Raw genomic sequence first — 288358 nt, 5'->3', positions numbered from 1 at the left:
TAGCAAATGCATGTGTAAGAGTAAATGGAGAGTTGAGTGAAAGTTTTGGTATATGCGTGTGTGTGTGAGGCAGGGCTGTGTGATGTCACCATGGCTTTTTAACATGTATATGGAAGGAATGATTAGAAAGGTGAAAGCAAAGGAAAGGAGATATAATGTGGTAGTGAGATATGGTGGCTAATTACAAGCCAGTTTGTGGATGATACTCCGTTGTTTGCTGAGAGTGAAGAGGAGTTGTAAAAGTTTGTAAGTGCATTTTGTGATGTGTGTAAACATATGTGATTGAGGGTAAATATGTGAAAAAGTGAAGAAATGATGTTGAGAGAGAGAGAGAGAGAGAGAGAGAGAGAGAGAGAGAGAGAGAGAGAGAGAGAGAGAGAGAGAGAGAGATTCTCTTAATAAAGAATAATGAAGAGTGTAAGTGTAAGTATGGTAGTGAAGAAAGGATTAAGGTACACACTGTCCTCTTGACCCTGACCTATGACGCCAAAACATGGACATGAAATGAGTCACAGAGGTCAAGAATCCAGATTGTAGAAATGACTTATTTGAGACGAGCATTTCAATGTTCACCATAGTGAATGTTTGAATTCCTCCCATATGGATGGAGAAGGGATTAAAACCATCTCTAAGCCCCCTTCTTTTGGCCTCCCTCCCTCACTTTGTGCCATCATATCTCCTAGGTGTACTTTCTCTTGCTTCTGTGTCAGTGTTTGATATCATTATTATAAAAAGATCTTAAGTAATACTGAACCATGTGGTACCCTTAGTAAAAACTTTTTACCTGATATGCTTCCTTTCTTGTACTATAAATTTGCTCGTTTAAAAACTCTGTGCTCCATCTTCCTGTTTTACCCTCACTATTTTGTTTAGGTACTTTAGTAAAGGTGTATAGTTTCCCTGACAAATGCCCTTTCAAAACTGAGAAAGTATTGTCCATTCTATATTTTGTATTAAAGTGTCATAAATGCTATAGCAATGTGTTCATAATTGTATTTGCATACTATTATGGTGGAGGTCCTTATTGGCCTTAATTTGTCTAGATTTCATAATCAGATGTTCTAATATGTATTCTAATAACTTTCAGAAACTTAACTTCCATATGAGGTGAAGTTAACTGGCCCGTACTGCTTAGATATTAGCTTCTATCCATTTTACATATATGTGAAGCGTCTGGGGTAAACCATGGAAAGGTCTGTTGGGCCTGGATGTGGATAGGTAGTGCAAGGAAACAGACAAAAGAATGGCCCAACCCAACCAAATACACATGTATATACATACATGTCCACACACGCAAATATACATACATATACATCTCAACATATACATATATATATATATATATATATATATACACACACAGTCATATGCATATATACACATGTACATAATTCATACTGTCTGCCTTTATTCATTCCCATCGCCACCCCGCCACACATGAAATAATAACCCCCTCTCCCCTCATGTGTGCAAGGTAGCGCTAGGAAAAAACAACAAAGGCCACATTTGTTCACACTCAGTCTCTAGCTGTCAATAATGCACCGAAACCACAGCTCCCTTTCCACACCCAGGCCCCACAGAACTTTCCATGGTTTACCCCAGACGCTTCAAATGCCCTGGTTCAATCCATTGACAGCACGTCGACCCCGGTGTACCACATCGTTCCAATTCACTCTGTTCCTTGCAAGCCTTTCACCCTCCTGCATGTTCAGGCCCCGCTCACTCAAAATCTTTTTCACTCCATCTTTCCACGTCCAATTTGGTCTCCCACTTCTTTTTCCCTCCATCCTATTGGTCAACCTTACTTCACTCATTCTCTCCATGTGACCAAACCATTTCAAAACACCCTCTTCTGCTCTCTCAACCACACTCTTTTTATTACCACACATCTCTCTTACCCTATTATTACTTACTCGATCAAACCACCTCACACCACATATTGTCCTCAGACATCTCATTTCCAGCATATCCACCCTCCTCTGCACAACTCTATAGCCCACACCTCACAACCATATATATATATATATATATATATATATATATATATATATATATATATATATATTTTTTTTTTTTTTTTTCATACTATTCGCCGTTTCCCGCGATAGCGAGGTAGCGTTAAGAACAGAGGATTGGGCCTTTTTTGGAATATCCTCACCTGGCCCCCTCTGTTCCTTCTTTTGGAAAATTAAAAAAAAAAAGGAGAGGGGAGGATTTCCAGCCCCCCGCTCCCTCCCCTTTTAGTCGCCTTCTACGACACGCAGGGAATACGTGGGAAGTATTCTTAATCCCCTATCCCCAGGGATAATATATATATATATATATATATATATATATATATATATATATATATATATATATTTTTTTTTTTTTTCCATACTATTCGCCGTTTCCCGCGATAGCGAGGTAGCGTTAAGAACAGAGGATTGGGCCTTTTTTGGAATATCCTCACCTGGCCCCCTCTGTTCCTTCTTTTGGAAAATTAAAAAAAAAAAAGGAGAGGGGAGGATTTCCAGCCCCCCGCTCCCTCCCCTTTTAGTCGCCTTCTACGACACGCAGGGAATACGTGGGAAGTATTCTTAATCCCCTATCCCCAGGGATAATATATATATATATATATATATATATATATATATATATATATATATATATATATATATTTTTTTTTCCATACTATTCGCCGTTTCCCGCGATAGCGAGGTAGCGTTAAGAACAGAGGATTGGGCCTTTTTTGGAATATCCTCACCTGGCCCCCTCTGTTCCTTCTTTTGGAAAATTAAAAAAAAAAAAAAAATATATATATATATATTATTTTTTTTTTTATTTTTTTTTATTATACTTTGTCGCTGTCTCCCGCGTTTGCGAGGTAGCGCAAGGAAACAGACGAAAGAAATGGCCCAACCCCCCCCATACACATGTATATACATACGTCCACACACGCAAATATACATACCTACACAGCTTTCCATGGCTTACCCCAGACGCTTCACATGCCTTGATTCAATCCACTGACAGCACGTCAACCCCGGTATACCACATCGCTCCAATTCACTCTATTCCTTGCCCTCCTTTCACCCTCCTGCATGTTCAGGCCCCGATCACACAAAATCTTTTTCACTCCATCTTTCCACCTCCAATTTGGTCTCCCTCTTCTCCTTGTTCCCTCCACCTCCGACACATATATCCTCTTGGTCAATCTTTCCTCACTCATCCTCTCCATGTGCCCAAACCACTTCAAAACACCCTCTTCTGCTCTCTCAACCACGCTCTTTTTATTTCCACACATCTCTCTTACCCTTACGTTACTCACTCGATCAAACCACCTCACACCACACATTGTCCTCAAACATCTCATTTCCAGCACATCCATCCTCCTGCGCACAACTCCATCCATAGCCCACGCCTCGCAACCATACAACATTGTTGGAACCACTATTCCTTCAAACATACCCATTTTTGCTTTCCGAGATAATGTTCTCGACTTCCACACATTCTTCAAGGCTCCCAGAATTTTCGCCCCCTCCCCCACCCTATGATCCACTTCCGCTTCCATGGTTCCATCCGCTGCCAGATCCACTCCCAGATATCTAAAACACTTCACTTCCTCCAGTTTTTCTCCATTCAAACTCACCTCCCAATTGACTTGACCCTCAACCCTACTGTACCTAATATATTACCATGCTCTTATTCACATTTACTCTTAACTTTCTTCTTCCACACACTTTACCAAACTCAGTCACCAGCTTCTGCAGTTTCTCACATGAATCAGCCACCAGCGCTGTATCATCAGCGAACAACAACTGACTCACTTCGCAAGCTCTCTCATCCCCAACAGACTTCATACTTGCCCCTCTTTCCAAAACTCTTGCATTTACCTCCCTAACAACCCCATCCATAAACAAATTAAACAACCATGGAGACATCTCACACCCCTGCTGCAAACCTACATTCATTGAGAACCAATCACTTTCCTCTCTTCCTACACGTACACATGCCTTACATCCTCGATAAAAACTTTTCACTGCTTCTAACAACTTTCCTCCCACACCATATATTCTTAATACCTTCCACAGAGCATCTCTATCAACTCTATCATATGCCTTCTCCAGATCCATAAATGCTAGATACAAATCCATTTGCTTTTCTAAGTATTTCTCACATACATTCTTGAAAGCAAACACCTGATCCACACATCCTCTACCACTTCTGAAACCACACTGCTCTTCCCCAATCTGATGCTCTGTACATGCCTTCACCCTCTCAATCAATACCCTCCCATATAATTTACCAGGAATACTCAACAAACTTATACCTCTGTAATTTGAGCACTCACTCTTATCCCCTTTGCCTTTGTACAATGGCACTATGCACGCATTCCGCCAATCCTCAGGCACCTCACCATGAGTCATACATACATTAAATAACCTTACCAACCAGTCAACAATACAGTCACCCCCTTTTTTAATAAATTCCACTGCAATACCATCCAAACATATATATATATATATATATATATATATATACACACACTTCCCACTCATTCCTCACGTGTCGTAAAAGGCGACTAAAGGGGACGGGAGCGTGGGGATGAAAACCCTCCCCTCCTTGTATTTTAATTTTCTGAAAGGGGAAAAAGAAGGAGTCACGCGAGGAGTGCTCATCCTCCTCGAAGGCTCAGATTGGACTATCTAAATGTGTGTGGATGTAACCAAGATGAGAAAAAAGGAGAGATAGTTAGTATGTTTGAGGAAAGGAACCTGGAAGTTTTGGCTCTGAGTGAAACGAAGCTCAAGGGTAAAGGGGAAGAGTGGTTTGGGAATGTCTTGGGAGTAAAGTCAGGGGTTAGGGAGAGGACAAGAGCAAGGGAAGGAGTAGCACCACTCCTGAATCAGGAGTTGTGAGAGTGTGTGATAGAGTGTAAGAAAGTAAACTCTACATTGACATGGGTAAAACTGAAAGTTAATGGAGAGAGATGGGTGATTATTGGTGCACATGCACCTGGGCATGAGAAGAAAGATCATTAGAGGCAAATGCTTTGGGAGCAGCTGTATGAGTGTGTTAGTAGTTTTGATGCACGAGACCGGGTTATAGTGATGGGTGATATGAATGCAAAGGTGAGTAATGTGGCAGTTGAGGGAATAATTGGTATACATGGAGTGTTCAGTGTTGTAAATGGAAATGGTGAAGAGCTTGTAGATTTATGTGCTGAAAAAGGACTGGTGATTGGGAATACCTGGTTTAAAAAGCGAGATATACATAAGTATATGTATGTAAGTAGGAGAGATGGCCAGAGAGTGTTATTGGATTACGTGTTAATTGATAGACACACGAAAGAGACTTTTGGATGTTAATGTGCTGAGAGGTGCAACTGGAGGGATGTCTAATCATAATCTTGTGGAGGCGAAGGTGAAGATTTGTGGGGGTTTTCAGAAAAGAAGAGAGAATGCTGGGGTGAAGAGAGTGGTGAGAGTAAGTGAGCTTGGGAAGGAGACTTGTGTGAGGAAGTACCAGGAGAGACTGAGTACAGAATGGAAAAAGGTGAGAACAAAGGAGGTAAGGGGAGTGGGGGAGGAATGGGATTTATTTAGGGAAGCAGTGATGGCTTGCACAAAAGATGCTTGTGGCATGAGAAGCGTGGGAGGTGGGTTGATTATAAAAGGTAGTGAGTAGTGGGATGAAGAAGTAAGATTATTAGTAATAGAGAAGAGAGAGGCATTTGGACGATTTTTGTAGGGAAAGAATGCAAATGAGTAGGAGATGTACAAAAGAAAGAGGCAGGAGGTCAAGAGAAAGGTGCAAGAGGTGAAAAAGAGGGCAAATGAGAGTTGGGGTGAGAGAGTATCATTAAATTTCAGGGAGAATAAGATGTTTTGGAAGTAGGTAAATAAAGTGCATAAGACAAGGGAGCAAATGGGAACTTCAGTGAAGGGGGCTAATGGGGAGGTGATAACAAGTGGTGGTGATGTGAGAAGGAGATGGAGTGAGTATTTTGAAGGTCTGTTGAATGTGTTTGATGATAGAGTGGCAGATATAGGGTGTTTTGGTCGAGGTGGTGTGCAAAGTGAGAGGGTTAGGGAAAATGATTTGGTAAATAGAGAAGAGGTAGTAAAAGCTTTTTGGAAGATGAAAGCCGGCAAGGCAGCAGGTTTGGATGGTATTGCAGTGGAATTTATTAAAAAAGGGGGTGACTGTATTGTTGACTGGTTGGTAAGGTTATTTAATGTATGTATGATTCATGGTGAGGTGCCTGAGGATTGGCGGAATGCTTGCATAGTGCCATTGTACAAAGGCAAAGGGGATAAGATTGAGTGCTCAAATTACAGAGGTATAAGTTTGTTGAGTATTCCTGGTAAATTATATGGGAGGGTATTGATTGAGAGGATGAAGGCATGTACAGAGCATCAGATTGGGGAAGAGCAGTGTGGTTTCAGAAGTGGTAGAGGATGTGTGGATCAGGTGTTTGCTTTCAAGAATGTATGTGAGAAATACTTAGAAAAACAAATGGATTTGTATGTAGCATTTATGGATCTGGAGAAGGCATATGATAGAGTTGATAGAGATGCTCTGTGGAAGGTTTTAAGAATATATGGTGTGGGAGGCAAGTTGTTAGAAGCAGTGAAAAGTTTTTATCGAGGATGTAAGGCATGTGTACGTGTAGGAAGAGAGGAAAGTGATTGGTTCTCAGTGAATGTAGGTTTGCGGCAGAGGTGTGTGATGTCTCCATGGTTGTTTAATTTGTTTATGGATGGGGTTGTTAGGGAGGTGAATGGAAGAGTTTTGGAAAGAGGGGCAAGTATGCAGTCTGTTGTGGATGAGAGAGCTTGGGAAGTGAGTCAGTTGTTGTTCGCTGATGATACAGCGCTGATGGCTGATTCATGTAAGAAACTGCAGAAGCTGGTGACTGAGTTTGGTAAAGTGTGTGAAAGAAGAAAGTTAAGAGTAAATGTGAATAAGAGCAAGGTTATTAGGTACAGTAGGTTTGAAGGTCAAGTCAATTAGGAGGTAAGTTTGAATGGAGAAAAACTGGAGGAAGTAAAGTGTTTTAGATATCTGGAAGTGGATCTGGCAGCGGATGGAACCATGGAAGCGGAAGTGAATCATAGGGTGGGGGAGGGGGCGAAAATCTTGGGAGCCTTAAAGAATGTTTGGTAGTCGAGAACATTATCTCGGAAAGCAAAAATGGGTATGTTTGAAGGAATAGTGGTTCCAACAATGTTGTATGGTTGCGAGGGGTGAGCTATGGATAGAGTTGTGCGCAGGAGGGTGGATGTGCTGGAAATGAGATGTTTGAGGACAATATGTGGTGTGAGGTGGTTTGATCGAGTAAGTAATGTAAGGGTAAGAGAGATGTGTGGAAATAAAAAGAGTGTGGTTGAGAGAGCAGAAGAGGGTGTTTTGAAATGGTTTGGTCACATGGAGAGAATGAGTGAGGAAAGATTGACCAAGAGGATATATGTGTCAGAGGTGGAGGGAACGAGAAGTGGGAGACCAAATTGTAGGTGGAAAGATGGAGTGAAAAAGATTTTGAGTGATCGGGGCCTGAATATGCAGGAGGGTGAAAGGCGTGCAAGGAATAGAGTGAATTGGAACGATGTGGTATACCGTGGTTGACATGCTGTCAATGGATTGAACCAGGGCATGTGAAGCGTCTGGGGTAAACCATGGAAAGTTGTGTGGGGCCTGGAAGTGGAAAGGGAGCTGTGGTTTCGGTACATTATTACATGACACCTAGAGACTGAGTGTGAACGAATGGGGCCTTTGGTGTCATTTCCTAGCGCTACCTCGCACACATGAGGGGGGAGGGGGTTGTTATTCCATGTGTGGTGAGGTAGCGATAGGAACAAATAAAGGCAGACATTATGAATTATGTACATGTGTATATATGTATATGTCTGTGTGTGTACATATATGTGTACATTGAGATGTATAGGTATGTATATTTGCGTGTGTGGACGTGTATGTATATACATGTGTATGTGGGCGGGTTAGGCCATTCTTTCGTCTGTTTCCTTGCGCTACCTCGCTAGCGCGGGAGACAGCGACAAAGCAATATATATATTTTATTTATTATTTTATTATACTTTGTCACTGTCTCCCGCGTTTGCGAGGTAGCGTAAGGAAACAGACGAAAGAAATGGCCCAACCCCCCCCCCCCCATACACATGTATATACATACGTCCACACACGCAAATATACATACCTACACAGCTTTCCATGGTTTACCCCAGACGCTTCACATGCCTTGATTCAATCCACTGACAGCACGTCAACCCGGTATACCACATCGCTCCAATTCACTCTATTCCTTGCCCTCCTTTCACCCTCCTGCATGTTCAGGCCCCGATCACACAAAATCTTTTTCACTCCATCTTTCCACCTCCAATTTGGTCTCCCTCTTCTCCTCGTTCCCTCCACCTCCGACACATATATCCTCTTGGTCAATCTTTCCTCACTCATTCTCTCCATGTGCCCAAACCACTTCAAAACACCCTCTTCTGCTCTCTCAACCACGCTCTTTTTATTTCCACACATCTCTCTTACCCTTACGTCACTCACTCGATCAAACCACCTCACACCACACATTGTCCTCAAACATCTCATTTCCAGCACCTCCATCCTCCTGCGCACAACTCTATCCATAGCCCACGCCTCGCAACCATACAACATTGTTGGAACCACTATTCCTTCAAACATACTCATTTTTGCTTTCCGAGATAATGTTCTCGACTTCCACACATTCTTCAAGGCCCCCAGAATTTTCGCCCCCTCCCCCACCCTATGATCCACTTCCGCTTCCATGGTTCCATCCGCTGCCAGATCCACTCCCAGATATCTAAAACACTTCACTTCCTCCAGTTTTTCTCCATTCAAACTCACCTCCCAATTGACTTGACCCTCAACCCTACTGTACCTAATAACCTTGCTCTTATTCACATTTACTCTTAACTTTCTTCTTCCACACACTTTACCAAACTCAGTCACCAGCTTCTGCAGTTTCTCACATGAATCAGCCACCAGCGCTGTATCATCAGCGAACAGCAACTGACTCACTTCCCAAGCTCTCTCATCCCCAACAGACTTCATACTTGCCCCTCTTTCCAAAACTCTTGCATTTACCTCCCTAACAACCCCATCCATAAACAAATTAAACAACCATGGAGACATCACACACCCCTGCCGCAAACCTACATTCACTGAGAACCAATCACTTTCCTCTCTTCCTACACGTACACATGCCTTACATCCTCGATAAAAACTTTTCACTGCTTCTAACAACTTTCCTCCCACACCATATATTCTTAATACCTTCCACAGAGCATCTCTATCAACTCTATCATATGCCTTCTCCAGATCCATAAATGCTACATACAAATCCATTTGCTTGTCTAAGTATTTCTCACATACATTCTTCAAAGCAAACACCTGATCCACACATCCTCTACCACTTCTGAAACCACACTGCTCTTCCCCAATCTGATGCTCTGTACATGCCTTCACCTCTCAATCAATACCCTCCCATATAATTTACCAGGAATACTCAACAAACTGTGCTCTGTAATTTGAGCACTCACTCTTATTCCCTTTGCCTTTGTACAATGGCACTATGCACGCATTCCGCCAATCCTCAGGCACCTCACCATGAGTCATACATATATTAAATAACCTTACCAACCAGTCAACAATACAGTCACCCCCTTTTTTAATAAATTCCACTGCAATACCATCCAAACCTGCTGCCTTGCCGGCTTTCATCTTCCGCAAAGCTTTCACTACCTCTTCTCTGTTTACCAAATCATTTTCCCTAACCCTCTCACTTTGCACACCACCTCGACTAAAACACCCTATATCTGCCACTCTATCATCAAACACATTCAACAAACCTTCAAAATACTCACTCCATCTCCTTCTCACATCACCACTACTTGTTTTCACCTCCCCATTTGCGCCCTTCACTGAAGTTCCCATTTGCTCCCTTGTCTTACGCACTTTATTTACCTCCTTCCAGAACATCTTTTTATTCTCCCTAAAATTTAATGATACTCTCTCACCCCAACTCTCATTTGCCCTTTTTTTCACCTCTTGCACTTTTCTTTTGACCTCCTGTCTCTTTCTTTTATACATCTCCCACTCAATTGCATTTTTTCCCTGCAAAAATCGTCCAAATGCCTCTCTCTTCTCTTTCACTAATACTCTTACTTCTTCATCCCACCACTCACTACCCTTTCTAATCAACCCACCTCCCACTCTTCTCATGCCACAAGCATCTTTTGCGCAATCCATCACTGATTCCCTAAATACATCCCATTCCTCCCCCACTCCCCTTACTTCCATTGTTCTCACCTTTTTCCATTCTGTACTCAGTCTCTCCTGGTACTTCCTCACACAGGTCTCCTTCCCAAGCTCACTTACTCTCACCACCCTCTTCACCCCAACATTCACTCTTCTTTTCTGAAAACCCATACAAATCTTCACCTTAGCCTCCACAAGATAATGATCAGACATCCTTCCAGTTGCACCTCTCAGCACATTAACATCCAAAAGTCTCTCTTTCGCACGCCTGTCAATTAACACGTAATCCAATAACGCTCTCTGGCCATCTCTCCTACTTACATAAGTATACTTATGTATATCTCGCTTTTTAAACCAGGTATTCCCAATCATCAGTCCTTTTTCAGCAGACAAATCTACAAGCTCTTCACCATTTCCATTTACAACACTGAACACCCCATGTATACCAATTATTCCCTCAACTGCCACATTACTCACCATTGCATTCAAATCGCCCATCACTATAACCCGGTCTCGTGCATCAAAACCACTAACACACTCATTCAGCTGCTCCCAAAACACTTGCCTCTCATGATCTTTCTTCTCATGCCCAGGTGCATATGCACCAATAATCACCCATCTCTCTCCATCAACTTTCAGTTTTACCCATATTAATCGAGAATTTACTTTCTTACACTCTATCACATACTCCCACCACTCCTGTTTCAGTAGTGCTACTCCTTCCCTTGCTCTTGTCCTCTTATTAACCCCTGACTTTACTCCCAAGACATTCCCAAACCACTCTTCCCCTTTACCCTTGAGCTTCGTTTCACTCAGAGCCAAAACATCCAGGTTCCTTTCCTCAAACATACTACCTATCTCTCCTTTTTTCACATCTTGGTTACATCCACACACATTTATATATATATATATATATATATATATATATATATATATATATATATATATATATATATATATATATATATGTATCCCTCTCACCACTCTCTTCACTCCAACATTCTTCAGAAAACCTCTACAAATATTCACCTTCGCCTCCACAAATAATGATCAGACATCGCTGGGGATAGGGGAGAAAGAATACTTCCCACGCATCCCTCACGTGTCATAGAAGGTGACTAAAGGGGACGGGAGCGGGGGGCTACAAACCCTCCCCTCCTTGTATTTTTAACTTTCTAACAGAAGAAGGAGTCACGCGGGGAGTGCTCATACTCCTCGAAGGCTCAGATTGGGGTGTCTAAACGTGTGTGGATGTAACCAAGATGAGAAAAAAAGAGAGATAGGTAGTATGTTTGAGGAAAGAAACCTGGGTGTTTTGGCTCTGAGTGAAACGAAGCTCAAGGGTAAAGGGGAAGAGTGGTTTGGGAATGTCTTGGGAGTAAAGTCAGGGGTTAGTGAGAGGACAAGAGCAAGGGAAGGAGTAGCAGTACTCCTGAAACAGGATTGGTGGGAGTATGTGATACAGTGTAAGAAAGTAAACTCTACATTGATATGGGTAAAACTGAAAGTTAATGGAGAGAGATGGGTGATTATTGGTGCATATGCACCTGGGCATGAGAAGAAAGATCATTAGAGGCAAATGCTTTGGGAGCAGCTGTATGAGTGTGTTAGTAGTTTTGATGCACGAGACCAGGTTATAGTGATGGGTAATTTAAATGCAAAGGTGAGTAATGTGGCAGTTGAAGGAATAATTGGTATACATGGGGTGTTTAGTGTTGTAAATGGAAATGGTGAAGAGCTTGTAGATTTATGTGCTGAAAAAGGATTGGTGATTGGGAATACCTGGTTTAAAAAGAGATATATACATAAGTATACGTATGTAAGTAGGAGAGATGGCCAGAGAGCATTATTGGTTACGTGTTAATTGATAGGCGCGCGAAAGAGAGACTTTTGGATGATAATGTGCTGAGAGGTGCAACTGGAAGGATGTCTGATCATTATCTTGTGTAGGCGAAGGTGAAGATTTGTGGAGGTTTTTCAGAAAAGAAGAGAGAATGTTGGGGTGAAGAGAGTGGTGAGGGTAAATGACCTTGGGAAGGAGACTTGTGTGAAGAAGTACCAGGAGAGACTGAGTACAGAATGGAAAAAGGAGAGAACAAAGGAGGTAAGGGGAGTGGTAGAGGAATGGGATGTATTTAGGGAAGCAGTGATGGCTTCCGCAAAAGATGCTTGTGGCATGAGAAGCGTGGGAGGTGAGCAGATTAGAAAGGGTAGTGAGTGGTGGGATGAAGTAAGATTAGTAGTGAAAGAGAAGAGAGAGGATGATTTTTGCAAGGAAATAATGCAAATGAGTGGGAGATGTATAAAAGAAAGAGGTAGGAAGTCAAGAGAAAGGTGCAAGAGGTGAAAAAGAGGGCAAATGAGAGTTGGGGTGAGAGAGTATCATTAAATTTTAGGGAGAATAAAAAGATGTTCTGGAAGGAAGTAAATAAAGTGCGTAAGACAAGGGAGCAAATGGGAACTTCAGTGAAGGGGGCGAATGGGGAGGTGATAAGTAGTGGTGATGTGAGAAGGAGATGAAGTGAGTATTTTGAAGGTTTGATGAATGTGTTTGATGATAGAGTGGTAGATATAGGGTGTTTTGGTCGAGGTGGTGTGCAAAGTGAGAGGGTTAGGGGAAATGATTTGGTAAACAGAGAAGAGGTAGTAAAAGGTTTGCGGAAGATGAAAGCCAGCAAGGCAGCAGGTTTGGATGGTATTGCAGTGGAATTTATTAAAAGATGGGGGTGACTGTATTGTTGACTGGTTGGTAAGGTTATTTAATATATGTATAATTCATGGTGAGGTGCATGAGGATTGGCAGAATGCTTGCATAGTGCCATTGTACAAAGGCAAAGGGGACAAAGGTGAGTGCTCAAATTACAGAGGTATACGTTTGTTGAGTATTCCTGGTAAATTATATGGGAGGGTATTGATTGAGAGGGTGGAGGCATGTACAGAGCATCAGATTGGGGAAGAGCAGTGTGGCTTCAGAAGTGGTAGAGGATATGTGGCTCAGGTGTTTGCTTTGAAGAATGTTTGTGAGAAATACTTACAAAAGCACATGAATTTGTATGTAGCATTTATGGATCTGGAGAAGGCATATGATAGAGTTGATAGAGATGCTCTGTGGAAGGTATTAAGAATATATGGTGTGGGAGGAAAGTTGTTAGAAGCATTGAAAAGTTTTTATCGAGGATGTAAGGCATGTGTATGTGTAGGAAGAAAGGGAGGTGATTGGTTCTCAGTGAATGTAGGTTTGCGGCAGGGGTGTGTGATGTCTCCATGGTTGTTTAATTTGTATATGGATGGGGTTGTTAGGGAGATGAATGCAAGAGTTTTGGAAAGGGGGGCAAGTATGCAGTCTGTTGTGGATGATAGAGCTTGGGAAGTGAGTCAGTTGTTGTTCGCTGATGATACAGCGCTGGTGGTTGATTCATGTGAGAAACTGCAGAAGCTGGTGACTGAGTTTGGTAAAGTGTGTGAAAGAAGAAAGTTGAGAGTAAATGTGAATAAGAGCAAGGTTATTAGGTACAGTAGGTTTGAAGGTCAAGTCAATTGGGAGGTAAGTTTGAATGGAGAAAAACTGGAGGAAGTGAAGTGTTTTAGATATCTGGGAGTGGATCTGGCAGCAGATGGTACCATTGAAGCAGGAGTGAGTCATAGGGTAGGGGAGGGGGCGAAAGTTCTGGGAGCGTTGAAGAATGTGTGGAAGTCGAGAACTTTATCTCGGAAAGCAAAAATGGGTATGTTTGAAGGAATAGTGGTTCCAACAATGTTGTATGGTTGCAAGGTGTGGGCTGTGGATAGAGTTGTGCGCAGGAGGGTGGATGTGCTGGAAATGAGATGTTTGAGGACAGTATGTGGTGTGAGGTGGTTTGATCGAGTAAGTAATAATAGGGTAAGAGAGATGTGTGGTAATAAAGAGAGTGTGGTTGAGAGAGCAGAAGAGGGTGTTTTGAAATGGTTTGGTCACATGGAGAGAATGAGTGAGGAAAGATTGACCAAGAGGATATATGTGTCGGAGGTGGAGGGAACGAGAAGTGGGAGACCAAATTGTAGGTGGAAGGATGGAGTGAAAAAGATTTTGAGTGATCGGGGCCTGAACATGCAGGAGGGTGAAAGGCGTGCAAGGAATAGAGTGAATTGGAACGATGTGGTATACCTGGGTCGACGTGCTGTCACTGGATTGATTCAGGGCATGTGAAGCGTCTGGGGTAAACCAATGAAAGTTGTGTGGGGCCTGGATGTGAAAAGGGAGCTGTGGTTTCGGTGCATTATTACATGACAGCTAGAGACTGAGTGTGAACGAATGTGGCCTTTATTGTCTTTTCCTAGCGCTACCTCGCACACATGAGGGGAAGGGGGTTGTTATGTCATGTGTGGCGGGGTGGCGATGGGAATTGATAAGGGCAGACAGTATGAATTATGTACATGTGTATATGTCTGTGTGTGTGTATATATATGTATACATTGAGATGTATAGGTATGTATATTTGCGTGTGTGGACATGTATGTATATACATGTGTATGTGGGTGGGTTGGGCCATTCTTTCGTCTGTTTCCTTGCGCTACCTCGCTAACGCGGGAGACAGCGACAGAGCAAAATAAATAAATAAGTTATTAGAAGTATTCTTAATCCCCTATCCCCAGGGATATATATATATATATATATATATATATATATATATATATATATATATATATATATATATATATATATATATATTTTTTTTTTTTTTTTTTTTTTTTTTTTTTTTTTATACTTTGTCGCTGTCTCCCTGGGGATAGGGGAGAAAGAATACTTCCCACGTATTCCCTGCGTGTCGTAGAAGGCGACTAAAAGGGGAGGGAGCGGGGGGCTGGAAATCCTCCCCTCTCAATTTTTTTTTAATTTTCCAAAAGAAGGAACAGAGAAGGGGCCAGGTGAGGATATTCCCTCAGTGGCCCAGTTCTCTGTTCTTAACGCTACCTCGCTAACGCGGGAAATGGCGAAGTTTGAAAAAAAAAAAAAAGAATATATATATATATATATATATTATATATATATATATATATATATATATATATATATATATATATATATATACATATATATATTTATATTTTTTTTTTTCTTTTTACTTTGCTTTGTCGCTGTCTCCCGCGCATGCGAGGTAGCGCAAGGAAAGAGACGAAAGAAATGGCCCAACCCACCCCCACACACATGCACACACACACACACACGTCCACACACGCAAACATACACACCCACACATCCCAACGTACACACATATATACACACACAGACACACATATACACACATGCACACAATTCACACTGTCTGCCCCTACTCACCCCCATCGCCACCCCTCCACACACGGAATAAAATCCCCCTCCCTCCCTCATGTGCGCGAGGCAGCGCCAGGAAAAGAAAACAAAGGCCACATTCGCTCACACTCAGTCTCCAGCTGTCATGCAATAATGCCCGAAACCACAGCTCCCTTTCCACATCCACGCCCCACAGAACTTTCCATGGTTTACCCCAGACGCTTCACATGCCCTGATTCAATCCATTGACAGCACGTCGACCCCGGTATACCACATCGATCCAATTCACTCTATTCCTTGCCCACCTTTCACCCTCCTGCATGTTCAGGCCCCGATCACTCAAAATCTTTTTCACTCCATCTTTCCACCTCCAATTTGGTCTCCCACTTCTCGTTCCCTCCACCTCCGACACATATATCCTCTTGGTCAATCTTTCCTCACTCATTCTCTCCATGTGCCCAAACCATTTCAAAACACCCTCTTCTGCTCTCTCAACCACGCTCTTTTTATTTCCACACATCTCTCTTACCCTTACATTACTTACTCGATCAAACCACCTCACACCACATATTGTCCTCAAACATCTCATTTCCAGCACATCCACTCTCCTGCGCACAACTCTATCCATAGCCCACGCCTCGCAACCATACAATATTGTTGGAACCACTATTCCTTCAAACATACCCATTTTTGCTTTCGGAAATAATGTTCTCGGCTTCCACACATTCTTTAAGGCTCCCAGGATTTTCGCCCCCTCCCCCACCCTATGATTTACTTCCGCTTCCATGGTTCCATCCGCTGCCAGATCCACTCCCAGATATCTAAAACACTTTACTTCCTCCAGTTTTTCTCCATTCAAACTTACCTCCCAATCGACTTGACCCTCAACCCTACTGTACCTAATAACCTTGCTCTTATTCACATTTACTCTTAACTTTCTTCTTTCACACACTTTACCAAACTCAGTCACCAGCTTCTGCAGTTTCTCACATGAATCAGCCACCAGCGCTGTATCATCAGCGAACAACAACTGAACCACTTCCAAGCTCTCTCATCCCCAACAGACTGCATACTTGCCCCTCTTTCCAAAACTCTTGCCTTTACCTCTTAACAACCCCATCCATAAACAAATTAAACAACCATGGAGACATCACACACCCCTGCCGCAAACCTACATTCACTGAGAACCAATCACTTTCCTCTCTTCCTACACGTACACATGCCTTACATCCTCGATAAAAACTTTTCACTGCTTCTAACAACTTGCCTCCCACACCATATATTCTTAATACCTTCCACAGAGCATCTCTATCAACTCTATCATATGCCTTCTCCAGATCCATAAATGCTAGATACAAATCCATTTGCTTTTCTAAGTATTTCTCACATACATTCTTGAAAGCAAACACCTGATCCACACATCCTCTACCACTTCTGAAACCACACTGCTCTTCCCCAATCTGATGCTCTGTACATGCCTTACACCCTCTCAATCAATACCCTCCCCATATAAATTTACCAGGAATACTCAACAAACTTATACCTCTGTAATTTGAGCACTCACTCTTATCCCCTTTGCCTTTGTACAATGGCACTATGCACGCATTCCGCCAATCCTCAGGCACCTCACCATGAGTCATACATACATTAAATAACCTTACCAACCAGTCAACAATACAGTCACCCCTTTTTAATAAATTCCACTGCAATACCATCCAAACATATATATATATATATATATATATATATATACACACATTCCCACTCATTCTCACGTGTCGTAAAGGCGACTAAAGGGGACGGGAGCGTGGGGATGAAACCCTCCCCTCCTTGTATTTTAATTTTCTGAAAGGGGAAAAAGAAGGAGTCACGCGAGGAGTGCTCATCCTCCTCGAAGGCTCAGATTGGACTATCTAAATGTGTGTGGATGTAACCAAGATGAGAAAAAAGAGAGATAGTTAGTATGTTTGAGGAAAGGAACCTGGAAGTTTTGGCTCTGAGTGAAACGAAGCTCAAGGGTAAAGGGGAAGAGTGGTTTGGGAATGTCTTGGGAGTAAAGTCAGGGGTTAGGGAGAGGACAAGAGCAAGGGAAGGAGTAGCCCCACTCCTGAATCAGGAGTTGTGGAGTGTGTGATAGAGTGTAAGAAAGTAAACTCTACATTGAATGGGTAAAACTGAAAGTTAATGGAGAGAGATGGGTGATTATTGGTGCACATGCACCTGGGCATGAGAAGAAAGATCATTAGAGGCAAATGCTTTGGGAGCAGCTGTATGAGTGTGTTAGTAGTTTTGATGCACGAGACCGGGTTATAGTGATGGGTGATATGAATGCAAAGGTGAGTAATGTGGCAGTTGAGGGAATAATTGGTATACATGGAGTGTTCAGTGTTGTAAATGGAAATGGTGAAGAGCTTGTAGATTTATGTGCTGAAAAAGGACTGGTGATTGGGAATACCTGGTTTAAAAAGCGAGATATACATAAGTATATGTATGTAAGTAGGAGAGATGGCCAGAGAGTGTTATTGGATTACGTGTTAATTGATAGACACACGAAAGAGACTTTTGGATGTTAATGTGCTGAGAGGTGCAACTGGAGGGATGTCTAATCATAATCTTGTGGAGGCGAAGGTGAAGATTTGTGGGGGTTTTCAGAAAAGAAGAGAGAATGCTGGGGTGAAGAGAGTGGTGAGAGTAAGTGAGCTTGGGAAGGAGACTTGTGTGAGGAAGTACCAGGAGAGACTGAGTACAGAATGGAAAAAGGTGAGAACAAAGGAGGTAAGGGGAGTGGGGGAGGAATGGGATTTATTTAGGGAAGCAGTGATGGCTTGCACAAAAGATGCTTGTGGCATGAGAAGCGTGGGAGGTGGGTTGATTATAAAAGGTAGTGAGTAGTGGGATGAAGAAGTAAGATTATTAGTAATAGAGAAGAGAGAGGCATTTGGACGATTTTTGTAGGGAAAGAATGCAAATGAGTAGGAGATGTACAAAAGAAAGAGGCAGGAGGTCAAGAGAAAGGTGCAAGAGGTGAAAAAGAGGGCAAATGAGAGTTGGGGTGAGAGAGTATCATTAAATTTCAGGGAGAATAAGATGTTTTGGAAGTAGGTAAATAAAGTGCATAAGACAAGGGAGCAAATGGGAACTTCAGTGAAGGGGGCTAATGGGGAGGTGATAACAAGTGGTGGTGATGTGAGAAGGAGATGGAGTGAGTATTTTGAAGGTCTGTTGAATGTGTTTGATGATAGAGTGGCAGATATAGGGTGTTTTGGTCGAGGTGGTGTGCAAAGTGAGAGGGTTAGGGAAAATGATTTGGTAAATAGAGAAGAGGTAGTAAAAGCTTTTTGGAAGATGAAAGCCGGCAAGGCAGCAGGTTTGGATGGTATTGCAGTGGAATTTATTAAAAAAGGGGGTGACTGTATTGTTGACTGGTTGGTAAGGTTATTTAATGTATGTATGATTCATGGTGAGGTGCCTGAGGATTGGCGGAATGCTTGCATAGTGCCATTGTACAAAGGCAAAGGGGATAAGATTGAGTGCTCAAATTACAGAGGTATAAGTTTGTTGAGTATTCCTGGTAAATTATATGGGAGGGTATTGATTGAGAGGATGAAGGCATGTACAGAGCATCAGATTGGGGAAGAGCAGTGTGGTTTCAGAAGTGGTAGAGGATGTGTGGATCAGGTGTTTGCTTTCAAGAATGTATGTGAGAAATACTTAGAAAAACAAATGGATTTGTATGTAGCATTTATGGATCTGGAGAAGGCATATGATAGAGTTGATAGAGATGCTCTGTGGAAGGTTTTAAGAATATATGGTGTGGGAGGCAAGTTGTTAGAAGCAGTGAAAAGTTTTTATCGAGGATGTAAGGCATGTGTACGTGTAGGAAGAGAGGAAAGTGATTGGTTCTCAGTGAATGTAGGTTTGCGGCAGAGGTGTGTGATGTCTCCATGGTTGTTTAATTTGTTTATGGATGGGGTTGTTAGGGAGGTGAATGGAAGAGTTTTGGAAAGAGGGGCAAGTATGCAGTCTGTTGTGGATGAGAGAGCTTGGGAAGTGAGTCAGTTGTTGTTCGCTGATGATACAGCGCTGATGGCTGATTCATGTAAGAAACTGCAGAAGCTGGTGACTGAGTTTGGTAAAGTGTGTGAAAGAAGAAAGTTAAGAGTAAATGTGAATAAGAGCAAGGTTATTAGGTACAGTAGGTTTGAAGGTCAAGTCAATTAGGAGGTAAGTTTGAATGGAGAAAAACTGGAGGAAGTAAAGTGTTTTAGATATCTGGAAGTGGATCTGGCAGCGGATGGAACCATGGAAGCGGAAGTGAATCATAGGGTGGGGGAGGGGGCGAAAATCTTGGGAGCCTTAAAGAATGTTTGGTAGTCGAGAACATTATCTCGGAAAGCAAAAATGGGTATGTTTGAAGGAATAGTGGTTCCAACAATGTTGTATGGTTGCGAGGGGTGAGCTATGGATAGAGTTGTGCGCAGGAGGGTGGATGTGCTGGAAATGAGATGTTTGAGGACAATATGTGGTGTGAGGTGGTTTGATCGAGTAAGTAATGTAAGGGTAAGAGAGATGTGTGGAAATAAAAAGAGTGTGGTTGAGAGAGCAGAAGAGGGTGTTTTGAAATGGTTTGGTCACATGGAGAGAATGAGTGAGGAAAGATTGACCAAGAGGATATATGTGTCAGAGGTGGAGGGAACGAGAAGTGGGAGACCAAATTGTAGGTGGAAAGATGGAGTGAAAAAGATTTTGAGTGATCGGGGCCTGAATATGCAGGAGGGTGAAAGGCGTGCAAGGAATAGAGTGAATTGGAACGATGTGGTATACCGTGGTTGACATGCTGTCAATGGATTGAACCAGGGCATGTGAAGCGTCTGGGGTAAACCATGGAAAGTTGTGTGGGGCCTGGAAGTGGAAAGGGAGCTGTGGTTTCGGTACATTATTACATGACACCTAGAGACTGAGTGTGAACGAATGGGGCCTTTGGTGTCATTTCCTAGCGCTACCTCGCACACATGAGGGGGGAGGGGGTTGTTATTCCATGTGTGGTGAGGTAGCGATAGGAACAAATAAAGGCAGACATTATGAATTATGTACATGTGTATATATGTATATGTCTGTGTGTGTACATATATGTGTACATTGAGATGTATAGGTATGTATATTTGCGTGTGTGGACGTGTATGTATATACATGTGTATGTGGGCGGGTTAGGCCATTCTTTCGTCTGTTTCCTTGCGCTACCTCGCTAGCGCGGGAGACAGCGACAAAGCAATATATATATTTTATTTATTATTTTATTATACTTTGTCACTGTCTCCCGCGTTTGCGAGGTAGCGTAAGGAAACAGACGAAAGAAATGGCCCAACCCCCCCCCCCCCCATACACATGTATATACATACGTCCACACACGCAAATATACATACCTACACAGCTTTCCATGGTTTACCCCAGACGCTTCACATGCCTTGATTCAATCCACTGACAGCACGTCAACCCGGTATACCACATCGCTCCAATTCACTCTATTCCTTGCCCTCCTTTCACCCTCCTGCATGTTCAGGCCCCGATCACACAAAATCTTTTTCACTCCATCTTTCCACCTCCAATTTGGTCTCCCTCTTCTCCTCGTTCCCTCCACCTCCGACACATATATCCTCTTGGTCAATCTTTCCTCACTCATTCTCTCCATGTGCCCAAACCACTTCAAAACACCCTCTTCTGCTCTCTCAACCACGCTCTTTTTATTTCCACACATCTCTCTTACCCTTACGTCACTCACTCGATCAAACCACCTCACACCACACATTGTCCTCAAACATCTCATTTCCAGCACCTCCATCCTCCTGCGCACAACTCTATCCATAGCCCACGCCTCGCAACCATACAACATTGTTGGAACCACTATTCCTTCAAACATACTCATTTTTGCTTTCCGAGATAATGTTCTCGACTTCCACACATTCTTCAAGGCCCCCAGAATTTTCGCCCCCTCCCCCACCCTATGATCCACTTCCGCTTCCATGGTTCCATCCGCTGCCAGATCCACTCCCAGATATCTAAAACACTTCACTTCCTCCAGTTTTTCTCCATTCAAACTCACCTCCCAATTGACTTGACCCTCAACCCTACTGTACCTAATAACCTTGCTCTTATTCACATTTACTCTTAACTTTCTTCTTCCACACACTTTACCAAACTCAGTCACCAGCTTCTGCAGTTTCTCACATGAATCAGCCACCAGCGCTGTATCATCAGCGAACAGCAACTGACTCACTTCCCAAGCTCTCTCATCCCCAACAGACTTCATACTTGCCCCTCTTTCCAAAACTCTTGCATTTACCTCCCTAACAACCCCATCCATAAACAAATTAAACAACCATGGAGACATCACACACCCCTGCCGCAAACCTACATTCACTGAGAACCAATCACTTTCCTCTCTTCCTACACGTACACATGCCTTACATCCTCGATAAAAACTTTTCACTGCTTCTAACAACTTTCCTCCCACACCATATATTCTTAATACCTTCCACAGAGCATCTCTATCAACTCTATCATATGCCTTCTCCAGATCCATAAATGCTACATACAAATCCATTTGCTTGTCTAAGTATTTCTCACATACATTCTTCAAAGCAAACACCTGATCCACACATCCTCTACCACTTCTGAAACCACACTGCTCTTCCCCAATCTGATGCTCTGTACATGCCTTCACCTCTCAATCAATACCCTCCCATATAATTTACCAGGAATACTCAACAAACTGTGCTCTGTAATTTGAGCACTCACTCTTATTCCCTTTGCCTTTGTACAATGGCACTATGCACGCATTCCGCCAATCCTCAGGCACCTCACCATGAGTCATACATATATTAAATAACCTTACCAACCAGTCAACAATACAGTCACCCCCTTTTTTAATAAATTCCACTGCAATACCATCCAAACCTGCTGCCTTGCCGGCTTTCATCTTCCGCAAAGCTTTCACTACCTCTTCTCTGTTTACCAAATCATTTTCCCTAACCCTCTCACTTTGCACACCACCTCGACTAAAACACCCTATATCTGCCACTCTATCATCAAACACATTCAACAAACCTTCAAAATACTCACTCCATCTCCTTCTCACATCACCACTACTTGTTTTCACCTCCCCATTTGCGCCCTTCACTGAAGTTCCCATTTGCTCCCTTGTCTTACGCACTTTATTTACCTCCTTCCAGAACATCTTTTTATTCTCCCTAAAATTTAATGATACTCTCTCACCCCAACTCTCATTTGCCCTTTTTTTCACCTCTTGCACTTTTCTTTTGACCTCCTGTCTCTTTCTTTTATACATCTCCCACTCAATTGCATTTTTTCCCTGCAAAAATCGTCCAAATGCCTCTCTCTTCTCTTTCACTAATACTCTTACTTCTTCATCCCACCACTCACTACCCTTTCTAATCAACCCACCTCCCACTCTTCTCATGCCACAAGCATCTTTTGCGCAATCCATCACTGATTCCCTAAATACATCCCATTCCTCCCCCACTCCCCTTACTTCCATTGTTCTCACCTTTTTCCATTCTGTACTCAGTCTCTCCTGGTACTTCCTCACACAGGTCTCCTTCCAAGCTCACTTACTCTCACCACCCTCTTCACCCCAACATTCACTCTTCTTTTCTGAAAACCCATACAAATCTTCACCTTAGCCTCCACAAGATAATGATCAGACATCCTTCCAGTTGCACCTCTCAGCACATTAACATCCAAAAGTCTCTCTTTCGCACGCCTGTCAATTAACACGTAATCCAATAACGCTCTCTGGCCATCTCTCCTACTTACATAAGTATACTTATGTATATCTCGCTTTTTAAACCAGGTATTCCCAATCATCAGTCCTTTTTCAGCAGACAAATCTACAAGCTCTTCACCATTTCCATTTACAACACTGAACACCCCATGTATACCAATTATTCCCTCAACTGCCACATTACTCACCATTGCATTCAAATCGCCCATCACTATAACCCGGTCTCGTGCATCAAAACCACTAACACACTCATTCAGCTGCTCCCAAAACACTTGCCTCTCATGATCTTTCTTCTCATGCCCAGGTGCATATGCACCAATAATCACCCACCTCTCCATCAACTTTCAGTTTTACCCATATTAATCGAGAATTTACTTTCTTACACTCTATCACATACTCCCACCACTCCTGTTTCAGTAGTGCTACTCCTTCCCTTGCTCTTGTCCTCTTATTAACCCCTGACTTTACTCCCAAGACATTCCCAAACCACTCTTCCCCTTTACCCTTGAGCTTCGTTTCACTCAGAGCCAAAACATCCAGGTTCCTTTCCTCAAACATACTACCTATCTCTCCTTTTTTCACATCTTGGTTACATCCACACACATTTATATATATATATATATATATATATATATATATATATATATATATATATATATATATATATATATATATATATATGTATCCCTCTCACCACTCTCTTCACTCCAACATTCTTCAGAAAACCTCTACAAATATTCACCTTCGCCTCCACAAATAATGATCAGACATCGCTGGGGATAGGGGAGAAAGAATACTTCCCACGCATCCCTCACGTGTCATAGAAGGTGACTAAAGGGGACGGGAGCGGGGGGCTACAAACCCTCCCCTCCTTGTATTTTTAACTTTCTAACAGAAGAAGGAGTCACGCGGGGAGTGCTCATACTCCTCGAAGGCTCAGATTGGGGTGTCTAAACGTGTGTGGATGTAACCAAGATGAGAAAAAAAGAGAGATAGGTAGTATGTTTGAGGAAAGAAACCTGGGTGTTTTGGCTCTGAGTGAAACGAAGCTCAAGGGTAAAGGGGAAGAGTGGTTTGGGAATGTCTTGGGAGTAAAGTCAGGGGTTAGTGAGAGGACAAGAGCAAGGGAAGGAGTAGCAGTACTCCTGAAACAGGATTGGTGGGAGTATGTGATACAGTGTAAGAAAGTAAACTCTACATTGATATGGGTAAAACTGAAAGTTAATGGAGAGAGATGGGTGATTATTGGTGCATATGCACCTGGGCATGAGAAGAAAGATCATTAGAGGCAAATGCTTTGGGAGCAGCTGTATGAGTGTGTTAGTAGTTTTGATGCACGAGACCAGGTTATAGTGATGGGTAATTTAAATGCAAAGGTGAGTAATGTGGCAGTTGAAGGAATAATTGGTATACATGGGGTGTTTAGTGTTGTAAATGGAAATGGTGAAGAGCTTGTAGATTTATGTGCTGAAAAAGGATTGGTGATTGGGAATACCTGGTTTAAAAAGAGATATATACATAAGTATACGTATGTAAGTAGGAGAGATGGCCAGAGAGCATTATTGGTTACGTGTTAATTGATAGGCGCGCGAAAGAGAGACTTTTGGATGATAATGTGCTGAGAGGTGCAACTGGAAGGATGTCTGATCATTATCTTGTGGAGGCGAAGGTGAAGATTTGTGGAGGTTTTCAGAAAAGAAGAGAGAATGTTGGGGTGAAGAGAGTGGTGAGGGTAAATGACCTTGGGAAGGAGACTTGTGTGAAGAAGTACCAGGAGAGACTGAGTACAGAATGGAAAAAGGAGAGAACAAAGGAGGTAAGGGGAGTGGTAGAGGAATGGGATGTATTTAGGGAAGCAGTGATGGCTTCCGCAAAAGATGCTTGTGGCATGAGAAGCGTGGGAGGTGAGCAGATTAGAAAGGGTAGTGAGTGGTGGGATGAAGTAAGATTAGTAGTGAAAGAGAAGAGAGAGGATGATTTTTGCAAGGAAATAATGCAAATGAGTGGGAGATGTATAAAAGAAAGAGGTAGGAAGTCAAGAGAAAGGTGCAAGAGGTGAAAAAGAGGGCAAATGAGAGTTGGGGTGAGAGAGTATCATTAAATTTTAGGGAGAATAAAAAGATGTTCTGGAAGGAAGTAAATAAAGTGCGTAAGACAAGGGAGCAAATGGGAACTTCAGTGAAGGGGGCGAATGGGGAGGTGATAAGTAGTGGTGATGTGAGAAGGAGATGAAGTGAGTATTTTGAAGGTTTGATGAATGTGTTTGATGATAGAGTGGTAGATATAGGGTGTTTTGGTCGAGGTGGTGTGCAAAGTGAGAGGGTTAGGGGAAATGATTTGGTAAACAGAGAAGAGGTAGTAAAAGGTTTGCGGAAGATGAAAGCCAGCAAGGCAGCAGGTTTGGATGGTATTGCAGTGGAATTTATTAAAAGATGGGGGTGACTGTATTGTTGACTGGTTGGTAAGGTTATTTAATATATGTATAATTCATGGTGAGGTGCATGAGGATTGGCAGAATGCTTGCATAGTGCCATTGTACAAAGGCAAAGGGGACAAAGGTGAGTGCTCAAATTACAGAGGTATACGTTTGTTGAGTATTCCTGGTAAATTATATGGGAGGGTATTGATTGAGAGGGTGGAGGCATGTACAGAGCATCAGATTGGGGAAGAGCAGTGTGGCTTCAGAAGTGGTAGAGGATATGTGGCTCAGGTGTTTGCTTTGAAGAATGTTTGTGAGAAATACTTACAAAAGCACATGAATTTGTATGTAGCATTTATGGATCTGGAGAAGGCATATGATAGAGTTGATAGAGATGCTCTGTGGAAGGTATTAAGAATATATGGTGTGGGAGGAAAGTTGTTAGAAGCATTGAAAAGTTTTTATCGAGGATGTAAGGCATGTGTATGTGTAGGAAGAAAGGGAGGTGATTGGTTCTCAGTGAATGTAGGTTTGCGGCAGGGGTGTGTGATGTCTCCATGGTTGTTTAATTTGTATATGGATGGGGTTGTTAGGGAGATGAATGCAAGAGTTTTGGAAAGGGGGGCAAGTATGCAGTCTGTTGTGGATGATAGAGCTTGGGAAGTGAGTCAGTTGTTGTTCGCTGATGATACAGCGCTGGTGGTTGATTCATGTGAGAAACTGCAGAAGCTGGTGACTGAGTTTGGTAAAGTGTGTGAAAGAAGAAAGTTGAGAGTAAATGTGAATAAGAGCAAGGTTATTAGGTACAGTAGGTTTGAAGGTCAAGTCAATTGGGAGGTAAGTTTGAATGGAGAAAAACTGGAGGAAGTGAAGTGTTTTAGATATCTGGGAGTGGATCTGGCAGCAGATGGTACCATTGAAGCAGGAGTGAGTCATAGGGTGGGGGAGGGGGCGAAAGTTCTGGGAGCGTTGAAGAATGTGTGGAAGTCGAGAACTTTATCTCGGAAAGCAAAAATGGGTATGTTTGAAGGAATAGTGGTTCCAACAATGTTGTATGGTTGCAAGGTGTGGGCTGTGGATAGAGTTGTGCGCAGGAGGGTGGATGTGCTGGAAATGAGATGTTTGAGGACAGTATGTGGTGTGAGGTGGTTTGATCGAGTAAGTAATAATAGGGTAAGAGAGATGTGTGGTAATAAAGAGAGTGTGGTTGAGAGAGCAGAAGAGGGTGTTTTGAAATGGTTTGGTCACATGGAGAGAATGAGTGAGGAAAGATTGACCAAGAGGATATATGTGTCGGAGGTGGAGGGAACGAGGAGAAGTGGGAGACCAAATTGTAGGTGGAAGGATGGAGTGAAAAAGATTTTGAGTGATCGGGGCCTGAACATGCAGGAGGGTGAAAGGCGTGCAAGGAATAGAGTGAATTGGAACGATGTGGTATACCTGGGTCGACGTGCTGCCACTGGATTGATTCAGGGCATGTGAAGCGTCTGGGGTAAACCAATGAAAGTTGTGTGGGGTCTGGATGTGAAAAGGGAGCTGTGGTTTCGGTGCATTATTACATGACAGCTAGAGACTGAGTGTGAACGAATGTGGCCTTTATTGTCTTTTCCTAGCGCTACCTCGCACACATGAGGGGAAGGGGGTTGTTATGTCATGTGTGGCGGGGTGGCGATGGGAATTGATAAGGGCAGACAGTATGAATTATGTAAATGTGTATATGTCTGTGTGTGTGTATATATATGTATACATTGAGATGTATAGGTATGTATATTTGCGTGTGTGGACATGTATGTATATACATGTGTATGTGGGTGGGTTGGGCCATTCTTTCGTCTGTTTCCTTGCGCTACCTCGCTAACGCGGGAGACAGCGACAGAGCAAAATAAATAAATAAGTTATTAGAAGTATTCTTAATCCCCTATCCCCAGGGATATATATATATATATATATATATATATATATATATATATATATATATATATATATATATATATATATATATATTTTTTTTTTTTTTTTTTTTTTTTTTTTTTTTTATACTTTGTCGCTGTCTCCCTGGGGATAGGGGAGAAAGAATACTTCCCACGTATTCCCTGCGTGTCGTAGAAGGCGACTAAAAGGGGAGGGAGCGGGGGGCTGGAAATCCTCCCCTCTCAATTTTTTTTTAATTTTCCAAAAGAAGGAACAGAGAAGGGGCCAGGTGAGGATATTCCCTCAGTGGCCCAGTTCTCTGTTCTTAACGCTACCTCGCTAACGCGGGAAATGGCGAAGTTTGAAAAAAAAAAAAAAGAATATATATATATATATATATATTATATATATATATATATATATATATATATATATATATATATATATATATATATACATATATATATTTATATTTTTTTTTTTCTTTTTACTTTGCTTTGTCGCTGTCTCCCGCGCATGCGAGGTAGCGCAAGGAAAGAGACGAAAGAAATGGCCCAACCCACCCCCACACACATGCACACACACACACACACGTCCACACACGCAAACATACACACCCACACATCCCAACGTACACACATATATACACACACAGACACACATATACACACATGCACACAATTCACACTGTCTGCCCCTACTCACCCCCATCGCCACCCCTCCACACACGGAATAAAATCCCCCTCCCTCCCTCATGTGCGCGAGGCAGCGCCAGGAAAAGAAAACAAAGGCCACATTCGCTCACACTCAGTCTCCAGCTGTCATGCAATAATGCCCGAAACCACAGCTCCCTTTCCACATCCACGCCCCACAGAACTTTCCATGGTTTACCCCAGACGCTTCACATGCCCTGATTCAATCCATTGACAGCACGTCGACCCCGGTATACCACATCGATCCAATTCACTCTATTCCTTGCCCACCTTTCACCCTCCTGCATGTTCAGGCCCCGATCACTCAAAATCTTTTTCACTCCATCTTTCCACCTCCAATTTGGTCTCCCACTTCTCGTTCCCTCCACCTCCGACACATATATCCTCTTGGTCAATCTTTCCTCACTCATTCTCTCCATGTGCCCAAACCATTTCAAAACACCCTCTTCTGCTCTCTCAACCACGCTCTTTTTATTTCCACACATCTCTCTTACCCTTACATTACTTACTCGATCAAACCACCTCACACCACATATTGTCCTCAAACATCTCATTTCCAGCACATCCACTCTCCTGCGCACAACTCTATCCATAGCCCACGCCTCGCAACCATACAATATTGTTGGAACCACTATTCCTTCAAACATACCCATTTTTGCTTTCGGAAATAATGTTCTCGGCTTCCACACATTCTTTAAGGCTCCCAGGATTTTCGCCCCCTCCCCCACCCTATGATTTACTTCCGCTTCCATGGTTCCATCCGCTGCCAGATCCACTCCCAGATATCTAAAACACTTTACTTCCTCCAGTTTTTCTCCATTCAAACTTACCTCCCAATCGACTTGACCCTCAACCCTACTGTACCTAATAACCTTGCTCTTATTCACATTTACTCTTAACTTTCTTCTTTCACACACTTTACCAAACTCAGTCACCAGCTTCTGCAGTTTCTCACATGAATCAGCCACCAGCGCTGTATCATCAGCGAACAACAACTGAACCACTTCCCAAGCTCTCTCATCCCCAACAGACTGCATACTTGCCCCTCTTTCCAAAACTCTTGCCTTTACCTCTTAACAACCCCATCCATAAACAAATTAAACAACCATGGAGACATCACACACCCCTGCCGCAAACCTACATTCACTGAGAACCAATCACTTTCCTCTCTTCCTACACGTACACATGCCTTACATCCTCGATAAAAACTTTTCACTGCTTCTAACAACTTGCCTCCCACACCATATATTTTTAGTACCTTCCACAGAGCATCTCTATCAACTCTATCATATGCCTTCTCCAGATCCATAAATGCTACATACAAATCCATTTGCTTGTCTAAGTATTTCTCACATACATTCTTCAAAGCAAACACCTGATCCACACACACACACACACACACACACAAACACACACACACACACACATATATATATATATATATATATATATATATATATATATATATATATATATATATATATATATATATATATATATATATATGCTCCCTGCGTGTCGTAGAAGGCGAGTAAAAGGGGAGGGAGCGGGGGCTGAAAATCCTCCCCTCTCATTTTTAATTTTCTGAAAGAAGGAACAGAGAAGGGAGCCAAGTGAGGATTTCCTTCAAAGGCTCAGTCCTGTTCTTAATGCTACCTCACTAACGGGGGAAATGACGAATAGTATATATATATATATATATATATATATATATATATATATATATATATATATATATATATATATATTGAATATCAGTTTGCCGGAAAGATGTGCGATGTCTCCATGGTTGTTGAATTTGTTTATGGATGGGGTTGTTAGGGAGTTGAAAATAAGAGTTTTGTAGAGAGGGTCAAGTATGCAGTCTGTTGTGGATGAGAGGGCTTGGGAAGTGAGTCAGTTGTTGTTCACTGATGATACACCGCTGGTGGCTGATTCGGGTGAGAAACTGCAGAAGTGGTGACTGAGTTTGGTAAAGTGTGTGAAAGAAAAAACCTTTTGTCCTTTCCTAGTGCGACCTTGCGGGGGGATGCTCTTTCATGTGTGGTGGGGTGGCGATGGAAATGAATAAAGGCAGTAAATATGAATTATGTGCATGTTTATATATGTATATATCTGTGTATGTATATATATGTGTATACGTTAAAATTTATAGGTATGTACATGTGTGTGTGTGTGTGTGTGTGTGTGTGTGTGTGTGTGTGTGGACGTGTATGTATATACATGTGTATTGGAGTGAGTTGGGCCATTCTTTCGTCTGTTTCCTTGCACTACCTCACTAATGCAGGGGACAGCGATAAAGTATAATAGTAAATAATTATTTATTTTATTATACTTAATCGCCATCTCCCTTGTTAGTATGGTAGTGCAAGGAAACAGACGAAAGAATGGCTCAACCCATCCATATACACATGTATACACATAAATGCCCACACTTGCACATCCATACACAGACATATACATATATACACATGTAGATATTCATACTTGCTGCCTTCATCCATTCCTGTTGCCACCCCGCCACACATGAAATAGCACACACACACACCTACACACACGCACACACACCCCCACCAGGTAGCGCTAGGAAAAGACAACAAAGGCCCCCATTCCTTCACACTCAGTCTCTAGATGTCATGTGCAATGCACTGACACCACAGCTTCCCCCTCCACATCCAGGCCCCACAAAACCTTCCATGGTTAACCCAGATGCTTCAAATGCCCTGGTTCAATCCATTGACAGCATGTCGACCACGGTATACCTCATTGATCTAATTCACTCTATTCCTTGCAAACCTTTCACCCTCTTATGTTCAGGCCCCAATCGCTCAAAATTTTTTTCACTCCATCCTTCCACCTCCAATTTGGTCTCCCGCTTCTCCTCATTCCTTCAATCTCTGACACACATATTCTCTTTGTCAGTCTTTCCTCACTCATTTTGTCCATGTGACCAAACCATTTCAAAACATCCTCTTCTGCTCTCTCAACCACACTCTTTTTATTTACCACACATCTCTCTTACCCTTTCATTACCTACATGATCAAACCACCTCACACCACATATTGTCCTCAAACATTTCATTTCCAACACATCCACCCTTCTCCGCACAACCCTATTTATATCCCATGCCTCGCAACCATATAACATTGTTGGAACCACTATTCCTTCAAACATACCCATTTTTGCTCTCCGAGATAACGTTTTCGCCTTCCACACATTATTCAACGCTCCCAGAACCTTCACCCCCTCGCTGACCCTGTGACTCACTTCTGCTATCATCTGCTGCTGAATCCACTCCAAGATATCTAAAACACTTTTTCCAGTTTAGTGGTGAGGTGAGGAGATTGAGTACTTTGAAGCTTTGTTGAATGCATTTAATGATAAGAGTGGCAGATATAGGATGTTTTGGTCGAGGATAAGGCATTTGATTCTTGTCCCGTTCTTATACTATATTTATGTTGCTTAAGTCTAACAGAAAGATCCTTAACAGTCTGCCCAACATAAAACTTATCACAATTTCTACATGGCACTTTTTAGATACACCCAGGAGAATTTTCTGGTGAGTTCCTGATTAAGATATTCTTTATAGTATTATTGTTGCTGAAGACAACATTTACTTAAGCAATATAAATATAGTATAAGAATGGGACAAGAATCAAATGCCTTGTTTAATCATGTTAAAAACTATGACCATTGTATTGCCTGGAGTAATGCCATCCCAGTTATTAACTCCAACTCCAATACCAGAGAAATATCATTGAATCTTCTGTTATCAAATACACAAAGAATTATACTCTTAATATTAGTGATGTTCTATAGAAATTGGATAACTTTGTTGTTGATAAATATGTAAACAATTTACCTTCTTGTCCACATAATAAGTTTATGATACGTTCATTGTCTTTCTTGGACAATCGCATGTTAACCAAATGGCGTCCTAGCTATGTCTCTTCGATGTATATCAACTGACTGTTACATTTCTCTCTTGTGTCTCACCGGATGATATGATTATTAAATGAAAGTGCACTTGGGAACTTATCGTGTTTCATTTTCCCCATGGACTCATAGGAATATACTTGATCATGCACAAAATTATGATTCTTTCCAATATATATATATATATATATATATATATATATATATATATATATATATATATATATATATATATATATATATATATATTCCCAGCGTGTTGTAGAAGGCGACTAAAAGGGGAGGGAGCGGGGGGCTGGAAATCCTCCCCTCTCTTTTTTTTTTCTTTTAATTTTCCAAAAGAAGGAACAGAGGGGGCCAGGTGAGGATATTCCAAAAAAGGCCCAGTCCTCTGTTCTTAACGCTACCTCGCTAATGCGGGAAATGGCGTATAGTTTAAAAGAAAAGAAATATATATATATATATATATATATATATATATATATATATATATATATATATATATATATATATATATATATATATATATATATATATATATAAATAAAGGCAGACAGTATGAATTATGTACATGTGTATATATGTATATGTCTGTGTGTGTATATATATGTGTACATTGATATGCATAGGTATGTATATTTGCGTGTGTGGACGTGTATGTGTATGAGGTGGGTTGGGCCATTTCTTTCGTCTGCTTCCTTGCGCTACCTCGCAAACGCGGGAGACAGCGACAAAGCAAAATAATAATAAAAAAAGATAATAAATATATATATATATATATATATATATATATATATATATATATATATATATATATATATATATATGTATATATATATATATATATATATATATATATATATATATATATATATATTATCCCTGGGGATAGGGGAGAAAGAATACTTCCCACGCATTCCTCACGTATCGTAAAAGTCGACTAAAGGGGACGGGAGCGTGGGGATGAAAACCCTCCCCTTCTTGTATTTTAACTTTCTAAAAGGGGAAACAGAAGAAGGAGTCAAGGGGAGAGTGATCATCCTCCTCAAAGGCTCAGATTGGGGTGTCTAAATGTGTGTGGATGTAACCAAGATGAGAAAAAAGGAGAGATAGGTAGTATGTTTGAGGAAAGGAACCTGGATGTTTTGGCTCTGAGTGAAACGAAGCTCAAGGGTAAAGGGGAAGAGTGGTTTGGGAATGTCTTGGGAGTAAAGTCAGGGGTTAATAAGAGGACAAGAGCAAGGGAAGGAGTAGCACTACTGAAACAGGAGTGGTGGGAGTATGTGATAGAGTGTAAGAAAGTAAAGTCTAGATTGATATGGGTAAAACTGAAAGTGGATTGAGAGAGAGGGGTGACTGTTGGTGCATATGCACCTGGTCATGAGAAGACCGATTCTGAGAGGCAAGTGTTTTGGGAGCAGATGAGTGAGTGTGTTAGTCGTTTTCATGCACGAGACCGGGATATAGTGATGGTAGATTTGAATGCAAAGGTGAGTAATGTGGCAGTTTAGGGAATAATTGGTGTACATGGGGTGTTCAGTGTTGTAAATGGAAATGGTGAAGAGCTTGTAGATTTCTGTGCTGAAAAAGAACTGGTGATTGGGAATACCTGGTTTAAAAAGAGAGATATACATAAGTATACGTATGTAAGTAGGAGAGATGGCCAGAGAGCATTATTGGATTACGTGTCAATTGATAGGCGCGCGAAAGAGAGACTTTTGGATGTTAATGTGCTGAGAGGTGCAACTGGAGGGATGTCTGATCATTATCTTGTGGAAGCGGTGAAGAATTGTAGAGGTTTTCAGAAAAGAAGAATGTTGGGATGAAAAGAGTGGTGAGAGTAAGTGAGCTTGGAAAGGAGACTTGTGTGAGGAAGTACCAGGAGAGACGAGTACAAATTGGAAAAGGGTGAAAACAAAGGAGGTAAGGGGAGTGAGGGAGGAATGGGAAGTATTTAGGGAAGCAGTGATGGCTTGCACAAAAGATGCCTGTGGCATGAGAAGCGTGGAAGGTGGGCAGATTAGAAATTGTAGTGAGTGGTGGGATGAAGAAGTAAGATTATTAATGAAAGAGAAGAGAGAGGCATTTGGACAATTTTTGCAGGAAAATAATGCAAATGAGTGGGAGATTTATAAAAGAAAGAGGCAGGAGGTCAAGAGAAAGTTGCAAGAGGTGAAAAAGAGGGCAAATGAGAGTTGGGGTGAGAGAGTATCATTAAATTTTAGGGAGAATAAAAAGATGTTTTTGAAGTAGGTCGATAAAGTGCGTAAGACAAGGGAACAAATGGGAACTTGAGTGAAGGGGGCTAATGGGGAGGTGATAACAAGTAGTGGTGATGTGAGAAGGAGATGGAGTGAGTATTTTGAAGGTTTGATGAATGTTTGATGATTGAGTGGCAGATATAGGGTGTTTTGGTCGAAGTGGTGTGGAAAGCGAGAGGGCTAGGGAGAATGATTTGGTAAACAAAGAAGAGGTAGTAAAAGCTTTGCGGAAGATGAAAGCCAGCAAGGCAGCAGGTTTGGATGGTATTGCAGTGGAATTTAGTAAAAAAGTGGGTTACTGTATTGTTGACTGGTTGGGAAGGCTATTTAATGTATGTATGATTCATGGTGAGGTGCCTGAGGATTGGAGGAATGCTTGCATAGTGCCATTGTACAAAGGCAAAGGGGATAAAAGTGAGTCCTCAAATTACAAAGGTATAAGTTTGTTGAGTATTCCTGGTAAATTATATGGGAGGTTATTGATTGAGAGGGTGAAGGCATGTACAGAGCATCAGATTGGGGAAGAGCAGTGTGGTTTCAGAAGTGGTAGAGGATGTGTGGATCAGGTGTTTGCTTTGAAGAATGTATGTGAGAAATATTTAGAAAAGCAAATGGATTTGTATGTAGCATTTATGGATCTGGAGAAGGCATATGATAGAGTTGATAGAGATGCTCTGTGGAAGGTACTAAGAATATATGGTGTGGGAGGCAAGTTGTTAGAAGCAGTGAAGAGTTTTTATCGAGGATGTAAGGCATGTGTACGTGTAGTAAGAGAGGAAAGTGATTGGTTTTCAGTGAATGTTTGCGGCAGGGGTGTATGATGTCTCCATGGTTGTTTAATTTGTTTATGGATGGGGTTGTTAGGGAGGTAAATGCAAGAGTTTTGGAAAGAGGGGCAAGTATGCAGTCTGTTGTGGATGAGAGAGCTTGTGAAGTGAGAGTTGTTCGCTGATGATACATCGCTGGTGGCTGATTCATGTGAGAAACTGCAGAAGCTGTTGACTAAGTTTGGTAAAGTGTGTGAAAGAAGAAAGCTGAGAGTAAATGTGAATAAGAGCAAGGTTATTACGAATAGTAGGGTTGAGGGACAAGTCAATTGGGAGGTAAGTTTGAATGGAGAAAAACTGGAGGAAGTAAAGTGTTTTAGATATCTGGGAGTGGATTTGGCAGCGGATGGAACCATGGAAGCGGAAGTGAATCATAGGGTGGGGGAGGGGGCGAAAGTTCTGGGAGCGTTGAAGAATGTGTGGAAGTCGAGAACATTATCTCGGAAAGCAAAAATGGGTATGTTTGAAGGAATAGTGGTTCCAACAATGTTATATAGTTACGAGGAGTGGGCTATAGATAGAGTTGTGCAGAGGAGTTGTGCAGAGTTGTGTGAGGTGTTTTGATCGAGTAAGTAATAATAGGGTAAGAGAGATGTGTGGTAATAAAAAGAGTGTGGTTGAGAGAGCAGAAGAGGGTGTTTTGAAAAGGTTAGGTCACATGGAGAGAATGAGTGAGGAAAGATTGACCAAGAGGATATATGTGTCAGAGGTGGAGGGAACGAGGAGAAGTGGGAGACCAAATTGGAGGTGGAAAGATGGAGTGAAAAAGATTTTGAGTGATCGGGGCCTGAACATGCAGGAGGGTGAAAGGCGTACAAGGAAGAGAGTGAATTGGAACGATGTGGTATACCGGGGTGGACGTGCTATCAATGTTTTGAACGAGGGCATGTGAAACGTCTGGGGTAAACCATGGAAAGTTCTGTTGGGCCTGGATGTGGAAAGGGAGCTGAGGTTTCGGTGCATTATAACATGACAGCTAGAGACTGAGTGTGAACGAATGTGGCCTTTGTTGTCTTTTCCTAGTCCTAGCGCTACCTCATGCACATGAATGGGGAGGGGGTTGTCCTTTCATGTGTTGCGGGGTGGCGATGGGAATGAATAAAGACAGACAGTATGAATTATGTACATGTGTATATATGTATATGTCTGTGTGACTATATATGTATACGTTGAGATGTATAGGTATGTATACTTGCGTGTGTGGACGTGTATGTATACACATGTGTATGTGGGTGGGTTGGGCCATTCTTTCGACTGTTACCTTGGTCTACCTTGCTAACGCGGGAGACAGCGACAAAGCAATACAATAAGTAAATAGATGAATAAATAAATAAATATATATATATATATATATATATATATATATATATATATATATATATATATATATATATATATATATATATATATATATATATATATATATATATATATATATATATATATATATATATATATATATATATATATATATATATATATATATATATATATATATATATATATATATATATATATATATATATATATATATATATATATATGTGTGTGTGTGTGTGTGTGTGTGCATATTCATACTTGCTGCCTTCATCCATTCGCGTCGCCACCCCGCCCCACATGAAATGTCATGCGCGCAAGGTACCTCTGAGAAAAGACAACAAAGGCCACATTCGTTCACACTCGGTCTCTATCTGTCATGTATAATGCACCGAAACCGCTGCTCCATTTCCACATCCAGGCCCCACAAAACTTTCCATGGCTTACCCCAGACGCTTCACATGCCTTGGTTCAATCCATTGACAGCACGTCGACCCCGGTATATCACATCGTTTCAGTTTACTCTATTCTTTGCACGCCTTTCACCCTCCTGCATGTTCAGGCCATGATCACTCAAAATCTTTTTCACTCCATCCTTCCACCTTCAATTTGGTCTCCCAATTCTCCTCGTTTCGTCCACCTCTGACTGATATATCCTTTGTCAATCTTTCTTCACTCATTCTCTCCATGTGACCAAAGTATTTCAATACACCTTCTGCTCTCTCAACTACACTCCTTTTATTACCACACATCTCTCTTACCCTATTATTACTTACTCGATCAAACCACCTCACACCACATATTGTTCTTAAACATCTCATTTCCAAAACACCCACCCTCCTCCGAACAACCCTATCCATAGCCCATGCCTGACAGCCATATAACATTGTTGGAACCACTATTCCTTTAAACATACCCATTTTTGTTCCCGGAGATAACGTTCTCGCCTTCTACACATTTTTAACACTTCCAGAACATTCGCCATTCCCCCACCCTATGACTTCCTTCCGCTTGTATGGTTCCATCCAATGCGAAATCCACTCCCAGATATCGAAAACACTTCACTTCCTCCAGTTTTCTCAATTCAAACTTACCTCCCAATTAACTTGTCCTTTAACCGTACTGAACCTAACAACCTTGCTCTTATTCACATTTATTCTCAGCTTTCTTTCGCACACTCTACCAAACTCAGCCATCAACTTCTGCAGTTTCTTACCCGAACTGGCCACCACGCTGTATTCATCAACAAACAACAACTGACTCACTTCCCAAGTCCTCTCATCCACAACAGACTGCATACTTGCCCCTCTCCCCAAAACTCTTGCATTCATCTCCCTGACAACCCCATCCATAATAAACAAGCTAAACAACCGTGGAGACATCGCACACCCCTGTCGTAAACCGAGATTCACTGGGAACCAATCACTTTCCTCTCTTCCTACTCGTACACAAGCCTTCCATCCTTGATGAAAACTTTAAACGGCTTCCAGCAACTTACCTCCCACACCATATACTCTTAATACCATATAATCTTAATACTTTCCACAGAGCATCTCTATCAACTCTGTCATATGCCTTCTCCAGATCCATAAATGCTGCATACAAATACATGTGTCTTTCTAAGTATTTCTCACATATATACTTCGAAGTAAACCCCTGATCCACACATCCTCTACCACTTCTGAAACCACACAGCTCTTCCCCAGTCTGATGCTCTGTACATGCCTTTACCCTCTCAATCAACACTTTTCCATATAATTTCCAAGGGATACTCAACAAACATATACTTCTGTAATTTGAATATTCATGTTTATCCCCTTTGCCTTTGTACAATGGCACTATGGATGCATTCAGCCAATCCTCAGGCACTTCACCATGAACCATACATACAGTGAATATCCTTACCAACTACTCAACAATACAGTCACCTTTTTTTTAATAAATTTCACTGCATTACCATCCAATCCTGCCACCTTGCCGGCTTTCATCTTCCGCAAAGCTTTCACAACCTCTTCTCTGTTCACGAAACCATTCTCCCTGATCCTCTCACTTCTCACACCACCTCGACCAAAACACCCTATGTCTGCCACTCTATCATCAAACACATTCAGCAAACCTTCAAAATACTCACTCCATCTCCTCCTCATACCCACCACTACTTGTTATCACCTCCCCATTTGCCCCCTTCACTGATGTTCCCAATGTCTGGTCGTCCTCTCTGAGAGATTTTGGGGGGTCATGTGTAGTTGCCTTCGACATATCTAAGGCTTTTGACAGGGTGTGGCATCGGGGTCTTATCTCTAAGCTCCCCTTTTTGTCTTACCTCCCTTATTTTGCTCCGTCATATCTAGTTTCCTATCTGGCCGATCTATCTCTGTGGTTGTTGATCGCTCAGCCTCCCACCTTTTCTCCATCAACAGCGTTGCCCCTCAAGGTTCTTTCCTGTCCCCTACACTTTTTCTCCTCTTTCAATAATTTCCTCTCCACCAATAATCCAATGAACTCTGACTCTGACATCCTTCAATTCTGCTCCCTCTTCTCTCACTCGATCTGCATATCGTCTTGACACAGTCTCCTCAATAAACTCAGACTTGGACAGGATATCCCAGTGGGGTAAACAGAATCTTGTTAAGTTTATTGCCTCCAAGACCCAGTTTCTACCCATCTCTCTATCGAAAACTCATCACAACTCTCGTCTTTCCTTTGACGGTTCTGCAATTCCACGTTTTGACTCAGAGAACATACTTGGCATTACTGTAACATCCACACTTTCTCGGAAACCCCACATTACAACAATATCTAAGTCTGCCTTTAAGAAAGTGGGTGTCCTGTTTACAAGGCGAAATCTTATTTCTTCATCCCACCACTCACTACCCTTTCTAATCTTCCTACCTTCCACCTTTCTCATGCCACAGACATCATTTAGGCAAGCCATCACTTCTTCCCTAAATACACCCCATTCCTCCCCACTCCCCTTACGTCATTTGCTCTCACCTTTTTCCATTGTGCACTCAATCTCTCCTGGTACTTCCTCACGCAAGTCTCCTTTAAAAGCTCACTTACTCTCACCACTCTCCTCACTCCAACATTCTCTCTTCTTTTCTGAAAACCTGTACAAATCTTCACCTTCGCCTCCACTAGATAATGATCGGACATCCCTCCAGTTGCCCCTCAGACACACACACACACACACACACACACACACACACACACACACACACACACATATATATATATATATATATATATATATATATATATATATATATATATATATATATATATATTTTTTTTTTTTTTTTTTTTTATACTTTGTCGCCGTCTCCCGCGTTTGCGAGGTAGGGCAAGGAAACAGACGAAAGAAATGGCCCAACCCACCCCCATACACATGTATATACATACACGTCCACACACGCAAATATACATACCTACACAGCTTTCCATGGTTTACCCCAGACGCTTCACATGCCCTGATTCAATCCACTGACAGCACGTCAACCCCGGTATACCACATCGATCCAATTCACTCTATTCCTTGCCCTCCTTTCACCCTCCTGCATGTTCAGGCCCCGATCACTCAAAATCTTTTTCACTCCATCTTTCCACCTCCAATTTGGTCTCCCACTTCTCCTCGTTCCCTCCACCTCCGACACATATATCCTCTTGGTCAATCTTTCCTCACTCATTCTCTCCATGTGCCCAAACCATTTCAAAACACCCTCTTCTGCTTTCTCAACCACGCTCTTTTTATTTCCACACATCTCTCTTACCCTTACGTTACTTACTCGATCAAACCACCTCACACCACACATTGTCCTCAAACATCTCATTTCCAGCACATCCACCTTCCTGCGCACAACTCTATCCATTGCCCACGCCTCGCAACCATACAAAATTGTTGGAACCACTACTCCTTCAAACACACCCATTTTTGCTTTCCGAGATAATGTTCTCGACTTCCACACATTCTTCAAGGCTTTCAGGATTTTCGCCCCCTCCCCCACCCTATGATCCACTTCCGCTTCCATGGTTCCATCCGCTGCCAGATCCACTCCCAGATATCTAAAACACTTTACTTCCTCCAGTTTTTCTCCATTCAAATTTACCTCCCAATTGACTTGACCCTCAACCCTACTGTACCTAATAACCTTGCTCTTATTCACATTTACTCTTAACTTTCTTCTTTCACACACTTTACCAAACTCAGTCACCAGCTTCTGCAGTTTCTCACATGAATCAGCCACCAGCGCTGTATCATCAGCGAACAACAACTGACTCACTTCCCAAGCTCTCTCATCCCCAACAGACTTCATACTTGCCCCTCTTTCCAAAACTCTTGTATTCACCTCCCTAACAACCCCATCCATGGAGACATCACACACCCCTGTCGCAAACCTACATTCACTGAGAACCAATCACTTTCCTCTCTTCCTACACGTACACATGCCTTACAACCTCGATAAAAACTTTTCACTGCTTCTAACAACTTGCCTCCCACACCATATATTCTTAATACCTTCCACAGAGCATCTCTATCAACTCTATCATATGCCTTCTCCAGATCCATAAATGCTACATACAAATCCATATATATATATATATATATATATATATATATATATATATATATATATATATATATATATATATATATATATTGTTACGAACTCAGTACTTATTAAGGCCGCCAGTAACATATGTTACAAATACTACTGGTCCTTGTCTTGCAAGGACGTTATAGATTTGTCAAGTTACACAACTCAGGATAACACAATGATAAAGTTATGGGATTGAATTAAAGACCAGCATTACATTAAATCTACTTATAATGAAAGAATTCAAGTGTACAAAGATAGGCACATAAATCAAGCATGAATCATTACGTTAACACTGAAAGTGAGTTTAATATTGAACATGAGATAACATTCCAGATAAGATTTCAAGCCAGATCTCTTTCTTGTGACACTTAGTTAGACCTGACGTGACACAATGAACTTCATCGTTACACTTATCTAAACCTGATGTAACACAGTAAACACTTGTAGCACAACACTCGGGTAACGGGCTTATAACACAGCACTCGGGTAACGGGCTTATAGCAGTAACGGCTTACAGGCTTACAGCAGGGAACACCACCCACCTCGCTGGGCTTGAGAGAGGAATCAGATCTCAGCGGGTGTAGTGGGTACAAGAAGACAAGCGTTCACCCTTGCTGCTATAAACCTTACATTTCGATTGGCTATAGAAATATAGGACCAATTCTTATTGGTTGGAGGGTCCCACAGTCTCGGCGTAGTTACACTCTCGTAAAATGCTGGGTGAACAGAAACTCCGAGCCAGCGTCAGGCATCACTCCTCGCCCTGATAAGAAATAGATACAACACACACGTGTTCGTAACAATATATATATATATATATATATATATATATATATATATATATATATATATATATATATATATGAGTGGTAGGGCCTTCCTTCGTTTGTTTCCAGCTGCTATCTCGCTGACGCGGAAAACAGGTATTATGTATAATAATGATAATACTAATAATACTAATACTAATAATATATATATATATATATATATATATATATATATATATATATATATATATATATATATATATATATATTTTTTTTTTTTTTTTTTTTTATACTTTGTCGCCGTCTCCCGCGTTTGCGAGGTAGCGCAAGGAAACAGACGAAAGAAATGGCCCAACCCCCCCCCCCCATACACATGTACATACACACGTCCACACACGCAAATATACATACCTACACAGCTTTCCATGGTTTACCCCAGACGCTTCACATGCCTTGCTTCAATCCACTGACAGCACGTCAACCCCTGTATACCACATGACTCCAATTCACTCTATTTCTTGCCCTCCTTTCACCCTCCTGCATGTTCAGGCCCCGATCACACAAAATCTTTTTCACTCCATCTTTCCACCTCCAATTTGGTCTCCCTCTTCTCCTCGTTCCCTCCACCTCCGACACATATATCCTCTTGGTCAATCTCTCCTCACTCATTCTCTCCATGTGCCCAAACCATTTCAAAACACCCTCTTCTGCTCTCTCAACCACGCTCTTTTTATTTCCACACATCTCTCTTACCCTTACGTTACTTACTCGATCAAACCACCTCACACCACACATTGTCCTCAAACATCTCATTTCCAGCACATCCATCCTCCTGCGCACATCTCTATCCATAGCCCACGCCTCGCAACCATACAACATTGTTGGAACCACTATTCCCTCAAACATACCCATTTTTGCTTTCCGAGATAGTGTTCTCGACTTCCACACATTTTTCAAGGCTCACAAAATTTTCGCCCCCTCCCCCACCCTATGATCCACTTCCGCTTCCATGGTTCCATCCGCTGACAGATCCACTCCCAGATATCTAAAACACTTCACTTCCTCCAGTTTTTCTCCATTCAAACTCACCTCCCAATTGACTTGACCCTCACCCCTACTGTACCTAATAACCTTGCTCTTATTCACATTTACTCTCAACTTTCTTCTTCCACACACTTTACCAAACTCAGTCACCAGCTTCTGCAGTTTCTCACATGAATCAGCCACCAGCGCTGTATCATCAGCGAACAACAACTGACTCACTTCCCAAGCTCTCTCATCCCCAACAGACTTCATACTTGCCCCTCTTTCCAGGACTCTTGCATTTACCTCCCTTACAACCCCAGCCATAAACAAATTAAACAACCATGGAGACATCACACACCCCTGCCGCAAACCTACATTCACTGAGAACCAATCACTTTCCTCTCTTCCTACACGTACACATGCCTTACATCCTCGATAAAAACTTTTCACTGCTTCTAACAACTTGCCTCCCACACCATATATTCTTAATACCTTCCACAGAGCATCTCTATCAACTCTATCATATGCCTTCTCCAGATCCATAAATGCTACATACAAATCCATTTGCTTTTCTAAGTATTTCTCACATACATTCTTCAAAGCAAACACCTGATCCACACATCCTCTACCACTTCTGAAACCGCACTGCTCTTCCCCAATCTGATGCTCTGTACATGCCTTCACCCTCTCAATCAATACCCTCCCATATAATTTACCAGGAATACTCAACAAACTTATACCTCTGTAATTTGAGCACTCACTCTTATCCCCTTTGCCTTTGTACAATGGCACTATGCACGCATTCCGCCAATCCTCAGGCACCTCACCATGAGTCATACATACATTAAATAACCTTACCAACCAGTCAACAATACAGTCACCCCCTTTCTTAATAAATTCCACTGCAATACCATCCAAACCTGCTGCCTTGCCGGCTTTCATCTTCCGCAAAGCTTTTACTACCTCTTCTCTGTTTACCAAATCATTTTCCCTAACCCTCTCACTTTGCACACCACCTCGACCAAAACACCCTATATCTGCCACTCTGTCATCAGACACATTCAACAAACCTTCAAAATACTCATTCCATCTCCTTCTCACATCACCGCTACTTGTTATCACCTCCCCATTTACGCCCTTCACTGAAGTTCCCATTTGCTCCCTTGTCTTACGCACCCTATTTACCTCCTTCCAGAACATCTTTTTATTTTCCCTAAAATTTACTGATAGTCTCTCACCCCAACTCTCATTTGCCCTTTTTTTCACCTCTTGCACCTTTCTCTTGACCTCCTGTCTCTTTCTTTTATACTTCTCCCACTCAATTGCATTTTTTCCCTGCAAAAATCGTCCAAATGCCTCTCTCTTCTCTTTCACTAATACTCTTACTTCTTCATCCCACCACTCACTACCCTTTCTAAACAGCCCACCTCCCACTCTTCTCATGCCACAAGCATCTTTTGCGCAATCCATCACTGATTCCCTAAATACATCCCATTCCTCCCCCACTCCCCTTACTTCCATTGTTCTCACCTTTTTCCATTCTGTACACAGTCTCTCCTGGTACTTCCCCACACAGGTCTCCTTCCCAAGCTCACTTACTCTCACCACCTTCTTCACCCCAACATTCACTCCTCTTTTCTGAAAACCCATACTAATCTTCACCTTAGCCTCCACAAGATAATGATCAGACATCCCTCCAGTTGCACCTCTCAGCACATTAACATCCAAAAGTCTCTCTTTCGCACGCCTGTCAATTAACACGTAATCCAATAACGCTCTCTGGCCATCTCTCCTACTTACATAAGTATACTTATGTATATCTCGCTTTTTAAACCAGGTATTCCCAATCATCAGTCCTTTTTCAGCACATAAATCTACAAGCTCTTCACCATTTCCATTTACAACACTGAACACCCCATGCATACCAATTATTCCCTCAACTGCCACATTACTCACCTTTGCATTCAAATCACCCATCACTATAACCCGGTCTCGTGCATCAAAACCGCTAACACACTCATTTAGCTGCTCCCAAAACACTTGCCTCTCATGATCTTTCTTCTCATGCCCAGGTGCATATGCACCAATAATCACCCACCTCTCTCCATCAACTTTCAATTTTACCCATATTAATCGAGAATTTACTTTCTTACATTCTATCACATACTCCCACAACTCCTGTTTCAGGAGTATTGCTACTCCTTCCCTTGCTCTTGTCCTCTCACTAACCCCTGACTTCACTCCCCAGACATTTCCAAACCACTCTTCCCCTTTACCCTTGAGCTTCGTTTCACTCAGAGCCAAAACATCCAGGTTCCTTTCCTCAAACATACTACCTATCTCTCCTTTTTTCACATCTTGGTTACATCCACACACATTTAGGCACCCCACTCTGAGCCTTCGAGGAGGATGATCACTCCCCGCGTGACTCCTTCTTCTGTTTCCCATTTTCGAAAGTTAATACAAGGAGGGGAGGATTTCCGGCCCCCCGCTCCCGTCCCCTCTAGTCGCTTTCTACGACACGCGAGGAATACGTGGGAAGTATTCTTTCACCCCTATCCCCAGGGATAATATACACATATATATACATATACACACACACACACACACACACACACATATGCACATACACACACACACACACACATACATATATATATATATATATATATATATATATATATGGAGGCATTAAACTTAACAAGATTCTGTATACCCCACTGAGACATCCTGTCCAAGTCTGAGTTTATTGAGGAGACCGTGTCAAAACGATATGCAGATCGAGTACGAGAAGAGGGAGCAGAATTGAAGGATGTCGGAGTCAGAGTGCATTGGATTATTTGTGGAGAGGAAATTATTGGAAGAGGAGAAAAAGTGTAGGGGACAGGGAAGAACCTTGAGGGGCAACGCTGTTGATGGAGAAAAGGTTGGAGGCTGATCGATCAACAACCACAGAGATAGATCGGCCAGATAGGAAACTAGATATGACCTGAGCAAATAAGGGAGGGAAGACAAAAAAAGGGAGCTAAGAGATCAGACCCCAATGCCACACCCTGTCAAAAGCCTTAGATATGTCAAGGGTAACTACACATGACTCCCCAAAATCTTTCAAGAGAGGACGACCAGACATTAGTAAGATGGAGAAAGAATATCACCAGTGGAGATGATCTCCAAACCCGATATGCTGATCCTTTGCCTGAATGGCCTCAGAACAAGAACGCAGTCGCGCACCAGCTACCGACGTGTATGGAGCTGCTGTCGTCTTTCAGAGCTAGGTTGTAGCTATTCCCCTCTGCGTTATCGCTACCCTTGCTTTGTTTTGAAGTTTTTTTTTTAAAGTTATTGTTCATCAATATCTTTTTTTTTTTTTTTTTTATATATAAAATTGATATTTCACTGACGGGTGTCCGCAGAACTCCGCCTGACCCTTGTGCGACCAGCTCAACCCTGAACATTTTTTTGTGCATAAAACAATTGCATAATCTTTTTTTTTGGGGGGGGTAGCTAGTTTTTTTTTCCCCACTGCCTGGGGTGGTTTGCCACCCCAGACTTTGGGGTTAGGCCCCTATAGGATGGACCCAAGTAAGCCATCCACTGCCCTCTTAGGGGGATGTGGTGACGGACCTTCTATCAAAAGTAAAAATGCGGATTTTGTTTTGGCCCATGCGACCGGAGCAACGACCCTCACCTCCCTCAATCCCTTCCTAATCAGGAAGGTCATTGATGGATGGTCTGGGCCTGTTGAAACGGTAAGGAAACTGGCTAGTGGTGACTTGTTGGTTAAAGTTAAATCGACGAATCAGGTGGCGGAACTGCTAAAGTTGACCAAGTTCCATACTCATGATGTTGTGGTCTCTATACCCGTTTCCATGAATTCATGCAGGGGAATCATCTCCTGCACTGATGTCATGGATATGTCAGAGGACGACATTGTGAAGGAACTGGCAAACGAGGACGTTATCGCTGCCAGGTTCATCACTAAATTTATCAATGGCGAACGACGTAGAGCTCCCCTGATAAATCAAACATTCGGAAAATCTCATCTACCGGATAATATCTCGATTGGTTAATGCGTTGTCATGTTCGTCCATGTATTCCGAATCCCCTACTTTGTTTTAAATGCCAGAAATTTGGTCACCCTTTAAAGTCTTGCACTCTTTCTGCAAGATGCGGGAAGTGTACTGAGGAGGGTCATACTACGGAGGATTGTACGAGTAACAGGATGTTGTGTGTTAACTGTAATGGCAACCACCCAAGCTCGGACAGGGCCTGTCCCGGTTCCAGTTTGAGAAAGAAGTGTGCACAGTTAAGACGCAAAACAACATCTCCTATGGCGAGGCTAGGAGGGGGGTTAAGGAGTCTCATGAGTCTCCTAATCCTAATGAATCCTACACGTCGGCTCTGAAATGTAAGCCGGTTATGCGAACAATCTCGACGCAGACTCCTTGTGACACGCCGACCACCAGTGCCAAGAACCCAGCTCCACCAAACCCTATACCTAATTCTCCAACCAAAGCCCACAAAAAAATCCTAGGCCAACACCACATCCTCTTCCCACCATAAAGATAAGAAAGAGAACAAAACTAACGTATCTTTAAACTTGACTAAACTCGAGAAAACTACGTCGCACGTCATCGTGCCAGTACCTACACCAAAGAGGGCTGTGATTCACAGGTCCTCTTCGTTGGAGGACATAGAATTGATGGAAACCAGAACATCCACTTCCAGGGACCGATCATGTTCTCCTGGGGACTCGCCCAAGTCCCGACATAAACGAGCTAAGAATACTGGTCTGTTAAATAACTCTTAAACTAACACGTTCAACATCATCCAGTGGAACTGTAGAGGCCTTAGGCATAAGCAAGCACAACTACAACTGTTGCTTGCACTGTATAGGCCAGCCGTGGTATGTTTACAGGAGACCCTTCTAAACGGCACAGTCGAAGACTGTTCCGTTTTAGGTAGCTATCACTCGTATAGAAGAGACGAGAATCGTGGGGTAGCTATCTATGTACACTAAAGTTCACCTCACACAGGAGTGACTTTAAATTCTACTCTAGACGCTGTCGCATGTAGAGTGAAATTTGATAACACATACCTGGCCATCTGTTCAATATATTGTTCCGGTTCGAATGCACTTGATAATGATGAGTTAAATTTGCTTGTTAATCAATTGCCTCACCGTAAAGTAGTTTTAGGAGACTTCACTGCTCATCATTACCAGTGGGGAAGCATTCGGGCAGACACCAGGGGAGAACAAATGGTTGATTTTATGATAAACGCCAACCTCGCTCTTCTAAACGATCGTAGTGGAACTCTTATAGATGACCGAACTAGCAATATCTCGGCAATTGATTTATCCTTGTCATCGCTGGATATACTTGACATCACCTGGGGTATTTATGACGACTCCCTAGGAAGTGACCATTTCCCGATCTGTCTTTCTTATTCATGCGGCATTATTACCAACCCGTCTCGTCTCCACCTAAATTTAACCACAAGAAAGCAGACTGGGTGTCATTTACAAGACAAGCCGTCCTTGATATATCCGGTGGTGACATTGATGCAAAAGTCCTCCAGGTTACCTCCTCCATACTGAGGGCTGCTGAGAACTCTATACCTAAGGTTTCTACAATTTCCACAAAGCATGGAGTTCCTTGGTGGACACCAGATTGCCGAAACGCACCGCGTGAGCACAATAGGAGATACAGGATGGTCGACAATGAGCCTTCAGATAATAACTATTGTATACAAACGTGCGAGGGTTCAGGCAAGAAGAATTATCAAACAAGCCAAACGAGACTCCTGGCGCGGCTTTGTCTCTACCGTGAACAAGGACACACCAGTAGGTCAGGTCTGATCCACAATTAATAAAATCAAAAGGAAATACAAGCCGCCACTTCCTCCGTAAATCCTCCACTAAGATCATATCATCGACGACCCGGTGGACATGGCCAACACACTCGCCAGGAGATTCTCAGAAACAAGCAACTCGGCCAAGTAGGACCCGCGCTTCCTATACACCACAAGCGACAGGCCGAGCTGCAGTGACCAGACTTTGCTGCCACAGAAGATACTTTTGATTATAACCAAATATTCGCAATGAAAGAACTGCTTCTTACCCTGAAATCCTGTAAAGGTTCGAGCCCGGAATCCAGCGGGATCACTTACGGGATGATCCAGCACCTTAGTCAGGCTAACCTGACTAAGCTGTTAGCATTGTACAATGAGATTTGGACGTCTCCAACGTTTCCAAACTCATGGCACTTTGCACGTCATTCCCATCCCAAAAGGCTCCGGACACCTTACGAATATAAATTCGTTTCGACCTATTGCGCTCACAAGCTGCATTTGTAAGGTCATGGAGAGAATGGTTAACAGAAGGCTACTTTTTTGTTAAAATCGAAGGGTATATTAAATGATCAACAGTGTGCTTTCCGTCGTAACAGAGGCACATTGAATCATTTAATACACCTAGAACATTCTATCCTAGAGTCATTTAGTATAGTGCGTTTTTTGGTTGCTGTCTTTCTAGATTTAGAAAAAGCTTTTGACATGACATGGCGAAACGGAATTTTAAGCAAACATTATGCTTTTGGTTTAAGAGGTTATTTACCCATATTTATAAGAATTTTTTAAACGATAGAACTTTTACTGTGAAACTTACAGCACTCGATGTCACTTCGGACACATTTGTCCAAGAGAATGGGATGCCGCAAGGCAGCATTTTTAGCCCAACATCATTCAATATTATGATTAATGATACTCTGTCTCCAACTTCCGTCCCGAGAGATCTTAAATACTCGCTTTATGCTGATGATTGTACGCTATGGCACTCTTCGCCTAGTGCACAATTTTCGGCTGAGCGGGTTCAAGCTGCACTTGAGTCCGTTCATCGTTGGGCGCTACAATGGGGATTTAAGTTCTCACCCAACAAAAGTGTCGTGGTTTTGACGCGAAAAATTGATATCCCGAATTTGCTTTTAACATTAGACAACAACCCGATCTCATTTCGAAATTCAGTTAAATTCCTAGGCTTAAATTTTGATAAAAGACTTAATTGGAAGTCATGTTGACTATCTAGTAACAAATTGCAGTAAAAGATTAAACGTTCTTAAATGTCTTTCGGGTTCCTTCTAGGGAGCCAACAGATCTTTACTAATGATTTACAAGTCCCTAATTAGATCTACATTAGACTATGGCTCTCAGGTGTATGCTTCGGCGAGCGAGTATACGCTGAGGAGGTTAGATGTGATATAGAATAAAAGCTTGCGATTTTGTCTTGGAGCCCTAACCTGTACCAGAGTTCCACGATTGGAAGTTGGGACCCATGTACCTCCTATCCGACTAAGATGTGAGATCCTGTCGTGACAATGCGGTATCCTGATGGCCAGGAGGAACAATACAACTGCCTGTCGCCTCATTCTGGAATATTCACAGCTCAACAGAGGCGTCAGGCCCCTGGCCGTCAGAATACACTTCCTCAGTGAGAACTCCGGTATCAAAGTGAATGAAGTGGACTCGCCCGTTAAGAATTCCTTACCCCCCTGGGAGGGTTCAAAGATTAACATAAAGATGAGCTGGCTACCAACCAAAAAAGCACATACATCGGAGAGCGAGGTACAACAGCGTTTTCGTCAGGTCATCATTGATCGCTTACCGTATGCTCACTTCTACAATGATGGCTCCAAGACGGATGTGTATGGTCGATCGAGTGTGCACTCAGATACCGCTTGCCGAACCATACATCTGTATTTTGCGCTGAATTGTTTGCCATTGATCGAGCCATAGACTATATAATCAATTCAAATCACAGTAAAGCCATAATTTTTTCTGATTCTCTTTGTGCTCTTAAAGCAATAGGCTCTTAATATACAGAGTCCTATGAATTACAGGACAATATTGATAAACTAAATTCATGTGAAAAAGATATCTTGATCTAGGTGCCTGGTCTTTGCAATATATACGGCAATGAGCAGGCAGACATCTTGGCTAAGTCGACCTCAGGACTCGAGGAGGTCGTTCCGATCCCTCGGGAGCTGGGATCCTGCCTTTCGTTGGGGAAGAGATCAGTCCATCTTCTGTGGCAGAGGCAGTGGACCAACCTGACCATCAACAAGAAATACAAGCAAGAAGTGGCGGAGTGGCCGACCTCGTACCGCAAGAACAGAAGGGAAGAGGTCGTGCTGGCCCGCCTCAGAATGAACTGTACGTACACCACCCAACTGCAGCCCTACACAACCAAAAGCTTTCCACCCGTATGCCAACACTGCAAACACATCAACAATAGAACATCTACTGCTAAAATGCAGGAGTTATGAACTGTATAGAAGGAAATTTTTAAATTACATCAACAAAAACTTTTCCTTTAACATCATTAATTTACTCGGGGATAACCCAAGTACTATTGACAAACTGATGGTCTTCCTCAGAGAAACAGACGTAATCGGGGATAACCCACGTACTATTGACAAACTGATGGTCTTCTTCAGAGAAACAGACTTAAGATGATGTAAGGTGGTTCGTGGCGGAGTCTGCTTGGTGTGCAGCTCCTCCTACTCGGGGTGGTCACATGGTGGGTGTACATGTCCATTCAATAGGCGGTCGGCTTTGGAAGGATGTGGTCATCCTCGGGGTCATCTGCGCCATGGTGTTGAGTCAGCGGACCTCCGACTATCTATTCTGTGTGCATGTCATGGTGGAAGCCTGTTCCTAACCTGTCCTATCTTTTCGCATTCCTGGGTAAAAATGCAACCGTGGATACTGTGCCGATTGGGTGGTATTTGCCGCCACGTCTGACCAATACCCACAAATCTTTTATTTCCATTACTTATTTTTATTATTATCTTTATTATTATTATATCAGAATTACATATATACTTTTTTAATAGGTATTTAGGAATGATGACCTCAGTCATACATTAAATAGGGTTGCAGGCCTAATGACCTTCCTCATAGGTCGAAGACCGTAAAACCCAACAAACAAGAACGGTTGAACCATGGACTGGATGAAGAGGTCGTCTTGGAGGAAGAATGGATAAATGCTTGCATTCCCGCAACAATAACCTCTGCTGTGCGTTTGGCTAAGACAGAAGCATCACCACATAAGAGACTAATTCACCCAAGGAAAGTCAGAAAAGAAGTTACGTAAGTTAATCCAGTCAACTTTGTTGAGGTGCCAGTATTTACACTTCAAAGGGGCTGCTGGAGAGTGAGGTGCTGTTAGAATAGATACATTCATGAAAGTGTGATCAGATTAACCAATTTGGGGCGAGATTGTGTATTAACAGCAGGATGTACTAGAGGTGAAAATCAAATCCAGAATAATAGGAGAGTGATCAAAGCGGTCAGGAATATGGGTTGGGTGGGAGATAATTTGCTCTAAATAATTGAAAATGGAGAACGTGAGGGATTCAATCCATTCAGTCAATGAATATTAAAGTAAATAATCAACCCAATTGTCAATATGGAAATTAATATGAAATTTTTTTTTTTCACTGGAATTCTAATTCAGCATAAGGAATAACATTCATGATGAGAATTTCATGTAAATCTGAAAAAGTTGAAAATTTCACAAAATCTGTTGTCAAAAACTTACATTTAGGTTAATTAGTAAAGTAAATAGCAAATGAATGTTTAGGCAATTTGTCCGTTTTAATATGGAAAATATTAGGAAACAATTTTCTCACTTGATATTCATATTCAGCATAAGGAATAAGATCTATAAATGAGATTTTCATGTAAATCTGAAGAAGTTGAAAATTTCATGAAAAAATCCCACCCAGATCTCCAGCAGAATGAATTTTTTATTTCTTTTTGAGCATCTTGGGTTCTGTTCAAAATCTTCCCTTAGCTACAATTAAGCATGCTGCATGAGAATCTGTTGTCAAAAACCTACAACTGGGTAAATTTAGTCAAGTAATTTGCTGATAAATATTATGTTAGTTAACCCAACTGTTAATATGAATATATTATGAAATGGAATCTTGTCACTCAAAATTCTTCTTCAGCGTGAGGAATAACATCTATAATGAGAATTTCATGCAAAATCCCTCCAAAATGACAAGCAAAATACATGATTTCTTTTTTTTTTACGTCTTGGATTTCGTTCACAATCTTCCTATTGGTACTATTAAGGATGCTAAATGAGAATCTGTTGTCAAAAACTTAGATTTAGCTTAATTAGTGAAGTAATTAGCTAATGAATGTTATGGAAATTAACCCATGTTGATATGAATGATAATGTAGAATGGAATTTTTTCACTCGAAATTCTTATTCAGCATGAGATTTTCATGCCAATCTGAATTTAAAAAATCACAAGAATCCCACCAAAATGTCAAGCAAAATACCAGGTTTTTTAACATTTCAAGCATCTTTGATTCTGTTAAGAGAATCCCAATAGGTACTATTAGGCATGCTGAATGAGAATTCATTATCAGAAACATACAATTGTGTTAATCATACATGTAAATATGTAATATTAAGCTCATTAACCTATTTGTTGATATGGCAAATAATAGAAAGTGTATTTTTTTTCATTCAAAATTCTAATTCAGCATAAGGAATAACATTTATAATATTAGAGAATTTCAAGCAAATCTAAAGAAGTTAAAAATTTCACCAAACTCCCTGTGAAATGTCAAGCAAAATACCTGAATTTTTTTCAAGATTTCTGAACATCTTGGGTTTTCTTCAAAATCTCCCCTTTAGTACTATTAATCAACGTTAAGGCAGTTTACTCGTGTTAGCATGGAAAATAATAGAAAATGGAATTTTTTTCACTCCAGATTCTTATTCAGCGTACAACAATGTGATTTTTGTGCAAATGAAAAAAAATGTTGAATTTTTCAACAAAATCTCCCACTCATTTGCATTTTTTCCCTGCAAAAATCATCCAAATGCCTCTCTCTTCTCTTTTACTAATAAGCTTACTTCTTCATCCCACCACTCACTATCCTTTCTAATCAACCCACCTCCCACGCTTCTCATGCCACAAGCATCTTTTGCGCAAACCATCACTGCTTCCCAAAATACATCCCATTCCTCCCCCACTCCCCTTACCTCCTTTGTTCTCACCTTTTTCCATTCTGTACTCAGTCTCTCCTGGTACTACCTCACACAGGTCTCCTTCCCAAGCTCACTTACTCTCACCACCCTCTTCACCACAACATTCTCTATTCTTTTCTGAAAACCCATACAAATCTTCACCTTCGCCTCCACAAGATAATGATCAGACATCCCTCCAGTTGCACCTCTCAGCACATTAACATCCAAAAGTCTCTCTTTCGCACGCCTGTCAATTAACACATAATCCAATAACGCTCTCTGGCCATCTCTCCTACTTACATACGTATACTTATGTATATCTCGCTTTTTAAACCAGGTATTCCCAATCACCAGTCCTTTTTCAGCACATAAATCTACAAGCTCTTCACCATTTCCATTTACAACACTGAACACCCCATGTATACCAATTATTCCCTCAACTGCCACATTACTCACCTTTGCATTCAAATCACCCATCAATATAACCCAGTCTTGTGCATCAAAACCACTAACACACTCATTCAGCTGCTCCCATAACACTTGCCTCTCATGATCTTTCTTATGCCCAGGTGCATATGTACCAACAATCACCCATCTCTCTCCATCAACTTTCAGTTTTACCCATATTAATCGAGAATTTACTTTCTTACATTCTATCACATACTCCCACAACTCCTGTTTCAGTAGTGCTACTCCTTCCCTTGCTCTTGTCCTCTCACTAACCCCTGACTTTACTCCCCAGACATTCCCAAACCACTCTTCCCCTTTACCCTTGAGCTTCATTTCACTCAGAGCCAAAACATCCAGGTTCCTTTCCTCAAACATACTACCTATCTCTCCTTTTTTCACATCTTGGTTACATCCACACACATTTAGGCACCCCACTCTGAGCCTGGGGATAGGGGAGAAAGAATACTTCCCACGCATTCCTCATGTGTCGTAGAAGGCGACTAGAGGGGACGGGAGCAGGGGGCCAGAAATCCTCCCCTCCTTGTATTTTAACTTTCTAAAATGGGGAACAGAAGAAGGAGTCACGCAGAGAGTGCTCATCCTCCTCGAAGGCTCAGACTGGGGTGTCTAAATGTGTGTGGATGTAACCAAGATGTGAAAAAAGGAGAGATAGGTAGTATGTTTGAGGAAATTCACCTGGATGTTTTGGCTCTGAGTGAAACGAAGCTCAAGGGTAAAGGGGAAGAGTGGTTTGGGAATGTCTGGGGAGTAAAGTCAGGGGTTAGTGAGAGGACAAGAGCAAGGGAAGGAGTAGCAATACTCCTGAAACAGGAGTTGTGGGAGTATGTGATAGAGTGTAAGAAAGTAAATTCTCAATTAATATGGGTAAAACTGAAAGTTGATGGAGAGAGGTGGGTGATTATTGGTGCATATGCACCTGGGCATGAGAAGAAAGATCAAGAGAGGCAAGTGTTTTGGGAGCAGCTGAATGAGTGTGTTAGTGGTTTTGATGCACGAGACCGGGTCATAGTGATGGGTGATTTGAATGCAAAGGTGAGTAATGTGGCAGTTGAGGGAATAATTGGTATACATGGGGTGTTCAGTGTTGTAAATGGAAATGGTGAAGAGCTTGTAGATTTATGTGCTGAAAAAGGACTGATGATTGGGAATACCTGGTTTAAAAAGCGAGATATACATAAGTATACTTATGTAAGTAGGAGAGATGGCCAGAGAGCGTTATTGGATTACGTGTTAATTGACAGGCGTGCGAAAGAGAGACTTTTGGATGTTAATGTGCTGAGAGGTGCAACTGGAGGGATGTCTGATCATTATCTTGTGGAGGCTAAGGTGAAGATTTGTATGGGTTTTCAGAAAAGAAGAGTGAATGTTGGGGTGAAGAGGGTGGTGAGAGTAAGTGAGCTTGAGAAGGAGACCTGTGTGAGGAAGTACCAGGAGAGACTGAGTACAGAATGGAAAAAGGTGAGAACAATGAAGTAAGGGGAGTGGGGGAGGAATGAGATGTATTTAGGGAATCAGTGATGGATTGCGCAAAAGATGCTTGTGGCATGAGAAGAGTGGGAGGTGGGTTGATTAGAAAGGGTAGTGAGTGGTGGGATGAAGAAGTAAGAGTATTAGTGAAAGAGAAGAGAGAGGCATTTGGACGATTTTTGCAGGGAAAAAATGCAATTGAGTGGGAGATGTATAAAAGAAAGAGACAGGAGGTCAAGAGAAAGGTGCAAGAGGTGAAAAAAAGGGCAAATGAGAGTTGGGGTGAGAGAGTATCATTAAATTTTAGGGAGAATAAAAAGATGTTCTGGAAGGAGGTAAATAAAGTGCGTAAGACAAGGGAGCAAATGGGAACTTCAGTGAAGGGCGCAAATGGGGAGGTGAAAACAAGTAGTGGTGATGTGAGAAGGAGATGGAGTGAGTATTTTGAAGGTTTGTTGAATGTGTTTGATGATAGAGTGGCAGATATAGGGTGTTGGTCGAGGTGGTGTGCAAAGTGAGAGGGTTAGGGAAAATGATTTGGTAAACAGAGAAGAGGTAGTGAAAGCTTTGCGGAAGATGAAAGCCGGCACGGCAGCAGGTTTGGATGGTATTGCAGTGGAATTTATTAAAAAAGGGGGTGACTATTGTTGACTGGTTGGTAAGGTTAATTAATGTATGTATGACTCATGGTGAGGTGCCTGAGGATTGGCGGCATGCGTGCATAGTGCCATTGTACAAAGGCAAAGGGGATAAGAGTGAGTGCTCAAATTACAGAGGTATAAGTTTGTTGAGTATTCCTGGTAAATTATATGGGAGGGTATTGATTGAGAGGGTGAAGGCATGTACAGAGCATCAGATTGGGGAAGAGCAGTGTGGTTTCAGAAGTGGTAGAGGATGTGTGGATCAGGTGTTTGCTTTGAAGAATGTATGTGAGAAATACTTAGAAAAGCAAATGGATTTGTATGTAGCATTTATGGATCTGGAGAAGGCATATGATAGAGTTGATAGAGATGCTCTGTGGAAGGTATTAAGAATATATGGTGTGGGAGGAAAGTTGTCAGAAGCAGTGAAAAGTTTTTATCGAGGATGTAAGGCATGTGTACGTGTAGGAAGAGAGGAAAGTGATTGGTTCTCAGTGAATGTAGGTTTGCGGCAGGGGTGTGTGATGTCTCCATGGTTGTTTAATTTGTTTATGGATGGGGTTGTTAGGGAGGTAAATGCAAGAGTTTTGGAAAGAGGGGCAAGTATGAAGTCTGTTGGGGATGAGAGCTTGGGAAGTGAGTCAGTTGTTGTTCGCTGATGATATAGCACTGGTGGCTGATTCATGTGAGAAACTGCAGAAGCTGGTGACTAAGTTTGGAAAAGTGTGTGGAAGAAGAAAGTTAAGAGTAAATGTGAATAAGAGCAAGGTTATTAGGTACAGTAGGGTTGAGGGTCAAGTCAATTGGGAGGTGAGTTTGAATGGAGAAAAACTGGAGGAAGTGAAGTGTTTTAGATATCTGGGAGTGGATCTGGCAGCGGATGGAACCATGGAAGCGGAAGTGGATCATAGGGTGGGGGAGGGGGCGAAAATCCTGGGGGCCTTGAAGAATGTGTGGAAGTCGAGAACATTATCTCGGAAAGCAAAAATGGGTATGTTTGAAGGAATAGTGGTTCCAACAATGTTGTATGGTTGCGAGGCGTGGGCTATGGATAGAGTTGTGCGCAGGAGGATGGATGTGCTGGAAATGAGATGTTTGAGGACAATGTGTGGTGTGAGGTGGTTTGATCGAGTGAGTAACGTAAGGGTAAGAGAGATGTGTGGAAATAAAAAGAGCGTGGTTGAGAGAGCAGAAGAGGGTGTTTTGAAGTGGTTTGGGCACATGGAGAGGATGAGTGAGGAAAGATTGACCAAGAGGATATATGTGTCGGAGGTGGAGGGAACAAGGAGAAGAGGGAGACCAAATTGGAGGTGGAAAGATGGAGTGAAAAAGATTTTGTGTGATCGGGGCCTGAACATGCAGGAGGGTGAAAGGAGGGCAAGGAATAGAGTGAATTGGAGCGATGTGGTATACTGGGGTTGACGTGCTGTCAGTGGATTGAAGCAAGGCATGTGAAGCGTCTGGGGTAAACCATGGAAAGCTGTGTAGGTATGTATATTTGCGTGTGTGGACGTATGTATATACATGTGTATGGGGGGGGGTTGGGCCATTTCTTTCGTCTGTTTCCTTGTGCTACCTCGCAAACGCGGGAGACAGCGACAAAGTATAATAAAAATAGAATAAATATATATATATATATATATATATATATATATATATATATATATATATATATATATATATATATATATATATATACACACACATATACATACATATATACACACACATACATATATATATATATATGTATGTGTGAAAAAAAGGGCAAATGAGAGTTGGGGTGAGAGACTATCAGTAAATTTTAGGGAGAATAAAAAGATGTTCTGGAAGGAGGTAAATAGGGTGCGTAAGACAAGGGAGCAAATGGGAACTTCAGTGAAGGGCGTAAATGGGGAGTTGATAACAAGTAGCGGTGATGTGAGAAGGAGATGGAATGAGTATTTTGAAGGTTTGTTGAATGTGTCTGATGACAGAGTGGCAGATATAGGGTGTTTTGGTCGAGGTGGTGTGCAAAGTGAGAGGGTTAGGGAAAATGATTTGGTAAACAGAGAAGAGGTAGTAAAAGCTTTGCGGAAGATGAAAGCCGGCAAGGCAGCAGATTTGGATGGTATTGCAGTGCAATTTATTAAAAAAGGGGGTGACTGTATTGTTGACTGGTTGGTAAGGTTATTTAATGTATGTATGACTCATGGTGAGGTCCCTGAGGATTGGCAGAAAGCGTGCATAGTGCCATTGTACAAAGGCAAAGGGGATAAGAGTGAGTGCTCAAATTACAGAGGTATAAGTTTGTTGAGTATTCCTGGTAAATTATATGGGAGGGTATTGATTGAGAGGGTGAAGGCATGTACAGAGCATCAGATTGGGGAAGAGCAGTGCGGTTTCAGAAGTGGTAGAGGATGTGTGGATCAGGTGTTTGCTTTGAAGAATGTATGTGAGAAATACTTAGAAAAGCAAATGGATTTGTATGTAGCATTTATGGATCTGGAGAAGGCATATGATAGAGTTGATAGAGATGCTCTGTGGAAGGTATTAAGAATATATGGTGTGGGAGGCAAGTTGTTAGAAGCAGTGAAAAGTTTTTATCGAGGATGTAAGGCATGTGTACGTGTAGGAAGAGAGGAAAGTGATTGGTTCTCAGTGAATGTAGGTTTGCGGCAGGTGTGTGTGATGTCTCCATGGTTGTTTAAATTGTTTATGGATGGGGTTGTTAGGGAGGTAAATGCAAGAGTCCTGGAAAGAGGGGCAAGTATGAAGTCTGTTGGGGATGAGAGAGCTTGGGAAGTGAGTCAGTTGTTGTTCGCTGATGATACAGCGCTGGTGGCTGATTCATGTGAGAAACTGCAGAAGCTGGTGACTGAGTTTGGTAAAGTGTGTGGAAGAAGAAAGTTAAGAGTAAATGTGAATAAGAGCAAGGTTATTAGGTACAGTAGGGGTGAGGGTCAAGTCAATTGGGAGGTGAGTTTGAATGGAGAAAAACTGGAGGAAGTGAAGTGTTTTAGATATCTGGGAGTGGATCTGTCAGCGGATGGAACCATGGAAGCGGAAGTGGATCATAGGGTGGGGGAGGGGGCGAAAATTTTGGGAGCCTTGAAAAATGTGTGGAAGTCGAGAACATTATCTCGGAAAGCAAAAATGGGTATGTTTGAAGGAATAGTGGTTCCAACAATGTTGTATGGTTGCGAGACGTGGGCTATGGATAGAGATGTGCGCAGGAGGATGGATGTGCTGGAAATGAGATGTTTGAGGAAAATGTGTGGTGTGAGGTGGTTTGATCGAGTAAGTAACGTAAGGGTAAGAGAGATGTGTGGAAATAAAAAGAGCGTGGTTGAGAGAGCAGAAGAGGGTGTTTTGAAATGGTTTGGGCACATGGAGAGAATGAGTGAGGAAAGATTGACCAAGAGGATATATGTGTCGGAGGTGGAGGGAACGAGGAGAAGAGGGAGACCAAATTGGAGGTGGAAAGATGGAGTGAAAAAGATTTTGTGTGATCGGGGCCTGAACATGCAGGAGGGTGAAAGGAGGGCAAGGAATAGAGTGAATTGGAGCGATGTGGTATACAGGGGTTGACGTGCTGTCAGTGGATTGAATCAAGGCATGTGAAGCGTCTGGGGTAAACCATGGAAAGCTGTGTAGGTATGTATATTTGCGTTTGTGGACGTGTGTATGTACATGTGTATGGGGGGGTTGGGCCATTTCTTTCGTCTGTTTCCTTGCGCTACCTCGCAAACGCGGGAGACAGCAACAAAGTATAAAAAAAAAAAAAAATATATATATTTTTTTTTTTTTTTTTTTTTTTTATACTTTGTCGCTGTCTCCCGCGTTTGCGAGGTAGCGCAAGGAAACAGACGAAAGAAATGGCCCAACCCCCCCCCCCATACACATGTATATATATATATACACATGTATATATATATATATATATATATATATATATATATATATATATATATATATATATATATATAAATACAGTCATATACATCAATTCATGTGTATCATAAAAATATTCTTAAATTATTGAAAATATGTGTTATTATGGAAAATATTAGAAAATGGGTTTTTTTCACTCCAAATTCTTATTCAGCATAAGGAATAACATCTACGTTGTGATTTTCATGCAAATGTGAAAAGTTGAAAATTTCAACAAAAAAAAAAGAGATGGCTCAATATTCCATAATTTTTGAATATCTTGGCTTTTCTTCAAAATCACACCATAGATATTTTCAAGCATGCTGAAAAAGAAACTTGTGAAAAACTTGTTTAGTTTAATTAGCCAAGTAATTAGCTAGTCAAATAGCTAATGGATTTTGAGGTTAAACATCTTAACATTCCTTAGCTAATGTGGAAAATTTTAGGAAATGTAATTTCTTCACTCTAAATTCTTTTACAGTGAGAAGGATATCTATAGTGAAATGTTCATGCACATCTAAAGAAGTTGAAATTTTCAACAAAATCCCATTAAAATATTTTAGTCAAATGCAATGGCTCAATTTCCAGTCATTTTCTGAACATTTTGGAAATTTATGATTTCACCGTAGATTATATTAAGCATGGTAATTGCGAATGTTATCAACAATTTACGTTTAGTTTGATTAATCAAGAAATTAGCTAATGAATGTTAAGGTAATCAATCCAAGTGTCAATAGGGAATATATTAGAAAACAGATTTTTCACTCCAAATTCTTAATCAGCATAAGGAATAACATCTACAGTGAAATTTTCATCCACATCTGTAAAAGCTGCAATTATCAAAAAATAAAAAAAATCCCACCAAAATGGTGCCATTTCATTAATTTCTTAACATCTTGGATTTTGTTCAAAATATCATCATAGATAGATACTGTTAAGCACGCTGAATGCAAATCTGTTGTCAAAACCTTACATTTAGTTTAATTAGTCAGGTAATTAGCAAAAGAATGTTGAAATATTTAATCCTTGTCAATATAAAAAATATTAGAAAATGGAATTTTTCATCCATATTCTTTATTCGCCATATATAAGGAATAACAATTACGTGATTTTCATGCAAATCTGAAAAAGATGCAAATTTCAACAATCCCACCAAAATGTCAGAAAATATCTCAATCGTTCATGATTTTTGAACATCTTGGATTTTGTTCAAAATCTCACCATAAATACCTATTAAGCATTATGAATAAGAATCTGTTGTCAAAAACCTACATTTAGGTTGATTAGTCAAATAAATAGCTAATGAATGTTAAGGCTATTTACCTCAACGTTCATTTGCTAACAAATATGGATGAAAACAGGAAATGGGGTTTTTCACACCAACTTCTTGTTCAGCATGAGGAATAAAATGGATATTGAGATTTTCATGCAAGTCTGAAAAACTTGAATATTTCAACAATATCCCACCAAAATGTCAAATGCAATGGCTCAAGTTTTCATATTTTTTCTAAATATCTTGGGTTTTGTTCATAATTCACCATATATATTATCAAGCATCCTGAATGTAAATCTCTTGTCAAAAACTTATGTTTAGCTTAATTAGTCAAGTTATTTCCTAATCAATTTTTAAGTAATTATCTTGTGTTGAGAAATATTAGAAAATAGAGTTATTTCACTCCAAGTAATAACATTTAGAATGTGCTTTTCACGTAAATCTGAAAAAGTTGCAAACTTCAAGAAAATCCCACCAAAATGTCAAACAAAATGGTTCAATTTTCCATGATTTTTCTGAACATCTTGGAATTTGTTCAAAATCTAACCATAGGTACTTTGAAGCTTTATGAGTAAGAATCTATTATCAAAATTTGTTAAGCATAATTAGTCATGTAAATTTGTTAAGCATAATTAGTCATGTGAATAGCTAATGATGTTATAAGGTCAATTATCTTAACATACCTTAGCCAATATGGAAATTATCAGGAAATGGAATTATTTCACTCCAAACACTTTTTTGGCATATGGAATAGCACCTATAATGAGATTGTCATACAAATCTAAAAAACAAAATATCAAACACAATAGCTCACTTTTTCCTTATTTTATTTTTTTCAACATCTTGCATTTTGCTTACAATTTCACCATAGATATTATTAACCATGCTGAATGTGAATCTGTTTAAAAACTTACATTTAGGTTAATTACTCAACTAATTACCGAATGAAGGTTATAGTAATCAACTCGTGTTATTATAGAAAATATTAGAAAATGTGGATTTTTCAGCATAAGGAATAACATCTACATTATGATTTTCATGCAGATCTGAATAAGTTGAAATTTCAACAAAATCCCAGCAAAATGTCAAACAAGATAGCCCAATTTTCCTTGATTTTTTTTTCAACATCTTGAGTTTTGTTCAAATTCTCACTAGAGATATTTCCAAGTATGCTGAATGAGAAACTGTTGTCAAAAACTTACGTCTAGGTTGATTAATCAACTACTTAGCTAACAGATGTTTTAATTATCATACCATTCATCAGCTAATATGGAAAATATTAGGAAATGGAATATTTTTACTGCAAATTATGTTCAGCAAAAGGAATGATTATTTTTTATTATTTATTTATTTTGCTTTGTCGCTGTCTCCCACTTTTGCGAGGTAGCGCAAGGAAACAGACGAAAGAAATGGCCCAATCCACCCCCATACACAATGTATACACACACACGTCCACACACGCAAATATACATACCTATACATCTCAATGTACACATATATATACATACACAGACACATACACATATACCCATGCACACAATTCACACTGCCCCCATTCACTCCCATCACCACCTCGCCACACATGGAATACCATCCCCCTCCCCCCTCATATGTGCGAGGTAGCACTAGGAAAAAACAAAGGCCCCATTCGTTCACACTCAGTCTCTAGCTGCCACGCAATAATGCCCGAAACTACAGCTCCCTTTCCACATCCAGGCCCCACACAACTTTCCATGGTTTACCCCAGACACTTCACATGCCCTGATTCAATCCACTGACAGCACGTCAACCCCGGTATACCACATCGATCCAATTCACTCTATTCCTTGCCCTCCTTTCACCCTCCTGCATGTTCAGGCCCCGATCACACAAAATCTTTTTCACTCCTTCTTTCCACCTCCAATTTGGTCTCCCACTTCTCCTCGTTCCCCCCACCTCCGACACATATATCCTCTTGGTCAATCTTTCCTCACTCATTCTCTCCATGTGCCCAAACCATTTCAAAACACCCTCTTCTGCTCTCTCAACCGCGCTCTTTTTATTTCCACACATCTCTCTTACCCTTACATTACTTACTCGATCAAACCACCTCACACCACACATTGTCCTCAAACATCTCATTTCCAGCACATCCACCCTCCTGCGCACAACTATATCCATAGCCCACGCCTCACAACCATACAACATTGTTGGAACCACTATTCCTTCAAACATACCCATTTTTGCTTTCCGAGATAATGTTCTCGACTTCCACACATTCTTCAAGGCTCCCAGGATTTTCGCCCCCTCCCCCACCCTATGATTCACTTCCGCTTCCATGGTTCCATCCACTGCCAGATCCACTCCCAGATATCTAAAACACTTTACTTCCTCCAGTTTTTCTCCATTCAAACTCACCTCCCAATCGACTTGACCCTCAACCCTACTGTACCTAATAACCTTGCTCTTATTCACATTTACTCTTAACTTTCTTCTTTCACACACTTTACCAAACTCAGTCACCAGCTTCTGCAGTTTCTCACATGAATCAGCCACCAGCGCTGTGTCATCAGCGAACAACAACTGACTCACTTCCAAGCTCTCTCATCCCACAGACTTCATACTTGCCCCTCTTTCCAAAACTCTTGCATTCACCTCCCTAACAACCCCATCCATAAACAAATTAAACAACCATGGAGACATCACACACCCCTGCCGCAAACCTACATTCACTGAGAACCAATCACTTTCCTCTCTTCCTACACGTACACATGCCTTACATCCTCGATAAAAACTTTTCACTGCTTCTAACAACTTGCCTCCCACACCGTATATTCTTAATACCTTCCACAGAGCATCTCTATCAACTCTATCATATGCCTTCTCCAGATCCATAAATGCTACATACAAATCCATTTGCTTTTCTAAATATTTCTCACATACATTCTTCAAAGCAAACACCTGATCCACACATCCTCTACCACTTCTGAAACCACACTGCTCTTCCCCAATCTGATGCTCTGTACATGCCTTCACCCTCTCAATCAATACCCTCCCATATAATTTACCAGGAATACTCATATGCATATGTATACTTGTGTATATATCTCTTTTTAAACCAGATATTCCCATTTACCAGTCTTTTTTCAGCACATAAATCACTAGCTCTTCACCATTTTTATTCACAACACTGAATACCCCATGCACACCCATTTTACTCTCAACTGCCAAATTACTCGCCTTTGCATTTAAATCACCCATCACTAATTCCTGGTCTCTTACACCAAAACTACTAACACACTCACTCAGCTGCTCCCAAAACACTTGCCTCTCATAATCTTTCTTCTCATGACCAGGTGCATAAGCACAAATAATCACCCATCTCTTGCCATCCACTTTCAGTTTTACCTGCATCAGTCTAGAATTTACTTCCTTGCACTCTGTCACACACTCCCACAGCTCCTGCTTCAGGAGTAGCACTACTTCCTTAGTTCTTATCCTCTCACCAATCCCTGAATTTACTCGTAAGACATTTCCAAACCATTCTTCTTTACCCTTGAGCTTCATTTTACTCAGAGCCAGAACCTCCAGGTTTCTTTCATCATACATACTACCTATCTCTCTTTTCCTCTCCTCTTGCTTACACCAAACACATTGAGGTGAGTATTTCCTGCTTGACTCCTTCTGTTTCTTCCTTTGGAAATTGTAATATAAGAATGGGAGGGTTTCCAGCCCTCTGCTCCTGGCTACTGAACTCTATTTCCCAGTCTATGTTACCATAGACTCTGTGTAGTTTTAATGAATGTATTGCCTTAACTTCCTTATTTTCCATAGTCAGATTTGAGCATTACATGATACTTTTTTTAACTGGTGTATCATATTTAGTATTCTCAGGTAATGATACCTACAATAAAATTTTCATGCATATCTAAAAAAGTTGAAAATTTCAACAAAATCCCACCAAAATGTCTAACGCAGTGGCTCAATTTGCCATGAATTTTTGAAAATCTCGGATTTTCGAAATTTCCCCATAATTAATGTTAAGCATGCTGAATATGAATCTGTTATCCAAAACATACATGAATGTTAAGTACCAAGTGTTAATAGGGAAAATATTAGAAAACGGATGTTTTTCACTGCAAATTCTTAATCAGCATAAAGTATAACCTCTGATATGAAATTTTCATGCACATCTGAAAAAGTTGCAAATTTCAACAAAATCCCACAAAAATGTCAAGCAGAATGGCACCAATTTCATTATTTGTTTAACTTCTTGGATTTTGCTCAAAATATCATCATAGCTACTATCTGAAATTTTCATGCAAATTTGAAAAAGTTGAAATTTTCAACAAAATCCCAGCAAAATAGCTATTTGTTATTTTGGTGGATTTTGTAGAAATCTTCAGTTTTTTAGATTTGTATGAAAATCTCATTATAGGTGTTATTCCATATGCTGAAAAAGAATTCAAAGTAAAATGATCCCACTTTCTAGTATTTTCCACATTGATTAGCTAATGAATGTTGAGATAATTAAGCTTAACATCCATTAGCTAATTTTTGACCAATTAAGCTAAACATGTTTTTGTCAACAGTTTCTCATTCAGCATGCTCAAAATTATCCATGGTTAGATTTTGAATAGAATCCAAAAAATCATGAAAAATTGAGCAAATAGCTCAATTTTTTCATAATTTTTTGTGAACGTCATGGATTCTATTCAAAATCTCACCATAGATGATGTTGAGTATGCTGAATAAGAAACTGTTGTCAAAAACGTATGTTTAGCTTAATTGGTCGAGTAATTAGCTAATGGATATTAAACTTATCTTAACATTCATTAGCTAATTAATGTGGAAAATACTAGGAAATGGGATCGTTTTACTTTGAATTCTTTTTCAGCATGTGGAATAACACCTATAATGAGATTTTCATGCAAATTCAAAAAAAAAATTGAAAATTTCAACAAAATCTCACCAAAATCTAAAAAGAAAAAAATCAGTTTTCATGATTCTTTGAACATCTTGGATATTGCTCATAATTTCACCTTTGATATTATTAAGCATGCTGAATTCGAATCTGTTGTCAAAAACTTACGTTTAATTAGTAGAGCAATTACCTAATGAATGTTACAGTAATTACCTCATGTTATTATGGAAAATATTGGGAAATGGATTTCTCACTCCAAATTCTTATTCAGCATAAGGAGTAACATCTGAATGTGACTTTCGAGCGAATCTGAAAAAGTTTAAAATTTCAACTAATTCCGACCAAAATGTCAAACATGGCTCAATTTTCCATGATTTTTTGAGCATCTTGGATTTTTCAGTCAAATAATTAGTTAACGGATTTTAAGGTTAAACATCTCATCATTCAGGAAATGGAGTTTTTCACTACAAAGTGTTTTTTTGGCATACGGAAGAACACCTATAATGAAATTTTCATGATCTAAAACACTTGAAAATTTAAACAAAACGTCCAACAAATTGATCCAATTTTTATGACTTTATTACCTTCTTGGATTCTTTTCAAAATCTAACCATAGATGATATCAAACATGCTGAATGCGAAGGTCTTGTCAAAAATTTATGTTTAGGTTGATTAGTCAAGTAATTAGCTAATGTCAAGGTAATTAACCCATGTCAGTATGGAAAATATCAGAAAATGGATTTTTCACTCAAAATTCTTAATCAGCATAAGAAATAACATATACAATGAGATTTTCATGCAAATCTGAAAAAGTTGCAAAATTCAAGGATATCCCACTAAAATGTCAAGCAAAATGGCTTCATTTTTGCATTACTTTTTTAACAACTCGGATACTGATCAAAATATCATCAAAGATGCTATTAAGCATGCTGATTGCAAATCTGTTTGAAAAAACTTACATTTAGGTTAATTATTTGAGTAATATACTAATGAATGTTAAGGTTAATTATCTAAACATTCTTCAGCTAATCAATATGGAGAATATTAATAAATGGAATTATCTCACTACAACTTCTTATTCAGCATAAGAAATAACATCTGAGAATTTCATGCAAATCTGAAAAAGGTGAAAATTCCCAAATTCCTCCAAAAGGTCAAACAAAATTGGTCAGTTTTTCAAGATTTTTTTTGATATCTTCAATTTTATTCAAAATCTTACCATAGATACTATTATGCATGCTGAATAAGAAACTGTTGTAAAAAACTTATTTTAATGTTGAGTATTTAGGCCAAACTATCTTAAGGTTATCTTTAATATTTTGTGGCTAATTAATATGAAAAACATTAGGAAATTACTTTTTCACTCCAAATTCTTGTATGACATGAGAAGTAACGCCTAAAACAAGATTTTTCTGCAAATCTGAAAAAAATAAAGATTTTAAGAAAATACCAGCAAAATGTAGACCAAAAAGGTGCCATTTTCATTATTTTTTGTCTTTGATATTTTGGATTTTGTTTATCACTGTATATACTGTTAAGCATGTTGAATGCGAATCTGTGTCAAAAAATTGTTTTTGTTTATTATTCAATGTGCTAATGAATGTTGACTACCTTAACATCCTTTAGCTAATATGGAAAATATTAATAAATAGAAATATTGTTGACTGGTTGGTCAGGTTATTTAATGTATGTATGACTCACGGTGAGGTGCCTGAGGATTGGCGGAATGCGTGCATAGTGCCATTGTACAAAGGCAAAGGGGATAAGAGTGAGTGCTCAAATTACAGAGGTATAAGTTTGTTGAGTATTCCTGGTAAATTATATGGGAGGGTATTGATTGAGAGGGTGAAGGCATGTACAGAGCATCAGATTGGGGAAGAGCAGTGTGGTTTCAGAAGTGGTAGAGGATGTGTGGATCAGGTGTTTGCTTTGAAGAATGTATGTGAGAAATACTTAGAAAAGCAAATGGATTTGTATGTAGCATTTATGGATCTGGAGAAGGCATATGATAGAGTTGATAGAGATGCTCTGTGGAAGGTATTAAGAATATATGGTGTGGGAGGAAAGTTGTTAGAAGCAGTGAAAAGTTTTTATCGAGGATGTAAGGCATGTGTACGTGTAGGAAGAGAGGAAAGTGATTGGTTCTCAGTGAATGTAGGTTTGCGGCAGGGGTGTGTGATGTCTCCATGGTTGTTTAATTTGTTTATGGATGGGGTTATTAGGGAGGTGAATGCAAGAGTTTTGGAAAGAGGGGCAAGTATGAAGTCTGTTGGGGATGAGAGAGCTTGGGAAGTGAGTCAGTTGTTGTTCACTGATGATACAGCGCTGGTGGCTGATTCATGTGAGAAACTGCAGAAGCTGGTGACTGAGTTTGGTAAAGTGTGTGAAAGAAGAAAGTTAAGAGTAAATGTGAATAAGAGCAAGGTTATTAGGTACAGTAGGGTTGAGGGTCAAGTCAATTGGGAGGTGAGTTTGAATGGAGAAAAACTGGAGGAAGTGAAGTGTTTTAGATATCTGGGAGTGGATCTGGCAGCGGATGGAAACATGGAAGCGGAAGTGGATCATAGGGTGGGAGAGGGGGCGAAAATTCTGGGAGCCTTGAAGAATGTGTGGAAGTCGAGAACATTATCTTGGAAAGCAAAAATGGGTATGTTTGAAGGAATAGTGGTTCCAACAATGTTGTATGGTTGCGAGGCGTGGGCTATGGATAGAGTTGTGCGCAGGAGGATGGATGTGCTGGAAATGAGATGTTTGAGGACAATGTGTGGTGTGAGGTGGTTTGATCGAGTAAGTAACGTAAGGGTAAGAGAGATGTGTGGAAATAAAAAGAGCGTGGTTGAGAGAGCAGAAGAGGTGTTTTGAAATGGTTTGGGCACATGGAGAGAATGAGTGAGGAAAGATTGACCAAGAGGATATATGTGTCGGAGGTGGAGGGAATGAGGAGAAGAGGGAGACCAAATTGGAGGTGGAAAGATGGAGTGAAAAAGATTTTGTGTGATCGGGGCCTGAACATGCAGGAGGGTGAAAGGAGGGCAAGGAATAGAGTGAATTGGAGCGATGTGGTATACTGGGGTTGACGTGCTGTCAGTGGATTGAATTGGGGCATGTGAAGCGTCTGGGGTAAACCATGGAAAGCTGTGTAGGTATGTATATTTGCATGTGTGGACGTATGTATATACATGAGTATGGGAGTGGGTTGGGCTATTTCTTTCGTCTGTTTCCTTGCGCTACCTCGCAAATGCAGGAGACCGACAAAAAAAAAAAAAAAAAAAAAAAAAAAAAAAAAAAAAATTCACTTCAAATTATTATTCAGCATAAGAAATAACATCTAAGATTTTCATGGAAATCTGAAAAGGTTTAAAATTTTAACAAAATCCCACCAAAATGTCTAACAGAATCACTCAATTATTTATGACTTTTTTGAACACCTTCGATTTTATTGAAAATCTCACAAGACATACTTTTATGTCTGCTGATTAAGAAACTGTTATCAAAAACTTGATTGATTAGTTAGGTAATAAATGATCAGGTTGTATTACCATTCAGTAGCTAATTAATCCAAAAAACATAAGGAAATGGAATTTTTTCACTCCTAATTCTTATTCAGAATAAGGAATGACATCTGAAATGAGATTTTCATGCCCATCTGAAAAAGTTGAAAATTTCATGAAAATCCTACCAAAATCTAGAGCAATATGGTGCAATTTTCATTGTCTATTTTTAACATCTTGGATTTTGTTTAAGATGGCTAACTTTTCATGATTTTTTTGAACGTCTTGCATTGTGTTCAAAATCTCACCATAGACACTATTAACCATGCAGAATAAGAAACTGTTTTCAAAAACTTATGTTTAGGTTAATTAGTCAAGAAATTACTTAATGAATATCAAGGTTGATTATCTTATCATTCATTAGCGAATTGATATGTTATTAGAGAATGAAAATTTCTTACCCTAAATTCTTATTCAGCATAAGGAATAATATATACGTTAGATTTTCATGAAAGTCTGAAAGTTGAAAATATGAACAAAATTCCACCAATGTGTCAAACATAATGACTCAATTTTTCATGATTTTTTTGACATCTTTGATGTTGTTCAAAATCTCACCATAGATACTATCGAGAATTATGAATGAGAATATATATGGCAAAGACTTACGATTAGATTTCTTACCGTAAGATTCATTAGTTAATCAATTGGGAAAATATTAGTAAATGAATTTTTCTCTCCAAATTTGTAATCATCTCTAGCTGTCATGTGTAATGCATTGAAACCACACCTCCCTTTCCATGTCGAGGCCCAACAAAACTTTCTATGGTTCACCCCAGACACTTCACAAGCCCTGGATCAATCCACTGACAGCATGTCGACCCCAGCATACCACATTGTTCCAATTCACTCTATTCCTTGCACGCATTTCACCCTCCTGCATGTTCATGCCCCGATCGCTCAAAATCTTTTTCACTCCATCCTTCCGCCTCGAATTTGGTCTCCCATTTCTCGTCGTTCCCTCCACCTCTCACACATATATCCTCTTTGTTAATCTTTCCTCACTCATTCTCTCCATGTGACCAAACCATTTCAATACATCCTCCTCTGCTCTCTCAACCACACTCTTTTTATTACCACACATCTCTCTTACCCCTTCATTACTTACTTGATCAAACCACCTCACACCAAATTTGCCCTCAAACATCTCATTTCCTACACATCCACCCTCCTCCGCACAACCCTATCAATAGCCCACACCCTGCAACCATATAACATTATTGGAACTACTATTCCTTCAAACATACCCGTATATGCTTTCCCAGATAATGTTATTGCCTTCCACACATTGTTCAATGCTCCCAGAACCTTTGCCCCCTCCCCAACCCTGTGACTCACTTGCACTTCCATGGTTCCATCCACTGTTAAATCCACTCCCAGGTATCAAAAACACTTCACTTCCTCCAGGTTTTCTCCATTCAAACTTACCTCATAGTTGACTTGTCCCTCTACCATACTGTACCTAATAACCTTGCTCTTATTCACATTTTTTCTCAGCTTTCATCTTTCACACACTTTACCAGACTCAGTCACCAGCTTTTGCAATTTCTCACCTGAATCAGCTACCAGCACTGTATCACCAGCAAACAACAACTGACTTACTTCCCAAGCCCTTTCATCTACTGCAGACTGTATACTTCCCCCTCTCTCCAAAACTCTTGCATTCACCTCCCTAACAACCCCGTCCATAAACAAATTAAACAACCATGGAGACATCACGCACCCCTGCCGCAAACCAACATTCACTGGGAGCCAATCACTTTCCTCTCTTCCTACTCGTACACATGCCGTACATCCTCAATACAAACTTTTCACTGCTTCTAGCAATTTGCCTCCCACACCATATACTCTTAATACCTTCCACAGAGCATCTCTGTCAACTCTATCATATGCTTTCATATTGTTTTCTAAGTATTTGTCACATACATTTTTCAAAGCAAACACCTGATCCACACATCCTCTACCACTTTTGAAACCACACTGCTCTTCCCCAATCTGATGCTCTGTACATGCTTTCACCCTCTCAATCAATACCCTCCCATATAATTTCCCAGGGGTACTCAACAAACTTATACCTCTGCAATTTGAACACTCACATTTATCCCCTTTGCCTTTGTACAGTGGCACTATGCATGCATTCCGCCAATCTTCAGGTACTTCACCATGAGCCATACATACACTGAATATCCTCACCAACCAGTTAACAACACAGTCACCCCCTTTTTTAATAAATTCCACTGCAATACCATCCAAACCTCCACCATGCCGGCTTTCATCTTCCGCAAAGCTTTTACTGTCTCTTCTCTGTTTACCAAATCATTCTCCTTGACCCTCTCACTTCACACACCACCTCTAGCAAAACACCCTGTATCTGCCACTCTATCATCTAACACATTCAACAAACCTTTAAAATACTCACTCCATCTCCTCACATCACCACTACTTGTTATTACTTCCCCATTAGCCCCATTCACCGATGTTCATATCTGTTCTCTTTTCTTATGTATCTCTTTATTCTCCCTAAAATTTAACGATATTCTCTCACCCCAACTCTCATTTCCCTCATTTCCACCTCTTGCACCTTTCTCTTGAACTCCCTCCTCTTTCTTTTATACATCTCCTTGTTATTTGCACTATTTCCCTGCAAAAATCTCTCTTATCTTTCACTAATAATCTTACTTCTTCATCACACCACTTACTACCCTTTCTAATCTGCCCACTGTCCACGCTTCTCATACCACAAGCATCCTTTGGGCAAGCTATCACTACTTCCCTAATTACATTCCATTCCTCCCCCCACTCTCCTTACATCCTTTCCTTTGCTCTCACCTTTTTCTATTCTGCACTCAGTCTCTCGTGGTACTTCCTCACAGAAGTCTCCTTCCCAAGCTCACTTACTCTAACCACTCTCTTCACCCCAGCATTCTCTCCTCTTTTCTGAAAACTTCTACAAAATTTCACTTTCGCCTCCACAAGATAATAATCAGACATCCCTCCAGTTGCACCTCTCTGCACATCAACATCCAAAAGTCTCTCTTTCACGCACCTATCAATTAACACATAATCCAATAATGCTCTCTGGCCATCTCTCCTACTTACATACATATACTTACATATATCTCTCTTTTTAAACCAGGTATTCCTAATCACATTCCTAATCACTAGTCCTTTTTCTGCACACAAATCTACAAGCTCTTCACCATTTCCATTTACAGTAATGAACACCTCATATACACCAATTATTCCCTCAACTGCCACATTACTCACCTTTGCATTCAAATCACCCATCACTATAAACCGGTCTCGTGCATCAAAACTACGAACCAGGGATGCCAGTGGCAAATGTCTCTAGGGCCTGAAAAATATTAGTAGTGGAAAAAGGGGCAATATGTGCGCGAAGCGCACATCACGCTTAACACCCGCTTGTTAATTTTTGCTGTACATTCTTCAGTATTAATGGAAAATTTGCTCTTCTTCAGGTCTGAAACTAGACGTTTATGATACACCGCTGCAAGTCCATCTTAAATTTATATGTACATGAAGTCCTGTCTAGTGACATACCTTGCAAAACTTTATCTCTTGCAAGCTCCTTTGCAATGTCTAGTAACTTTGACGTAATTGTAAACTGCAAGTTATTTTCAACAATGAAGGATACAACCATGGCTTCTACATTTCCTTTCCTATCTGGGTAAGAAACATTTGGTAAAGGGGCATCTCTCTTTCCAGAACATGTAGCCGATTGGTGAACATTTGGAGGAGCACCGTATGGTAAAGTGCAGGGTCTGTCCTTATCTCCAGATACTAGTATAGCTCCTTTGCCAGCCTTCCCTGACTCTACTGCATTAGCAGCTTTAAAGACTGCAGGTAGTGTTTGATTGGTGTCCTGTATCTTCTTTGCTCTCTTATGTGCATCACAGTTGCCATGTTTCACAAGTGCCTTCATTCCTGCACTGCCATATGAAATTGTTTGGTTGCACACTTTGCACAATGCTTTCCATGCCACATTAAGTTTACGAATGTAATCCGACAAGAAAGATCAAGTATTATCTTTGGCCTCAAGCCAGCGCCAGTTAAACTTATTCTTAATTCCAACATCAATCAATTTCACCCTTAGCGTCTCTTTCAACCTCCATTACGAATCAATGAGAATTATCCGTGACGCGGCTCCAATACAGACTATGCATGCGTTGTCACATTCAAGTCTAAACATACGGTAGAGTGTATTACACAACCAGCACACACTGTAACTTACCGCGCCAGGGTTGGTAGAAACTGCAGATACCGACGGCAAATCTTGCGCTCGTTTCCGGCATTCCATGCAATTCCAAAGGCAAAGTCCGATTAAATATCCATGGGCACACACACAAACAAAAGATTTATGGTCCGACACGCTTATTGATTTGAAACAATTAAGCCATCATCCAAAATTCACCGATTAAGTCCCCGATGTACACACGCCGTACCGTTTCAAACATAGCGCTTGGCTGCAGACATGCTACCGGTTGCTTATCCGGCCGGCCGCTTGGCCTAGCCGCACAGCCCGCTCGTAGCGCTAGTATACATGCATATACTGTCGCATCGCGCACTTTACAAACCATTAGCAAAGCATGCGAAGCGCAAGAGCGGGAGAGAAGCTTAGTCTCGCTAGGTTAGCGATCCAGTTGTTTTGCGATATTCTTATCTTTAGATACATACAGTATATATACAAAATCCACGATCGATATAATATGAAAACATCCGTCAAGAGTCTACTTGTTCATTTTCCGGCTGTCATCATTAGAAAGACCAGAGACGGAGAGAAAAATGGAAAACCGGAAATTTGACTCTAATTGATCAAAAAGCCGGAATTCCGGCAATTCCCGGAAAACTAGCGTCTTTGTACTAAAACACTCACTCAGCTGCTCCTGAAACAGTTGCCTCTCATGATCTTTCTTCTCATGCCCAAGTGCATATGCACCAATAATCATACTATTCGCCATTTCCCGCGTTAACGAGGTAGCGTTAAGAACAGAGGACTGAGCATTTAAAAGAAATCCTCACTTGGCTCCCTTTGTTCCTTCTTTTGGATAATTGAAAACGAGAGGGGAGGATTTCCAGGCACCCGCTTCCATATATATATATATATATATATATATATATATATATATATATATATATATATATATATATATATATATATATAAAGTGGCAGATATAGGGTGTTTTGGTCGAGTTGGTGTGCGAAGTGAGAGCAGAGGGTCAGGGAGAATGATTTGGTAAATAGAGGAGAGGGCGTGAAGTCTTTGCTGATGATGAAAGCTGGTAAGGCGGCGGATTTGGATGGTATTGGTGTGGAGTTTATTTAGAAAAGGGTTTGACTGTTGTTGTTGACTGGTTGGTGAGGATATTAAATGTATGTGTGGTTCATCGTGAAGGGTCTGAGGATTAGCGGAATGCATGCATAGTGCCACTGTACAAAGGCAAAGGGGATACAGGTGAGTTTTCAAATTACAGAGGTATAAGTCTGTTGAGTATTCCTGGGAAATTATATGTGAGGGTATTGATTGAAAGGGTCAAGGCATGTACAGAGCATCAGATTGGGGAAGAGCAGTGTGGTTTTAGAAGTGGTAGAGGATGTGTGGATTAGGTGACTGCTTTGAAGAATGTATGAGAAATACTTAGAAAAACCGATGGATTTGTATGTAGCATTTATGGATCTGGAAAAGGCATGTGATAGAGTTGACAGAGATGCTCTGTGGAAGGTACTAAGAGTATGTAGAGTGGGAGGCAAGTTGCTAGAAGCAGTGAAAACTTTTTATTGAGGATGTAAGGCATGTGTACACGTAGGAAGAGAGGAAAGTGAGTGGTTCTCAGTGAATGTCGGTTTGTGGCAGGGGTGCTTGATGTCTCCATGGTTGTTTAATTCATTTATGGATGGGGTTGTTAGGGAGGTGAATGCAAGAGTTTTGGAGAGAAGGGCAAGTATGCAGTCTTTTGTCGATGAGAGGGCTTGGGAAGTGAGTCAGTTGTTGTTCGCTGATGATACAGCACTAGTGACTGATTTGGGTGAGAAACTGCAGAAGTTGGTGACTGAGTTTGGTAAAGTGTGTGAAAGAAGAAAGTTGAGAGTAAATGTGAGTAAGAGCAAGGTTATTAGGTTCAGTAGGGTTGAGGGACAAGTCAATTGGGAGGTAAGTTTGAATGGAGAAAAACTGGAGGAAGTGAAGTGTTTTAGATCTCTGGGAGTGGATTTGGCAGCATATGGAACCATGAAAGTGGAAGTGAGTCATAGGGTGGTGGAGGGGGCAAAGGTTCTGGGAGCGTTAAAGAATGTGTGGAAGGCGAGAACGTTATCTCAGAAAGCAAAAATTGACGTGTCTGAAGGAATAATGGTCACAACAATGTTATGTGGTTGTGAGGCATGGGCTATAGATAGGGTTGTGTGGAGGAGGGTGGTGTGTTGGAAATGGGATGTTTGAGGACAATACAAGAAGTAGGAGACCAAACTGGAAGTGGAAGGATGGAGTGAAAAAGATTTTGAGCAATCGGGGCCTGAACATACAGGATGGTAAAAGGCGTGTAAGGAATGGAGTGAATTGGAACGATGTGGTATACTGGGGTCGACGTACTATCATTGAATTGAACCCGGGCATGTGAAGCGTCTGGGGTAAACCATGGAAAGTTTTGTGGGGCCTGGATGTGGCAAAGGAGCTGTGTTTTTGGTGCATTACACATGACAGCTAGAGAATGAGTGTGAATGAATATGGCCTTTATTGTCTTTTTTTACCACTACCTCATGCACATGCGGGGGGGAGGGTGGGTGCTATTTCATGTGTGGTGGGGTGGCGGCGGGAATGGATGAAGGCAGCATGTATGAGTATGTACATGTTTATATATGTATATGTCTTTGTATGTATATGTATGTATACGTTCAAATGTATAGGTATGTATATGTGCGTGTGTGGGCGTGTATGTCTATACATGTGTATGTGGGTGGGTTGAGCTATTCTTTCATCTGTTTCCATGTGCTACCTTGCTAACACAGGAGACAGCGACAAAGAATGATAAAAGAAATAATAGAAAATAAATGTATATACAAATAACCTCGCACTACCTTGCTAACATAGGAGATAGCAATTAAGTATAATGAAAATATGTGTATATATATATATATATATATATATATATATATATATATATATATGCAAAGGTGAGTAATGTGGCAGTTGAGGGAATAATTGGTATACATGGGGTGTTCAGTGTTGTAAATGGAAATGGTGAAGAGCTTGTAGATTTATGTGCTGAAAAAGGACTGGTGATTGGGAATACCTGGTTTAAAAAGCGAGATATACATAAGTATACGTATGTAAGTAGGAGAGATGGCCAGAGAGCATTATTGGATTACGTGTTAATTGGCAGGCGCGCGAAAGAGAGACTTTTGGATGTTAATGTGCTGAGAGGTGCAACTGGAGGGATGTCTGATCATTATCTTATGGAGGCTAAGGTGAAGATTTGTATGGGTTTTCAGAAAAGAAGAGTGAATGTTGGGGTGAAGAGGGTGGTGAGAGTAAGTGAGCTTGGGAAGGAGACTTGTGTGAGGAAGTACCAGGAGAGACTGAGTACAGAATGGAAAAAGGTGAGAACAATGGAAGTAAGGGGAGTGGGGGAGGAATGGGATGTATTTAGGGAATCAGTGATGGATTGCGCAAAAGATGCTTGTGGCATGAGAAGAGTGGGAGGTAGGTTGATTAGAAAGGGTAGTGAGTGGTGGGATGAAGAAGTAAGATTATTAGTGAAAGAGAAGAGAGAGGCATTTGGATGATTTTTGCAGGGAAAAAATGCAGTTGAGTGGAAGATGTATAAAAGAGAGAGACAGGATGTCAAGAGAAAGGTGCAAGAGGTGAAGAAGAGGGCAAATGAGAGTTGGGGTGAGAGAGTATCATTAAATTTTAGGGAGAATAAAAAGATGTTCTGGAAGGAGGTAAATAAAGTGCGTAAGACAAGGGAGCAAATGGGAACTTCAGTGAAGGGCGCAAATGGGGAGGTGATAACAAGTAGTGGTGATGTGAGAAGGAGATGGAGTGAGTATTTTGAAGGTTTGTTGAATGTGTTTGATAATAGAGTGGCAGATATAGGGTGTTTTGGTCGAGGTGGTGTGCAAAGTGAGAGGGTTAGGGAAAATGATTTGGTAAACAGAGAAGAGGTAGTAAAAACTTTGCGGAAGATAAAAGCCGGCAAGGCAGCAGGTTTGGATGGTATTGCAGTGGAATTTATTAAAAAAGGGGGTGACTGTATTATTGACTGGTTGGTAAGGTTATTTAATGTATGTATGAATCATGGTGGGGTGCCTGAGGATTGGCGGAATGCGTGCATAGTGCCATTGTACAAAGGCAAAGGGGATAAGAGTGAGTGCTCAAATTACAGAGGTATAAGTTTGTTGAGTATTCCTGGTAAATTATATGAGAGGGTATTGATTGAGAGGGTGAAGGCATGTACAGAGCATCAGATTGGGGAAGAGCAGTGTGGTTTCAGAAGTGGTAGAGGATGTGTGGATCAGGTGTTTGCTTTGAAGAATGTATGTGAGAAATACTTAGAAAAGCAAATGGATTTGTATGTAGCATTTATGGATCTGGAAAAGGCATATGATAGAGTTGATAGAGATGCTCTGTGGAAGGTATTAAGAATATATGGTGTGGGAGGCAAGTTGTTAGAAGCAGTGAAAAGTTTTTATCGAGGATGTAAGGCATGTGTACGTGTAGGAAGAGAGGAAAGTGATTGGTTCTCAGTGAATGTAGGTTTGCGGCAGGGGTGTGTGATGTCTCCATGGTTGTTTAATTTGTTTATGGATGGGGTTGTTAGGGAGGTGAATGCAAGAGTTTTGAAAAGAGGGGCAAGTATGAAGTCTGTTGGGGATGAGAGAGCTTGGGAAGTGAGTCAGTTGTTGTTCGCTGATGATACAGCGCTGGTGGCTGATTCATGTGAGAAACTGCAGAAGCTGGTGACTGAGTTTGGTAAAGTGTGTGAAAGAAGAAAGTTAGGAGTAAATGTGAATAAGAGCAAGGTAATTAGGTACAGTAGGGTTGGGGGTCAAGTCAATTGGGAGGTAAGTTTGAATGGAGAAAAACTGGAGGAAGTAAAGTGTTTTAGATATCTGGGAGTGGATCTGGCTGCAGATGGAACCATGGAAGCGGAAGTGGATTATAGGGTGGGGGAGGGGGTGAAAATCCTGGGAGCCTTGAAGAATGTGTGGAAGTCAAAAACATTATCTCGGAAAGCAAAAATGGGTATGTTTGAAGGAATAGTGGTTCCAACAATGTTGTATGGTTGCGAGGCGTGGGCTATGGATAGAGTTGTGCGCAGGAGGATGGATGTGCTGGAAATGAGATGTTTGAGGACAATGTGTGGTGTGAGGTGGTTTGATTGAATAAGTAACGTAAGGGTAAGAGAGATGTGTGGAAATAAAAAGAGCGTGGTTGAGAGAGCAGAAGAGGGTGTTTTGAAATGGTTTGGGCACATGGAGAGAATGAGTGAGGAAAGATTGACCAAGAGGATATATGTGTCGGAGGTGGAGGGAACGAGGAGAAGTGGGAGACCAAATTGGAGGTGGAAAGATGGAGTGAAAAAGATTTTGTGTGATCGGGGCCTGAACATGCAGGAGGGTGAAAGGAGGGCAAGGAATAGAGTGAATTGGATCAATGTGGTATACCGGGGTTGACATGCTGTCAGTGGATTGAATCAGGGCATGTGAAGCCTCTGGGGTAAACCATGGAAAGCTGTGTAGGTGTGTATATTTGCGTGTGTGGACGTATGTATATACATGTGTTTGGGGGTGGGTTGGGCCATTTCTTTCGTCTGTTTCCTTGCGCTACCTCGCAAACGCGGGAGGCAGCGGCAAAAAAAAATATATATATATATATATATATATATATATATCTGGAGAAGGCATATGATAGAGTTGATAGAGATGCTCTGTGGAAGGTATTAAGAATATATGGTGTGGGAGGCAAGTTGTTAGAAGCAGTGAAAAGTTTTTATCGAGGATGTAAGGCATGTGTGCGTGTAGGAAGAGAGGAAAGTGATTGGTTCTCAGTGAATGTAGGTTTGCGGCAGGGGTGTGTGATGTCTCCATGGTTGTTTAATTTGTTTATGGATGGGGTTGTTAGGGAGGTGAATGCAAGAGTTTTGGAAAGAGGGGCAAGTATGAAGTCTGTTGGGGATGAGAGAGCTTGGGAGTGAGTCAGTTGTTGTTTGCTGATGATACAGCGCTGGTGGCTAATTCATGTGAGAAACTGCAAAAGCTGGTGACTGAGATTGGTAAAGTGTGTGAAAGAAGAAAGTTAAGAGTAAATGTGAGTAAGAGCAAGGTTATTAGGTACAGTAGGGTTGAGGGTCAAGTCAATTGGGAGGTAAGTTTGAATGGAGAAAAACTGGAGGAAGTAAAGTGTTTTAGATATCTGGGAGTGGATCTGGCAGCAGATGGAACCATGGAAGCAGAAGGGGATCATAGGGTGGGGAAGGGGGCGAAAGTCCTGGGAGCCTTGAAGAATGTGTGGAAGTCGAGAACATTATCTCGGAAAGCAAAAATGGGTATGTTTGAAGGAATAGTGGTTCCAACAATGTTGTATGGTTGCGAGGCATGGGCTATGGATAGAGTTGTGCACAGGAGGATGGATGTGCTGGAAATGAGATGTTTGAGGACAATGTGTGGTGTGAGGTGGTTTGATCGAGTAAGTAACGTAAGGGTAAGAGAGATGTGTGGAAATAAAAAGAGCGTGGTTGAGAGAGCAGAAGAGGGTGTTTTGAAATGGTTTGGGCACATGGAGAGAATGAGTGAGGAAAGATTGACCAAGAGGATATATGTGTCGGAGGTGGAGGGAACTAGGAGAAGAGGGAGACCAAATTGGACGTGGAAAGATGGAGTGAAAAAGATTTTGTGTGATCGGGGCCTGAACATGCAGGAGGGTGAAAGGAGGGCAAGGAATTGAGTGAATTGGATCGATGTGGTATACCGGGGTTGACGTGCTGTCAGTGGATTGAATCAGGGCATGTGAAGCGTCTGGGGTAAACCATGGAAAGCTGTGTAGGTATGTATATTTGCGTGTGTGGACGTATGTATATACATGTGCATGGGGGTGGGTTGGGCCATTTCTTTCGTCTGTTTCCTTGCGCTACCTCGCAAACGCGGGAGACTGACAAAGCAAAAAAAAATATATATATATATATATATATATATATATATATATATATATATATATATATATATATATATATATATATATATTATCCCTGGGGATAGGGGAGAAAGAATACTTCCCACATGTTCCCTGCGTGTCGTAGAAGGTGACTAAAAGGGAAGGGAGCGGGAGGCTGGAAATCCTCTCCTCTCCTTTTTTTTTTTCCAAAAGAAGAAACAGAGAGGGGGGCCAGGTGAGGATATTCCCTCAAAGGCCCAGTCCTCATCCTCTGTTCTTAACGCTACCTCGCTAATGCGGGAAATGGCGATTAGTATAAAAAAAAAATTTATATATATATATATATATATATATATATATATATATATATATATATATATATATAGAGGGTGAAGGCATGGACAGAGCATCAGATTGGGGAAGAGCAGTGTGGTTTCAGAAGTGGTAGAGGATGTGTGGATCAGGTGTTTGCTTTGAAGAAGGTATGTGAGAAATACTTAGAAAAGCAAATGGATTTGTATGTAGCATTTATGGATCTGGAGAAGGCATATGATAGAGTTGATAGAGATGCTCTGTGGAAGGTATTAAGAATATATGGTGTGGGAGGCAAGTTGTTAGAAGCAGTGAAAAGTTTTTATCGAGGATGTAAGGCATGTGTACGTGTAGGAAGAAAGGAAAGTGATTGGTTCTCAGTGAATGTAGGTTTGCGGCAGGGGTGTGTGATGTCTCCATGGTTGTTTAATTTGTTTATGGATGGGGTTGTTAGGGAGGTGAATGCAAGAGTTTTGGAAAGAGGGGCAAGTATGAAGTCTGTTGGGGATGAGAGAGCTTGGGAAGTGAGTCAGTTGTTGTTCGCTGATGATACAGCGCTGGTGGCTGATTCATGTGAGAAACTGCAGAAGCTGGTGACTGAGTTTGGTAAAGTGTGTGGAAGAAGAAAGTTAAGAGTAAATGTGAATAAGAGCAAGGTTATTAGGTACAGTAGGGTTGAGGGTCAAGTCAATTGGGAGGTGAGTTTGAATGGAGAAAAACTGGAGGAAGTGAAGTGTTTTAGATATCTGGGAGTGGATCTGGCAGCGGATGGAACCATGGAAGCGGAAGTGGATCATAGGGTGGGGGAGGGGGCGAAAATTCTGGGAGCCTTGAAGAATGTGTGGAAGTCGAGAACATTATCTCGGAAAGCAAAAATGAGTATGTTTGAAGGAATAGTGGTTCCAACAATGTTGTATGGTTGCGAGGCGTGGGCCATGGATAGAGTTGTGCGCAGGAGGATGGATGTGCTGGAAATGAGATGTTTGAGGACAATGTGTGGTGTGAGGTGGTTTGATCGAGTAAGTAACGTAAGGGTAAGAGAGATGTGTGGAAATAAAAAGAGCGTGGTTGAGAGAGCAGAAGAGGGTGTTTTGAAATGGTTTGGGCACATGGAGAGAATGAGTGAGGAAAGATTGACCAAGAGGATATATGTGTCGGAGGTGGAGGGAACGAGGAGAAGAGGGAGACCAAATTGGAGGTGGAAAGATGGAGTGAAAAAGATTTTGTGTGATCGGGGCCTGAACATGCAGGAGGGTGAAAGGAGGGCAAGGAATAGAGTGAATTGGAGCGATGTGGTATACCGGGGTTGACGTGCTGTCAGTGGATTGAATCAAGGCATGTGAAGCGTCTGGGGTAAACCATGGAAAGCTGTGTAGGTATGTATATTTGCATGTGTGGACGTATGTATATACATGTGTTTGGGGGTGGGTTGGGCCATTTCTTTCGTCTGTTTCCTTGCGCTACCCTCGCAAACGCGGGAGGCAAGCGGCAAAAAAAAATATATATATATATATATATATATTATATATATCTGGAGAAGGCATATGATAGAGTTGATAGAGATGCTCTGTGGAAGGTATTAAGAATATATGGTGTGGGAGGCAAGTTGTTAGAAGCAGTGAAAAGTTTTTATCGAGGATGTAAGGCATGTGTGCGTGTAGGAAGAGAGGAAAGTGATTGGTTCTCAGTGAATGTAGGTTTGCGGCAGGGGTGTGTGATGTCTCCATGGTTGTTTAATTTGTTTATGGATGGGGTTGTTAGGGAGGTGAATGCAAGAGTTTTGGAAAGAGGGGCAAGTATGAAGTCTGTTGGGGATGAGAGAGCTTGGGAGTGAGTCAGTTGTTGTTTGCTGATGAATACAGCGCTGGTGGCTAATTCATGTGAGAAACTGCAAAAGCTGGTGACTGAGATTGGTAAAGTGTGTGAAAGAAGAAAGTTAAGAGTAAATGTGAGTAAGAGCAAGGTTATTAGGTACAGTAGGGTTGAGGGTCAAGTCAATTGGGAGGTAAGTTTGAATGGAGAAAAACTGGAGGAAGTAAAGTGTTTTAGATATCTGGGAGTGGATCTGGCAGCAGATGGAACCATGGAAGCAGAAGGGGATCATAGGGTGGGGAAGGGGGCGAAAGTCCTGGGAGCCTTGAAGAATGTGTGGAAGTCGAGAACATTATCTCGGAAAGCAAAAATGGGTATGTTTGAAGGAATAGTGGTTCCAACAATGTTGTATGGTTGCGAGGCATGGGCTATGGATAGAGTTGTGCACAGGAGGATGGATGTGCTGGAAATGAGATGTTTGAGGACAATGTGTGGTGTGAGGTGGTTTGATCGAGTAAGTAACGTAAGGGTAAGAGAGATGTGTGGAAATAAAAAGAGCGTGGTTGAGAGAGCAGAAGAGGGTGTTTTGAAATGGTTTGGGCACATGGAGAGAATGAGTGAGGAAAGATTGACCAAGAGGATATATGTGTCGGAGGTGGAGGGAACTAGGAGAAGTGGGAGACCAAATTGGAGGTGGAAAGATGGAGTGAAAAAGATTTTGTGTGATCGGGGCCTGAACATGCAGGAGGGTGAAAGGAGGGCAAGGAATTGAGTGAATTGGATCGATGTGGTATACCGGGGTTGACGTGCTGTCAGTGGATTGAATCAGGGCATGTGAAGCGTCTGGGGTAAACCATGGAAAGCTGTGTAGGTATGTATATTTGCGTGTGTGGACGTATGTATATACATGTGCATGGGGGTGGGTTGGGCCATTTCTTTCGTCTGTTTCCTTGCGCTACCTCGCAAACGCGGGAGACCTGACAAAGCAAAAAAAATATATATATATATATATATATATATATATATATATATATATATATATATATATATATATATATATATATATATATTATCCCTGGGGATAGGGGAGAAAGAATACTTCCCACATGTTCCCTGCGTGTCGTAGAAGGTGACTAAAAGGGAAGGGAGCGGGAGGCTGGAAATCCTCTCCTCTCTTTTTTTTTTCCAAAAGAAGAAACAGAGAGGGGGGCCAGGTGAGGATATTCCCTCAAAGGCCCAGTCCTCATCCTCTGTTCTTAACGCTACCTCGCTAATGCGGGAAATGGCGATTAGTATAAAAAAAAATTTATATATATATATATATATATATATATATATATATATATATATATATATATATATATAGAGGGTGAAGGCATGTACAGAGCATCAGATTGGGGAAGAGCAGTGTGGTTTCAGAAGTGGTAGAGGATGTGTGGATCAGGTGTTTGCTTTGAAGAAGGTATGTGAGAAATACTTAGAAAAGCAAATGGATTTGTATGTAGCATTTATGGATCTGGAGAAGGCATATGATAGAGTTGATAGAGATGCTCTGTGGAAGGTATTAAGAATATATGGTGTGGGAGGCAAGTTGTTAGAAGCAGTGAAAAGTTTTTATCGAGGATGTAAGGCATGTGTACGTGTAGGAAGAAAGGAAAGTGATTGGTTCTCAGTGAATGTAGGTTTGCGGCAGGGGTGTGTGATGTCTCCATGGTTGTTTAATTTGTTTATGGATGGGGTTGTTAGGGAGGTGAATGCAAGAGTTTTGGAAAGAGGGGCAAGTATGAAGTCTGTTGGGGATGAGAGAGCTTGGGAAGTGAGTCAGTTGTTGTTCGCTGATGATACAGCGCTGGTGGCTGATTCATGTGAGAAACTGCAGAAGCTGGTGACTGAGTTTGGTAAAGTGTGTGGAAGAAGAAAGTTAAGAGTAAATGTGAATAAGAGCAAGGTTATTAGGTACAGTAGGGTTGAGGGTCAAGTCAATTGGGAGGTGAGTTTGAATGGAGAAAAACTGGAGGAAGTGAAGTGTTTTAGATATCTGGGAGTGGATCTGGCAGCGGATGGAACCATGGAAGCGGAAGTGGATCATAGGGTGGGGGAGGGGGCGAAAATTCTGGGAGCCTTGAAGAATGTGTGGAAGTCGAGAACATTATCTCGGAAAGCAAAAATGAGTATGTTTGAAGGAATAGTGGTTCCAACAATGTTGTATGGTTGCGAGGCGTGGGCCATGGATAGAGTTGTGCGCAGGAGGATGGATGTGCTGGAAATGAGATGTTTGAGGACAATGTGTGGTGTGAGGTGGTTTGATCGAGTAAGTAACGTAAGGGTAAGAGAGATGTGTGGAAATAAAAAGAGCGTGGTTGAGAGAGCAGAAGAGGGTGTTTTGAAATGGTTTGGGCACATGGAGAGAATGAGTGAGGAAAGCTTGACCAAGAGGATATATGTGTCGGAGGTGGAGGGAACGAGGAGAAGAGGGAGACCAAATTGGAGGTGGAAAGATGGAGTGAAAAAGATTTTGTGTGATCGGGGCCTGAACATGCAGGAGGGTGAAAGGAGGGCAAGGAATAGAGTGAATTGGAGCGATGTGGTATACCGGGGTTGACGTGCTGTCATTGGATTGAATCAAGGCATGTGAAGCGTCTGGGGTAAACCATGGAAAGCTGTGTAGGTATGTATATTTGCATGTGTGGACGTATGTATATACATGTGTATGGGGGTGGGTTGGGCCATTTCTTTCGTCTGTTTCCTTGCGCTACCTCGCAAACGCGGGAGACAGCGACAAAGCAAAAAAAATATATATATATATATATATATATATATATATATATATATATGGGATATTATCCATTGTAGGTGGGAGTGCCGTGGGTAGGCTATGATCATCCCTAGTAGGGAAATGACTTTTCTAATAATGAGTGATGAAATACCCTCTGTCTCACATTGATGAGTAATGGAGTCTAGTTTGGTCAAATCCCATCAGGCTCACACAATCAACAGATAGCATTTTACAGTACATTACTGTGTAGACCTACATTTTCTAGATTTTAGGCTTTCTTGCCTTAAAGGAAGATATACAAAGACAAAAACACAAGTTGACAAGAACTCAATGATGTACATAACTGTGGAGTATGTTGAGAGTAAATTTTTTGTAACATATATAAAATGTACACATAAGTACTTTACTTTCATAAATGGTGTACTGTAGATGAAATGTTTTTTTCTGTAAAAAAGCAAAAGTCTTTCAATATTTGTTTACACCTGTTCTCTTATCTTTCATTTGAGATGCAAAGAAAGACTTTTTTGCTCTTATAAAAACCAGAATATATTTTGTTTTTACATTAACTAGATTTTATTGAAGATAAATTTACTGTGGTGGGGACTTCTCAGATACAGATATGTGCTAATAATGTGCATAAAATATAATAAATATGATTTTTTCACTGCGTGGTATCCACCCATACATCTCAGTAAACATTTTCCAAATGTCATGTTTATTTTGTTGTAGAAGGAGATCCTTTTTTTGTGATATTTATGTTATAGTTTACTTAGTTTTTGGACATTTTTGTACATCTTTTATTTCATATTTTTTGTCATTTCCTGGGATAGCAAGGTAGCACCAGGAACAGACAGAGAAAAGACCTCATTTGCTCATATTCAGTCTGTAGTTGTCATATGTAATGCACCAAAATCACAGCACCCTGTCCACAACCAAGTTCCATAGACCTTTCCATGGTTTCCTCCAGCTGCCTCATATACCATGTTTCATGCCATTGACAGCACATTGCCCTTTGTATACCACACTGTTCCCAATCACTTATCCTGTGCATGCCTTTCACACTCCTGCATGTTCAGGCCTGAACATTCAAGATTTTCCTTTTGTTTCATCCTTCCATCTCCAGTTTGGTCTCTGCTTCTCATCCCCACCACTTTGAACCAAATATCCTTTACTTCAGCCTTTCCTCATTCATTCTCTCCATATGTTCAAATTATTTCAGCAAAACATCTTCACTTCTCTCAACCATGGTCTTATTACCACACCACTCTCTTACTTTTATAGTATTTATTCAATCAAACCTCCCTACACCACATAATGTCTTTAAAGAGTTTATTTCCAATACAGTCACCCTCCTTTGCATATTTTCAACTAAAACATGCCTTGCATCCATACAACACTGTTAGGACTACTACACCTTCAAACACCCAATTTTGCCCTCCCAAATAATGAACTCTTTCCAAACATTCATAATGCTTCCAGAACCTTTGCCCCCTCACCCACCCTAAGACTTGTTTCGAAATCCATGGTCCTGTTTACTGCCATGTCCACACCCAGGTATCTAAGATATTCAACTTTCTTCAAATTTTTCAGACTCACACCCCAACTAACTGTCCCTCAGCACTGCTAAACTTAATAACTGCTTTTATTCATATTTACACTCATCCTCCTACTTTCACTCTCTCCTAAACTCAGTCACCAACTTTTACAGTTTCTCACTTAAGTCTACCATCAGCACCACATGATCAGAAAGCAAATGACACACTTTTAAGGCCTCCTCACCACTATTGACTGCATGCTGACCTCTTTTCCAAGACCCTTGCATTTACCTCCCTTGCTACTCTGTCCCATAAACAAATTGAACAGTTGTGGTGATATCACACACACCCCTGCCACAGACCTTCACTTGGAGCTACTCATCCTCTTTTCTCCCTACACACACATGCCTTAACTCTTTATAAATGCTTCTCATTGCTTTTAGTAGCTTTCCTTCCACATCCTATATTCACAAGACCTTCCACATGGCATCTCTATCAATCCTATCATAAGCTTTCCTCAGATCCAAGAATACCAAATACAAATTGTTCTGTTTCTCCCAGTATTTCTCACACACATTCTCTAAAGCACACACCTGATCCACACATACTCTGCCACTCTTGAAACCCCATGCTTCTCTCTTAACTGATGCTCTGAACATGCCTTCACCTTCTCACACTGTCATACGACTTACCAGGTACACTCAACAAACTTTCACCTCATTAGTTTGAATACTCATCCCCCTTGCCTCAATACATTAGCACTATACATGCATTCTTCTGATCCTCTGGCACCTCACCTTGAACTATGACCCATAAATACATCGAAAATCCTAACTAATCAATCATCAACACAGTCATCCTTTTTCTTAATAAATTCATCCACAGTACCATCTACAACTGCCTTACCACATTTCATATTATGCAAGGCTTTCACCTCCTCTTCTCTCTTTAGACCCACTTTTCACTCTGCATACCACCTCAACCCAAACATGCAAGATCTGCCACCCAATCATCAAACACTTTAAAGTCCTTCAGAATAATCCCTCCATTTTCTCTACACCTCATTGCTATCTGATACCACTTCCCCATTTGCTCCATTCACTGATGTTCTCATTCGTTTTCTTTTATTTTTCTTAAGTTTACCAATACTTGCTTACCCCAACTCTCATTTACCCTCTTTTCCAGGCCCCTGCATCTTCCTCTCGACCTCATGCTACTTTCTTTTGTTCATCTCCCAATCATTTTCATTCCTTCCCTGTAATTACTACCCACACACCTCTCTTTTCTCTGTCACTAGCAACTTTACTTCTCACCTGCTGACCTTCCACACATTTCTCTTGCACATGCTTCCTTAGATATTTCATATTCCTCAACTACTCCCTTTACTCTGTTTACTCTCATCTTTTGCCATACTACACCCAATCCCATCTGGTATTTCTTCACACAAGTCTCTTCCAATTTCACTTTCACTACCCTCTTCTCACATATATGATTTCCCCTTTTTTGAAAACCTCTTGAAATTTTCACCTTTGCCTGCACCAGTTAATAATCAGACATCACGCCAGTTGTCCCTCTTAACACATTCACTCCTAAGAGTCTCTCTTTTGCATGCCTATCAGTTAGAATGTATTCCAATTACAGTGATACACTCTTACTATCTTTCTTACTCATCCATGCACTTATGTATATCATTTTTAAACCATGTGCTCCCAGTCACCAAATCTTTTTCAGCACACAACTCCAGAAGCTGTTCCCCATTCCTATTAACCTTACTAAATACCACCATATCTCCCAGTTATACCCTCATTTCTCACCCATCACTAATCACTAATACCTAGTCTAATCCATCAAAACTGCTGACATACTCATTCAACTGCTCTCAAAACACATGCCTCATCCTATTTTTGCTCATGGCAAGGTGCATAAGTTCTAATAATCACCCCTCTCTCAAAATCCACTTTCATTTTCACACCATCAGTCTAGAGGTCACTTTTTTACACTTTCAAACATTCGTACTACTCCTTTTTCAGCAGCAGTGCTATCGCTTCCTTAGCTTTTGCCCTTTCACCAACCCCTGACTTTATTCCTGAGACATTCCCAAACCATTCTTCCCCTTTATCCTTGAGCTTTATTACACTAAGCCAAAACATCCAGGTTACTTTCTTCAAACATACTATCAATTCATCCTTTCTTCTCAATCTAAGTTACGTCTATACACGTTAAGACACACCACCCTGAGCCCTCAAGGAGGGTGAGACTCTTTCCTCTGTTCCATATTTTTGAAATATAAATACAAGAAGTTGGGGGTTGCAGCCCTGTGTTTCTACCCTAATAGCTTTCTATGACATGCAAGGAATATAGAGCTAGAATACTTTCTCCATTACCCCAGAGATTTTTGTTCATAGGTAATTTTTTTTTAAATAAAAGTTTGAAAAAATCCCCCTTTTGAATAAAAAACTTTAATCTTAACTCTTTAATATGGAAAATTTGGATTTTTTGATGACATGATTTATTTATATTCAGAAACAGAAAAGCATCACAAACACAAATAGAATATGCTTGGTAAATTATCTAAAGAAGTAGAAGACAAAAGAAACCTTGGAGTGATTACTAGAAATGAACTGAAATGCAAAGAAAGAGAACTAGGATTGATTGTTAGTCATGACAGGGAAAAACAATGCTTTGCTGTATTAAAAAAGCCAACAGGATGCTAGGTTTAATAGCTACAAATAATAAACTATAAGATAAAAGATAGAAATATTCACTCAATACAGTAACACCCTGGTCAGACCTCACTCAGAGCACACTGTTCAGTTCTGGTCACCATACCTGACCCAACATGAAAAAAGCTATCATGAACATAAAAGAAGAGCCACCAAAATAATTGTCACACAGAAATGAACCTTATAAGGTATGCTAAAAGACGTTAAATGGTTGCCCATGAAAAGATACAGACTGAGAGATCTAGAAGTCTTCAAAATACTAAATCATTTTGCCAAAATAACCTGAATATGTCTTCAATTGGGACAGAGATACAATGACCAATTATAACAGTATGAAGATTAAAAGGAGATGTAGTAGGAGCATGGGCAAAAGAATACTTCCCATGCATTCACACGTGTTGTAGCAGGCGACTAAAGGGGACAGGAGCGGGGGCCAGAAACCCTCCCCTCCCTGTATTTTAACTTTCTAAAAGGGGAACAGAAGAAGGAGTTATGCAAGGAGTCTTCATCCTCCTTGAAGGCTCAGATTGGGGTGCTTAAATGCATGTGGATGTAACCAAGATGAGAAAAAAGGAGAGATAGGTGGTATGTTTGAGGAAAGGAACCTGGATGTTTTAGCTCTGAGTGAAACAAAGTTCAAGGGTAAAGGGGAAGAGTGGTTTGGGAATGTTTTGGGAGTAAAGTCAGGGGTTGGTGAGAGGACAAGAGCAAAGGAAGGAGTAGCACTACTCCTGAAACAGGAGTTGTGGGAGTATGTGACAGAGTGATAGAGTGTAAGAAAGTAAAACTCTAAATTGATATGGGTAAAACTGAAAGTGGATGGAGAGAGATGCATGAGAAGAAAGATCATGAGAGGCAAGTGTTTTGGGAGCAGCTGAGTGAGTGTGTTAGCAGTTTTGATGCACAAGACCGGGTTATAGTGATGGATGATTTGAATGCAAAGGTGAGTAATGTGGCAGTTGAGGGAATAATTGGTATACATGGGGTGTTCAGTGTTGTAAATGGAAATGGCAAAGTGCTTGTAGATTTGTGTGCTGAAAAAGGACTGGTGATTGGGAATACCTGGTGTAAAAAGAGAGATATACATAAGTATACGCATGTAAGTAGGAGAGATGGCCAGAGAATGTTATTGGATTACATGTTTACATGTTAATTGATAGGCTGAGAGGTGCAACTGGATGGATGTCTGATCATTATTTTGTGGAGGCAAAGGTGAAGATTTGTAGAGGGTTTCAGAAAAGAAGAGAGAATGTTGGGGTAAAGAGAGTGGTGAGAGTAAGTGAGCTTGGGAAGGAGACTTGTGTGAGGATGTACCAGGAAAGAATGAGTGCAGAATGGAAAAAGGTGAGAACAAAGGACTTAGGGGAGTGGGGAAGGAATGGGATATATTTAGGTAAGTGCTGATGGCTTATGCAAAAGATGCTTGTGGCATGAGAAAGGTGGGAGGTGGGCAGATTAGAAAAGGTAGTGAGTGGTGGGATGAAGAAGTAAAGTTATCAGTGAAAGAGGAGAGAGAGGCATTTGGACAATTTTTGCAGGGAAATAGTGCAAATGACTGGTAGATGTATAAAAGAAAGAGGCAGGAGGTCAAGAGAAAGGTGCAAGAGGTGAAAGAGAGGGCAAATGAGAGTTGGGGTGAGAGAGTATCATTAAATTTTAGGGAGAATAAAAAGATGTTTTGGAAGGAGGTAAATAAAGTGCTTAAGACAAGAGAACAAATGGGATCATTGGTGAAGGATGCTAATGGGGAGGTAACAACAAGTAGCGGTGATGTGAGAAGGAGATGGAGTGAGTATTTTGAAGGTTTGTTGAATGTGTTAGATGATCAAGTGGCAGGTATGGGGTGTTTTGGTCGAGGTGGTGTGCGAAGCGGGAGAGTCAGGGAGAATGATTTGGTAAACAGAGAAGAGGTAGTGAAAGCTTTGCGGAAGATGAAAGCCGGCAAGGTGGCGGGTTTGGATGGTATTGCAGTGGAATTTTTTTAAAAAAGGGGGTGACTGTGTTGTTGACTGGTTGATGAGGATATTCAGTGTATGTATGGCTCATGGTGAAGTACTTGAGGATTGGCGGAATGCATGTAGTACCATTGTACAAAGGCAAAGGGGATAAAGGTGAGTGCTCAAATTACAGAGGTATAAGTTTGTTGAGTATTCCTGGGAAATTAAATGGGAGGGTATTGATTGAGAGGGTGAAGGCATGTACAGAGCATCAGATTGGGGAAGACAAGTGTGGCTTCAGAAGTGGTAGAGGATGTGTGGATCAGGTGTTTGCTTTGAATGTGGAAGGTATTAGGAGTATATGGCGTGGGAGGCAAGTTGCTAGAAGTAGTGAAAAGTTTTTATCGAGGATGTAAGGCATGTGTATGTGTAGGAAGAGAGGAAAGTGGTTCCCAGTGAAGGTCGGTTTGCAGCAGGGGTGTGTGATGTTTCCATGGTTGTTTAATTTGTTTATGGATGGGGTTGTTATGGAGGTGAATGCAAGAGTTTTGGAGAGAGGAGTGAGTATGCAGTCTGTTGTGGATGAGAGGGCTTGGGAAGCGAGTCAGTTGTTGTTCACTGATGATACAGCTGGTGGCTGATTCATGTGAGAAACTGCAGAAGCTGGTGACTGAGTTTGGTAAAGTGTGTGAAAGAAGAAAGCTGAGAGTAAATGTGAATAAGAGCACTAGGTTGAGGGACAAGTCAGTTTTGGGAGGTAAGTTTGAATGGGAAAAACTGGAGAAAGTGAAGTGTTTTAGGTAACTACGAGTGGATTTAACAGTGCATGTAACCATGGAAGCGGAAGTGAGTCACAGGGTGGGGAAGAGGGGGCAAAGGTTCTGGGAGCGTTGAAGAATGTGTGGAAGGCAAGAACATTATCTCGGAAAGCAAAAATGGGTATGTTGGAAAGAATAGTGGTTCCAAAAATGTTATATGGTTGCGAGGTGTGGGCTATAGATAGGATTGTGCAGAGGGGTATGGGTGTGTTGGAAGTGAGATGTTTGAGAACAATATGTGGTGTAAGGCAGTTTGATCGAGTAAGTAATGAAAGGGTAAGAGAGATGTGTGGTAATAAAAAGAGTGTGATTAAGAGAGCAGAAGAGGGTGTATTGAAGTGGTTTGGTCACATGGAGAGAATGAGTGAGGAAAGATTGACAAAGAGGATATATGTGTCAGAGGTGGAGGGAACGAGGAGAAGTGGGAGACCAAATTGGAGGTGGAAGGATGGAGTGAAAAAGATTTTGAGCGATCGGGGCCTGAACATGCAGGAGGATGAAAGGCGTGCAAGGAATAGAATGAATTGGAACGATGTGGTATACCAGGGTCGACGTACTGTCAATGGATTGAACCAGGGCATGTGAAGTGTCTGGGGTAAACCATGGAAAGTTTTGTGGGGCCTAGATGTGGAAAGGGAGCTGTGGTTTCGGTGCATTTTTACACGACAGCTAGAGACTGAGTGTGAACGAATGTGGCCTTTCTTGTCTTTTCCTAGCGCTACCTTACATGCGTGCGTAGGGGGAGGGGGGTGCCATTTCATGTATGGCGGGGTGGCGACGGGAATGGCTGAGGGCAGGAAGTGTGAATATGTATATGTGTATATATGTATTTGTCTGTGTATGTATATGTATGTATACATTGAAATGTATAGGTATATATATGTGTGTGTGTGGGCTTGTATGTATATACATGTGTATGTGGATGGGTTAGGCCATTCTTTCTTCTGTTTCCTTGTGCTACCTCACTAACACGGGAGACAGCGACAAAGTATAATAAAAAAAATGAAAATAGAATACTAGAAGATTGGAATAAACTGCAAAATGTGAGAAATACAAAAATGATCAGTAACTTAAATCAAGCGTGCATAATTATTTCAGTGATATCTGTTGATATGAACAATCCTAATTCAAGATACTATATTTAAGCATCTTACTTTTTCAAAGTCCAGCTCCAGTGCAACCATTTGTAAAATTGCTAGGAAACTTTTCCCATTCACACTTGCCTGTAAAATCAACATGACATCATTGCTCGGAGTTTCTTATGATCTTTTCTACCATCAGCCATCAAGCCTTTTGTTGTACAGTCCTGTTTCTGTGACAATTTAGGTTGTCAGCATATCATTAGTATGAATTAGTATGCACGATGAGGATGCTGAAAGCAAATGTGAATGAAAGTAAAATGCTAGCTTTTGAAGGTGATGGAAGATCAGAATGTAAGATCTATATGCACAGTGAAAAATGGTAGCTATGGATGAGCTTAAGTGGGTGTGAGTAAAGATATGTGAGGATGGTTGTAGGAAAGGGGAAACTGAAAATACCACATAGTCATACTGGGGAGAAAATTGGGAATGCTTTGGCAAAAGGTAAAGATTTAAGCATACAGCGTGCAAGAAGTAGCCATAAAGACCTGCCCTAACTCAGACGTATGGATGCTAAACCAGATGTATAAAGGGTTAGGACAGATTGAAAATATGAGCAGTAGTGATATTTAATTTGTATAGTGATGGGGTAGACACAATGATGACATGCAGCTATGTGATGTGAAGTAATCAATAGAAAGACAAATGGATGAAAGTCTTTTAAAAGATAGTATGGTCATGTAAAACATATGACAGATAACAGACTGGTTAAGATATATAGCATTTTAGAACTGTAGACAGTTCAAGGAGCAGAGGCAGACTACAGAGGAGTTGGAGAGATGTGGTGAAAGAAATGATTAGGGTTTGAGATATTAAAGCTAAATAATTTCAAAGGAAGATGCAACAGCAAAATTAAAGACTGGAACTATTGTATGAATGGAGGAGGTATGAATGGAGACTTTGGTCTCACTTGATGAATTAACCTGTGTATAAAATTAAAGATTAAAAATCATGAAACAATTTGAGAGATGACAAAGGCCCCTTTTCACCTTAACACACTTTTCATGGGTTGAGGATGTAAGTGATATTCAAAAACTGGATATACCTGATCCACACCAGTAAGTAAAATGTTTTGTTATTGATGCTACTTTGTTAAAGTGGGAAAGGCAAACAAAGATCGAATAATAATGTTAATTATGATAAGGATATACTAATAATGATAATACATAATACAGAATATGAATCTATGAAAAGAATGATAACATTAAGTGGCATCCTGATATAAATGCATACCTATTCTGCATATATTTTTTGATATATTTTTCAATGTAAAAGGAGAGATAATCAAAATTTGTTTTGAAAATCATAAAAAGGGGGAGTGACTGTTCAGCTACCAAGGAAAATGCATTTTTCCACAAATAGATTATTTACAGTCAGATTTATTTCATGGCCTATTGTACCTAATTATTACATCTAGTGAAGCAAGTACATGTCCCAAGGTATGTATGATGATAAATGAAAATATGTAATGAAGATAAGAAACATAACAGAATAATATCCAATATCTCTTATTGATAACCTTGAGTTTGTCTCACATGGATTATGTTTATGTTATATAAAGCTTTCTGTGTTTAAATGCTCTGCTCCATTATTTGACTATAATATAACTTAACAAGTGAAATGAATATTTTTGTTTTAGCCAATTTGTGATTTTAGAACGTAACACTTACACTTTGTCAGCAGACATGCATATCCCTATCATCAAAACTACAAATAAAAATGTACATGTTGATTCTTGACAATATATAGTTGTATCTATATGATACTGCATATTGGTATCCATATTCTTGATACTGCATAGTGGTAACCATATGATACTGCACGGTGGTGTCCGCATTCCTGATATGTTACTGCATAGTGGTACCCATATAATACTACATAGTGGTACCCATATGATACTGCACAGTGGTACCCATATGATACTGCAAAGTGGTACCCATATGATACTGCAAAGTGGTATCCATATTCTTGATAGTGGAAGAAATTAGAAATACTGTGAAAGAGAAGAAAAAGCCTTATGGTAGAGTTTTGAATAGAATGTACTGGTGGAAATTCAGCAAAAGGGAAGGGAAGAACACAAGATGTGTAAGCACAGTGTTAAGATGCTGATAAGGGAAAGCAAAGAAAGAGCAGATGAAGATTTTGGAAGAAAGTTGAGTGAAAAGTTTGGGGAGAATAAGAAATTGTACTTGAATGTGAACAAGGAAAGAGATGGGCATAAGAGTGGAAATATTAACGTGAGAAGTAAGGAAGTGGAGTTGCTGACTCAAAAGGTGGAAATGAAAGGAATATGGTAGAATTATTTTGAAGATGATGAATGAGGCAGTAGTTGTTACATGCATGGGTATGGAGGATGGAAATAAGAGGATACAAGTGCAAGGGCATACTGCAGAAAGGGAGGTAAAAAGGGTGATAGTGAGGCTGAAGGTAAGAAAGGCACTTGGTGTGGTTGGGATTATGGTTGAAATGCTGAAGTATGGAGGAGAGAGTGTGTTAGAAAGGATGCATCTGACATGTAATTTAGATGAAAACAAAAGGTTGTGCCTGAAGATAGGATGAGAGCTATTATTGTTCCTTTATTCAAAGGAAAAGATGCTTAGAATGTATGAAGCAATTATAGGGAAATTTGTCTGTTTAGTATACCAGGAAAAGGGTATGCAAGAATGTTGACTGACAGAGTGATGAAAGTGATTGAATGCAGAGTAAGTGTGGAGCAAGGGGTTTTAGGAAGGGTAGGGGATGTGTAAATCACATTTTTGTCATGAAGATGACTGTGGAAAAGCATTTAGCAAAAGTTAAGAAGTCATATGATGACTAAATGCAGAATAGATGAAGAGTAAAAGGGTTTTAGGATAGATAGGGGATGTGTGAATCAGATTTTTGTAGTCAAGACGACTAGAAAAGTAATTAGCAAAGGGTAAGAAGTTGTACGCAGCTTTATGGATTGGATTATAAAATTTAGGCTCATAAGCCAAGCACTGTTGCATCTAAGGCTATTCAGCACTGAAGCTTTTATGAGTCTGGAGAAAGCTTAAGACTTAGATGAGTGAATGCTTTATGGGATGTGTTTAGGATATATGGGGTAGGGGAACAACTGCTGGATGGTGTTAAAGCCTTCTACAGAGGAGCAAATGCATGTGTAAGAGTGGATGGAGAGTTTTGGCATACATCTGGGCATGGGGCAGGACTGTGTGATGTTACTGTGGCTGTTTGATGTATGTTTGGATGGATTGATAAGAGAGAGGAAAGCAAAACTAGGGAATGGGGTGCAGAAATGGAGTTTGGCAGTAAAGTATGAAGGTTAGTGACAAGCCTGTTTGCTGATGATACAGTGTTATTTGTTGAGAATGAAGAGGATTTACAGAAGGTTGTAAGTGTTTTATGATGTATGAAAGTGTAGGTGATTGAAGCTAAATGCAAGAAAAGTAAATTCATGTTGTTTGAATGGAAACAGAATGAAAGTATGCTTTTCATATAAAGTGAAAGAAGAAAGTGTACTAAACTGTTTTGGATATGTCAAGAAATACTGGAAGAGATAGAGTGAAAGAAGAAAGTGTACTAAACTGTGTTTTGGATATGTCGAGAAAGACTAGAAGAGGTGAGAGTATTCAAGTAAATGGAGCTAACTTTGCTAAGTCTGGAGATATGGAAGGAGAGATAAGGAGAAAGCAGTACAAGGTAGAAGAGTCATTGGATCCCTTATTGGAATACTGACTGGTGGAGGTGAAACCATGGAAGTGGAGAGAAGATTAAAGGAGAGCATAGTCCTCCCAACCTTTGCCTGTGTAGCTGAAACATGGATATGTAATGAGTCACAAAGGTCATGAATCCAGGCTGTGAAAATGAGCTATTTGAGAGAAGTATGTGGTATGAGTAAATGTAATAAGGAAAGAAATGAAGGGATGTATGAGAGATGTGATATGACAGGAAATGCTAATGAAATGAAAAGTGGAGTAGTGAGGTGGTTTAGGCATGTGGAAAGAATGCAAGATAGTGAGTTTACAAGGAGAGTGTATGATAGTACAATTGAAGGGGTTGGTGTGTAAGGAAGACAATCTGTGACATGGGGAAAAGGAGTGGAAAAATACTGGAAGACTGCGTGGAATAGTGTATCCGAGGGAGGTATATAAGGACTGGGATAAGTAAAGACTCTTTTGCCATGGTCACCTCCTTGATAGGAGTTTTGGAGGGAATGGGCATCAGGGATATAGATAGATAGCATAGTGTTACTCATATGATACTGCATCATAGTATCCATATTCTTGATACAGCATAGTGGTGTCCATATTCTTGATACTGCATAATGGTACCCACATGATACTGCTTAATAGTATCTATATTCTTGATATTACAGTGGTACCAGTATGTTAATGCATAGTGGTGTCCACATTCTTGATACTGCATAGAGGTAGCCATATGATACTGCATGGTGGTATCCATATTCTTGATACTGCATGGCGGTATCTATATTCTTGATAATGTGCTCTGGTACTCATATCATACTACATAGTGGTATCCAAAGGATACTGCATAGTGGTATCCATATTGATGAGGCTGCGTATTGGTACCCTTATGTTGCTGCATAGTGGTGTCCATATTCTTGATACTGCATAGTGGTATCCATATCATACTTACAGTAGTTTCCATATTCTTGATACTGCACTGTGTTGGTATCCATCATTTTCTTGTTAATTCTGATAGCTTCAAGATGGTAATGTTCTTTGATGTTGCCTACAACTGTGTGTTTTGGTAAACTTCCTCATTTTCAAACTTCTCCCTGAAATTTTAGATTTCACATTAAAGGACTATGGATCATAGAAGTAACACAACAGTTAATGAAAATATAATTATTTGCTATATCAACTAAAAAATAGAAATCATTCAGTCATCATCCAGAAGACAGAGGTTAGGTTTTTTATACCCTACAAAACTATGAACTGCAAATGACCTCCAATGAAGTTACATCACTGTCAGTGTTTCGAAAGGAGTAAAATTCTATAGAGGAACTTCTCACTGCAAAGGAGTCAATCATTTCACTGCCACTGATTGGACCACTGCTCTCAGTGAAGTCAAAGAAACCCCATAAAAGGGGTCCTGGGGTTATATGATTTAAAGAATTAACAAAACCTGTAAGGGAACTGATTTTCAATTAACCCCTTTCTGGTCAGAGAGAGAGAGAGAGAGAGAGAGAGAGAGAGAGTTGGATCTGTCCTTGTTTAATGCTTGCTTCAAGGACATCAATTTAAGATGACTACTGTACAGATAATTTGTTTATCCATATGATTAAAGAAGTGAACAATCAGTTTGTACCTAAAAGTTGCTTGGTTGATGTCACATACTGATTCACCATAGAATGAAGGTATGCAGGTTTTCCAAACTGGAAACAAAATTAGGCAGTTCAGACAGATGCTCTTCAGACTGAGTTAAGTCAAGGTTGAGGTAAAATAAGGCTGAGATGATGTTGAAGAAAAAATAATTCCCAAAAAGTGCATCTTTTGTGAAGAACTAAGTTTAAGAATAGTTCTTAGCTTTGGCAGATGAATGGTACTTCTGTCCTTTTAGAGAGGAACTACTTCAGGCCTGTCAGAAGAAGGCACCAAGAGTCCAAGGCTCATTCGAATGCTATCAGGTGCCAATTCTTAAGGTCCTGATACTTATGGAGTGAAAGAGGAACTAGGTCTGCACTCTATCATAGAAAGACTCTTGGTTCAAAACCCAAGGTCCTGCATCAATTGTCTGTTGGTCCAAAGAAAGACAGGATTCTGCCTTCAGGTCATTTAGTTTGATGTGAGTGAATTTTACCATATCCATGCTTTCTTTTCATAAGGAATACTGTGGAAGCAGCTGTTGCTTAAAAAGTATGCCAACAGACTCATGTGATGTATCTCCTTAACATCACATCCAACACCATGGAAGGGCAAAGAAATGTGAAGAAATAGTGGCTTTCATGACAGCTAGACTTCACACAGAGGTTATCAAGGTCAAAGCACCCCTCACAGTTAGCAATACTACATACTTTGGCTTTTGGCTGCCAATGATGCTTGACCCATAGGACTGTCAAGGTCCTCCAGTGAAAGGATGACAATTTGAAAGCTACAGAGATTTAGTATAAAACCTAAACAGATCATTATTTCTGGATCTGCAGAAAGCACATGATAGGGTTGATGGAGATACACTGTGTGAGGTGTTCCAAGTATATGGTATGAGAGGAAAGCTGCAAGAAGCAGTGAGTAGGTTTTATCAAGTGAGTATGGCATGTGTGTGAGCTAGAAGAAAGAAGGATGAGTCATTTTAGGTGAAGGTAGGTCTGTGGCTGGGGCATACCCATGAGTGTTCAATTTGTTCATGGATGTGGTGGTGAGGGAGTCTCAAAGACAGGAGCTGGCATGCAGTCTGTTGGGAATGCTAGTGGCAGATTCAAGTGAGAAACTGCAGAGCCTGGTGTCTTAGTTTAGAAGAGTGTGTGAAAGGAGCAAGGTCATTAGGTTTAGTGATGAAGATAGACATATTTTGTTGTTCAAATCTGAATGGAGAGAATATGGAGGAAATGGACTATTTTAGAGATCTGGGAGTGGATATCGCAGAGAGGAAAACTACAGGAGCTGAAGTGAGTCATAGTGTAGGGGAAGGGGTCAAAGGTCCTGGGTGCAATGAGAAATGTCTGGAAAGAGAAGCCACAGTATTTAAGGGTTTAGCAGTCCCATTGGTCTTATATGGATGTGAAGCATGGTCCTTAGACAAATATGTAAAGAAGAGGATGATTGTGTCAAAATGAGATGTTTAAGAATAATATGTTTACAGATACAATGATTATGCAGACCCAAGGTCCAAGTGAAGTGGTATGGCCTTCAAACTACTAAAAAAAAAAAAAATGCTGACCCTTTTAAAAGCAATAGAAGAAAAGGATAGCAAGGCAAAGACTGTCTTCTTCCCCTCCACTTCCTCCAGCAAAACACCAATTGGAAAACAGGCAGTAAAAATACCTTGCAGAACTAATAAGCCTGAACGAAATTCTTACAGGAAAGTCAGAAGCTAGAAAAAATGTGAATATATCATGAATCCCTTCACCAAGGACAAGCATCCCTTCACTTCTTGTTACAAAGACAAGAGTAAGGATACACTCTGAGCTTCAGCCTGGCAACTTACCATGTCTGTATTGCCTCTGATTTGGAAGGATAAAATAATTCCTTTCCTTATAGCAGGCTATATGGGTAAATCAGAGACAGTAACCCCTAGAACCCACACACATGGGTTGTCCTTCATCTTGTGCTTGTCATTTCATAATCAAATTTCTTGTTGAGGTTCCCTACTTGCAAATGCTGACATTGACATTAAATGACATCTGCCACTTTCATACCATTCAACTATTTTATCTAGACCCTCTTATGATTTTAGCCTATATTTAGTTAATATGGCATTACTGATCTTTGTACCACCTGTAAATTTGGACATTTACTTACTTAGCCCTAAATCAATGTCACTGATATAAATGATGAAAAGTATAGGCAACGGATGACTGAGATAATGACTGATCATTCAGTATGATTCCTTGCTTCCTATTACATAACCAAGCTTCTACCCAGTCTCCTATGTAACCAGTAATTCCCTAGGTCCTAACTTTATGCATCAGGTTTTCATGGGGGACTCTTTGTTGTGGGTGTTGAATAATCAATGATAAAGTTCAAAATTTATACAGCATGATCTGTGCTTCTAAAACCATTCTGTGTAGTATTGACCAGACTGTGTCATTCAAGGTAAGCTATGATTTTTTTCATGCTTGATTCCTGTTTCCCCACATTGGTAAGGTAATATAGGGAACAATTAAAGAAAGGCCACATCTGCTCACATCCATTCTGTAGCTGTAATGCACTAAAATTACTTGTGGATGGGAACAATCAGACTTTTATTAGTCTTCAACTTATCCATGTTAGTACTTCTCTAAACTGTGACAGTAAATTCTGTTGCCGTGTGTGTGTGTGCTCAAAATCTGTATTGCTACTTTCTACTGTAAAAACAGATATCAAAAATGATTTTCAGGGTTGTTGTTATGCTTCTATCATTTAAACTGGATTCCTCATCTTTGTCTGCTAAGGGTCCCATCTATCACCTTATTTGTTTTATGTTACTGATTTCTAGTTCCATACTTGATTGCCGTTTCCCTTGTAAGCGAGATTGTGCCAAGAATCAGACAAAAAAGACACATCAACTCACACACACACACACACACACACACACACACCACACACACACACACACAACACACACACACACACACACACACACACACACACATGAATATATATATTTATTTTACTCAATCGCTGTCTCCCATGTTAGCAAGGTAGCACAAGGAAACAGACGAGGAATAGCCCAAACCCCACATACACATGTGCATACATAAATGCCCACACACTCTCATATACATACATATACATTTCAATGTATACATATGTATACATACACAGACACTTACATATATATACACAGGTACATAATCATACTTGCTGCCTTCATCCAATCCCGTTGCCACCCCACCACACATGAAATAGCATCCCCCCCTCCAATGAGGTAGCAATAGGAAAAGACATAAAAGGCCACATTCGTTCACACTCAGTCTCTAGCTGTCATGTGTAATGCACCAAAACCACAGCTCCCTTTCCACATCCAGGCCCCACAAACCTTTCTATGGTTTACCCCAGATGCTTCACATGCCCTGGTTCAATCCATTGACAGCATGTCGACCCCGGTATACCACATCACTCCAATTCATTCTATTCCTTGCACGCCTTTCACCCTCCTGTATGTTCAGGCCCCGATTGCTCAAAATCTTTTTCACTTAATCCTTCCACCTCCTATGTGGTGTCCCACTTCTCCTTCTTCCCTCTACCTCTAACACATCTATCCTCTTTGTCAATCTATCCTCACTCATTCTCTCCATGTGCCCAAACCATTTCAAAACACCCTCTTCTGCTCTCTCAAGCACGCTCTTTTTATTTCCACACATCTCTCTTACCGTTACGTTACTTACTCGATCAAACCACCTCACACCACACATTGTCCTCAAACATCTCATTTCCAGCACATCCATCCTCCTGCGCACAACTCTATCCATAGCCCACGCCTCGCAACCATACAACTTTGTTGGAACCACTATTCCTTCAAACATACCCATTTTTGCTTTCCGAGATATGTCCTCGACTTCCACACATTCTTCAAGGCTCCCAGGATTTTCGCCCCCTCCCCCACCCTATGATCACTTTCCGCTTCCATGGTTTCATCCGCTGCCAGATCCACTCCCAGATATCTAAAACACTTTACTTCCTCCAGTTTTTCTCCATTCAAACTTACCTCCCAATTGACTTGACCCTCAACCCTACTGTACCTAATAACCTTGCTCTTATTCACATTTACTCTTAACTTTCTTCTTTCACACACTTTACCAAACTCAGTCACCAGCTTCTGCAGTTTCTCACATGAATCAGCCACCAGCGCTGTATCATCAGCGAACAACAACTGACTCGCTTCCCAAGCTCTCTCATCCCCAACAGACTTCATACTTGCTCCTCTTTCCAAAACTCTTGCATTCACCTCCCTAACAACCCCATCCATAAACAAATTAAACAACCATGGAGACATCACACACCCCTGCCGCAAACCTACATTCACTGAGAACCAATCACTTTCCTCTCTTCCTACACGTACACATGCCTTACATCCTCGATAAAAACTTTTCACTGCTTCAAACAACTTGCCTCCCACACCATATATTCTTAATACCTTCCACAGAGCATCTCTATCAACCCTATCATATGCCTTCTCCAGATCCATAAATGCTGCATACAAATCCATTTGCTTTTCTAAGTATTTCTCACATACATTCTTCAAAGGAAACACCTGATCCACACATCCTCTACCACTTCTGAAACCACACTGCTCTTCCCCAATCTGATGCTCTGTACATGCCTTCACCCTCTCAATCAATACCCTCCCATATAATTTATCAGGAATACTCAACAAACTTATACCTCTGTAATTTGAGCACTCACTCTTATCCCCTTTGCCTTTGTACAATGGCACTATGCACGCATTCCGCCAATCCTCAGGCACCTCACCATGAGTCATACATACATTAAATAACCTTACCAACCAGTCAATAATACAGTCACCACCTTTTTTAATAAATTCCACTGCAATAACATCCAAACCTGCTGCCTTGCCGGCTTTCATCTTCTGCAAAGCTTTTACTACCTCTTCTCTGTTTACCAAATCATTTTCCCTAACCCTCTCACTTTGCACACCACCTCGACCAAAACACCCTATATCTGCCACTCTATCATCAAACACATTCAACAAACCTTCAAAATACTCACTCCATCTCCTTCTCACATCACCACTACCTGTTATCACCTCTCCATTTGCGCCCTTCACTGAAGTTCCCATTTGCTCCCTTTTCTTACGCACTTTATATATATATATATATATATATATATATATATATATATATATATATATATATATATATATATATGTTTTGCTTTTGTTTGTTTTGCTTTGTCGCTGTCTCCCGCGTTAGCGAGGTAGCGCAAGGAAACAGATGAAAGAATGGCCCAACCCACCCACATACACGTCCACACACGCAAATATACATACCTATACATCTCAATGTATACATATATATACACACACAGACATATACATATATACACTTGTACATAATTCATACTGTCTGCCTTTATTTATTCCCATCGCCACCTCGCCACACATGGAATAACAACCCCCTCCCCCCTCATGTGTGTAAGGTAGCGCTAAAAAAAGACAACAAAGGCCCCATTCGTTCACATTCAGTCTCTAGCTTTCATGTAATAATGCACTGAAACCACAGCTCCCTTTCCACATCCAGGCCCCACTGAACTTTCCATGGTTTACCCCAAACGCTTCACATGCCCTGGTTCAATCCATTGACAGCACATCGACCCTGGTATACCGCATCGTTCGAATTCACACTATTCCTTGCACGCCTTTCACCCTCCTGCATGTTCAGGCCCCGATCACTCAAAATCTTTTTCACTCCATCTTTCCATCTCCAATTTGGTCTCCCACTTGTCATTCCCTCCACCTCTGACACATATATCCTCTTGGTCAATCTTTCCTCACTCATTCTCTCCATGTGACCAAACCATTTCAAAACACCCTGTTCTGCTCTCACAACCACACTCTTTTTATTTCCACACATCTCTCTTACCTTACATTACTTACTCGATCAAACCACCTCACACCACATATTGTCCTCAAACATCTCATTTCCAGCACATCCACCCTCCTGCGCACAACTCTATCCATAGCCTACGCCTCGCAACCATACAACATTGTTGGAACCACTATTCTTCAAACATACCCATTCTTGCTTTCCAAGATAATGTTCTCGACTTCCACACATTCTTCAAGGCTCACAGAATTTACGCCCCCTCCCCCACCCTATGATTCACTTCCGCTTCCATGGTTCCATCCGCTGCCAGATCCACTCCCAGATATCTAAAACACTTTACTTCCTCCAGTTTTTCTCCATTCAAACTTACCTCCCAAGTGACTTGACCCTCAACCATACTGTACCTAATAACCTTGCTCTTATTCACATTTACTCTTAACTTTCTTCTTTCACACACTTTACCAAACTCAGTCACCAGCTTCTGCAGTTTCTCACATGAATCAGCCACCAGCGCTGTATCATCAGCAAACAACAACTGACTCACTTCCCAAGCTCTCTCATCCACAACAGACTGCATACTTGCCCCTTTCCAAAACTCTTGCATTCACCTCCCTAACAATGCCATCCATAAACAAATTAAACAACCATGTAGACATCACACACCCCTGTCGCAAACCTACATTCACTGAGAACCAATCACTTTCCTCTCTTCCTACACGTACACAAGCCTTACATCCTCGATAAAAACTTTTCACTGCTTCTAACAACTTGCCTCCCACACCATATATTCTTAACACCTTCCACAGAGCATCTGTATCAACTCTATCATATGCCTTCTCCAGATCTATAAATGCTAAATACAAATCCATTTACTTTTCAAAGTATTTCTCACATACATTCCTCAAAGCAAACACCTGATCCACACATCCTCTACCACTTCTGAAACCACACTGGTCTTCCCCAGTCTGATGCTCTGTACATGCCTTCACCCTCTCAATCAATACCCTTCCATATAATTTACCAGGAATACTCAACAATCTAATACCCCTGTAATTTGAGCACTCACTCTTATCCCCTTTGCCTTTGTACAATGGCACTATGCAAGCATTCTGCCAATCCTCAGGCACCTCACCATGAATCATACATACATTAAATAACCTTACCAACCAGTCAACAATACAGTCACCCCCTTTTTTAATAAATTCCACTGCAATGCCATCCAAACCTGCTGCCTTGCCGGCTTTCATCTTCTGCAAAGCTTATACTACCTCTTCTCTGTTTACCAAATCATTTTCCCTAACCCTCTCACTTTGCACACCACCTCGACCAAAACACCCTATATCTGCCACTCTATCATCAAATACATTCAACAGACCTTCAAAATACTCACTCCATCTCCTTCTCACGTCACAACTAATTGTTATCACCTCCCCATTATCTCCCTTCACTGAAGTCCCCATTTGCTACCTTGTTTTATGCACTTTATTTACCTCCTCCCAAAACATCTTTTTATTCTCCCTAAAATTTAATGATACTCTCTCACCCCAACTCTCATTTGCCCTCTTTTTCACCTCTCGCACCTTTCTCTTGACCTCCTGCCTCTTTCTTTTATACATCTCCCACTCAATTTCATTTTTTCCCTGCAAAAATCATCCAAATGCCTCTCTCTTCTCTTTCACTAATAATCTTACATCTTCATCCCACCACTCACTACCCTTTCTAATCAACCCACCTCCCACGCTTCTCATGCCACAAGCATCTTTTGCGCAAGCCATCACTGCTTCCCTAAATACATCCCATTCCTCCCCTACTCCCCTTACCACCTTTGTTCTCACCTTTTTCCATCTGTACTCAGTCTCTCCTGGTACTTCCCAAGCTCACTTACTCTCACCACTCTTTCCACCCCAACATTCTCTCTTCTTTTCTGAAAACCCCTACAAATCTTCATCTTCGCCTCCACAAGATAATGATCAGACATCCCTCCAGTTGCACCTCTCAGCACATTAACATCCAAAAGTCTCTCTTTCACGCGCCTATCAATTAACACGTAATCCAGTAATGCTCTCTGGCCATCTCTCATACTTACATAGGTATACTTATGTATATCTCACTTTTTAAACCAGGTATTCCCAATCACCAGTCCTTTTTCAGCACATAAATCTACAAGCTCTTCACCATTTCCATTTACAACAGTGAACACCCCATATATATATATATATATATATATATATATATATATATATATATATATTTTTTTTTTTTTTTTGCTGTCTCCCGCGTTTGCGAGGTAGCGCAAGGAAACAGACGAAAGAAATGGCCCAACCCACCCTCATACACATGTATATACATACGTCCACACACGCAAATATACATACCTACACAGCTTTCCATGGTTTACCCCAGACGCTTCACATGCCCTGATTCAATCCACTGACAGCACGTCAACCCCGGTATACCACATCGATCCAATTCACTCTATTCCTTGCCCTCCTTTCACCCTCCTGCATGTTCAGGCCCCGATCACACAAAATCTTTTTCACTCCATCTTTCCACCTCCAATTTGGTCTCCCACTTCTCCTCGTTCCCTCCACCTCCGACACATATATCCTCTTGGTCAATCTTTCCTCACTCATTCTCTCCATGTGCCCAAACCATTTCAAAACACCCTCTTCTGCTCTCTCAACCACGCTCTTTTTATTTCCACACATCTCTCTTACCCTTACGTTACTTAATCAAACCACCTCACACCACACATTGTCCTCAAACATCTCATTTCCAGCACATCCATCCTCCTGCGAACAACTGTATCCATAGCCCACGCCTTGCAACCATACAACATTGTTGGAACCACTATTCCTTCAAACATACCCTTTTTTGCTTTCCAAGATAATGTTCTCGACTTCCACACATTCTTCAAGGCTCCCAGGATTTTCGCCCCCTCCCCCACCCTATGATCTACTTCCGCTTCCATGGTTCCATCTGCTGCCAGATCCACTCCCAGATATCTAAAACACTTTACTTCCTCCAGTTTTTCTCCATTCAAACTTACCTCCCAATTGACTTGACCCTCAACCCTACTGTACCTAATAACCTTGCTCTTATTCACATTTACTCTTAACTTTCTTCTTTCACACACTTTACCAAACTCAGTCACCAGCTTCTGCAGTTTCTCACATGAATCAGCCACCAGCGCTGTATCATCAGCGAACAACAACTGACTCACTTCCCAAGCTCTCTCATCCCCAACAGACTTCATACTTGCCCCTCTTTCCAAAACTCTTGCATTCACCTCTCTAACAACCCCATCCATAAACAAATTAAACAACCATGGAGACATCACACACCCCTGCCGCAAACCTACATTCACTGAGAACCAATCACTTTCCTCTCTTCCTACACGTACACATGCCTTACATCCTCGATAAAAACTTTTCACTGCTTCTAACAACTTGCCTCCCACACCATATATTCTTAATACCTTCCACAGAGCATCTCTATCAACTCTATCATATGCCTTTAACAGATCCATAAATGCTACATACAAATCCATTTGCTTTTCTAAGTATTTCTCACATACATTCTTCAAAGCAAACACCTGATCCACACATCCTCTACCACTTCTGAAACCACACTGCTCTTCCCCAATCTGATGCTCTGTACATGCCTTCGCCCTCTCAATCAATACCCTCCCATATAATTTACCAGGAATACTCAACAAACTTATACCTCTGTAATTTGAGCACTCACTCTTATCCCCTTTGCCTTTGTACAATGGCACTATGCACGCATTACGCCAATCCTCAGGCACCTCACTATGAGTCATACATACATTAAATAACCTTACCAACCAGTCAATAATACAGTCACCCCCTTTTTTTAATAAATTCCACTGCAATACCATCCAAACCTGCTGCCTTGCCGGATTTCATCTTCCGCAAAGCTTTTACTACCTCTTCCCTGTTTACCAAATCATTTTCCCTAACCCTCTCACTTTGCACACCACCTCGACCAAAACACCCTATATCTGCCACTCTATCATCAAACAAATTCAACAAACCTTCAAAATACTCACTCCATCTCCTTCTCACATCACCACTAATTGTTATCACCTCCCCATTTGTGCACTTCACTGAAGTTCCCATTTGCTCCTTGTCTTACCCACTTTATTTACCTCCTTCCAGAACATCTTTTTATTCTCCCTAAAATTTAATGATACTCTCTCACCCCAACTCTCATTTGCCCTCTTTTTCACCTCTTGCACCTTTCTCTTGACCTCCTATCTCTTTCTTTTATACATCTCCCACTCAATTGCATTTTTTCCCTGCAAAAATTGTCCAAATGCCTCTCTCTTCTCTTTCACTAATAATCTTACCTCTTCATCCCACCACTCACTACCCTTTCTAATCAACCTACCTCCCACTCTTCTCATGCCACAAGCATCTTTTGCGCAATCCATCACTGATTCCCTAAATACATCCCATTCCTCCCCCACTCCCCTTACTTCCATTGTTCTCACCTTTTTCCATTCTGTACTCAGTCTCTCCTGGTACTTCCTCACACAAGTCTCCTTCCTAAGCTCACTTACTCTCACCCTCTTCACCCCAACATTCACTCTTCTTTTCTGAAAACCCATACAAATCTTCACCTTAGCCTCCACAAGATAATGATCAGACATCCCTCCAGTTGCACCTCTCAGCACATTAACATACAAAAGTCTCTCTTTCATGCGCCCTGTCAATTAACTAATTAATATATATATATATTTTCTTTTTCTTTTAAACTATTCGCCATTTCCCGCATTAGCGAGGTAGTGTTAAGAACAGAGGACTGGGCCTTTTTTGGAATATCCTCACCTGGCCCCCTCTGTTCCTTCTTTAAAAAAAAAAAAAAAAACGAGAGGGGAGGATTTCCAGCCCCCCGCTCCCTCCCCTTTTAGTGGCCTTCTACGACACGCAGGGAATATGTGGGAAGTATTCTTAATCCCCTATCCCCAGGGATATATATATATATATATATATATATATATATATATATATATATATATATATATATATATATATTATTATTATTTTGCTTTCTCGCTGTCTCCCACGTTTGCGAGGTATGGCAAGGAAACAGACGAAAGAAATAGCCCAACCCACCCCCATACACATGTATATACACACACGTCCACACCCGCAAATATACATACCTATCCATCTCAATGTACACATATATATATACACACACAGACACATAAATATATACCCATGCACACAATTCACACTGTCTGCCTTTGTTCATTCCCATCGCCACCTCGCCACACATGGAATACCATCCCCCTCCCCCCTCATGTGTGCGGGGTAGCGCTAGGAAAAGACAACAAAGGCCTCATTCGTTCACACTCAGTCTCCAGCTGTCATGCAATAATGCCCAAAACCACAGCTCCCCTTCCACATCCAGGCCCCACACAACTTTCCATGTTTTACCCCAGACGCTTCACATGCCCTGTTTCAATCCACTGACAGCAAGTCAACCCCGGTATACCACATCAATCCAATTCACTCTATTCCTTGCACGCCTTTCCCCCTCTTGCATGTTCAGGCCCCGATCACTCGAAATCTTTTTCACTCCATCTTTCCACCTCCAATTTGGTCTCCCACTTCTCACTCCCTCCACCTCTGACACATATATCCTCTTGGTCAATCTTTCCTCACTCATTCTCTCCATGTGCCCAAACCATTTCAAAACACCCTCTTCTGCTCTCTCAACCACGCTCTTTTTATTTCCACGCATCTCTCTTACCCTTACATTACTTACTCGATCAAACCACCTCACACCACACATTGTCCTCAAACATCTCATTTCCAGCACATCCAACCTCCTGCGCACAACTCTATCCATAGCCCACGCCTCGCAACCATACAACATTGTTGGAACCACTATTCCTTCACACATACCCATTTTTGCTTTCCGAGATAATGTTCTCAACTTCCACACATTCTTCAAGGCTCCCAGGATTTTCGCCCCCTTCCCCACCCTATGATTCACTTCCGCTTCCATCGTTCCATCCGCTGCCAGATCCACTCCCAGATATCTAAAACACTTTACTTCCTCCAGTTTTTCTCCATTCAAACTTACCTCCCAATTGACTTAACCCTCAACCCTACTGTACCTAATAACCTTGCTCTTATTCACATTTACTCTTAACTTTCTTCTTTCACACACTTTACCAAACTCGGTCACCAGCTTCTGCAGTTTCTCACATGAATCAGCCACCAGCGCTGTATCATCAGCGAACAACAACTGACTCACTTCCCAAGCTCTCTCATCCACAACAGACTTCATTCTTGCCCCTCTTTCCAAAACTCTTGCATTCACCTCCCTAACAACCCCATCCATAAACTAATTAAACAACCATGGAGACATCACACACTCCTGCTGCAAACCTACATTCACTGAGAATCAATGACTTACCTCTCTTCCTACACGTACACATGCCTTACATCCTCGATAAAAACTTTTCACTGCTTCTAACAACTTGCCACCCACACCATATATTCTTAATACCTTCCACAGAGCATCTCTATCAACTCTATCATATGCCTTCTCCAGATCCATAAATGCTACATACAAATCCATTTGCTATTCTAAGTATTTCTCACATACCTTCTTCAAAGCAAACACCTGATCCACACATCCTCTACCACTTCTGAAACCACACTGCTCTTCCCCAATCTGATGCTCTGTACATGCCTTCACCCTCACAATCAATACCCTCCCATATGATTTACCAGGAATACTCAACAAACTTTTTTTTTCTTTTTTTTTTTATATTTTGTCGCTGTCTCCCGCGTTTGCGAGGTAGCGCAAGGAAACAGACGAAAGAAATGGCCCAACCCCCCCCCATACACATGTATATACATACGTCCACACACGCAAATATACATACCTACACAGCTTTCCACGGTTTACCCCAGACGCTTCACATGCCTTGATTCAATCCACTGACAGCACGTCAACCCCGGTATACCACATCGCTCCAATTCACTCTATTCCTTGCCCTCCTTTCACCCTCCTGCATGTTCAGGCCCCGATCACACAAAATCTTTTTCACTCCATCTTTCCACCTCCAATTTGGTCTCCCTCTTCTCCTTGCTCCCTCCACCTCCGACACATATATCCTCTTGGTCAGTCTTTCCTCACTCATCGTCTCCATGTGCCCAAACCACTTCAAAACACCCTCTTCTGCTCTCTCAACCACGCTCTTTTTATTTCCACACATCTCTCTTACCCTTACGTTACTCACTCGATCAAACCACCTCACACCACACATTGTCCTCAAACATCTCATTTCCAGCACATCCATCCTCCTGCGCACAACTCTATCCATAGCCCACGCCTCGCAACCATACAACATTGTTGGAACCACTATTCCTTCAAACATACCCATTTTTGCTTTCCGAGATAATGTTCTCGACTTCCACACATTCTTCAAGGCCCCCAGGATTTTCGCCCCCTCCCCCACCCTATGATCCACTTCCGCTTCCATGGTTCCATCCGCTGCCAGATCCACTCCCAGATATCTAAAACACTTCACTTCCTCCAGTTTTTCTCCATTCAAACTCACCTCCCAATTGACTTGACCCTCAACCCTACTGTACCTAATAACCTTGCTCTTATTCACATTTACTCTTAACTTTCTTCTTCCACACACTTTACCAAACTCAGTCACCAGCTTCTGCAGTTTCTCACATGAATCAGCCACCAGCGCTGTATCATCAGCGAACAACAACTGACTCACTTCCCAAGCTCTCTCATCCCCAACAGACTTCATACTTGCCCCTCTTTCCAAAACTCTTGCATTTACCTCCCTAACAACCCCATCCATAAACAAATTAAACAACCATGGAGACATCACACACCCCTGCCGCAAACCTACATTCACTGAGAACCAATCACTTTCCTCTCTTCCTACACGTACACATGCCTTACATCCTCGATAAAAACTTTTCACTGCTTCTAACAACTTGCCTCCCACACCATATATTCTTAATTCCTTCCACAGAGCATCTCTATCAACTCTATCATATGCCTTCTCCAGATCCATAAATGCTACATACAAATCCATTTGCTTTTCTAAGTATTTCTCACATACATTCTTCAAAGCAAACACCTGATCCACACATCCTCTACCACTTCTGAAACCACACTGCTCTTCCCCAATCTGATGCTCTGTACATGCCTTCGCTCTCTCAATCAATACCCTCCCATATAATTTACCAGGAATACTCAACAAACTTATACCTCTGTAATTTGAGCACTCACTCTTATCCCCTTTGCCTTTGTACAATGGCACTATGCACGCATTCCACCAATCCTCAGGCACCTCACCATGAGTCATGCATACATTAAATATCCTTACCAACCAGTCAACAATACAGTCACCCCCTTTTTAAATAAATTCCACTGCAATACCATCCAAACCTGCTGCCTTGCCGGCTTTCATCTTCCGCAAAGCTCTTACTACCTCTTCTCTGTTTACCAAATCATTTTCCCTAACCCTCTCACTTTGCACACCACCTCAACCAAGGCACCCTATATCTGCCACTCTATTATCAAACACATTCAACAAACCTTCAAAATACTCACTCCATCTCCTTCTCACATCACCACTACTTGTTATCACCTCCCCATTAGCGCCCTTCACTGAAGTTCCCATTTGCTCCCTTGTCTTACGCACTGTATTTACCTCCTTCCAGAACATCTTTTTATTCTCCCTAAAATTTAATGATACTCTCTCACTCCAACTCTCATTTGCCCTGTTTTTCACCTCTTGCACCTTTCTCTTGACCTCCTGTCTCTTTCTTTTATACATCTCCCACTCAATTTCATTTTTTCCCTGCAAAAATCGTCCAAATGCCTCTCTCTTCTCTTTCACTAAAAATCTTACTTCTTCATCCCACCACTCACTACCCTTTCTAATCAACCCACCTCCCACGCTTCTCATGCCATAAGCATCTTTTGCGCAATCCATCACTGCTTCCCTAAATACATCCCATTCCTCCCCCACTCCCCTTACTTCCATTGTTTCCATTCTGTACTCAGTCTCTCCTGGTACTTCCTCACACAAGTCTCCTTCCCAAGCTCACTTACTCTCACCACCCTCTTCACCCCAACATTCACTCTTCTTTTCTGAAAACCCATACAAATCTTCACCTTAGCCTCCACAAGATAAATATCAGACATCCCTCCAGTTGCACATCTCAGCACATTTACATCCAAAAGTCTCTCTTTCGCGCACCTGTCAATTAACACCTAATCCAATAACGCTATTTGGCCATCTCTCCTACTTACATACGTATACTTATGTATATCTCGCTTTTTAAACCAGGTATTCCCAATCACCAGTCCTTGTTCAGCACATATATATATATATATATATATTTTTTTTTTCAAACTATTCGCCATTTCCCGCGTTAGCGAGGTAGCGTTAAGAACAGAGAACTGGGCCTTTGAGGAATATCCTCACCTGGCCCCCTTCTCTGTTCCTTCTTTTGGAAAAACAAACAAACAAAAAAAAAATGTATATAAAACAAGACTGGGTTATAGTGATGGGTGATTTAAATGCAAAGGTGATTAATATGGCAGTTGAGAGAATAATTGGTGTACATGGGGTGTTCAGTGTTGTAAATGGAAATGGTGAAGAGCTTGTAGATTTATTGAAAGGTGCCCAAAAGAGAGACTTTTGGATGTTAATGTGCTGACAGGTTCAACTGGAGGGACGTCTGATCATTATCTTGTGGAAGCGAAGGTGAAGATTTGTAGAGGTTTGCAGAAAAGAAGAGAGAATGTTGGGGTGAATAGAGTGCTGAGAGTAAGTGAGCTTGGGAAGGAGACTTGTATGAGAAAGTACCAGGAGAGAATGAATACAGAATGGAAAAAGGTGAGAACAAAGGATGTAAGTGGAGTGGGGGAGGAATGAGATGTATTTAGGGAAGCAGTGATGGCTTGCACAAAAGATGCTTGTGGCATGAGAAGCGTGGGAGGTGGGCAGATTAGAAAGGGTAGTGAGTGGGGGGATGAAGAAGTAAGATTATTAGTGAAAGAGAAGAGAGAGGCATTTGGACGATTTTTGCAGGGAAATAATGCAAACGAGTGGGAGATGTATAAAAGAAAGAGGCAGGAGGTCAAGAGAAAGGTGCAGAGGTGAAATAGAGGGCAAATGAGAGTTGGGGTGAGAGAGTATCATTAAATTTTAGGGAGAATAAAAAGATGTTTTGGAAGGAGGTAAATAAAGAGTGTAAGACAAGGGAACAAATGAGAACTTCAGTGAAGGGGGCTAATGGAGAGGTGATAACAAGTAGTGGTGGTGTGAGAAGGAGATGGAGTGAGTATTTTGAAGGTTTGTTGAATGTGTTTGATGAAAGTGGCAGATATAGGGTGTTTCGGTAGAAGTGGTGTGCAAAGTGAGTGGGTTAGGGAAATTGATTTGGTAAACAGAGAAGAGGTAGTAAAAGCTTTGCAGAATATGAAAACTGGCAAGGCAGCAGGTTTGGATGGTATTGCAGTGGAATTTATTAAAAAAGGGGTGACTGTATTGTTGACTGGTTGGTAAGGTTATTTAATATATGTATGACTCATGGTGAGGTGCCTGAGGATTGACAGAATGCTTGCATAGTGCCATTGTACAAAGGCAAAGGGGATAAGAGTGAGTGCTGAAATTACAGAGGTATGAGTTTGTTGAGTATTCCTGGGAAATTATTTGGGAGGGTATTGATTGAGAGGGTGAAGGCATGTACAGAGCATCAGATTGGGGAAGAGCAGTGTAGTTTCAGAAGTGGTAGAGGATGTGTGGATCGGGTGTTTGCTTTGAAGAAGGTATGTGAGAAATACTTAGAAAAGCAAATGGATTTGTATGTAGCATTTATGGATCTGGAGAAGGCATATGATAAGAGTTGATAGAGATGCTCTGTAGAGGGTATTAAGAATATATGGTGTGGGAGGCAAGTTGTTAGAAGCAGTGAAAAGTTTTTATCGAGGAAGTGAGGCATGTGTATGTGTAGGAAGAGAGGAAAGTGATTGGTTCTCAGTGAATATAGGTTTGCGGCAGGGGTGTGTGATGTCTCCATGGTTGTTTGATTTGTTTATGGATGGGGTTGTTAGGGAGGTGAATGCAAGAGTTTTGGAGAGAGGGGCAAGTATGCAGTCTGTTGTGGATGAAAGAGCTTGGGAAGTGAGTCAGTTGTTGTTCACTGATGATACAGCGCTGGTAGCTGATTCATGTGAGAGAGTGCAGAAACTGGTGACTGAGTTTGGTAAAGTGTGTGAAAGAAGAAAGCTGAGAGTAAATATGAATAAGAGCAAGGTTATTAGGTACAGTAGGGTTGAGGGACAAGTCAACTGGGAGGTAAGTTTGAATGGAGAAAAACTGGAGGAAGTGAAGTGTTATAGATATCTGGGAGTAGACTTGGCAGCGGATGGAACCATGGAAGCGGAAGTGAATCATAGGGTTGGGGAGGGGGCGAAAGTTCTGGGAGCGTTGAAGAATGTGTGGAAGGCGAGAACATTATCTCAGAAAGCAAAAATGGGTATGTTTGAAGGAAAAGTGGTTCCAACAATGTTGTATGGTTGCGAGGCGTGGGCTATAGAGAGAGTTGTGTGGGGGAGGGTGGATATGCTGGAAATGAGATGTTTGAGGACAATATGTGGTGTGAGGTGGTTTGATCGAGTAAGTAATAGTAGGGTAAGAGAGATGTGTGGTAATAAAAACAGTGTGGTTGAGAGAGCAGAAGAGGGTGTTTTGAAATGGTTTGGTCACATGGAGAGAATGAGTAAGGAAAGATTGACCAAGAGGATATATGTGTGAGAGGGGGAGAGAACGAATAGAAGTGGGAGACCAAATTGGAGGTGGAAAGATGGAGTGAAAAAGATTTTGAGTGATTGGGGCCTGAACATGCAGGAGGGTGAAAGGCATGCAAGGAATAGAGTGAATTGGAACGATGTGGTATACCGGGGTAGACGTGCTGTCAATGGATTAAACCAGGACATGTGAAGTGTCTGGGGTAAACCATGGAATGTTCTGTGGGGCCTGGATGTGGAAAGGGAGCTGTGGTTTCGGTGCAATATACATAACAGCTAGAGACTGAGTATGAATGAATGTGGCCTTTGTTGTCTTTTCCTAGCACTACCTTGCATGCTTGTGGGGAAATAGGGTTGTCATTTCATGTGTGGTGGGATGTTGACGGGAATGAATAAAGGCATCAATGAATGAATTATGTACATCAGTATACATATCTTTATTTATGTATTTATCATACTTTGTCACTGTCTCCCGAGTTAGTGAGTTAGCACAAGGAAACAGACGAAAGAATGGCCCAACCCACCCACATACACATTTGTTCACACTCAGTCTCTATCTCTCATGTGTGATTCACTGAAACCACAGCTCTCTTTCCACATCCAGGCCCCACAAAACATTCCATGGTTTACCCCAGACGCTTCACATGCCCTGGTTTAATCCATTGACAGCACGTCGACCCCGGCACACCACATCGTTCCAATTCACTCTATTCCTTACATGCCTTTCACCCTCCTGCATGTTCAGGCCCCGATCTCTCAAGATCTTTTTCACTCCATCTTTCCACCTCTAATTTGGTCTCCCCCTTCTCATTCCCTCCACCTCTGACACATATATCCTCGTTATCAATCTTTTCTCACTCATTCTCTCCATGTAACCAAACCATTTCAAAACATCCTCTTCTGCTCTCTCAACCACACTCTTTTTACCACCACACATATCACTTACCCTTTCATTACTTACTCGTTCAAACAACCTCACACCACACATTATCCTCAAACATCTCATTTCCAGCACATCCACCCTCCTCCGCACAACTCTATCTATAGCCCACTCCTCACAATCATATAACATTGTTGGAACCACTATTCTTTCAAACATATCCATTTTTGCTTTCAAAGATAACGTTCTCGACTTCCACACATTTTTCAACGCTCCCAGATCTTTCTCCCCCTCCCCCACCCTATGATTCACTTTCGCTTCCATGGTTCCATCTGCTGCCAAATCCATTCTCAGATATCTAAAACACTTGACTTCCTCCAATTTTTCTCCAATCAAACTTACCTCCCAATTGACTTGTCCCTCAACCCTACTGTACCTAATAACCTTGCTCTTATTCACATTTACTCTCAACTTTCTTCTTTCACACACTTTGCCAAAGTCATTCGCAAGCTTCTGCAGTTTCTCTCCCGAATCAGCCACCAGCATGGTATCATCAGCAAAGAACAACTGACTCACTTCCCAAGCTCTCATCCACAAAAGACTGCATACTTGATCCTCTTTCCAAAACTCTTGCATTCACCTCCCTAACAACCCCATCCATAAACAAATTAAACAACCATGGAGACATCACACACCCCTGCTGCAAACCAACATTCAATGAGAATCAATGACTTTCCTCTCTTCCTTCACGTACACATTCCTTACATCCATAAATGCTACATACAAATCCATTTACTTTTCTAAGTATTTCTTATATATATACATTCCTCAAAGCAAACACCTGATCCACACATCCTCTACCACTTCTGAAACCACACTGTTCTTCCCCAATCCGATGCTCTGTACATGCCTTCACCCTCTCAATCAATACCCTCCTATATAATTTCCCAGGAATACTCAACAAACTTATACCTCTAATTTGAGCACTAACTTTTATCCCCTTTGCCTTTGTACAATGGTGCTATGCATGCATTCTGCCAATCCTCAGGCACCTCACCATGAGTCATATATTTTTGTTTATTCATTTTGCTTTGTCGCTGTCTCCTGTGTTAATGAGGTAGCGCAAGGAAACAGACGAAAGAAATGGCCCAACTCACCCACATACACATGTATATACATACACGTCCACACATGCAAATATACATACCTATATATCTCAACGTATACATATATATACACACACTGACTTATACATATATACACATGTACATAATTCATACTGTCTGCCCTTATTCATTCCCATCGCCACCCCGCCACATGAAATAACAACCCCTTCCCCCCAAATGTGTGCGAAGTAGCGCTTGGAAAAGACAACAGGAGCCACATTCGTTCACACTCAGTCTCTAGCTGTCATGTAATAATGCACCGAAACCACAGCTCCCTTTCCACATCCAAGCCCCACAGAACTTTCCATGGTTTACCCTAGATGCTTCACATGCCCTGGTTCAATCCATTAACAGCTCGTCGACCCCCGTATACCACATCTTTCCAATTCTCTCTATTCCTTGCACGCCTTTCACCCTCCTGCATGTTCAGGCCCCGATCACTCAAAATCTTTTTCACTCCATCTTTCCACCTCCAATTTGGTCTCCCACTTCTCCTTGTTCCCTCCACCTCTGACACATATATCCTATTGGTCAATCTTTTCTCCCTCATTCTCTCTATGTGACCAAACCATTTCAAAAAACCCTCTTCTGCTCTCTCAACCACACTCTTTTCATTACCGCACATCTCTCTTACCGTATTATTACTTACTCGATCAAACCATCTCACACCACATATTGTCCTCAAACATCTCATTTCCAATACATCCACCCTCGTCTGCACAACACTATCCATAGCCCACGCCTCGCAACCATATAACATTGTTGGAACCAATGTTCCTTCAAACATACCCATTTTTGCTTTCTGAGATAATGTTCTTGACTTCCACACATTCTTCAACGCTCCCAGAACTTTCGCCCCCTCCCCCACCCTATGATTCACTTCCGCTTCCATTGTTCCATCTGCTGCCAAATCCACTCCCAGATATCTAAAACACTTCACTTCCTCCAGCTTTTCTCCATTCAAACTTACCTCCCAATTGACTTGACCCTCAACTCTACTGTACCTAATAACCTTGCTCTTATTCACATTTACTCTCAGCTTTCTTCTTTCACACACTTTACCAAACTCAGTCACCAGCTTCTGCAGTTTCTCACGAATCAGCCATCAGCGCTGTATCATCAGCGAACAACAACTGACTCCCTTCCCAAGCTCTCTCATCCACAACAGACTGCATACTTGCCCCTCTTTCCAGAAATCTTGCATTTACCTCCCTAACAACCCCATCCATAAACAAATTAAACAACCATGTAGACATCACATACCCCTGCCGCAAACCTACATTCACTGAGAACCAATCACTTTCCCCTCTTCCTACACATACACATGCCTTACATCCTCGATAAAAACTTTTCATTGCTTCTAACAAGTTGCCTCCCACACCATATATTCTTAATACCTTCCACAGAGCATCTCTATCAACTCTATCATATGCCTTCTCCAGATCCATAAATGCCACATACAAACCCATTTGCTTTTCTAAATATTTCTCACATACATTCTTCAAAGCAAACACCTGATCCACACATCCTCTACCACTTCTGAAACCACACTGCTCTTCCCCAATCTGATGCTCTGTACATGCCTTCACCCTCTCAGTCAATACCCTCCCATATGATTTCCCAGGAATACTCAACAAACTTATACCTCTGTAATTTGAGCACTCACTTTTATCCCCTTTGCCTTTGTACAATGGCACTATGCAAGCATTCCGCCAATCCTCAGGCACCTCACCATGAGTCATACATACAATAAATAACCTTACCAACCAGTCAACAATACAGTCACCCCCTTTTTTAATAAATTTCACGGCAATACCATCCAAACCCACTGTCTTGCCGGCTTTCATTTGCAAAGCTTTTACTACCTCTTCTCTGTTTACCAAATCATTCTCCCTAACCCTCTCACTTTGCACAACACCTCGACCAAATCACCCTATATCAAGTCTCTTATCATCAAACACATTCAACAAACCTTCAAAATACTCACTCCATCTCCTTCTCAGTCACCACTACTTGTTATCACCTCCCCATTAGCCCACTTCACTGATGTTCCCATTTGTTCCCTTGTCTTACGCATTTTATTTACTTCCTTTCAAACATCTTTCTATTCTCCCTGAAATTTAATGATACTTTCGCACCCCAACTCTCATTTGCCCTCTTTTTCACCTCTTGCACCTTTCTCTTGACGTCCTGTCTCTTTCTTTTATATATCTCCCAGTCATTTGCATTATTTCCCTGTAAAAATTGCTCATATGCCTCTCTCTTCTCTTTCACTAATAATCTTAATTCTTCATCCCACCACTCACAACCCTTTCTAATCAGCCCACTTCCCATGCTTCTTATGCCACAAGCATCTTTTGCGCAAGCCATCACTGCTTCCCTAAATACATCCCATTCCTTCCCCACTCCCCTTACCTCCTTTGCTCTCACCTTTTTCCATTCTGTATTCAGTCTCTCCTGGTACTACCTCACAGAAGTCTCCTTCCAAAGCTCACATACTCTCACCACTCTCTTCACCCCAACATTCTCTCTTCTTTTCTGAAAACCTCTACAAATCTTCACCTTCGCCTGCACAAGATAATGATCAGACATCCCTCCAGTTGCACCTCTCAGCTTGTTAACATCCAAAAGTCTCTCTTTCATGCGCCTGTCAATTGACACATAATCCAATAATGCTATCTGGCCATCTCTCCTACTTACATACGTATACCTATGTATATCTCTTTTTAAACCAGGGATTCCCAATCACCAGTTCTTTTTCAATGCATAAATCTACAAGCTCTTCACCGTTTCCATTTACAACACTGAACACCCTATGTACACCAATTATTCCCTTAACTGCCACATTACTCACCTTTGCATTCAAATCACCCATCACTATAACTCAGTCTCACTCATCAAAACTACTAACACACTCACTCAGCTGCTCCCAAAACACTTGCCTCTCATGATCTTTCTTCTCATTCCCAGGTGCATATGCACCAATAATCACCCATCTCTCTCCATCCACTTTCAGTTTTACCCATATCAATCTAGAGTTTACTTTCTTATACTCTATCACATACTCCCACTACTCCTGTTTCAGGAGTAGTGCTACTCCTTCCTTTGCTCTTGTCCTCTCACTAACCCCTGACTTTACTCCCAAGACATTCCTAAATTACTCTTCCTTTTTATCCTTGAGCTTCGTTTCACTCAGAGACAAAACATCCAGGTTCCTTTCCCCAAACATAGTATCTATCTCTCCTTTTTTTCTCATCCTGATTACATCCACACACATTTAGACACCCCAATGTGAGCCTTCAAGGAGGATGAGCACTCCCCGCGTGACTCCTCTTCTGTTTCCCCTTTTAGAAAGTAAAATACAAGGAGGGGAGGGTTTCTAGACCATTCCTTGTCTGTTTTCTGATGCTACCACATTGAAGCGGGAAACAGCAATTAAACATAATAAGTAATAGCAATGATAAACTACTACTACTACAGTTCTACTACTACTACTACTACTATTACTACTACTACTACTACTACTACTACTACTGATTATAATGATAATAATAAAAATAATGATAATGAACTACTGCTGTTGCTACTACTACCACTATTATATCATTCAGTATCACTACCCTAATTCCATGAATTGTTACAAAATGAATGAAGAAAAACCTTCCCATACTCACTCAGGTGGTTTCTGCACAATATGTGAAAGGGTGTCTGGTAAGCTTGAAGGAGTTTTTGGAAGTAGAAGTGTCAGTAGGCCACCCACAAATGTCACTGTTGCCCATATGCCTAACTCTGCATAGACATCTAGGTACAATCCATATGAATTCTGAAAAATACAAAACACAAGTATAGATTTCATCACAGAGCTTTCAAGAAATCATAATCTTATGTATATATATATATATATATTATATTATTTATTATTTTATTATACTTTGTCGCTGTCTCCCGCGTTTGCGAGGTAGCGCAAGGAAACAGACGAAAGAAATGGCCCAACCCCCCCACACACATGTATATACATACGTCCACACACGCAAATATACATACCTACACAGCTTTCCATGGTTTACCCCAGACGCTTCACATGCCCTGATTCAATCCACTGACAGCACGTCAACCCCGGTATACCACATCGCTCCAATTCACTCTATTCCTTGCCCTCCTTTCACCCTCCTGCATGTTCAGGCCCCGATCACACAAAATCTTTTTCACTCCATCCTTCCACCTCCAATTTGGTCTCCATCTTCTCCTCGTTCCCTCCACCTCCGACACATATATCCTCTTGGTCAATCTTTCCTCACTCATTCTCTCGATGTGCCCAAACCACTTCAAAACACCCTCTTCTGCTCTCTCAAGCACGCTCTTTTTATTTCCACACATCTCTCTTACCCTTACGTTACTCACTCGATCAAACCACCTCACACCACACATTGTCCTCAAACATCTCATTTCCAGCACATCCATCCTCCTGCGCACAACTCTATCCATAGCCCACGCCTCGCAACCATACAACATTGTTGGAACCACTATTCCTTCAAACATACCCATTTTTGCTTTCCGAGATAATGTTCTCGACTTCCACACATTCTTCAAGGCCCCCAGAATTTTCGCCCCCTCCCCCACCCTATGATCCACTTCCGCTTCCATGGTTCCATCCGCTGCCAGATCCACTCCCAGATATCTAAAACACTTCACTTCCTCCAGTTTTTCTCCATTCAAACTCACCTCCCAATTGACTTGACCCTCAACCCTACTGTACCTAATAACCTTGCTCTTATTCACATTTAATCTTAACTTTCTTCTTCCACACACTTTACCAAACTCAGTCACCAGCTTCTGCAGTTTCACACATGAATCAGCCACCAGCGCTGTATCATCAGCGAACAACAACTGACTCACTTCCCAAGCTCTCTCATCCCCAACAGACTTCATACTTGCCCCTCTTTCCAAAACTCTTGCATTTACCTCCCTAACAACCCCATCCATAAACAAATTAAACAACCATGGAGACATCACACACCCCTGCCGCAAACCTACATTCACTGAGAACCAATCACTTTCCTCTCTTCCTACACGTACACATGCCTTACATCCTCAATAAAAACTTTTCACTGCTTCTAACAACTTTCCTCCCACACCATATACTCTTAATACCTTCCACAGAGCATCTCTATCAACTCTATCATATGCCTTCTCCAGATCCATAAATGCTACATACAAATCCATTTGCTTTTCTAAGTATTTCTCACATACATTCTTCAAAGCAAACACCTGATCCACACATCCTCTACCACTTCTGAAACCACACTGCTCTTCCCCAATCTGATGCTCTGTACATGCCTTCACCCTCTCAATCAATACCCTCCCATATAATTTACCAGGAATACTCAACAAACTTATACCTCTGTAATTTGAGCACTCACTCTTATCCCCTTTGCCTTTGTACAATGGCACTATGCACGCATTCCGCCAATCCTCAGGCACCTCACCATGAGTCATACATACATTAAATAACCTTACCAACCAGTCAACAATACAGTCACCCCCTTTTTTAATAAATTCCACTGCAATACCATCCAAACCTGCTGCCTTGCCGGCTTTCATCTTCCGCAAAGCTTTCACTTCCTCTTCTCTGTTTACCAAATCATTTTCCCTAACCCTCGCACTTTGCACACCACCTCGACCAAAACACCCTATATCTGCCACTCTATCATCAAACACATTCAACAAACCTTCAAAATACTCACTCCATCTCCTTCTCACATCACCACTACTTGTTATCACCTCCCCATTTGGGCCCTTCACTGAAGTTCCCATTTGCTCCCTTGTCTTACGCACTTTATTTACCTCCTTCCAGAACATCTTTTTATTCTCCCTAAAATTTAATGATACTCTCTCACCCCAACTCTCATTTGCCCTTTTTTTCACCTCTTGCACCTTTCTCTTGACCTCCTGTCTCTTTCTTTTATACATCTCCCACTCAATTGCATTTTTTCCCTGCAAAAATCGTCCAAATGCCTCTCTCTTCTCTTTCACTAATACTCTTACTTCTTCATCCCACCACTCACTACCCTTTCTAATCAACCCACCTCCCACTCTTCTCATGCCACAAGCATCTTTTGCGCAATCCATCACTGATTCCCTAAATACATCCCATTCCTCCCCCACTCCCCTTACTTCCATTGTTCTCACCTTTTTCCATTCTGTACTCAGTCTCTCCTGGTACTTCCTCACACAGGTCTCCTTCCCAAGCTCACTTACTCTCACCACCCTCTTCACCCCAACCGGGTTATAGTGATGGGTGATTTGAATGCAAAGGTGAGTAATGTGGCAGTTGAGGGAATAATTGGTATACATGGGGTGTTCAGTGTTGTAAATGGAAATGGTGAAGAGCTTGTAGATTTATGTGCTGAAAAAGGACTGATGATTGGGAATACCTGGTTTAAAAAGCGAGATATACTTAAGTATACTTATGTAAGTAGGAGAGATGGCCAGAGAGCGTTATTGGATTACGTGTTAATTGACAGGCGTGCGAAAGAGAGACTTTTGGATGTTAATGTGCTGAGAGGTGCAACTGGAGGGATGTCTGATCATTATCTTGTGGAGGCTAAGGTGAAGATTTGTATGGGTTTTTTCAGAAATATATATATATATATATATATATATATATATATATATATATATATATATATATATATATTTTTTTTTGCTTTGTCGCTGTCTCCCGCGTTTGCGAGGTAGCGCAAGGAAACAGACGAAAGAAATGGCCCAACCCACCCCCATACACATGCCTTGATTCAATCCACTGACAGCACGTCAACCCCGGTATACCACATCGCTCCAATTCACTCTATTCTTTGCCCTCCTTTCACCCTCCTGCATGTTCAGGCCCCGATCACACAAAATCTTTTTCACTCCATCTTTCCACCTCCAATTTGGTCTCCCACTTCTCCTCGTTCCCTCAACCTCCGACACATATATCCTCTTGGTCAATCTTTCCTCACTCATTCTCTCCATGTGACCAAACCATTTCAAAACACCCTCTTCTGCTCTCTCAACCACGCTCTTTTTATTTCCACACATCTCTCTTACCCTTACGTTACTTACTCGATCAAACCACCTCACACCACACATTGTCCTCAAACATCTCATTTCTAGCACATCCATCCTCCTGCGCAAAACTCTATCCATAGTCCACGCCTCGCAACCATACAACATTGTTGGAACCACTATTCCTTCAAACATACCCATTTTTGCTTTCCGAGATAATGTTCTCGACTTCCACGCATTCTTCAAGGCTCCCAGAATTTTTGCCCCCTCCCCCACCCTATGATCCACTTCTGCTTCCATGGTTCCATCCGCTGCCAGATCCACTCCCAGATATCTAAAACACTTCACTTCCTCCAGTTTTTCTCCATTCAAACTCACCTCCCAATTGAATTGACCCTCAACCCTACTGTACCTAATAACCTTGCTCTCATTCACATTTACTCTTAACTTTCTTCTTTCACACACTTTACCAAACTCAGTCACCAGCTTCTGCAGTTTCTCACATGAATCAGCCACCAGAGCTGTATCATCAGCGAACAACAACTGACTCACTTCCCAAGCTCTCTCATCCCCAACAGACTTCATACTTGCCCCTCTTTCCAAAACTCTTGCATTCACCTCCCTAACAACCCCATCCATAAACAAATTAAACAACCATGGAGACATCACACACCCCTGCCGCAAACCTACATTCACTGAGAACCAATCACTTTCCTCTCTTCCTACACGTACACATGCCTTACATCCTCGATAAAAACTTTTCACTGCTTCTAACAACTTGCCTCCCACACCATATATTCTTAATACCTTCCACAGAGCATCTCTATCAACTCTATCATATGCCTTCTCCAGATCCATAAATGCTACATACAAATCCATTTGCTTTTCTAAGTATTTCTCATACATTCTTCAAAGCAAACACCTGATCCACACATCCTCTACCACTTCTGAAACCACACTGCTCTTCCCCAATCTGATGCTCTGTACATGCCTTCACCCTCTCAATCAATACCCTCCCATATAATTTACCAGGAATACTCAACAAACTTATACCTCTGTAATTTGAGCACTCACTCTTATCCCCTTTGCCTTTGTACAATAGCACTATGCACGCATTCCGCCAATCCTCAGGCACCTCACCATGAGTCATACATACATTAAATAACCTTACCAACTAGTCAATAATACAGTCACCCCCTTTTTTAATAAATTCCACTGCAATACCATCCAAACCTGCTGCCTTGCCAGCTTTCATCTTCCGCAAAGCTTTTACTACCTCTTCTCTGTTTACCAAATCATTTTCCCTAACCCTCTCACTTTGCACACCACCTCGACCAAAACACCCTATATCTGCCACCCTTATCATCAAACACATTCAACAAACCTTCAAAATACTCACTCCATCTCTTTCTCACATCACCACTACTTGTTATCACTTCCTCATTAGCCCCCTTCACTGAAGTTCCCATTTGTTCCCTTCTCTTACGTACTTTATTTACCTCCTTCCAAAACTTCTTTTTAGTCTCCCTAAAATTTAATGATACTCTCTCACCCCAACTCTCATTTGCCCTCTTTTTCACCTCTTGCACCTTTCTCTTGGCCTTCTACCTCTTTCTTTTATACATCTCCCACTCATTTGCATTATATCCCTGCAAAAATCGTCCAAATGCCTCTCTCTTCGATTTCACTAATAATCTTATATCTTCATCCCACCACTCCCTACCCTTTCCAATCTGCCCACCTCCCACGCTTCTCTTGCCACAAGCATCTTTTGCGCAAGCCATCACTGCTTTCCTAAATACATCCCATTCCTCCCCCACTCCCTTTACATCCTTTGTTCTCACCATTTTCCATTCTGTACTCAGGCTCTCATGGTACTTCCTCACACAAGTCTCCTTCCCAAGCTCACTTACTCTAACCACTCTCTTCATCCCAACATTCTCTCTTTTTTTCTGAAAACCTCTACAAATTTTCATCTTCACCTTATAATGATCAGACATCCCTCCAGTTGCACCTGTCAGCACATTAACATCCAAAAGTCTCTGTTTCACATGCCTATCAATTAACACGTAATCCACTAACGCTCTCTGGCCATCTCTCCAATTTACATACGTATACTTTCAAGCTAGAAGTTTCAGTTTTCTAAATTGTTTCTTACATTTCTCATATGTATATATATGTATGTGTGTGTGTGTGTGTATATGTGCGTATGTATGTGTATGTGTGTGTATGTGTATATGTATATATATATGTATATTATCCCTGGGGATAGGGGTGAAAGAATACTTCCCACGTATTCCTCGCGTGTCGTAGAAAGCGACTAGAGGGGACGGGAGCGGGGGGCCAGAAATCCTCCCCTCCTTGTATTAACTTTCTAAAATGGGAAACAGAAGAAGGAGTCACGCGGGGAGTGCTCATCCTCCTCGAAGGCTCAGAGTGGGGTGCCTAAATGTGTGTGGATGTAACCAAGATGTGAAAAAAGGAGAGATAGGTAGTATGTTTGAGGAAAGGAACCTGGATGTTTTGGCTCTGAGTGAAACGAAGCTCAAGGGCAAAGGGGAAGAGTAGTTTGGGAATGTCTTGGGAGTAAAGTCAGGGGTTAGTGAGAGGACAAGAGAAAGGGAAGGAGTAGCAATACTCCTGAAACAGGAGTTGTGGGAGTATGTGATAGAGTGTAAGAAAGTAAATTCTCGATTAATATGGGTAAAACTGAAAGTTGATGGAGAGAGGTGGGTGATTATTGGTGCATATGCACCTGGGCATGAGAAGAAAGATCAAGAGAGGCAAGTGTTTTGGGAGCAGCTGAATGAGTGTGTTAGTGGTTTTGATGCACGAGACCGGGTCATAGTGATGGGTGATTTGAATGCAAAGGTGAGTAATGTGGCAGTTGAGGGAATAATTGGTATACATGGGGTGTTCAGTGTTGTAAATGGAAATGGTGAAGAGCTTGTAGATTTATGTGCTGAAAAAGGACTGATGATTGGGAATACCTGGTTTAAAAAGCGAGATATACATAAGTATACTTATGTAAGTAGGAGAGATGGCCAGAGAGCGTTATTGGATTATGTGTTAATTGACAGGCGTGCAAAAGAGAGACTTTTGGATGTTAATGTGCTGAGAGGTGCAACTGGAGGGATGTCAGATCATTATCTTGTGGAGGCTAAGGTGAAGATTTGTATGGGTTTTCAGAAAAGAAGAGTGAATGTTGGGGTGAAGAGGGTGGTGAGAGTAAGTGAGCTTGAGAAGGAGACCTGTGTGAGGAAGTACCAGGAGAGACTGAGTACAGAATGGAAAAAGGTGAGAACAATGGAAGTAAGGGGAGTGGGGGAGGAATGGGATGTATTTAGGGAATCAGTGATGGATTGCGCAAAAGATGCTTGTGGCATGAGAAGAGTGGGAGGTGGGTTGATTAGAAAGGGTAGTGAGTGGTGGGATGAAGAAGTAAGAGTATTAGTGAAAGAGAAGAGAGAGGCATTTGGACGATTTTTGCAGGGAAAAAATATAATTGAGTGGGAGATGTATAGAAGAAAGAGACAGGAGGTCAAGAGAAAGGTGCAAGAGGTGAAAAAAAGGGCAAATGAGAGTTGGGGTGAGAGAGTATCATTAAATTTTAGGGAGAATAAAAAGATGTTCTGGAAGGAGGTAAATAAAGTGCGTAAGACAAGGGAGCAAATGGGAACTTCGGTGAAGGGCGCAAGTGGGGAGGTGATAACAAGTAGTGGTGATGTGAGAAGGAGATGGAGTGAGTATTTTGAAGGTTTGTTGAATGTGTTTGATGATAGAGTGGCAGATATAGGGTGTTTTGGTCGAGGTGGTGTGCAAAGTGAGAGGGTCAGGGAAAATGATTTGGTAAACAGAGAAGAGGTAGTGAAAGCTTTGCGGAAGATGAAAGCCGGCAAGGCAGCAGGTTTGGATGGTATTGCAGTGGAATTTATTAAAAAAGGGGGTGACTGTATTGTTGACTGGTTGGTAAGGTTATTTAATGTATGTATGACTCATGGTGAGGTGCCTGAGGATTGGCGGAATGCGTGCATAGTGCCATTGTACAAAGGCAAAGGGGATAAGAGTGAGTGCTCAAATTACAGAGGTATAAGTTTGTTGAGTATTCCTGGTAAATTATATGGGAGGGTATTGATTGAGAGGGTGAAGGCATGTACAGAGCATCAGATTGGGGAAGAGCAGTGTGGTTTCAGAAGTGGTAGAGGATGTGTGGATCAGGTGTTTGCTTTGAAGAATGTATGTGAGAAATACTTAGAAAAGCAAATGGATTTGTATGTAGCATTTATGGATCTGGAGAAGGCATATGATAGAGTTGATAGAGATGCTCTGTGGAAGGTATTAAGAATATAATATAATATAATAATATAATATAATATAATAATATAATATAATAATAATAATATAATATAATAATATAAAAATACTTAGGTTTTTTTTTTTTTTTTTTTATACTTTGACGCTGTCTCCCGCGTTTGCGAGGTAGCGCAAGGAAACAGACGAAAGAAATGGCCCAACCCACCCCTACACACATGCACGTACACACGTCCACACACGCAAATATACATACCTACACAGCTTTCCATGGTGTACCCCAGACGCTTCACATGCCTTGATTCAATCCACTGACAGCACGTCAACCCCGGTATACCACATCGCTCCAATTCACTCTATTCCTTGCCCTCCTTTCACCCTCCTGCATGTTCAGGCCCCGATCACACAAAATCTTTTTCACTCCATCTTTCCATCTCCAATTTGGTCTCCCTCTTCTCCTTGCTCCCTCCACCTCCGACACATATATCCTCTTGGTCAATCTTTCCTCACTCATCCTCTCCATGTGCCCAAACCTCTTCAAAACACCCTCTTCTGCTCTCTCAACCACGCTCTTTTTACTTCCACACATCTCCCTTACCCTTACGTTACTCACTCGATCAAACCACCTCACACCACACATTGTCCTCAAACATCTCATTTCCAGCACATCCATCCTCCTGCGCACAACTCTATCCATAGCCCACGCCTCGCAACCATACAACATTGTTGGAACCACTATTCCTTCAAACATACCCATTTTTGCTTTCCGAGATAATGTTCTCGACTTCCACACATTCTTCAAGGCCCCCAGAACTTTCGCCCCCTCCCCCACCCTATGATCCACTTCCGCTTCCATGGTTCCATCCGCTGCCAGATCCACTCCCAGATATCTAAAACACTTCACTTCCTCCAGTTTTTCTCCATTCAAACTCACCTCCCAATTGACTTGACCCTCAACCCTACTGTACCTAATAACCTTGCTCTTATTCACATTTACTCTTAACTTTCTTCTTCCACACACTTTACCAAACTCAGTCACCAGCTTCTGCAGTTTCTCACATGAATCAGCCACCAGCGCTGTATCATCAGCGAACAACAACTGACTCACTTCCCAAGCTCTCTCATCCCCAACAGACTTCATACTTGCCCCTCTTTCCAAAACTCTTGCATTTACCTCCCTAACAACCCCATCCATAAACAAATTAAACAACCATGGAGACATCACACACCCCTGCCGCAAACCTACATTCACTGAGAACCAATCACTTTCCTCTCTTCCTACACGTACACATGCCTTACATCCTCGATAAAAACTTTTCACTGCTTCTAACAACTTTCCTCCCACACCATATATTCTTAATACCTTCCACAGAGCATCTCTATCAACTCTATCATATGCCTTCTCCAGATCCATAAATGCTACATACAAATCCATTTGCTTTTCTAAGTATTTCTCACATACATTCTTCAAAGCAAACACCTGATCCACACATCCTCTACCACTTCTGAAACCACACTGCTCTTCCCCAATCTGATGCTCTGTACATGCCTTCACCCTCTCAATCAATACCCTCCCATATAATTTACCAGGAATACTCAACAAACTTATACCTCTGTAATTTGAGCACTCACTCTTATCCCCTTTGCCTTTGTACAATGGCACTATGCACACATTCCGCCAATCCTCAGGCACCTCACCATGAGTCATACATACATTAAATAACCTTACCAACCAGTCAACAATACAGTCACCCCCTTTTGTAATAAATTCCACTGCAATACCATCCAAACCTGCTGCCTTGCCGGCTTTCATCTTCCGCAAAGCTTTCACTACCTCTTCTCTGTTTATCAAATCATTTTCCCTAACCCTCTCACTTTGCACACCACCTCGACCAAAACACCCTATATCTGCCACTCTATCATCAAACACATTCAACAAACCTTCAAAATACTCACTCCATCTCCTTCTCACATCACCACTACTTGTTATCACCTCCCCATTTGCGCCCTTCACTGAAGTTCCCATTTGCTCCCTTGTCTTACGCACTTTATTTACCTCCTTCCAGAACATCTTTTTATTCTCCCTAAAATTTAATGATACTCTCTCACCCCAACTCTCATTTGCCCTTTTTTTCACCTCTTGCACCTTTCTCTTGACCTCCTGTCTCTTTCTTCTATACATCTCCCACTCAATTGCATTTTTTCCCTGCAAAAATCATCCAAATGCCTCTCTCTTCTCTTTCACTAATACTCTTACTTCTTCATCCCACCACTCACTACCCTTTCTAATCAACCCACCTCCCACTCTTCTCATGCCACAAGCATCTTTTGCGCAATCCATCACTGATTCCCTAAATACATCCCATTCCTCCCCCACTCCCCTTGCTTCCATTGTTCTCACCTTTCTCCATTCTGTACTCAGTCTCTCCTGGTACTTCCTCACACAGGTCTCCTTCTCAAGCTCACTTATTCTCACCATCCTCTTCACCCCACCATTCACTCTTCTTTTCTGAAAACCCATACAAATCTTCACCTTAGCCTCCACAAGATCATGATCAGACATCCCTCCAGTTGCACCTCTCAGCACATTAACATCCAAAAGTCTCTCTTTCGCACGCCTGTCAATTAACACGTAATCCAATAACGCTCTCTGGCCATCTCTCCTACTTACATAAATATACTTATGTATATCTCGCTTTTTAAACCAGGTATTCCCAATCATCAGTCCTTTTTCAGCACATAAATCTACAAGCTCTTCACCATTTCCATTTACAACACTGAACACCCCATGTATACCAATTATTCCCTCAACTGCCACATTACTCACCTTTGCATTCAAATCACCCATCACTATAACCCGGTCTCGTGCATCAAAACCACTAACACACTCATTCAGCTGCTCCCAAAACACTTGCCTCTCTTGATCTTTCTTCTCATGCCCAGGTGCATATGCACCAATAATCACCCACCTCTCTCCATCAGCTTTCAGTTTTACCCATATTAATCGAGAATTTACTTTCTTACACTCTATCACATACTCCCACAACTCCTGTTTCAGGAGTATTGCTACTCCTTCCCTTGCTCTTGTCCTCTCACTAACCCCTGACTTTACTCCCCAGACATTCCCAAACCACTCTTCCCCTTTACCCTTGAGCTTCGTTTCACTCAGAGCCAAAACATCCAGGTTCCTTTCCTCAAACATACTACCTAGGTATATCTATCTTTTTAAACCAGGTATTCCCAATCACTAGTCCTTTTTGAGCACATAGATCTACAAGCTTTTCACCATTTCCATTTACAACACTGAACACCATTGTACACCAATTATTCCATCAACTGCCACATTACTCTACCTTGCATTCAAATCACCCATCACTATAAACTGGTCTCGTGCATCAGCTGCTCCCAAAACACTTGCCTCTCATGATCTTTCTTCTCATGCCCAGGTGCATATGCACCAATAATCACCAATCTCTCTCCATCCACTTTCAGTTTTACCCATATCAATCTAGAGTTTACTTTCTTACACTCTATTACATACTCCCACCACTCCTGTTTCAGGAGTAGTGCTACTCCTTCCCTTACTTTCATCCTCTCACCAACCCCTGACTTTACTCCCAAAACATTCCCAAACCAATCTTCCCCTTTACCCTTGAGCTTCGTTTCACTTGGAGCCAAAACATCCAGGTTCCTTTCCTCAAACATACTACCCATCTCTCCTTTTTTCTCATCTTGGTTACATCCACACATTTAGACACTCCAATCTGAGCCTTCGAGGAGGATGAACACTCCCTGCTTGACTCCTTCTGTTTCCCCTTTTAGAAAGTTGAAATACAAGGTGGGGAGAGTTTCTAGCCCCCTGCCCCTGTCCCCTTTAGTCGCCTTCTACGACACGTGAAGAATGCGTGGAAAGTATTCTTTCTCCCTTATCCTAAGGGATATATATATATATATATATATATATATATATATATATATATATATATATATATATATATATATATATATATATATCTTTTCTTTCATACTATTCGCCATTTCCCACGTTAGCGAGGTAGCGTTAAGAACAGAGGACTGGGCCTCTGAGGGAATATCCTCACCTGGCCCCCTTCTCTGTTCCTTCTTTGGGAAAAAAAAAAAAAAAAACGAGAGGGGAGGATTTCCAGCCACCCGCTTCCTTCCCTTTTAGTCGCCTTCTACGACACGCAGGGAATACGTGGGAAATATTCTTTCTCCCCTATCCCCAGGGGAATAGAGTGAATTGGAGCGATGTGGTATACAGGGGTTGACGTGCTGTCGGTGGATTGAATCAAGGCATGTGGGGCGTCCGGGGTAAACCATGGAAAGCTGTGTAGGTATGTATATTTGTGTGTGTGGACGTGTGTATGTACATGTGTATGGGGGGGGTTGGGCCATTTCTTTCGTCTGTTTCCTTGCGCTACCTCGCAATACGCGGGAGACAGCGACAAAGTATAAAAAAAAAAAAAAAAAAAAAATATATATATGGAGAGACATGGGTGATTATTGGTGCATATGCACCTGGGGATGAGAAGAAAGATCATGAGAGGCAAGTGTTTTAGGAGCAGCTGAGTGAGTGTGTAAGTAGTTTTGATGCACGAGACTGGTTTATAGTGATGGGTGATTTGAATGCAAAGGTGAGTAATGTGGCAGTTGAGGGAATAATTGGTGTACAGGGGAGGGTATTGATTGAGAGGGTGAAGGTATGCACAGTGTTGTAAATGGAAATGGTGAAGAGCTTTTATATTTATGTGCTGAAATAGGACTGGTTATTGGGAATACCTGGTTTAAAAAGAGATATACATAAGTATACGTATGTAAGTAGGAGAGATGGCCAGAGAGTGTTATTGGATTATGTGTTAATTGATAGGCATGCGAAACAGAGACTTTTGGATGTTAATGTGCTGAGACGTGCAACTGGAGGGAAGTCTGATCATTATCTTGTGGAGGCGAAGGTGAAGATTCGTATAGGTTTTCAGAAAAGAAGAGAGAATTTTGGGGTGAGGAGAGTGGTGAAAGGAAGTGAGCTTTGGAAGGAGACTTGTGTGAGGAAGTACCAGGATAGACTGAGTGCAGAGTGGAGAAAGGTGAAAGCAAAGGACGTAAGGGGAGTGGGGGAAGAATGGGATGTATTTAGGGAAGCAGTGATGGCTTGTGCAAAAGATGCTTGTGGTACGAGAAATGTGGGAGGTGGGCAGATTAGAAAGGGTAGTGAGTGGTGGGATGAAGAAATAAGATTATTAGTGAAAGAGAAGAGAGAGGCTTTTGGATGAGTTTTTCAGGGAAATAGTGCAAATGACTGGGAGATGTATAAAAGAAAGAGGTAGGAGGTCAAGAGAAAGGTGCTAGAAGTGAAAAAGAGGGCAAATGAGAGCTGGGGTGAGAGAGTATCATAAATTTTAGTGAATAAAAATATGATCTGGAAGGAGGTAAATAAAGTGCATAGGACAAGAGAACAAATGGGAACATCAGTGAAGGGGGCTAATGGGGAGGTGATGACAACTAGTGGTGATGTGAGAGGAGATGGAGTGAGTATTTTGAAGGTTTGTTGAATTTGTTAGATGATAGAGTGGCAGATATAGGGTGTTTTAGATGAGGTGGTGTGCGAAGATTGATTTGGTAAACAGAAGAGGTAGTAAAAGCTTTGTGGAAGATGTAAGCTGGCATGGCAGCGGGTTTGGATGGTACTGCTGAGGAATTCAATAAGAAAGGGGGTAACTATGTTGTTGATTGGCTGGTAAGGATATTCAATGTATGTATGACTCATATTGAGGTGCCTGAGGATTGGTGGAATGCATGCATATTGTCATTGTACAAAGGCAAAGGGGATAAAGGAGAGTGCACAAATTACAGAGGTATAAGTTTGTTGAGTATTCCTGGGAAATTATATGGGAGGGTATTGATTGAGAAGGTGAGGGCATGTACAGAGCATCAGATTAGGGAAGAGCAGTGTGGTTACAGAAGTGGTAGAGGATGTGTGGATCAGGTGTTTGCTTTGAAGAATGTATGTGGAAAATAATTAAAAAAGTAAATGGATCTTTATGTAGCATTTATGGATCTGGAGGAGGCATATGATAGAGTTGATAGAGATGCTCTGTGGAAGGTATTAAGAATATATGGCAAATTGTTAGAAGCAGTGTGTGCGAGTGGGAAGAGAGGAAAGTGATTGGTTCTCAGTGAATGTTGGTTTGCGGGAGAAGTGCGTGATGTCTCCATGGTTGTTTAATTTGTTTATGGATGGTGTTGTTAGGGACGTGAATGCAAGAGTTTTGGAGAGAAGGGAAAGTATGCAGTCTGTTGTGGATGAGAGAGCTTGGGAAGTGAGTCAGTTGTTGTTCTCTGATGATACTGCACTGGAGGCTGATGTGGGTGAGAAACTGCAGAAGCTGGTGAATGAGTTTGGTAAAGTGTGTGAAAGAAGAAAGCTGAGAGTAAATGTGAATAAGAGCAAGGTTATTAGGTACAGTAGGGTTAAGGGACAAGTCAATTGGGAGGTAAGTTTGAATGGAGAAGAACTGGAGGAAATGAAGTGTTTTAGATATCTGGAGTGGATTTGGCAGTGGATGGAATCAATGAACCAAAAGAGAATCACAGGATGGGGGAGGGGGCGAAAGTTCTTGGAGCACTGAAAAATGTGGAAGGCAATAACATTATCTCGGAAAGCAAAAATGGGTATGTTTGAAGGAATAGTGGTTTCAACAATGTTATATGGTTGCGAGGCGTGGGCTATAGAAAGAGCTGCGCGGAGGAGGGTTGATGTGTTGGAAATGAGATATTTGAGGACAATATGTGGTGTGCGGTAGTTTGATCGAGTAAGTAATGAAAGCGTACGAGAGATGTGTGGTAATGAAAAGAGTGTGGTTGAGAGAGCAGAAGAGGGTGTTTTGAAATGGTTTGGTCACATGGAGAGAATGAGTGAGGAAAGATTGACAAAGAGGATATATGTGTCAGAGGTGGAGGGAACAAGGAGAAGTGGGAGACCAAATTGAAAGTGGACAGATGGAGTGAAAAAGATTTTGAGCGATCGGGGCCTGAACATGCAGGAGGGTGAAAGGCATGCAAGGAATAGAGTGAATTGGAACGATGAGGTATACTGGGGTGTACGTGCTGTCCACTGATTGAACCAGGGCATGTGAAGCGTCTGGGGTAAACCATGGAAAGTTTTCTGGGGCCTGGATGTGGAAAGGGAGCTGTGGTTTCGGTGCATCATACATGACAGCTAGAGACTGAGTGTGAACAAATGTGGCCTTTGTTTTCTTATCCTAGTACTACCTCGCACACATGCAGGGGGAGGAGGTTGTCATTTTATGTGTGGCAGGGTGGCGACAGGAATGAATAAAGGCAGCAAGTTTGAATTATGTACGTGTGTATATATGTATATGTCTGTGTATTTATATATATGTGTACATTAAAATGTATAGGTTTGTATATGTGCATGTGTGGACGTATATGTATATTCATGTGTATGTGAGTGGGTTCGGCCATTCTTTCGTCTGTTTCCCTGCGCTACCTCACTGATGCGGGAGACAGCGACAAAGTATATTGAATAAATATATATATTTTTTTCATACTATTTGCCATTTCCCACATTAGCGTTAAGAACAGAGGACTGAGCCTTTGAGGGAATATCCTCACTTAGCCCCTTCTCTGTTCCTTCTTTTGGAAAATTGAAAACGAGAGGGGAGGATTTCCAGACCCCTCGCTCCTTTCTCTTTTAGTTGCCTTCTACGACATGCAGGGAATATGTGGGAAGTATTCTTTCTCCCCTATCCCCTGTGATTATATATATATATATATATATATATATATATATATATATATATATATATATATATATATATATATGTATGTGAGAAATACTTAGAAAAGCAAATGGATTTGTATGTAGCATTTATGGATCTGGAGAAGGCATATGATAGAGTTGATAGAGATGCTCTGTGGAAGGTATTAAGAATATATGGTGTGGGAGGAAAGTTGTTAGAAGCAGTGAAAAGTTTTTATCGAGGATGTAAGGCATGTGTAAGTGTAGGAAGAGAGGAAAGTGATTGGTTCTCAGTGAATGTAGGTCTGCGGCAGGGGTGTGTGATGTCTCCATGGTTGTTTAATTTGTTTATGGATGGGGTTGTTAGGGAGGTAAATGCAAGAGTTTTGGAAAGAGGGGCAAGTATGAAGTCTGTTGGGGATGAGAGAGCTTGGGAAGTGAATCAGTTGTTGTTCGCTGATGATACAGCGCTGGTGGCTGATTCATGTGAGAAACTGCAGAAGCTGGTGACTGAGTTTGGTAAAGTGTGTGGAAGAAGAAAGTTAAGAGTAAATGTGAATAAGAGCAAGGTTATTAGGTACAGTAGGGTTGAGGGTCAAGTCAATTGGGAGGTGAGTTTGAATGGAGAAAAACTGGAGGAAGTGAAGTGTTTTAGATATCTGGGAGTGGATCTGGCAGCGGATGGAACCATGGAAGCGGAAGTGGATCATAGGGTGGGGGAGGGGGCGAAAATTCTGGGGGCCTTGAAGAATGTGTGGAAGTCGAGAACATTATCTCGGAAAGCAAAAATGGGTATGTTTGAAGGAATAGTGGTTCCAACAATGTTGTATGGTTGCGAGGCGTGGGCTATGGATAGAGTTGTGCGCAGGAGGATGGATGTGCTGGAAATGAGATGTTTGAGGACAATGTGTGGTGTGAGGTGGTTTGATCGAGTGAGTAATGTAAGGGTAAGAGAGATGTGTGGAAATAAAAAGAGCGTGGTTGAGAGAGCAGAAGAGGGTGTTTTGAAGTGGTTTGGGCACATGGAGAGAATGAGTGAGGAAAGATTGACCAAGAGGATATATGTGTCGGAGGTGGAGGGAACGAGGAGAAGAGGGAGACCAAATTGGAGGTGGAAAGATGGAGTGAAAAAGATTTTGTGTGATCGGGGCCTGAACATGCAGGAGGGTGAAAGGAGGGCAAGGAATAGAGTGAATTGGAGCGATGTGGTATACCGGGGTTGACGTGCTGTCAGTGGATTGAATCAAGGCATGTGAAGCGTCTGGGGTAAACCATGGAAAGTTGCGTAGGTATGTATATTTGCGTGTGTGGGGGGGGTTGGGCCATTTCTTTCGTCTGTTTCCTTGTGCTGCCTCGCAAACGCGGGAGACAGCGACAAAGTATAAAAAAAAAAAAAAAATATATATATATATATATAGGGGATAGGGGAGAAAGAATACTTCCCACGTGTTCCCTGCTTGTCGTAGAAGGCGACTAAAAGGGGAGGGAGCAGGGGGCTGGAAATCCTCCCCTTTCATCATTTTTTTTTTTTTTTTTTAATTTTCCAAAGGAAGGAACAGAGAAGGGGGCCAGGTGAGGATGTTCCCTCAGAGGCCCAGTCCTCTGTTCTTGGCGCTACCTCGCTAACACGGGAAATGGCGAATAGTTTGAAAGAAAAGAAAAAGAATATATATATATATATATATATATATATATATATATATATATATATATATATATATATATATATATATATATATCTGGCAGTGGATGGAACCATGGAAGCGGAAGTGGATCATAGGGTGGGGGAGGGGGCGAAAATTCTGGGAGCCTTGAAGAATGTGTGGAAGTCAAGAACATTATCTCGGAAAGCAAAAATGGGTATGTTTGAAGGAATAGTGGTTCCAACAATGTTGTATGGTTGCGAGGCGTGGACTATGGATAGAGTTGTGTGCAGGAGGATGGATGTGCTGGAAATGAGATGTTTGAGGATAATGTGTGGTGTGAGGTGGTTTGATCGAGTAAGTAACGTAAGGGTAAGAGAGATGTGTGGAAATAAAAAGAGCATGGTTGAGAGAGCAGAAGAGGGTGTTTTGAAATGGTTTGGTCACATGGAGAGAATGAGTGAGGAAAGATTGACCAAGAGGATATATGTGTCGGAGGTGGAGGGAACGAGGAGAAGAGGGAGACCAAATTGGAGGTGGAAAGATGGAGTGAAAAAGATTTTGTGTGATCGGGGCCTGAACATGCAGTAGGGTGAAAGGAGGGCAAAGAATAGAGTGAATTGGAGTGATGTGGTATACCGGGGTTGACGTGCTGTCAGTGGATTGAATCAAGGCATGTGTATGGGGGTGGGTTGGGCCATTTCTTTCGTCTGTTTCCTTGCGCTACCTCACAAACGTGGGAGACAGCGACAAAGCAAAAAAAAAAAAAAAATATATATATATATATATATATATATATGCAAATGCATTTGTTTTTCTAAGTATTTCTCACAAACATTCTTCAAAGCAAACACATGATCCACACATCCTCTACCACTTCTGAAACCACCCTGCCCTTCCCCAATCTGATGCTCTGTACATGCCTTGACCCTCTCAATCAATACCCTTCCATATAATTTTCAGGTGTTTGCTTTGAAGAATGTATGTAAGAAATACTTAGAAAAGCAAATGGATTTGTATGTGGCATTTATGGATCTGGAGAAGGCATATGATAGAGTTGATAGAGATGCTCTGTGGAAGGTATTAAGAATATATGATGTGGGAGGCAAGTTGTTAGAAGCAGTGAAAAGTTTTTATTGAGGATGTAAGGCATGTGTACATGAGGAAGAGAGGAAAGTGATTGGTTCTCAGTGAATGTAGGTTTGCGGCAGGGGTGTGTGATGTCTCCATGGTTGTTGAATTTTTTATGGATGGGGTTGTTAGGGAGGTGAATGAAAGAGTTTTGGAAAGAGGGGCAAGTATGAAGTCTGTTGTGGATGAGAGAGCTTGGGAAGTGAGTCAGTTGTTGTTCACTGATGATACAGCTGGTGGCTGATTCATGTGAGAAACTGCAGAAGCTGGTGACTGAGTTTGGTAAAGTGTGTGAAAGAAGAAAGTTAAGAGTAAATGTGAATAAGAGCAAGGTTATTAGGTACAGTAGGGTTGAGGGTCAAGTCAATTGGGAGGTAAGTTTGAATGGAGAAAAACTGGAGGAAGTAAAGTGTTTTAGATATCTGGGAGTGGATCTGGCAGCGGATGGATCCATGGAAGTGGAAGTGAATCATAGGGTGGGGGAGGGGGCGAAAATTTTGTGAGCATTGAAGAATGTTTGGAAGCCGAGAACATTATCTCGGAAAACAAAAAATGGGTATGTTTGAAGGAATGGTGGTTCCAACAATGTTGTATGGTTGCGAGGCGTGGGCTATGGATAGAGTTGTGCGCAGGAGGGTGGATGTGCTGGAAATGAGATGTTTGAGGACAATATGTGGTGTGAGGTGGTTTGATCGAGTAAGTAATAATAGGGTAAGAGAGATGTGTGGAAATAAAAAGAGTGTGGTTGAGAGAGCAGAGCAGGGTGTTTTGAAATGGTTTGGTCGCATGGAGAGAATGAGTGAGGAAAGATTGACCAAGAGGATATATGTGTCAGAGGTGGAGGGAATGAGGAGAAGTATGAGACCAAATTGGAGGTGGAAAGATGGAGTGAAAAAGATTTTGAGTGATTGGGGCCTGAACATGCAGGAGGGTGAAAGGAGTGCAAGGAATAGAGTGAATTGGAACGATGTGGTATACTGGGGTCGATGTGCTGTCAATGGATTGAACCAAAGCATGTGAAGTGTCTAGGATAAACCATGGAAAGTTCTGTGGGGCCTGGATATGGAAAGGGAGCTGTGGTTTCGGTGCATTATTACATGACAGCTAGAGACTGAGTGTGAACGAATGGGGCCTTTGTTGTCTTTTCCTTGCGCTACCTCACACACATGAGGGGGGAGGGGGTTGTTATTCCTTGTGTGGCGAGGTGGCGATGGTAGTAAATAAAGGCAGACAGTATGAATTATGTACATGTGTATATATGTATATGTCTATATGTTTATATATATGTGTACATTGAGATGTATGGGTATGGATATTTGCGTGTGTGGACGTGTATGTATATACATGTGTATGTGGGTGGGTTGGGCCATTCTTTCGTCTGTTTCCCTGCGCTACCTCGCTAACGCGGGAGACAGCGACAAAGCAAAATAAATAAATAAATAAATATTTATTATTATTATTATTTTACTTTGTCGCTGTCTCCCGCGTTAGCGAGGTAGCGCAAGGAAACAGACGAAAGAATGGCCCAACCCGCCCACATACACATGTATATACATACATGTCCACCCATGCACAATAAACATACCTATACATCTCAATGTACACATATATATACACACACAGACATATACATATATACACATGTACATAATTCATACTGTCTGCCTTTATTTGTTCCCATCGCCACCTCGCCACACATGGAATAACAACCCCCTCCCCCCTCATGGGTGCGAGGTAGCGCTAGGAAAAACACCAAAGGCCCCATTCGTTCACACTCAGTCTCTAGCTGTCATGTAATAATGCACCGAAACCACAGCTCCCTTTCCACATCCAGGCCCCACGCACTTTGCATGGTTTACCCCTCAATATACTCACTCCATCTCCTTCTCACATCACCACTACTTGTTATCACCTCCTTATTTGCCCCCTTCACTGAAGTTCACATTTGCTCCTTTGTCTTACGCACTTTATTAACCTCCTTCCAAAGCATCTTTTTATTCTCCCTAAAATTTAATGATACTCTCTCACCCCAACTCTCATTTGCCCTCTCTTTCACCTCATGCACCTATCTCTTGACCTCCTGCCTCTTTCTTTTATACATCTCCCACTCATTTGCATTTTTTCCCTGCAAAAATCGTCCAAATGCCTCTCTCTTCTCTTTCACTAGTAATCTTACTTCTTCATCCCACCACTCACTACCCTTTCTAATCAACCAACATCCCACGCTTCTCATGCCACATGCATCTTTTGCGGAAGCCATCACTGCTTCCATAAATACATCCCATTCCTCCCCCACTCCCCTTACCTCCTTTGTTCTCACCTTTTTCCATTCTGTACTCAGTCTCTCCTCGTACTTCCTGACACAAGTCTCCTTCCCAAGCTCACTTACTCTCACCACTCTCTTCACCCCAACATTCTCTCTTCTTTTCTGAAAACCCCTACAAATCTTAACCTTCCCCTCCACAAGATAATGATCAGACATCCCTCCAGTTGCACCTCTCAGCACATCAACATCCAAATGTCTCTCTTTCGCACGCCTATCAATTAACACGTAATCCAATAACGCTCTCTGGCCATCTCTCCTACTTACATACGTATACTTATGTATATCTCGCTTTTTAAACCAGGTATTCCCAATCACTGGTCCCTTTTCAGCACATAAATCTACAAGCTCTTCACCATTTCCATTTACAACACTGAACACCCCATGTATACCAATTATTCCCTCAACTGCCACATTACTCACCTTTGCATTCAAATCACCCATCACTATAACCCGGTCTTGTGCATCGAAACCACTAACACACTCATTTAGCTGCTCCCAAAACACTTGCCTCTCATGATCTTTCTTCTCATGCCCAGTTGCATATGCACCAATAATCACCCATCTCTCTCCATCAACTTTCAGTTTTACCCATATCAATCTAGAATTTACATTCTTACACTCTATCACATACTCCCACAACTCCTGATTCAGGAGTAGTGCTACTCCTTCCCTTGCTCTTGTCCTCTCACTAACCCCTGACTTTACTCCCCAGACATTTCCAAACCACTCTTCCCCTTTACCCTTGAGCTTCATTTCACTCAGAGCCAAAACATCCAGGTTCCTTTCCTCAAACATACTGTCTATCTCTCCTTTTCTCTCATCTTGGTTACATCCACACACATTCAGACACCCCAATCTGAGCCTTCGAGGAGGATGAGCACTCCCCGCATGACTCCTTCTTCTGTTTGCCCTTTTAGAAAGTCAAAATAGAAGGAGGAGAGGGTTTCTGGCCCCCCGCTCCCATCCCCTTTAGTCGCCTTCTACAACACGTGAGGAATGCGTGGGAAGTATTCTTTCTCCCCTATCCCCAGGGATATATATATATGTATATATATATATCCCCCCAGGATATATATATATATATATATATATATATATATATATATATATATATATATTTTTATTATACTTTATTGCTGTCTCCCTCGTTAGCGAGGTAGTGCATGGAAACAGACGAAAGAATGGCCTAACCCACCCACATACACATGTATATACATACACGCCCACACACACACATATACATACCTATACATTTCAATGTATACATACATTTTTTTTTTTTTTTTTATACTTTGTTGCTGTCTCCCGCGTTTGCGAGGTAGCGCAAGGAAACAGACGAAAGAAATGGCCCAACCCCCCCCCATACACATGTATATACATACGTCCACACACGCAAATATACATACCTACACAGCTTTCCATGGTTTACCCCAGACGCTTCACATGCCTTGATTCAATCCACTGACAGCACATCAGCCCCGGTATACCACATCGCTCCAATTCACTCTATTCCTTGCCCTCCTTTCACCCTCCTGCATGTTCAGGCCCCGATCACACAAAATCTTTTTCACTCCATCTTTCCATCTCCAATTTGGTCTCCCTCTTCTCCTTGTTCCCTCCACCTCCGACACATATATCCTCTTGGTCAATCTTTCCTCACTCATCCTCTCCATGTGCCCAAACCACTTCAAAACACCCTCTTCTGCTCTCTCAACCACGCTCTTTTTATTTCCACACATCTCTCTTACCCTTACCTTACTCACTCGATCAAACCACCTCACACCACACATTGTCCTCAAACATCTCATTTCCAGCACATCCATCCTCCTGCGCACAACTCTATCCATAGCCCACGCCTCGCAACCATACAACATTGTTGGAACCACTATTCCTTCAAACATACCCATTTTTGCTTTCCGAGATAATGTTCTCGACTTCCACACATTCTTCAAGGCCCCCAGAATTTTCGCCCCCTCCCCCACCCTATGATCCACTTCTGCTTCCATGGTTCCATCCGCTGCCAGATCCACTCCCAGATATCTAAAACACTTCACTTCCTCCATATATATACATGTATATATGTATATATACATGTATATATATACATGTATATATTCATACTTGCTGCTCTCAGCCCTTTCTTTCACCACCCTGCCACACATGAAATGGCACCCCTCTTCCCCCACACGCATGCGAGGTGGCGCTAGAAAAAGACAGCAGAGGCCACTTTCATTCACACTCAGTCTGTAGCTGTCCTGTGTAATGCACCGAAACCACAGCTCCCTTTCCACATCTAGGCCCCACAAAACTTTCCATGGTTTACCCTAGACACTTCACATGCCCTGGTTCAATCCATTGACAGGCAGTCAACCCCAGTATACCACATCATTCCAATTCACTCAATTCTTTGCATGCCTTTCACCCTCCTGCATGTTCATGCCCCAATCGCTCAAAATCTTTTTCACTCCTTCCTTCCACCTCCACTTTGGTCTCCCACTTCTCGTTCCCTCCACCTCTGACACACATATCCTCTTTGTCAATCTTTCCTCACTCATTTTCTCTATGTGACCTAACCATTTCAAAACACTCTCTTCTGCTCTGTCAACCACACTTTTTATTACCTCACATTTCTCTTACCCTTTCATTAGTTACTCGATCAAACCACCTCACGCCACATATTGTCCTCAAATATCTCATTTCCAACACATTCACCCTCCTCCGCACAACGCTGTCTATAGCCCACGCCTCACAACCATATAACATTGTTGGAACCACTATTCCCTGAAGCATACCCATTTTTGCTTTCTGAGATAGTGTTCTTGCCTTCCACACATTTTTCAATGCTCCCAGAATCTTGGTCCCCTCCCCACCCTGTGACTCACTTTCGCTTCCATGGTTCCATCTACTGTTAAATCCACGTCCCGCTATCTATATCACTTCACTTCCTCCAGTTTTTCTCCATTCAAACTTACCTCCTAATTGACTTGTCCCTCAACCCTATTGTACCTAATAACCTTGCTCTTTTTCACATTTACTCTCAGCTTTCTTTTTCACACAATTTACCAAACTCAGTCACCAGCTTCTGCAGTTTCTTACCTGAATCAGCCACCAGCACTTTATCATCAGCGAACAACAACTGACTCACTTCCTATGCCCTCTCATCCACAACAGACTGCATACTCGCCCTTCTCTCCAAAACTCTTGCATTCACCTCCCTATCAACCCCATCCATAAACAAATTAAACAACCATGGAAACATCATGCACCCCTGCTGCAAACCGACATTCACCGAGAACCAATCACTTTCCTCTCTTCCTACTCGTACACATGCCTTACATCCTCGATAAAAACTTTTCACTGCTACTAGCAACTTAACTCCCACACCATATACTTTTAATACCTTCCTTAGAGCATCTCTATCAACTCTATCATATGCCTTCTCCAGATCCATAAATGCTACATACAAATCCATTTGTTTTTCTAAGTACTTTTCACATACATTCTTCAAAGCGAACTCCTGATCTACACATCCTCTACCACTTCTGAAACCACACTCCTCTTCCCTAGTCTGATGCTCTGTACATGCCTTCACCCTCTCAATCAGTACTCTCCCATTTAATTTCCCGGGAATACTCAACAAACTTATACCTCTATAATTTGAACACTCAACTTTATCCCCTTTACCTTTGTACAATGGCACTATGCATACATTCTGCCAATCCTCAGGTACTTCACCATTATTAAAAAAAGGGGATGACTGTCTTGTTGATTGGTTGGTAAGGATATTCAGTGTGTGTATGGATCATGGCAAAGTACCTGAGGATAGGCAGAATGCATGCATAGTGCCATTGTACAAAGGTAAAGGGGATAAAGGTGAGTGTTCAAATTACAGAGGCATAAGTTTGTTGAGCATTCCTGGGAAATTATATGGGAGGGTATTGATTGAGAAGGTGAAAGCATGTACAGAGCATCAGATTAGGGAAGAGATGTGGTAGAGGATGTGGATGAGATGTTTGCTTTGAAGAATGTATGTGAGAAATACTTACAAAAATAGATGGCTTTCTATGTAGCATTTATGGATCTGGAGAAGGCATATGAAAGGATTGATAGACATGCTTTGTGGAAGGTTTTAAGAGTATACGGAGTCGGAGGTAAGTTGCTGGAAGTACTGAAAAGCTTTTATCAAGAATGTTAGGCATGTGTACGAGTAGGAAGAGAGGAAAGTGATTGGTTCCCAGTGAATGTTGGTTAGTGGAAGGGGTGCATGATGCCTCCATGGTTGTTTAATTTGTTTATTCATGAGGTTGTGAGGGAGGTGAATGCAAGAGTTTTGGAGAGAGGGGAAGAATGCTGTCTGTTGTGGATGAGAAAGATTGGGAAGTGATTTAGTTATTGTTCGCTGATGATAGAGCATCAGTGGCCGATTCATTTGTGAAACTGCAGAAGTTGGTGACTGAATTTGGTAAAGTGTGTGAAAGAAGAAAGTTGAGAGTAAATATGAATAAGAGCAATTTTATTAGGTTCAGTAGGTTTGAGGGACAAGTTAATTGAGAGGTAAGTTTGAATGGAGAAAACTGGAGGACATGAAGTGTTTTAGGTATTTGGGAGTGGACTTAGCAATGGATGGAACCATGGAAGCAAAAGTTAGTCACAAAGTGGGGGAGGAGTGAAGGTTTTGGGAGTGTTGAAGAATATGTGGAAGGCAAGAACGTTGTATCGGAGAGTAATAATGGGTATGTTTGAAGGAATAGTGTTTCCAACAATGTTATATGGTTGTGAGGCATGGGCTATAGATAGGGTTGTGAGGAGGAGGGTAGATGTGTTGGACATTAAATGTTTGAGGACAATATGTTGTGTGAGGTGATTTGAGTAAGTAAGGAAAGGGTAAGAGAGATGTTTGGTTATAAAAAGAGTGTGGTTGAGAGAGCAGAAGATGGTGTGTTGAAAGGGATTGGACACATGGAGAGAATGAATGAGGAAAGATTGACAAAGAGAATAAATGTTTCAGAGGTGGAGGGAAGAAGGAGAAGCAGGAAACCAAATTGGAAGTGAAAGGATGGAGTGAAAAAGATTTTGAGCGATTGGGGCCTGAACATAGAGGAGGGTGAAAGGCCTGCAAGGAATAGAGTGAATCGGAATGGTGTGGTATACCGGGGTCAATGTGCTTTAGTGGACTAAAACAAGGCATGGAAAGGTCTGTGGGGTTGGATGTGGAAAGGGAGCTGTGGTTTTGGTGCATTACAGCTAGAGACTGAGTGTGAATGAATGTAGCCTTCTTTGTCCTTTCCTGGTGCTACTTCACTGGAGGGGGGATGCTGTTTCATGTGGCGCGGGGTGGCGACAGGAATAGATGAAGGCAGCAAGTATATGTATATGTGTATATATGCGTATATATGTATGTATACATTGAAATGTATATGTATGTAGATGTGTATGTGGGTGGGTTGGGTCATTCTTTGACGTTTCCTCGCGCTATCTCGCTGACGCTGTTTCATGTGTGGCAGGGTGGCGACAGGAATAGATGAAGGCAGCAAGTATATGTATATGTGTATATATGTGTATGTATATGTATGTATACATTGAAATGTATATGTATGTAGATGTGTATGTGGGTGGGTTGGGCCATTCTTTGTCTGTTTCCTCACGCTATCTCACTGACGCAAGAGAAGACGATTAAGTATAACAATAATAATAATAACAATAATAATATACATATTATTTGATATATCTTGCAATAAAACTAACCTCCAAAAATCTTAAACAGTTACTGAGCATAATGCTCCACCTTTGTCTAAAAAAAAAAGGTAATGTCAATGGGTAATCAAAGTAAATCTTGTATTGAATATGTAGAATGTGTATTGTGTTGTGTTAGTTCACAAATTTCTCCACAAAGTAAACTGCTCAGAAAGGGATTGAAAAGAAACCTTCAGATGAATATGTGACGGACCTGCCACTGAAAGAAGGACTGAGAATTTTATTCCATGGGATTCATGTAAATGGATGGGATTGACTGCCAGTAATAATATTTCTAGGTTGCTCAGGAAATGGGATTCAGCCTTTACCATGAACTAATTCAAGTGTCCTTCAACAAGAAGATGTATTAGACAAAAGCAATTTAACACTGCAAAGCATATCAAAAACTTACAAATGTTTCCATGATGTTCAGATAAGGAAGAGCATGACCAACTGTGGCCATGGAAAATGTTGCCCCTAGCACTATGCCTCTGGAGTGTGTTGGAGTAAGGCGTATAACTCCTACACTCATCCATACACTTGCAAGAACAACAGAGGCATGTCCAAGGCAGGAGAAGAAGACGTTACCCCCACAGTTCCACACTGATGCTGATAATATATCTTTGATTAAATTATTATACATTACAGGAATAAAAGTTAATCTCTACCACGCAATATGGGCACAATAATATTTATTACTTTCAGTAATATATAGGCAGAGCTGTAGTAAATGTGTTAGTGAACTTACCTCGGTGAAGCACTCGAGTGAGAAGTAAGGCTACAGACAGAGCTGACATAAGCGACACAAGAACCCACTTAACTTGGAGACGTGTTACTGCCAGCCCAAGGAGTAACACTGATAAAAATTCAGCAGCTCCAAATGCCACCTGCCGGTCTTCAAAACTACAAATAGGAGAAATAAAGATAGAATGATAATATTTTCCATACTTGGAAAGTATGACAAAGATAAAATGATAAGATTCTCCTTCAGTTTTATGTACAAAGATATTCTATAGTTTCATATGAAAATACTTGGAAAGACAGCAAAACTGACCACATAAGTTTCTGAAATCCTGAAAACCTCATCTAATATGACTATTCATGTCACCAATATGTAATACTATTCATAAGTAATTCTCTTTTCTCACACCATATATATTCGTCTTTAAGTCTACCTAATATATAGGTCAACCTTTGATTTTTGGCCTAGAAATCATTAATTTATGATATGCCTCGTGCATAGATCGACCCAAGTTTTTGAGGGTAATGGAACAACTAATTGAGGTAATAAAGCACCATATTTTATGGCATATAAAACTCATTTCAGAAAACCTTCTCTAAAAAACACTCTACTTCATATAGACTGAGGTTCACAGAGCCTGAAACAGTGAGTGCTGAAAGCAAATTGTTTACCATTTATTATTGCAGCACTTTACCCTGCAAAATTTTGTATATTTCCATTCAAGTCAATTAGGATAGAATATTTTTGTAATACAACAGTTTTTTAACTGAAAATCATTCAAAAAGCGATTACAGTAACATCTGAACAATGAAAGAAAGTGAAATGTGATTATTTTTGACATGATTCTATCCCACTCTCCACCGTAACACATTTGTCATTACAGCAAAAATATCACATTTCTGTGAATGTATTATATCAAGCACAGTATGAATAAAATATCATTGTGATATTATAACATTTTAACCAAAAACTATTGAAAAAATGAGTAACATCTCTTGGACATCGGAAGGTTAGGTAAAGACTTGTTTTTGTCATGTATTTTATGCTATTTTATACTGAAAGTCATATTTCAGCAAAACTACTATTTATTTCTGAGAATATATTCATTTAGGTAGTTAAGGTAAAATATTCTTATGATGTAACAGTTTTTTTTTTACTGAAAATGATTCAAAAACACATACCATTTAGCTGATACAACATAGCCCATCACGGAGGCTTTGCCTTTGCAACCATTACCCACGAACAGGTCGACCCCCTAATTTTTTGCCTAATAATTTGGTTTTAAAAACTCAAACTATAAATGAGTATATATGGTACTTGAGTTTTCTTCACTCTAAGAATCTTTGTAATGTAAAGGCAAGTATATAAATTGAAACCCACCTGTTGTAAGGTGATGGATCATAGATGTGGCGAGCACTAGCAGCACAGCCTAGTGCTAGACCACAGAGAAGAAACACAAAAAACACAAGGCACAACTGTCCACACTTCACCAGGGGCTGTAAACTCTCCCGCATCACATGCCCGGAAGACTTATAATAAGCCAGTGACAGTTTATGCTGAGGAGAAGAAAATATTGCAGGCAGTCCAAACACGTATGCCTTAAACTACCATGACATAACCCTAGGACCCATTTTATGGGCTTCTGCAACTTTCAGGCTGCACCCAATGCAAGAACTGGGGAGTGATGGACCCCTTTGGAGCAAGACGATTCTTAATGCACTCCTTTCCATTCAGCCTAGTAGAAGGTGACTATTTGCAGCAGGAGTCCAGTAACACCAGCCTTTCATTATAAGTTCTAAGACATAAGACATACATACATATTCCATGGATAAATCTGGTGAAGCATTACAAATGATCATTGTTGTAAATTATTTACATAACTTTCTCATCTTTAACTCATGATCAGATCAGGTTATGTGCTTAATTTTATGGTAGTTGAGCCATCATATGGCCTTTACTTTGTATAATAGTGTGTCTCCAAAGAGCTAAAAACCTTTGAATAATGATATGTAAAATTACAGATGGATGTTGAGATATTTCTACTCAAATGAGAAGCAGTGAACCTTTTAACTGAGAAGTATTAAGATAGTTATACCTGAATTCAGTTTACAAATTACATAAGTTGAGGAAACACTATATTCTAAGTATCACATTATGACTGAGTTTGGAACTTGAGATGAATATAAAAACGTGAGAGTTGCACTTAAACATTTGATTTTGAGTCAATGTTCACTTATACTAAGACCTTTGTAACCACAGTATCTCAAGATCTTATGTATTAACTCTAGTTATATGAATTATTATGTATTGTTTCATACTTTGAAAAAAATCAGTAAACAGGAAAGAGGAAAATCAGCCTGTATAGTCATTCTTAAAAGCTCGTATGGTCACTCATAAAAGTTCGTGGGGGTCTCCATGCACGTGGGGTAAATTTTTATGACTACTGACAACACATGACTGAAAAACATAATCTTTTCTTAATTTATTACATCAACATCACAGTTCTGCTGTGTGGTCACATCCTTATACATACTTGCCATCCAAAAAGGGGTGGGGACTGCACGCACACACACACACACACACGCTAACTTTTATGACTGCCTGTATAAAATGATAATATTCATAAAAATAGCACTCTCAATATATATATATATATATATATATATATATATATATATATATATATATATATATATATATATATATATATATATTGAGATCTGTATGTAGCATTTATGGATCTGGAGAAGGCATATGATAGAGTTGATAGAGATGCTCTGTGGAAGGTATTAAGAATATATGGTGTGGGAGGCAAGTTGTTAGAAGCAGTGAAAAGTTTTTATCGAGGATGTAAGGCATGTGTATGTGTAGGAAGAGAGGAAAGTGATTGGTTCTCAGTGAATGTAGGTTTGCGGCAGGGGTGTGTGATGTCTCCATGGTTGTTTAATTTGTTTATGGATGGGGTTGTTAGGGAGGTGAATGCAAGAGATTTGGAAAGAGGGGCAAGTATGAAGTCTGTTGGGATGAGAGAGCTTGGGAAGTGAGTCAGTTGTTGTTTGCTGATGATACAGCGCTGGTGGCTGATTCATGTGAGAAACTGCAGAAGCTGGTGACTGAGTTTGGTAAAGTGTGTGAAAGAAGAAAGTTAAGAGTAAATGTGAATAAGAGCAAGGTAATTAGGTACAGTAGGGTTGAGGGTCAAGTCAATTGGGAGGTAAGTTTGAATGGAGAAAAACTGGAGGAAGTAAAGTGTTTTAGATATCTGGGAGTGGATCTGGCAGCGGATGGAACCATGGAAGTGGAAGTGGATCATAGGGTGGGGGAGGGGGCGAAAATCCTGGGAGCCTTGAAGAATGTGTGGAAGTCGAGAACATTATCTCGGAAAGCAAAAATGGGTATGTTTGAAGGAATAGTGGTTCCAACAATGTTGTATGGTTGTGAGGCGTGGGCTATGGATAGAGTTGTGCGCAGGAGGATGGATGTGCTGGAAATGAGATGTTTGAGGACGATGTGTGGTGTGAGGTGGTTTGATCGAGTAAGTAACGTAAGGGTAAGAGAGATGTGTGGAAATAAAAAGAGTATGGTTGAGAGAGCAGAAGAGGGTGTTTTAAAATGGTTTGGGCACATGGAGAGAATGAGTGAGGAAAGATTGACCAAGAGGATATATGTGACGGAGGTGGAGAGAACGAGGAGAAGTGGGACACCAAATTGGAGGTGGAAAGATGGAGTGAAAAAGATTTTGTGTGATCGGGGCCTGAACATGCAGGAGGGTGAAAGGAGGGCAAGGAATAGAGTGAATTGGATCGATGTGGTATACCGGGGTTGACGTGCTGTCAGTGGATTGAATCAGGGCATGTGAAGCGTCTGGGGTAAACCATGGAAAGCTGTGTAGGTATGTATATTTGTGTGTGGACGTATGTATATACATGTGTATGGGGGTGGGTTGGGCCATTTCTTTCGTCTGTTTCCTTGTGCTACCTCGCAAACGCGGGAGACCGCGACAAAGCAAAAAAAAAAAAAAAAAATATATATATATATATATATATATATATATATATATATATATATATATATATATATATATATATATATATATTTTTTTTTTTTTTTGTCGCGTATATGTGCGTAAGACAAGGGAGCAAATGGGTACTTCAGTGAAGGGCGCTAATGGGGAGGTGATAACAAGTAGTGATGTGAGAAGGAGATGGAGTGAGTATTTTGAAGGTTTGTTGAATGTGTTTGATGATAGAGTGGCAGATATAGGGTGTCTTGGTCGAGGTGGTGTGCAAAGTGAGAGGGTTAGGGAAAATGATTCGGTAAACAGAGAAGAGGTAGTAAAAGCTTTGCAGAGGATGAAAGCCGGCAAGGCAGCAGGTTTGGATGGTATTGCAGTGGAATTTATTAAAAAAGGGGGTGACTGTATTGTTGACTGGTTGGTAAGGTTATTTAATGTATGTATGACTCATGGTGAGGTGCCTGAGGATTGGCGGAATGCGTGCATAGTGCCATTGTACAAAGGCAAAGGGGATAAGAGTGAGTGCTCAAATTACAGAGGTATAAGTTTGTTGAGTATTCCTGGTAAATTACATGGGAGGGTATTGATTGAGAGGGTGAAGGCATGTACAGTGCATCAGATTGGGGAAGAGCAGTGTGGTTTCAGAAGTGGTAGAGGATGTGTGGATCAGGTGTTTGCTTTGAAGAATGTATGTGAGAAATACTTAGAAAAGCAAATGGATTTGTATGTAGCATTTATGGATCTGGAGAAGGCATATGATAGAGTTGATAGAGATGCTCTGTGGAAGGTATTAAGAATATATGGTGTGGGAGGCAAGTTGTTAGAAGCAGTGAAATGTTTTTATCGAGGATATAAGGCATGTGTACGTGTAGGAAGAGAGGAAAGTGATTGGTTCTCAGTGAATGTAGGTTTGCGGCAGGGGTGTGTGATGTCTCCATGGTCGTTTAATTTGTTTATGGATGGGGTTGTTAGGGAGGTGAATGCAAGAGTTTTGGAAAGAGCGGGAAGTATGAAGTCTGTTGTGGATGAGAGAGCTTGGGAAGTGAGTCAGTTGTTGTTCGCTGATGATACAACGCTGGTGGCTGATTCATGTGAGAAACTGCAGAAGCTGGTGACTGAGTTTGGTAAAGTGTGTGAAAGAAGAAAGCTAAGAGTAAATGTGAATAAGAGCAAGGTTATTAGGTACAGTAGGGTTGAGGGTCAAGTCAATTGGGAGGTAAGTTTGAATGGAGAAAAACTGGAGGAAGTAAAGTGTTTTAGATATCTGGGGGTGGATCTGGCAGCGGATGGAACCATGGAAGCGGAAGTGAATCATAGGGTGGGGGAGGGGGCGAAAATCCTGGGAGCATTGAAGAATGTGTGGAAGTCGAGAACATTATCTCAGAAAACAAAAATGGGTATGTTTGAAGGAATAGTGGTTCCAACAATGTTGTATGGTTGCGAGGCGTGGGCTATGGATAGAGTTGTGCGCAGGAGGGTGGATGTGCTGGAAATGAGATGTTTGAGGACAAAGTGTGGTGTGAGGTGGTTTGATCGAGTAAGTAATGTAAGGGTAAGAGAGATGTGTGGAAATAAAAAGAGCGTGGTTGAGAGAGCAGAAGAGGGTGTTTTGAAATGGTTTGGGCACATGGAGAGAATGAGTGAGGAAAGATTGACCAAGAGGATATATGTGTCGGAGGTGGAGGGAACGAGGAGAAGTGGGAGACCAAATTGGAGGTGGAAAGATGGAGTGAAAAAGATTTTGAGTAATCGGGGCCTGAACATGCAGGAGGGTGAAAGGCGGGCAAGGAATAGAGAGAATTGGATCGATGTGGTATACCGGGGTTGACTTGCTGTCAGTGGATTGAATCAGGGCATGTGAAGCGTCTGGGGTAAACCATGGAAAGTTGTGTGGGGCCTGGATGTGGAAAGGGAGCTGTGGTTTCGGGCATTATTGCATGACAGCTGGAGACTGAGTGTGAACGAATGGGGCCTTTGTTATCTTTTCCTAGCACTACCTCGCACACATGAGGGGGAGGGGGATGGTATTCCATGTGTGGCGAGGTGGCGATGGGAATGAATAAAGGCAGACAGTGTGAATTGTGTGCATGGGTATATATATGTATGTGTCTGTGTGTGTATATATATGTGTACATTGAGATGTATGGGTGTGTAGGTTTCCGTGTGTGGACGTGTGTGTGTATACATGTGTATGGGGGTGGGTTGGGCCATTTCTTTCATCTTTTTCCTTGCGCTACCTCGCAAATGCGGGAGACAGCGACAAAGCAAAATAAATAAATATAATTATTTATGTATTTTTATTTATTTATTTTGCTTTGTTGCTGTCTCCCGTGTTAGCGAGGTAGCGCAAGGAAACAGACAAAAGAAAGGCCCAACCCACCCACATACACATGTATATACAAACGCGTCCACACACGCAAATATACATACCTATACATCTCAACGTATACACATATATATATACACACACAGGCATTTACATATATACACATGTACATAATTTATACTGTCTGCCTTTATTCATTCCCATCACCACCTCACCACACATGAAATAACAACCCTCAACCCCGTCATGAGTGCGAGGTAGCGCTAGTAAAAGACAACAAAGGCCCCATTTATTCACGCTCAGTCTCTAGCTGTCATGTAATAATGCACCGAAACCACAGCTCCCTTTCCACGTCCAGGCCCCACAGAACTTTCCATGGTTTACCCCAGACGCTTCACATGCCCTGGTTCAGTCCATTGACAGCACGTCGACCCCAGTATACCACATCATTCCAATTCACTCCATTCCTTCCACGCCTTTCACCCTCCTGCATGATCAGGCCCCGATCACTCAAAATCTTTTTCACTCCATCTTTCTACCTCCAATTTGGTCTCCCACTTCTCGTTCCCTCCACCTCTGACACATATATCCTCTTGGTCAATCTTTCCTCACTCATTCTCTCCATGTGACCAAACCATTTCAAAACACCCTCTTCTGCTCTCTCAACCACGCTGTTTTTATTACCACACATCTCTCTTACCCTATTATTACTTACTCGATCAAACCTCCTCACACCACATATTGTCCTCAGACATCTCATTTCCAGCACATCCACCCTCCTGCGCACAACTCTATCCATAGCCTACACCTCGCAACCATACAACATTGTTTGAACCACTATTCCTTCAAACATACCCATTTTTGCTTTCCGAGATAATGTTCTCGACTTCCACACATTCTTCAAGGCTCACAGAATTTTCGCCCCCTCCCCCACCCTATGATTCACTTCCACTTCCATGGTTCCATCCACTGCCAAATCCACTCCCAGATATCTAAAACACTTTACTTCCTCCAGTTTTTCTCCATTCAAATTTACCTCCCAATTGACTTGAACCTCAACCCTACTGTACCTTGCTCTTATTCACATTTACTTTCAACTTTCATCTTTCACACACTTTACCAAACTCAGTCACCAGCTTCTGCAGTTTCTCACATGAATCAGCCACCAGCGCTGTATCATCAGCGAACAACTACTGACTCACTTCCCAAGCTCTCTCATCCACAACAGACTGCATACTTGCCCCTCTTTCCAAAACTCTTGCATTCACCTCCCTAACAACCCCATCCATAAACAAATTAAACAACCATGGAGACATCACACACCCCTGCTGCAAACCTACATTCTCTGAGAACCAATCACTTTCCTCTCTTCCTTCATGTACACATGCCTTACATTCTCAATAAAAACTTTTCACTGCTTCTAACAACTTGCCTCCCACACCATATATTCTTAATACCTTCCACAGAGCATCTCTATCAACTCTATCATATGCCTTCTCCAGATCCATAAATGCTACATACAAATCCATTTGCTTTTCTAAGTATTTCTCACATACATTCCTCAAAGCAAACACCTGATCCACACATCCTCTACCACTTCTGAAACCACACTGCTCTTCCTCAATCTGATGCTCAGTACATGCCTTCACCCTCTCAATCAATACCCTCCCATATAATTTCCCAGGAATACTCAACATACTTATACCTCTGTAATTTGAGACTCACCTTTGTCCCCTTTGCCTTTGTACAATGGCACTATGCAAGCATTCTGCCAATCCTCAGGAACCTCACCATGAGTCATACTTACATTAGATATCCTTACCATCCAGTCAACAACACAGTCACCCCCTTTTTTAATAGATTCCACTGCAATACCATCCAAACCCGCTGTCTTGCCGGCTTTCATTTTCTGTAAAGCTTTTACTACCTCTTCTCCCAACCCACCCACATACACATGTATATACATACACATCCAGACACACATATATACATACCTGTACATTTCAACGTATACATATATATGCATGTACAGACGTATACATATATTCACATGTACTTAATTCATACTTCCTGCCTTTATTCATTCCTGTTGCCACCCCACCACACATGAAATGACAACTCCCTACCCCCACATGCTTGCGAGGTAGCACTATGAAAAGACAACAAAGGCTACATTCGTTCACACCCAATCTCTAGCTGTCATGTATAATGCACTGAAACCACAGCTCCTTTTCCACATCCAGGCCCCACAAAGCTTTCCATGGTTTACCCCAGATGCTTCACATGCCCTGGTTCAACCCACTGACAGCACGTCGACCCCAGTATACCACATCATTCCATTTCACTCTATTCCTTGAACGCCTTTCACCTTCCTGCATATTCAGGCCTCGATCGGTCAAAATCTTTTTCACTCCATCCTTCCACCTCCAGTTTGGTCTCCCACTTCTCGTTCCCTCCACCTCTGACACATATATCTTCTTTGTCTATCTTTCCTCACTCATTCTCTCCATGTGACCAAACCATTTCAAAACACCCGCTTCTGCTCTCTCCACCACACTCTTTTTATTACTACACATCTCTCTTACTCTTTCATTACTTACTCGGTCAAACCACCTCACACCACATATTGTCCTCAAACATCTCATTTCCAACGCATCCACCCCCCTTTGCACAACTCTATGTACAGCCCACACTTCACAACCATGTAACATTTTTGGTACCACTATTCTTTCAAACATACCCATTTTTGCTTTCTGAGATAATGTTCTCACCTTCCACATATTTTTCAATGCCCCCAGAACTTTTGCCCCCTTCCCCACCCTGTGACTCACTTTGGCTTCCATGGTTCCATCTGCTGCCAAATCCACTCCCAGATATCTAAAACACTTCACTTCCTCCAGTTTTTCTCCATTCAAACTTACCTCCCAATTCTTGTCCCTCAACCTTACTGTACCTAATAACCTTGCTCTTATTCACATTTACTCTCAGCTTTCTTCTTTCACACACTTTACCAAACTCAGTCACCAGTTTCTGCAGTTTCTCACACGAATCATCCACTAGCGCTGTATCATCAGCGAACAACAACTGACTCACTTCCCAAGCTCTCTCATCCACAACAGACTGCATACTTGCCCCTCTTTCCAAAACTCTTGCATTCACCTCCCTAACAACCCCATCCATAAACAAATTAAACAACCATGGAGACATCACGCACCCCTGCCACAAACCAACATTCACTGAGAACCAATCACTTTCCTCTCTTCCTACTCCTACACATGCCTTACATCCTCGATAAAAACTTTTCACTGCTTCTAGCAACTTGCTTCCCACACCATATATTCTTAGCACCTTCCACAGAGTATCTCTATCAACTCTATTTTATGCCTTCTCCAGATCCATAAATGCTATATACAAATCCATTTGTTTTTCTAAGTATTTCTCACATAACATTCTTCAAAGCAAACACCTGATATACACATCCTCGACCATTTCTGAAACCACACTGCTCTTCCCCAATCTGTTGCTCTGTACATGCTTTCTCCCTCTCACTCAATACCCTCCCATATAATTTCCCAGGAATACTCAACATACTTATACCTCTGTAATTTGAGCACTCACCTTTATCCCCTTTGCCTTTGTACAATGGCACTATGCATGCGTTCTGCCAATCCTCAGGCACCTCACCACGAGTCATACATACATTAGATATCCTTACCATCCAGTCAACAACACAGTCACCCCCTTTTTTAATAGATTACACTGCAATACCATCCAAACCCGCTGCCTTGCTGGCTTTCACCTTCTGCAAAGCTTTTACTACCTCTTCTCTGTTTACCAAATCATTCTCCCTAACCCTCTCACTTCACACTCCACCTCGACCAAAACACCCTATATTTGCCACTCTATCATCTAACACATTCAACAAATCTTCAAAATACTCACTCCATCTCCTCACATCACCACTACTTGTTATTACCTCCTGATTAGCCCCTTTCACCGATGTTCCCATTTCTTCTCTTGTCGTACGCACTTTATTTACCTCCTTCCAAAATATCTTTTTATTCTCCCTAAAATTTAATGATACTCTCTCACCCCAACTCTCATTTGCCCTTTTTTTCAACTCTTGCACCTTTCTTTTAACTTCCTGTCTCTTTCTTTTATACATCTCCCAGTTATTTGCACTATTTCCCTGCAAAACTCATCCAAATGCCTCTCTCTTCTCTTTCACTAACAATCTTACTTCTTCATCCCACCACTCACTACCCTTCCTAATCTGCCCACCTCCTACGCTTCTCATGCCACAAGCATCTTTTGCACAAGCCATCACTGCCTCCCTAAATACATCCCATTCCTCCCCCACTCCCCTTATATCCTTTGCTCTCACCCTTTTCCATTCTGCACACAGTCTCTCCTCGTACTTCCTAACACAAGTCTTCTTCGCAAGCTTACTTACTCCCAGCACTCTCTTCACCCCAACATTCTCTCTTCTTTTCTGGAAACCTCTACAGATCTTCACCTTCACCTCCACAAGATAATGAGCAGACATCCCTTCAGTTGCGCCTCAGCACATTAACATCCAAAAGTCTCTCTTTCACGCGCCTAACAATTAACATGTAACTCAATAATGCCTTCTGGCCATCTATCCTGCTTACATACGTATACTTATGTTTTTGTCTCTTTTAAATCAGGTATTCCCAATCACCAGTCCTTTCTCGGCACACAAATCTACAAGCTCTTTACCATTTCTATTTACAACAATGAACACCCCATGTACACCAATTATTCCCTCAACAGCCATATTACTCACCTTTGTATTCAAAGCACCCATTACTATAACCTGGTCTCGTGCATCAAAACTACTAACACACTCACTCAGTTGCTCCCAAAATACTTGCCTCTCGTGATTTTTCTTCTCATGCCCAGGTGCATAGGCACCACTAATCAGCCAACTCTCTCCATCCACTTTCAGTTTTACCCATATCAATCTAGACTTTACTTTCTTACACTCTATCACATACTCCCACCACTCTTATTTCAGGAATAGTGCTATTCCTCCCCTTGCTCTTGTCCTCTCACCAACCCCTGACTTTACTTCCAAAACATTCCCTTGAGCTTTGTTTCACTCAGAGCCAAAACATCCAGGTTCCTTTCCTCAAACATACTACCTATCTCTCCTTTTTCCTCATCTTGGTTACATCCACACACATTTAGACACCCCAATCTGAGCCTTCGAGGAGGATGAGCACTCCCTGCGTGACTCCAATATATACATATATTTTTATTTCATTTGTTATGATTTGTCGCTGTCTCCTGCGCTAGTGAGGTAGCGCTAGGAAACAGATGAAAGAATAGCCCAACCCACCCACATTGACATGTATATACGTACACGTCCATACACGCAAATTTACGTACCTATACATCTCAGCGTATACATATATATACACATAGAGACATATACATATTTACACATGTACATAATTCATGCTGTCTGCCTTTACTCATTCCCATCGCCACCCCGCCACACATGAAATAACAACCCCCTCCCCCCGCATGTGCACGAGGTACCGCTAGGAAAAGACAACAAAGGCCATATTCGTTTACACTCAGTCTCTAGCTGTAATGTATAATGCACTGAAACCACAGCTTCCTTTCCATATCCAGGCTGCACAGAACTTTCCATGGTTAATCCCTGATGCTTCACACACCCTGGTTCAATCCATTGACAGCACGTCGACCCCGGTATACCACATCGTTCCAATTCACTGTATTCCTTGCCCGCCTTTCATCCTCCTGCATGTTCAGGCCCCGATCACTCAAAATCTTTTTCTCTCCATCTTTCCGCCTCTAATTTGGTCTCCCACTTCTCCTTGTTCCCTCCACCTCTGACACATATATCCTCTTGGTCAATCTTTCCTCACTCATTCTCTCCATGTGACCAACCCATTTCAAAACACCCTCTTCTGCTTTCTCAACCACTCTCTTTTTATTACCACACATCTCTCTTACCCTATTATTACTTACTCGATCAAACCACCTCACACCAAATATTATCCTCAAACATCTCATTTGTAGCACATCTACCCTTCTCCGCATAACTCTCTCTATAGCCCACGCCTCGCAACCATATAACATTGTTGGAACCACTATTCCTTCAAACATACCCATTTTTGATTTCTGAGATAATGTTCTCGACTTCCACATATTCTTCAACGCTCCCAGAACTCTCGCCCCCTCCCCCACCCTATGATTCACTTCTGCTTCCATGGTTCCATCCGCTGCCAAATCCACTCCCAGATATTTAAAACACTTCACTTCCTCCAGTTTTTCTCCATTGAAACTTGCCTCCCAATTGACTTGTCCCTCAACCCTACCGTACCTAATAACCTTGCACTTATTCACATATACTCTCAGCTTTCTTTCACACACTTTATCAAACTCAGTCACCAGCTTCTGCAGTTTCTGACATGAATCAGCCACCAGTGATGTATCATCAGCGAACAACAGCTGACTCACTTCCCAAGCTCTCTCATCCATAACAGACTGCATACTTGCCCCTCTTTCCAAAACGCTTGCATCCACCTCCCTAACAACCCCATCCTTAAGCAAATTAAACAACCATGGAGACATCACACACCTCTGCCGCAAACCTACATTCACTGAGAACCAACCAATCACTTTCCTCTCTTCCTACACGTACACATGCCTTACATCCTCGATAAAAACTTTTCACTGCTTCTAACAACTTGCCCCCACCCCATATGTTCTTAATACCTTCCACAGAGCATCCCTATTAACTCTATCATATGCCTTCTCCAGATCCATAAATGCTACATACAAATCCATTTGCTTTTCTAAGTATTCTCACATGCATTCTTCAAAGCAAACACCTGATCCACACATCTTCTATCACTTCTGAAACCACACTGCTCTTCCCCAATCTGATGCTCTGTACATGCCTTCACCCTCTCAGTCAATACCCTCCTATATAATTTCCCAGGAATACTCAACAAACTTAAACCTCTGTAATTTGAGCACTCACTCTTATCCCCTTTGCCTTTGTACAGTGGCACTATGCAAGCATTCCTCCAATCCTGAGGCACCTCACCATGAGTTGTACATACATAAATAACCTTACCAACTAGTCAACAATACAGTCGCCCCCTTTTTTAATAGATTCCACTGCAATACCATCCAAACCCACTGCCTTGCCAGCTTTCATCTTCCACAAAGCTTTTACTTCCTCTTCTCTGTTTACCAAATCATTCTCCCTAACCCCCTCACTTTGCACATGACCTCAACCAAAACAACCTATATATGCCACTCTATCATCAAACACATTCCACAAACCTTCAAAATACTCACTCCATCTCCTTCTCAGATCACCACTACTTGTTATTAGCCCCCTTCACTGAAGTTCCCATTGATTCCCTTGACTTACGTACTCTATTTACCTCCTCCCAAAACATCTTTTTATTCTCCCTAAAATTTAATGACACTCTCTCACCCCAACTCTTATTTGCCCTCTTTTTCACCTCTTGCACCTTTCTCTTGACCTCCTGCCTCTTTCTTTTACACATCTCCCAGTCATTTGCATTATTTCCCTGTAAAAATTGTCCAAATGCCTCTCTGTTCTCTTTCACTAATAATATTACTTCTTCATCCCACCACTCACTACCCTTTCTAATGTACCCACCTCCCACACTTTTCGTGCCACAAGCATTTTTTGGGCAAGCCATCACTGCTTCCCTAAATACATCCCATTCCTCCCCCACTTCCCTTACGTCTTTTGTTCTCACCTTTTTCCATTCTGTACTCAGTCTCTCCTGGTACTTCCTCACACAAGTCTCCTTCCCAAGCTCACTTACTCTCACCACTCTCTTCACCCCCACTTTCTCTCTTCTTTTCTGAAAACCTCTACAAATCTTCACCTTCGCCTCGGCAAGATAATGATCAGACATCCCTCCAGTTGCACCTCTCAGCACATTAACATCGAAAAGTTTCTTTCGCGCGCCTATCAATTAACACGTAATCCAATAACACTCTCTGGCTATCTCTCTTACTTACATACGTATACTTATGGATATTTATGTATTATTATTATTATTATCATTATTATTTTGCTTTGTTGCTGTCTCCTGTGTTAGCGAGGTAGCGCAAGGAAACAGACGAAAGAATGGGCAAACCCACCCACATACACATGTATATACATACATGTCCACACACACATATATACATACCTCTGCATCTCAATGTATACATATATATACACACACAGACATATACATATATACACATGTACATAATTCATACTGTCTGCCTTTATTCATTCCCATCGCCTCCTCGCCACACATGGAATAACAACCCTCTTCCCCCTCATGTGTGCGAGGTAGCACTAGGAAAAGACAACAAAGGCCCCATTCGTTCACACTCAGTCTCTAGCTGTCATGTAATGATGCACCGAAACCACAGCTCCCTTTCCACATCCAGGCCCCACAGAACTTTCCATGGTTTACCCCAGATGCTTCACATGCCCTGGTTCAATCCATTGACAGCACGTCGACCCCAGTATACCACATCGTTCCAATTCACTCTATTCCTTGCATACCTTTCACCCTCCTGCATGTTCAGGCCCTGATCACTCAAAATCTTTTTCATTCCATCTTTCCACCTCCAATTTGGTCTCCCAGTTCTCCCCATTCCCTCCACCTCTGACACATATTTCCTCTTTGTCAATCTTTCCTCACTCATTCTCTCCATATGACCAAACCATTTCAAAACACCTTCTTCTGCTCTCTCAACCACAATCTTTTTATTACTACACATCTCTCTTACCCTATTATTACTTACTCGATCAAACCACCTCACACCACATATTGTCCTCTTACATCTCATTTCCAGCACATCCACCCTCCTCCACACAACTCTGTCCATAGCCCACGCCTCACAACCATACAACATTGTTGGAACCACTATTCTATCAAACATACCCATTTTTGTTTTCCGAGATAATGTTCGCGACTTCCACACATTCTTCAAGGCTCCCAGAATTTTCGCCCCCGCCCCCTTCCTATGATTCACTTCCGCTTCCATGGTTCCATCCGCTGCAAAATCCACTCCCAGATATCTAAAACACTTCACTTCCTCCAGTTTTTCTCCATACAAACTTACCTCACAATTGTCTTGACCCTCAACTCTACTGTACCTAATAACCTTGCATTTATTCACATATACTTCTTTCTTCTTTCACACACTTTACCAAACTCAGTCACCAGTTTCTCACATGAATCAGCCACCAGCGCTGTATCATCAGCGAACAACAACTGACTCACATTCCAAGCTCTGTCATCCACAACAGACTGCATACTTGCCCCTCTTTCCAAAACTCTTGCATTCATCTCCCGAACAACCTCATCCAAAAACAAATTAAACAATTATGGAGACATCACACACCTCTGCCGCAAACCAACATTCACTGAGAACCAACCACTTTCCTCTCTTCCTACACGTACACATGCCTTATATCCTCGATAAAAACTTTTCACTGCTTCTCACAACTTGCCTCCCACATTATATAATCTTAATACCTTCCACAGAGCATCTCTATCAACTCTACCATATGCCTTCTCCAGATCCATAAATGCTACATACAAATCCATTTGCTTTTCTAAGTATTTCTCACATAGATTCTTCAAAGCAAACACCTGATCCACACATCCTCTACCACTTCTGAAACCACACTGCTCTTCCCCCAATCTGATGCTCTGTACATGCCTTCACCCTCTCAATCAATACCCTCCCATATAATTTCCCAGGAATACTCAACAAACTTATACCTCTGTAATTTGAGCACTCACTCTTATCCCCTTTGCCTTTGTACAATGGCACTATGCAAGGATTCTGTCAATCCTCAGGCACCTCACCATGAATCATACATATGTTAAATAACCTTACCAACCAGTCAACAACACAGTCACCCCCTTTTTTAATAGGTTCCACTGCAATTCCATCCAAACCCACTGACTTGCCAGCTTTCATCTTCCGCAAAGCTTTTACTACCTCTTCTCTGTTTACTAAATAATTTTCCTTAACCCTTTCACTTTGCACACCACCTCGACCAAAACACCCTATATCTGCCACTCTTATCATCAAACACATTCAACAAACCTTCAAAATACTCACTCCATCTCCTTCTCACATCACCACTACTTGTTATCACCTCTCCATTAGCCCCCTTCACTGAAGTTCCCATTTGTTCCCTTGTCTTATGCACTTTATTTACCACCTTCCAAAACTTCTTTTTATTCTCCCTAAAATTTAATGATACTCTCTCACCCCAACTCTCATTTGCCCTCTTTTTCAGCTCTTGCACCTTTCTCTTGACCTCCTCCCTCTTTCTTTTAAACATCTCCCACTCATTTGCATTATTTCCCTGGAAAAATTGTCCAAATGCTTCTCTCTTCTCTTTCACTAATAATCTTACTTCTTCATCCCACTACTCACTACCCTTTCTAATCTTCCCACCTCCCACGCTTCTCATGCCACAAGCATCTTTTGCACAAGCCATCACTGCTTCCCTAAATACATCCCATTCCTCCCCCACTCCCCTTACGTCCTTTGTTCTCACCTTTTTCCATTCTGTATTCAGTCTCTCCTGGTACTTCCTCACACAAGTCTCCTTCCCAAGCTCACTTACTCTCACCACTCTCTTCACCCCAACATTCTCTCTTCTTTTCTGAAAACCTCTACAAATCTTCACCTTCGCCTCCACACGATAATGATCAGACATCCCTCCAGTTGCACCTGTCAGCACATTAACCTCTAAAAGTCTCTCTTTTGCACGCCTATCAATTAATGCGTAATCCAGTAATGCTCTCTGGCCATCTCTCCTACTTACATACATATACTTTTGTATATCTCTTTTTAAAGCAGGTATTCCCAATCACCAGTCCTTTTTCAACACATAAATCTACAAGCTCTTCACCGTTTCCATTTACAACACTGAACACCCCATGTATACCAATTATTCCCTCAACTGCCACAGTACTCACTTTTGCATTCAAATCACCCATTACGATAACCCGGTTTCATGCACTAAAACCACTAACACACTCATTCAGCAGGTCACAAAACACTTGCCTCTCATGATCTTTCTTCTCATGCCTAGGTGCATATGCACTAATAATCACCCAACTTTCAATTTTACCCATATCAATCTAGAGTTTACTTTCTTACACTCTATCACATACTCCCACCACTCCTGTTTCAGGAGTGGTGCTACTCCTTCCCTTGCTCTTGTCCTCTCACTAACCCCTGACTTTACTCCCAAGACATTCCCAAACCACTCTTCCCCTTTACCCTCGAGCTTCGTTTCACTCATAGCCAAAACATCCATATACATATATATATATATATATATATATATATATATATATATATATATATATATATATATATATATATATATATATAAAACATCCATATATATAAGGGGAGTGGGGGAGGAATGGGATGTATTTAAGGAATCAGTGATGGATTGCGCAAAAGATGCTTGTGGCATGAGAAGAGTGGGAGGTGGGTTGATTAGAAAGGGTAGTGAGTGGTGGGATGAAGAAGTAGGAGTATTAGTGAAAGAGAAGAGAGAGGCATTTGGACGATTTTTGCAGGGAAAAAATGAAATTGAGTGGGAGATGTATAAAAGAAAGAGACAGGAGGTCAAGAGAAAGGTGCAAGAGGTGAAAAAAAGGGCAAATGAAAGTTGGGGTGAGAGAGTATCATTAAATTTTAGGGAGAATAAAAAGATGTTCTGGAAGGAGGTAAATAAAGTGCGTAAGACAAGGGAGCAAATGGGAACTTCAGTGAAGGGCACAAATGGGGAGGTGATAACAAGTAGTGGTGATGTGAGAGGGAGATGGAGTGAGTATTTTGAAGGTTTGTTGAATGTGTTTGATGATAAGAGTGGCAGATATAGGGTGTTTTGTTCGAGGTGGTGTGCAAAGTGAAAGGGTTAAGGAAAATTATTTAGTAAACAGAGAAGAGGTAGTAAAAGCTTTGCGGAAGATGAAAGCCGGCAAGGCAGCAGGTTTGGATGGTATTGCAGTGGAATTTATTAAAAAAGGGGGTGACTGTATTGTTGACTGGTTGGTAAGATTATTTAATGTATGTATGACTCATGGTGAGGTGCCTGAGGATTGGCGGAATGCGTGCATAGTGCCATTGTACAAAGGCAAAGGGGATAAGAGTGAGTGCTCAAATTACAGAGGTATAAGTTTGTTGAGTATTCCTGGTAAATTGTATGGGAGGATATTGATTGAGAGGGTGAAGGCATGTACAGAGCATCAGATTGGGGAAGAGCAGTGTGGTTTCAGAAGTGGTAGAGGATGTGTGGATCAGGTGTTTGCTTTGAAGAATGTATGTGAGAAATACTTAGAAAAGCAAATGGATTTGTATGTAGCATTTATGGATCTGGAGAAGGCATATGATAGAGTTGATAGAGATGCTCTGTGGAAGGTATTAAGAATATATGGTGTGGGAGGCAAGTTGTTAGAAGCAGTGAAAAGTTTTTATCGAGGATGTAAGGCATGTGTACGTGTAGGAAGAGAGGAAAGTGATTGGTTCTCAGTGAATGTAGGTTTGCGGCAGGGGTGTGTGATGTCTCCATGGTTGTTTAATTTGTTTATGGATGGGGTTGTTAGGGAGGTGAATGCAAGAGTTTTGGAAAGAGGGGCAAGTATGAAGTCTGTTGGGGATGAGAGAGCTTGGGAAGTGAGTCAGTTGTTGTTCGCTGATGATACAGCGCTGGTGGCTGATTCATGTGAGAAACTGCAGAAGGTGGTGACTGAGTTTGGTAAAGTGTGTGAAAGAAGAAAGTTAAGAGTAAATGTGAATAAGAGCAAGGTTATTAGGTACAGTAGGGTTGAGGGTCAAGTCAATTGAGAGGTGAGTTTGAATGGAGAAAAACTGGAGGAAGTGAAGTGTTTTAGATATCTGGGAGTGGATCTGGCAGCGGATGGAACCATGGAAGCGGAAGTGGATCATAGGGTGGGGGAGGGGGCGAAAATTCTGGGAGCCTTGAAGAATGTGTGGAAGTCGAGAACATTATCTCGGAAAGCAAAAATGGGTATGTTTGAAGGAATAGTGGTTCCAACAATGTTGTATGGTTGCGAGGCGTGGGCTATGGATAGAGTTGTGCACAGGAGGATAGATGTGCTGGAAATGAGATGTTTGAGGACAATGTGTGGTGTGAGGTGGTTTGATCGAGTAAGTAACGTAAGGGTAAGAGAGATGTGTGGAAATAAAAAGAGCGTGGTTGAGAGAGCAGAAGAGGGTGTTTTGAAATGGTTGGGGCACATGGAGAGAATGAGTGAGGAAAGATTGACCAAGAGAATATATGTGTCGGAGGTGGAGGGAACGAGGAGAAGAGGGAGACCAAATTGGAGGTGGAAAGATGGAGTGAAAAAGATTTTGTGTGATCGGGGCCTGAACATGCAGGAGGGTGAAAGGAGGGCAAGGAATAGAGTGAATTGGAGCGATGTGGTATACCGGGGTTGACGTGCTGTCAGTGGATTGAATCAAGGCATGTGAAGCGTCTGGGGTAAACCATGGAAAGCTGTGTAGGTATGTGTATTTGCGTGTGTGGACGTATGTATATACATGTGTATGGGGGTGGGTTGGGCCATTTCTTTCGTCTGTTTCCTTGCGCTACCTCGCAAACGCGGGAGACAGCGACAAAGCAAAAAAAAAAAAAAAAAAATATATATCTACATATACATATATATACAATGATTTGGTAAACAGAGAAGAGGTAGTAAAAGCTTTGTGGAAGATGAAAGCCTGCAAAGGAGCTGGTTTGGATGGAATTGCAGTGGAATTTATTAAAAATGGGGGTGACTGTCGTTGACTGGTTGGTAAGGATATTTAATGTATGTATGACTCATGGAGAGGTGCCTGATGATTGGCAAAATGCATGCATAGTGCCATTGTAAAAGGGCAAAGGGGATAAAGGTAAGTGCTCAAATTACAGAGGTATAAGTTTCTTGAGTATTCCTGGGAAACTGTATGACAGGATATTAATTGGGAGGGTGAAAGCATGTACAGAGCATCAGGTTGGGGAAGAGCAGCGTGGTTTCAGAAGTGGTAGAGGATGTGTGGATCAGGTGTTTGCTTTGAAGAATGTATGTGAGAATTACTTAGAAAAACAAATGGATTTGTATGTAGCATTTATGGATCTGGAGAAGGCATATGATAGAGTTGATAGAGATGCTCTGTGGAAGGTATTAAGAATATATGGTGTGGGAGGCAAGTTGTTAGAAGCAGTGAAAAGATTTCATCAAGGATGTACGGCATGTGTACGTGTAGGAAGAGAGGAAAGTGATTGGTTCTCAGTGAATGTTGGTTTGCGGCAGAGGTGTGTGATGTCTCCATGGTTGTTTAATTTATTTATGGATGGGGTTGTTAGGGAGGTGAATGGAAGAGTTTTGGAAAGAGGGGCAAGTATTCAGTCAGTTGTGGATGAGAGGGCTTGGGAAGTGAGTCAGTTGTTGTTCGCTGATGATACAGAGCTGGTGACTGATTCGGGTGAGAAATTGCAGAAGCTGGTGACTGAGTTTGGTAAAGTGTGCAAAAGAAGAAAGCTGAGAGTAAATGTGAATAAGAGCAAGGTTATTAGGTACAGTAGGGTTGAGGGACAAGTCAACTGGGAGGTAAGTTTGAATGGAGAAAAACTGGAGGAAATTAAGTGTTTTAGATATCTGGGAATAGATTTGGCAGTGGATGGAACCATGGAAACAGAAGTGAGTCACAGGGTGGAGGAGGGGGCAAAAGTTCTGGGAGCGTTGAAAAATGTGTGGAAGGCGAGAACATTATCTCGGAAAGCAAAAATGGGTATGTTTGAAGGGATAGTGGTTCCAACAATGTTATATGGTTGCGAGGCATGGGCTATAGATAGAGTTGTGCAGAGGACTGTGGATGTGTTGGAAATGAGATGTTCGAGGACAATACGTGGTGTGAGATGGTTTGATCAAGTAAGTAATGAAAGGGTAAGAGAGATGTGTGGTGATAAAAAGAGTCTGGTTGATAGAGCAGATGAGGGTGTTTTGAAATGGCTTGGTCACATGGAGAGAATGAGTGAAGAAAGATTGACCAAGAGGATATATGTGTCAGAGGTGGAGGGAACAAGGTGAAGTGGGAGACTGAATATGAGGTGAAAGGATGGAGTGAAAAAGATTTTGAGCAATTGGGGCCTGAACATGCAGAATGGTGAAAGGCATGCAAGGGATAGAGTGAATTGGAACGATGTGGTATATCGGGGTCGATTTGCTGTCAATGGATTGAACCAGGGCATGTGAAATGTCTGGGGTAAACCATGGAAAATTTTGTGGGGCTGTGGTTTCGGTACATTATACATGACAGCTAGAGACTGAGTGTGAACGAATGCGGCCTTTGTTGTCTTTTTCTAGCGCTACCTCATGCAAATGTGGAGGGAGGGGGTTGTCATTTCATGTGTGTTGGGGTGGCGATGGGAATGAATGAAGGCAGTAAGTATGAATTATGTACATGTGTATATATGGATATGTCTGTGTATTTATATACATGTATACATTGAGAGTATAGGTATATATATGTGCGTGTGTGGATGTGTGTGTACATACATGTGTATGTGGGAAAGGATCACAATTTTGCATGTGATCAAGTATATTCCTATGGGTCCATGGGGAAAATGAAACACAGTAAGTTCCCAAGTGCACTTTCGTGTAATAATTGCATCATCAGGGAAGATACAAAAAAGAAATATAACAGTCATTTGATATATAACGAAGAGACGTAGCTAGAACTCCATTTGGTAAACAAGTGATTGTCCAAGACAGAGAACGACCATATAATTTTTTTATGTGGACAAGGTGAATTGCTTGCAAATTTTATCAAGAATAAAGTTATCCAATTTGTTTAGACCTTCACTAATATTGAGGGTATAATTCTTTGTGTATTTAATATTAAAAGATTCAATGATATTTCTCGTGGTACTGGAGTTAGAGTTAATAACTGAGATGGCATTACTTCAGTCAGGACAATGATCATAGTTTTAACATGATTAACAAAGGCATTTGATTCTTGTCCTGTTCTTATACTATATTTATGTTGCTGAAATCTCATAAAAAGATCCTTACCAGTCTGCCCAGCATTAAACTTATCACAATTTCTTCATGGTACTTTATAAATGCATCCAGGAAAATTTTCTGGTGAGTTCCTGATTAAGATATTCTTATAGTATTATTGTTGCTGAACGCAACATTTACATTAAAGGATTTAAGTAACATGGGAAGTAAAGTAAGATTATTATTAAAAGGGAGAACTAAAAGATTCTTGGTGTCAATGGGAGGTTTGGGTTCAGCTCTATAAAATTATTCTTTGGTAACTTAAGGGATTTATCAATGATAGATCTAGGGCACTTTAACTTAGATCCAATAGAATATATCTCCTCAAACTCATCATCAATAAACTCTGGACTACAAATAAGTAATGCCCTAAAGAACATAGATTGAAATGATGATAATTTAACTCTGTCATGTTGAGATGAGTAATAAAGGATATATGAGCATACATTGGTAGGTTTTCTGTATAAGCTAAACTTAAACTTGTTTCCTTGCCTTTGTATCATGCAATCTAAAAGTGGTAACATACCATTATTTTCATTTCCTACAGTAAATTTGATGTAAGGTACTAGATTGTTAAGTAAGGGGAGAAATGTTTGTAAATTTTCATTTGTTGGCCAAACACAAAGAACTTCATCTACATACATAAACCAAATTGCATTAGAAGGTAAGATATCCTTTAGTGATTTTGTTTCAAAAATTTTCATATAAAGATTACTTAGTACAGGTGAAAGAGGGTTACCCATTGCCATACCAAATTTTTGAGCATAATATTCTCCATTGAATTGAAATACACGATCTTTCATACACAATTTTATCAGTTTAATGAAAACAGACCAAACTCAGTCACCAGGCTCTGCAGTTTCTCACTTGAATCAGCCACAAGCGCTGTATCATCAGCGAACAACAACTGACTCTCTTTCCAAGCCCTCTCAACCACAACAGACTGCATACTTGCCCCTCTCACCAAAACTCTTGCCTTCACCTCCCTAACCACCTCAATCATAAACAAATTAAACAACCATGGTGACATCATGCACCCTTGCCATAGACTGACATTCATTGGGAACCAATCACTTTCCTTTCTTCCTACTCGTACACATGCCTCACATCCTTGGTAAAACTTTTCACTACTTCTAGGAACTTGCATCCCACATCATATACTCTTTAAAACCTTCCACAAAGCATCTCTTATCAACCCTATTATATGCCTTCTCCAGATCCATATATGCTATATACAAATCGATATGTTTTTCTAAGTATTTCTCACATATACATATATATACGTATGTAAGTAGGAGAGGTGGCCAGAGAGTGTTATTGGATTACATGTTAATTGATAGGCGCGTGAAAGAGAGGCTTTTGGATGTTAATGTGCTGAGAGGTGCAACTGGAGGGATGTCTGATCATTATCTTGTGGAGGCGAAGGTGAAGAGTTGTAGGGGTTTTCAGAGAAGAAGAGAGAATGTTGGGGTGAAGAGAGTGGTGAGAGTAAGTGAGCTTGGGAAGGAGACTTGTGTGAGGAAGTACCAGGAGAGACTGAGTACAGAATGGAAAAAGGTGAGAACAAAGGAGGTAAGGGGAGTGGGGGATGAATGGGATGTATTTAGGGAAGCAGTGATGGCTTGCGCAAAAGATGCTTGTGGCATGAGAAGCGTGGGAGGTGGGTTGATTAGAAAGGGTAGTGAGTGGTGGGATGAAGAAGTAGGATTATTAGTGAAAGAGAACAGAGGCATTTGGACAATTTTTGCAGGGAAAAAATGCAAATGAGTGGGAGATGTATAAAAGAAAGAGGCAGGAGGTCAAGAGAAAGGTGCAAGAGGTGAAAAAGAGGGCAAATGAGAATTGGGGTGAGAGAGCATCATTAAATTTTAGGGAGAATAAAAAGATGTTTTGGAAGGAGGTAAATAAAGTGCGTAAGACAAGGGAGCAAATGGGAACTTCAGTGAAGGGGGCTAATGGGGAGGTGATAACAAGTAGTGGTGATGTGAGAAGGAGATGAAGTGAGTATTTTGAAGGTTTGTTGAATGTTTTCGATGATAGAGTGGCAGATATAGGGTGTTTTGGTCAAGGTGGTGTGCAAAGTGAGAGGGTTAGGGAAAATGATTTGGTAAACAGAGAAGAGGTAGTAAAAGCTTTACGGAAGATGAAAGCCGGCAAGGCAGCAGGTTTGGATGGTATTGCAGTGGAATTTACTAAAAAAAGGGGGTGACTGTATTGTTGACCGGTTGGTAAGGTTGTTTAATGTATGTATGATTCTTGGTGAGGTGCCTGAGGATTGGCAGAATGCTTGCATAGTGCCATTGTACAAAGGCAAAGGGGATAAGAGTGAGTGCTCAAATTACAGAGGTATAAGTTTGTTGAGTATTCCTGGTAAATTATATGGGAGGGTATTGATTGAGAGGGTGAAGGCATGTACAAAGCATCAGATTGGGGGAAGAGCAGTGTGGTTTCAGAAGTGGTAGAGGATGTGTGGATCAGGTGTTCGCTTTGGAGAATGTATGTGAGAAATACTTAGAAAAGCAAATGGATTTGTATGTAGCATTTATGGATCTGGAGAAGCCATATGATAGAGTTGATAGAGATGCTCTGTGGAAGGTATTAAGAATATATAGTGTGGGAGGCAAGTTGTTAGAAGCAGTGAAAAGTTTTTGTCGGGGATGTAAGGCACGTGTACGTGTAGGAAGAGAGGAAAGTGATTGGTTCTCAGTGAATGTAGGTTTGTGGCAGGGGTGTGTGATGTCTCCATGGTTGTTGAATTTGTTTATGGATGGGGTTGTTAGGGAGGTGAATGCAAGAGTTTTGGAAAGAGTGGCAAGTATGCAGTCTGTTGTGGATGAGAGAACTTGGGAAGTGAGTCAGTTGTTGTTCGCTGGTGATACAGCGCTGGTGGCTGATTCATGTGAGAAACTGCAGAAGCTGGTGACTGAGTTTGGTAAAGTGTGTGAAAGAAGAAAGTTAAGAGTAAATGTGAATAAGAGCAAGGTTATTAGGTACAGTAGGGTTGAGGGTCAAGTCAATTGGGATGAATGTTTGAATGGAGAAAAACTGGAGGAAGTAAAGTGTTTTAGATATCTGGGAGTGGATCTGGCAGTGGATGGAACCATGGAAGTGAAAGTAAATCATAGGGTGGGGGAGGGGGCGAAAATTCTGGGAGCGTTGAAGAATGTTTGGAAGTCGAGAACATTATCTCGGAAAGCAAAAATGGGTATGTTTGAAGGAATAGTGGTTCCAACAATGTTGTATGGTTGCGAGGCGTGGGCTATGTATAGAGTTGTGTGCAGGAGGGTGGATGTGCTGGAAATGAATGTTTGAGGACTATATGTGATGTGAGGTGGTTTGATCGAGTAAGAAATGTAAGGGTAAGAGAGATGTGTGGAAATAAAGAGTGTGGTTGAGAGAGCAGAAGAGGGTGTTTTGAAATGGTTTGGTCACATGGAGAGAATGAGTGAGGAAAGATTGACCAAGAGGATATATGTGTCGGAGGTGGAGGGAACGAGGAGAAGTGAGAGACCAAATTTGAGGTGGAAAGATGGAGTGAAAAAGATTTTGAGTGATCGGGGCATGAACATGCAGGAGGGTGAAAGGTATGCAAGGAATAGAGTGAATTGGAACGATGTGGTATACCGGGGTCGACGTGCTGTCAATGGATTGAACCAGGGCATGTGAAGTGTCTGGCGTAAACCATGGAAAATTCTGTGGGGCTTGGATGTGGAAAGGGAGCTGTGGTTTCGGTGCATTATTACATGACAGCTAGAGACTGAGTGTGAACGAATGGGGCCTTTGTTGTCTTTTCCTAGTGCTACCTCACACACATGAGGGGGAGGGGGTTGTTATTCCATGTGTGGTGAGGTGGCGATGGGAATGAATAAAGGCAGACAGTATGAATTATGTACATGTGTATATATGTATATGTCTATGTGTGTATATATATGTGTACACTGAGATGTATAGGTATGTATATTTGCGTGTGTGGATGTGTATGTATGTACATTTGTATGTGGGTGGGTTGGGCCTTTCTTTCGTCTGTTTCCTTGTGCTATCTCACTAATGCGGGAGACAGCGACAAAGCAAAATGAATAAATAAATAAATCATAAATGCCCATGCATGCACATAGATATACATTTCAACATATATATACATATACATACACAGACATATTTATATATATATATATATATATATATATATATATATATATATATATATATATATATATATATATATACACACACATGGAAAACCATGGAAAGTTCTGTGGGGCCTAGATGTGGAAAGGGAGCTGTGGTTTCGGTGCATTATTACATGACAGCTAGAGACTGAGTGTGAACGAATGTGGCCTTTGTTGTCTTTTCCTAGCGCTACCTCGCACACATGAGGGAGGGAGGGGGTTGTTATTTCATGCATGGCGGGGTGGCGATGGGAATGAATAAAGGCAGACTATGAATTATGTACATGTGTATATATGTATATGTCTGTGTGTGTATATATATGTATACGTTGAGATGTATAGGTATGTATATTTGCGTGTGTGGACGTGTATGTATATACATGTGTATGTGGGTGGGTTGGGCCATTCTTTTGTCTGTTTCCTTGCACTACCTCACTAACACGGGAGACAGCAAAAAGCAAAATAAAAAAAAAATAATGAATGTATTCAATCTTGCTATCTTAATTCATTCCTATTGCCCCCGCTTCAGAGGAAATACCATCCCCCATACATTTCAACATATATATATATATATATATATATATATATATATATATATATATATATATATTTTTTTTTATTCTTTCATACTATTCGCCATTTCTCGCCTCAGCGAGGTAGCGTTAAGAACAGAGGACTGGGCCTCTGAGGAAACATCCTCACCCAGCCCCCTTCTCTGTTCCTTCCTTTGGAAAATTAAAAAAAAAATGAGAGGGGAAGATTTCCAGCCCCCCGCTCCCTTCCCTTTTAGTCGCCTTCCACGACACGCAGGGAATACGTGGGAAGTATTCTTTCTCCCCTATCCCCAGGGATAATATATATATATATATATATATATATATATATATATATATATATATATATATATATATATATATATATATATATATGGCATGAGAAGAGTGGGAGGTGGGTTGATTAGAAAGGGTAGTGAGTGGTGGGATGAAGAAGTAAGAGTATTAGTGAAAGAGAAGAGAGAGGCATTTGGATGATTTTTGCTGGGGAAAAATGAAATTGAGTGGGAGACGTATAAAAGAAAGAGACACGAGGTCAAGAGAAAGGTGCAAGAGGTGAAAAAAAGGGCAAATGAGAGTTGGGGTGAGAGAGTATCATTAAATTTTAGGGAGAATAAAAAGATGTTCTGGAAGGAGGTAAATAAAGTGCGTAAGACAAGGGAGCAAATGGGAACTTCAGTGAAGGGCGCAAATGGGGAGGTGATAACAAGTAGTGGTGATGTGAGAAGGAGATGGAGTGAGTATTTTGAAGGTTCGTTGAATGTGTTTGATGATAGAGTGGCAGATATAGGGTGTTTTGGTCGAGGTGGTGTGCAAAGTGAGAGGGTTAGGGAAAATGATTTGATAAACAGAGAAGAGGTAGTGAAAGCTTTGCGGAAGATGAAAGCCGGCAAGGCAGCAGGTTTGGATGGTATTGCAGTGGAATTTATTAATAAAGGGGGTGACTGTATTGTTGACTGGTTGGTAAGGTTATTTAATGTATGTATGACTCATGGTGAGGTGCCTGAGGATTGGCGGAATGCGTGCATAGTGCCATTGTACAAAGGCAAAGGGGATAAGAGTGAGTGCTCAAATTACAGAGGTATAAGTTTGTTGAGTATTCCTGGTAAATTATATGGGAGGGTATTGATTGAGAGGGTGAAGGCATGTACAGAGCATCAGATTGGGGAAGAGCAGTGTGGTTTCAGAAGTGGTAGAGGATGTGTGGATCAGGTGTTTGCTTTGAAGAATGTATGTGAGAAATACTTAGAAAAGCAAATGGATTTGTATGTAGCATTTATGGATCTGGAGAAGGCATATGATAGAGTTGATAGAGATGCTCTGTGGAAGGTATTAAGAATATATGGTGTGGGAGGAAAGTTGTTAGAAGCAGTGAAAAGTTTTTATCGAGGATGTAAGGCATGTGTACGTGTAGGAAGAGAGGAAAGTGATTGGTTCTCAGTGAATGTAGGTTTGCGGCAGGGGTGTGTGATGTCTCCATGGTTGTTTAATTTGTTTATGGATGGGGTTGTTAGGGAGGTAAATGCAAGAGTTTTGGAAAGAGGGGCAAGTATGAAGTCTGTTGGGGATGAGAGAGCTTGGGAAGTGAGTCAGTTGTTGTTCGCTGATGATACAGCGCTGGTGGCTGATTCATGTGAGAAACTGCAGAAGCTGGTGACTGAGTTTGGTAAAGTGTGTGGAAGAAGAAAGTTAAGAGTAAATGTGAATAAGAGCAAGGTTATTAGGTACAGTAGGGTTGAGGGTCAAGTCAATTGGGAGGTGAGTTTGAATGGAGAAAAACTGGAGGAAGTGAAGTGTTTTAGATATCTGGGAGTGGATCTGGCAGTGGATGGAACCATGGAAGCGGAAGTGGATCATAGGGTGGGGGAGGGGGCGAAAGTTCTGGAGGCCTTGAAGAATGTGTGGAAGTCGAGAACATTATCTCGGAAAGCAAAAATGGGTATGTTTGAAGGAATAGTGGTTCCAACAATGTTGTATGGTTGCGAGGCGTGGGCTATGGATAGAGTTGTGCGCAGGAGGATGGATGTGCTGGAAATGAGATGTTTGAGGACAATGTTTGGTGTGAGGTGGTTTGATCGAGTGAGTAACGTAAGGGTAAGGGAGATGTGTGGAAGTAAGAAGAGCGTGGTTGAGAGAGCAGAAGAGGGTGTTTTGAAGTGGTTTGGGCACATGGAGAGGATGAGTGAGGAAAGATTGACCAAGAGGATATATGTGTCGGAGGTGGAGGGAGCAAGGAGAAGTGGGAGACCAAATTGGAGGTGGAAAGATGGAGTGAAAAAGATTTTGTGTGATCGGGGCCTGAACATGCAGGAGGGTGAAAGGAGGGCAAGGAATAGAGTGAATTGGAGCGATGTGGTATACCGGGGTTGACGTGCTGTCAGTCGATTGAATCAAGGCATGTGAAGCGTCTGGGGTAAACCATGGAAAGCTGTGTAGGTATGTATATTTGCGTGTGTGGACGTGTGTATGTGCATGTGTGTGGGGGTGGGTTGGGCCATTTCTTTCGTCTGTTTCCTTGCGCTACCTCGCAAACGCGGGAGACAGCGTCAAAGTATAAAAAAAAAAAAAAATACCTAAGTATTTTTATATTATACTTTGTCGCAAACCTACATTCACTGAGAACCAATCACTTTCCTCTCTTCCTACACGTACACATGCCTTACATCCTCGATAGAAACTTTTCACTGCTTCTAACAACTTGCCTCCCACACCATATATTCTTAATACCTTCCACAGAGCATCTCTATCAACTCTATCATATGCCTTCTCCAGATCCATAAATGCTACATACAAATCCATTTGCTTTTCTAAGTATTTCTCACATACATTCTTCAAAGCAAACACCTGATCCACACATCCTCTACCACTTCTGAAACCACACTGCTCTTCCCCAATCTGATGCTCTGTACATGCCTTCACCCTCTCAATCAATATCCTCCCATATAATTTACCAGGAATACTCAACAAACTTATACCTCTGTAATTTGAGCACTCACTCTTATCCCCTTTGCCTTTGTACAATGGCACTATGCACGCATTCCGCCAATCCTCAGGCACCTCACCATGAGTCATACATACATTAAATAACCTTACCAACCAGTCAACAATACAGTCACCCCCTTTTTTAATAAATTCCACTGCAATACCATCCAAACCTGCTGCCTTGCCGGCTTTCATCTTCTGCAAAGCTTTTACTACCTCTTCTCTGTTTACCAAATCATTTTCCCTAACCCTCTCACTTTGCACACCACCTCGACCAAAACACCCTATATCTGCCACTCTATCATCAAACACATTCAACAAACCTTCAAAATACTCACTCCATCTCCTCACATCACCACTACTTGTTATCACCTCCCCATTTGCGCCCTTCACTGAAGTTCCCATTTGCTCCCTTGTCTTATGCACTTTATTTACCTCCTTCCAGAACATCTTTTTATTCTCCCTAAAATTTAATGATACTCTCTCACCCCAACTCTCATTTGCCCTTTTTTTCACCTCTTGCACCTTTCTCTTGACTTCCTGTCTCTTTCTTTTATACATCTCCCACTCAATTTCATTTTTTCCCTGCAAAAATCGTCCAAATGCCTCTCTCTTCTCTTTCACTAATACTCTTCTTCATCCCACCACTCACTACCCTTTCTAATCAACCCACCTCCCACTCTTCTCATGCCACAAGCATGTTTTGCGCAATCCATCACTGATTCCCTAAATACATCCCTTTCCTCCCCCACTCCCCTTACTTCCATTGTTCTCACCTTTTTCCATTCTGTACTCAGTCTCTCCTGGTACTTCCTCACACAAGTCTCCTTCCCAAGCTCACTTACTCTCACCACCCTCTTCACCCCAACATTCACTCTTCTTTTCTGAAAACCCATACAAATCTTCACCTTAGCCTCCACAAGATAATGATCAGACATCCCTTCAGTTGCACCTCTCAGCACATTAACCTCCAAAAGCCTCTCTTTCGCGCGCCTGTCAATTAACATGTAATCCAATAATGCTCTCTGGCCATCTCTCCTACTTACATAAGTATACTTATGTATATCTCGCTTTTTAAACCAGGTATTCCCAATCATCAGTCCTTTTTCAGCACATAAATCTACAAGCTCTTCACCATTTCCATTTACAACACTGAACACCCCATGTATACCAATTATTCCCTCAACTGCCACATTACTCACCTTTGCATTCAAATCACCCATCACTATAACCCGGTCTCGTGCATCAAAACCACTAACACACTCATTCAGCTGCTCCCAAAACACTTGCCTCTCATGATCTTTCTTCTCATGCCCAGGTGCATATGCACCAATAATCACCCATCTCTCTCTATCAACTTTCAGTTTTACCCATATTAATCGAGAATTTACTTTCTTACATTCTATCACATACTCCCACAACTCCTGTTTCAGGAGTATTGCTACTCCTTCCCTTGCTCTTGTCTTCTCACTAACCCCTGACTTTACTCCCAAGACATTCCCAAACCACTCTTCCCCTTTACCCTTGAGCTTCGTTTCACTCAGAGCCAAAACATCCAGGTTCCTTTCCTCAAACATACTACCTATCTCTCCTTTTTTCACATCTTGGTTACATCCACACACATTTAGGCACCCCAATCTGAGCCTTCGAGGAGGATGAGCACTCTCCGCGTGACTCCTTCTTCTGTTTCCCATTTTAGAAAGTTAAAAAAATACAAGGAGGGAGGATTTCTGGCCCCTCGCTCCCGTCCCCTCTAGTCGCTTTCTACGACACGCGAGGAATGCGTGGGAAGTATTCTTTCACCCCTATCCCCAGGGATAATATATATATATATATATATATATATATATATATACACACACACACACACATACATACGCACATATACACACACACACATACATATATATACATATGAAAAATGTAAGAAACAATTTAGAAAACTGAAACTTCTAGCTTGAAATGAAATGAAAAAATGGATGTCACATAATGGTTCAACCTCTGGCTATGGAAAAAGGAAATGTATAATTTATATATATATATATATATATATATATATATATATATATATATATATATATATATATATATATATATATATATATATATATATATATATACTTTTTTTTTTTTTTTGCTTTGTCGCTGTCTCCCGCGTTTGCGAGGTAGCGCAAGGAAACAGACGAAAGAAATGGCCCAACCCACCCCCATACACATGTATATACATACGTCCACACACGCAAATATACATACCTACACAGCTTTCCATGGTTTACCCCAGATGCTTCACATGCCTTGATTCAATCCACTGCCAGCACGTCAACCCCGGTATACCACATCGCTCCAAATCACTCTATTCCTTGCCCTCCTTTCACCCTCCTGCATGTTCAGGCCCCGATCACACAAAATCTTTTTCACTCCATCTTTCCACCTCCAATTTGGTCTCCCTCTTCTCCTCATTCCCTCCACCTCCAACACATATATTCTCTTGGTCAATCTTTCCTCACTCATTCTCTCCATGTGCCCGAACCATTTCAAAACACCCTCTTCTGCTCTCTCAACCACGCTCTTTTTATTTCCACACATCTCTCTTACCCTTACGTTACTTACTCGATCAAACCACCTCACACCACATATTGTCCTCAAACATCTCATTTCCAGCACATCCATCCTCCTGCGCACAACTCTATCCATAGCCCACGCCTTGCAACAATACAACATTGTTGGAACCACTATTCCTTCAAACATACCCATTTTTGCTTTCCGAGATAATGTTCTCGACTTCCACACATTCTTCAAGGCTCCCAGAATTTTTGCCCCCTCCCCCACCCTATGATCCACTTCCACTTCCATGGTTCCATCCGCTGCCAGATCCACTCCCAGATATCTAAAACACTTCACTTCCTCCAGTTTTTCTCCATTCAAACTCACCTCCCAATTGACTTGACCCTCAGCCCTACTGTACCTAATAACCTTGCTCTTATTCACATTTACTCTTAACTTTCTTCTTTCACACACTTTACCAAACTCAGTCACCAGCTTCTGCAGTTTCTCACATGAATCAGCCACCAGCGCTGTATCATCAGCGAACAACAACTGACTCACTTCCCAAGCTCTCTCATCCCCAACAGACTTCATACTTGCCCCTCTTTCCAAAACTCTTGCATTCACCTCCCTAACAACCCCATCCATAAACAAATTAAACAACCATGGAGACATCACACACCCCTGCCGCAAACCTACATTCACTGAGAACCAATCACTTTCCTCTCTTCCTACACGTACACATGCCTTACATCTTCGATAAAAACTTTTCACTGCTTCTAACAACTTGCCTCCCACACCATATATTCTTAATACCTTCCACAGAGCATCTCTATCAACTCTATCATATGCCTTCTCCAGATCCATAAATGCTACATACAAATCCATTTGCTTTTCTAAGTATTTCTCACATACATTCTTCAAAGCAAACACCTGATCCACACATCCTCTACCACTTCTGAAACCACACTGCTCTTCCCCAATCTGATGCTCTGTACATGCCTTCACCCTCTCAATCAATATCCTCCCATATAATTTACCAGGAATACTCAACAAACTTATACCTCTGTAATTTGAGCACTCACTCTTATCCCCTTTGCCTTTGTACAATGGCACTATGCACGCATTCCGCCAATCCTCAGGCACCTCACCATGAGTCATACATACATTAAATAACCTTACCAACCAGTCAACAATACAGTCACGCCCTTTTTTAATAAATTCCACTGCAATACCATCCAAACCTGCTGCCTTGCCGGCTTTCATCTTCCGCAAAGCTTTTACTACCTCTTCTCTGTTTACCAAATCATTTTCCCTAACCCTCTCACTTTGCACACCACCTCGACCAAAACACCCTATATCTGCCACTCTATCATCAAACACATTCAACAAACCTTCAAAATACTCACTCCATCTCCTTCTCACATCACCACTACTTGTTATCACCTCCCCATTTGCGCCCTTCACTGAAGTTCCCATTTGCTCCCTTGTCTTACGCACTTTATTTACCTCCTTCCAGAACATCTTTTTATTCTCCCTAAAATTTAATGATACTCTCTCACCCCAACTCTCATTTGCCCTTTTTTTCACCTCTTGCACCTTTCTCTTGACCTCCTGTCTCTTTCTTTTATACATCTCCCACTCAATTTTATTTTTTCCCTAGAAAAATCGTCCAAATGCCTCTCTCTTCTCTTTCACTAATACTCTTACTTCTTCATCCCACCACTCACTACCCAATACATATATACATATGTACATATTCATTCTTGCTGTCTTAATTCATTCCCATCGCCCCCTGCTTAACAGGAAATACCATCCCCCATACATTTCAACATATATATATACACATATACATACACAGACATATACATATATACACATGTACATATTCACTCTTGCTGTCTTAATTCATTCCCATCGCCCCCTGCTTAACAGGAAATAACCCCCCCCCCCCCCCAGTCCGTCCGTCCGTCCGCCTGCCCGTCCGCCTTTAAGCGAGGTAGTGCCAGGAAAAGATAAAAAAGCTGCATTCATTCACACTCAGTCTCTAGCTGTCATGTGTAATGCACTGAAACCACAGCTCCCTTTCCACAGCCAGGCCCAATAGACCTTTCCATGGTGTTCCCCAAATGCTTCACGTGCTCTGATTCAGTCCGGAGACAGCACGTCGACCCCAGTATACCACATCACTCCAGTTCACTCTGTTCCTTGCATGCCTTTCACCCTCCTGTTTGTTGAGGCCTTGATCACTCAAAATCTTTTTCACTCCATCCTTCCACCTCCAATTAGGTCTCCCGCTTCTCCTTGTTCCCTCCACCTCAGACACATATACCCTCTTTGTTAATTTTTCCTCACTCATTCTCTTCATGTGTCCAAACCATTTCAATACACTCTCTTCTGCTCTCTCAACTACACTCTTTCTGTTACCACACATATCTCTTACTCTTTCATTACTTAATCAAACCACCTCACACCAGAGATTGTCCTCAAACATTAATTTTTAACACATCCATCCTCCTCCGCACAACCCTCGCAACCATATAACATCGTTGCAACCACTATTCCTTCAAACATACCCATTTTTGCTCCAAGATAATGTTCTCGCCTTCCACACATTCTTCAACGCTCCCAGAAACCTTCGCCCCCTCCCCCATCCTGTGACTCATGTCCACTTCCCTGGTTCGATCCACTGCTAAGTCCACTCCCAGATATCTAAAGCACTTCACTTTCTCCAGTTTTTCTCCGTTCAAACTTAACTCCCAATGAACTTGTCCCTCAACCCTACTGAACCTAATAACCTTGCTCTTATTCACATTTACTCTTAAGTTTCTTCTTCCACATACTTAACCAAACTTGGTCACCAACCTCTGCAGTTTCTCACCTGAATCAGCCATCAGTGCTGTATCATCAGCAAACAACAACTGACTCACTTCCCAAGCCCTCTCATCCACAACAGACTGCATACTTGCCCCTCTCTCCACAACTCTTGCATTCACCTCCCTAACCACGCCATCCATAAACAAATTAACCAACCATGGAGACATCACGCACCCTTGCCACAAACCGACAATTACACTTAAGAATCCTGATTTCCCACCATATAGGGATGTACTGCGAAGCAATCATCCTGTTAAAAAGGAAATTCACATTCCCTGCCACTAATGATGGAATAACAAGTCACAACACTTCAACTCCTCCCTATTGCCTTGTATAACCACTTTTTCTCAGATGCTATATGCAGAAGGCTTTTCCATCTGTTTTTGGCCAGTGCATGTTTCATATCCATATACTCTTTCTGCTTTCCTCTCATCTTTCATGGATATAAGCATTCTTAAAAATTCAAATGTAAGAAAAAGCAGTGTATTATCCTTTTAGTCATTTGTCTTACACTATTCTTGAGTATTACAATGGAATGTTTCTATTCAGTGCATCAAAAATAATACTTCAAATCCATGTGTAAAAATGCAAAAATCTACTTCATAGTAATATGACCTCTTTTCAGAACATTCAAGAATAAGTTCATATCCTTAGGAGAATCAATCTCACAAACCTCTTGATGAAGAGCTGACAGCTTATGTTTCATAGTGGGATCAAAGGCCATGTGATGCGACTTCTTAAGGATTACAGTAGCTTCATGGATGTGACCTCGACACACAGCCCACCTTGCACTCTCAGGTAATGTTCTATAGGAGACATGCATCACAGTTATTTTCACAAGAGTTAAAAAAAATGCAAAGGCAATGAGTGAAATATATTCTGTAACACAGAGCAGAAGTTATGAAATCTTAGAGAAAGGGCCCTCTTTGTATACATTATGGCAGGATCAAATGATTTTCTGTATTATTCACACAGTACCTTAATTCATTATTGGACAAGGTATATATTCATTTCAATAAAGCACCATAAACTGTAAAGCCGTCTTACATGATAAACAATACAAACACCAGGGAAGGCAAGCTTCGGGCCATCTGGTTATAAATCGGGGCTGGTATGAAGTACTTAATCAAGGGGGCCCCAGCTCCAACTCCAACAGCATGGCCCAGTAACACCAGACACACTGACCTTACACATTCTGGCTGTGTGCTTCCCTCTGTTGCTGCAGTAATATAAGATACAAAAGACGTTTCTTAGAAACTGGACAGTAAATAATGATAATGAATCCTTAATGTTCAGCAGTGTAATAAGGTCTCCTAGTTTACAATATTATAGGCAAAGATGGTTTCATAAAAAGATATTAAACCCCTCTTACAATAAGATAATACACATAACCTCAAAAGAAATAGATATAGAATTTTCTCATGGGAATCCTACCTGGGAAATGAACAATAGTCAGCGTCAACAGCTCAAGGGTATGGGAAAAGATTGGTTTTGAAATGTCTTGGGAATAAAGGCAGGAGTTGGTGAGAAGACAAAAGCTAAGGAAGGAGTTGCACTACTTGTAAAGCAGGACTTGTGGAGTTTGTGATTAAATGTAAGAAAGTAAGTTCTAGACTGATGTGGGTAAAACTGAAAGTGGATGGCAAGAAATGGGTGATAATTGTTGCTTATACACCAGGCCATGGAAAGAAAGATCAAGAGAGGCAAGTGTTTTGGGAACAGATGAGTGAGTGTGTCAACTGTTTTGATGTACAAGACCAAGGTATTAGTGATGGGTGATATAAATGTGAAGGTAAGTCATGTGGCTGGTGAGGATATAACTGGAGCACATGGGATATTCAGTATTATGAATGGAAATGAAGATCTTGTGGATTTGTGCGCTGAAAAAAAGAGGGATATACACAAGTATACATATGTATACTTGTGATGGTTTTGGTGATGTGCAGCAGGAAGTCAAGAGGAAAGTGCAGGGGTTCAAAAAGAAGGCAAATGAGAGTTGGAGTGAGTGAGTATCAATAAACTTTAGGGAGGATAAGAAAATGTTTTGAAAGGGGGTAAATAATGTGCAAAAGACAAGGGAACAAATGGGGATATCAATTAAGAGGGCAAAATAGGAAGTGACAGCAGTGATGAAGTGAGGAGGAGATGGGGTGAATATTTCTGAGGGCTGTTAAATGTGTTTGATGATAGAGAGGCAGATGTAGGGTGTCTGACAGAATGTCATGTGAAGTGAGAGAGTCATGGAGAGTGGTTTTGTGAAAAGAGAAGAGGAGGTGAAAGCCTTGCATAAAATGAAATGCAGCATGGTGGTGGGAGTGGATGGTATTGCAGTTGAATTATTTGAGAAATGGGGTGACTGCATTGTTGATTGGTTGGTAAGGATTTTCACTTTATGTATGGATCATGGTGAGGTGCCTGAGGACTGGCAGACTCCATGTATTGTGCCGCTGTATAGAGGCAAGGGGGACAGAGGTGAGTGTACAAACAAAAGAGGTATAAGTTTGTTGAGTATACCTGGTAAATTGTATGGGAGGGTATTGATTGAGAGGGTTAAGGCATGTACACAACATTAGAGTTGGGAGGAGCAGTGTAGTTTCAGAAAAGGTAGAGGATGTGTGGATCAGGTGCTTACTTTACAGTATGTAAGAGTAATACTTAAAAATACAGATGTATTTTTATGTGGCACATATAGATCTATAGAAGGCACAGGACAGAGTTGATAGAGATGCTTTGTGGAAGGTCTTAAGAACATATGGTGTGGGAGGAAACCTACTAGAAGTAGTGAGAAGTGTTTATCAAGTTTATAAGGTTTGTATACAAGTACGAAGAGAGAAGAGTGAATGGTTCCGAGCAAAGGTTGGTCTGTGGCAGGGGTGTGTGATGTCACCATGGTTGTTCAATTTGCTTATGTATGGAGTGGCAAGGGAGGGACGAGTATGTAGCCATAGGGGATAAGAGGGCTGGGAAGTGAGTCAGTTGTTGTTTGCTAATGATACAGCACTGATGGTGGATTCAAATGAGAGACTACAGAAGTTGGTGAATGAGTTTGGAAGAGTGTGTGAAAGGAGAAAGTTAAGCATGAATGTTAATACAAGTTAGGTTATTAGTTTTAGCGGAGGTGAGGGACATGGTAGTTCAGATGTAAGTTTGAAAGGAGAAAAAGTGGAGGGAGGTAAGAATGGCAATAATGAAGCTGAAGGTAGGAAAGGTAACTGGAAAGGATGGGATCAAGACTGAAATGCTGAAGTATGGAGGAGAAAATGTGATACAGTGGATGCTTCTATATGTAATTCAGCATGGAAACAGAAGGTTGTGCCTGAGTGGGTGAAGGCTTTTATTATCCCTTTATTCAAAGGGAAAGATGCCAAGGATGTATGTAACAATTATAGGGGACAAAGTATAATAAATGAATAAATATAAAGTCTGTTTAGTATACCAAGAAAAGTATTTATTATTTCTATTATACTTTGTAGCTGTCTCCCGTGTTAGCAAGGTAGTGCAAGGAAACAGATGAAAGAATGGCCCAACCCACCCATATACACATGTATATACATACATGTCCACACATGCTCATATACATACCTATACATTTTGATGTATACATATATATACATACACAGTCATATACATATATACACATGCACATAATTCATACCAGCTGCCTTTATCCATTTCCGTCGCCATCCCGCAACACATGAAAATAGCATCCTTCTTCCCCTCAAGAGGTAGTGCTAGGAAAGGACAAAAGGCCACATTTGTTCACACTCAGTCTCTAGTTGTCATGTGCAATGCACTGAAACCACAGTTCCCTTTCCACATCCAGGCCCCACAAAACTTTCCATGGTTTACCCCAGACGCTTCACATGCCCTGGTTCAATCCACAGTGTGTTGACACCGGTATACCACATCGTTCCAATTCACTCTATTCCTTACGTGCCTTTTACCCTTCTATATGTTCAGGCCCCGATCGCTTAAAGTGTTTTTCACTCCATCCTTCCACCTCCAATTTGGTCTCCCACTTCTCGTTCCCTCCACCTCTGACACATATATCCTCTTTGTCAATCTTTCCTCACTCATTCTCTCCATGTGAACAAACCATTTCAATACACCCTCTCTCAACCACACTTTTTATTATCACACATCTCTCTTACCCTCTCATTACCACACATCTCTCTTACCCTTTCATTACTTACTTGATCAAACCACCTCACACCACATATTGTCCTCAAACATCTCATTTCCAACATATCCACCCTGCTCTGCACAACCCTATCTATAGCCCATGCCTCATAACCATATAACGTTGTTGGAACCACTATTCCTTCAAACATACCCATTTTTGCTCTTGGAGATACTGTTCTCGCCTTCCACACATTCTTCAATGCTCCCAGAACCTTCGCCCCCTCCCCCACCCTGTGACTCACTTCTGCTTCCATGGTTCCATCCGCTGCCAAATCCACTCCCAGATATCTATAACACTTCACTTCCTCCAGTTTTTCTCCATTCAAACTCACCTCCCAATTTACTTGTCCCTCAACCCTACTGATCCTAATAACCTTGCTCTTCTTCACATTTACTCTCAGCTTTCTTCTTTCACACACTTTACCAAACTCAGTCACCAGATTCCACTATATGAATAGGGGAGAAAGAATACTTCCCATGTATTCCCTACAGGTCGTAGAAGGCGACTAAAAGTGGGGGGCTGGAAGTCCTCCCCTCTCGTTTTTGATTTTCTAAAAGAAGGAACAGAGAAGGGGGGCCAAGTGAGGATATTCCCTCAAAGGCTCTGTTTTTAATGCTACCTCGCTAATGTGTGACATGGCAAATAGTATGAAAAAAATATATATGTATATACAAAGGCAAAGGGGATAAAAGTGAGTGCTCAAATTACAGAGGTATAAGTTTGTTGAGTATTCCTGGGAAGTTATATGGGAGGGTATTGATTGAGAGGGTGAAGGCATGTACAGAGCATCAGATTGGGGAAGAGCAGTGTGGTTTCAGAAGTAGTAGAGAATGTGTGGATCAGGTGTTTGCTTTGAAGAATGTATGTGAGAAATACTTAGAAAAACTGATGGATTTGTATGAAGCATTTATGGATCTGGGTAAGGCATATGATAGGGTGGATAGAGATGCTTTGTGGAAGGTTTCGAATGTATATGGTGTGGGAAGTAAGTTGCTGGAAGCAGTGAAAAGTTTTTACCAAGGATGTAAGGCATGTGTATGAGTACAAAGAGAGGAAAGTGATTAGTGGTTGGTTCCCAGTGAATGTTGGTTTGTGGCAGGGGTGCGTGATGTCTCCATGGTTGTTTGATTTGTTTATGGATAATTTGTTTGTGGATAGGGTGGTTAGGAAGGTAAATGCAAGAGTTTTGGAGAGAGTTTGGTAGAGTGTGTGAAAGAAGAAAGTTGAGAGTAGATATGAATAAGAGCAAGGTTATTAGGTTTAGTAGGGTTGAGGACAAGTTAATTGGGAGGTAAGTTTGAAAAAAAAATGGAGAAAAACTGGAGGAATTGAAGTGTTTTAGATACCTGGGAGTGGACTTAGCAGTGCATGGTACCAGGGAAGTAGAAGTGAGTCACAGGATAGGGGAGGGGGCGAAGGTTCTAGGAGCGTTGAAGGATGTGTGGAAGGCAAGAATGTTATCTCAGAGAGCAAAAAATGGGTATGTTTGAAGGAATAGTGGTTCCAGCAGTGTTATATGGTTGCAAGATGTGGGCTATAGATAGGGTTGTGTTGAGGACAGTGGATGTGTTGGAAATGGAATGTTTGAAGACAATATGTGGTGTGAGGTGGTTTGATCGAGTAAGTAATGAAAGGGTATGAGAAATGTGTGGTAATAGGAAGAGTGTGGTTGAGAGAGCAGAAGAGGGTGTATTGAAATGGTTTGGTCACATGGAGAGAATGAGTGAGGATAGATTAACAAAGAGGATATATGTGTCAGAGGTGGAGGGAAGAAGAAACAGGAGACCAAATTGGAGATGGAAGGATGGAGTGAAAAAGATTTTGAGTGATTGGGGCCTGAACATACAGGAGGGTGAAAGGCGTGCAAGGAATAGAGTGAACTGGAGCAATGTGGTATACCAGGATTGATGTGCTGTCAGTGGATTGAACCAGGGCATGTGAAGGGTCTGGGGTAAACCATGGGAAGTTTTGTAGGGCCTGTATGTGGAAAGGGAGCTGTGGTTTTGGTGCATTACTGTGTGAACGAATGTGACCTTTTTTGTCTGTTCCATATAACATTATTGAAACTCATATTCTTTCAGACATACCCATATTTGCTCTCTGAGATAACATTTTCTCCTTCCACACATTCTCCATCACTCCCAGAACCTTCATTTCCTCCCCCACCCTGTGACTCACATCCGCTTCCATGGTTCCATCTGCTGCTAAGTCCACTCCCAGATATCTAAAACACTTCACTTCCTTATATCCCAATTAGCTTGACCCTCAACCTTACTGAGTCTAACATCCTTGCTCTTATTCACATTTACTCTCAACTTTCTTCTTTCACACACTTTTCCAAACTCATTCACCAACCTCTACAGTTTCTCTCATGAATCAGCCACTAGAGGTGTATCATCAGCAAACAACAACTGACTCACTTCCCAAGCCCTTTCATCCATAACAGACTGCATACTCGAACCACTCTCCAGAACTCTTGCATTTACCTCCCTAACCACCCCATCCATAAAAAAATCAAACAACCATGGGGACATCACACACCCCTGCCACAGACCAAGATTCATTGGGAACCAGTCACTCTCCTCTCTTCCTACTCATATATATGCCTTACAGCTCGGTAAAAACTTTTCACTGCTACTAGCAGCTTACCTCCCACACCATATACTCTTAAGATTTTCCACAAAGCATCTCTGTTAACCCTATCATGTGCCTTCTTCAGATCCATAAATGCTACATACAAATCCATCTGTTTTTCTAAGTATTTCTCACATATATTCTTCTGGGTTTTCAGAAAAGAAGAGTGAATGTTGGGGTGAAGAGGGTGGTGAGAGTAAGTGAGCTTGGGAAGGAGACCTGTGTGAGGAAGTACCAGGAGAGACTGAGTACAGAATGGAAAAAGGTGAGAACAATGGAAGTAAGGGGAGTGGGGGAGGAATGGGATGTATTTAGGGAATCAGTGATGGATTGCGCAAAAGATGCTTGTGGCATGAGAAGAGTGGGAGGTGGGTTGATTAGAAAGGGTAGTGAGTGGTGGGATGAAGAAGTAAGAGTATTAGTGAAAGAGAAGAGAGGCATTTGGACGATTTTTGCAGGGAAAAAATGCAATTGAGTGGGAGATGTATAACAGAAAGAGACAGGAGCTCAAGAGAGAGGTGCAAGAGGTGAAAAAAAGGGCAAATGAGAGTTGGGGTGAGAGAGTATCATTAAATTTTAGGGAGAATATAAAGATGTTCTGGAAGGAGGTAAATAAAGTGCGTTAGACAAGGGAGCAAATGGGAACTTCAGTGAAGGGCGCAAATGGGGAGGTGATAACAAGTAGTGGTGATGTGAGAAGGAGATGGAGTGAGTATTTTGAAGGTTTGTTGAATGTGTTTGATGATAGAGTGGTAGATATAGGGTGTTTTGGTCGAGGTGGTGTGCAAAGTGAGAGGGTTAGGGAAAATGATTTGGTAAACAGAGAAGAGGTAGTGATAGCTTTGCGGAAGATGAAAGCCGGCAAGGCAGCAGGTTTGGATGGTATTGCAGTGGAATTTATTAAAAAAGGGGGTGACTGTATTGTTGACTGGTTGGTAAGGTTATTTAATGTATGTATGACTCATGGTGAGGTGCCTGAGGATTGGCGGAATGCGTGCATAGTGCCATTGTACAAAGGCAAAGGGGATAAGAGTGAGTGCTCAAATTACAGAGGTATAAGTTTGTTGAGTATTCCTGGTAAATTATATGGGAGGGTATTGATTGAGAGGGTGAAGGCATGTACAGAGCATCAGATTGGGGAAGAGCAGTGTGGTTTCAGAAGTGGTAGAGGATGTGTGGATCAGGTGTTTGCTTTGAAGAATGTATGTGAGAAATACTTAGAAAAGCAAATGGATTTGTATGTAGCATTTATGGATCTGGAGAAGGCATATGATAGAGTTGATAGAGATGCTCTGTGGAAGGTATTAAGAATATATGGTGTGGGAGGAAAGTTGTTAGAAGCAGTGAAAAGTTTTTATCGAGGATGGAAGGCATGTGTACGTGTAGGAAGAGAGGAAAGTGATTGGTTCTCAGTGAATGTAGGTTTGCGGCAGGGGTGTGTGATGTCTCCATGGTTGTTTAATTTGTTTATGGATGGGGTTGTTAGGGAGGTAAATGCAAGAGTATTGGAAAGAGGGGCAAGTATGAAGTCTGTTGGGGATGAGAGAGCTTGGGAAGTGAGTCAGTTGTTGTTCGCTGATGATACAGCGCTGGTGGCTGATTCATGTGAGAAACTGCAGAAGCTAGTGACTGAGTTTGGTAAAGTGTGTGGAAGAAGAAAGTTAAGAGTAAATGTGAATAAGAGCAAGGTTATTAAGTACAGTAGGGTTGAGGGTCAAGTCAATTGGGAGGTGAGTTTGAATGGAGAAAAACTGGAGGAAGTGAAATGTTTTAGATATCTTGGAGTGGATCTGGCAGCGGATGGAACCATGGAAGCGGAAGTGAATCATAGGGTGGGGGAGGGGGCGAAAATTCTGGGGGCCTTGAAGAATGTGTGGAAGTCGAGAACATTATCTCGGAAAGCAAAAATGGGTATGTTTGAAGGAATAGTGGTTCCAACAATGTTGTATGGTTGCGAGGCGTGGGCTATGGATAGAGTTGTGTGCAGGAGGATGGATGTGCTGGAAATGAGATGTTTGAGGACAATGTGTGGTGTGAGGTGGTTTGATCGAGTGAGTAACGTAAGGGTAAGAGAGATGTGTGGAAATAAAAAGAGCGTGGTTGAGAGAGCAGAAGAGGGTGTTTTGAAGTGGTTTGGGCACATGGAGAGAATGAGTGAGGAAAGATTGACCAAGAGGATATATGTGTCGGAGGTGGAGGGAACGAGGAGAAGAGGGAGACCAAATTGGAGGTGGAAAGATGGAGTGAAAAAGGTTTTGTGTGATCGGGGCCTGAACATGCAGGAGGGTGAAAGGAGGGCAAGGAATAGAGTGAATTGGAGCGATGTGGTATACCGGGGTTGACGTGCTGTCAGTGGATTGAATCAAGGCATGTGAAGCGTCTGGGGTAAACCATGGAAAGCTGTGTAGGTATGTATATTTGCGTGTGTGGACGTATGTATATACATGTGTATGGGGGGGGTTGGGCCATTTCTTTCGTCTGTTTCCTTGCGCTACCTCGCAAACGCGGGAGACAGCGACAAAGTATAATATATAATAAATATATATATATTCTTCAAAGTAAACACCTGATCCACACTCCTCTATCACTTCAGAAACCACACTGCTCTTCCCAATCTGATGTTCTGTAAATGCCTTCACCCTCTCAATGAGTACTCTCCCATTTAATTTCCCAGGAATACTCAACAACTTATACTTCTGTAGTTTGAACATTCACCTCTATCCCCTTTGTCTTTTTACAAAGGCACTATGCATGCATTCTGCCAATCCTCAGACACTTCAGCATGGTCCATACATACATTCACCAAATCATTCTCCCTGACCCTCTCACTTTTTACACCACCCCAACCAAAACACCCTTTATCTGCCACTCAATCATCAAACACATTCAACAAACCTTCGAAATACTCACTCCATCACTATCTGTTATCACTTCCCCACTTGCTCCCTTCACCGATGTTCCCATTTGTTCTCTTGTCTTACACACGTTATTTACCTCCTTCCAAGTCATCTTTTTATTCTCCATAAAATCTAATCATACTCTCTCACTCCAACTCCCATTTGCCCTCTTGACCTCTTGCCACATTCTTTTATGTGACATTTTATAATCTTATTTTATACTTCTTATACTTTTAAACCTTGAATTGAGCTTTTAGCCATAAAGAATTTTAGTTTGTATACCTAGGGATAGGGGACAAAGAATACTTCCCACGTATTCCCTGCATGTTGTACAAGGCAAATGGAAGCGAAGGGAGCAGGGGGCTGGAAATCCTCCCCTCTCATTTTTTAATTTTCCAAAGGAAGAGACAGAGAAGGGGCCAAGTGAGGATATTCCCTCTAAAGCACAGTCCTCTGTTCTTAACCTTGCTAATGCAGTGAATGGCGAATATTTATGAAAAAAAAATCATGTATGCAATCTGGCAATAAAAACATCTAATCTTATCATAAGTATCTTTTAATATGGCATAATAACATAGAACACATGGTAGATGATGGATTAGTAAATAAGAGTATAACATTATAGTTGAAGGTACAGGAAAAAGAGGTAAACTTTGGAGATGGATGAATGGGGGGAGGGGGAATTTATAAGGAATAGATATTTCAGATGAAGATGCTAGAAGAATGATTTGCTTTGGTTGCAAACAGATCTGTTATATGTGTGAAGATGTAAGAGTATATGGTGACTTATGTGTCCTGATGAAACATATAAAGTATGCTCAGTGAAAAAATTAAGAAGCACTTATATTAGCATGAAAGTACAAGTTTAGCTTTAATACAATGAGCATGGTTGTGAGGATATTTGTAAGAGAGCTAAGAGGCTTCAGACACTGATGCATTTCAGTTGAATGGGAATGAAGTTTTAGAAAATATTGAATGAGTGTTCATTACATAGATAGGTGTTCATTACATAGATAGTACCTAGTAGGAGGTATATTCTGAAAGGATCACCTGCAAGGAGGTACTTGTTAGGGAATATCAAGTAAAAAGCATTAAAGGTGTTAAGGTTTGGATGTACAACAAGCAGCTGGTATAATGTAAAGGACTGCTTCATATAGAACACATAATGGGAAGCGCCTTCCAAAAAAAACTGACAGAGGCAAGCACCTGATAAGAACTACAATGAAAACAATAGTGTGGCATTTAAAAACAATAACAGGAAGTGTTCTCTAAGAGGGGGCACCTGGAATAGCTGTAAGACACACCTATTAGAAGGAGGGCAAGTGTGGAAGCCTGAGCAGCAGGCCCCCTCCAAAGTGACACAGAATGCCACAGTTTCATTATTGGGTGAGAAGCTTCGAGCAAATGCTACCACAAAGTAAAGTCCCATCCAGGCCACAGTTGATCTCCGCCGCCCAAACACATCCATGCAGAGTCCTGCTAGCAGTACCATTATCACCCTCGTCCCTACTAGTACATTGCCAGGGAAGAGGGAAGGCTGCCATTTTTCATGACTACACTCTATTATCTGAAGAGTATCAAACATTTATCTTGCATAAATACCTGTCTTTCATAATTTGTGCATTATTTCACCTACCAGCTTAGGTAGGACTAAAATTAGTTGTACTACATTATATTACTTCAAGAATGACTGCTGACAGACCACCCACCTTACGTTCATCCTTTAAAGGAGTCTCTGGCAGCAGATGTGTACCCTCACACCTGTGTGTCAACACATCTTAGTATAGTATTATTTCAGAAGCAAATACAGGATATACATGCATATATTAAAGCAATCACTGTAAAGACTTTTAAATCACAGACTTACATTCCTGCAAGATCATGTGGAGTAAGGCCACCCCAGCAGCTGTACAAAGGGATGGGAAGGAGGGTAGATACCTCCAGAGATCCTAGGCCTAACACCAACAGGCCTGTACCAAGAAAAGCTGTATGTAGTGCATAGTCACTAAAATAAGAGGTGGACATCAAATATGAATAATTAGAATTATTCACTTTGGGAAATTATGAAATGGAGAAATTATTGTTGTAACAGCATCATTGCATTGCTTGCTGAATAAAGTATGGAAATAAGACATGCAATTAACAATTCATAAAAATAAAAGTATATTTTTAATGATGAGTATCAACTAAAGAGAAATAGATTAAGAAAACTTTATTTCACATGAGATTATTAACAATTCATTAAAGTAAAAGTTTATTTTTAATGATGAGTATCAACTAAAGAGAAATAGATTAAGAAAACTTTATTTCACATGAGATTATTAAGTACAAGAAAATGGCTTGCATCAGATGCACATACTAAAACTGGAGAGGCTGATAAACCATCAGTACTAAATCTTATCACTACATACAAGAACAAGGAAAAGCAAAGTGGAAGATGTGATTCTCCACTTGGAAAAAGTGTCATACAGTGCTAAACTTTAACTACACAGTTAATAAGGGTAAGAAAAGGTAAGAGGGAAACCAAAGAAGAAATATGGTTGTGGTGACTGTACATAGCAAGACAATATCTCTGGGAAAAAAATTTGAACTGGAATTCCACTACCAGAATGCAAAATACTTATGGAAGTTAGTATATGGATACCACTGTCAGTAAATGGAGAGAGAAAATCAGTAGAGACATGGTTTGATAAAAGATTTTAAAAAGCTAAAGAGCATAGCACTATGGAGAAGCATAACAGCTAGCCATTAGCTGAATTATATAGGAGCATAGAATGAGTATAGGGAGAAGGAGAGAAGCTTTAAATACAACTGAGGAAAAGACAAATGAATATCCAAAACTGATGAATTTACTGTGCGCCAATTAAAGAGCAGCCATTCGGGCTGAGATATTCAAAGGTAAGGGTTACTGAAGAAGCTGAGAAAATATGCAGGAAAGTGAATGATGAGTTCAAAAGTGTGTTTACAGTGAAGGATTCGATATCCTCAACAATAAAGAGATGAGAAGGGAAGGACTTGGAAACTATTGAATTTTTAGAAAAAGGCAAGTACACTGCCACGGGATCTTGAGCCATACACAAAGCATGGAGCTGATGAAGTCTCATAATTTCTGGTCTAGAAGTGTACTGAAACACTTGACAGACAACTTGAAATGTTGCTGAAAAAAGAAATTGGAAGATGTTGTGGTGCAAAGGTACTGGACGGGAACAAATGTTGTGCCCTTTTTCAAGAGAGATCAGAAAATTGTACCATACTACAGACCAGCATCTGTGATGGGTGTGGTTCATAGAATGCTGGAACAAATAATGAGAAAATAAATACATGACTTCCTGCAAAGAAAAAATTAACATGAGGCAACATGGATTTAGAGAAAAGAGAATGTAAAAAGTCTCGTAGACTCCTGTGGTTCATTGAGCTCTGATTTAGATGAGATGGATCATGCATTTCAAGACTGCCAGAGGGCATCTGATACTCTCTCCCACAGAAAAGGACGGTAAAGAGGCTGAATTTTCAATTTGTGACTCAAGATGATGAATAACTACTGTAGTGGAAGAGAACAAAAGACACATGTCAGAGAAGTCTTTTTTGAGTGGGTTGGAATAACGAGAGGCATGCCACAGAGCTCAGTCTCCGGGCTGTTGTTATTTCTCATCAGTCATAGCAATGTACAAGAACTGGACTTGCATTTGAGCATGTTTGCTTTAGCATGATGCTAGAGTCATGAGAGCAATAAGGTATGACCAGGATCACACCAATATACAAATGATTTACACGAGGTCTTGAGTCAATTAGATGCATGGCTGATGAAGTTTAACCCCAGCAAATGCAAAGTAAAATGAAAATGTGAGTATAATCTGGAAGGAAACAAAGTAAATAAATATGTGTGTGATTACTATTTTTGTATCATGGGGAGAGAGTTTTACACTTGCATTGCCCCACCTCTTGCCCTTGTATTTACATTGCCTGCCAATGAAGTTGGTGCAAATGCACAATGACCAAAATCACTTTACCCCACTTAAAATAGTGTTGGTGTCTGCCAGTGAAGTTACCACCCTCTAGTAAGCAGTGGCAAATTATGTGATTTGCCATTATAACACATAAGCTTGCCTAAGTAGCAGTAGGAGCTGGGAATGTTTTGTTGTGTTCTCTGTTTATGCTGTGGATTTTCATTGTTTTTCCCTATTTGTACCTCTACCATCTACTGTGGTTGGAAATACTCACCTTACAACTAACAAAATAGTTTCTGTAGTTGCACTTTTCAAGGGAAATAAACCACTTAAGGAAATTTCTAATATCATCGGTGTGAGCCTGAGATAATGACAACAATGGATGAAGAAATCTAATGATTGCAGCACCACCACTACACCAACACATGCAAAACTTCTCCACATGCAATGAATGTTCTTAGACATTAAGTTGATGCAGATCCACACTTGAATGGAAAAAAAAATAAAAGAGGAAAACCCTGGACTGCTCAGTAATGTATCAGTAAGGACAGTATAGCACCATTTACATAGAAGACCTTAAGTACTGGAGCTTCAGGCTATGTTCCAGACCACTTGTAACCCATAGGCACCTGAAGAAAATAGTTGATTTTTGCAAGAAATATGTAATGTGAGATACAGCTGAGTTTAGAAGTGTCTTGCTGGGTGATGAGTCCACCTTTTCTGTAATAGGTGGCTTTGTCAGGCATGTGTACAGGTGACCAGGCTGTGATTTATTTGACCCTAAGTAAATTGCAAGCATGGTAGAGTTCCCTGCTTCACATATGATATGGGGATGTTTCAGTTATTATGGTATTGGGGACCTTGTAGAGTTGCCAAAGAAGGAGACTACGAACAGACATAGTTACCTCAAGTTACTATGTGACTATCTTCTAGATTCCATCAAAAGGTGCATAGCTGAATTGTTCATGCAGGATGGGGCTCAAACTAGCCACTAACTGGCTTAAGGGCTGTGAAGGGGAGTTTTCAGTGACTGGCCTGGGAATTCACCAGATCTGAATCCAACAGAAAACTTGTGGGCACTTATGAAAAGGAAATTAAGTACCAGGAATATTTCATGGCTACCTGAGCTGGAGGTGGCCATTCATTTAATTTCAACACTTAATGGCTTCAGAATCTTGCTGATTCAGTTCCTAGTCATTTTAAGGAGTGTGTGTATAAAGAAGGAAGGAAAACCAATAAAGTACTAATAGGCAGCGAATACAAAGTTTTTATGGTTTAATATCATGTGTGTCCTTGATAGGTGCTGCATCCCCCTCAAGCCAACTTCACTGGCGGACACTATATATACCATGTCTTTATTCATATGCACACACACTCAAGCCGAAATCTGGTACCCATTTATCATCCTGTGGTTAGAGAAGAAATAACACCTGGGTTAGATGTAAGCCAACTGCCATGCCCAAGATTCATACCTAAGTGGGTCCGAGCCTACGTTAGTACATGCTGACACATAGTCAGTAATACTAACCGCTACACAGCAGAAAGGGATGTCGGGTCAACACAGTACCCAGCCTGCCACTGGAGAGCCATCCTAGTCTAGCAAATTATTAGGGAGGCAAGCTATTTACAGATTGATATTAGAGATGCTTTTAAGTGTATGGATTAAGCGGGTTGGAATAACCAGTGGTGTGCTGTAGGGCTCAGTCTCAGGGCTATTCTTATTTCTAATCAATATTAGCAACATATGAGAAAAGGACTTATTTATGAACATGTTTGCTAATGTTACTAAAGTTGTGAGAGAAGTACACTACTGAAACATACTTTAGACCTAGATTAGAATTGCATCTCAAGGTTGGTCAGCACATTTTTAAAAAAACATAAAGGTCAATTAGAGAAGGTCCACAGGAGGGAAAGAAAGATTTTTACCTGAAATAAGAGAGAAGAGTTATTGGGACAGGTTAGAGGCTCTAAATTTGCCCATCATGGAGGAGAGAATATTAAAGGAAGCCTCTAACTTAGTTTGCATTACTGACAATATTTTTTCAAAGATGCAAAGAAAGAGCAACCAGAGGCCATAGCAATGAATTGAGAAAGAACCTTGTTCAAAAAGATGTGAAGAAGTATTTCAACAGTATCAGTTATGAATGAATGAAATAATCTGAATGATAAGACAGTGCATGCACACAGTATGCAAAAACTTAAAATGTTGTATGACAGGAATCAAAATGTACATTACAGCAAAGCTGTAACTGAAAAGAGTTCATTGTTGTATGTTATCACTGAGTCTTTCACTCAATAGGAGATGGAAGTGACTGCTACTGCACGGCATGGCTCATCCTAACAATGAAATGAACTTGCGCTGCTACTGCACAGCACAGCTCACTATGACATTGTAATAAAATCTTGGCATTGCTACTGCATGGCACAGCACACCCTGCCTAGTACTACCACTGTTCGGCACTGCTCACCCTGATATTGGAATGAAATGCCTAGCATTGTTACTATAATACACAACTGAGCCTGCTCACTAACACATGACATTATATGGTGGTACACATAGGATCCTAACCATACATCACACAGCTACCAATGGTCACTGCAATGCTCAGTAAACCCCAAAATGAACGTACAATCCAGTCTCTAAACATACAGATGCTAAGTCAATGGAATGCACAACAGATCCTGAAACTACTTAGTACAATAGCACTATAACTGGTAGGTATATGTGACCCTGTCACCATGTATGAGTAATCATGTAGTGTGTAAAACAGCTGTTCCTGCCAATGTGAAGTGTAGCAAACCTTACAAATGGAACACACCTTAAAATTGTAATGCACAGCTCATAAAATATCCAGGGCACACATCCTGCCATGGCAGGTTGCAACTGACCTCTCCTTAATCTGATACAGGATAGCTTCTAAATCACAAAACATAGGTAACACTCTGAGGTGGTAGCTAATTCCATCTACATGACATACAGTTAATCCACCATAGTTATGGCCACATCAACCATCATCAAAAATTCTGGCCACAATATTCTAAAGTGCAACTATATCATTGGGAATTTTGGCCAATTGTGCTATGTCACAGACCTGAAATACTAGGTTGATTTATTGAAAAAGATACATGGCTGACACTCATGAAAAGGTCGAGTTGACCCTACTATCACGAGGAACATGTGAACCCATCATCAAAAGACTGAACTGACCCTTGGACTTGCAATATATTTGACTTCATCATCAAAAGGTAGGATGACTCCTGGAACTGTGAGACACAGCTTATCTTTCATTGATAGAACAGGCTGATTATATTCCCAAAGGCTACCCGTGACCCCATTATCAAGAAGATGAGCAAACCCTACTACTGTGAAGGACAACTTATCCTATCACTGAAAGACTAGGCTGCCCATACTACTACTGCAAGATGATAAAGGACACCATTACTGAAAAGTTGGGTTGACTCCCACTGGAAGGTTGTGCTGACCTTACTAATGAAAGGTAGAGATACCTATGCCACTACAAAGTACTTGTGCTGACCTTACCAAAGGAAGGTAGAGATACCCATGCCACCATAAAGTACAGCTAAACTTGTCACAGAGGCTGGTCAGGCTACAAGTTAAGGCTAACCTGCCAGAGAGGTTGAGGTGACCGTCTACAAGGATCTCTTGGCATCATCAAGAAGCTTGGTGATTCAATCACAGGGATGTAGATTTCTGTGGTACTATATGTAACAGTGGACCCTGTCATAGAGGCCAAATCAACCCTGCCACCATGAAATTTTGCTAACATTATCACCACCAAGCACTGCAGATCCTGTTGTTACAAGAAATAACTGACCTTGCAACAGGCATCTGACCTTCCTATCACACTGCACCTCTGTCCCTGTTGCGATGAGATATCTGTCTGATATCATGATATATAATTAAACCTCATACCACAGGGGTCAACTACTACCACTCAAAGGTTAAGCTGTACTGCCGCAATAGGCACAGATGACTGTAACAGGGTTTACATTAAACTAATATATAATGACCCCAAAAGACAGATAGGTGCCTAATTATCCCACCTTGAGTCACAACTGACCTCTAATAAAATATGCAAATGACTTTGCTTCCACAGTAAGAGCCTTATCCTGTTATGATTCACAGATGAATTTGATAAAGGAACTAATCTGTGAGTACTGAGTTCAGGTGTAATGATTTTTATCTATCTATCTGTATCTCTGATGCCTATGATGCCTGTTCCAACTGGAACTCCTTCAAAGGGGTGGCCATGGCACCAGTCTCCATAGCTAAAGAACTCCTAAGCTGCTTCTTATCCTTTACTGCCTTACCCTTAACAGGCCACTGGCAGAGGACAAGTTTAGCGCAGTGTTTGCAGGGGCTCCTACCTATTGTTCCCAGTGACTACTTGTATCTAATGCTCCTACCTACTACTTCTACCTAATGCTCTCACCTAAATGTTCTTACCTACTTCTATCTACTGCTCCTACCATTTTGCCAAAAAGCAGGGCTAGTGCATAGGGTTCACCACAAGAAGATCCAGAGTTATGAAGAATGAACTGCATGAGTTAAGTGTTGTCAAGTGTTACATGAGACAAGGAGAGATTGTATGTTTGTGGACAAAATGCCAATGATCCAAATGTTATTGAGGCAGAAAGAAAAGACACCTACCTAGGTCAGAGGAGTGCAGTTTGACAACCACAAAAGAAAGTGCCTGCTCACAGAGCAGATGTTACTAGCTTTTCTGATACCCAGGTGAGTAATACTGGTAATATACCTCCCTGGTCATTCGTAAGGGATTACAGGGTGATTTTGTGGTACTGAGTATTTCAAAGGTTGGAAAGGACAAGAAAAAGAACAGGTGCCATAGGTGGAAAATGCTTCCTACCTGAACAAAACCATATAACTTAAGTAAAGGAAAACTGGTAAAAAAGGCAAAGCAAAACTGGTAAAAAAGGCAAAGCAAGTCATTATGATGATGGACCTGGTTATTTTACATTATAAGTACTCCACTGAGTTACATACATAATGATCTTAAAGGAGAAAAAAAGATCATGAATGAAGTTATATGTCTTGACAGTCAAGGTAAAGGTCATTAGAGGGAATAAAAAAAGGTTATGTACCAGGTGGTACATGAATGAAAAAATTGGAACCAGGGGCTTTGAATAGAAAATGACACTAATGGAGCTTTAAAACTGATCATCTCTAGTTCCACTCCAGCTCCTTTCCCAGCCTCCATTTGGTCACACTGATTCCCTCATCAACCCTTTATTTATTTTGATCCTTATATTAACAATTCCAATCTTTAATTGTCACATTTACCCACCTCCACTTGGGCCTTTTGCAAACCTTTGCTTTACCTCCTTTTATATCTCCAAGAGTTGGAACAAAATTCAAATTGGTTTCCCAGCCTGTTTGCAAGATCAGGTAGGAGTAATATTCTCTCTCTCCAAAATCCTCCTCATTATCCCTTTAGTCCATTTTTGAAACAGGAAGTGATCTGAAGAAACAGAGGAAATTGTAATGGAAGATACTATTTCTTTTTTGAAAGGATACTACATTAAGGAAAGATAAGACATTATCTGCTGTTACAAATTTCAGCAGAAGAATGATGTGTGCAGTGGTGCAGGTGCAAAGACAAGCTCTGCATGGATAGTGCATTAAATTTTGTAGAAGAGGATGGTGATGGTACCAAGTGTGAGAAGAAGGTGGACTTTTACACAGGGGTGTGGGATTCCCATGGACCCAAACACCCCATCCAGTCCTACTGTGGTAGTCATGACTTTTTCAGTAACAGGTAGATTCCTGGAGCATTAAGTCATCACTTCAAGCGTTTCCCTCTTGATCAAGATCTTCCTTTGACTGGAGGGTTCTAAACTCTCTTATGTTGTGTTTGTTTACTCAAGTAACTGGTTCCATGGCCCCAGCATCATCTGCAATATAGATGTGCATAATAAGCATTTGAGAAACTTATTGACTGCGAAAGCAACATATCATACATGTGAAGAACACTACATTCTCATCACAACTCCCCTGTTTTACTCAGTACATCAAGCCCTTACCTAGCCTTTGCAAATTGGGATTCTTTTTCAAAAATAATTTGTGCCAAAATAGTATTAAAAATGAAAATCATAAATAGCATTAAGAATAAACTCATTAGTTACATTGGCTGCTGTAGGTAATCAATCCACCAACTCATTTGATCACTTGAATTTTTCAGATGAATATTGGTAAAAGTATCAACCACAGAGACAAGGTTCATATCATGATTATAATGCAGTTAAGACCAGTGCAGGAGATGTTGGTCTATGATCAGCTTTATGCACACACACACACACACACACACACACACACACACACACACATGTACCTGTAAAAGCTAAACAGCCAACTTACTGTTCTCCCACACTTGCAAGATATTGTGGCTGTGTGTTTGCAAGCTAGAGAGGAACAAATATGTTAAGGTTGAGATCTTTGTCACATCCCTGAATCGCTTTGACACATGAGAAGAGTGTAGTATGTTTTGGTCAACTGGCCAAAGATGCTTCCACTGAGTTCAATACCGATCACATAGTTCAGACATTTCTAAATCACTTACATATGATTTAACAGTTCTACTCATAACTTCACATTTCTAAGATGTTTGGAATTAGTTTTGGCGAGGCCTGAAAACTTCCCGTCACATGCCTGAATAAAAGACTGGCTGTTCCTGGGCAACAGTCGTCCAGTTTAACCACACAGCCAATAAGTTACACTTTGATTGTGAAATTATGTAGTGGCAACATAATTTCTTAGATTCCAGTTGTGCTACAACCTTGTGAAATGACTGTAATACAACCTTCCTACACCCAGTGTTTAATTTCTAACACATCCACTATCTTCCAAACAATTTCATCTATGACCCATGCCTTGCATACATACAACACTGTCAAGACTATTATACCTTTAAATATACCCATCTTTGCCCTCATAGATGGTGACTTCTCTTTCCATACACACATTTGCTAAGTCAAATGGATGACCTGTTTGCAAATACTGAATCAAAGAGCCTGGAAAAGAGGTGTGCAATGCCACACACACACACAAAGTTGATCAGGTAGAAAAAAGGACAAAAACACACAGAGAGACTGAAAAAGTTGAATGCAGATAATATCAGGTGCAAATTTGGAAGCATATCAACTGAATGTTAAGAGTGTTGGAAAGGTTCATAGACCCAGGGAGAGACAAACAGAGGAAAATGAGCAAAGAGGTTGAAAAAGTAATATGCTCTGTCAGAGATGAAGCAAATGAGGAAGTATATGGGCGAGGTGATAGATCATACAACAAAAATGAAAGAGTGGGAAAAGGAGGAAATGCATATTAAAAAAGTGATGGAGGTTATTGGACTACCAGGAGCAACTTCTGTAATAAAGAAAAGAAGAATAAGAAGCTATAAATAAGACTTAAGGGGGCAGCCAGTTATGGTTACATTTGAATTGGTCACTCAGCCTGGAAGTGCTTAGAATAGCTAAGAATCTCAAAGGCATTATGGAATTCATTAAGATATTCATCAACTATGAAAGATATAAGGATGAAAGAGAAGAGAAGACAAAAAACTGGAGATGCCACACAGGGTGAGAGGAGGGAAGAAGCCCTGCTAGAACTGCAGACAGGGCAGGAGTATTAGGAAATGATAATGTCTGATTGAAAGTAATGTATTCAAAGGTGGATGGGTTAGTAGTTGGTTGTAAATATAGGATCATATAAGAGAAAGTGTTCCTGATATTACCAGAGTCATGGAAACTAAGCTTACCAAAGAGATAAGCCCTAATCAGTGCTGCCCAGAGGGGTTCATAATAGCAAGATGGGAAAGGAGGGGAAGGATTAGCCCTCTTGACAAGAGAGCATGAAGTTCCAAGAAATTGGGGAGACAATACATAATCACAATAGTAACTGTAGGAAAGAAGAGCATTGTGATGATATTAGTGCATAATTCTCTAAAGAAGTGCAGTGAACCAGAACAAATACATAATGATAATGAAGTAACAATCAGGATGGTACATGAAGTAGTGACACATTTGATTCTTAGAGATGTGAAACGACTGATAATGGGGGAGCTTATTATAGAGACAGATAGGAAATTTGGATTCTCATGGTGATAAGGAATCATGGATACACAAACTTTTAGAATGCATACAGGAAAAGTTCCCACACCAGTATGTCATGAGCACACTAGTATGATAGGAACAGATGCACCATCAGTAATAGACCTTATCTTCACTCATACTAGCAAGAATATTGAGAATATTATATATGATACAGCAGTTGGAAGAAGTAATCATGTAATGCTCATGTGTGAATAAATGGTAAAAGAGAAAATTAAAAGAGCAGAGTTGAGACAAAATAAAGAGGAGATATAATTATGGAAACTACACAAACTTCAATGATTTATATGGTAACATCGATTGGAAATTGGAATTCAGTAGCCTGGAATCAGGGTGTTCTATTGAGAGGTTGTGTGAAATCGATAGTGAAGGAGTAGAGGCATGGGTGCCTCCAGCCTCAAATACAGAGAGAGTGGTTCGAAAAAGGAAGGAATGGCTTATCAAAAGATGTCATAAAACAAAGGAGCTTTGAGACATGCAGTGGCAGAGATTCAGATGGCATTCTAGCCAGCTAGCATTGACAAGTAGATCACAGAATGAGTATAGTAAGGTAAGAAAAGAGGAACAAAGAAACCTTGAGAAGATTACTGTGGCCAAGGCAGCTGAAAATCCAAAAATGTTCAATAAATTTCTGAGAGCCAGTTGTCAGTTAAGGAACAGCTAATCAGGCTAGGGGATTCAGAAGGAAGTAGCCTGAGGGATAATGTAAAGATATTTGAGGAAATGAATTGCCTGTTCAAAAGTGTTTTTGCAGTATAAGGAAGTATAGCCCCAACACCAGTGAGATGGAATGGGGAGCAGATTAATAAAATTTCATCATATGTGCTAAACAGGTGTGCAGATACACTTGACAGACCTTTTGAACACCTGTTCAAGATGTCAGTGGAGACAGGCATAGTGCGAAGGGAATGAAAAAGGACAAATGTCATACCTACATATATGACATGAGACCAGAAACAGGCACTGAACTACGGAGGTCTCACTAACTAGTGTGGTGTGTACGGTTCTGGAAAAGATTATAAAGCAAGTGAAGACTTTTTCCTGAGGAAAATTTCCTCTAAGTGAGAGACAGCATGGTTGTGGGGAAGGAGGTCATATGTAACTAATCTCTTAAGATTAAGAGAGTGAGCTTAGTCCTGGACAAAAGGGAAGGTTGGTAGACTGTCTGTATCTGGACTACCAGAGAGCATTTGACTGTACCACATAGGAGCCTGATTCAGCAAGTAGGAATAAGGATGAAAATTCCTTCATAGGATGGAAGATTATCTCAGTTGGAGGAAACAAAGATACATGTCATAGAAGACTTCTAAATGAGATGAGGTGACTAATGGAGTCCCACAGGGTTTGGCTCAGGGACCATTATTGTTCTTGATCTACATTAATGACTTGCCTGAAGGTACAGAATCCTACCAAAGTATGTTTGCAGATGATGCAAAAGTCATCAGGGAAGTGTAAAGTGAAGAGGACTGCTCATATTACAAGGGGGACCTAAACAGAATCCAAAGTTAGTCTGAAATGAGATTGACAAAGTTCAGTCCTAGCAAATGTATAGTAATGAGGATAAGACAAAGGGGAAGAAGACTTCAATATGGTTATTACCTAGCAGGAAGTAAGCTTCAGGATTCTTTGTATGATAGGGACTTGGGAGTGGACATCATCTCCAGCCTGTCACTAGAGTCCTGTATTAAGAGAACAGCTACAGAGACAAACTGTCTGCTGGCAAATATCAGAATATTTTTCAAGTATATGGATAAGGAAATATTTAGCAGGCTATTAATATCCTACATGAGGCCAAAGCTAGAATATGCTTCTTATGTTTGGTCACAACACCTAAATAAGCAACAAGAACTCATAGAGAAGGTCCAGAGAAGGGCAACAAAGATAGTACCAGAATTAAGAGAGCTAAGCTATAGGGAAAGGCAAGAGGTTTTCTATTAACTTACCATGGGAGAGAGAAGACTGAGGCATGACCTCATCCAACCTTTAAGTTTTTAAAAGAGATTGATGAAGTGGGCAATACTTTGAGAGATGCAGGGATAGAGGAACCAGAGGACATAAATTGTAATTAAGTACGAAATTTGTAAATAAGGATGTGAAAAAACTTTTACGGTATAAGAGTAGATGATGATTGAAACAGATTGACTGAGGACATGGTTAATGTAGACAGCTCAAGAGATGGGGCCCTAATAGTGTAAAACTCCCTCCTCATACGGCACACTTCTTAGAGATGGTAAAGCACACTGATAATGGGAGGTTTCAATTATAAAGATATAGATTAGAAAAATTTGAATTCTCATAATAATAGGGAGTTTTTAGTGTGTATACAGGAAGTTTCAAAAAAGTATGCAAGAAAATTTCATAGGCCAACATTCATGGGGCACATTAGGATGAGAGACTGATTTCCATCATGACTAGACCTTATCTTCACTTATACAAGCATAGATACTGAGAACATTATACATGAGTTGAAAGAAATGAACATGAAATGCTCAGTCTTGAATGTGTGGCAAAAGAGGACATTAAAAGAGCAAAGATGTGATGCAAAATAATGAGGGTACATCACAATCCTCACTAATTTCTATGGTAACATAGTTTGGAAAATGGAATTCAGTAGCCAGGAACCAAGGCATAATATTGGGAGGTTCTGTGAAATTTATAATGAAGAAGTAGAGGCATGGTTACTTTAAGCCTTAAAGGAATAGGGAATGGTAAGAAAGAGGAAGGAATGATTTACTAAAAGAATTGATAAAGAAGCTTAAGGATGTGCAGTAGTGAAGATATAGATAGCATTCCGGCCAGTTATCACTTGCAAAGTATAAAAGACCACAGAGCAAGGATAGTACAATAAGAAAAGAAGAACAAAGAAACCTTCAAAAGTATATTGTGGACAAGGCAGCTGAATCTAAAACTAATCCATAAATTCATCATGAACCAGTAGTCAGGTAAGGAGCAGCTAGTCAGGCTAAGGGATTTCAGGTAGAAAAATTGTAGAGGATGATATAAGGACATGTGAGGAACTGAATAGCAAGTTCAAAATTGTTTTCACATTGGAAGACACTACAACCCCACAGCAGTGAGATGGAATGAGGAGAAAGATATATAGAAAAGATATTAACAAAAGAATAAAAAGTACTTGACCCATACAAGGCTCATGGTCATTAAATTTCATTGTATGTGCTGAAGAGGTATGCAGATGTGCCTGACAGACAACTATCAAGCAAGCTATTCATATCTTACATAAGGCTAAAACTAGAATATGCTTCTCATACTCAGTCATCACACTTAAAGAAGCACAAAAAACTCTAAGCAAAGGTCTAAAGGAGGGTAACAAAGATGGCACTAGAATTAAGAGAGATAAGCTAGAGGGAGAGACTGGAGGCTTTAAGTTTACCCACCTTGAAAGAGAGAAGACTAAGGGGGTGACCTAACCACAACTTTAGGTTTTAAAAGATCAACAAAGTGGGCAGTGAACAGTATTTTGAGAGACATAAAGACAGGGCAACCACAGGATATAATATGAATTAAATAAGAAACTTGATAAGGATGTAAAGAAATACTGTTTTAGTATAAAAATGGTGGATGAATGAAAGAGAATGACTCGGAACATGGGCAATGCAGACAGCACACATAGATTCAAGAGGTTGTATGATAGTACAGTAGAAAGCGTTGAAGAGATGGGGCCCTACACACAAAAGCCAAACCTAGAATATGCTTTTGAAGTTTGGTTACCACAGGTAAAAAAGCCCAAAGAACAAAATGAAGAGGTCCAGAGGAAGGCAAAAAAGATTGAACCAAAATTCTGAAAGATTAGATTTATGGAAAGATGAGATGCCTTGAATTTGTCAACAGTGGAAGAAAGATGAGTAAAGGGTGACTTGTTCATAACCTTATGATTTTAAATCAGTTTGGTGATGTCAAAATTGCACATTTTTTTAAAAGATTAAAACTTTGCCCAGACTTTGAAGTACTATCCAAACTTTTGCACATCCAGGTGCTACCTGAAGCTGTACTAACTCTAAACCTTGAAAGGTGGGCTTTGTTGGCCTTCATGATACGGGTCTGGTACCCTTGGATCTTGCTTTTGATCTTGAGGTACCTTCATAATGATTTGAGACAACTAGGTTGCCTATTATGAATGACTATAGTTAATCATGTATAATTCATAATGATGAGGTGGCCTTTGGTGGCCCCAAAACAGCCTTGAAGGTCAACATAGTAACATAGTATCATGCCATTTCTGAAGTATATACGCCCAGAATTTGGGGTCTCTAGGTGCTACATGGAGCTGTAGAAAATCTGAACTTTGAAAAATGGCCTATGTTGGCCTTTAAGGCCATGCTGCCTTTGGTGTTGTGGTATCATTATTATCATTTAAGGCTGTCTAGTTGCCTATTTTGAATAAGTACAGTAAAGAGAGTGTAATCTATATGGCTGGGGTATTATTTGATAGCCAGTTGTGGCTAGAATTGACTTTCACAGCCAACATGCACCAGATTAAAATCTTCCCCAAATTCTGAAGTACTTACATAACGTTTGGTACCTCTAGGTGCCATATCGAGGTGTGAAACCTAACACTGAAAGGTGCCATTCATTAGCCTTATATTCATGGCTGAGGTCTGGCACCCTTGGACACTGCCATTCATCCAGAGATACCTTCATTATAATTCGAGGCTCCTATGTGGTCTATTTTGGATAAGGTTAGTTAACTAAGTGCAGTCAATTAGGTTGCTTGCTTGCCCTCATCCATTCCTGTCACTACCTAGCCTCACAGGAAAACAGCATTGCTATCCCCTGCTTCAGCAAGGTAGCACCAGGAAAAGACAAAAAAAAAGGCCACATTCATTCACATTCAGTCTCTAGCTGTCATGTGTAATGCACCAAAACCACAGCTCCCTATCCACATCCAAGCCCCACAGAACTTTTCATGGTTTACCCTAGATGTTTCACATCCCCTGGTTCAGTCCATTGAAAGCAAGTCAACCCTGGTATACCACATCATTCCAATTCACTCTATTCCTTGCATGCCTTTCACCCTTCTGTATGTTCAGGCCCCGATCACTCAAAATCTTTTTCATTCCATCCTTCCACCTAAAATTTGGTCTCCTGGTTCTCCTTTTTCCCTCCACCTTTGACACATATATCCTCCTTGTCAATCTCTTCACTCATTCTCTCCATATGTTCATACCATTTCAACACACCCTCTGCTCACTCAACCACACTCTGTTTATTACTACACCTCTCTCTTACCCTTTCATTACTTACTCGATCAAACCACCTTACACCACATATTGTCCTCAAGCATTTAATTTCCAACACATCCACCCTCCTCCATACAACCCTATGCCCATGCCTCACAACCATATAACATTGTTGGAGCCACTATTCCATCAAACATACCCATTTCTGCTCTCCAAGATAATGTTCTCTCCTTTTATCATTCCTAGAACCTTTGTCCCCTCCCCACCCTGTGTCTCAATTCCGCTTCCATGGTTCCATTTGCTGCTCAGTCCACTCCCATATATCTAAAACACTTTACTCCCCCCAATTTTTCTCCATTCGAACTTACATCGTAATTAACTTGTCCCTCAGTCCTACTGAACCTAATAACCTTGCTCTTATTCACATTTACTCTCAACTTTCTCCTTTCATACATTCTTCCAAACTCAGTCACCAACCTCTGCAGTTTCTCACATGAATCAGGCACCAGAGCTGTATCATTGGTGAACAACAACTGAGTCACTTCCCAGGCCCTCTCATCCACAACAGATTGCATACTTGCTCCTCTCTCCAAAACTCTTGCATTTACCTCCCTAACCATCCATAAACAAATTAAACAACCATGGAGACATTACAGACCCCTGCTGCAAACTGACATTCACTGGGAACCAATCACTCTCCTCTCTTCCTACTTGTACACATGCATTACATCCTTGGTAAAAACTTTTCACTGCTTCTAGCAACTTACTTCCCACACCATATATGCTTAAGACCTTCCACAAAGCATTTCTATCAAACCTTCCATATGCCTTCTCCAGATCCATAAATGCTACTTACAAATCCATCTGTTTTTCTAACTATTTCCCACACACATTCTTCAACACAAACACCTGATTCACACATCCTCTACCACTTCTGAAACCACATTGCTCTTCCCCAATCCAATGCTCTATACATGCCTTCACCCTCTCAATCAATACCCTCCCATATAATTTCCCAGGAATACTCAACAAACTTATGCCTCTGTAGTTTGAACACTCACCTTTATCCCTTTGCCTTTGTGCAACAGCACTATGCATGCATTCCGCCAATCCTCAGGCACTTCACCATTATCCATACTTACATTGAATATTCTTACTAACCAATCAACAGCATGGTCACCCTCTTTTTTGATAAATTCCACTGCAATACCATCGAAACCTGCCTAGCCGGATTTCATCTTACACAAAGCTTTCACTACCTCTTCTCACTTTATCAAACTATTCTCCCTGTCCCCTTCACCAATATTCCCATTTGTTTTCTTGTCTTATGCACATTATTTACCTCCTTCCAAAACATCTTTTTATTCTCTCTAGAATTCAATGATACTCTTTCACCCCAATTCTCATTTGCCCACTTTTTCACCTCTTGCACCTTTCTCTTGACCTCCTGCCACTTTCTTTTATACATCTCCCAGTTATTTCCATTACTTCCCTGCAAGTATCTTCCAAATGCCTCTCTTTTTCACTAATAACCATACTTCTTCACCTCACCACTCACTACCCTTTCTAATTTGCCCAACTTCCACCTTTCTCATGCCACATGCATCTTTTGCAAAAGCCATCACTGCTTCCCTAAGTACCTCCCATTCTTCACCCACTCCCCTCACATCATTTGCTCCTACCTTTTGCCATTTTACACTCAGTCTCTCTTGCTACTTCCTTACACAAGTCCCCTTTCCCAATTCACTCACTCTCACCAATCTCTTCTCCCCAACATTCCTCTTTTCTGGAAACCTCTACAAATCTTCACCTCAGCACATTAACATCCAAAATTCTCTCTTTCACACACCTATCAATTGACAGGTAATACAGTAATGCCCTTTGACCATCTCTCCTACTAACATATGTATACTTATGTATGTATATCTCTCTTTTTAAACCAGGTATTCCCAATCACCAGTCCATTTTCAGTACAGAATCCACATGCACCTCATGATTTATCTTTACAACACTGAACACCCATGTACACCAAATAACCCTCAACTGCCACATTACTTGCCTTGGCATTTAAATCACCCATCACTATAACCCGATCTCATACATCAAAGCTGCTAACACATTCACTCAGCTGCTCTCACAACACTTGCCCCTCATGATCTTTCTTCTCATGACCAGATGCATACACAGAAATTATCACCCATCTCTCTCCATCCACTTTCAGTTTTACCTAAATCAATCTAGAATATACTTTCTTACACTCTATCATATACTCCCACAACTCCTCCTTCAGGTGAGAACAAAGTAGGTAAGGGGAGTGGGGGAGGAATGGGACGTATTTCGGGAAGCAGTGATGGCTTGCGCAAAAGATGCTTGTGGCATGAGAAGCGTGGGAGGTGGGTTGATTAGAAAGGGTAGTGAGTGGTGGGATGAAGAAGTAAAATTATTAGTGAAAGAGAAGAGAGAGGCATTTGGACGATTTTTGCAGTGAAAAAATGCAAATGAGTGGGAGATGTATAACAGAAAGAGACAGGAGCTCAAGAGAAAGGTGCAAGAGGTGAAAAAGAGGGCAAATGAGAGTTGGGGTGAGAGAGTATCATTAAATTTTAGGGAGAATAAAAAGATGTTCTGGAAGGAGGTAAATAAAGTACGTAAGACAAGGGAGCAAATGGGAACTTCAGTGAAGGGGGCTAATGGGGAGGTGATAACAAGTAGTGGTGATGTGAGAAGGAGATGGATTAAGTATTTTGAAGGTTTGTTGAATGTGTTTGATGATAGAGTGGCAGATATAGGGTGTTTTGGTCGAGGTGGTGTGCAAAGTGAGAGGGTTAGGGGAAATGATTTGGTAAACAGAGAAGAGGTAGTAAAAGCTTTGCGGAAGATAAAAGCCGGCAAGGCAGCAGGTTTGGATGGTATTGCAGTGGAATTTATTAAAAAAGGGGGTGACTGTATTGTTTACTGGTCGGTAACGTTATTTAATGTATGTATGACTCATGGTGAGGTGCCTGAGGATTGGTGGGATGCGCGCATAGTGCCATTGTACAAAGGCAAAGGGGATAAGAGTGAGTGCTCAAATTACAGAGGTATAAGTTTGTTGAGTATTCCTGGTAAATTATATGGGAGGGTATTGATTGAGAGGGTGAAGGCATGTACAGAGCATCAGACTGGGGAAGAGCAGTGTGGTTTCAGAAGTGGTAGAGGATGTGTGGATCAGGTGTTTGCTTTGAAGAATGTATGTGAGAAATACTTAGAAAAGCAAATGGATTTGTATGTAGCATTTATGGATCTGGAGAAGGCATATGATAGAGTTGATAGAGATGCTGTGTGGAAGGTACTAAGAATATATGGTGTGGGAGGCAAGTTGTTAGAAGCAGTGAAAAGTTTTTATCGAGGATGTAAGGCATGTGTACGTGTAGGAAGAGAGGAAAGTGATTGGTTCTCAGTGAATGTAGGTTTGCGGCAGGGGTGTGTGATGTCTCCATGGTTGTTTAATTTGTTTATGGATGGGGTTGTTAGGGAGGTGAATGCAAGAGTTTTGGAAAGAGGGGCAAGTATGAAGTCTGTTGGGGATGAGAGAGCTTGGGAAGTGAGTCAGTTGTTGTTCGCTGATGATACAGCGCTGGTGGCTGATTCATGTGAGAAACTGCAGAAGCTGGTGACTGAGTTTGGTAAAGTGTGTAAAAGAAGAAAGTTAAGAGTAAATGTGAATAAGAGCAAGGTTATTAGGTACAGTTGGGTTGAGAGTCAAGTCAATTGGGAGGTAAGTTTGAATGGAGAAAAACTGGAGGAAGTAAAGTGTTTTAGATATCTGGGAGTGGATCTGGCAGCTGATGGAACCATGGAAGCGGAAGTGAATCATAGGGTGGGGGAGGGGGCGAAAATCCTGGGAGCATTGAAGAATGTGTAGAAGTCGAGAACATTATCTCGGAAAGCAAAAATGGGTATGTTTGAAGGAATATTGGTTCCAACAATGTTGTATGGTTGCGAGGCGTGGGCTATGGATAGAGTTGTGCGCAGGAGGGTGGATGTGCTGGAAATGAGATGTTTGAGGACAATATGTGGTGTGAGGTGGTTTGATCAAGTAAGTAATGTAAGGGTAAGAGAGATGTGTGGAAATAAAAAGAGAGTGGTTGAGAGAGCAGAAGAGGGTGTTTTGAAATGGTTTGGGCACATGGAGAGAATAAGTGAGGAAAGATTGACCAAGAGGATATATGTGTCGGAGGTGGAGGGAACGAGGAGAAGTGGGAGACCAAACTGGAGGTGGAAAGATGGAGTGAAAAAGATTTTGAGTGATTGGGGCCTGAACATGCAGGAGGGTGAAAGGCAGGCAAAGAATAGAGTGAATTGGATCGATGTGGTATACCGGGGTAGACGTGCTGTCAATGTATTGAATCAGGGCATGTGAAGCGTCTGGGGTAAACCATGGAAAGCTGTGTAGGTATGTATATTTGCGTGTGTGGACGTATGTATATACATGTGTATGGGGGTGGGTTGGGCCATTTCTTTCGTCTGTTTCCTTGCGCTACCTCGCAAACGCGGGAGACAGCGACAAAGCAAAAAAAAAAAAAAAGTAGGAGAGATTGCGAGAGAGTGTTATTGGATTACGTGTTATTGATAGGCACGCGAAAGAGAGACTTTTGGATGTTAATGTGCTGACAGGTGCAACTGGAGGGATGTCTGATCATTATCTTGTGGAGGCAAAGGTGAAGATTTGTAGAGGTTTTCAGAAAAGAAGCGAGAATGTTGATGTGAAGAGAGTGGTGAGAGTAAGTAAGCTTGGGAAGGAGATTTGTGTGAGTAAATACCACGAGAGACAGTACAGAATTGAAAAAGGTGAGAACAAAGGAAGTAAAGGAAGTGAGGGAGGAATGGGATGTATTTAGGGAAGCAGTGATGGCTTGCGCAAAAGATGCTTGTGGCATGAGAAATGTGGGAGGTGGGCAGATTAGAAAAGGTAGTGAGTGGTGGGATGAAGAAGTAAGGTTATTAGTGAAAGAGAAGAGAGAGGCATTTGGACGATTTTTGCAAGGAAATAATGCAAATGAGTGGGAGATGTATAAAAGAAAGAGGCAGGAGGTCAAGAGAAAGGTGCAAGAGGTGAAAAAGAGGGCAAATGAGAGTTAGGGTGAGAGAGTATTATTAAATTTTAGAGAGAATAAAAAGATGTTTTGGAAGGAGGTAAATAAAGTGCGTAAGACAAGGGAACAAATGGGAACTTCGTTGAAGGGGGCTAATGGGGAGGTGATAACAAGTAGTGGTGATGTGAGAAGATGGAGTAAGTATTTTGAAGGTTTGTTGAATGTGTTTGATGATAGAGTGGCAGATATAGGGCATTTTGGTCGAGGTGGTGTGCAAAGTGAGGGTTAGGGAGAATGATTTGGTACACAGAGAAGAGGTAATAAAAGCTTTGTGGAAGATGAAAGCTGTCAAGGCAGCGGGTTTGGATGGTATTGCGGTGGAATTTATTAAAAAAGGGGGTGACTGTATTGTTGACTGGTTGATAAGGTTATTCATTGTATGTATGACTCATGGTGAGGTGCCTGAGGATTGGTACAATGCTTGCATAGTGCCATTGTACAAAGGCAAAGGGGATAAAAGTGAGTGCTCAAATTACAAAGGTATAAGTTTGTTGAGGATTCCTCGGAAATTATATGGGAGGGTATTGATTGAGAGGGTGAAGGCATGTACAGAGCATCAGAATGGGGAAGAGCAGTGTGGTTTCAGAAGTGGTAGAGGATGTGTGGATCAGGTGTTTGCTTTGAAGAATGTGAGAAATACTTAGAAAAGCAAATGGATTTGTATGTAGCTTTTATGGATCTGGAGAAGGCATATGATAGAGTTGATAGAGATGCTCTGTGGAAGGTATTAAGAATATATGGTGTGGGAGGCAAGTTGTTAGAAGCAGTGAAAAGTTTTTATCGAGGATGTAAGGCATGTGTACGTGTAGGAAGAGAGTAAAGTGATTGGTTCTCAGTGAATGTAGGTTTGCGGCAGGGGTGTGTGATGTCTCAAGGGTTGTTTAATTTGTTTATGGATGGGGTTGTTAGGGATGTGAATGCAAGAGTTTTGGAAAGAGGGGCAAGTATGCAGTCTGCTGTGGATGAAAGAGCTTGGGAAGTGAGTCAGTTGTTGTTCGCTGATGATACAGCGCTGGCTGGTGGCTGATTAGGGTGAGAAACTGCAGAAGCTGGTGACTGAGTTTGGTAAAGTGTGTGAAAGAAGAAAGCTGAGAGTAAATGTGAATAAGAGCAAGGTTATTAGGTACAGTAGGGTTGAGGGACAAGTCAGTTGGGAGGTAAGTTTGAATGGAGAAAATCTGGAGGAAGTGAAGTGTTTTAGATATCTGGGAGTGGATTTGGGAGCGGATGGAACCATGGAAGTGGAAGTAAATCATAGGGTGGGGGAGGGGGCAAAAGTTCTGGGAGCGTTGAAGAATGTATGGAAGTCGAGAACATTGTCTCAGAAGGCAAAAGTGGGTATGTTTGAAGGAATAGTGGTTCCAACAATGTTATATGGTTGCGAGGCATGGGCTATAGATAGAGTTGTGCGGAAGACGGTGGATGTGCTGGAAATGAGATGTTTGAGGACAATATGTGGTGTGAGGTGGTTTGATCGAGTATGTAATAATAGGGTAAGAGAGATGTGTGGTAATAAAAAGAGTGTGGTTGAGAGAGCAGAAGAGGGTGTTTTGAAATGGTTTGGTCACATGGAGAGAATGAGTGAGGAAAGATTGACCAAGAGGATATCTGTGTCAGAGGTGGAGGGAATGAGGAGAAGTGGGAGACCAAACTGAAGGTGGATATATGGAGTGAAAAAGTTTTTGAATGATCGGGGCCTGAACATGCAGGAGGGTTAAAGGCGTGTAAGGAATAGAGTGCATTGGAACGATGTGGGATACCGGGGTTGACTTGTTCTCTGTGGTGCCTGGATGTGGAAAGGGAGCTGTGGTTTCGGTGCATAATTACATGACAGCTAGAGACTGAGTGTGAATGAATGTGGCCTTTGTTGTCTTTTCCTAGTGCTACCTCACGCACATGAGAGGGGAGGCGGTTGTTATTTCATGTGTGGTGGAGTGGTGATGGGAATGAATAAAGGCACACAGTATGAATTTTGTACATGTGTATATATGAATATGTCTGTGTGTGTATATATATGTATACGTTCAGATGTATAGGTAAGTATATTTGCGTGTGTGCACGTGTATGTATATACATGTGTATGTAGGTGGGTTGGGCCATTCTTTCGTCTGTTACCTTATGCTACCTCGCTAATGTGGGAGACAGCAACAAAGCAAAATAAATAAATAAACAAATAAGTATTTTTTTTTTTTTTTTTTGCTTTGTCGCTGTCTCCCACGTTTGCGAGGTAGCACAAGGAAACAGATGAAAGAAATGGCCCAACCCACCCCCATACACATGTATATACATACGTCCACACACGCAAATATACATACCTACACAGCTTTCCATGGTTTACCCCAGACGCTTCACATCCCCTGATTGAACCCACTGACAGCACGTCAACCCCGGTATACCACATCGATCCAATTCGCTCTATTCCTTGCCCTCCTTTCACCCTCCTGCATATTTAGGCCCCGATCACACAAAATCTTTTTCACTCCATCTTTCCACCTCCAATTTGGTCTCCCACTTCTCCTCGTTCCCTCCACCTCCGACACGTATATCCTCTTGGTCAATCTTTCCTCACTCATTCTCTCCATGTGCCCAAACCATTTCAAAACACCCTCTTCTGCTCTCTCAACCACACTCTTTTTATTTCCACACATCTCTCTTACCCTTACGTTACTTACTCGATCAAACCACCTCACACCACACATTGTCCTCAAACATCTCATTTCTAGCACATCCATCCTCCTGCGCACAACTCTATCCATAGCCCACGCCTCGCAACCATACAACATTGTTGGAACCACTATTCCTTCAAACATACCCATTTTTGCTTTCCGAGATAATGTTCTCGACTTCCACACATTCTTCAAGGCTCCCAGAATTTTCGCCCCCTCCCCCACCCTATGATCCACTTCCGCTTCCATGGGTCCATCCACTGCCAGATCCACTCCCAGATATCTAAAACACTTTACTTCTTCCAGTTTTTCTCCATTTAAACTTACCTCCCAATTGACTTGACCCTCAACCCTACTGTACCTAATAACCTTACTCTTATTCACATTTACTCTTAACTTTCATCTTTCACACACTTTACCAAACTCAGTCACCAGCTTCTGCAGTTTCTCACATGAATCAGCCACCAGCGCTGTATCATCAGCGAACAACAACTGACTCACTTCCCAAGCTCTCTCATCCCCAACAGACTTCATACTGGGGAGATGTATAAAAGAAAGAGACAGGAGGTCAAGAGAATGGTGCAAGAGGTGAAAAGAGGGCAAATGAGAGTTGGGGTGAGAGAGTATCATTAAATTTTAGGGAGAATAAAAAGATGTTCTGGAAGGAGGTAAGTAAAGTGCGTAAGACAAGGGAGCAAATGGGAACTTCAGTGAAGGGCGCAAATGGGGAGGTGATAACAAGTGGTGGTGATGTGAGAAGGAGATGGAGTGAGTATTTTGAAGGTTTGTTGAATGTGTTTCATGATAGAGTGGCAGATATAGGGTGTTTTGGTCGAGGTGGTGTGCAAAGTGAGAGGGTTAGGGAAAATGATTTGGTAAACAGAGAAGAGGTAGTAAAAGCTTTGCGGAAGATGAAAGCCGGCAAGGCAGCAGGTTTGGATGGTATTGCAGTGGAATTTATTAAAAAAGGGGGTGACTGTATTATTGACTGGTTGGTAAGGTTATTTAATGTATGTATGACTCATGGTGAGGTGCCTGAGGATTGGCGGAATGCGTGCATAGTGCCATTGTACAAAGGCAAAGGGGATAAGAGTGAGTGCTCAAATTACAGAGGTATAAGTTTCTTGAGTATTCCTGGTAAATTATATGGGAGGGTATTGATTGAGAGGGTGAAGGCATGTACAGAGCATCAGACTGGGGAAGAGCAGTGTGGTTTCAGAAGTGGTAGAGGATGTGTGGATCAGGTGTTTGCTTTGAAGAATGTATGTGAGAAAAACTTAGAAAAGCAAATGGATTTGTATGGAGCATTTATGGATCTGGAGAAGGCATATGATAGAGTTGATAGAGATGCTCTGTGGAAGGTATTAAGAATATATTGTGTGGGAGGCAAGTTGTTAGAAGCAGTGAAAAGTTTTTATCGAGGATGTAAGGCATTTGTACGTGTAGGAAGAGAGGAAAGTGATTGGTTCTCAGTGAATGTAGGTTTGCGGCAGGGGTGTGTGATGTCTCCATGGTTGTTTAATTTGTTTATGGATGGGGTTGTTAGGGAGGTGAATGCAAGAGTTTTGGAAAGAGGGGCAAGTATGAAGTCTGTTGGGGATGAGAGAGCTTGGGAAGTGAGTCAGTTGTTGTTCGCTGATGATACAGCGCTGGTGGCTGATTCATGTGAGAAACTGCAGAAGCTGGTGACTGAGTTTGGTAAAGTGTGTGAAAGAAGAAAGTTAAGAGTAAATGTGAATAAGAGCAAGGTTATTAGGTACAGTAGGGTTGAGGGTCAAGTCAATTGGGAGGTAAGTTTGAATGGAGAAAAACTGGAGGAAGTAAAGTGTTTTAGATATCTGGGAGTGGATCTGGCAGCGGATGGAACCATGGAAGCGGAGGTGGATCATAGGGTGGGGGAGGGGGCGAAAATCCTGGGAGCCTTGAAGAATGTGTGGAAGTCGAGAACATTATCTCGAAAAGCAAAAATGGGTATGTTTGAAGGAATAGTGGTTCCAACAATGTTGTATGGTTGTGAGGCGTGGGCTATGGATAGAGTTGTACGCAGGAGGATGGATGTGCTGGAAATGAGATGTTTGAGGACAATGTGTGGTGTGATGTGGTTTGATCGAGTAAGTAACGTAAGGGTAATAGAGATGTGTGGATATGAAAAGAGCGTGGTTGAGAGAGCAGAAGAGGGTGTTTTGAAATGGTTTGGGCACATGGAGAGAATGAGTGAGGAAAGATTGACCAAGAGGATATATGTGTCGGAGGTGGAGAGAACGAGGAGAAGTGGGAGACCAAATTGGAGGTGGAAACATGGAGTGAAAAAGATTTTGTGTGATCGGGGCCTGAACATGCAGGAGGGTGAAAGGAGGGCAAGGAATAGAGTGAACTGGATCGATGTGGTATACCGGGGTTGACGTGCTGTCAGTGGATTGAATCAGGGCATGTGAAGCGTCTGGGGTAAACCATGCAAAGCTGTGTAGGTATGTATATTTGCGTGTGCGGACGTATGTATATACATGTGTATGGGGTTGGGTTGGGCCATTTCTTTCGTCTGTTTCCTTGCGCTACCTCGCAAACGCGGGAGACAGCGACAAAGCAAAGAAAAAAAAAAAAAAATATATATATATATATATATATATATATATATATATATATATATATATATATATATATATTTACTTATCTTATATTTATTCAATTTGCTTTATCGCTGTCTCCCGCATTAGCGAGGTAGCGCAAGGGTGAGTTGGGCCATTCATTCGTCTGTTTCCTTGCGCTAACTTGGTAACGCGGGAGATAGCGACAAAGCACAATAGATAATAAATAAACAAATAAATATATATATATATATATATATATATATATATATATATATATATATATATATATATATATATATTTATTTAATTTATATTTATTCATTTTGCTTTATCGCTGTCTCCCGCATTAGCGAAGTAGCGCAAGGAAACAGACGAAAGAATAGCCCAACACACCCACATACACATGTATATACATACACGTCCACACACGCAAATATACATACCTATACATCTCAACGTATACATATATATACACAAGTAGACATATACATATATACATATGTACATAATTCATACTGGCTGCCTTTATTCATTCCCATCGCCACCCCGCCACACATGAAATAAAAACCTCCTCCCCACTTATGTGTGCGAGGTAGCGCTAGGAAAAGACAACAAAAGCCACATTCGTTCACACTCAGTCTCTAGCTGTCATTTAATTATGCACCGAAACCACAGCTCCCTTTCCACATCCAGGCCTGACAGAACTTTCCATGGTTTACCCTAGACGCTTCACATACCCTGGTTCAATCGATTGACAACAACTCGACCCCGGTATACCACATCGTTCCAATGCACTCTATTCCTTACACGCCTTTCACTCTCCTGCATGTTCAGGCCCCCATCACTCAAAATCTTTTTCACTCTATATATCCACCTCCAGTTTGGTCTCCCACTTCTCATTCCCTCCACCTCTGACACATATATCCTCTTTGTTAATCTTTCCTCACTCATTCTCTACATGTGACCAAACCATTTCAAAACACCCTCTTCTGCTCTCTCAATCACACTCTTTTTATTACCACACATCTCTCTTACCCTATAATTACTTACTCGATCAAACCACCTCACATCACATATTGTCCTCAAACATCTCATTTCCAGCACATCCACCCTCCTCCGCACAACTCTATTTATAGCCCATGCCTCGCAACCATATAACATTGTTGGAACCACTATTCCTTCAAATATACCCAATTTTGCTTTCTGAGATAATGTTCTCGACTTCCACACATTCTTCAATGCTCCCAGAACTTTCGCCCCCTCCCCCACCCTATGATTTACTTCCACTTCCATGGTTCCACCCGCTGCCAAATTCACTCCAGATATCTAAAACACTTCACTTCCTCCAGATTTTCTTCATTCAAACTTACCTCCCAATTCACTTGTCCCTCAACCCTACTGTACCTAATAACCTTGCGCTTATTCACATTTACTCTCAGCTTTCTTCTTTCACACACTTTACCAAACTCAGTCACCAGCTTCTGCAGATCCTCACCAGAATCAGCCACAAGCGCTGTATCATCAGCGAACAACAACTGACTCACTTCCCAAGCTCTCTCATCCACAGCAGACTTCATACTTGCCCCTCTTTCCAAAACTCTTGCATTCACATCCCTAACAACCCCCATCCATAAACAAATTAAACAACCATGGAGACATCACACACCCCTGCCGCAAACCTACATTTACTGAGAACCAATAACTTTGCTCTCTTCCTACACGTACACATGCCTTACATCCTCGATAAAAAGTTTTCACTGCTTCTAACAAGTTACCTCCCACACCATATATTCTTAATACCTTCCACAGAGCATCTCTATCAACTCTATCATATGCCTTCTCCAGATCCATTAATGCTACATACAAATCCATTTGCTTTTCTAAGTATTTCTCACATACATTCTTCAAAGCAAACACCTGACCCACACATCCTCTACCACTTCTGAAACAACACTGCTCTTCCCAACTCTGATGCTCTGTACATGCCTTCACCCTCAATCAATACCCTCCCATATAATTTACCAGGAATACTCAACAAACCTATACCTCTGTAATTTGAGCACTCACTTTTATCCCCTTTGCCTTTGTACAATGGCACTATGCAAGCATTCCGCCAATCCTCAGGCACCTCACCATGAGTCATACATACATTAAATAACCTTATCAACCAGTCAACAATACAGTTACCCCCTTTTTTAATAAATCCCACTGCAATACCATCCAAACCCGCTGCCTTGCCGGCTTTCATCTTCCGTAATGCTTTTACTACCTCTTCTCTGTTTACCAAATCATTCTCCTTAACCCTCTCACTTTGCACACCACCTCGACCAAAACACCCTATATCTGCCACTCTATCATCAAACACATACAACAAACCTTCAAAATACTCACTCCATCTCCTTCTCACAACACCACTACCTGTTACCACCTCCCTATTAGCGCCCTTCACTGAAGTTCCCATTGATTCCCTTGTCTTACACACATTATTTACCTCCTTCCAAAACATCTTTTTAATCTCCCTAAAATTTAATGATAATCTCTCCCCAACTCTCATTTGCCCTCTTTTTCACCTCTTGCACCTTTCTCTTGACCTCCTGCCTCTTTCTTTTATACATCTCCTACTCATCTGCATTATTTCCCTGCAAAAATCGTCCAAATGCCTCTCTCTTCTCTTTCACTAACAATCTTACTTCTTCATCCCACCACTCACTACCCTTTCTAATCTGTCCACCTCCCACGTTTATCATGCCACAAGCATCTTTTGCGCAAGCCATCACTGCTTCCCTAAATACATCCCATTCCTCCCCCATTCCCCTTATGTCCTTTGGTCTCACCTTTTTCCATTCTGTAATCATTCTCTCCTGGTACTTCCTCACACAGGTCTCCTTCCCTAGCTCACTTACTCTCACCATTCTCTTTACCCCAACATTCTCTCTTCTTTTCTGAAAACCTCTACAAATCTTCAACTTCGTCTCCACAAGATAATGATCAGACATCCCTCTAGTTGCACCTCTCAGCACATTAACATCCAAAAGTCTCTCTTTCACACACCTATCAATTAACACGTAATCCAATAACACTCTCTGGCCATCTGTCCTACTTACATACATACACTTATGTATATCTCTCTTTGCAAACCAGATATTCCCAATCACCAGTGCTTTTTCAGCACATAAATCTATAAGCTCTTCACCATTTCCATTTACGACACTGAACACCCCATGTACACCAATTATTCCTTCGACTTCCACATTACTCACCTTTGCATTCAAATCACCCATCGATATAACCCGGTCTCGTGCATCAAAACTACTAACACACTCACTCAGCTGCTCCCAAAACACTTGCCTCTCATGATCTTTTTTTCTCATGTCCAGGTGCATATGCACCAATAAGAGCATCAGATTGGGGAAGAGCAGTGGAATTTCAGAAATGGTAGAGGATGTGTGGATCAGGTGTCTGATTTGAAGAATGTATTTGAGAAATACTTAGAAAAGCAAATGGATTTGTATGTAGCATTAATGGATCTGGAGAAGGCATATGATAGAGTTGGTAGAGATGCTCTGTGGAAGATACATGGTGTGGGAGGCAAGTTGTTAGAAGCAGTGAAAAGTTTTTATCGAGGATGTAAGGCATGTGTATGTCTAGGAAGAGAGGAAAGTGATTGGTTCTCGGTGAAGGTTGGTTTGCGGCAGGGGTGTGTGATGTTTCTATGGTTGTTTAATTTGTTCATGGATGGGGTTGTTAGGGAGGTGAATGCACGAGTTTTGAAAAGAGAGGCAAGTATATAGTCTGTTGTCGATGAGAGAGCTTGGGAAGTGAGTCAGTTGTTGTTCACTGATGATACAGCGCTAGTGGCTTATTCGGGCGAGAAACTGCAGAAGCTGCTGACTGAGTTTGGTATAGTGTTTGAAAGAAGAAAACTGAGAGTAAATGTGAATAAGAGCAAGGTTATTAGGTACAGTAGGGTTGAGGGACAAGTCAATTGGGAGGTAAGTTTGAATGGAGAAAAAGTGGAGGAAGTGTAGTGTTTTAAATATCTGGGAGTGGATTTGGCAGCGGATGGAACCATGGAAGTGGAAGGGAATCATAGGGTGGGGGAGGGGGCGAAAGTTCTGGGAGCGTTGAAGAATGTGTGGAAGTCGAGAACATTATCTCGGAAAGGAAAAATGGGTATGTTTGAAGGAATAGTGGTTCCAACAATGTTATATCGTTGCGAAGCGTGGTTTATAGACAGAGTTGTGCATACGAGGGTGGATGTGCTGGAAATGAGATGTTTGAGAACAGTATGTGGTGTGAGGTGGTTTGATCGAGTAAGTAATAATATGGTAAGAGAGATGTGTGGTAATAAAAAGAGTGTGGTTGAGAGAGCAGAATAGGGTGTTTTGAAATGGTTTGGTCACATGGAGAGAATGAGTGAGGAAAGATTGACCAAGAGGATACATGTGTCAGAGGTGGAGGAAACAAGGAGAAGTGAGAGATCAAATTTTAGGTGGAAAGATGGAGTGAAATAGATTTTGAGTGATCGGGGCCTGAACATGCAGGAGGGTGAAAGGCGTACAAGGAATAGAGTGAATTGGAACGATGTGGTATACCGTGGTTGATGGGCTGTCAATGGATTGAACCAGGGCGTGTGAAGCGTCTGAGGTAGGTAAACCATGGAAAGTTCTGTGCGACCTGGATGTGGAAAGGGAGTTGTGGTTTTGGTGCATTATTACATGACAGCTAGAGACTGAGTGTGAACGAATGTGGCTTTTGTTGTCTTTTCCTAGCACTATCTCGCGCACATGTGGGGGGAGGGGGTTGTTATTTCATGTGTGGCAGGGTGGCAATGGGAATGAATAAAGGCATACAGTATGAATTATGCACATGTGTATATGTGTATATGTCTGTGTACATATATATGTATACGTTGAGATGTGTAGTTATGTATATTTGTGTGTGTGGACGTATATGTATATACATGTGTATGTGGGTGGGTTGCGCAATTTTTTCGTCTGTTTCCTTGCGCTACCTTGCTAATACGGGAGACAGCGACAAGTAGAATAAATGTAAATAAATATATATGTATGTATGACTCATGATTAGGTGCCTCAGGACTGGCAGAATGCTTGCATAGTGCCATTATACAAAGGCAAATGGGATAAGAGTGGATGCTCAGATTTCAGAGGTATAAGTTTGTTGAGTATTCCTGGGAAATTATACGGGAGGGTATTGATTGAAAGAGTGAAGGCATGTACAGAGCATCAGACTGGGGAAGAGCAGTGTGGTTTCAGAAGTGGTAGAGAATATGTGGATCAGGTGTTTGTTTTGAAAAATGTATGTGAGAAATACTTTGAAAAGCAAATGGATTTATATGTAGCATTTATGGATCTAGAGAAGTCATATTATAGAGTTGATAGAGATGCTCTGTGGAAGGTATTAAAAAAATATGGTGTGAGAGGTAAGTTGTTAGAAGCAGTGAAAAGTTTTTATCGAGGATGTAAGGCATGTGTACGTATAGGAAGAGAAGAAAGTGATTCGTTCATAGTGAATGTTGGTTTGCGGCAGGGGTAAGTAATGTCTCCATGGTTGTTTAATTTGTTTATGGATGGGGTTGTTAGGGAGGTGAATGCAAGAGTTTTGGAAAGAGGGGCAAGTATGCAGTCTGTTGAGAATGAGAGAGCTTGGGAAGTGAGTCAGTTGTTGTTCGCTGATGATACAGCGCTTGTGGCTGATTCGTGTGAGAAACTGTACAAGCTGGTGACTGAGTTTGGTAAAGTGTGTGAAAGAAAAAAGCTGAGAGTAAATGTGAATAGGGGTAAGGTTATTAGGTACAGTAGGGTTGAGGGACAAGTCAATTGGGATGTAAGTCTGAATGGAGAAAAAGTGGAGGAAGTGAAGTGTTTTAGTTATCTGGGAGTGGATTTGGCATCGGATGGAGCCATGGAGGTGGAAGTGAACCATAGGGTGGGGGAGGGGGCGAAAGTTCTGGGAGCGTTGGAAAATGTGTGGAAGTTGAGAACGTTATCTTGAAAAGGAAAAATGGGTATGTTTGAAGGAATAGTGGTTCCAACAATGTTATATGGTTGTGAGCCGTGGGCTATAGACAGAGTTGTGCTGAGGAGGGTGGATGTGCTGGAAATGAGATGTTTGAGGACAATATGTGGTGTGAGATGGTTTGATCGAGTAAGTAATGAAAGGGTAGGAGAAATGTGTAGCAATAAAAAGAGTGTTGTTGAGAGAGCAGAAGAGAGTGTTTTGAAATTGTTTGGTCACATGGAGGGAATGAGTGAGGAAAGATTGACAAAGAGGATATATGTGTCAGAGGTGGAGGGAATGAGGAGAAGTGGGAGACCAAATTGGAGGTGGAAAGATGGAGTGAAAAAGATTTTGAGTGATCGGGGCCTGAACATACAAGAGGGTGAAAGGCGTGCAAGGAATAGAGTGAATTGGAACGATGTGGTATCCCGGGGTCGACGTGCTGTCAATCGATTGAACCAGGGCATGTGAAGCGCCTAGCGTCAACCATGGAAAGTTATGTGGGGCCTGGATGTGGAAAGGGAGCTGTGGTTCCGTTGCATTATTACATGACAGATAGGGACTAGGTGTGAACGAATGTGGCCTTTGTTGTCTTTTCCTAGTGCTGCCTCGCGCACATGTGGCGGGAGGGGGTTGTCATTTCATGTGTGGTGGGGTGGCGACAGGAATGAATAAGGACAAACAGTATGAATTATGTACGTGTATATATATATATATATATATATATATATATATATATATATATATATATATATATATATATATATTTTTTTTTTTTCTTTTTGCTTTGTCGCTGTCTCCCGCGTTTGCGAGATAGCGCAAGGAAACAGACGAAAGAAATGGCCCAACCCACCCCCATACACATGTATATACATACACGTCCACACACGCAAATATACATACCTACACAGCTTTCCATGGTTTACCCCAAACGCTTCACATGCCCTGATTCAATCCACTGACAGCACGTCAACCCCGGTATACCACATCGATCCAATTCACTCTATTCCTTGCCCTCCTTTCACCCTCCTGCATGTTCAGGCCTCGATCACACAAAATCTTTTTCACTCCATCTTTCCACCTCCAATTTGGTCTCCCACTTCTCCTCGTTCCCTCCACCTCCGACACATATATCCTCTTGGTCAATCTTTCATCACTCATTCTCTCCATGTGCCCAAACCATTTCAAAACACCCTCTTCTGCTCTCTCAACCACGCTCCTTTTATTTCCACACATCTCTCTTACCCTTACGTTACTTACTCGATCAAACCACCTCACACCACACATTGTCCTCAAACATCTCATTTCCAGCACATCCACCCTCCTGCGCACAACTCTATCCATAGCCCACGCCTCGCAACCATACAACACTGTTGGAACCACTATTTCTTCAAACATTCCCATTTTTGCTTTCCGAGATAATGTTCTCGACTTCCACACATTCTTCAAGGCTCCCAGGATTTTCGCCCCCTCCCCCACCCTATGATCCACTTCCGCTTCCATGGTTACATCCGCTGCCAGATCCACTCCCAGATATCTAAAACAATTTACTTCCTCCAGTTTTTCTCCATTCAAACTTACCTCCCAATTGACTTGACCCTCAACCCTACTGTACCTAATAACCTTGCTCTTATTCACATTTACTCCTAACTTTCTTCTTTCACACACTTTACCAAACTCAGTCACCAGCTTCTGCAGTTTCTCACATGAATCAGCCATCAGCGCTGTATCATCAGCGAACAACAACTGACTCACTTCCCAAGCTCTATCATCCACAACAGACTTCATACTTGCCCCTCTTTCCAAAACTCTAGCATTCACCTCCCTAACAACCCCATCCATAAACAAATTAAACAACCATGGAGACATCACGCACTCCTGCCTTAAACCTACATTCACTGAGAACCAATCACTTTCCTCTCTTCCTACACGTACACATGCCTTACTTCCTCGATAAAAACTTTTCACTGCTTCTAACAACTTGCCTCCCACACCATATATTCTTAATACCTTCCACAGAGCATCTCTATCAACTCTATCATATGCCTTCTCCAGATCCATAAATGCTACATACAAATCCATTTGCTTTTCTAAGTATTTCTCACATACATTCTTCAAAGCAAACACCTGATCCACACATCCTCTACCATTTCTGAAACCACACTGCTCTTCCCCAATCTGATGCTCTGTACATGCCTTCACCCTCTCAATCAATACCCTCCCACATAATTTACCAGGAATACTCAAGAAACTTATATCTCTGTAATTTGAGCACTCACTCTTATCCCCTTTGCCTTTGTACAATGGCACTATGCACGCATTCCGGTAATCCTCAGGCACCTCACCATGAGTCATACATACATTAAATAACCTTACCAACCAGTCAACAATACAGTCACCCCCTTTTTTAATAAATTCCACTGCAATACCATCCAAACCTGCTGCCTTGCCGGCTTTCATCTTCCGCAAAGCTTTTACTACCTCTTCTCTGTTTACCAAATCATTTTCCCTAACCCTCTCACTTTGCACACTACCTCGACCAAAACACCCTATATCTGCCACTCTATCATCAAACACATTCAACAAACCTTCAAAATACTCACTCCATCTCCTTCTCACATCACCACTACTTGTTATCACCTCACCATTTGCGCCCTTCACTGAAGTTCCCATTTGCTCCCTTGTCTTACGCACTTTATTTACCTCCCTCCAGAACATCTTTTTATTCTCCCTAAAATTTAATGATACTCTCTCACCTCAACTCTCATTTGCCCTCTTTTTCACCTCTTGCACCTTTCTCTTGACCTCCTGTATCTTTCTTTTATACATCTCCCACTCAATTGCATTTTTTCCCTGCAAAAATCGTCCAAATGCCTCACTCTTCTCTTTCACTAATAATCTTACTTCCTCATCCCACCACTCACTACCCTTTCTAATCAACCCACCTCCCACTCTTCTCATGCCACAAGCATCTTTTGCGCAATCCATCACTGATTCCCTAAATACATCCCATTCCTACCCCACTCCCCTTACTTCCAATGTTCTCACCTTTTTCCATTCTGTACTCAGTCTCTCCTGGTACTTCCTCACACAAGTCTCCTTCCCAAGCTCACTTACTCTCACCACCCTCTTCACCCCAACATTCACTCTTCTTTTCTGAAAACCCATACAAATCTTCACCTTAGCCTCCACAAGATAATGATCAGACATCCCTCCAGTTGCACCTCTCAGCACATTAACATCCAAAAGTCCCTCTTTCGCGCGCCTGTCCATTAACACGTAATCCAATAACGCTCTCTGGTCATCTCTCCTACTTACATACGTATACTTATGTATATCTCGCTTTTTAAACCAGGTATTCCCAATCACCAGTCCTTTTTCAGCACATAAATCTACAAGCTCTTCACCATTTCCATTTACAACACTGAACATCCCATGTATACCAATTATTCCCTCAACTGCCACATTACTCACCTTTGCATTCAAATCACCCATCACTATAACCCGGTCTCGTGCATCAAAACCACTGTATATATATATATATATATATATATATATATATATATATATATATATATATATATATATATATTGTTGACTGGTTGGTAAGGTTATTTAATGTATGTATGACTCATGGTGAGGTGCCTGAGGATTGGCGGAATGCGTGCATAGTGCCATTGTACAAAGGCAATGGGGATAAGAGTGAGTGCTCAAATTACAGAGGTATAAGTTTGTTGAGTATTCCTGGGAAATTATATGGGAGGGTATTGATTGAGAGGGTGAAGGCATGTACAGAGCATCAGATTGGGGAAGAGCAGTGTGGTTTCAGAAGTGGTAGAGGATGTGTGGATCAGGTGTTTGCTTTGAAGAATGTATGTGAGAAATACTTAGAAAAGCAAATGGATTTGTATGTAGCATTTATTGATCTGGAGAAGGCATATGATAGAGTTGATAGAGATGCTCTGTGGAAGGTATTAAGAATATATGGTGTGGGAGGCAAGTTGTTAGAAGCAGTGAAAAGTTTTTATCGAGGAAGTAAGGCATGTGTACGTGTAGGAAGAGAGGAAAGTGATTGGTTCTCAGTGAATGTAGGTTTGCGGCAGGGGTGTGTGATGTCTCCATGGTTGTTTAATTTGTTTATGGAGGGGTTGTTAGGGAGGTGAATGCAAGAGTTTTGGAAAGAGGGGCAAGTATGAAGTCTGTTGTGGATGAGAGAGCTTGGGAAGTGAGTCAGTTGTTGTTCGCTGATGATACAGCGCTGGTGGCTGTTTCATGTGAGAAACTGCAGAAGCTGGTGACTGAGTTTAGTAAAGTGTGTGAAAGAAGAAAGTTAAGAGTAAATGTGAATAAGAGCAAGGTAATAAGGTACAGTAGGGTTGAGGGTCAAGTCAATTGGGAGGTAAGTTTGAATGGAGAAAAACTGGAGGAAGTAAAGTGTTTTAGATATCTGGGAGTAGATCTGGCAGCGGATGGAACCATGGAAGCGGAAGTGGATCATAGGGTGGGGGAGGGGGCGAAAATCCTGGGAGCCTTGAAGAATGTGTGGAAGTCGAGAACATTATCTCGGAAAGCAAAAATGGGTATGTTTGAAGGAATAGTGGTTACAGCAATGTTGTATGGTTGCGAGGCGTGGGCTATGGATAGAGCTGTGCGCAGGAGGATGGATGTGCTGGAAATGTTTGATGACAATGTGTGGTGTGAGGTTGTTTGATCGAGTAAGTAACGTAAGGGTAAGAGAGATGTGTGGAAATAAAAAGAGCGTGGTTGAGAGAGCAGAAGAGGGTGTTTTGAAATGGTTTGGGCACATGGAGAGAATGAGTGAGGAAAGATTGACCAAGAGGATATATGTGTCGGAGGTGGAGGGAACGAGGAGAAGTGGGAGACCAAATTGGAGGTGGAAAGATGGAGCGAAAAAGATTTTGTGTGATCGGGGCCTGAACATGCAGGAGGGTGAAAGGAGGGCAAGGAATAGAGTGAATTGGATCGATGTGGTATACCGGGGTTGAAGTGCTGTCAGTGGATTGAATCAGGGGATGTGAAGCGTCTGGGGTGAACCATGGAAAGCTGTGTAGGTATGTATATTTGCGTGTGTGGACGTATGTATATACATGTGTATGGGGGTGGGTTGGGCCATTTCTTTCGTCTGTTTCCTTGCGCTACCTCGCAAACGCGGGAGACAGCGACAAAGCAAAAAAAAAAAAAAAAAATATATATATATATATATATATATATATATATATATATATATATATATATATATATATATATATATATATATATATATATGTTGAGATGTATAGGTATGTATATGTGCGTGTGTGAATGTGTATGTATATACATGTGTATGTGGGTGGGTTGGGCCTTTCTTTCGTCTGCTTCCTTGCGCTATCTTGCTGACGCGGGAGACCGACAAAGTAAAATATATATATATATATATATATTTTTTTTTTTTATACTTTGTCGCTGTCTCCCGCGTTTGCGAGGTAGCGCAAGGAAACAGACGAAAGAAATGGCCCAACCCCCCCCCCCCCCATACACATGTACATACACACGTCCACACACGCAAAATATACATACCTACACAGCTTTCCATGGTTTACCCCAGACGCTTCACATGCCTTGATTTACTCCACTGACAGCACGTCAACCCCTGTATACCACATCGCTCCAATTCACTCTATTCCTTGCCCTCCTTACACCCTCCTGCATGTTCAGGCCCCGATCACACAAAATCTTTTTCACTCCATCTTTCCACCTCCAATTTGGTCTCCCTCTTCTCCTCGTTCCCTCCACCTCCGACACATATATCCTCTTGGTCAATCTTTCCTCACTCATTCTCTCCATGTGCCCAAACCATTTCAAAACACCCTCTTCTGCTCTCTCAACCACGCTCTTTTTATTTCCACACATCTCTCTTACCCTTACGTTACTTACTCGATCAAACCACCTCACACCACACATTGTCCTCAAACATCTCATTTCCAGCACATCCATCCTCCTGCGCACAACTCTATCCATAGCCCACGCCTCGCAACCATACAACATTGTTGGAACCACTATTCCTTCAAACATACCCATTTTTGCTTTCGGGATAATGTTCTCGACTTCCACACATTTTTCAAGGCTCCCAAAATTTTCGCCCCCTCCCCCACCCTATGATCCACTTCCGCTTCCATGGTTCCATCCGCTGACAGATCCACTCCCAGATATCTAAAACACTTCACTTCCTCCAGTTTTTCTCCATTCAAACTCACCTCCCAATTGACTTGTCCCTCAACCCTACTGTACCTAATAACCTTGCTCTTATTCACATTTACTCTTAACTTTCTTCTTCCACACACTTTACCAAACTCAGTCACCAGCTTCTGCAGTTTCTCACATGAATCAGCCACCAGCGCTGTATCATCAGCGAACAACAACTGACTCACTTCCCAAGCTCTCTCATCCCCAACAGACTTCATACTTGCCCCTCTTTCCAGGACTCTTGCATTTACCTCCCTAACAACCCCATCCATAAACAAATTAAACAACCATGGAGACATCACACACCCCTGCCGCAAACCTACATTCACTGAGAACCAATCACTTTCCTCTCTTCCTACACGTACACATGCCTTACATCCTCGATAAAAACTTTTCACTGCTTCTAACAACTTGCCTCCCACACCATATATTCTTAATACCTTCCACAGAGCATCTCTATCAACTCTATCATATGCCTTCTCCAGATCCATAAATGCTACATACAAATCCATTTGCTTTTCTAAGTATTTCTCACATACATTCTTCAAAGCAAACACCTGATCCACACATCCTCTACCACTTCTGAAACCGCACTGCTCTTCCCCAATCTGATGCTCTGTACATGCCTTCACCCTCTCAATCAATACCCTCCCATATAATTTACCAGGAATACTCAACAAACTTATACCTCTGTAATTTGAGCACTCACTCTTATCCCCTTTGCCTTTGTACAATGGCACTATGCACGCATTCCGCCAATCCTCAGGCACCTCACCATGAGTCATACATACATTAAATAACCTTACCAACCAGTCAACAATACAGTCACCCCCTTTTTTAATAAATTCCACTGCAATACCATCCAAACCTGCTGCCTTGCCGGCTTTCATCTTCCGCAAAGCTTTTACTACCTCTTCTCTGTTTACCAAATCATTTTCCCTAACCCTCTCACTTTGCACACCACCTCGACCAAAACACCCTATATCTGCCACTCTGTCATCAGACACATTCAACAAACCTTCAAAATACTCATTCCATCTCCTTCTCACATCACCACTACTTGTTATCACCTCCCCATTTACGCCCTTCACTGAAGTTCCCATTTGCTCCCTTGTCTTACGCACCCTATTTACCTCCTTCCAGAACATCTTTTTATTCTCCCTAAAATTTACTGATAGTCTCTCACCCCAACTCTCATTTGCCCTTTTTTTCACCTCTTGCACCTTTCTCTTGACCTCCTGTCTCTTTCTTTTATACTTCTCCCACTCAATTGCATTTTTTCCCTGCAAAAATCGTCCAAATGCCTCTCTCTTCTCTTTCACTAATACTCTTACTTCTTCATCCCACCACTCACTACCCTTTCTAAACAGCCCACCTCCCACTCTTCTCATGCCACAAGCATCTTTTGCGCAATCCATCACTGATTCCCTAAATACATCCCATTCCTCCCCCACTCCCCTTACTTCCATTGTTCTCACCTTTTTCCATTCTGTACACAGTCTCTCCTGGTACTTCCCCACACAGGTCTCCTTCCCAAGCTCACTTACTCTCACCACCTTCTTCACCCCAACATTCACTCCTCTTTTCTGAAAACCCATACTAATCTTCACCTTAGCCTCCACAAGATAATGATCAGACATCCCTCCAGTTGCACCTCTCAGCACATTAACATCCAAAAGTCTCTCTTTCGCACGCCTGTCAATTAACACGTAATCCAATAACGCTCTCTGGCCATCTCTCCTACTTACATAAGTATACTTATGTATATCTCGCTTTTTAAACCAGGTATTCCCAATCATCAGTCCTTTTTCAGCACATAAATCTACAAGCTCTTCACCATTTCCATTTACAACACTGAACACCCCATGCATACCAATTATTCCCTCAACTGCCACATTACTCACCTTTGCATTCAAATCACCCATCACTATAACCCGGTCTCGTGCATCAAAACCGCTAACACACTCATTCAGCTGCTCCCAAAACACTTGCCTCTCATGATCTTTCTTCTCATGCCCAGGTGCATATGCACCAATAATCACCCACCTCTCTCCATCAACTTTCAATTTTACCCATATTAATCGAGAATTTACTTTCTTACATTCTATCACATACTCCCACAACTCCTGTTTCAGGAGTATTGCTACTCCTTCCCTTGCTCTTGTCCTCTCACTAACCCCTGACTTCACTCCCCAGACATTTCCAAACCACTCTTCCCCTTTACCCTTGAGCTTCGTTTCACTCAGAGCCAAAACATCCAGGTTCCTTTCCTCAAACATACTACCTATCTCTCCTTTTTTCACATCTTGGTTACATCCACACACATTTAGGCACCCCACTCTGAGCCTTCGAGGAGGATGATCACTCCCCGTGTGACTCCTTCTTCTGTTTCCCATTTTAGAAAGTTAATATATATATATATATATATATATATATATATATATATATATATATATATATATATATATATATATATATATTTTAGAAAGTTAATATATATATATATATATATATATATATATATATATATATATATATATATATATATATATATATTTATATATATATATATATATATATATATATATATATATATATATATATATATATATATATATTATTTTTTATTTTTATTATACTTTGTCCCTGTCTCCCGCGTTAGCGAGGTAGCGCAAGGAAACAGACGAAAGAATGCCCCAACCCACCCACATACACCTGCATATACATACACGTCCACACACGTACATATATGTACCTATACATTTCAACGTATACATACATATACATACACGGACATATAAATATATACACATGTACATAATTCATACTTGCTGCCTTCATTCATTCCCGTCACCACCCCGCCACACATGATATGACAACCCCCCTCCCCCCGCATATGCACGAGGTAGTGCTAGAAAAAGACAACAAAAGCCACATTCGTTCACACTCAGTCTCTAGCTGTCATGTATAATGCACCAAAACCACAGCTCCCTTACCACATCCAGGCCCCAGAAAACGTTCCATGGTTCACCCCAAACGCTTCACATGCCCTGGTTCAATCCATTGACAGCACGTCGACCCCGGTGTACCACATCGTTCCAGTTCACTCTCTTCCTTGCATGCCTTTCGCCCTCCTACATGTTCAGGCCCCGATCGCTTAAAATCTTTTCCACTCCATCCTTCCACCTCCAATTTGGTCTCCCACTTCTCGTTCCCTCCACCTCCGACACATATATCCTCTTGGTCAATCTTTCCTCACTCATTCTCTCCATGTGACCAAACCATTTCAAAACACCCTCTTCTGCTCTCTCAACCACACTCTTTTTATTTCCACACATCTCTCTTACCCTTTCATTACTTACTCAATCAAACCACCTCACACCACATATTGTCCTCAAACATCTCATTTCCAACACATCCACCCTCCTCTGCATAACTCTATCTATAGCGCACGCCTCGCAACCATATAACATTGTTGTAACCACTATTCCTTCAATCATACCCTTTGCTTTCCAAGATAATGTTCTCGCCTTCCACATATTCTTCAACACTCCCATAACTTTCGCCTCCCTCCCCCACCCTGTGACTCACTTCCGCTTCCATGGTTCCATCCGCTGCCAAATCCACTCCCAGATATCTAAAACACTTCACTTCCTCCAGTTATTCTTCATTCAAACTTACCTCCCAGTTGACTTGTCCCTCAAACCTACTGTACCTAATAACCTTACTCTTATTCACATTTACTCTCAGCTATCTTCTTTCACACACTCTACCAAACTCAAGTCATATATATATATATAAATATATATATATATATATATATATATATATATATATATATATATATATATATATATATATATATATATATATATATTTATTTTTTTTTTTTTTTTGCTTTGTCGCTGTCTCCCGCGTTTGCGAGGTAGCGCAAGGAAAGAGACGAAAGAAATGGCCCAACCCACCCCCATACACATGTATATACATACGTCCGAACACGCAAATATACATACCTACACAGCTTTCCATGGTTTACCCCAGACGCTTCACATGCACTGATTCAACCCACTGACGGCACGTCAACCCCGGTATACCACATCGATCCAATTCACTCTATTCCTTGCCCTCCTTTCACCCTCCTGCATGTTCAGGCCCCGATCACACAAAATCTTTTTCACTCCATCTTTCCACCTCCAATTTGGTCTCCCACTTCTCGTTCCCTCCACCTCCGACACATATATCCTCTTGGTCAATCTTTCCTCACTCATTCTCTCCGTGTGCCCAAACCATTTCAAAACACCCTCTTCTGCTCTCTCAACCACGCTCTTTTTATTTCCATACATCTCTCTTACCCTTACGTTACTTACTCGATCAAACCACCTCACACCACACATTGTCCTCAAACATCTCATTTCCAGCACATCCATCCTCCTGCGCACAACTCTATCCATAGCCCACGCCTCGCAACCATACAACATTGTTGGAACCACTATTCCTTCAAACATACCCATTTTTGCTTTCCGAGATAATGTTCTTGACTTCCACACATTCTTCAAGGCTCCCAGAATTTTCGCCCCCTCCCCCACCCTATGATCCATTTCCGCTTCCATGGTTCCATCCGCTGCCAGATCCACTCCCAGATATCTAAAACACTTTACTTCCTCCAGTTTTTCTCCATTCAAACTTACCTCCCAATTGACTTGACCCTCAACCCTACTGTACCTAATAACCTTGCTCTTATTCACATTTACTCTTAACTTTCTTCTTTCACACACTTTACCAAACTCAGTCACCAGCTTCTGCAGTTTCTCATATGAATCAGCCACCAGCGCTGTATCATCAGCAAACAACAACTGACTCACTTCCCAAGCTCTCTCATCCCCAACAGACTTCATACTTGCCCCTCTTTCTAAAACTCTTGCATTCACCTCCCTAACAACCCCATCCATAAACAAATTAAACAACCATGGAGACATCACACATCCCTGCCGCAAACCTACATTCACTGAGAACCAATCACTTTCCTCTCTTCCTACACGTACACATGCCTTACATCCTCGATAAAAACTTTTCACTGCTTCTAACAACTTACCTCCCACACCATATATTCTTGTCCACAGAGCATCTCTATCAACTCTATCATATGCCTTCTCCAGATCCATAAATGCTACATACAAATCCATTTGCTTTTCTAAGTATTTCTCACATACATTCTTCAAAGCAAACACCTGATCCACACATCCTCTACCACTTCTGAAACCACACTGCTCTTCCCCAATCTGATGCTCTGTACATGCCTTCACCCTCTCAATCAATACCCTCCCATATAATTTACCAGGAATACTCAAGAAACTTATACCTCTGTAATTTGAGCACTCACTCTTATCCCCTTTGCCTTTGTACAATGGCACTATGCACGCATTCCGCCAATCCTCAGGCACCTCACCATGAGTCATACATACATTAAATAACCTTACCAACCAGTCAGTAATACAGTCACCCCCTTTTTTAATAAATTCCACTGCAATACCATCCAAACCTGCTGCCTTGCCGGCTTTCATCTTCCGCAAAGCTTTTACTACCTCTTCTCTGTTTACCAAATCATTTTCCCTAACCCTCTCACTTTGCACGCCACCTCGACCAAAACACCCTATATCTGCCACTCTATCATCAAACACATTCAACAAACCTTCAAAATACTCACTCCATCTCCTTCTCACATCACCACCGCTATATATATATATATATATATATATATATATATATATATATATATATATATATATATATATATATATATATATATAATTTCTGGAGATAGGGGAGAAAGAATACTTCCCACGTATTCCCTGTTTGTCGTAGAAGGCGACTAAAAGGGAAGAGGCGCGGTAGCTGCAAAGCCTCCCCTCTCATTTTTTAATTTTCCAAAAGGAGGAACAGTGAAGGGGGCCAAGTGAGGATTTCCCTCAGAGGCTCATTCCTCTGTTCTTAACGCTACCTCTCCAACGCGGGAGATGGTGAATAGTATTATAGTATTATTGCATGACAGCTAGAGACTGAGTGTGAACGAATGGGGCCTTTGTTGTCTTTTCCTGGTGCTACCTCGCACACATGAGGGGGGAGGGGGATAGTATTCCATGTGTGGCGAGGTGGCGATGGAAATGAATAAAGGCAGACAGTGTGAATTGTGTGCATGGGTATATATGTATGTGTCTGTGTGTGTATATATATGTGTACAGTGAGATGTATAGGTATGTATATTTGCGTGTGTAGACGTGTATGTATACACATTGTGTATGGGAGTGGGTTGGGCCATTTCTTTCGTCTGTTTCCTTGCGCTACCTCGCATACGCGGGAGACAGCGATAAAGCAAAATAATAATAATGATAATAATAATAATAATATATATATATATATATATATATATATATATATATATATATATATATATATATATATATATATATATATATATATATCGATCGATAGGTAGTATGTTTGAGGAAAGGAACCTGGATGTTTTGGCTCTGAGTGAAACGAAGCTCAAGGGTAAAGGGGAATAGTGGTTTGGGAATGTCTTCGGAGTAAAGTTTGGGGTTAGTGAGAGGACAAGAGCTAGGGAAGGAGTAGCACTACTCCTGAAACAGGAGTGGTGGGAGTATGTGATAGAGTCTAAGAAAATAAACTCTAGATTGATATGGGTAAAACTGAAAGTTAATGGAGAGAGATGGGTGATTATTGGTGCACATGCACCTGAGGATGAGAGGAAAGATCATGAGAGGCAAGTGTTTTGGGAGCACCTGAATGAGTGTGTTAGTAGTTTTGATGCATGAGACCGGGTTATAGTGATGGGTGATTTGAATGTAAAGGTGAGTAATGTGGCAGTTGAGGGAATAATTGGTGTACATTGGGCGTTCGGTGTTGTAAATGGAAATGGTGAAGAGCTTGTAGATTTATGTGCTGAAAAAGGACTAGTGATTGGGAATACCTGGTTTAAAAAGCGAGATATACATAAGTATACGTATGTAAGTAGGACAGATGGCCAGAGACCGTTATTGGATTACGTGTTAATTGATAGGCGCGCGAAAGAGAGACTTTTGGATGTTAATGTGCTGAGAGGTGCAACTGGAGGGGTGTCGGATCATTATCTTGTGGAGGCGAAGGTGACGATTTGTAGAGGTTTTCAGAAAAGAAGAGAGAATGTTGGGGTGAAAAGAGTGGTGAGAGAAAGTGAGCTTGGGAAGGAAACTTGTGTGAGGAAGTACCAGGAGAGACTGAGTAGAGAATGGAAAAATGTGAGAACAAAGGAGGTAAGGGGAGTGGGGGAGGTATTGGATGTATTTAGGGAATCAGTGATGGCTTGCGCAAAACATGCTTGTGGCATGAGATGCGTGGGAGGTAGGCAGATTAGAAAGGGCAGTGAGTGGTGGGATGAAGAGTAAGATTATTTGTGAAAGAGAAGAGAGAGGCATTTGGACGATTTTGCAGGGAAATAATGCAAATGAGTGGGAGATGTATAAAAGAAAGAGGCAGCAGGTCAAGAGAAAAGTGCAAGAGATGAAAAAAAAAAAAGGCAAATGAGAGTTGGAGTGAGAGAGTATCATTAAATTTTAGGGAGAATAAAAAGATGTTTTGGATGGAGGTAAATAAAATGCGTAAGACAAGGGAACAAATGGGAACTTCAGTGAAGGGGGCTAATGGGGAGGTGATAACAAGTAGTGGTGATGTGAGAAGGAGATGGAGTGAATATTTTGAAGGTTTGTTGAATGTGTTTGATGATAGAGTGGCAGATATAGGGTGTTTTGGTCGAGGTGGTGTGCAAAGTGAGAGGGTTAGGGAGAATGATTTGGTAAACAGAGAAGAGGTAGTAAAAGCTTTACAGAAGATGAAAGCTGGGAAGGCAGCGGGTTTGGATGGTATTGCTGTGGAATTTATTACAAAAGGGGGTGACTGTATTGTTGATTGGTTGGTAAGGTTATTTTATGTATGTATGACTAATGGTGAGGTGCCTGAGGATTGGCGGAATGCTTGCATAGTGCCATTGTAAAAGGCAAAGGGAATAAAAGTGAGTGCTCAAATTACAGAGGTATAAGTTTGTTGAGTATTCCTGGTAAATTATATGGGAGGGTATTGATTGAGAGGGTGAAGGCATGTACAGAGCATCAGATTGGGGTAGAGCAGTGTGGTTTCAGAAGTGGTAGATGATGTGTGGATTAAGTGTTTGCTTTGAAGAATGTATGTGAGAAATACTTAGGAAAGCATATGGATTTGTATGTAGCATTTATGGATCTGGAGAAGGCATATGATAGAGTTGATAGAGATGCTCTGTGGAAGGTATTAAGAATATATGTTGTGGGAGGCAAGTTGTTAGAAGCAGTGAAAAGTTTTTATCGAGAATTTAAGGCATGTGTACGTGTAGAAAGAGAGTAAAATGATTAGTTCTCAGTGAATGTAGGTTTGCGGCAGGGGTGTGTGATGTCTCCATGGTTGTTTAATTTGTTTATGGATGGGGTTGTTAGGGAGGTACATGCAATAGTTTTGGAAAAAGGGGCAAGTATGCAGTCTGTTGTGGATGAGAGAGCTTGGGAAGTGAGTCAGTTGTTGTTCGCTGATGATACAGCGCTGGTGGCTGACTCATGTGAGAAACTGCAGAAGCTGGTGACTGAGTTTGGTAAAGTGTGTGAAAGAAGAAAGCTGACAGTGAATGTGAATAAGAGCAAGGCTATTAGGTACAGTAGGGTTGAGGGACAAGTCAATTGGGAGGTAAGTTTGAATGGAGAAAATCTGGAGGAAGTGAAGTGTTTTAGATATCTAGGAGTGGATTTGGCAGCGGATGGAACCATGGAAGCGGAAGTGAATCATAGGGCGGGGGAGGGGGCGAAAATTCTGGGAGCATTGAGGAATGTGTGGAAGTCGAGAACATTATATCCGAAAGCAAAAATGGGTATGATTGAAGGAATAGTGGTTCCAACAATGTTATATGGTTGCGAGGCGTGGGTTGTGGATAGAGTTGTGCGGAGGAGGGTGGATGTGCTGGAAATGAGATGTTTGAGGACAATATGTGGTGTGAGGTGTTTTGATCGAGTAAGTAATAATAGGGTAAGAGAGATGTGTGGTAATAAAAAGAGTGTGGTTGAGAGAGCAGAAGAGGGTGTTTTGAAATGGTTTGGTCACATGGAGAGAATGAGTGAGGAAAGATTAACAAACAGGATATATGTGTCAGAGGTGGAGGGAACGAGGAGAAGTGGGAGACCAAATTGGAGGTGGAAAGATGGAGAGAAAAAGATTTTGAGCGATCGGGGCCTGAACATGCAGGAGGGTGAAAGGCGTGCAAGTAATAGAGTGAACTGGAACGATGTGGTATACCGGGGTCGACGTGCTGTCAATGGATTGAACCAGGGCATGTGAAGCGTCTGGGGTAAACCATGTAAAGTTCTATGGGATCTCGATGTGGAAAGGGAGCTGTGGTTTCGCTGCATTACTACATGACAGCTAGAGACTGAGTGTGAACGAATGTGGCCTTTTTTGTCTGTCTTTCCCTAGCGCTACCTCGCGCACATGAGGGGGGAGGGGGTTGTTATTTCATGTGTATCGGGGTGGCGATGGGAACGAATAAAGGCAGACAGTATGAATTATGTACATATGTATATATGAATATGTCTCTGTGTGTATATATATGTATACATTGAGATGCATAGGTATGTATATTTGCGTGTGTGGACGTGTATGTATATACATGTGTATGTGGGTGTGTTGGGCCATTCTTTCGTCTGTTTCCTTAAGCTACCTCGCTAACGCGGGAGAGAGCGATAAAGCCAAATAAAATAAATGAATATATATATATATATATATATATATATATATATATATATATATATATATATATATATATTTATTCATTTATTTATTTTATTCATTATTTTGCTTTGTCGCTGTCTCCCGCGTTTGCGAGGTAGCGCAGGGAAACAGACGTAAGAAATGGCCCAACCCACCCCTATACGCATGTATATACATACACGTCCCTACACGCAAATATACAACATACCCATACGTCTTAATGTACACATATATATATACACACACAGACATATACATATATACACATGCACACAATTCTTACTGTCTGCCTTTATTCATTCCCTTCGCCACCTCGCCACACATGGAATAACATCCCCCTCCCCCTCATGTGTGCGAGGTAGCGCTAGGAAAAGACAACAAAGACACCATTCGTTCACACTCAGTCTCTAGCTGTCATGCAATAATGCCCGAAACCACAGCTCCCTTTCCACATCCAGGCCCCACAGAACTTTCCATGGTTTATCCCAGACGCTTCACATGCCCTGATTCAATCCATTGACAGGACGTCGACCCCGGTATACCACATCGATCCAATTCCCTTAACTCCTTACCCGCCTTTCACCCTCTTGCATGTTCAGGCCCCGATCACTCAAAATCTTTTTCACTCCATCTTTCCACCTCCAATTTGGTCTCCCACTTCTCCTCGTTCCCTCCACCTCCGACACATATATACTCTTGGTCAATCTTTCCTCACTCATTCTCTCCATGTGCCCAAACCATTTCAAAACACCCTCTTCTGCTCTCTCAACCACGCTCTTCTTATTTCCACACATCTCTCTAACCCTCACATTACTTACTCGATCAAACCACCTCACACCACATATTGTCCTCAAACATCTCATTTCCAGCACATCCACCCTCCTGCACACTACTCTATCCATAGCCCACGCCTCGCAACCATACAACATTGTTGGAACCACTATTCCTTCAAACATAGCCATTTTTGCTTTCGGAGATAATGTTCTCGACTTCCACACATTCTTCAAGGCTCCCAGAATTTTCGCCCCCTCCCCCACTTCCGCTTCCATGGTTCCATCCACTGCCAGATCCACTCCCAGATATCTAAAACACTTTACTTCCTCCAGTTTTTCTCTATTCAAACTTACCTCCCAATTGACTTGACCCTCAACCCTAGTATACCTAATAACCTTGCTCTTATTCACATTTACTCCTAACTTTCTTCTTTCACACACTTTACCAAACTCAGTCACCAGCTTATGCAGCTTCTCACATGAATCAGCCACCAGTGCTGTATCATCAGCGAACAACAACTGACTCACTTCCCAAGCTCTCTCATCCCCAACAGACTGCATACTTGCCCCTCTTTCCAAAACTCTTGCATTCACCTCCTAACAACCCCATCCATGCAGCTTCTCACATGAATCAGCCACCAGTGCTGTATCATCAGCGAACAACAACTGTCTCACTTCCCAAGCTCTCTCATCCCCAACAGACTGCATACTTGCCCCTCTTTCCAAAACTCTTGCATTCACCTCCTAACAACCTCATCCATAAACAAATGAAACAACCATGGAGACATCACACACCCCTGCCGCAAACCTACATTCACTGAGAACCAATCACTTTACTCTCTTCCTACACGTACACATGCCTTACATCCTCGATAAAAACTTTTCACTGCTTCTAACAACTTGCCTCCCACACCATATATTCTTAATACCTTCCACAGAGCATCTCTATCAACTCTATCATATGCCTTCTCCAGATCCATAAATGCTACATACAAATCCATTTGCTTTTCTAAGTATTTCTCACATACATTCTTCAAAGCAAACACCTGATCCACACATCCTCTACCACTTCTGAAACCACACTGCTCTTCCCCAATCTGATCCTCTGTACATGCCTTTACCTTCTCAGTCAATACCCTCCCATATAATTTACCAGGAATACTTAACATACTTATACCTCTGTAATTTGAGTACTCACTCTTATCCCCTTTGCCTTTATACAATGGCACTATGCACGCATTCCGCCAATCCTCAGGCACCTCACCATGAATCAGACATACATTAAATAGCCTTACCAACCAGTCAACAATACAGTCACCCCTTTTTTAATAAATCCCACTGCAATACCATCCAAACCTGCTGCCTTGCCGGCTTTCATCTTCCGCAAAGCTTTTACTACCTCTTCTCTGTTTACCAAATCATTTTCCTAACCCTCTCACTTTGCACACTACCTCGACCAAAACACCCTATATCTACCACTCTATCATCAAACACATTCAACAAACCTTCAAAATACTCACTCCATCTCCTTCTCACATCACCACTACTTGTTATCACCTCCCCATTAGCCCCCTTCACTGAAGTTCCTATTTGCTCCCTTCTCTTACGCACTTTATTTACCTCCTTCCATAACATCTTTTTATTCTCCCTAAAATTCAATGATACTCTCTCACCCCAACTCTCATTTGCCCTCTTTTTCACCTCTTGCACCTTTCTCTTGACCTCCTGTCTCTTTCTTTTATACATCTCCCACTCATTTGTATTTTTTCCCTGCAAAAAATCTTCCAAATGCCTCTCTCTTCTCTTTCACTAATAATTTTACTCTTCATCCCACCACTCACTACCCTTTCTAATCAACCCAGCTCCCACGCTTCTCATGCCACAAGCATCTTTTGCGCAAGCCATCACTGCTTCCCTAAATACATCCCATTCCTCCCCCACTCCCCTTACGTCCTTTATTCTCATCTTTTTCCATTCTGTACTCAGTCTCTCCTGGTACTTCCTCACACAAGTCTCTTTCCCAAGCTCACTTACTCTCACCACCCTTTTCCCCCCAACATTCTCTCTTCTTTTCTGAAAACCTCTACAAATCTTCACCTTCGCCTCCACAAGATAATGATCAGACATCCCTCCAGTTGCACCTCTCAGCACATTAACATCCAAAAGTCTCTCTTTCGCGCGCCTTTCAATTAACACGTAATACAATAACGCGCTCTGGCCATCTCTCCTACTTACATACGTATACTTATGTATATCTCGCTTTTTAAACCAGGTGTTCCCAATCACCAGTCCTTTTTCAGCACATAAATCTACAAGCTCTTCACCATTTCCAACACTGAACACCCCATGTATACCAATTATTCCCTCAACTGCCATATTACTCACCTTTGCATTCAAATCACCCATCTCTATAACCCGGTCTTGTGCATCAAAACCACTGACACACTGATTCAGCTGCTCCCAAAACACTTGCCTCTCATGATCTTTTTCTCATGCCCAGGTGCATATGCATCAATAATTACCCATCTCTCTCCATCTACTTTCAGTTTTACCCATATTAATCTAGAATTTACTTTCTTACATTCTATCACATACTCCCACAACTCCTGTTTCAGGAGTAGTGCTACTCCTTCCCTTGCTCTTGTCCTCTCACGAACCCCTGACTTTACTCCCAAGACATTCCCAAACCACTCTTCCCCTTTACCCTTGAGCTTCGTGTGACTCAGAGCCAAAACATCCAGGTTCCTTTCCTCAAACATACTACCTATCTCTCCTTTTTTCACATCTTGGTTACATCCACACACATTTAGACACCCCAATCTGAGCCTACGTGGAGGATGAGCACTCCCCGCGTGACTCCTTCTTCTGCTTTCCCTTTTAGAAAGTTAAAATACAAGGAGAGGAGGATTTCTGGCCCCCCGCTCCCGTCCCCTCTAGTCGCCTTCTATTAATATTATTATAATTATATATATATATATATATATATATATATATATATATATATATATATATATATATATATATATATATATAATAAATGCCACACGTGTAATAATATGTTAATAGCACTTCCACTAACTTGAGAGAGTTTGGCGTTAAAATTCGAAATAATATATATATATATATATATATATATATATATATATATATATATATATATATATATATATATATATATATATATAGTTCCTTGGAATACTCATCAAACTTATGCCTTTGTAGTCTGAACACTCTCCTTTGTCCCCTTTGTCTTTGTACAATGGCACTATGCGTGCATTCCACCAATCCTCAGGCACTTCACCTTGATCCGTACATACATTAAATATCGTTACCAACCTATCGAAAACACAGACACCCCCTTTCTTCATAAGTTGTACTGCAATACCATCCACATCCGTCTAGAATTTACTTTCTTACACTCCATCACACACTCCCACAAATCCTGCTTCAGGAGTAGTGGTACTCCTTCCTTAGCTCTTGTTCTCTCACCAACCCCTGACTCTACTCCTCACACCATATATTGTCCTTAAACATTTCATTTCCAACACATCCACCCTCCCCCACACAACCCTATCTATAGCCCATGATTCGCAACCATGTAACATTGTTGGAACCACTATTCCTTCAAACATACCCATTTTTGCTTTCCTAGTTAATGTTCTCGCATTCCGAACATTCTTCAATGCTTCTAAAACCTTCATCCCCTCCCCCCACACTGTGACTCACTTCCCCTTACATGGTTCCATCTGCTGCAAAGTCCACTCCCAGATATCTAAAACACTTCACTTCCTCCAGTTTTTCTCCCTTTAAACTTAATTCCCAATTAACTTTGCCCTCATCGATACTGAACCTAATAACCTTGCTATTATTCACGTTTACTCTCATAGACGCCCACACACGCACATATACATACCTATACATTTCAACGTATACGTACACAAACGTCCACAGATATATACATATATGTACATGTACATATCCATACTTTTTGCCTTCATCCATTCTCATTGCCACCCCGCCACATATGAAATGGCACACCCATTACCCCCGCGCGCGCGCGATGTAGCGCTAGGAAAAGACAACAAAGGCCACATTCGTTCACGCCTAGTCTCTAGCTGTCATGTGTAATGCACTAAACCCACAGCTCCCTTTACACATCCAAGCCCCACAAAACTTTCCATGGTTTATCCCAGACGATTCAAATGCCCTGGTTCAATTCATTGCAGCACATTGACCCTGATATACCACATTGTTCCTGTTCACTCTATTCCTTGCACGCCTTCCCACCTTCCTATATATTCAGGCCCCGATCGCTCAAAATTATTTTCACTCCATCCCTCCACCTCCAATTTGGTCTCCCACTTCATGTTCCCTCCACCTCTGACTCATATAACCTCTTTGTCAATCTTTCCTTGCTCATTCTCTCCATGTGACCAAACCATTTCAATACACCGTCTTCTGCTCTCTCAACCACACTCTTTTTATTACTACACATCTCTCTTACCCTTTCATTGCTTACTCGATCAAACCACCTCACACCACATATTGTCCTCAAACATCTCATTTCCAACACATCCACCCTCCTCCGCACAACCCTGTCTATATAGCCCACACCTTGCAACCAAATAACATTGTTGGAACTACTATTCCTTCAAATATTTTTGTTTTCCGAGATAACGTTCTCGCCTCCCACACATTATTCAACGCTCCCAGAACCTTCACCCCCTCCCCCACCCTGTGACTCACTTTCGCTTCCATGGTTCCATCCGCTGCTAGATCCACTCTCAGATATCTAAAACACTTCCCTTCCTCCAGGTTTTCTCCATTCAAACTTACCTTCCAATTGAACCTAATAACTTTGCTCTTATTTGCATTTACTCTCAGCATTCTTCTTTCACACACTCTACCAAACTCAGTCACCAGCTTTTGCAGTTTCTCACACGAATCAGCCACCAACGCTGTATCATCAGCGAACATCAACTGACTCACTTCCCAAGCTCTCTCATCCACATCAGACTGCATACATGCCCCTCTCTCCAAAAACTCTTGCTTTCTCCTCCATAACCACCCCATCCATAAACAAATTAAACAACCATGGAGACATCATGCATCCCTGCCGCATACAGACATTCACTGGGAACCAATCACTTTCCTCACTTCCTACTCGTACACATGCCTTACATCGTCGATAAAGACTTTTCACTGCTTCTAGCAACTTGCCTCCCATACCATATACTCTTTATACCTTCCACAGAACATCTATACCAACTCTATCACATGTCTTCTCCAGATACATAAATGCTACACACAAATCCATTTGTTTTTCAAGTGTTTCTCACATACATTCTTCAAAGCAGACCCCTGATCCACACATCCTCTACCACTTCTGAAACCACATTGCTCTTCCCCAATCTGATGCTCTATACATGCTTTCACCCTCTCAATCAATACCCTCCCATATGATTTCCCAGAAATACTCAGCAAACTTATACCTCTGTAATTTGAATACTCACCTTTATCCCCTTTGCCTTTGCACAATGGCACTATGCATGCATTCCGCCAATCCTCAGGCGCTTCACCATGAACCATACATACATTGAATATCCTCACCAACCAGTGAACAACACAGTCACCCCCTTTTTTAATAAATTCCACTGCAGTACCATCCAAACCCGCTGCCTTGCCGGCTTTCATCTTCCGCAAAGCTTTCACTACCTCTTCTCTGTTTACCAAACCATTCTCCCTGACCTTCTCACTTCGCACACCACCTCGACCAAAACATCATATATCTGCCATTCTATCATCAAACACATTCAACAAACCTTCAAAATACTCCATCTCCTTCTCACTTCTCCCCATTAGCCCCCTTCGCTGAAGTTCCCATTTGTTCTCTTGTCTTACGTACTTTATTTACCTCCTTCTAAAACATCTTTTTATTCTCCCTAAAATTTAACGATATTCTCTCACCCCAATTCTCATTTGCACTCTTTTTCACCTCATGCACCTTTCTCTTGACATGCTGCCTCTTTTTTTATACATCTCCCAATCATTAGCACTATTTCCAACAAAAATCGTCCAAATGCCTCTCTCTTCTCTTTCACTAACAATCTTACTTCTTCATCCCACCACTCACTACCCTTTCTGATCTGCCCACCTCCCATCTTTCTCATGCCACATGCATCTTTTGCGCAAGCCTTCACTGCTTCCCTAAATACATCCCATTCCTCCCCCACTCCCCTTACGTCCTTTGCTCTCACCTTTTTCCATTCTGCACTCAATCTCTCCTGGTTCTTCCTCACACAAGTCTCCTTTCCAAGCTCACTTACTCTCACCACTCTCTTCACTCCAATAATCTCTTTTCTTTTCTGAAAACCTCTACAAATCTTTACCTTCGCCTCCACAAGGTAAAGATCAGACATCCCTCCAGTTGCCCCTCTCAGCACATTAAAATCCAAAAGTCTCTCTTTCACGCGCCTATCAATTAACACATACTCCAATAACGCTTTCTGGCCATCTTTCATGCTTTCATATGTATACTTATGTATATCTCTCATTTTACACCATGTATTCCCAATCACCAGTCTTTTGTCAGCACTTAAATCTACAAGCTCTTTATCATTTCTATTTACAACAATGAATACCCTATGTACACCAATTATTCCCTCAACTGCCACATTACTCACCTTTGTATTCAAATCACCCATCACTATAATCCGGTCTCGTGGATCAAAACTGCTAGTACACTCACTCAGCTGCTCACAAAACTCTTGCCTCTCATGATCTTTCTTCTTATGACCAGGTGCATAGGCACCAATAATCACCCATCTCTCTCCATCCACTTTCAGTTTTACCCATATCAGTGTAGAGTTTACTTTCTTACACTTTTATCACATACTCCCACAACTCCTGCTTCAGGAGTATTCCTACTCCTTCCTTTGCTCTTGTCCTTTCACCAAGGTCTGATTTTACACCAAAGACATTCCCAAACCACTATTCTCCTTTACCCTTGAGGTTCGTTTCACTCAGAGCCAAAACATCCAGGTTCCTTTCCTCAAACATACTGCGTATCTCTTTTTTTCTCATCTTCGTTACATCCACATACATTTAGATACCCCAATAATGAGCCTTCGAGGAGGATGGGCACTCCCCATAGGACTCTTTCTTCTGTTTCCCCTTTTAGAAAGTTTCCCCTTTTAAAATACATGGAGGGGAGGGTTTCTAGCCCCCCGCTCACGTCCCCTTTAGTCGCCTTATACGACACGCGGGGAATGTGTGGGAAGTATTCTTTCTCCCCTCTCCCCTATATATATATATATATATATATATATATATATATATATATATATATATTATCCCTGGGGATAGTATCCATGGGGATAGGGGAGAAAGAATACTTCCCACGTATTCCCTGCGTGTCGTAGAAGGCGACTAAAAGGGAAGGGAGCGGGGGGCCGGAAATCCTCCCCTCTCCTTTTTTTTTAATTTTCCAAAAGAAGGAACAGAGAAGGGGGCCAGGTGAGGATATTCACTCAAAGGCCCAGTCCTCTGTTCTAAACGCTACCTCGCTAATGCGGGAAATGGCTAATAGTATGAAAGAAAGAATATATATATATATATATATATATATATATATATATATATATATATATATATATATATATATATATATATATGTTTGTTTGCGTGTGTATGAGCGGATGGGCCATTCTTCGTCTGCTTCCTGGAGCTACTTCGCTGGTGCAGCAAGTATGTTTATGTACATGTGTATATATGTGTATGTCTGTTTATGTATATGTATGTATACGTTTAAATGTATATGTATGTATATGTGCGTGTGTGGGCGTTTAAGTATGTACTTGTGTATGTGGGTGGGTTGGGCCATTTACTTGTCTGTTTCCTTGCGCTACCTCGCTAACGCGGGTGACGGCGGTTAATCATAATAAATATAATAAATATGATATATATATATATATATATATATATATATATATATATATATATATATATATAGAGAGAGAGAGAGAGAGAGAGAGAGAGAGAGAGAGAGAGAGAGAGAGAGAGAGAGAGGAAAGTTAACGGGTGTCACGTAGCTCAAATTCTCCCTGTGGGCCGGCTGTAGATAATATGCCCGTTACGTTGACGGTCGTATGTTCATTTATAAGGTGGAAGAAACACTCCACTTGACAACATCCTAGATCCACAAAACATCGGGATAAGCTATTTTTCCTGAAAGCTTTTTTTTTTATTTATTTATTTTTTTTTTGTCTTAAAACCACTTTTCCTCACCCTGTTTTCGCCAGTAGTTGACACAGAGAATATAGGAACAACTTTGACTTCTATTACATAAGTGATTTAACTCCTCAAGTGCATGTTATTGACCCCACATCTTTGACAGATACAATTTAAAGGCCGTGAATTAAACTGTGGACAGATGTAACAGAACATCAGCATGCATCCTGAGTATCTGTTACATTCGTATCAAAACTACGTTCGCATCGCTGTCTTGTTCTCCCAAACGCCCAAGACTGGATCCCCGACTGTGTTGGCGAATGCGCGCACACCAATCGAGGCCTCCGGCTTGTGCGCTTGGCCCGCGACCCAGTTGTTGTCACGACCCGCCATCTTGAATCCAGGGGTCCGGGTGTACATGCAGCATGTTTTCTGTGAGCTTAAAGCATACCCCCCCCCCCCCCCCACACACACAACCATCACTACAGCTACCAGCCTCGGTCACCAGCTTTCAAGAGCTTCGGCAGCTCACCGTGTTTCATTATATTTGTACGGTTGTACGTGATACTGACGGTAGCACTAATGTTACTAGTGTTAGCATATTTTGCATACTGATGTCATTCAGTGTTGACGTCTTCCACCGGTTATGGATATTTCACCTTAAAACTCTCTCTCTCTCTCTCTCTCTCTCTCTCTCTCTCTCTCTCTCTCTCTCTCTCTCTCTCTCTCACCGGTTCTAAACCCTTTTTTTTTTCTTTTTTTATGGATTAAGTACTGCATGAACCAGGGAAACAGGAATCCATTGCGGAAAGAAAGTTTACTCCATCAGTCAGACAAGACGGGGCAAGATGAATGTGAATGTCTCTTCCCGCAACACACAGTCAAGAGAAATTGTAATCCTGCCAACACGTGCACGGATCTCCGTGGTGTAGACTTAGCATTACTGACCATCATACATGCACATCCCGCCTGGGATCAAACACTCATTAGGTTCGAATACTGGTTGCAGCAGCCGATCCATAGTTCATCCAGCTGTTCATCCTACCCAAGGGGCTGGTCAGTAAAATGGGTACCTGGCGTAGGCTAGTGTGTGTGTGTGTGTGTGTGTGTGTGTGTATGTGTGTGACTGTGCGTAAGCACATACACTAGAGTAAAGACTCACATACAGGGTTAAGAGACAATGTAGATACACGTCTCTCATGTGCTCGTCCAACTTGGAAATATTCAATCCCACTTTACACTCAAGCTCCATCATGATTAGCTAACCGGTTACTATTGTGAAATCCCAGTTTTGGAATATCTAAACTGTATTTTCAGCCGAATTGCTTTCCAAATTCAATAAACCGTCCTTTATTTATTTGCACGCACACAAACACAATTATACACACACACACACACACACACACACACACACACACACACACACACACACACACACACACACATATATATATATATATATATATATATATATATATATATATATATATATATATATATATATATAAACAGAAGAAGGAGTCTCGCGGGGAGTGCTCATCCTCCTCGAAGGCTCAGATTGGGGTGTCTAAATGTGTGTGGATGTAACCAAGATGAGAAAAAAGGAGAGATAGGTAGTATGTTTGAGGAAAGAAACCTGGATGTCTTGGCTTTGAGTTAAACGAAGCTCAAGGGTAAAGGGGAAGAGCGGTTTGGGAATGTCTTGAGAGTAAAGTCAGGGGTTAGTGAGAGAACAAAAGCAAGGGAAGAAGTACCATTACTCCTGAAACAGGAGCGGTGGGAGTATGTGATAGAGTGTAAGAAAATGGATGGAAAGAGATGGGTGATTATTGGTGCATATGCACCTGGCTATGAGAAGAAAGATCATGAGAGTCAAGTGTTTTGGGAGCAGCTGATGCACGAGACCGGGTTATAGTGATGGGTGATTTGAATGCAAAGGTGAGTAATGTGGCAGTTGAGGGAATAATTGGTGTACATGGGGTGTTCAGTGTCGTAAATGTAAATGGTGAAAAGCTTGTAGATTTATGTGTTGAAAAAGGACTGGTGATTGGGAATACCTGGTTTAAAAAGAGAGATATACATAAGTATACGTAAGTAGGAGAGATGGCCAGAGAGAGTTATTGGATTACGTGTTAATTGATAGGCGCGCGAAAGAGAGACTTTTAGATGTTAATGTGCTGAGAGGTGCAACTGGAGGGATGTCTGATCATTATCTTGTGGAAGCGAAGTTGAAGATTTGTAGAGGTTTTCAGAAAAGAAGAGAGAATGATGGGGTGAAGAGAGTGGTGAGAGTAAGTGAGCTTGGGAAGGAGAATTGTGTGAGGAAGTACCAGGAGAGACTGAGAACAGAATGGAAAAAGGTTATAACAAAGGACGTAAGGGGAGCTGGGGAGGAATGGAATGTATCTAGGGAAGCAGTGATGGCTTGCGCAAAAGATGCTTGTGGCATGAGAAGCGTGGGAGCTGGGCAGATTAGAAAGGGTAGTGAGTGGTGGGATGAAGAAGTATGACTGTTAGTGAAAGGGAAGAGAGAGGCATCTGGACGATTTTTGCAGGGAAATAATGCAAATGACTGGGAGATGTATAAAGGAAAGAGGCAGGAAGTCAAGAGAAAGGTGCAAAAGGTGAAAAAGAGGACAAATGAGAGTTGGGGTGAGAGAGTATCATTAAATTTTAGGGAGAATAAAAAGATGTTTTGGAGGGAGGTAAATAAAGTGCGTAAGAAAAGGGAACAAATGGGAAATTCAGTGAAGGGGGCTAATGGTGAGGTGATAACAAGTAGTGGTGATGTGAGAAGGAGATGGAGCGAGTATTTTGTGGTTTATTTAATGTGTTTGATGGTAGAGTGGCAGATATAGGGTGTTTTGGTCGAGGTGGTGTGCAAAGTGAGAGGGTTAGGGAGAATGATTTGGTGAACAGGGAAGAGGTAGTAAAAGCTTTGCGGAAGATGAAAGCCGGTAAGGCAGCGGGTTTGGATGGTATTGCAGTGGAATTTATTAAAAAAAAAAAAGGGGTGACTGTATTGTTGACTGGCTGGTAAGGTTATTCAATGTATGTATGACTCATGGTGAGGTGCCTGAGAATTGGCGGAATGCTTGCATAGTGCCATTGTACGAAGGCAAAGGGGATAAAAGTGAGTGCTCATATTACAGAGGTATAAGTTTGTTGAGTATTCCTGGGAAATAGTATATGGAAGGGTATTGATTGAGAGGGTGAAGGCATGTACAGAGCATCAGATTGGGGAAGAGCAGTGTGGTTTCAGAAGTGGTAGAGGATGTGTGGATCAGGTGTATGCTTTGAAGAATGTATGTGAGAAATACTTAGAAAAGCAAATGGATTTGTATGTAGCATTTATGGATCTGGAGAAGGCATATGATAGAGTTGATAGAGATGCTCTTTGGAAGGTATTAAGAATATATGGTGTGGGAGGCAATTTGTTTGAAGCAGTGAAAAGTTTTTATCGATGATGTAAGACATGTGTACGTGTAGGAAGAAAGGAAAGTGATTGGTTCTCAGTGAATGTTGGTTTGCGGCAGGGGTGTGTGATGTCTCCATGGTTGTTTAATTTGTTTACGGATGGGGTTGTTAGGGAGGTGAATGCAAGAGTTTTGGAAAGAGGGGCAAGTATGCAGTCTGAGGTGGATGAAAGAGCTTAGGAAGTGAGTCAGTTGTTGTTCGCTGATGATACAGCACTGGTGGCTGATTCGTATGAGAAACTGCAGAAGCTGGTGACTGAGTTTGGTAAAGTGTGTGAAAGAAGAATGCTGAGAGTAAATGTGAATAAGAGCAAGGTTATTAGATACATTAGGGTTGAGGGACACGTCAATTGGGAGGTAAGTTTGAATGGAGAAAAACTGGAGGAAGTGAAGTGTTTTAGATATCTGGGAATGGATTTGGCAGCGGATGGAACCATGGAAGCGGAAGTGAATCATACAGTGGGGGAGGGGGCGAACGTTCTGGGAGCGTTGAAGAATGTATGGAAGTCGAGAAAGCAAAAATGGGTATGTTTGAAGGAATAGTGGCTCCAGCAATGTCATATGGTTGCGGGGCGTGGGCTATAGATAGAGTTGTGCGGAGGAAGGTGAATGTGCTGGAAATGAGATGTTTGAGGACAACATGTGGTTTGAGGTGGTTTGATCGAGTAAGTAATAATAGGGTAAGAGAAATGTGTGGTAATAAAATGAGTGTGGTTGAGAGAGAAGAAGAGGGTGTTTTGTAATGGTTTGGTCAGATGGAGAGAATGAGTGAGGAAAGATTGACCAAAAGGATATATGTGTCAGAGGTGGAGGGAACGAGGAGAAATGGGAGACCAAACTGGATGTGGAAAGATGGAGTGAAAAAGATTTTGAGTGATCGGGGCTTGAACATGCAGGAGGGTGAAAGGCGTGCAAGGATAGAGTGAATTGGAACGATGTGGTATACCGGGGTCGACGTGCTGTCAATGGATTGAACCAGGGCATGTGAAGCGTCTGGGGTAAACCATGGAAAGTTTTGTGCGGCCTGGATATGGAAAGGGAACTGTGGTTCCGATGCATTATATATGACAGCTAGAGACTGAATGTGAACGAATGTGGCCTTTGTTGTCCTTTCCTAGCGCTACCTCGCGCACCTGCGGGGGGAGGGGGTTGTTATTTCATGTGTGACGGGGTGGCGATGGGAATGAATAAAGGCAGACAGTATGAATTATGTACATGTGTATATATGTATATGTCTGTGTGTGTGTATATATGTATGCGTTGAGATGTATAGGTATGTATATTTGTGGACGTGTATGTATATGCATGTGTATGTGGGTGGGTTGGGCCATTCTTTCGTCTGTTTTCTAGCGCTACTTCGCTAACGCGGGAGACAGCGGGAAAGTAAAATAAATATTAAATGAATAGATAATATATATATATATATATATATATATATATATATATATATATATATATATATATATATATATATATATATATATATGTGTGTGTGTGTGTGTGTGTGTGTGTGTGTGTGTACTTGCTGCATTCATCCATCCCGTCGCCACCCCGCCACACATGATACAGCAACCCCCTCCCCCCGCGCGAGGTATCACTAGGAAAGACAACAAAGTCCACATTTGTTCACACTCAGTCTCTACCTGTCATGTGTAATGCACATGACATATATATATATATATATATATATATATATATATATATATATATATATATATATATATATATATGTAAAGCAATTATTATTATATACAGCCCCCCCCCCCTTTCGTGAAGCTTCGAGAATATACTCCACGTAGTAACTGAGAAATGATGGCTACACACACACACACACACTCGCGCGCGAAAGTGTGAAACTCCGTTCCCGTAAGCCTTCATTATAAACAAGTATTGATAGATAGTTAAGTATACACATGTTAGTGGAAGGGAGTAAAGGAGGCTTGTCTCGAAATAGAATGAATTCGATAGTGGTGTACCTCAGGGTTCGGCCCTGAGCCATCACTCTCTTCGACCTAAGCCAATAACTTCTCAGGAGGATTTGAATCCTATCAGGACAAGTTTGTGGACGATGCCAGAGTAATGAGCAAGGATCACATCAACTCACAAATGGATCTAGACAAACTCCAAAATTGGTTTGATACTCGACTGACAAAGTTCAAACTGGAGTTAAGTGTACAGTAATAAGGATAGCGCATATTAAAAGACGTCTTTAATGTGAATATTATTTAACAGTAAAAAGAAAAAAAAGGAACGTATGTGAGAGGGACATTGCAGCTGACTTCATCATCTCTATCCTGTTGCCTGAGTCTTGCATTTGGAGAACAGTGAAGGAAGCAAACTGTCTGCTGGCAAATCTTAGAACAGCATGCGTAAGATATTCAGCAAGCTGCTTATATTCTACATTAGGCCATAACAAGGTGGAGTATGCTTCTCACGTTTGGTCACCTCACTTAAAGAAAGACAAAGTGCTAATGGACAAAGTGCGGAGGATGCCAACGAAGGTGGTAAGAGAGTCAAGAGAACTGGATTAATGGGAAAAGCAAGAGGCTACCACAAAAGAAAGAAAATTGAGGGTTGACCTCATCACACCAGTGAACAGTTCTTCGAAAGATGAAAATATAAATCAACCGAAGGACATAACATGAAATCAATCGAGAAACGTTGAAAAATATGCAAAGAAGTGTTTCAGCTGGAGTACCAGTCCGCTGGTCGGGTGAAATATACTTTCTGAACCTTTATGAGCCTCCTGATGCCATTAGTTAACCCCACCCTCCATGATCTTCCTTACGGCATCCTGTATATGTGTAACGAGTTTGGTAGTGATTAAGATATGTGGAAAATATCGAGATAGGAGCAGACGAAAACCCTTCCCTCCTATGGAATTGGACTAGGGTCAAAAACCCCATCATTCCTTGGGCAACCTAATGTCCACCTGTTCCAGTGTAACGAGTCTGGCGCTGCTGACTGATCAAGAAATGTGGAAATACACCAAGATACACCCACACAGACATGGTCGCTCGTAGGCTTACGGGTGAGTGTCGGACGAATGGAATAAACTGAATGAGGAAATGGTAATTCCATCATTTTCAGACAAACTCTATGTATTTTGTATGACAGCTGTATTATAGATACCAGGTATGATTGCTGTATGATAGATACCAGGTATGATAGCTGTATGATAGATACCAGGTATGATAGCTGTATGATAGATACCAGGTGTAATAGCTGTATGATAGATACCAGGTATGATAGCTGTATGATAGATACCAGGTACAATAGCTGTATGATAGATACCAGTTATGATAGCTGTATGATAGATACTAGGTATGATAGCTGTATGATAGATACTAGGTATGATAGCTGTATGATAGATACCAGGTATGATAGCTGTATGATAGATACCAGGTATGATAGGTGTATGATAGATACCTGGATCTCTCTAAGGCTCCTACAGCCCAAGTTTGCGCTGCTTCTAGTAACAGGGAAATGTAGACTCCTTTGGAGTAAGATGTTCTTTAACGAAATACTACTCCCACTGATAGCCGCGCCAAAGTGACTTTACTCGAGGGTGGAGCCCCATAACACCATAATGTGTTTAAATTTCTAAAAGGAGAAACAGAAGAAAGTCATGCGGGGAGTACTCATCCTCCCCGAAGGCTCAGATTTCGGTGTCTAAATTTGTGTGGATGTAACAAAGATGAGAAAAAGGAGAGATAGGTAGTATGTTTGAGGAAAGAAACCTGGATGTTTTGCCTCTGAGTGAAACAAAACTCAAGGGTAAAGAGGAAGAGTGGTTTGGGAATGTCTTGGAAGTAAAGGTGAGAGGACAAGAGCAAAGGAAGGAGAAGCATTACTCCTGAAGCAGGAGTTGTGGGAGTATGTGAGTGTAAGACAGTAACTTCTAGATTGATGTGGAAAAAACTGAAAGTGGATGGAGAGAGATGGGTGATTATTGGTGCCCATACACCTGGTCATGAGATGAAAGATCATGAGAGGCAATTATTTTGGGAACAGCTGAGTGAGTGTGTTAGCAGCTTTGATGCACGAGACCGGGTTATAGTGATGGGAGATTTGAATGCGAGGGTGAGTAATGTGGCAGTTGAGAGTATAACTGCTGTACATGGGGTGTTAAGTGGTGTAAATGGAAATGGTGAAGAGCTTGTAGATTTGCGTGCTGAAAAAGGACTGGTGATTGGGAATACCTGGTTTAAAAAGAGAGAGATGTACATAAGTATACGTATGTGAGTAGGAGAGATGGTCAAAGGCCGTTATTGGATTACGTGTTAATTGATAGGCGGGTAAAAGAGACTTTTGGATGTTAATGTACTGAGAGGGGCAGCTGGAGGGATGTCTGATCACTATCTTGTGGAGGCGGAGGAAGAACCAATAGAGATTGAGAGCAAATGACGAGGGGAGTGGGGCGAGGAATGGGGTGTATTTAGGGAAGCAATGATTGCTTGCGCAAAAGATACATGTGGCATGAGAAAGGTGGGAGGTGGACAGATTAGAAAGAGTAGTGAGTGGTGGGATGAATTAAGGTTGCTAGTGAAAGAGAAGAGACAGGCGCTTGGACGATTCTAGCAGGAAGTAGTGTAAATGAGTGGGAGATGTATAAAAGAAAGTGGCAGGCGATTAAGAGAAAGGTGCAAGAGATGAAAAAGAAGGCAAATGAGAGTTGGGGTGAGAGGGTATCATTAAATTTTAGGAAAAGTAAAGAAATATTTTGGAAGGAGGTAAATAACGTGAGTAAGACAAGACACAAATAGGAACATCGGTGAAGGGGACAAATGGGGAGGTAATAACAAGTAGGGATGAAGTGAGAAGGAGATGGAGTGAGTAGTTTGTTGAATGTGCTTGATGATAGAGTGGCGGATATAGGGTGTTTTGGTCAGGGTGGTGTGCGAAGTGAGTGGGTTTGTTAAACAGAGAAGAGGTAGTGAAAGCTTTGCGGAATACGAAAGCCGGCAAGGCGGCGGGTTTGGATGGTACTGCAGTGGAATTTATTTAAAAAGGGGGTGACTCTGTTGTCTATGGCTGGTAGGGATATTCAGTGTATATATGGATCATGATGAAGTGCCTGAGGATTAGCGGAATGGATGCATAGTATAAAGGCAAAGGGGATAAAGGTGAGTGTTCAAATTACAGAGGCATAAGTTTATTGAGCATTCCGGGGAAATTATATGGGAGGATATTGATTGAGAGGTTAAAAGCATGTAAAGAGCATCAGATTGGGGAAGAGCAGTGTGGTTTCAGAAGTGGTAGAGGATGTGTGGATCAGGTGTTTGCTTTGAAAAATGTATGTGGTTTTGTATGAAGCATTTATGGATCTAGAGAAGGTATAAGATAGGGTTGATAGAGATGCTTTGTGGAAGATTTTACGAGTATATGGTGTGGGAGGTAAGTTGCTAGAAGCAGTGAAAAGTTTTTACCAAGAATGTAAGGCATGTGTACGAGTAAGAAGAGAGGAGAGTGATTGGTTCCCAGTGAATGTCGGTTTGCGGCAAGGTTGCGTGATGTCCCCATGGTTGTTAATTTGTTTATGGATAGGGTGAATAGGGAGGTGAATACAAGAGTTTTGGAGAGAAGTTCGAGTATGCAGTCTGTTGTGGATGAGAGGGCTTGGGAAGTGAGTCATTTGTTGTTCGCTGATGATACACCACTGGTGGCTGATTCGGGTGAGAAACTGCAGAGGTTGGTGACGAGTTTAGTAAAGTGTGTGAAAGGAGAAAGTTGAGAGGAAATGTGAATATGAGCAAAGTTATAAGGTTCAGTAAGGTTGAGGGACAAGTTAATTGGGAGGTAAGTTTGAATGTAGAAAAACTGGAGGAAGTGAAGTGTTTTAGATTTCTGGGAGTGGACTTAGCAGCGGATGGAACCATGGAAGCAGAAGTGAGTCAAAGGGTGGGGGAGGGGGCGAAGGTTCTGGGAGCGTTGAAGAATGTGTGGAAGGCGAGAAAGTTATCTCGCAGAGCAAAAACGGGTATGTTTGAAGGAATAGTTGTTCCAACAGTGCTATATGGTTGCGAGGCATGGGCTATTGATAGGGTTGTGCGGAGGAGGGTGGGTGTGATGGAAATGAGATGTTTGAGGACAATATGTGGTGTGTGGTGGTTTGATCGGGTAAGTAATGAAAGGGTAAGAGAGATGTGTGGTAATAGAAAGAGTGTAGTTGAGAAAGCAGAAGAGGGTGTTTTGAAATGGTTTGGTCACATGGAGAGAATGAGTGAGGAAAAATTTGACAGTGGATACATGTGTCAGAGGTGGAGGGAACGAGAAGTGGGAGACCAAATTGGAGGTGGAAAGGTGGAGTGAAAGAAATTTTGAGTGATCGGGGCCTGAACATGCAGAAGGTGAAAGGCGTGCAAGGAATAGAGTGAATTGGAACGATGCGGCATACCGGGGTCGACGTGCTGTCACTGGATTGAAGCGTGTGAAGCGTCTGGGGTAAACCATGAAAAGTTTTGAGGTGCCTGGATGTGGGAAGGGAGATGTAGTTTCGGTGCATTATACATGACAGCTAGAGACTGAGTGTGAACGAATGTGGCCTTTGTTGTCTTTTCCTAGTGCTACCTCGCGCACATGCGGGGGGAGGGGGCTGTCATTTCATGTGTGGCGGGGTGGCGACGGAAATGAATAAGGGCATACAGTATGAATTATGTACATGTGTATATATGTATATGTCTGTGTGTGTGTATATATATATGTATACGTTGAGATGTATAGGTATGTACATGTGCGTGTGTGGACGTGTATTACATACATGTGTATGTGGGTGGGTTTGGCCATTCTTTCGTCTGTTTCCTTGCGCTACCTCGCAAACGCGGGAGACAGCGACAAAGTATAATGAATAAATATGTGTGTGTGTGTGTGTGTGTGTGTGTGTGTGTGTGTGTTGGGGGGGGGGGATGGGCCATTCTTCGTCTGTTTCCTGGCGGTACCTCGCTGACGTGGGAAACGGCGATCATGTAATAAGACACACACACACACACACACACACACACATATATATATATATATATATATATATATATATATATATATATATATATATATATATATTGTACATATAATTTCAGTGACCCATCGCCAGTTGCTAGCTGCTAGTCTTCCATACTACAACACCCTTGACGACCGAATTAAAATTCTGGATACAATGCTACTTAAAATTAATTAATGTTACATCGCACATCACTGCCCAAGATGCCCCGGCTCTCTGCCAAGGATACAACTCCCATCATGGGCCAGCTCATTTAATTCACCAGTAAAGAAGTAATAGAATGCTGTAAAAGTTTTTCCATTTGCAGTTTATAAATCGTATATAATCAATATGGAAATATTATGACCATTAAGCACAACTTTGTGTAAAAGTGCATAGAAGATTACCTGGATAACTGTTTGAACTTGTTGCAATGTTGCCCGAAATCAACAGGTGTGACAATCAGGTAAAGCAGGCAAAAAACGGCCCAAGCGACGCTCACCACCTTTAACACTATCTTGTAGGTTCCACTATTTCTTCTACCTGTTGGTATTTGCGTCACCATTTAGGTGAGATGCTTAACGGAAAACAAGGTAACGATATACAGATATAGATATAGATATATATGCATATTGACATATACTAGTTATGCACTGATTCGCAATAGGAAATGCACACACTAATGAAGTTTTTACGTGAATACTTAGCGTTACCGTTAACCAGAAAAATTCCAACTGTCCAGTGTTGTCAGTAATGGGAAATTTTCCAAAACTTGTTTCCCTTTATAGATTAATGCATCTGAAGTCGATGTATGTAAACACCCAAGGTATGTAGGTCGTGGGGGTAGAACGTACAAGCGTCAGCCACAGTTCGTTGAACACTCGCACTACGGGACCAGCACCTCCACCAGCCCTCTCTCGACCCCACGCTCATGCCACACGCTCTACTTTCCTTTATATTTCGTACGTAATTAATCTCGTACATTTTTCTTGTTATATTCCAATGAAATACTGTATCATATCAATTCTTGAGTATCTATGACCGCGGAAATAATTCAAACAAACTGATTGTGAAAATCCCCAACGTTAAACAAATATTCCTACATGAGGTTACTTCCTCTTACGGCCGTTGCAAGTTTTCCTAATTTGGTTTTAAAGAATAAACAATTTATTTACCTTTTGTCTCCTCTTTAATGAAATAAGTCGACTTATGTTGAATCCAATTTCTTTACCGAATTACAAGCAGCATGTCTATTTCACCGTAGAATATATACTGCATCAGTGATATTTTCAAAATATTAACTGGCAGCTTTAATGTACATGAAGCAGTTGCCAGATTACTCGTTTACACAAAATTATAAACGAAGTTACTGCTCATGACTGCCGCCTACGAGGGCCACTCTCGGAATACAGTGTAATTAGCTTCAACTTCAAGGCCACTTTTGGAGTATAAAGTGAGAAATAAAAATAATTAAATAACGATACGGGCTTTGTACATACAGCGTTGAGTATTTCTGAAGCTTTTCTTGAATAAAGCGACGTGCGAGTGTATATTTCATTGTAATAAAGCCGTGAAACCAGTTACTTGAACCGGGACAAGAATATTTGCGTATGAGTGTGGTGAACGATTATGGTTTCGTAAGCTCCACCTGCTATACCCTATAAAATACATAATAACTAAACGAGTTGAAGCGTTTCTCAACCTAATTTTCATTTATAATATGGAAGCTGTTGTACATTTTTGTCTACCTTGTATTTTCATTGCATGAGCTTAAATGTGGTTTTCCGTGTGGTTTTTGCAGTTATTCGCGTATAAGATAATCCATCTAATAACTGTTCTTTTTTTTTTTTTACAAGTAGGTGAGACATAACGACAAGCGGCGTCTCTATCAACGGCACCCCACGTACATAGGTATCATTTTTGCAGAGAGAGAGAGAGAGAGAGAGAGAGAGAGAGAGAGAGAGAGAGAGAGAGAATGCTTGAAACACAATAACCAAGTCGATATATGAAAGGCATTAGGAATGCCGCATCAGATACATAACTGAAGTTGAAGAGAAGTAATAAATGAAAGAAACGTAAGATTGCCATATCTGAAACACTGATCAGAGTTTGAAAATGAGGCGAATCTCCAGGTGAGCAACAATGTGACTGTTTAAAAACTAAGCCAATCCTGGAGAAAATTATTCAAGAGTAATGCTGCCACAGTTAACTGAGCGCAACCGATCTACTTCCTCGTAAATCTTATGCACTCACTCTTACTATATTATTGTCAGATATGGTCAGTCCCAAAATGAGGATATGACAAAGCAAACTTTTGAAGCAGTAATACTTAACACATTTTATAAAGTTATCTGTTACACATTACAAAAATATCCATCTCTGCTCATGTTACTTCTTTTTGCTCTTGTACAAAATTGAATATGAAAGATGAAATAAATGAAATAATTCTGGGAATGAAGGAAAATTAGAGAGTGAAGATAGAAGTAGAATGTACAGTTCGTATCATAACTGAAAAAATTTAAGTACGGTATATTAGACTCAAGTATAATTAGAAAAGTAAGTGATGATTCTTGCAAAACCGCAGGAAAGATGTTCTAAAGATGTCTTCATATTGATGACCATGTACATTTCCCTTGGTATTTCAGGTTGCACCTTAACGAGACAACTGTTAAGAAGACTGGGCAGTACGAATGTAAAACTCTCTCCATTAAAACAAAAAGTAATCACAGTCAATAGACCTAGTTCGATGACGTCACAAATCGCGCGCGATTTTCAAACAGCCGCCATAATGAAGATCATGTGATCTTCCCTGCTGTGGCAAGTGGTAGTAGACTGTGTGCAGCACCGGTATCAAGCACCTGGCTAATATATTGCGCAACAATACAGATTGTTCAGATAGAGCTGAAGAGGTAAGTCAGGCCTTCTATCGGTTTCCTTTAAATAAAGGTAGCCAGGCATGGCTAACCGTCCAGCCATTTCAGATTATACAGCGCACATTTCATGATTGTTAAGGCAGTTGGAGAAGCTGTCGGGTGGTACACAAACGAAGCACAAAATTAAATGAAAGCTGTTTTGTCAGAGACTAATCAAAACCACTAGTCAGTAATAATGTAAACACACGTACCTTCGACGTTACAGAAATGTAGTCCTTTCGTAAACATTTTTCTGTCCCATCCAGACATGAAATTTTTGTATGCCTCTCGACCAGGGGTTCTTACCCTTTTTATACTTGTGAACTATTAAGAGAGACCTGATGTGTCAATGGACCACCTTCTGCATATATGCATCATTAAACTGCAATGAAACTACAACAAAAACATATACTACTACTCACACCCTTACTAGAGATAGTAGTCATGTTAAACTGATATATATATTTTCATTTATGATTTATTCTGTGGACCACAGTTTAAGATCCCGTAACCTAGACCTTCATAAGTTTTAAGCGGCTCACCAGTGGGAGGTAATCGGGATATGTAACATCGAGAAGCTCGGGCCTTTCCTTAATATTGCTTTCGGTGCATATGGAATCGAATATGGACCGGGTACCACACTCTTTATTCGAACACAAGAACGTTTCTTTGTAATATCATCGAGATCCAAAGCATCCTCTGAGAGATTCAAGGCATGATAACATGCCACAAGTGAAAATAAAAAGAAGACGTACGTTTTCACTTTGACTTTGTGAAGTTGGGCCAATATGGCGGGTGTAACAGAAACAACTCGTGTGTGACGTCATTTGCAAATGGGCTGTAAAGACTTCCCTGTTACCCACAACTTGATGGGGTGCCCAGGCTTCTGCCTAGAAGCGATCATTTTACTAATTTCTGTAATATATATATATATATATATATATATATATATATATATATATATATATATATATATATATATATATATATATATAATGTCTGATCATTATCTTGTGGAGGTGAAGGTGAAGATTTGTAGAGGTTTTCAGAAAAGAAGAGAGAATGTTGGGGTGAAGAGAGTGGTGAGAGTAAGTGAGTTTGGGAAGGAGACTTGTGTGAGGAAGTACCTGGAGAGACTGAGTACAGAGTGTAAAAAAGGTTAGAACAAAGGAGGTAAGGGGAGTGGGGGAGGAATGGGATGTATTTAGGGAAGCAGTGATGGCGTGCGCAAAAGATGCTTGTGGCATGAGAAGCGTGGGAGATGGGCAGATTAGAAAGGGTAGTGAGCGGTGGGATGAAGAAGTAAGATTATTAGTGAAAGAGAAGAGAGAGGCATTTGGATGATTTTTGCAGGGAAATAATGCAAATGACTGGGAGATGTATCTAAGAAAGGCAGGAGGTCAAGAGAAAGGTGCAAAAGGTGAAAAAGAGGGCAAATGAGAGTTGGGGTGAGAGAGTATCATTAAGTTTTAGGGAGAATAAAAAGATGTTTTGGAAGGAGGTAAATAAAGTGCGTAAGACAAGGGAACAAATGGGAACTTCAGTGAAGTGGGCTAATGGGGAGGTGATAGCAAGTAGTGGTGATGTGAGAAGGAGATGGAGCGAGTATTTTGAAGGTTTGTTGAATGTGTTTGATGATAGAGTGGCAGACATAGGGTGTTTTGGTCAAGATGGTGTGCAAAGTGAGAGGGTTAGGGAAAATGATTTGGTAAACAGAGAAGAGGTAGTAAAAGCTTTGCGGAAGATGAAAGCCGGCAAGGCAGCGGGTTTGGACGGTATTGCAGTGGAATTTATTAAAAAAGGGGGTGACTGTATTGTTGACTGGTTGGTAAGGTTATTTAATGTATGTATGATTCATGGTGAGGTGCCTGAGGATTGGCGGAATGCTTGCATAGTGCCATTGTACAAAGGCAAAGGGGATAAGAGTGAGTGCTCAAATTACAGAGGTATAAGATTGTTGAGTATTCCTGGGAAATAGTATGGAAGGGTATTGATTGAGAGGGTGAAGGCATGTACAGAGCATCAGATTGGAGAAGAGCAATGTGGTTTCAGAAGTGGTAGAAGTGTGTGGATCAGGTGTTTGCTTTGAAGAATGTATGTGAAAAATACTTAGAAAAACAAATGGATTTGTATGTAGCATTTATGGATCTGGAGAAGGCATATGATAGAGTTGATAGAGATGCTCTGTGGAAGGTATTAAGAATATATGGTGTGGGAGGCAAGTTGTTAGAAGCAGTGAAAAGTTTTTGTCGGGGATGTAAGGCATGTGTACGTGTAGGAAGAGGAAAGGGATTGGTTCTTAGTGAATGTTGGTTTGCGGCAGGGGTGTGTGATGTCCCCATGGCTGTTTAATTTGTTTATGGATGGAGTTGTTAGGGAGGTGAATGCAAGAGTTTTGGAAAGAGGGGCAAGTATGCAGTGTGTTGTGGATGAGAGAGCTTGGGAAGTGAGTCAGTTGTTGTTCGCTGATGATACAGCGCTGGTGGCTTTCATGTGAGAAACTGCGAAAGAAAAAAGTTGAGAGTAAATGTGAATAAGAGCAAGGTTATTAGGTACAGTAGGGTTGAGGGTCAAGTCAATTGGAAGGTAAGTTTGAATGGAGTAAAATTGGAGGAAGTGAAGTGTTTTAGATATCCGGAAGTGGATTTGGCAGCGGATGGAACCATGGAAGTGGAAGTGAATCATAGGGTGGGGGAGGGGGGCGAAAATTCTGAGAGCGTTGAAGAATGTGTGGAAGTCAAGAACATTATCTCGGAAAGCAAAAATGGGAATGTTTGAAGGAATAGGGGTTCCAACAATGTTGTATGGTTGCGAGGCATGGGCTGTGGATAGAGTCGTGCGGAGGAGGGTGGATGTGCTGGAAATGAGATGGTTGAGGACAATATGTGGTGTGAGGTGGTTTGATCGAGTAAGTAATAATTGGGTAAGAGAGATGTGTGGTAATAAAAAGAGTGTGGTTGAGAGAGCAGAAGAGGGTGTTTTGAAATGGTTTGGTCACATGGAGAGAATGAGTGAGGAAAGATTGACCAAGAGGATATATGTGTCAGAGGTGGAGGGAACGAGGAGAAGTGGGAGACCAAATTGGAGGTGGAAGGATGGAATGAACTAGATTTTGGGTGATCGGGGCCTGAACATGCAGGAGGGTGAGAGGCGTGCAAGGAATAGAGTGAATTGGAACGATGTAGTATACCGGGGTCGACGTGCTGTCAATGGATTGAACCAGGGCATGTGAAGCGTCTGGGGTAAACCAAGAAAAGTTCTGTGGAGCCTCGATGTGGAAAGGGAGCTGTGGTTTCGCTGCATTATTACATGACAGCTAGAGACTGAGTATGAACGAATGTGGCTTTTGTTGTCTTTTCCTAGCGCTACCTCACACACATGAGGGGGGTAGGGGGTTGTTATTCCATGTGTGGCGAGGTGGCGATGGGAATGAATTAGGGCAGATAGTATGAATTATGTACATGTGTATATATGTATATGTCTGTGTGTGTATATATATGTATACATTGAGATGTATAGGTATGTATATTTGCGTGTGTGGACGTGTATGTATATACATGTGTATGCGTGTGGGTTGGGCCATTCTTTCGTCTGTTTCTTTGCAATACCTCGCTAACGCGGGAGACAGCGACAAAGTATAATGAAAAAATAAAAGAAAGAGGCAGAAAAAAAGAGGGAAAATGATATTTGGGGTGAGAGGGTACCGTTAAATTTTAGGTAGAATAAAAAGATGTTTTGGAAGGAGGTAAATAAAGTGCGTAAGACTAGAGAACAAACGGGAACATCGGTGAAGGGGGTTAATGGAGAGGTAATAACAAGTAGTGGTGAAGTGAGGAAATGGAGTGAGATTATTTTGAAGGTTTGTTGAATGTGTTTGATGATAGAGTGGAAGGTATAGGGTGTTTTCGTCGAGGTGGTGTGCGAAGTGAGAGGGTCAGGGAGCATGGTTTGGTAAACAGAGAAGAGGTAGTGAAAGCTTTGAGGAAGATGAAATTCCGGCAAGGCGGCGGGTTTGGATGGTATTGCTATGAAATTTATTAAAAACGGATGTGACTGTGTTGTTGACTGGTTGGTGAGAATATTCAGTGTATGTATTGTTCATGGTGAAGTACCTGAGGATTGGCAGAAGCATGCATAGTGCCATTGTATAAAGGCAAAGGGGATGAAGTGTTCAAATTACAGAGGCATAAGTTTGTTGAGTATTCCTGGGAAATCATATGGGAGGGTATTGATTGAGAGGGTGAAGGCATGTACAGAGCATCAGATTGGGGAAGAGCAGTATGGTTTCAGAAGTGGCGGAGGACGTGTTAATCAGGTGTATGCTTTAAAGAATGTATGTGAGAAATACTTCGAACAACAGATGGATTTGTATGTAGCATTTATGGATCTGGAGAAGGCATATGATAAAGTTGATAGAGATGCTCTGTAGAAGGTATAAAGATTATATGGCGAGGGAGGTAAATTGCTAAAAGCAGTGAAAAGTTTTTATCGAGGGTGTAGGGCATGTGTGCGAGTTGGAAGAGAGGAAAGTGATTGGTGCCCAGTGAATGTCGGTTTGCAGCAGGTTGCGCGATGTCTCCATGGTTGTTTAATTTGTTTATGGATGGGATTGCTAGGGAAGTGAATGCAAGAGTTTTAGAGAGACGAGCAAATATGCATTGTGTTCTGGATAAGAGGACTTGGGAAGTGAGTCAGTTGTTGTTCGCTGATGACACAACGCTGGTGGCTGATTCGGGTGAGAAACTGCTGAAGCTGGTGACTGAGTTTGGTAGAGTGTGTGAAAGAAGAAAGCTGAGAGTAAATGTGAGTGAGAGCAAGGTTATTAGGTTCAGTAGGGTTGAGGGACAAGTTAACTGGGAAGTAAGTTTGAATAGAGAAAAACTGGAGGAAGTGAAGTGTTTTAGATATCTGGGAGTGGATTTAGCAACGGATGGAACCATGGAAGCGGAAGTGAGTCACAGGTTGGGGGAGGGGATGAAGGTTCTGGGAGCGTTGAAGAATGTGTGGAAGGCGAGAATGTTATCTCGGAAAGCAAAAATGAGTATGTTTGAAGGAATAGTGGTTCCAACAATGTTATATAGTTGCGAGGCATGGGCTCTAGATAGGTTTGTGCGGAGGAGGGTGGATGTGTTGGAAATGAGATGTTTAAGGACAATATGTGGTCTGAGGTGGTTTGATTAAGTAATGAAAGGGTTAGAGAGATGTGTGGTAATAAAATGAGTGTGGTTGAGAGAACAAAAGAGGGTGTATTAAAATGGTTTGGTCACATGGAGAGAATGAGTAAGGAAAGATTGACAAAGACAATATATGTGTCAGAGGTGGAGGGAACGAGAAGTGGGAGACCAAATTGGAGGTGGAAGGATGGAGGGCAAATGATTTTAAGCGATCGGAGCCTAAATATAAAGAAGGGTGAAAGGTGTGCAAGGAATAGAATTAATTGGAACGATGTGGTATACCGGGCTTGACGTGCTGTCACTGGATTGAACCACCCCGCCACGCCTTTCACCCTCCTGCATGTTCAGGCCCCGATCACTCAAAATCTTCTTCACTCCATCTTTCCACCTCCAATTTGGTGTCCCACTTCTCCTCGTTTCCTCCACCTCTGACACATATATCCTCTTGGTCAATCTTTCCTCATTCATTCTCGCCATGTGACAAAACCATTTCAAAACACCCTCTTCTGCTCTCTCAACCACACTCTTTTTTATTACCACACATCCCTCTTACCCTTTCATTACTTACTCAAACATCTCATTTCCAGCACATCCACCCTCCTCCGCACAACTCTATCCATAGCCCACGCCTCGCAACCATATAACATTGTTGAAACCACTATTCCTTCAAACATACACTTTTTTGCTTTCCGAGATAATGTTCTCGACTTCCGCACATTCTTCAACGCTCCCAGAACTTTCACCCCCTCCCCCACCCTATGATTCACTTTCTCTTCCATGGTTCCATCCACTTCCAAATCCACTCCCAGATGTCTAAAACACTTCACTTCCTCCAGTTTTTCTCCATTCAAACTTACCTCCCAATTGACTTGTCCCTCAACCCTACTGTACCTAATAACCTTGATCTTATTCACATTTACTTTCAGCTTTCTTCTTTCACACACTTTACCAAACTCAGTCACCAGCTTCTGCAGTTTCTCACACGAATCAGCCACCAGCGCTGTATCATCAGCGAACAACAACTGACTCACTACCCAAGCTCTCTCATCCATAATAGACTGCATACTTGCCCCTCTTTCCAAAACTCTTGCATTCACCTCCCTAACAACCCCACCCATAAACAAATTAAACAACCATGGAGACATCACACACCCCTGCCGCAAACCTACATTCACTGAGAACCAATCCCTTTCCTCTCTTCCTACACGTACACATGCCTTACATCCCCGACAAAAACTTTTCACTGCTTCTAACAACTTGCCTCCCACACCATATATTCTTAATACCTTCCACAGAGCATCGCTATCAACTCTATCATATGCCTTCTCCAGATCCATAAATGCTACATACAAATCCATTTGCTTTTCTAAGTATTTCTCACATACATTCTTCAAAGCAAACACCTGATCCACACATCCTCTGCCACTTCTGAAACCACACTGCTCTTCCCCAATCTGATGCTCTGTACATGTCTTCACCCTCTCAATCAATACCCTCCCATATAATTTCCCAGGAATACTCAACAAACTTATACCTCTGTAATTTGAGCACCCACTCTTATCCCCTTTGCCTTTGTACAATGGCACTATGCAAGCATTCCTCCAATCCTCAGGCACCCCATTATGAGTCATACATACATTAAATAGCCTTTCCAACCAGTTAACAATACAGTCACCCTCTTTTTTAATAAATTCCACTGCAATACCATCCAAACCCGCTGCCTTGCCGGCTTTCATCTTCTGCAAAGCTTTCATTACCTCTTCTCTGTTTACCAAATCATTCTCCCTAACTCTCAACCAAAACACCCTATATCTGCCATTCTATCATCAAACACATTCAACAAAACTTCAAAATACTCACTCCATCTCCTTCTCAAATCACCACTACTTGTTATCACCTCCCCATTAGCCCCCATCACTGAAGTTCCCATTTGTTCCCTTGTCTTACGCACTTTATTTACCTCCTTCCAAAACATCTTTTTATTCTCCCAAAAATTTAATGATACTCTCTCACCCCAACTCTCATTTGCCCTCTTTTTCACCTCTTGCACTTTTCTCTTGACCTGCTGCCTCTTTCTTTCATACATCTCCCAGTCATTTGCATTATTTCCCTGCAAAAATCGTCCAAATGCCTCTCTCTTCTCTTTCACTAATACTCTTACACTCTATCACATATTCCCACCACTCCTGTTTCAGGAGTAGTGCTACTCCTTCCCTTGCTCTTGTCCTCTCACTAACCCCTGACTTTACTCTCCTATCTGCTAAATATTCTAAACTTAGAAAAAATCCTTTAGAAGCAGTTAATTCTCATTTCAATAAAGAAATGAAGTTGTTGTTGAAAGGTAATAGTTCTCTTATCAAAAGTTTGTCATATTTGTCCCCTTCATTGCCATATATGTATGGACTTATCAAAACACATAAACAGAATTTTCCAGCAAGACCTATAGTGAGTTCAGTGGGCTCCATCACATCTAAATTGTCAGAATGGTTAGTTTCTTTACTAAGCCCTTTAGTGGGTAAGGTATAAAATTCTAATATCATGAACAATGTAGATTTAGTCAGCAAGTTAAACAATATCAATGTTAATTTTGATTTCAAACTAGTTAGCTTTGATGTTTCCTCACTTTTCACTAAAGTTCCAGTTGATTACCTTTTAGAATATTTATTTGATGTCTTGGATGATATTCATTTACCTGTTTCAAAGTCTGTTTTCACTGAAATGATAAAATTGTGTATAAAAGACTGTGTTTTTCAATTAAATGGAGATTATTATGCTAAAAGATTTGGTATGGCAATGGGTAACCCACTTTCACCTGTACTAAGTAATCTTTATATGGAATTTTTTAAACAAAATTACTAAAGGATATCTTACCTTCTAATACAATTTGGTTTAGGTATGTAGATGATGTTCTTTGTGTTTGGCCAACAAATGAAAAATTACTAATATTTCTCCCCTTACTTAACAATTTAGTACCTTCCATCAAATTTACTGTAGAAAATGAAAATAATGGTATGTTACCATTTTTAGATTGCATGATCCATAGGCAAGGAAACAAGTTTAAGTTTAGCATATACAGAAAACCCACCAATGTATGCTCATATATCCATTATTACTCATCTCAACATGGCAGAGTTAAATTATCATTTCAATCTATGTTCCTTAGGGCATTACGTATTTGCAGTCCAGAGTTTATTGATGATGAGTTTGAGAAGATATATTCTATTGGATCTAAGTTAAAGTACCCTAGATATCTCATTGAGAAATCCCTTAAGTTAGCAATCATTTTATAGAGCTGAGCCCAAACCTCCCATTGACACCAAGAATCTTTTAGTTCTCCCTTTTAATGATAATTTTACTTTACTTCCCATGTTGCTTAAATCCTTTAATGTGAATGTTGCCTTTCGCAACAATAATACTATAAAGAATATCTTAATCAGGAATTCACCATGTGGAAATAGTGATAAATTCTATGTTGGTCAGACTGGTAAGGATCTTTCTGTTAGACTTAAGCAACATGAATATAGTATAAGAACGGGACAAGAATCAAATGCCTTGTTTAATCACATTAAAAACTATGATCATTGCATTGACTTGAGTAATGCCATCTCAGTTATTAACTCTAACTCTATTACCAAGAGAAATATCATTGAATCTTCTATTATTAGATGCACAAAGAATTATAATCTTAATATTAGTGATGGTCTATACAAATTAGATAACTTTATTGTTGATAAAATTTGTAAAATGATAATTTCATAAACGCTCGTTGTATGTTATAGTAATCACATGTTTACCAAATGGCGTCCTAGCTTCGTCTCATCGATGTATATCAACTGACTTATATTTCTTTCTTGTGTCTCCCCTGATGATGTGATTATTACACGAAAGTGCACTTGAGAACTTATCGTGTTTCATTTTCCCCGTGGACTCATTAGGAATATCTTGATCAAGCGCAAAATTGTGATCCTTTCCAATATATATATATATATATATATATATATATATATATATATATATATATATATATATATATATATGTATATATATATATATATATATATATATATATATATATATATATATATATATATATATATATATATATATATATATATATGCGTGTGTGTGTAAAACTCTCAACCTCCTCATGTCTTTCCCAATAACTATAACCTGGCACATTTATAAAGACGTTTTTCACTTCCTCCAAAATATGTAAACACTCCCTTGTTTCTTCTTTTTCTCATTCATAATCCTTACTACATTTCAATTGAGGGCCGGGGAATACTGTGGACTTCAGTGCGTGACTGGTGCCTCCAACGTAATATCATACTGTCAAGGAAAATCAAAACTTTTGGTATACTTTCTGTGCATCAAAAGTCATGCAGATTCGCTTCCAACCCAAATCTGAGTGAGGAAAAACAGTGTGAAGTACTTGTATCAAACGAATTTGCACTTTTTGCCTTAACGGAATTAGAAAAAGTTAATGCTGTTAATGATGCAAGTAACCATGGTAAAGATTTCTTGTATCATTTCGCTTATGTTGGTGACAATGAAGGTGGTCAAATGAAACTAATGGATTTCAAATTGATAAGAGCTATAATCATTCCAAATGTTACCTATATTCAGACCCTTGAATCACAATATACATTATTTTAAACTGTTTAAAGGAACTTCATAGCAAAATTTGATTAAACCTTTATGCATGCGTTGAAACCTTTCAGTGATCACTTGGGTACAAGAAAATGTCTGATTACCACTGCTTGTCCATCAGGGGATATTGTATGGTTTACGGCATTGTTTCTGTGGATGAGTCTTCTGACTGACAGTGGGTAATTACTATACTCATGTTATTTGAAAATATTAATGATGTTGTATGTCTAGTGTGAATACCACAGTCATCCTAGATTAGCATACCTTGGGGGAGTAAGTACCACAGTCATTCTAGTATAGCCTGCCTTGGGCAGGGGAACTAACGAACCTAAACTGGATATTAGTTGAGCTTAGTCCATCTTACAACACAGTCGTTTGACAAATCCAAGTAGCTATTTCGGATCGGTCGCAAATGAATAACGAAGTGGGTGTGACCATCCTAACAATTAAAGCCTGAAAAAAACATACCAGAATCACAAGTCTCTAAAAGAGCTGAACCTTCCTCTGTGCCCACAACCTTTCCATTTATAATGAAATTGACACAATTGCTAGGTTTACCTGGAAACTTTGTTGTTCGTAGTGTTATTATGCTCAACAGAAGAAACTTACTGCCATCCACATATAATTTATTTTGCTTGACCTTAGCTAAACTATAATCAAATGATTTCAACACTATTTGCTATTTTGTTTCGTCTGCCATTGGCACCACCGTTGTACGTATGCCGTATGCAGCCATTTTATTGCTATCTGCGGGAGGAAAATATTAAAATATGGATAACTTTTTATTCACGCCTACTCACGAGGAAGAGATCGGGTGAAAAATTAAATAACACTAACAGCCACCATTTAGTAAACCTTCTGCTGTGATACCAAAAACGCAACTCTTCTTTTACTCATAGGTCTGACTACTTTAATTTAGTTTCAAAATTGGTAAGCGACTATGACCTTAGTCTTAACTCTAGTTATAATTGTTCTCCAAAAGCTTGTCTGTTTTCATTATCGTTATTAACACATTTGTACTTTGACCATGGTCAGCAGATCCCATCTGTCAAGACTAAGTGTTAACATGTCAAATCTAGAAGTCACAAAGGCTTTACGGTGCTTATAGCATTACTTAGGCAAAACTAATGGCAAGCTTTCTCGACAGTGACGCATTCACACACTGCCTAGGATTGAGCACATAGGTTCGAGTCCTGATTGTGGCAGTCGGTTCACAGTCAACCCAACTGTTCATCCACTCCAAGGGGTTGGTCAATAAATTAAGTACCTGGCTTAAGTTAAAGTATATATGTCGATAACGACGAGGAAAATGAAACACGACAAGTCTCATGTGCACTTTCGTGTTCTTATACCTTCTCTAACTATATGTATTGATCACACGAAAAAAGTATAAATATACGTATATATATATATATATATATATATATATATATATATATATATATATATATATATATATATATATATATATATATATATTATCCCTGGGGATAGGGGATTAAGAATACTTCCCACGTATTCCCTGCGTGTCGTAGAAGGCGACTAAAAGGGGAGGGAGCGGGAGGCTGGAAATTCTCCCCTCTCGTTTTTTTTTTTTAATTTTCCAAAATAAGGAACAGAGGGGGGCCAGGTGAGGATATTCCACAAAGGCCCAGTCCTCTGTTCTTAAACGCTACCTCGCTAACGGGAAATGTAGAAGCTGGTGACTGAGTTTGGTAAAGTGTGTGAAAGAAGAAAGTTAAGAGTAAATGTGAATAAGAGCAAGGTTATTAGGTACAGTAGGGTTGAGGGTCAAGTCAATTGGGAGGTGAGTTTGAATGGAGAAAAACTGGAGGAAGTGAAGTGTTTTAGATATCTGGGAGTGGATCTGGCAGCGGATGGAACCATGGAAGCGGAAGTGGATCATAGGGTGGGGGAGGGGGCGAAAATTCTGGGAGCCTTGAAGAATGTGTGGAAGTCGAGAACATTATCTCGGAAAGCAAAAATGGGTATGTTTGAAGGAATAGTGGTTCCAACAATGTTGTATGGTTGCGAGGCGTGGGCTATGGATAGAGTTGTGCGCAGGAGGATGGATGTGCTGGAAATGAGATGTTTGAGAACATTGTGTGGTGTGAGGTGGTTTGATCGAGTAAGTAACGTAAGGGTAAGAGAGATGTGTGGAAATAAAAAGAGCGTGGTTGAGAGAGCAGAAGAGGGTGTTTTGAAATGGTTTGGGCACATGGAGAGAATGAGCGAGGAAGATTGACCAAGAAGATATATGTGTCGGAGGTGGAGGGAACGAGGAGAAGTGGGAGACCAAATTGGAGGTGGAAAGATGGAGTGAAAAAGATTTTGTGTGATCGGGGCCTGAACATGCAGGAGGGTGAAAGGAGGGCAAGGAATAGAGTGAATTGGATCGATGTGGTATACCGGGGTTGACGTTCTGTCAGTGGATTGAATCAGGGCATGTGAAGCGTCTGGGGTAAACCATGGAAAGATGTGTAGGTATGTATATTTGCGTGTGTGGACGTATGTATATACATGTGTATGGGGGTGGGTTGGGCCATTTCTTTCGTCTGTTTCTTTGCGCTACCTCGCAAACGCGGGAGACAGCGACAAAGCAAAAGAAAAAAAAAAATATATATATATATATATATATATATATATATATATATATATATATATATTTTTTTTTTTTTTTTTATACTTTGTCGCTGTCTCCCGCGTTTGCGAGGTAGCGCAAGGAAACAGACGAAAGAAATGGCCCAACCCCCACCATACACATGTATATACATACGTCCACACACGCAAATATACATACCTACACAGCTTTCCATGGTTTACCCCACACGCTTCACATGCCTTGATTCAATCCACTGACAGCACGTCAACCCCGGTATACCACATCGCTCCAATTCACTCTATTCCTTGCCCTCCTTTCACCCTCCTTATATATATATATATATATATATATATATATATATATATATATATATATATATATATATATATATATGAAAATGTTTGTATAATGCATTTCAGTGCTGCGGAGCAGAGACACCTCCCGCCCAACAGCACTTCGCGAATGCGTCGTAAACACTCGAAATCCTTCAGATAAAGGAAAGCTCTGAGAGGGTGTCTACTGTTGTTGAAGTGGCTACTAAGTGTGTACTGATAACGCTGCAGTTGGAATGGCTGGCTGTATACTAAAGGTTGCGATTATTGGCAATGAATGCAGTCGAGGTGGTTGGTTGCTAGTTAAAGGTTGTGCTAACTAGTACGTAGCCAACACTTTAGGTAAGTTTGGGTAGCTCATAATGAAGATAGAGAGCATTTCTAAGGTTGTAAGAATTCACTAAAGAGGTGCTGATGTTTTACAAAAGGAACACACACAGCAAAAAGAATGACAGAGCAACTTCAACAATAAAGAGTAAGGATTAACAGATATGTTACGAGTGCGAAAACCAGCTTTATCTACCCTGCCAAACACATCCTAGCACACTTGACTTGGGTACGGCAGTCGGTCGGTCGACACCCACCCATGTGCTAAACCTCCCTTTGGGGCTGGTCGATAAATGGATACCTGGCTTACCTGGTATGTGTGTGTGTGTGTGTGCAAATATGAATTTAAGAGCGTTGGGTAAAAGGTTAGGAGATAGGACAACAATAGCGTAAGAAAAAGTTTTCCCTTAAAACACACACACACACAGTTACAAGGAGAGGATAAAGGCCCTAGATTTGTCAATCTTGGAAGAGAGACGAGTTAGAGGATGACCTGATTACAGACTTTGTTTTTTAAAAACACTGATGATGTAGTGAACAGTTCTTCGAGAGATATAGAAATATAACAAGAGGACGTAACACGAAATTAAGCAAGAAACTTAAGATGTGAAGTGTAGTAGACAAATAGAGTGAAATAAGTGAAGAAATGATAGATAGTACACAGAGCAGACATTCAAAATATATGAAAGTAGAGAATGTTCAAGAGATGGGGCCCCACCTGTGTGAAACTCCCCTTCTGTCACCATTTTGTGAAGACTCTGTGGAACTCTAGTTTCAGTGTGCCTCTGGGACATTCTTATTGTTGCGATGTGCACTCCAAATGAAGTAGAATCATTCTACAACAATGTCAGGAGTAAGGCGAAGATTTAGGATACCATACAGGGTGTATCTGATGAAAAGAAAATTATAATGAGCAAGTAATTTGTCAAGATCTTAATTGGAAGTTTCTGTCTGCTTTTCGAAAGATGATTTTGAAGACGGTAATCAAATCCAATCATTAGTAAGTCCAATGGAGACTAAAAAGAAAAAAGAAATAATGTGTAGACTGGATAAAATAAAAGCAAATGTACCAGATAAGATGCCCTGCTGGGTGTTGCGTGGATATACAGGGGATTTTTTTTTTTTTTTTGTCATGTACTGATGGAGAACTACCAAAAGTGTGAAATCAAATGAACAGAATACCAACATGCAAGAAAGGAAACAGATGAACCACAAAACTTCAGACATGTGTCTCTTACAAGTGTAGTTTGTACATTGTTTGAAAAAATAGTAAGCAAGAACATCTTAAGAGGTACAACCTTTAACATACCAAACAGTTTGGTGTTAGAGCTCTAAAATCATGCCACAGATCTTTTAAGCGTTCATTTCCGGTTGAACCGTGTCTCCTCGATCCTCTATTTTTTTCATCCAAAGGTACACGTGCTCAGATTCCTTCGCTGAGACTTCGGAGAATCTTCTATATATAGCATAACGCTTGTTATTGAACACCCGTTTTCAGTCTATAATTTCAAAGAATTTAATCAATTCTACAATGTTATTTCGACTGTATTTACTCTTTGGGCCTTGCGCCATCTCTGGTCTGGTCAGGTCTGGTCTCATAAATCATCCTCTTTTACAGTTAGAATCAACAGATGACTCATATTTTGCTTTATTTCTTTATCATTATATGGGAAAACAAGGTAAAGCAGAAATGCCTTATGGTCTCCATGACTCTTCATGAGAATCTACATTTTCTATTCTGCTTCCTATTGTTTCTTCATTGTACTCGCTGTATACCAGCTTCTGGTCACAGCAGTTCCAGGGGTGGGTAGTTAACAGCACGACCATACACTTTTTCCCCCATAGTAACTATACCCATTATGTAATGGGTGAAGGTGCTATCCACTGACATTTCCTGGAATATAATGATATACCTTAGAGAACCAGTCCATCTCCTTCCTCTATTTTCTCCCTCCTTCCTTGTTATCGTGTACCCCTCTGGAAGGATAAGTTTTGGTTTAGTCTTCCAGGCACACGTAACAAGAAATTTCAATTCAATTACTTGATATTTTCAGATATCATCCCCTCCTCAACCGGACTCTCCAGCGGCTCAACTCATCCATCCATTGCACCATATGCTTACCTGAACGCACTGCCTCCATCCATACTAGCTCTATGGAATATTTCGTTTTGTCTGTTTCACAATACCTGAACTTTTCTTCCGCTTCATTTTCCTATACTCTGGTTTGTCCTTCAGCCCCAGACTCTACTCCTACGTAATGGTCCATTACGACTAGGCTGACTGCCATATTATTGCTCTATCTTTTCTTCCTTGTGAACCCCCTTCTTCCTTCCTCATGTGTATTGATAACATACATCATTTTGCATATGCATATTTTGTTTCTCAACTTGAAGCTTCATTCATTTTAGCTTTAATGTGGGTGTTATTACTCGTCAGGTTTCGCATCTACCCACTGAAAATTTTACCCCCTTGAAATACTCTCAATCAAATTCTTACCCGTCTCATATGCTTTTACGTCCTTCTTTCTACCCTCATGATGGTTATATATCCATTACCTTATGAAGAACAAGTGGCAAACATGTTTGGCGTAAAATTCTATGACACGATTTTATTTATTTATTTATTCATTTTTTTATTTTTTGTTCTTGAGGGGGGGGGGGGGTGCAACCTTACTTGCCTGGATTATGCAATGTTGTGGTGTATTACACGTTTGTTTTGATTTTGAACAGCATGAGTCAATTTATGTCAAAAAATTGTATGTATATATATATATATATATATATATATATATATATATATATATATATATATATATATATATGTATTATACTTTGTCGCTGTCTCCTGCGTTAGGTAGGTAGCACAAGGAAACAGACGAAAGAATGGCCCAACCCACCCATACACAGACATATATACATATGTACAGATTCATACATGCTACCTTCATCCATTCTCGCCGCCACGCCGCCACACATGTGCTTTGGGAGCAGCTGAGTGAGTGTGTTAGTAGTTTTGATGCACGAGACCGGGTTATAGTGATGGGTGATTTAAATGCAAAGGTGAGTAATGTAGCAGCTGAGGGAATAATTGGTGTACATTGGGTGTTCAGTGTTGTAAATGGAAATGGTGAAGAGCTTGTAGATTTATGTGCTGAAAAAGGACTGGTGATTGGGAATACCTGCTTTAAAAAGAGAGATATACATAAGTATACGTATGTAAGTAGGAGAGATGGCCAAAGAGCATTATTGGACTACGTGTTAATTGATAGGCGCGCGAAAGAGAGACTTTTCGATGTTAATGTGCTGAGAGGTGCAACTGGAGGGTTGTCTGATCATTATCTTGTGAAGGCGAAGGTGAAGATTTGTAGAGGTTTTCAGAAAAGAAGAGAGAATGTTGGGGTGAAAAGAGTGGTGAGAGTAAGTGAGCTTGGGAAGGAGACTTATGTGAGAAAGTACCAGGAGAGACTGAGTGCAGAATGGAAAAAGGTGAGAGCAAAGGACGTAAGGGGAATGGGGGAGGAATGGAATGTATTTAGGGAAGCAGTGATGGCTTGTGCAAAGGATGCTTGTGGCATGAGAAGCGTAGGAGGTGGGCAGATTAGAAAGGGGAGTGTGTGGTGGAATGAAGAAGTAAGCCTATTAGTGAAAGAGAAGAGAGGTATTAGGACGATTTTTTCAGGGAAATAGTGCAAATGACTGGGAGATGCATTAAAGAAAGAGACAAGAGGTCAAGAGAAAGGTGCAAGAGGTGAAAAAGAGGGCAAATGGGAGTTGGGGTGAGAGAGTATCATTAGATTTTAGGAAGAATAAAAAGATGTTTAGGAAGGAGGTAAATAAAGTGCGTAAGACAAGAGAACAAATGAGAACATCGGTGAAGTGGGCTAATGGGGAGGTAATAACAAGCAGTGGTGATGTGAGAAGGAGATGGAGTGAGTATTTTGAAGGTTTGTTGAATGTGTTTGATGACAGAGTGGCAAATATAGAGTGTTTTGGTCGAGATGGTGTGCAAAGTGAGAGGGTCAGGGAGAATGATTTGGTAAAGAGAAAAGAGGTAGTGAAAGCTTTGCGGAAGATGAAAGCCGGCAAGGCGGCGGGTTTGGATGGTATTGCAATGGAATTTATGAAAAAAGGGGGTGACAGTGCCGTTGACTGGTTGGTGAGGATATTTAGTGTATGTATGGTGCATGGTGAAGTGCCTGAGGATTGGCGGAATGCATGCATAGTGCCATTGTACAAAGGCAAAGGGGATAAAGGTGAGTGTTCAGATTACAGAGATATAAGTTTGTTATATGGAAGGGTATTGATTGAGAGGTTTAAGGCATGTATAGAGCACCAGATTGGGGAGGAGCAGTGTGATTTCAGAAGTGGTATAGGGTGTGTGGATCAGGTGTTTGCTTTGAAGAAAACAAAGTATGTGAGAAATCAAATGGATTTATATATATCATTTATGGATCTGGAGAAGGCATTTGACAGAGTTGATAGAGATGCTTTGTGGAAGGTATTAAGAGTATATGGTGTGGGAGTGGGAGGTAAGTTGCTAGAAGCAGTGAAAAGTTTTTATCGAGGATGTAAAGCATGTGTACGAGTAGGAAGAGAGGAAAGTGATTGGTTCACAGTGCGTCATGTCTCCATGGTTGTTTAATTTGTTTATGGATGGGGTTGTAAGGGAGGTGAATGCAAAAGTTTTGGAGAGAGGGGCAAGTATGCCGTGTGTTCTGGATGAGAGGGCTTGGGAAGTGAGTCAGTCGTTGTTTGCTGATGATACAGCCTTGGTGGCTGATTTGGGTGAGAAACTACCGAAGCTGATGACTGAGTTTGGTAAACTGTGGGAAAGAAGAAAGCTGAGAGTAAATGTGAAGAAGAGCAAGGTTATTAGGATCAGTAGGGTTGAGGGACAAGTCAATTGGGAGGTAAGTTTGAATGGAGAAATGCCGGAGGAAGTGAAGTGTTTTAGATGTCTGGGAGTGGATTTGGCAGCGGATGGGTAAAACTGAAAGTGGAAGTGAATCACAGAGTGCAGGAGTGGGCGAAGGTTCTGGGAGCGTTGAAGAATGTGTGGAAGGCGAGAACATTATCTCGGAAAGCAAAAGTGGGTAGGTGTGTTTGAAGGAATAGTGGTTCCAACAATGTTATATGGATGCGAGGCGTGGGCTATAGACAGGGTTTTGCGGAGGAGGGTGGATGTGTTGGAAATGGGATGTTTGAGGACAATATATGGTGTAAGGTGGTTTGATCGAGTAAGTAATGAAAAGGTAAGAGAGATGTGTGGTAATAAAAAGAATGTGGCTGAGAGAGCAGAAGAGAGTGTATTGAATTGTTTGGTCACATGGAGAGAATGAGTGAGGAAAGATTGACAAAGAAGATTTATATGTCAGAGGTAGAGGGAACGAGAAGTGGGAGACCAAATTGGAGGTGGAAGGATGGAGTGAAAAAGATTTGAGCGATCGGGGCCTGAACATGCAGGAGGGTCAAAAGCGTGCGAAGAATAGGGTGAATTGGAACGATGTGGTATGCCGGGGTCGACGTGCTGTCAATGGATTGACTCAGGGTATGTGAAGCATCTGGAGTAAACCATGGAACGTTTCTGTCGGGCCTGGATATGGAAAGGGAGTTGTGGCTTTGGTGCATTATACATGACAGCTAGAGACTGTGAACAAATGTGGCCTTTGTTGTCTTTTCCTATCGCTAACTCGTGCGCGTCCGTGAGGGATGAGGGTATCATTTCATGTGTGGCGGGATGGCGATGGGAATGAATAAAGGCAGCACGTATGAATTATGTACATGTGTATATATGTATATGTCTGTGTATGTATTTGTATGTATACGTTGAATTGTATAGTTATGTATATGTACGTGTGTGGACGTGTATGTATTGTTACGAATTCTATCCTGGCAAGGACGCCAATTTCTTTTTATTACACAACACAGGATAACACTATCTTAAAGTCATGTGATAAAATCAAACACCAGCATTAACCGTTATAATAAGAGAACTAAAGAGTGCAAAATAATAAGCACATGAATCAGGCACAAATCATTTACGTTAACACTGAACATGAGTCTAACATTCCAGGTAAGATTTCAAACCAGATCACTTTCGTTATGACAATGTATCTTCGATAACATGATTCAAGATACACTTATTGTTAGACACTTCTGTGACAAGTTACAATATTCTATAGCACTCGAAACTAAATAACATAAGCAGTTCAACACCGTAGAATTTATATCGCGCACTTCACAAGGGCTACGGGCTTTAGGACAGAGGAAAAACCACTTACCTCGCCGGGCTAGAGAGGAATCGAGGCTCTGCGGGCGTCAGAGGTTTTGGGACGACTTGCTTCCGCCCTGTTTCCCTATAGTGCCACCCTTGATTGGCTATGGGCCTAAGGTCCAGTTGTGATTGGAGGAGGGTGTCTCCTAAGTGTCACTCCTACTTGGCTGGAGGGCCTCAGGTCCGGCGGTGATTGGAGGAGGGGCAATCCATGAAACTGGTGGTTGGGTGGAGGATCCTCAAGTCCGTCCCACATCTTGCCTAAAGCTCAGCCTCCTCTTGTCCTGACAGCGACGACAGTGTAAAGGAGGCCATATGTCGAAGGCTGCCCTTCCAATTTGACCTCCCACCAGCCTGGTGCCTCGGATGAAAGGTCCAGGTGTTGTGGTTAACCGGCTGCGCGATCTTCTTAACCCCGCGCGGCCATCTGAAAACTTCGGAGGTGTGGGAACAGCAGACCTAATGGTCCTGCTCTGCCCTCGGTCGTCCTGCCCTAAAATATCACTTACACCATAACCACAAAGACACACACACATACATATATATATATATATATACGAACATGTGGGCACACACACACACATATTCGTAACAGTATATACATGTGTATGTGGGTGGGTTGGGCCATTCTTTTGTCTGTTTCCTTGCGCTACCTCGCTAACGCGGGAGACAGTGACAAAGTATAATAAAAAAAAGGGGGGGGGGGAGTTGGGGAGAAAGAATACTTCCCACGCATTCCCCACGTGTCGTAGAAGGCGACTAAAGGGGACGGTAGAGGGGGGGGGGGCTAGAAACCCTCACTCCTTGTATTTCAACGTTCTAAAAGGGGAAACAGAAGGAGGAGTCACGCGGGGAGTGCTTATCCTCCTCGAAGGCCCAGACTGGGGTATCTAAATGAGACCGGGTTATAGTGATGAGTGATTTGAATGCAAAAGTGAGTAATGTGGCAATTGAGGGAATAACTGGTGTACAAGGGTTGTTCAGTGTTGTAAATGGAAATGGTGAAGAGCTTGTAGATTGTTGTGGTGAAAAAGGACTGGTGATTGGGAATACCTGGTTTAAAAAGAGAG

At 41.3% G+C, this 288358-nt stretch overlaps 1 protein-coding gene and 1 long non-coding RNA gene across 2 annotated transcripts; one reads left to right on the top strand and one right to left on the bottom strand.

The window, feature by feature from the left end:
• Positions 1–52118: 52118 nt before the first annotated feature.
• LOC139754660 (uncharacterized) lies at positions 52119–268822 on the top strand. The gene is made up of 4 exons (XR_011713919.1): positions 52119–52304; positions 74149–74286; positions 186695–186867; positions 267663–268822. It is a non-coding gene; the product is annotated as an uncharacterized lncRNA (long non-coding RNA).
• Positions 95765–265948, bottom strand: LOC139754659 (solute carrier family 22 member 6-A-like). The gene is given in 14 exon segments (XM_071672193.1): positions 95765–99422; positions 123413–123561; positions 150122–150318; positions 150458–150612; positions 151832–152007; positions 186743–186875; positions 187117–187288; positions 197088–197124; positions 197126–197350; positions 197493–197544; positions 197651–197753; positions 205424–205664; positions 265425–265560; positions 265731–265948. Coding segments are annotated over 12 exon segments (1533 nt in total). The 5' UTR covers positions 205512–205664; positions 265425–265560; positions 265731–265948; the 3' UTR covers positions 95765–99376.
• Positions 268823–288358: the final 19536 nt, after the last annotated feature.

Source organism: Panulirus ornatus, chromosome 17 (genome assembly GCF_036320965.1).
Source record: "Panulirus ornatus isolate Po-2019 chromosome 17, ASM3632096v1, whole genome shotgun sequence".
NCBI lineage: Eukaryota > Metazoa > Arthropoda > Malacostraca > Decapoda > Palinuridae > Panulirus > Panulirus ornatus.
Note: the sequence above shows the minus strand (reverse complement) of the source record. Positions and strands in the feature narration are given on the sequence as shown.